We start from the raw sequence: 288,358 nt of genomic DNA on the forward strand, positions 1-288,358 counted from the left end.
ATCATGACGTGACACCACCGTTTTTATATAATTAAATAACTAACTAAACACAAACTTATTTTAAAAACAAACATTTGAATTTACATCAGTGTGATAAAAACTACAGTAAATGACAAAAAACAGGTTCGGAAAAAAGATTGAAGTGTTGAAGTGTAATAAATTTTTTTTTTTTGGTCTCAAGTCCCATTGAATAACATGGGGAGGTGGGGTTTATGACCTATACTGGGACCAGTCACTGGGGGGCTATCGAGACGTTTTGGCTTCACTTTTCAGGGCTTGTGCGGCACGCTTGGTGCAAATGCACGTTTTCTGAATGAATAAATTTTAATGAATTACAGTGAAATGCAGCCACATCCAAAAGCCAGAGGGCGCTCTTGTGCAGAAACTCCATTTGTGCCACAGAAGAAGAACCATTACAAATGCTATTCCAGGAAATGTCTAGAAGCATATTTACATCGCTGTTCCTCAAATAGTTTCAGGTATTTTCATCAAAATATTCCATATTATCAATGATTGTGTTTGACAAGTGTTGCTTTTTTAAATGCATGTTGTAAACGACTCAGACATGTAATGATTTTAGATAGATAAGGACTTCCTACTGATCAAACACCCATAGTACACACACGATTGCGATTCAGAATCGATTTCAGACAGTTATTTTTAATGGGAACGCGATGCATTGTCACAGCCCTAGCCCAAAGTTCTCAAAACATCCACTTTTATTATCACTTGCTCATCCAAATGAGACACCCAGCAATCCAATTTAATTCATGAGGGCCCAAAATTACCCATAATGCCTGGTTATACGTGTCATATAAGAAAGTCTGATGCACTGAAAGCTCTTATTAGATACACAAAAGCTCAGTTTCATGCCCCAGTTGTCATTTTCAGAGAGGGTGATTCTGTATAATTATTAATTAAGAGTCAAAATCAAAAGAGAAACGTTTGAACAAAAAAGCAAAATAAAAACTTGATGAACTGGAAAACTTTTCAATATTGATGCTTGCAACTTTTGCAACCCACTGCCTGACAACAATAAAGTCAAAACTATTTCAGCCATTGTTCATATGGGAGCAATAATGAATCATCGGCAATAAAAGCAGCAAAGTATTTAATTTCTTATTCCTCCTTTGCTTCTTCCCGGTCATTGGGGTTTATTTTAACAAGCCCGCAGAAGTCAGATCACATTATCGTCAGACGGAGAGCAGCACTCAGAAGGTTCAGCAGTACTGGGAAATTTCTCATTAAAAGTGCAGCCCATCAGAAGGGCTCCCACTGCGAACCGTCAGACGGGGGAGGACTGATACGAGACCACTCATCTTTATAATATGTGAAACAGATAAGATACTGTATGCCAGGAATGTGGGTACAAATGAAACTAAAATAGAAGTTTTTCAGCTGTGACCCTCGGAGACGACAAATGAAGTGAAAATGTCCAAAACTTTGTACGGCTTAATCCGGTGCAAATCAAATAATGTGATACTGAATTCTCATTGGTCATAAATTTCTTATGACTATTGACTCCAGCTAAGAATAAGAGCCAATTGCTGTCTGTAGCATTGGACCAAGATGTCGATAAGCTTTATTATATTAAATAGTAGTTTTTGGATGTGAATTCCAGCATTGTACCAGCTATCCGGTTTAAGTGACCGGTTATTTAATCTTAATTTAACTGTAATGATGTCAGTTCTGTTAGTTTATTCTGTCCTCCCTATCTTGTGAATGATAGGATGCATCATATAAATAGAAACTGCATGATGAAATCTGAAGATCACGGAGTAAAGCTGAGTAATGTCTCAATAAAAAATGTCATAGTTCAGTCATACAAAAATCCCTAAAGTCTGGACACTCCTCTGCATTCTTTTCATTTTTAAAAACTAATCATCACGAGGAGTTCACATGCTTGGTCTGCTCCTTATAAACATAATTTAGAAGACTAAATACTGTAAAGCAAATATCAGATTTATAATATTTGAAGTTTGATGACTCCAGTTAACATGCACAAAATGTTGTCCGACTGAATTTAATCCAATTAAAGGTTAAGACATTACAGTTTACTTGCACCATAAACATTGCAATCTGATTAAAATTGTTGTTTACATGTACATAATATAATCCAAACCGAATGTCTGCGCAAGCGGTTGCCAGCTTCGCGTATCAAAACCGTCCCAATGGAGTTTTAAAACTAGCCCAAAAGCATCCCAATGACTACTCACAGCCCAAATACCAATAACCAATGAACGACATCCTTTCATCTTTAACCCACAAAAAAACCTGCGGTTTAAACAGTTTAAACCGTAGCCCAAATATGAACTCGAAAAAAGTAAAGGACTTGGCAACGCACGGCATTTCTCGTCAAGTTCACGCTTAATCTCTGGATAAATGTACAAAGCCGTGTTGGAGAAGGTTGTTCTTCAGAAGTTTCAGATATAGGCAATGAAAAGACAATTTTCAAAAGGCACGACGCCATTTTATTGCTTTATGTAGCCTAATGACATGAAAACTGCAAAATGTATAGTGCAAAAAGTATAGCCATTGCCTTGCTTTTGCATGCTTCTGTGACGAGAATTTTGTGATACGTAAATAAGAGATAAATATAAGACGTGACCTTGAGCACAAATGTACTGCGCATGTGCACAATATATTTTTGAATCCGATTGAGAATATAATACGATTCACTCGTTTACATGCGCACTTTCTCCTGCTGGTCGTATCACAGTTCAGACTACAGCACCTCTTTCAATACGATCGCAATTTGCATACAATCGCCATCAATCGTATCGATTAAGGTGTTTAAATGAAGGCTTTTCAATATGATTTAGCCATCAATACGATTACAAACTGATTATTTGGTTGCATGTAAACGTAGCCATTGTGGGCAAAATAGAAACTTAAACATTTAGCAAATTAATTTTTGTGTTTCGCTGAAAAAGTAAAAATTATATGCGTTTACAATGACACGAAAATAAACTATAAATCCGCTTAATCCCGGCCTTAGGCCTGTCAGGAATACTGGTTTGTTGGCGAAATCAACTAAATGCAGATTTTTCGCTAAACGGCGAGCTTGGAAGATGACTATGATGAATGACGGTGCACAACAACCCTTGTGAGTACCTGGACCTGAAAACAATTTGAATGTGGAAGTGAAATGGACCACAGCGCCATCTAATGTGTGGTTCAGTTTCTTTGTTTTTACATTCTAAATATTATCATTTGCAATGTTTCTAGTTGCATCTTTAGTGATTTAGCAAATGTTTACTATGTGGAGGTTGGTGCCAAAAACGTATAGGGTTTTGCAAAGAATTTTAACATTTGTTAAATACCAATAAATAACTAAAGTGCCATTTGTGAAAATAAGATAATTCAATTACTGACGATTAACCTTTTCATTGCCAAGTTAAATTACTGAACCTAAACATAAGAGCCTGATAAAAAAGTTAATTTACAGTACACTTAGGGTTTTGCATCTGAGCTCCTCATATATATAATATTAAAGCAACACTATGTAGTTTTTTTTACCTTTAAATAATGTCTCAAATTATTTCGGTGATAGAACAACTTTTAACTGGACAAATTGTACTGTTGCTGCAACCTGAGCAGCCTCCTAGCTGCTACAAGCACACTCTGAAAGTGGTGGTGGAGGGTAGAGCACACAGCCCCGCCCCTCCCCCTGCCTGCAGAAGAGTGTCTGATACCAGGCACTGTTGCACTTTTCAACCACATGGGGGAGCTGTAAGTCATTTTCACATGGAAACTACATAGTGTTGCTTTAACTCAGTGGTTCTCAACTCCAGTCCTCGGGCCCCCCCTGCCAGAATGTTTTAGATGTCTCCATATAAAAAAACACCTGATTCAGTTCATCAGCTTGTTAGTGTGTTAATTAAGGAAACATTTCAAACATTCTGGAAGGAGTCTAATGAGTGGAATCAGGTGTTTCATATCAGGAGACATCTAAAACATTCTGGGAGGGGGGGCCCGAGGACTAGGGTTGAGAACCACTGCTTTAAATAATGACTACATCTCTACATTTTGCTCTAAAATACTTTTTTGACATACAGTGGTGTTAAAAAGTGTTTTTAAATGAAGGTTTTTATTATGAACAGAAAACAAAATCCAAACACACATGGCCCTATGTGTAAAAGTGCTTGCCCCTAAACTTAATAACTAGTTGGGCCACCCTTAGCAATTGTTGTAATTCAGGCAAATTACAGGGTTTTCCAGCATGAACCACCTTTTTAAGGTTATGCCACAGCATCTCAATAGGATTAAGGGTCAAGACTTTGACTAGGCCACTACAAAATCTTTATTTTGTTTCTCTTCAGCCATTCAGAAGTGGACTTGCTGGTGTGTTTTCAATCATCTCTTCATAATAAAAACCTTCATTTACTTTTGTTATCTTTGATATGATCTGAAACATTAAAGTGTGACAAACATGGAAAAAAATCAGGAAGTAACTGCAATATAGGCCAACTATCCATTTAAATCACCTCTCTGGCAGTCTGTTGTGGCAGCACTGTACACTTTTCTCTCTTTGTTTTGTCTTTTCCCTGTAGGACATCAATAGCAGAATCCTCATCCCAGTTTGCCTCAGCCACCATCCCAAAGATCATAAGTATCCGTTTCACCCTTACTTAAAGAGAAGAGCCTCGGAGCATCTCGAATATAAACCTTTGTTGTTGTGTAAATAATAATCTTGTTTTTATTGTTTTTAGTCAGCCTCCCCCTTTTTTCCTCCTAGAATCCAGGTTTGAGCAGAAGCTTTCGGTTTGCCCCCCAACTGGCCTTCCCTCCTCCCCATGTGCCTCAAAGCCAGATGCGGATGAAAAATTTATGGCAGAGTGCCTTGAAAAAACCCCGTCCATTCTATTTGAAGTGTAGCTCATCCTCTGAAGTTTGCCCCCCGTGTGATGGCGGCCATATTTGCACTCAGACGCATCTCAACCGTCTGCGTGTCAGTCACCCACTGATAAAAGGTAAATGATCATCCAGCTGGCGTAATTGGGAAATTGATCCGACTCAATATTGATTGGAAGTTTTTTCAATCAAGTCAGCGGTCTTCATTATCAGTGGTATAATTGTTGGCCCCGCCCTCACGACAGACAGACCCATGTAAATTTGCACAGTCTCCCTTCAACCCAACCTCAGATTACGGCCCACTGCATTTCCCCGCAAGGTCACACGAAACGAATTTATTATTCATAAGCGTCTCATTATTTGGGCATCAGATCAAACGGTGGAAAAACATTAGCACAGTGTCTGTTTCTCTCTCCAGGAAAAGCCTCAAGCTACACAAATGGAGATCAACACCAGGATAGATTTACAATTTAACCTTTCTTTTCAAATAGACAGGGTGCGTTTAAATAGCCACACTCAGCCAGTCAGTCAAAAATGGTTAAATGTGCATTCGAATGGCATTTTTGCAAGAAATGGCACATCATTTTGTTTGGCTCTTTATAGCAGCACTTAATTTCCAGAAAAATTTCCAATGTGAACCAATTCTAAAATATTAAAGGAAAACTTTTTTTTGTCAAAACAATTTGCACACAAAACTACCCATACAAGAACAAAGAAAAGATTAGCGGACCTCATAACCAGACCATCAGTTCTGAAAAATACATGAACTGTTCAAAGGATTGTCTGTAGTTCTCCGAAATTCATTCATGTGTCTGTGCACAAAGCACAAGTCAGCAAACACACCTCACTCACACTCCTGAACAAACACTGGAGCTTTCTCTCTTTTAAGAAATCATGTGTTCATCCCGGCATGCGGACATTGCCCATTGTGGCGTGAATCTTGACTCCCACCAGACGCTAAAAGCACCATTACACGTTTTTTTTTCAGGTGGGTGGAGAGGTGAAGGTCAGGTTGTTTGTCACCATCTCACAACATTCATCATGCTGTAATAGTAACAGCAGTTACAGCTAAAAATACAGCTAACAGTATTTTATAAGTTCATTCAGACAAATTTGTTCACACTATACTGTACGTAATCTCTATTACTTTACAGTGTATGCTGGATTGCAAAACAATATACCAAGGGGTGGGGAAAGTGATGGCTTATCTGCCAATCAGGTGTTAAGACGTCAGAAGAAGTGCAGATTATTTTAGAAACCAACTTAAGTTTTTTACGAATAAACTTCTGTGGTAAAGCATTATGTACTGATGGTATTTGTTATTTTGATACAGTACTGAATGATTATTGTACAGAAATAAAATTGGATGTATTGCATTTCTGGAAATAAACATGAATTTTCAGGACATGAATGGATCAAATCAGCAAATTTGCAAAGGTTTAATTTATCTCCATATATATCATAAATAAAAATTAGCATGGTAACTTTGCAGTATACCACATTATATATTTCCTAATATGTATATATGTTTCCATATTTTATACGCAAGTATTAAACGGCAATAAATGTCTCATCTATCTGGAATGGCTCTGACTGAGGCTTTCATCCACTTCTCCCCAACGTGACGTCATCGCCGACTTGCGTAAAAAAAAAACATTAATACCAAAAATGTAAAAAAAGGTCTTTTAGGTCCATTTAAAAATGATATACATATCTTGAGTGATTTATGTACCCATTAATTGACAACGGAGGTTAACTTGCAACACGCCCTTTAATGACATTTGAATGACAGATTATATTTGTAGCACTGTAGCTGAGGTCAAGAAAAATATTCATGATGTTGTTATAAAACTATATGACAGAGTATTAACACTTAATGACATTTTAATGACAAATTATATTTGTAGCACTCTGGTTGAGGTCAAGAAAAATATTCATGATGTTGTTATAAAACTATATGACAGAGTATTAACACTTAATGACATTTTAATGACAAATTATATTTGTAGCACTCTGGTTGAGGTCAAGAAAAATATTCATGATGTTGTTATAAAACTATATGACAGAGTATTAACACTTAATGACATTTTAATGACAAATTATATTTGTACCACTGTAGTTGAGGTCAAGAAAAATATTCATGATGTTGTTATAAAACTATATGACAGAGTATTAACACTTAATGACATTTGAATGACAAATTATATTTGTAGCACTCTAGTTGAGGTCAAGAAAAATATTCATGATGTTGTTATAAAACTATATGACAGAGTATTAACACTTAATGACATTTGAATGACAAATTATATTTGTAGCACTCTAGTTGAGGTCAAGAAAAATATTCATGATGTTGTTATAAAACTATATGACAGAGTATTAACACTTAATGACATTTTAATGACAAATTATATTTGTAGCACTCTGGTTGAGGTCAAGAAAAATATTCATGATGTTGTTATAAAACTATATGACAGAGTATTAACACTTAATGACATTTTAATGACAAATTATATTTGTACCACTGTAGTTGAGGTCAAGAAAAATATTCATGATGTTGTTATAAAACTATATGACAGAGTATTAACACTTAATGACATTTGAATGACAAATTATATTTGTAGCACTCTAGTTGAGGTCAAGAAAAATATTCATGATGTTGTTATAAAACTATATGACAGAGTATTAACACTTAATGACATTTGAATGACAAATTATATTTGTAGCACTCTAGTTGAGGTCAAGAAAAATATTCATGATGTTGTTATAAAACCATATGACAGAGTATTAACACTTAATGACATTTTAATGACAAATTATATTTGTAGCACTCTAGTTGAGGTCAAGAAAAATATTAATGAAACACCTGAAAACTTGCTCATTCTGTGTGGCAGCTGTCAGACAGCATCAAGAGTACAAGAATAAAAGATGCAGCTCATGTTGTCTTTAGTGGTGGGGTAATTGTGTAGCGTTTTTACTTACATGATAACGAATGGAAGCGGGACACCTCCATCTCTCAGGGGGGGCAGGTCGGCAGCACCGTGCAATATGACTTTCAGTGTCTCCGCCCCTGGGCGGGACACGTGGCCCTCTTGAGCAAAGGAATGGACGGGTTGTTCTCTCGTCAATGGAGACTCCGTTACCTGATTCAAAACACACAGTAAAGATGTTGTGATTAGTGATTTTTAATCATCTCAAAAGAACCTCTGGGGATGGGGGTGGTGGTTGTCAGGGTGTTGCAACAGTATACGGTATAAGGTGTACAAAATAGTTTTTAGCATGTTGCTATGAGGTAGCTAGGTGTTAATATGACCTCTCTAGTTAGTTAGCATAAGCTGCATTGTTTTGGGTGGTTGTAAATTCCTAAACATTTTTCAACACAAATCTATAGATGCTTAATAACTTGCATCTAGATTTGACATATGAACTCTTAGAAATGTAATCGGCTTTGGCTAAGCAAGAATCTATGTAGTCAAAGCGGTACCTAAGCAACAGGTAATTAAAAGGAACAGTATGTAGGATTGTGGCCAAAACTGGTATTGCAATCACAAAACTTGTGGCTAAAACTGGTACTGCAATCACACAACTGGTGGCCAATACACAAAATGACAACATAAACATCAGTTGAGGGCTGCAACTCCACTTTTTAAATGACAATGTCCTGGCCAGACCACTGTTGTCAGTGATATAAGTATTTGAAATGAAAATGATTTCTTAATGTCTAGTGACATTTCAGGGCCATTTTATGATTAATTGATATATATTTCTTACATACTGTTCCTTTAACAATAGACGCAGCTGTAGTATAAATGGCTATTCACAGTGGGAGTCATATGCAACTCCTGTGAAAGTCAATCTATGCCTGCGTCACAGTAACCTTGAAGCACTCGGCATTGTGCGAGGCACTGGAGCGACGGCTATTTCTTTTCAACTGGAATCAAAGGCGAGGGAAAAGTCATCAGATGTAACAATGAAACAACATCTCTCTTGTGCAAGGTCCTGTCGCGTTTGCTTAATGCTCAACATTCTCCTGAAAAGAGTCTGGTTTCCAGGCATAAAGCCGAAGTCTGTAAGAATCAGAAATTTTTCACAGCCTGTCTCGATTTTCATCTTCTTAAAAAATAAGCTTCTTAAACGTAGGCAGTGCACAGAACGGCGCTAAGGATATTTTCATTAAGCCGGTTGGTGCGGCGTAATGTCGTTTGCTATTGAACAAGAGATGCATTGAAGGTTGCTAAACCTGAACGCATTCGTCATGAGACGGATAATCAGAGGGATATTTTTGCAGTTGAACTTTCAATTATGGTTGAAAACATTATTATGGTCAGTGGTCATGTGAGCGCATTTGTTTTAGGATATGTTGTAGCTAAATAAACAATCCTTGTTGCACTGACATTTTTTAATTTTCAAACTGAATTTACAATTAAATCACAACTTTTGTGACTAGTTCAGTAGTAATAACTTAAGTTAATTCAACTTTCTATTTATCATTTATAGCAACTTAAACATTTAAAGTCGCCATGAAAATAAAATGAAAAACTGGAATTTGTTTTGGAATATTCAGTTTTTTTTATTTTATTACTTGTCTGTGAACTTCACTATTTTTTTTAAATTCATGTGCCATCAAAACAATCCCTCTTTACTTCCGGTCATATGGTATGGCAGGTGGGGAGGGTCCGGGAGAAGCTCGCTGCGATTAGCAATTACTGTAGCAACACGACCCAAATTTAAACGATTACAACTATTTAGAGACTTCTGACTTGTACCACCTGACCACCGCAATGTCATGCAGAAACAATAAAAATTATGTCAGTAAAATGTAATTTATAAAAGAAGTTAACTTAAAATATAACATTACAGGCTGTTTTCTCGTAATTATGATAATCATGACATGCCATGGACGCAGAAACTGTTTAATTCATATTCAGTTTATGACCAATGAGCAATGTCGAACTTACCATTAAAAAATAAGGTTTTTATCAAATGTTTGTAACTATACTGATATCTTAGGTGTCAATATTTTGAGACCAGTGCGAGGTCTCAGTTTTCATAATTTTTTTCAAATTATTTACTACAGTTAAGTGCAGCTTTCAGAAGAGAAATGTCACTCAATATGTTTCTTTCTTAGAAATGCGCAAACGAAAATTAAAATAAATGTCACATCCATAACAAATTTATATTTCCTTTAACTAAAATAGAAAACATGAATATAGATTGATATTTTTCTGATGTCTGGACTCTATCATGAGGTTTATGTAAAATATGGTTCAATATATTGGTATTAAAATACATTCTCTGATTAATTATATTTTCTTTTTTTGAAAAAAAAAAATCTATCCATAATGCTGTTCTTTGCACTAATAGCTATTTAAAGAAACATCATTGATCTATGAAATAACAGATACCCAGAATAACAAAACCTAAAAAAAAAAATGTGCTTTGAACTGTTGAATTATTAAAAAATAAATGCAGTCTACTTTGCATTATGGCTGCATTACCACCTGAATTCTCAATAATTAAACAGACATAGTCAATTATTCCTTACTTAATATGCATGTTAGGATATTAATCCCCAAAGTTATACAGAGAATATCTAAAAATGCATGGCACATTTATTCACTTTGCAATATTTTATAGGCTACTTTATGTAGATATCTGAATATAAAATCACTCACACATCAATTGAGGTACACTTTTAAATTTGGCAATGATACAAAGAAAACCGACAGACTTTGTACTAGAAAATATTACTGTATCACAAAATTATTAAAGCATTCAAATAATTAATTCATAAACTACAATTTAGTTGTTTGAAACTATGCAAAAGAACAGCGACTTAGAGATTTCCAAAAATTCTTCTTCAAATTTCGTTAGACACAACCATGTGATATCTGAACAGCTTCAGAAACATTACAGGAAAAACATTTTCACTGGTCATTTCTCCTGAACTGATTTATATGGAGCACAGTTCTCCATTCACCTCTCAGTGGGTTCAATATAACCCAGCATTGACTTAAGCTATCCACACTCCTCCATCTCCAGAGACTTTAGACTAGTCAATAATTCAGAAGTCCAAGCAGAAATGATATAAGCATGGATTGACAACCTCAACAGTAACACAAAGATAAATGTTTTGAGAAAATAAAAGAAGAGGTTGGTTATTTCGAAGCAAAATATACTGTAGCCTACACATAGACTGTTACGAAAAAGCAAATAGCTACAAGATAAATGCACGATATAATTAAAATGCTGTTCCATTTAGATTAAATTCACGAGTATAAATGACCAATAAAAGAAATCAACATGATAAATAACAGTCTGTTAGTCATGATGAATAATCATCTGCCAAAATCATGCATCTAAGTAACTATCATATGTAAGAAAAATGCATCTTCTCTGAACAATATCCTGCCGCCATTAATTTTACATGAGACATGCAGTTAGACCAGATGACTAGGCCTACACTAAGCTGAGTTAATGTACATCTGTGCGAGCGATGATTCAGGTCATTAACCAGAGTCTACACTTATCTATGATCTTTATCTGTTATTATTAAATTGAGTGGCTGTAGACATGGCAGACAAACTTCATTTACTGTTTAATTATCTCAAACACTTATTAATCCAAGCTAAAGATAACACATCTAATTTGTTAGCCTTAATTGTTGTCTTGTTGCAATGCGTTTTTGTGTTGTCAGATGAATTAATAATTAAATCTCCATCGCACAGCCAGTGCGAAACACCTAAATGGTTTATTGTAATGAGTGGTGGGTGAATCTTACTAAACTAATTTCTATAATACCAAAATTTAAAGAATTACTATTTATTATTTTGCATATATTTAATATATATATATGCAAAATTAAATATATTATATATCCATAAAAACATGTATATAATATATTTAATATAATTATTTTTTGCATTTTGCCAATTGTTTTTATGGCAATTATTTATATTTTGAGGTAATAAAATATGCACCACCACTTAGGTACAAATGTGTACTTTTTAAAAGGGTAACGCCTCAGTGACAGCTTTTGTACTCCTGTTTAGTAATGCAATGATTTTTAGACACCAATACCATTCTGAACAGTACTTAGGGAGTACCTTATAAACAGCAAATGAAAATTGCATCATGTATGACTACAGTACATTTATCAAAGAAACGATGAACACTTGGTTGTTGATAAAAGCAGATCAAAGCCCAATCACATTGAACACACACGACAGCGCAGTGCTTATGAAAACTTGCACAAACAGCCGAAGGGCCGGAGCTGAACGTGACTGACTCAATGAAGGCGACGTAGACTGAAACAGCCGGAGCTCCACATCAGACGTCTCCAGAGGAAAAATCACCCAGCAGGATTTAAAAGCCTTTCCTTTATCAGGCTCCTCTCGCTGCTCTGACTTTGAAAAATAATGACACTCCTTTGTAAATCTCTCTGTGAACGACTTGAGGAATTTCAAATACCACAAAATGCCATTGAGAAGATATATTGTGATTAGAGTTTTGGATTTGCACAGTGTTAAAGTAAAGCTTTAAACAGAAACTTCTTTTATTGCAGTCTTGTGTTCTTTAAATCTCGAGCAACATACTATGTGAAATAAATATGCCATAAACACCAAATAAAGCAATACAATTAATATTTTCATAAATCTGTTCAGTGATTCATACTCTATTTCTGCACTATGCACAAATTGCGCATGCTTAAAGGAATAGTTCACCCCAAACTGAAAATTAGCCAATATCTCACCTAGGGCTGGGCGATAATTCGATAACGATAATTTTACCGATATAAACTTTTTCGATAAAACGATAAGGACAGTTCGATAAGTGATCGATAATGTTTAAGCACTGTGCGTAATGTTGCGCGAGTACTTCCGGATGCGGCACGCGCTCTTGGTTTACAATCACAGTGACAGTCAGACTTGAAGGAGTGGAAGATGAGGCAAGTTATTTATTTATTAGTAGAGACCTATGATTTTCGCGATGCGGATAACGCGGACGGAATCACGGAATCCAAATGCGCGGAAACATTTTCTTGTGTGTAATGTTGGACGCGCAAACAGGGTTCGTCAAACACAGCAGACACAGGTGCGTGCAGTATACTTTACTTTCATTCAGCGTCCACCTTGCGCACGCACACGTCCGCCCAGCTTTAAAAGTATATTTACAGGACATTCACAAATTCAGGAAACTGAGGAAAAGCAGCAGATCCACCACTGCAGTGAATATAGTGTTTGGGTATGTGCGCTCCCACAGCAAAGTGACACCCTTGACATCCATTTATCAGCGTGTATAACTCGTATATGTATAACACACGCGTGATCACTGAACTAAGTTTTCTTTCTTGTTTAAGTGAACATAAACAGCTGTTACTCAGTATATTGAAACTTAAAGCAGTCTGTCTTGGGTCTTAAAGGGACAGTAGTCTGCTGCTTTTGTGTCAGAAATGTGTTGATTTCATAACAAATAGATTTACATTTAATACAGATGCATTAAAACAAGATTTTAGTTTTTGTATTTGTCATGAATAAAAAGTTGTTTAAAACCATTATTAACTGTCTGGTTTTTACAATTTTCATTCAGGAGCAAAAATCTGCCTTTAAATTTCACAGGAGTAAAGATTTGTTATTTATCATGATAATTATCGATATCGACTGATATGGAAAACATTTTCTCTATAATTTTTTGAGTCATATCGCCCAGCCCTAATCTCACCTAAAAAAACAGCTTAAGATGGTTGGCTGGTTTAAACTGGTCTCCCAGCCTGGTTTTAGCTGGGTAAGCTGGTGTAGCAGGCTGGTTTTAGAGGGGTTTTGGACACTTTTTAAGCAGGTCTTAGCTGGTCAGGCTGGAAGATCACCTGACCCACCAGTTTAAACCAGCTTGATCAGGCTGAAAGCTTGGCTAAGCTGGTTGGCTGGTTCTCCCAGCCTGGCCAGCTAAGACCAGCTAAAAAACTGGTCAAAAGCCCTCTAAAACCTGCTACACCAGCTTAACCAGCTAAAAGTAGGTATTTTACTTACCCTCAATCCATCCTCTAACTCAGGGGTTCTCAAAGTCCGGACTCCGGTCCGGATCCGGACCCGACGGTAACTTGATCCGGACCAGCGTCGACTTCATATTACAAGTGCATTAATTTCTATGTGATTGATTAAATGTGTGCATTTGCTAATATACAAATGCATATTAAACTTGTTAACCATTTGTTTAGTTTTTTTTCTTTTTAGATTTAAAAGTATTTCTGGTCCGAAAATAAAACAAGTTTTTTTAAAAATGTCCTGTGTGACGCTGTAGCCATCACACCCAGATATTATGCACAGCTACAGTACTTCATGTACTACGGCTTTTGAGCAGTAAGTCCTTATCAATCTGAAATCACTGTTGGTTTGAGTCGTTTAAAACATGCATTTAAAAAAGCAACACTCGTCATACATAATCTTTATACATATTCTTTATTATCATGCAATACCTGAAAAAGTTTGAAGAACCGCATTATAAATATATCCTTAAGACATTTCCTGGAGCTGCGTGTGTCTGGTTCTTTGTTTCTGCCCGAGAGCGCCCCCTAGCTTTTTTGCCATGGTTTATGTATCTGATGGAGAACAAACTGTACCCTTTCTCTAATTAGGTTGCTCTGTATTTGCACCTGGTTACTTTTGGCATATTTCTTGTGTTTGTTTAAAAAAAAAACTACTTTAAATGCAAAATACACTTATGTTTTTCCCCAAACTATTTGTGTTGATTTGTTATATAAACAAATGATTTAATATTTTTTTCCGGACCTATGAAAATGATGAGAATTCAGATTTGGACCTTTGAATGTAAACTTTGAGAACCCCTGCTCTAACTGTTAGAGTCTAACAGATGAAAACCAATGTTTGTCTTATGTACTGACGTGGAGCTGGCCTGGCATGCCACCATTTTTTATTTAGATGTGTTTACTAGATCCATGTAAGGCCTAATGTTGTTTGTACTTAAAGGAACACTCCACTTTTTTGAAAACAGGCTCATTTTTTAATTTCCTTATGGTGCATTCACACCAGCCACGGTAGAGGCGGCAAAACGCGTTATTCGCGCGTAGTTGGACGTTAGAACATTTGAGTTTACTCGCTTCATTCGCGCGAAAGTCGCACATTCAATTTTAGTCATTCGAGACATTCAGGCATAAATTCGCCTTATGGGAGGGGCTTTTGAACTCTCTTTTTTCAACTCGCGCGTTTCCCGTGGCAAAGCTCAATGCGCGCAGAACGTGCCATCCGTGCCTTCTGCGCCATTAGGATGCCTAATCGCATCTTTGCGTTGACTTAACATGTAAATCACTTGCGCTTCCCGCCTCTACCGCGTCTGGTGTGAACCCTGCATTAGAGTTAAACATCTGAGTTTTCACGTTTTGGAATCCATTCAGCTGATCTCCGGGTCTGGCAGTACCACTTTTAGCATAGCTTAGCATAATTTATTGAATCTGATCTTATATTGAATATTACGCAGTGCCCGAAAATAGTCCCCAGTTATTGAAAGTCACGTGGCTGGGGACTATTTTCGAGCAATGCGTAATATAATATGGCAGCAAAGTCCTTGATTATTACGTCTGAATGAGAGTTTAGATCCTAGTCATATTGGCTTAGAAAATCGCAACTTTTAATTTTCTGTCGGCCTTAGTACACGATTTAACAACAAAAGAGTCAAGTTTTGAATAGGAAAAATATTTAAACTCTTTGGTAATTTTTGTGCGCAATGCTAATGATCTAATCAGATTCAATGGATTATGCTAAGCTATGCTAAAAGTGGTAGCACCAGACCCAGAGATCAGCTGACTGGATTCCAAAACGGTAAAACTTAAATGTTTAACTCTAGGAAAATGAGCACATTTTTTAAAAAAGTGGAGTGTCCCTTTAAAAAGTCAAGAAATTATGACCAAACATTACATTTTCTGATAGTGTAGGATGGCTTGAGGCTGAGTTAATATGGGCTAATTTTAAATCTGGGTGGAACCATTCCTTTGATGTGCAGTATATAACAAACATAATGCATGGAGCACCCTATCCCACAATACAGTAAAGCGCATACCTTTTGCCAACATTATGTTCCTGAACTTGTCCATATATTTAATTTCTTTTATACAAAAGATCTATATGAAAGATATGTATTAAGCAAAACCATGTATGAAAACGTGACATGATTTACAAGTCGAGCAAATAGATTGATAATGGAACCATTTAAAGGGCCGGAGCCTCTTTGTTCCTGAAATATCACCAGCAGGGATTACAGCTGCAAATCTCGTCTCTGGGGAAATGCCACGTTTGTGACTAACAGGTTTGGTGGTTTAAACACAGCTTCATCCATCTCTACATAATACATCAACTACACATGCATCTTTCATGTTTTTAATCACTGTGTCTTTACTATAACAGTAATCCAATCTATTAGATCAACGTTGCTTAGCAGATATTAACTAACCTTCATAATTAATTCCAAAAAATAAATGATTTGTCCTTCACAAGGAAGCATTAAATATAAAAGTGTGATTGTTATAAACAACAACACAAGTGACCTCATCTCCATTAGATGCTGTCACTCAAAATATTGAAAGGCAATCAACACCAGTCTCCAAGGTTTGAGGACCAGAATTAAAGGGTCATCATCCCCAAACCTTAACCTCAGTCACACGCGCACACATAACCTCCCAGCCTCTCACAGGGACGTGCACATGCAAATGACAATCTGTTATATTACTAATGAAGGGGCTGGATCATGTGACGGTCTTATATCCGGAAGGGGGTCACGTTCGGGTACGGTGAGATGGGGGAAGTGCTGTGGAGTGGATTATCTTTAATCCTCACAATTAGAAGTCACACTCCCATCCAAACTGTGATTTAATTAACAGATACCTAAAATATACCTTAGTTAATAAACAGCCAAGTTAATGTAATAAAGTGTAATCCAGACTTGTCTTCACAAGCTGTACAATTTGATTATGACACAAAACTTGTGCCACTGTGTAGCTCAGTGGTAGAGGATTGCGTTGGCAGCACAGAAAGGTCGGTTTAAACCCAGGAAATGCGCATACTGTACTACTGTATACATTGACTAAACTAAACTAAACAAAAAACACAACATTTATATGAGCATTCACTGTAAAAAAAATTGCACTTACATTTTTAAGTATAATCAACTTGGATTTACAAGTCATTTCAACTTTTATTTGTTATCTTGCCTAGTGTTTAGTTGCTGTTACTTATAAAATAATGTTGAAACAAGTTAAGCTAATACAACTTTTTAAGTTACAGCAAGTAATCCAAGTTAATCATACTTAAAAATTACACCGATTGCAATTTTATTTGCCCGATTCCCATATCCGATTTTTCTGTAGGTGTGACCTTCCAATGCCAATTTGTGCAGATTCCGAATTTCTTTCTCGTGACGTCCAAGTTGGGCTGAGGAAGTTGTATCAGATTTCTGAAGCCTCAACTTGGTGAATGGCTGGTCATCCAGATCAGAGTCCTGCATATCAATGTGTCATTTGTGGTGTGGATGCGGGGCAGGAATCAATATAGGCACGGGCGGACTGCGGGTTTAAAACCCAAGACCATTTTAACTCATGTCCGTACACGCTGATGTTTTTAAAAGTCTTATTTGTGTTCACAGTCTGAAGGTTTCTAATTACGGTGCAATTGGTTGGGGCGGTTTGCCTCGCAGTCTTTATGTCAAACGTATCACGTTTCCCGGTAAGGAATTAAATTATTGCTGCTGTTGGACAACGGGACAGGTGCTGCTTTCACTGCGAGTGTGCATGTGGCTGAGATATTATTGTTTGCGCCACTGTCAACAAAAAGACCGGCTTGGAATCAGAATGTCATAATACTGACCGGTCGGACCGTAAAATCGGTCAATTCCGGTCTCTGGCTGGTCGATCGGTGCATCTCTATTAAAAATGTAAGTGCAAAGCTTTTTTTACATAATGTCATGACAATATCTCTGGAGAGATAAGCATGTCCTGTAACATGTTTTCTGTCATAGATGTCTATGCCCTAATGGTTACAAACAGACATTAAAGTGTCATTAATCGACTATCAATATCATAAATGAGAAGTCAATGGGTTCACACTGTGGATAGCAGCTGTATCTTTGAAAATATAGTCCTCTGCATGCACATCTGTCGCATGTCCAGTGGGGTTTCTAAATCAGCTCATGTTCGGTAAAAGATATGACTCAGACAGTACCAAAACAATGACATCACCAGATTTAAAGGAAAGGTTATAATCATGGTATTGAATTGGCCTTGGATGCGGTATCTCTCTGACTATGAGCAACCCCATCACCATTCAGTTCCTGCACATTTGTAACAAACTTAAAGCATCTAAAGATAATATAAAGCTGATCAAGACAAAGGGGGATCGTAATCAGTTCTTTGTCAGAGCAATTCAGTGTTTTGCATGTCCTCCAGTCATGACACATTGAGACGAAAAAAAAGACGACGAAGAAGACGACAAAGGTGAAGACGACGACAAAAACAAAGAAGAAAACAACGAAGATGAAGAAGAAAAAATGACGATTAAGACGACAACGAAGAAGATGAAGAAGAAAAAGACGACGACGACAAAGAATGATGAAGAAGAAGAAAAGACAACGACAAAGACCAAGAAGATGCCAAAGAAGAAAACGACGTAAAAGAAGACGAAGACAAAGAGGACAAAGACGAGACAATAAAGGCGATAAAGACGAAGATGATGAAGAAAACGATGACAAAGACTACGAAAACAAAGAAAAAGACGACGAAGACGAGGAATAAATAGATTACAAAGACTAAGAAGACAACGACGAAGACTACAACGAAGACGAAGAAAACAAAAAGGAGATGACAACGACAAAGAAGAAAACGACGAAGAAGAATAAAAGACGACAAAGAAGATGACAAAGATGGAGAACAAGTAGATGATGACGAAGATTATGAAGACGATAACGATAAAAATGAAAAAGATGACGAAGAAGATGCCGACAAAGACTACAAAGACAAAGAAAACAAAGAAAAAGACGAAGACGACGAAGATGAAGAAGACGATGCCGAAAAAGATGATGATGAAGAAGAAGACGATGAGACTACGAAGACGAAGAAAACAAAGAAAAAGATGAAGACGACAAAGAAAACTAAGAAGGTGGCAGCAGCGAAGAAAATGACGAAGAAGAAGAAGACGATGACGAAGACTACAAAGACAAAGAAAACAAAGAAAAAGACGAAGAAGACAAAGACGACAACGAAGAAGACGACGACGACAAAGAAGATGATGAAGAAGATGATAAAGACAAAGAAGATGAGGAAGACAACGATAAGACTACGAAGACGAAGAAAACAAAGAAAAAGAGGAAGACGACAAAGAAAACAAAGAAGAAGGCGGCGAAGAAGATGCCGACGAAGACTACGAAGACAAAGAAAACAAAGAAAAAGACGAAGTAGACGAAGATGAAGAAGACGATGCCGAAAAAGATGATGATGATGAAGAAGACGATAAAGACAAAGATGATGAAGAAAAAGACTACGAAGACGAAGAAAACAAAGAAAAAGATGAAAACGACGAAGAAAACAAAGAAGGTGGCGGCGACGAAGAAGAAGACGAAGAAAATGACGAAGACGACGAAGAAGACGATGACGAAGACTACAAAGACAAAGAAAACAAAGAAAAAGACGAAGACGACGACAACGACAACGAATAAGACGACGACGACAACGAAGAAGACGACGACGATGACAAATAAGATGATGAAGAAGATGATAAATACAAAGAAGATGAAGAAGAAGACGATAAGACTACGAAGACGAAGAAAACAAAGAAAAAGATGAAGACGACAAAGAAAACAAAGAAGAAGGCGGCGAAGAAGATGCCGACGAAGACTACGAAGACAAAGAAAACAAAGAAAAAGACGAAGTAGACGAAGATGAAGAAGACGATGCCGAAAAAGATGATGATGATGAAGAAGACGATAAAGACAAAGATGATGAAGAAGACTACGAAGACGAAGAAAACAAAGAAAAAGATGAAGACGACGAAGAAAACAAAGAAGGCGGCGGCGACGAAGAAGAAGACGAAGAAAATGACGAAGAAGACGAAGAAGACGATGACGAAGACTACAAAGACAAAGAAAACAAAGAAAAAGACGAAGACGACGACGACAACGAAGAAGACGATGACGACAAAGAAGATGATGAAGAAGATGATAAATACAAAGAAGATGAAGAAGAAGACGATAAGACTACGAAGACGAAGAAAACAAAGAAGAAGGCGGCGACGAAGATGACGAAGAAGAAGACGATGACGAAGACTACAAAGACAAATAAAACAAAGAAAAAGACGAAGAAGACAAAGACGACAACGAAGAAGACGACAATGACAAAGAAGATGAAAAAGAAGAAGAAGAAGAAGAAGAAAAAGACGACAACAACGACGACAAAGAACACAAGGAAAAAAGCAGATGAAGAAGATGAAAAAAACAAAGAAGACGACGAAGAAGACGACGAAGAAGTTGTTCCAAAGTGAACTTAAGGAAAAATCTGTCAGGCTTTGCATAGGCTTAATTGTTCTTTGGGGAAATATATACACTGGGCTTGGGCTATTTGAATACAAATGCTCCTAGGAAATCATAATATTCCTGGAATAATTTTAATGTATTTTTTTAACTGATCTGTAATATTAAAAAAATAAATAGCTTTAAAAAAAACGTTTGAGCTTATTTGAAGTGGCTCCCAAACAAGCTGATGTACTGCGTTTATATGTCTGTACAGAGCTGCAGGCAGGGTTTGATGCCAGGCATATCTCTGCATGATCGCAGAGAGGGAAAGGGAAGAAATAACACCATGCAGTTTTCCTTAAGCCAAAAAAAACTGTAATTGTTCGATTCACACATCATCACAGTCTATTAGTGATATGTACTGTATATGAGTATATGAATTTGCCTGTGCAAGTCATTTCTATTGATTTACTGTTTTCTACATAAAATCATCCTAAAATGTAAAGAACATTCTGTGATTATATAATCTTGATGTCAATAATAATGATCGAGTAAGGTCATGTCCAAAATTGTAATTGATGTAAAATCGATTATTAACCTCAATTTTTGATGCTCCAAATCTCATCATTAAATTATGAGACTTTAACCTGGATTTCACAGACAGGGTCACGAATAGAACAGACTATCATGATATTATCTAATACCATGTTTTTACCTCAAATGTATCTTTTCTGCAAAGGTAAGGTAAGGTAATTCAACAATCACTTATTGTTTTTCTGTATGTAAAACAAAACGTGACAAATGATGATCTTTTACCCCAGGTTCATTTACAATCTGCAGCAAGTCATATGGAGACATCAGCATGTGTGTATTTGTTTTCACAGGATGAGATGTAATGGAGGGCCGCAGTCATTGATCTCCACAGGGGGAAAAGAGCGGAAGGTTCCTCAGTCTCCACGGGGAGCTCAGATGAAACGTGGAGTCATTTGTATCAGGATGACGTTCACAAACATTAAGCTCACTGTTCTCAAGCTTCAAAGCATTTGTTTCAGGTCTGAATGCAGCTGTCGAGAGCAAACCTGAGGGTGGGTTTTGTTGACAATCACAACTATTCTTTACAGTTGATCAATCTTATCTTTAGTTTCTAATTTCGGTAAATAAGACGCTTCCAATATCGTGATACAGTATATGTAAAGTCCATAAGAATTGTACTGCATTACCATTATCTTCTACTGTTCCTGCAATCTAACTAGGGATGTCCCGATCCGATCACGTGATCGGAAATCGGCCCCGATCACGTGGTTTCAGACTCGATCGGAATCGGACGTTACCTCCCGATCAGGACTCGGATACATATGCAGGGTTTAAAATCCATTAAGTTCTCGCTCTGCTCCGCGCCAGTGTACGCGCTGCGCTGGTGCGTGTGAACTGAAGAGAATAGGCTTGTTCGACTTCATCCGGCTGCTGGTTCTTGTGGTGCTGCATGCATGACGTCAAAGTTCCGCGAGAACGATTTAAAAGCAAACTCCTCCGTATGATTTCGCGGATCACTCTCGCGGTAGTTTGAAGTCACCCGGCTGTCGATTGTTGCGGCGCCGCATGAAGTCGAACAAGCCTATTGATGTGCTTTCATTCATAGGCTTCACACTCGTGCGTGCAAGGAACCCACAACAAAACCGCGTTTTTACCGCTCATTTAAACGACGCGTTGATCGTTATTGTCAACATTTGCTCAGACACAGTTCCGCGTCTCACTCAGAACCTCAAGAATGCGCATTCGCGCAGGATCATTTGACATTACTGTAGAGATGAGCGAGAGAGAGAGAGAGAGAGAGAGAGAGAGAAAGAGAGGTAAGAATGGTGCCCATGTCGAAAAAACCTAATAGAAGTCTAGAAACAAAGTATTAAAGTATGTATAGCCATGTCACTCATCTCATTACAAAATGTTAACTAGATAACTGGATACAACTGATTGTATAGTTTAATAAAATAATGTATTTTGATTATACAAATGAATCACGACCTAACTATAGGTATTTTATAACTAACTGCTGACCAGCTTAGGGAATCTCTATGGCTAATTTATAAGATATATTGCTGAATCAGTATGTTGTTTTTCTTGTTAATTGAGTCTTTTTGGGTAGCCTATCTTATGCCTAGAATGAGTCAAGGAGGTTGAGTCTTATAACTTCATTCAAAGTTTGATCAATTGTGCATAATGACATGTGCACCAAATGCATATAGGGTGTCAGACTCATAGATTTGCATAATTTAAAGTTCAGGTTTTAAAGTTTGGGTCAACATGTGGCACAGCTTTAAAACTGAAACTTATAAAATACTATCAGAGATACAAAATGTCATTGAAGCACACCCAGTGGCTTTGCTGTCATCAGGATTAAACATGTTACCCCTCGAACCCTCCCTCCCAACAGAGCCTCCCCACAAAACAAACCCCAATTTAACCCCTGAACATATATACTATATATTCATTATTTTTTAACACATCTGTAGTTATGCGCTGGCACAGAGTTAGACTCTTTTGACTCCACACAGAAACAGCAATGCGTGCGGCATGACATAAGGAACATCCTGGTTCTGTTTTTTCGCTCTTCTTTATTCTTTTTTTTATGTATTATAGAAGTATCGGATCGGGACTCGGTATCGGCAGATACTCAAAATCAAATGACTCGGACTCAGACTCGAGGGCAAAAAAACCTGATCGGGACATCCCTAAATCTAACCTTGGACTGCAGACGATAAGCCTCCTTCACAAGGAATGACTTTATATCACCAGCTTCTGAACTACAGAAAATATCATATCAGCTTATATATATATATATAGCTGGTGTCGAAATCCAACAGAGATTAGATTTAAAGAAAGCCTTATATCACTTTAAAACTGGGTCTTTCACATACACTGACAATAAACTTCCACCAAAATAATGCCAAGATTTAATTCTGACCATCCCAGATGGACAAAACTGAGTCTGCAATATTGTGCCAAAGCAATCATATAGCGATATACATCCCATCTGTATTGCTTGCACTGTTAAATGAAATTCCCCAAATTGCTTGGGAATATTTCATTGCCCCTTCTTGCAATCAAATAACGCACAGTCTATGTGACAGTGGCTGACTAAATCAAAACTTTACTGTAAATGGTTTTAATGAACGAACTGCACGATAAGTAAAAGCTAATTAGCAGCCATCTGACAATAGCTAAAGAAAGCAATTTTTCTTTCGGCATCCCCCCATCTCCCCCATCATCGGCTGTTTTCTTTCTCTGTGCAGTTTCATTATGGGGTGGGGGGATTGAGCTTGGAGCTCCAGCCGAACCAGGGGTTGGAGCACCGTTTCAAAGACAGCAAGCAAAGTTTGTTTACCACTGACATTTAGACTGAATAAGGCGGCGAAATTGTGAAACGTAATAATTATATGATAGTGATTTGCATTTAGGGTTAACAGGTTGCTAATGTACGGCAGGACTTTCTGTTTGGCTGACCAATGGAAGACAGGGGAGTATTCGGGAAAACTGGTTATGTTTGACGATGCATTCTGGTTGGAAATGCTAATGCTGTTGAACATTTAACATGCATGTTTTACAAGCATCAGGTCTTTAAATTCAAGCAAAAAAATGATTTGGTTTGTGCCATAATTTTTAACAATTTCCCATTCCATGGCAACAAGAATCGTCTATAAAGCCACATGTTTGTATGTTCTGTACAGAAAAACATCTCTCTTTGCAAAGCTCCAGCACGTTAATTAGTTCACATACTCAAACTACTGCAATTAATGATCTGTTTCCCGGGTGAGATGCTGAAACGCTCCCTACGGAAAGCGGTAACTAAGGCACGCTATTTCCATCCCACTGTCTGCTTTATCAAAAGCAACAGATTGAGGTTAACTTAAAAGTCACGTTCTTTCTGATCCCATTTTTAAACCCTAGTTAGTGTGTAATGTTGCTACAATAGCATAAATAATACCTGTAAAATGATAAAGCTCAAAGTTCACTGCCAGGCGTAGGCCTGTCGCGATAACAAATTTTGCTAGACGATAAATTGCCTCAGAATTTATCGCGATAGACGATAACATTGATGCTCCGGGGCCATTATAATAATGCAGATACACCTTTTCAAAGATCTATAAACTTTTATTTCTAAACAATAAGTAATACTGGAACTGGAAGACATTTTAAATATCCACAAGAAATGAACAAAATAACAGGATGATTGCGTTTTAGGTGCATATGCATGTTTGTCGTGTTGCCACTACAAACTGCTACGTTTTTACCACAAATGCGACATAACGGCTCGTTCAGGTTTAGTGGTTCACCTCGGTCATTAGGTTTAAATCCAAAGTACTCCCACACTGCAGCTGTAGCGTTTGGTTTTGAAACTTGGCTGTTTACACTTGGTATTAAGATGTGTTTTTGATCAGATCACAAGTGGACGAGAGAGACATATCACGTTTACACCTGGTATTTAAATCCGTCTCTTTTGTCCACTTTCGACCGCTTCTGTGCTGAATACTGTGAGGGGTGGTCTGTCGAGACGGTGGGCGCAGCCCCGCCGCTCCCATAACGCGCATCACGCGCTGTGCGTAGGGCATCACATGCTGAGGGGGCACCAAAAATAATAGCCTAATGAAAAAAAATTATAATGCTGAAATTATTTCATTAGTCTATAGAAATATTATTAGGGCCTTTATATCCATGTATATGTTACAAAAAATGGGGAACGAGATAATTTAATGGCTCTAGTCTAGAAAGTATGCCCCCAGCCTTTGATGGTCCGTGCCGGTTGATCGCGCGGGCGCCTGAAGTTTGACAGAGGCCGTTTCTCAATCCGAAGGCTGCAGCCTCCAGAGGTCGCATTTAGAGGCTGCATACGTCGCTAAAACTTTCTTATTTCGTAATATTAACGATTATAAGGTGAACTATTATTCTTAGTTAATCGTAAATTGTTGTAATATGCTTATGACTTGCTAATGTAATGTTTAGTTAAATGAAATAAACCAGGCTTGATGACGTATGCAGCCTGCATATGCGACCTCGCGCAGGCTGCAGCTTTCGGATTGAGAAACGGCCAGTCAGAAGGCAACTTTTGGAAATGGTCCCGAAAAGACAGCAGGAGTCAGGATCGGAAAAAAGAAAAAGGAAGAAACTGCGGGATGATGCCCGTGCATCACTTGCAGGTAAATCCATCATGTTTTATCATTCACTCCTATTAAGGGAAATGCGCATGGGCTGCAGCTGCTGCTAATCGTAATGCGCCTCGAACTTGCTGTGCTGATATTAATGTTTAGCAAACTATGTTGTTATAATTTATAACTTCAGTGCAAGCTAAATTGAGATTTTACTGTAAAACATTACCTATGCATATTCACTTTACAAATAACTGACCCAGCTGTTACTTTCTTTTCTACGTTTCTTTAGATATTGAGCAGCAGTTTATTTTGTGGTTTATTTTGACGTGACGGTGGTTAATACTTTCTCAGTAAAAGTTAACGTTAGCAGTCAGTGCACATGTTACAATTCATCACTTTAAATATATAATATAAATATAAAACGTCATGATATGAAGCAAACATTACTGTGACACTTAGTTCTCTGAATCTTTGTTTTATTTAAGAATATTGAGTATTCTTGTTTACTTATTGATGTTTATTTAATGTAATTTATTTAAAGTGACATTGTACTTGGGAAAACCATGTCTGGATTATTTTGATAATTTAAGTTTGGTAATTTTTTTCTGTTTTGCTATTCTATAAAAGTTTGCACTTTCAAATGTGTAGTGTGTGTTGGCTAAAGCTGTGAAGATTTTACTTTCTGCTATTAAGTTATATGTTTGTCAATAAAAAATTAAACTGTCAAAAACAAACATTGTTTTTCTCAGGGTCGGGGCATTATAAAGGAATTATGCTTAGGGCACCAAAATGGCTAGCAGCGGCACTGGGTGGGCGAGTCTCTCCGCTGTCATTTGAACGCCAGCGGGAGTAATTATGAGTTTATATGGACGCAAACTAATATTATGTCCACTGCTTGTTAAGCAAGTAAACATGCTGCACAGTATTTTCTACATGTATATGTTAGAGCTTTCTCTGAATTTTCAGCGCAATTGATGAAATAAGATCGCGCAACTTTCACACGCTTGCAAAATGAAACTGCGGAGATCACCCGCTTTAGTTTTTCAATGAAAGGCTAAAAATAGCACTGTTCACCTTGTGTCAGAAAAGTCAGAAAAGACGTAAAACATTGTGATCCGATCGATAAAAACGCATGTTAATGACAAGTGTAAACAGCCTCTAGTAAATCCATATTTTTCTCCAACTCTCGTCTCAACTAGTGTTTTCTCCTGCTACACTTCTCACGCGGCGCTCATCCTCCTCAGTACTCCTACTGTGATAGGCTACACCAGGAGTCCCCCCTCCCCACACAGATCATGCGACTGACAAATGACTGACGAGGGTTCACTCCTTGTCACTCGTTGCACGGAGCGGTCATCCAGTCTCTTTGGTAGAGAGAGAGAGAGACAAGGAAAACAAACAAGCATGCAAATGTGAATTATTGCGGCCGAAAAAAATGATCGAGCTCATTTTATTTACCGTGCGATTAATCGATTTATCGTTTATCGCGACAGGCCTAGCCAGGCGATTTATTTTCTTTAACAGAATTTGTCTTCAAAGCCTACAGCGAACGTCCGGTTTGTACTACAGCGCTCTACTTCCTGCTTTAATGACGTCAGTAAAACAGTTTTTTGACTAAACTCCGCCCACAGGAATAAGTCAGTCGCCAGCTAAGCTAACGACAAGCTAAGCTGCTATCGAATCACAACACACTAAACAAACTACACAATCAGAACTCGTTACGTATTTCTGAAGGAGGGACTTCATAAAACAAGGAAGACATCAGCCTGTTTTGAGGACAGTGAAAACAGCGCTATACAGATAAGTAAACTTTGTGAAAAATACCAATTTTTTTTTACACGTGAAACATGAACATGTTATAATGTGCACTGTGAACACAATAAAAGCTTCAAAAACACAGAAAGAACTTTTAATAATAATTTAACTGCACTAAAAAAAATATTTCTGCATTTATGGGGACAAATTGGACCTATATTACTGTACATGCATGCAAACCTCAATACTACATAAACAACTAATAGGATAAAAAGAACAAACAATGAACCTCCATGCAGTCCATTTGTGAGGAACAGCCTAAAAGAACTTCAATATTATATATTTTATAACATATTATACCACGGGGCTGTTGAAGGCTGTATTCTGATTGACTGAGAAATGTTCTAGGGTGTTGATTATTTTTTGATAAACGCGCACCTGACTTGTCAAATGTCTTAAAAATAGGCACCAGAGCAGTGTTCGCTTCGCGTCGTGCCGCATACCACCTTGGGTGAGCATTATTTTCTTATAATTTAGTGGCCTCATCGTCAATTATTCCTTACATATTACTGTACATAACATCATATCGTTGCTGTCCGATGAAAACCACGTATGTCCATTTTGCCGATTTTTAGACGGATTGAATGTCCAGGTTCATTTCCGTATACAGTATGCTTCACATATCTAAATGGCCAATGAAAAGTTGTGAAATCATGTCATGTGATTTTCACATATATCCATTTGGTGTCAAAGCTCGCCGCGTATCTCCGTTTCCCCCCTGACGCAAGCCTAAGAGTGATAAAATTACGGTAGGACTGTGCAAACAAAGTATCTGTCTAGCATTACCATGTCAGTGTATTGATTCATTGTCCCTTTATAGTTTGCAAGAGACATTTAATACATTTATAATTAATATTAAATAAACTAAGTGTATTTAATAAACTTAGACGTAGGCTATTTAATAAACGGAGCGTATTCATCTGTCAATATGAAACGTGACTTTGCCATTCGAATTAATTAATCTTGTTAATTGGATCACTAAAAATATACAGCTAAAAACTGTAATGGGTTTAAAAAATATTGTAATTTTACGGTAAAATTAAGTAAAATGTACAGGTTTTAAAAGTAAATGTGTGAATAACAATATATTTTCTCGTAAAAATCTCTATAGTATTCAACTGGATTATACATGTACTTTTACAGTAAAATATTGTTTAAATTACGGTTTCTGTAAGATTTACGGTGAAAAACAGTAAAAGAGCAATCCCAAAATTCCCTGCATGACTCTTTACATTTGATCGGCTGACGTTGTCAAACTCAATTCTAGTCAGAATTTTCACAATGTTGTGGGCGGGGCTAAATTCGGCTGCCACCCAGGCTACACATTTGATGCCATTTCATTTAAATAATTATGTTTGCCCTTATATTTTTTACCCTTTACATAAGTGTGTTTTATGTTACATTTGGTGTTGCCATATATAACACATTGAAAAATCTCACTCCAATCACCAGATGGTTTAAAACTATCGGCAATCATCTGAGACATTGTACGAAAATAATCTTGTGTATTACAAACAAAGTTGAATTTCCCCAGAAGTGGAGGCAAGAAAATCAACATTCATAATTGTCCCCGTGTGTGCATGCATAAATTTCCATATTTGCATATGCAAGTCAGTGGTGTGTTGCTTGTGCATGAGACTAATTTCTCTGATGTTCAACATGTATGCATGATCACAAAGTGTAAATGTGAGCAGAATATAACATTGAAAATTCCCAAATGTCACAATTGATTTAGCATGTTTCAAGCCCTGCGATTAACGCATATTAACATTACATGTGAAAATCAGCACAGGGCCACAATGATAAACCCATAGTTACACCAAAATATGAATATTTTTTAGTTCATAACTAATATTATTTCAATAAATTGGTCAAAATGACCAAAGGTTGACCCCCAAACTCACTCCCACACATCTACCATAAACCCAAATCCATTCATATATCATCAGTTTAAAGACAGCTACGCTAATGGCAAACCCACACACAATCAGTCAACGGCACACAGCTCTTACACAAAATGCTCCCCAAGCCACCATAAATTTTGGCCATTAATTACAGCACTAATTTGCTGGAGTACATCTTTATAGTCTGTGTATACTCAACCACAGCACACTGCAGCTATAGATGTCTAAAGATCTTATTAAAATGGATGCAAGCTGGGTTTGAAGGGCCCTATAGTGTGGACCACAGGCCAAGGTCGAGTCAACTGTAAAAGCTCAGCGAGGGATGAAATACCTTCAGTCAGAGTAGTATAACAAGAATATCAAACTATAATTCACAATAAAATTATATTTTCTTCACCTTAGGGCTAGGCGATATACATAAAAAAGATATCTCATTATCTGTGCATATTTTGGCAAAAATGCTTTATCCTGCTGGAAGTAGCCATCAGAGGATGGGTACATGGTGGTCATAAAGGGATGGACATGGTCAGAAACAATGCTCAGGTAGGCCGTGGCATTTAAACGATGCCCAACTGGCACTAAGGGTCCTAAAGTGTGCTAACAAAACAACCCCCTACACTACCACCAGCCTGCACAGTGGTAACAAGGCATGATGGATCCATGTTCTCATTCTGTTTAGGCCAAATTCTGACTCTACCATCTGAATGTCTCAACAGAAATCGAGACTCATCAGACCAGGCAACATTTTTCCAGTCTTCAACTGTCCAATTTTGGTGAGCTCGTGCAAATTGCAGCCTCTTTTTCCTATTTGTAGTGGAGATGAGTGGTACCCGGTGGGGTCTTCTGTTGTTGCAGCCCATCCACCTCAAGGTTGTGCGTGTTGTGGCTTCACAAATGCTTTGCTGCATACCTCGGTTGTAATGAGTGGTTATTTCAATCAAAGTTGCTCTTCTATCAGCTTGAATCAGTCGGTACATTCTCCTCTGACCTCTAGCATCAACAAGGCATTTTCGCCCCCACAGTACTGCCACATACTGGATGTTTTTCCCTTTTAACACCATTCTTTGTAAACCATAGAAATGGTTGTGCGTGCAAATCCCAGTAATCCAGATACTCAGTACGGCCCGTCTGGCATCAACAACCATGCCACATTCAAAATAGCTTAAATAACCTTTCTTTCCCATTCTGACATTCAGTTTGTAGTTCAGAAGATTGTCTTGACCATGACCACACCCCTAAATGCATTGAAGAAACGCCATGTGATTGGTTGATTAGATAATTGCATAAAAAATTGAACAGGTGTTCCTAATAATCCTTTAGGTAAGCGTATAGTATCCTTTGTATCCATCGTATCTATTGTATCCATCTTTATCAATCCATCCATCTGGTTTAAAGAACGCCCTTATTAGTCATGGTAGTAAGCACCACCATTACATTAAAAGGAATGCAACCAAACATCAGAGTGATTTTTATTACACAAAACGACAGGCTAAATAAGCACTGGCCCTCCTGTGAAGTGACATAGTAGCCGTATAGCTCGCCACTGTTTTTTAATTAAATTCGGCTTGTTCCTGTCACTGTGTCATCATGGTCTGTTTCTTGCCAGCGAGTCTTGGCACCACAGACGGCGTGATGTGTCACAGCTCACCAGTGTATCACAGACTGAAGCTGTGCAGGAGACAGGGAACCTGAACGCACAGCCAAGAACAAAGAGTAATTAAAGAGAATGTCGCTTTCAATGTTCCTCAAGATCTGCTTGTTAAGGTGCTTTGACCGTTCAAGTGCACCAGAAAAGCACTTTCCCAGCAGGTTACCTAAACTCAGCTGGTATTTACAGGCTGCTATACAGACTGTAATCTGTCTGAAAAGTATATTAGAATAATCAGGAATGTCTTGATAAAACCATAGCTGGGCAGTGCTAAAGGCATATTAAACGTTGGTGCTTATGTGGGAGACACCTTACAACAGGGGTTTTCAAACTTTTTGTGTGTGTGGACCACTATTTGTAATCAAGAATTTTCGCGGACCACCTTATATTACTAATAATATTTTATAATAATAAAATGTGTGTCCACACAAAGTCCTGAATAATCTGCACATCTAAATAGTCTTACTAGCACTAAAACTATACATGGATATCAGCTGACGTCACTCACTTGTCTTCCGCCATTTTAAGGACTTGAAGTGGTCGCAAAAGAACTAGAAGCTATGCCTTCAATATGCTGTGAGCATCAAAATCGCTATTTTAACAACACTAAGAAGGCTCAACACAACATGATATTTTGCTCGAAGTATCGCCTATGTCTCTACACGTGAACTCGAGCATTGAGAACATTGTTTGTGAACAGAGAGTTAACTAAAAAGAAGGTTTTGAACAACTGACTTTGGATGATTTGGCGTCCGCTCGCCGCCTTCTTCCCAGTCAAGATGTATCGATCTCCAATTGCGACGTAAGGAGGGAGGATTGTAAAGATTGATATCTCCTAAAGCATAGTTCCATAAAAATGCACAGATAATTCGTTGTTTTGTCGCAAGTGAAAAACAATATTGACCTTCTAGTTGAAAAAGGAGCCTCATATGAGATTCATTCATTCCCCTTCGGATATCGATTATTTACGTCTTTACGAGTTTGTATATTAAAATACACATATTCTTATTTTGCCTTTTCACGGACCACTAGTGGTCCGCGGACCACAGTTTGGGAATGGCCGCCTTACAACACAGTGGTGCAGTTCTCATATAAAACCTTGAATTACTTATATCACCCATGCCAAAAGATTACCTTTTACTGTCAATAAAACAGCAAAAGACCCCAGAAATGAAGGAGTCAACATACCAAACATCACCTAGAAGCCTGATAACATCAGCCCAGGATTTTGTAAATCACTGTCAACATTATCTGTTCTGTCCTAGTAAAAGAAGCTGTCATACTGTAACAGTGTAAATGTGACAGGCGAGAAGCAATCACATGCATGTTTCAATGTAAACGCAGACTGCTGCTGTTTTAATAACCAGTAGAGTGATTTGTACATGTCAACGAGAGTCTAGTCTCTACATCTCCACCTAGCTCGGGCTTTATTACACAGCCATGCGATAAATCCTGCGTAACAATGCTAAATGACAGAACAAATCATTCCCACTGACTAAAATTGATTTTGCCTCTTTTATGTCCAGTGACCATTTTGAAAAACTAATCTACCTTGGATGTCAAGGCAGCCATGCCATGTCTAAAAGGCCACAATAGCTCTATTCACACCAAGCTTAATGTGGCTTCAAGAAAAAAAAACATATAAATAATTACCAATATATGTATCAAAGAAAAGAGATCGACTAGAAGAATGATGTATTTAAAGGATTAGTCTTTTTTTTATCCAGGTAATTTACTCATCACCATGTCATCCAAAATTATTTCTTTGTTCTGCGGGAAGAAACTATGTTTTTTGAGGAAAACATTCCAGGATTTTTCTCATTTAAATGGACTTTAATGGACCCCAACACTTAACAGTTTTAATGCACTTTAAAATTGCCGTTTCAAAGGACTCTAAACGATCCCAAACGAGGCATAAGGGTCTTATTTAGCAAAACGATTGTCATTTTTGGCAAGAAAAAAATGCACGCGACCTCACGTAATTGCGTAATGACATTGAAAGGTCACGTGTACATATATGAAACACACATTTGCGGACCATTTTAAACAATAAACTGACACAAAGACATTAATTAGTATCATTCGACAGACAACAACGTCGGAACGGTTCTCTTTCTCCACACTTGTAAACACTGGGGCGTAGTTTCGCATACGTCATCCGTGACCTCTTGACGTAATGACGTATTACGTGAGGTCACGCTGGCGCGTCACACAGCTGGAGGAGGACGAGAAGTTGTGGTTTAAGAGTGCATATTTTTAATTTTTCTTGCCAAAAATTATAATAGTTTTGTAGATGAGACCCTTATGCCTCGTATGGGATTGTTTAGAGTCCTTTGAAACTGCAATTTTAAACTGCATTAAAACTGTTAAGTGTTGGGGTCCATTAAAGTCCATTAAAATGAAGAAAAATCCTGGAATGTTTTCCTCAAAAAACATAATTTCTTCTCGACTGAACAAAGAAAGACATCAACATTTTGGATGACATGGTGGTGAGTAAATTATCTGGATTTTTTTAAAGAAAATGGACTAATCAAATTGAGGGGGCATCAAGGGGCAACCTTCCGATCCTTCTGATGAAGCCAATACGGAAGTGATTTAAACTGCAATTCATCGACTGGCCCCTAGAGGCTGACTCCAAAGGGAATCAATCCCTATTGAACCCCATGTTAAAACTCCCGACTTTACAGTAGAAAACAATATGTCCATCTTTTTTTACAATCTATTGGGGGGCACGTGGCAGATTTCTGAGCCAAGTGGATTTTGCATGCAACCCCATTCAAGTAAATGAAGCACTGTTTCATCGGTTACTTGGATTTATAGGCTAAATATAATCAGTTTTTTTAATTACGTGCTCACTCTATGCAATGAAAAATTAAGTCCCGGTCCCACCAACTGCATCGCTTATTTGCACCAGTGCCACCCCTCTCAAATGTTAGTTTAGAGCCCAGTGCTATAGTTTGCCTTTTTTATCAAATAAATACGTTTCTTTAGCCTTCTCCATTTTGTAACCTTCTACTTATATACATAGTCAAACACTGGCCATGACTCAATGTGTATAAGGGTGATTATCCTGATATAAGCAGCTGTAGCTGTTTCAAGCTCTGTGCATTTCACTTGTCGACAATAATAATCAGGCCTGTCGCCTCAATTGAACACAGTAGTGACCATTTCAACAGGAACACCCACCAATCCAATTAAGCCCTAAGTGAGAGTTGCAGGCTTCATTGATTACAACCGCCGAGGACTAATAGAATGAGCAAGCGGTGAGACGACCTCACAAATTAGGCATGACCCTGGAGGTTCAAGGGTGTCAGGCAGTAATGTTGGGGCCAATGAGGGTGAATCTCCTTTGGAGACTCCGGTTGATTTCTTCTGTACTGCACCATCACTCAGTGTCACATAAGAGATAAAATGTTCTGGTAAACAGAATAAAAGATTACTTACATGTGGGTGCGAAAGAAAGAGGTCAGGGATGTCTCTGGGTGGGAGGGATTCACTTGGAGAAGAGGAAGGAAGACTGGAAATGCGGGACTTGGCTTCAAGGTCTTGATCTGGATTAGCTGGGTTCACATTGTCCTTAAAAGGCACACAAATACTATGATACTTCAGCTGTATGTTATGGATGTATTTATTTGTAATAAAACACCATGTCTCACCATTGGACGTTGTTGGACCTTTATAGATTTTTCATCTCCGGGTTTTGGATTTTGCAGTATAGATAAATTCTTGGGGCCAATCCTTTCAATCTCTTTTTTTAAAGACTTCACAGCTATAGGGGTCACCGAGTCCCCACATGTGAATAGTTCAAGATCCATTTCTTCCGCTTTTACCATTTTGCTTGCGTTCAACATAGCAGGACTGGTCTGATGTAAAGCCACAGAGTACAACAGTCGTCCGCAGTGCATTGCCAAGTAATCCTTTTGTACCCGAAGCAGTGCCATGATGCCACGATAGCGGTAGAGATCCTCATCTGGCCCGGCAAAGAGGTTAATGCGGGGAGCATTGGTTCGTGGGTATATGGCAAAGAAACCCTCACCTGCTTTTACTTTGGATTCGGATTCTGTCACACGTATCGCTTCCACTTTGAGTCGAACGTCATGGTTTTTGTCATTCTTGCAAAACCCTATAAAACAGGATGAACGTATAAAAGAGTTATGGGTTTGTTGTGATATTTTTTATGGCGTGTTGCAATGGTAAAGGGATATTCTCATTTTGACCAAACATATACATACAATTCTTAATTAACGCATATAAATCTATTTAGTCCAAACCACAACACTTCCTTACATGCACATAAAACCAGCCTACCTTTTGGTAAAGTGAAGACAAACTTGTTGCGTTTTAAACTATAAACCTCATCCAAACTGGCCTGCTCGATTGTCTCAGTACAGATGGAACTTTCCTCCAAAACATCTCCATCTTCAAGACTCAAATAAACCGAACCAAATCCAGACCCGGACTCATCCAAAAGCGGATTCTCCACTGTCAACACCAACTGATACCGACCTAACTGATTAAACTGTACATTCAATACCTCAAAAACAAAATCCAGCTCTTTATCTTCAATCTTGATGCATGCACGCTGCATTATATGAATATTCAAAGTATAAAATATTCAAATTTTAATTAATGCGAGTGGTTTGTGCTCCCTATAGACACATATGCGAGTTTTGCTCTGTTGCTATAGCTAAAGACACAAGGCCATTGATCTGTCTTTAAAAAGTAAACATATGTTGCAAGTTTATTGGTCTCCTTGACAATTAAAGATACCATAAACCATTATCTGGTGATCTGCGGCACATATGGCAATGCAAACAGGTGGCTATAAAATAAAGTAAACATTAAATGTTTATGCACAGCATTGAAGCACAGAACAATCTGCCCAAACTGCCCCCATGTTAATGCATGTGAAGCGAATGCAGAGCAAGGCATGTATCAATTTCTACCGCCAATGTATCGTATCAGTGATCAAAGGCCGCTGCTTTGAACTTCTGCCAAGAGGTGCCCTAATCTCACAACAGCACTTTCCTTGTGTCTTTTTTCTTCCGAAGTTCATTACCAAGATATTGTGGTCGCTGCAAAAGAGGGTCAAAGTCTGCAGAAAATGAATAGAGCGGTCACATCGACCCTTTTGAAAACACTGAACATAGGGTTATTGAAAAGCTGTAAATAGGTAACCCAAGTTTTTAAAAACACCCGTCACATCATTTACACATTTTACTGAAGGACCATACAGACTATTTCACCATTTCTGCGACACAAAGGGACTTTAAGTGGGAGAAACTGAGGAACGCTTGAAATCAAGGTAAGGAGGAATCATTCATAAATAGTGTTTTGGAAATATGGTTATGTTTCAATTGACCTTTTCCTGTTTTATTATGGCAAACAATATACAGAAATAACACTGAAATAAATCAAGGTAATAAGTAATTTATACATAATTTGCACTATTAATGATTACAATTTTTTATTAAAATAACTTTTTGGGAAATTATATGAAAATAACACAAAATTAGCAAAGAATAGCACTGCGAGAGAAAAATGAAATACACAGATTCAGATCATAAAATGATGTTTAAACACTAAATATTTCATAAACGTCAATAAACCATTTGCATTAGATTAGATTATTGATAACCTCGTGAATAACTTTTGTGGTGACGTAATCAAAGATGCGCAATGTGATGGATGTGTGCGGAGGATCGTCCATTACTGTTTGAAAAGGTCAGGTGTAAGACATTTACAATCTGTCAGTACAGGGTAAGCTGCTTTAAAATCATTTGCGTTTAACAAGAACATGTAATATTTAAATGCAGGTTGCATTTATTATTAACTAGGATACTTACCTTTCGTTAATTATTCCGTCGTTGAGCACATTCCCATAAGCTCTCCAACAAAATATCAAACTTTATCTGTTCAGACACGTAGGTAATACACAAACAGTTAATTGAGTAAATTCACGATTGCAGCACCGGCGACCAGCATCTTATTGTTCGTGAATATGTAAGTAGTTACGTCTGTTCAGCTTCGTGTAGCGCAGACCGATCAGCGACAAAGTACCGCGTGAGCGACTGGAAAGCGTAGCTCTTGAATCACTCTCGCGGTACTTTGATGTCATATGTGAATGGGTCTGCGCACCGCTGACTGAATCCGAGCACACCTAACGTACAGTATATTCACTTAGTGGTGCCTGCTAAGGTAAGCAACATTAGGCTAAAATATATCCACACCGTGGATCCGAGTGATCGCGGGAATGAAATCGTGAGTAAAGTTCTAATATTACTTTCTAAGTAATCGAAGTAAGCAGTGAAGTTTACCTGTGGATAGGGCGTCTGTGTTGGTTTGAGCGGAGGTGACGTCATACATCTACTTGAAATAGTTTTGGCGCCAGTGTGCTAAACGTAATTTCTGAGAAAAGATGACACTTTTCGATAATAACTAAGGCCTAAATTTGATTGAAAAAAATAAAATAAAAACAATTGAAGACCTGATATGTAAAACCCTCTAAGTGGGTCTGACATGTTCTCTTGTAAATAAGCATTTTTTTATCAGACTTGATTCTTCGACGATTTGCGGGAGTAGATTATATCATGCAAGTGAATATACTTTTGAAAGACTATTGAAAATATTCAATTTAAGCAAAAAATTTGCATGACACAAAGTTAAATCCAGCGAGCAAGGACCGCTATGCTTCGCGTTTCGTATACAGCACGTTGTGATTTAGTGGATTTGAAGCAAAAGTATTTGCTAAACGTATAATGCGTGGCAAGACTATTTGGTTTATATTACTAACTCATTTTTGACAGAGTTGGTGTTTAGCGGCTTTTGCATCTGAGCTTCTCTGTTTTCTTTTTTTACATATGTGTTAAGGTTTGCCATGGCCAAATCAAATCACAGATACAAGTTTTATCAACTTCAACTGCATTTCTTTCCCATGAACTACATCAAATTGCAGCAATTGGAGACTTGCCACCTACCTATTGTTATCCTCCTTTAAATGGTCCACTGTCAATGTAAGCAAGCACCATAGAGACTCCCCATAGGTTCTCCCCAGGTCCCTTGAGTGATGGTGGTTGATATGAAGTCATTACATGCAGCATCCATCTTGGCTACGCAGTATTGCCTTTTTAATCAGATTTATCCACGTCAGGAGCTTCATTGGACACTGACAAGATCCCATTTCAGCCAGTATAGATCATCTGAGGACACAACACTACTTCAAAGGCCTCCCACAATGGAGGTCCGTGTCCGCAAATATAGTCTTTGTAGTGTGATTCTGTTGGTGTCATTAGTTTTACCAGCAGCAGTCCAGCATGTTATATGGCCTGAATATGCCAAGAGTATTAATACAGTGTATTATAATTTTTTTTTTTTACAAAAATAACACAGGGTTACATAATATAACACAATATATGGCAGTTTTCTGTCTTGTAAAAACCATTATAGGTTTATCAACAACACTAACATACCTTTATAGCTTTGGTAATGCTGGAGAAACCTGTTTGAAAATAATAGTTATTTTCTATTTTGCTGATGCTACAAGAATGCTGCGTTCATTTTAAAACAGTATTGGGTCAAAAAGAGATAAACCAGCCTGATCTCATGAGAATTCGTACATATTTTACAAGTTGGCTAATTCGTATGAATTCATAAGTTAATCGTGCAAAAACGTACGATTTTTATGAAAACAAAACCTAACCCCAACGTCACATGGGTCAAGGCAAATCGTACAAAAACTTACAAATGTGGTTGTATTAATTAATAAGAATTAGCCAACTCGTAAAATATGTACGAATTCTGGTGAGATAGCGTTGGACAAACCCAGCTGTTGGGTTAAATTAACCCAAGAAATGTTTATATTTGACTCAACAACGGAAGAACCCAGCATTTTGAGTTGAAACAACCCAGCACAACAGAAAAATTTCTTTGTTCAAGATATTTTGAGCAATGTTTATAACCAAACCATTTTTGAGCACCATTGACTTCCATAATAGTATTTTATCCTACTTTCCAACATAATGGTTTGTAATATGTGAAAACAGAGTTTTCATTTTTGTGCGAACTATCCCTTTAAATTTTAATATTAATCATGGCACAAATCACTGACCTTTTACAAACCTGATATAAATAAACCTTTGGGAACATTTCCATGATGAAATCAGGGCACTTTAAAGCATTCTTTGTTCAGCGAACTCTATTTGCCAATCTGTTTTTTCTTTGTTTCAAGAGGTGAATGGGATTTGGGAAGTTTTTCCCCAAGTTCTCAGCATTGTTAGGGATGGATTTTTGTAACCGTTTCTAACCGTCTTTGGCTATAATCCCTGCATAATGAGAGTAACATTGCAGCCCTAATGTTGGTAAGGAAGGTTTCAAAACCAACATACTCGCAAAGTTGTGCAGTCACAAATATGGTGGTGGTCAGCATGTAAACATCTTTATTTAAGGCGTGTTTTATTTAGTATATTATAATACCCAAAATATATCTTATCCTTGACCTGATCTTTTATCCCGCCTCATTTCCACTCACAAGATCATAGCTTTTTGTAAATTTGGAAGGTACTGTAGATGTTATCTAATACTCTGGCTCTGGTTTCTCTTTCAGCCCAAGTTAATTTTTTCTCACAGCTTCCTTTAAGCTTTCAACAATTTTAAGAATTTTGAAAACACTTAGATTGTAAACGACTTGGATTATAGTGTTAGAATCTCAACAGTTTATCTTAATTAAATATTTATCTTTTGAAAACCCAATGCTTCAGTCATAAATACTCCTTTGTCTCTAATACAGTGGCTCCATATGTATGTGAGTAGTATGTGTGGTGCAGGGAAATGATTTCCCACTATCTCACACATTGAATCACCATTGGGAATCTCCACCGGCTGATAACCACACTGGAAGCAAACTCATCCGAATTTCCTTGTTATCACTGGAATATGTAATCACCCAGTCCTGATTCCACCTCCCACACAGTTCCAGCCTCCAAGCAGTTTTATAAGTCCAGCTTTTATAAGTCCTACCTCAACCACTGGACAGCGATTGGAGGTCTACATAATCCCTTGAAACTACAGGTGGTGGGGTCGATCGGCCGCCCATATGTGAAAAACTTCTCTTTGGATTTCTTTCACACCCCTTGACTTTCTCAGTCTCTCTCTCCAGTGTGTTTTCTCTCTCCTGGTTACCAGTGTGTTGGTAATCCTTCAGCTGAATAGGAGATCCAAGTTGAAATAAAGACGTTTTAGGTTGGCATGTAGGAGAAAGGGACCTGTCACATTGCTCTTCACGGTTCTTGGGCACAGTTGTAGCGGGGAACCTAAATAGGACGGATTGACAGCAAGAAGGACACTTTTAGGGACAAACGACTGTAGCACGATCTCGGTTTCGGAAAAAAACTTTTATTTTTACTGTATTAGGAATCGACAGGGCATTTTTTGCATCCCACAGGAGTGTGGAAGACGTCTGTGGAGTGTTTTCTGCATCACTGGATTTCACTGATACTTGTGTTCAATCTGTAGGCTGGCACTATGAGTGCTAAAACCGTGAACGACTACTATGACTACTCGGATTGGTCCCAAGAAGCTGTGCCGACCAAGCCTCCCGTTGAGTATGCAGATTTGCTTTATATGAATTGTGGGGGGTAGCTTAATACTTTGTTCATACTTTAAAGCTTTATTTTATACAATACACTAAAAAAATGGGGTTGTTTTAACTAATGCACTGTAAAAAGTGAAAAATTGGATCAACTTGAAAAAATTACTCAATAGGTAACACCTTAAAATAAGTTTTTTCAACTTAAATGTTTAAGTGACCAATACTTTAAGAGAAAAATTTAAGTTGAGAAAACGTAATTTTTTTAGGTGTTACCAATTGAAGTAATACTTTAAGTTGATCCAACTTTTTACACTTGTGGTTGGGTACATTTTGGACAGAACCAACTGTTGGGTTATAAATAAAGCTATGTTGGGTCGTTTCAGTTTAAATGTCCAAAATGTACCCAACCATGAGTAAAACAACCCCAAAAAATTAGTGTAGTATTTTAATATGTATATTTATATTGTAAATATGATGTGCAATTTTATTTATATATTATATATATTTATTTATACCAAAGGGATGTTGAATGCTTTATTCTGTTTGTTTGAGAAATGTTCCATTGGGTATTAATTATTTTTCAATAACCGCACACCTAACCTTTAAAATGTCTTAAAAATAGGCACCAGAGCAATATTTTTGGTAACCGTGGTATAACCGGAATAATTAACTCCTGTCCTTTGAATTATTCGAAAATCTTATAATTTTTATAATTAATTTATTATATTAATTTATTATAATTCATATATATATATATATATATATATCATTTATTTATAATAATATTTTAACTTAAATGTATGTCATAGAATTACAAATTGTACAAATGTAGACCTTTTAACATCTTTATTTTTAAGAATTTTTTCAAGATTAAATATTGCACATTGATTGCACATCAATGTGCATAAATTGTTTTATACATAATTTAACTTAATTTTTAACTAGATAGCATATATAACTATAGATTTTATCTTTCTCGTCTTGTAACCTGTTATCCCATGCAATGCACTTATATGGTTCCAGGTCTACAGGTGTGCAAACATATCAGCTCATATATTTGCTGAAAGTGATATGCACATCCATCATCGTGATTCTCTGAGATTTGACTTTGATCTCATCTCTGATACTTTTCACGTATGCAAGAGACTTTTTCGACCGCATTTTAGGTTACAAGACATCAAACAGTGAAGCTGTGTCACACGTCGCCCTCGTCCAAGACTCCCTCTGTTACTCAAACCAAACAAAACCAGGTCCTAAAAGTGTCTATTACTGTAAACTCCAGTAGCTGTAACTCTATCCCAAGCATTCCAGTTTTCTCAGAGACACGAGGGTGATCGTGAGCTGGTATTTTACGTCAGTCGCATTGTTTACGGCAATCGGTTTAAATGAATAATCCGCGCTTGAAGTGCTCTTGTTAGTAGTGGTCCGTTGCTCAGGAATGAACAGGATGTGTATGCTGAATATAATCGGCCTGGCTTATGATAAAGACTCTGTGTTTGTGCAATTTTCAGAGTTGTCGCACCATGTGACCCTACAGCGGATGAACGCCTCTTCCACATATGCATTGCTGCTATATCTGTGAGTCTTTTTTAGATAAACTAACTGCACTTTTTTGTCAATATTACTGTGATTTATGTATCTGTACATCTTGGCAACATCCTAACAATGACTCAAAACCATTTAGAAAGAAACCAATTGATTGATGTATGGACAGACTTCCCACTGTGTTTCTTTCCATTTGTCTCTTTTCCTTTCTTTGATATTTGTACAGCCTAAATTCTAATTAACTGTGATGGACCCATGTGGTCTTAATATGTCACCTGCCATCACGCTTCCTAAAAGTGTTATAGGTCACTACAGTTCACTGTTCCCAACCTCTAACCTCTGAATGTGACCCATGGGGGCATGTGATCATCCCAGACAGGGTCAGCATCTTTAGAAATGGCCTATGGTGTAGTTCGATATGGGTCTGTGGTTTTAGAGGAAGGCAGGAAGGATGCTGACAGATTGTCTTGATCTTGTGTTTAAAGCTGGTGATCATGTTGGTTCTCGCTTTGTTGGCCAGACGACAGAAGTTGGGTGATAATCAGAGGGGGATCACAGGTTTACTCAGGTGAGGCTGATTTATGTCCATATACATGTGATGCATCATCTTACCTTTAGAAACCATGACCAGCAGTGTAAATTACATCCCAATGGTTTGGATTTATCTCTTTTTGACCCAACACTCTAAAAAATGCTGGGTTATTTTCAACCCAGCATTAGGTTAAAACGGGACAAAACCGACTTGTTGGGTTGAATGCTGGGTTGTTTTAAACCATTGTTGGGTCAAATATTACGCAGCGCCTGAAAGTAGTCCTCTTGGTAACTTTCAATAACAGGGGACTATTTTCGGGCACTGCATAATATCATTGCGCCTCCTGCAGCCATGGTACGGCAGCAAAGTCCTTGATTATTACGCCAGAATGAGAGTATAGTTCCTAGCCATATCGGCCTAGAACATTTTAACTTTTAATTTTCTGTCGGTTTTAGTACACAATGTAACTACAGAAGAGTCAAGTTTTAAAGAGGAAAAATATTTAAACTCTGTGGTTATTTTTTAGCGCGATGCTAATGGTCTAATCAGATACAATTAATAATGCTAAGCTATAAGTGGTAAAAAGTGGTACCGCCAGACCCAGAGATCGACTGAATGGATTCCAAAACGATAAAAAATGTCTATGTTAAACTTTGGGGTTGCTGGAAAATTAGCATATTTTCAAAAAAGTGGAGTGTCCCTTTAAAGGTACAAAAATATTGGGTTGTTTTTAACCCAGGGCTGGGTAACCATTGGACAGAACACAGGGGCTGTCCACACGGAGACGCGTATCACTGTATACGTATAAATTTGTTATCGTATTGGCGTTTCATCCACACGGATCCGGCGTTTTGGGAGACTGAATCCGCAATTTTTTTAAACCTGGTCCTAAAGTGGATAAATCTGAAACCGACACCCTTGCGGTTTCGTCTGTACAGCCAATCCGTATATTTTGTGAAGCGAAAACGTCATCACATCACGTGTCGTAAGCGTCACACGTAACAGCAACAACAATAACGGCGGATTACGTGATTGTGTTCGTGCTACAGAAGCTACTAAAGCCCACTAGCTTTATTACAGCGAAATCTATTGTTTCTATGCAATTGTGGTGACCAACAAGAGATAATGGACAACACCATACGTTGGCTATGCGCATGCTCAAAGTCTTCTTCTCCGTGTATAGTGTATATCTGTGGCAGAATTACAGCGCCCCATACTGGTCCGGCATATATAATACACCGCTTTCAGTCGGTTTCAGTGGTTTCGTGTTTACGGATTATTTTTTTAGAGCAAGGAAAAAAAATTATCGGATAGGGAATGCACCGGCTTTGTGTGGATATAGCCACATTTCTGGGTTAAAATGACCCTAATAATGGGTTGTTTTAACCCAACTGCTGTGTTGTTTCAACATGGTTGATTGACAATAACCCAGCAGTTGGGTTGAAAATAACCCAGCATTTTTAGAATGTAATAATACACTGCAAAAAATGATTTTCAAGAAAAAAATTCTTAGTATTTTTGTCTTGTTTTCAGTAAAAATATCTGAAAATTCTTAAATTAAGATGGTTTTTCTTGATGAGCAAAATGACCCAAGAAAATAAGTCTGGTTTTTAGACCAAAAATATCAAATTTAAGTGATTTTGTGCATAAAACAAGCAAAACATTTTGCAGTGTAATCAAATTTTTCTTAAATTTTCTTGAATTTAGTGTTTAAGAAAAATGTTCAAGATTTTTTGCTTACCCCATTGGCAGATTTTTTGCTTGTTTTATGCACAAAATCACTTAAATTTGATATTTTTGGTCTTAAAAACTAGACTTATTTTCTTGGGTCATTTTGCTCATCAAGAAAAAGCATCTTAATTTATGAATTTCCAGATATTTTTACTGAAAACAAGACAAAAATACTAAGAATTTTTTTTCTTGAAAATCATTTTTTGCAGTGTACATTTAAATTTTTTTGGAAAATTGCCATGTGATACAAAATTATAAAAACATTGTTAGAAAAATAAAAATGCCAAAAAAATGCAGGATATAATTTTTGTTTTCATAAAATGTTGTATTTCTGTTTTTTTTTTCCTTAGCCCTGTAAACTTTTTAGACCACACGCGACACAAGGGTCTTGCTGTAGCTGTGTATGGCGTTCTCTTCTGTAAGCTGGTTGGAATGGTCCTCAGTCACCACCCATTACCATTCACTAAAGACACTGTGAACAAAGGTATGAGATGTCTTACTTGATGAAGTGGTGAAATCCCTTATATGGCTTTATTTTATTGTGTGGTCTAGCAGTTAAGGCTCAGGGCTGATAGCCAAAAGGTTGCTGGTTCAATTCCCGCTAAGAGCGTGATATGACCCATCACTAATATACCCTTGAAAATGGCATTTAACCCCAGCTTTCTCCATGGGAGTTGTTTCTGTAATACGGTTTTAGTGACATTTCATTTAGCAACATTGAGGGCACTGTCCCTGGTTTGTGCAAAGCCAAAATCAAATCTAAGAATACTATCTTAATCACGCTGTAACTCAATGATGAAACCTTTACTAAGATTTCAGGCCACCAAAGCGCTTGGGAAATTTACTAGTTTGAAGAGATATCTCACAAGGTATAGTGTCTGTCTCTGCATCTGTGATATCAAATGAACAGTCTCCCTATTCACAAGATGGCACCTGCCCAATGTGGACTCGGTTCACACAAGAGGATGAAAAATAACACCCTGCCTGCTCTTTTTCCCTCCGAACTGCTAGTCCTTCTTATCTGTGTTTTGTAATGGGATTATCTTCTGCATTATTTTGTTGTTTGGGCAAGCAGGGCCTCAATAGGGTAGACAAAGCTATAATTGCCTTATGCAAGGTTTTGGTGTTTTAATGAATGCATTTTAATATGTAGGTCTGTTAGTGTTAAAGGAGTAGTCCACTCTATAGATGGGGCCCATTGACTTACCATAGTATTTTTTTTCCTACTATAAAAAGTCAATGGACCCCATCTTTAAAGTGGACTACTCCTTTAAAGATAAATGGTTTTCACAATGTTGAATCCGTTTTGAAGTCATTTTGGGAAATAATTTAATGGTAATAAAAATGACAACACTGCAAAAAATGATTTTCAAGAAAAAAAATTATTTGTATTTTTGTCTTGTTTTCAGTAACAATGAGGCTGTTTACACTTGGCATTAACATGCGTTTTCGTCGATCGGATCACAAGTGGACGACGTTAATGCCAGGTGTAAACGGTGTTCAAAACGTTTTGAGCTCGTCCACTTTCGACCACTTTCAACCACATTCAGAGGTAGTCGAAACCACTTTCGATCGGATCGCTTTGGAGTTGCGGAACGCATATGTGGTTGAATGCGTTCGAACCCCCACACGCGACCGCCTTCTCTCCGCCCATTTATCTAATCTGAGGTATTAAACACAAGTTTTACGTCTTTTTTTGACTTCTGGCGTAAACATACGGTGAACAGCGCTATTTTTAGCCTTTCATTGATACAACTAAAGCGGCTGATCTCCGTAGTTTCGTTTTGAAAGCGTGTGAAAGTTGCGCGATCCTATTTCATCAATTGCGCTGAAAATTCAGAGAAAGCTCCAACATATAAACGTACAAAACAATATGTAGCATGTATACTTGCTAAACAAGCAGTGGACTCCAACATAATATTAGTTTGCGTCCATATAAACTCATAATTACTCCCGCTCGGGTTTGAATGACAGCAGAGAGACTCGCCCACCGTCTCACAGACCACCCCCTCACAGTATTCAGGACAGATGCGGTCGAAAGTGGACAAAAGAGACGGATTTAAATACCAGGTGTAAACGTAATGTGTCTCTCTCGTCCACTTGTGATCCGATCGATGTAAACGCATGTTAATGCCAAGTGTAAACAGCCTCAATATCTAGAAAATTCATAAATTAAGATGCTTTTTCTTGATGAGCAAAATGACCCAAGAAAATAAGTTTAGTTTCTTGACCACAAATATAAAATTTAAGTGATTTTGTGTATAAAACAAGCAAAAAAATCTGCCAATGGGGTAAACAATTTTTTCTTGAATTTTTTTTTAATTTAGTGTTTAAGAAAATTGTTCAAGATTTTTTTGCTTACCTCATTGGCAGATTCTTTTGCTTGTTTTATGCACAAAATCACTTAAATTTGATATTTTTGGTATAGAAACTAGACTTATTTTCTTGGGTGGTTTTGCTCATCAAGAAAAAGCGTCTTAATTTAAGGATTTTTTTTATATTTTTACTGAAAACAAGACAAAAATACTAAGAATTTTTTTTCTTGAAAATCATTTTTTGCAGTGAATATTAAAGTCATTTTTGCTGCAGACTAAAAAGATTTTTGTATTATATTATAATAAAAATATTTTATTGTTATTTAAATAGTTTATAGATGCTTTTAAAGAAAAATGCATTATTTTACTAGGAAAGCTAAAGTAACCTGAAATTGAATCAATTCAAAAAATACCCTTATATTTAAATATTTTGTGTAGTAGTCTTGTTTTTTTTGGCATATTAATTACCAGGCCAGGCGCCATGAGGGGCCAAAAGGTTTCATTGTCCCCTCCGATCTGAATTGTGCCCTCTTAATTTATTTTTGGTATTTATTGTAAGGTTTAAAAACTAGGCTTTATACAAAATATATTGTGTGTTTACAAGACTAACTGAAGTGGGTTTTTATAATGATAATGGGTAATGTGTTAAAACATAAAAGTTTGGCTTCAGTCACCTGATACTGCGTTTGTGTGTGGACGAACTACCAAATCGCATAGAAAAAGGTATGGTTTTTAAAATACCGGTGTTTGTGTTGACAGGGTCTAAAGGGGGTCGCCCCCGGACACACAGCTCAGCATCGAGCAGCACCGCGCCGTTCTAAAAAAATCGAACACATTGTTGTCTATGAGTATACTGTCCGCGCCGCCCAGCTATGACTCAGGAAGTTGCAGAGCGCCACTCACATAGTTTAACATTAAAAAACATCATATTTGTCCCAAATCAATAACGATTAACATTGGCTTCTAACGTATATTTTGCATTTTGAAGTAGACGCTATCTGACGAAGCTTGCGCTATTTAATGTGCACTTCCTGTTTACGATACCTCCGAGTTGTCCTAGACGCGACTCGACGTGGCGCGATGCAGCGCGTCCGGTGGGCGACCCCCTTAAAACCCATGGTTCATCAATTCCGTAAGGGTAAATATTCTGTCAAATAAAATTATTTTAAAGTAAAATAATAAACAAAAACAAATGTCTTATTCAAAACATATATAGTATGTATTTTAGGATGTTTGAGACATTTTGCTTACCAAACTTAATACTATGATCATAATAGTGAACAGTGTAGATAACATAATGTGTTTTATTTGAATGTATTATTTTGTTATTTATTATTATAGAGCTTTGGCTGATACTGGCCCTGCTGTACTACCCGGCTTTGTATTACCCTCTGCTGGCGTGCGGTACACTACAAAACAAGGTTGGTTACGTCCTGGGCAGCATGCTATCATGGACCCATTTTGTAGTTCTGGTATGGCAGAAAGCGGACTGTCCCAAAACGCCACAGGTACGAGTTCAGAGTGATGCACTTTTCATAAACATTATGTATTTTTAGAAATAATGTGTATGGTATTTTCAGTATGGGTTACTTTGCAACCATGCCTATTTATATTTGGATATGCTGAATAAGACCCCTGCTTCTGTTTCAGCTTAACTTCATTAACATCATCTCATGAGTCCCAGTTTTGTTTTCACAATCTTCTCATCTGCTAGATAAATTTGTTCTGCTTCTTCAAAAACTCGCTATGGAGATCACTTCAGTTAATCACTTTAGTATTTCTCAAAACAGCCTAGTATTACAAAATTACTAAAAACATTTGGTGAACATAAAATTTTAGTTTTTATCCTCTGAAATATAAGTTTTATTTAATTGTGCTAAATGCTACTGCATTGATTTTGTACACTCATATTGGAACCAAAGGATTGAATTTGAGAAACTTTCTGAGTGAAACGGTTCTTGATTATAGACATTGAATTTTTTTACATTATTTTAGGCTGAAGTCTTGTTTGGTTTTTGACATTAACTCTTGGTGAACAATCATGATTGATTTTCACGTACAATAAGTGTAAGGAATTGTGGGTAATATTGGAATAGGCAGACGGATGATTACACAGGTTTGATGTTATTTGACATTGATTTGGCTGCTCTTTCTCTATGTCTGCAGATCTATAAGTACTACGCGCTGTTCAGCAGTCTGCCTCAGATTGTCTGCCTGGCTTTCCTCAGTTTTCAGTATCCACTGCTTCTTTTCAAAGGCTTAAAGAATAAGGAGAAATCAAATGCCTCTGAGGTGAGAGGGGAGCATATTTCCAAAAGAAAATGTTTATGGGTTATAGTTTTTATTGATCTTTCTGTAATCAAGGGTACGGTACTGAAAGGGCAGACTTAAACTGTATTTGGCCTGATATTTCTCAAGAACATAAAGAATAAGCCTGGTTTCTCCCAAGGTTTATCTCCACAAGTAAAAATTTGGTTTGTTGCGACCGTCACCCTGTTAGGGTTAAGGTTTGGCGTGCTTGCTGGGAGACTGCCGACATTATAGGGAGACTCCAGTTTTTTTGAAAAGGCTCATTTTCCAGCTCCTCTGGAGATAAACATTTGATTTTTACCTTTTTGGAATCCATTCAGCTGATCTCCGGGTCTGGCGGTACCACTTTTAGCATAGCTTAGCATAACCCATTGAATCTGATTAGACCATTAGCATCACACTCAAAAATAACATTGTACATTGTAACTACAGAAGAGTCAAGTTTTAAATAGGAAAAATATCGAAACTCTTTGGTAATATTTTAGTGTGATGCTAATGGTCTAATCAGATTCAATGGATTATGCTAAGCTATGCTAAAAGTGGTACCGCCAGACCTGGAGATCAGTTGAATGGATTCAGAATTAAATGTAAAAATCAAATTTTTAACTCTAGAGGAGCTGAAGTGTCCCTTAAATAATGACGGCTGTTATTTATAATATTAATTGACTATGGGCGGTTTCCCGGGCAGGGCTTATTCTAGTCCCAGACTAAAATGCATATCTAAGCTGTCTTTGAGTTGTCTTAATTTAAAAACATCTTGCACTGACATATCTTAACATAAACCAGTGCCATTGTTTTGTCTCAAAATGAACACCACTATTGTTTCTTTGTAAGGTATTTTTGCAAAAACTACTTTAACGTCCTTATAACTAAGGCCTAGTCCTGGACTAATCTTAATTATTTTCTGGAAACTGCCCTGTATACACAGTTTTATTAGATTATAATGAAATAGTATTATTATTATACTTTTTTTTTATAATTTTCCCATTTTCTGTGGTTTCTTTTCTTTATCTTTCAAGTAAACCTACCTTAAAACAATGCAACATTGTAAAAAAGCACTACATTTGACTAATAAGAAACATATTAGAGGTCCCTTTTCTGCTTGTGAATAGGTAGGAAGGTGTGTTAAATAAGTTGATAATTTTTTTATTTACCTTTACTCTCCTTTTTAATAAAAAAATTAAATGTTTAGATTAATTGTTTCTTTAAATCTTAAAGGAGTAGTCCACTTTATAGATGGGGCCCATTGACTTACCATAGTATTTTTTTCCTACTATAAAAAGTCAATGGACCCCATCTTTAAAGTGGACTACTCCTTTAAGAAAATTATGATTTCAAATTTTAGCAACTTTGAAAGAAGGTTAGACAGGATTTTGTAAACTTGGCACCTGCATTCCAGTGGTCTAATCGCTGTAAGCAGATCAGTGGGGTTGTGTTTGAGTCACCAAGCAGATTACACAACAACAAAAAACACAATGTGAGGTTTTTTCAGCTATAATCGCCATGACAAATTTGTTTGGGTGAAATAATAGGAAAGATCTCAATCGCAATGTGTCTAAACTATGAGAGACATGACCCAAATACGGTGTCCTTATTAATGTGACCTTGGACCACAAAACCGGTTTGTTAGGATAGGAAAATATTGTCTTTAAAGTTGTCCAAATTAAGTCCTTAGCAACACATATTACTAATTATAAATACATTTTTTATATATTGACAAAGTATCTTCATGGAACGTAATCTTCACTTAATATCCTAATAACTTTCGGCATAAAAATATAAATAATTTTGACCCATACAATGTATTGCTGGCTATAGCTACAAATACTAATATCTATCTATCTGTCTATCTATCTATCTATGAGCAATAAATGTATTGATAATTTACAGTTGTTGACAGGTTTGAGAGTACTGATTAAAAGATTTCATTTCATTGAGAGATTTGAAATGTACATAATAAAATTTACATACAGTGGGATGACCTAAAAGTCTATTATTTCTAAATCACTAAGAATAAAACAATATAAGTTTGTCAAAAAGGGACGAACCCAACCTGTTTGGTTGTAATTTAACCTATGCTGGGTTGTTTTAACCCAAATTTTTGTGTTATTTTAACCCAACGGCTGGGTTTGTCCCTTTTTGACCCACAGCTAGGTTGAAAATAAGTGGTCCTATTTCTAAAAGAAATGACCATGCACAATATTTTACTTGCTTTCATGTGAATTAATTATTTTAGGATGCATGGAGGTTAGGGCACAAGGCAACAAAACCAATTGACTTTGTCAGTGACGCATGTATCATTTGTATTTTGCACCGGCGCACAGCGGGTTTTTCCCTCCACAGACGCACGTCGGCAAACTAGGGAATGAACTTGCGCTCCCTGGGTGGTTCAGCGTAGAGATGCGCGGTTGGCGGTTACAGCCGCGGACTCCGCGGATAAACCGCGGATCGGGCGGATGACGTGACGAAAAATAATATTTTAATTAGATTCGGGCGGGTGGCGGATCGACTGCTTGTTAGCTGTGTCCTTCTAAGCATGCAACCTTAAAAGGTGAGCACTCTGTCTTTCAGGGTGGCAGCCTCAGAAGTTCTCAAAGAGAACTGAAATGAGACGGTCTAGCCTTCTGAGGACCCATAATTTGCGTCACCTGTTGCACGCGCCCCCAGTAGCCCCCACCGCGCCTGTCAGCAGAAAACAGCGGAGACATTTCTGACTTATTAAAATAAATATGTAATCAAAAATATTAATTTATTTTAGAAAATATGACACATTGATGTAGATTAAACTATTCAACAGTATATCAAATAATCAACCTTATGTTGCAAATATACGCAACATAAACATAATAATATTAACACAAAACATAACTTATAATACTAAAACAGTGACAAGAAAAAGTTTTCTAATACACTTTTATTTAATAAAGGTTTTAATTGTTTGGGATAGCCTCGGCATGTTAAGAATCCATTCGTTCTATCATTAACAGCGCAGAGAAATGAGGACGCATTTTGACATAGCTCTTATCAACGCCTCAAAAAATGAGAATTAAAAACAAAGGAAATAGAAGGTCAGAAAAGGTTTGCCTGGAATAAATTTTACAAAGTGGTAAATCAGGATGACACCATGCAGACTATGTAATTTGTGCGTTTAATTTAGGCATTACTTATTTATTTATTTATTTTTGTCCCGTGTGCGCCGATCGGAGACTGAGTTCACTGCTGATATTCTAGAGCTTTCTAGTCTCGCGGCTGTCATCAGCAGCGTCTTGCATCGCCCAGTCAGCGGATGGCGGGCGGGTGCGGTTTTGAAAACTGGTCAGAAACGTTGGTGCGGATGGATGGCGGACGGATGATGAGTTTTGTGATGCGGTTGCGGATGAAATAATAGCCCATCCGCGCATCTCTAGTTCAGCGCAAAAAAGGAGGCGTGTTCCGGCGCAAACCATCCCTGATGCTATTTTGCAGTTTCCAAAAACAATTCCGCCACTGACCAAAAAAAAACTAGTCTAAAGTCAGTGGCGCGTTGCGCGTGGTTCATTATGCTATTTTAAGGGCGCATGCTTGACCATAATGTATAGCGTGCACAACGCGCACACACTTTGCTTATCTAATCTACACAGATGCAACAGTTATTTTTGCAAATCATAAATTGTTACAATAAAAAATATTAACACATGAGATAAGGGGAATCATAGTGGTGAGCATTGTGGTGATATTTTTTATTTATTGTGTGGCTGCGTTAAAAAATTCTCATGCAAATAACGATTAAAATATTTTCATAAGTTTGTTGTGTGGCTGTATTACGTTTATTTTATGTAAATAATAATTAAAATGTTTTCATAAGAAACCTTAATGTATGTGAACTTGATTTGTTAGTGTTCTTTGGGGTTGGACCTTGCTTGCGTTTCTTGGGTCCGATTTCAAAGCCCCCAAACCCTTTCAGTGGTGAGGGTGGACGCAGATCTGTGTAGAGGCAGATCCACCTCCCGTTACACGGCGTGCCCGATTTATGCTGGCAAGCTTGGGATTCCCCCGTCTCCTGACATCATTGTAGCGCTTGGCGCAACGATGGGGATGCCAGCTGATGAGACAATTGTGGCTATTTCCTCCCACACCTGTTTAACCTACGCTGAATTGGGCGGGTTTCTCCTATCCCCACACAAAACAACTTCTCTGTCTTTGACTGCTCTTACAAGAACGTGGGTCTCCTCGGCTGTGTACCGCTCCTGGCGTGCGCCTGGTAAATCCGTCATAATAATAGCAACCCGCCATGGAACTTGCGCCCTTGCGTTTAAATGGAATTTTGGATAGCGTTCTGATTGGTTTATTTGACGTTACGCCCAAACCACACCTATGAATAATGAACCTACTTCAGACCAACCCCTTATTGATTTGCGCCTGGCGCAAGAGTTATTTCTCCCGCCAGGAAAATAGCAACAGCGCCCAAGATCCGCCCACAAAGTTACTTGCGCATTGCGCTTCGCACTTGCGTTTCAGATCATTAAAATAGGGCCCCATAACTAAAATGAAAGTACATTTTAGTTAATATTTTCAGTCAAATAGTTTATTTAATGTGAAATAAAGCTGTATTCAATGTCTATATTTTTTGCAGGATCTCAGCAGCAGTTATTATAGAGATTATGTCAAGAAAATTCTCAAGAAGAAAAAGCCCAACAAAGTCAGGTGAGGGTGCCCTCATGTGCATGATGTTATTTATTAACCCAAAGCTTTAAGAAACCTAAGACAGACAAAGAAAGTGATCCATCACCCAAGATTTGCTGTCTGTTCTTCTAAAAACTGTGTGATGGATGTGTAGTTCCCACATGAATGATAAGAGGCATTTCCCATTACAGTATATGAAGCTGCCTACAGTACTGTACAAAGTAAATGGACTATTGTGTATAGTTAGACAACTTCCTTCCTCAGATTTATTGATAGGTGGTTACTAACACCTACTCTATATGCACACATATATGCAAAGAGCTGTAGATAGCGATTGATAACTATCCGGGCCGTGAGGTCATCAGCTGACTCGCTCTCAAAACTGATATGCAAAAAGGTCTAACATGGAAACATCTATGTGTATGAATGAAATGCTATTTGTTGTATATCACTATTATCTCTTGATTTGCAGTTCAAGCACATCTAAGCCCAGACTGTTTGAAAGAATCTCGCAAGCTGCAAAATCTTACGTCTACACCCCAGAAGATGGTATTTATAACAATTAAAATATGAAACCCAGCTAAAGTCTTTTTTGTGATTTACTTTCTACATAGAATTATCCTACGTAATGCAAAGAACACTCAGTGATAACATAACCTTGATATCTTTAATATTGACGGAAATCAATGAGTGAATTCAAACTTCGAATCTCATAATTAGATTGAGACTTAATTTCACAGACAGGGTCACAAAATAAATTTATTCGCATTATAGGAATGAATGAATTAATAGTGGTGGTTTCCCTTCTTTAGTCTTTAGGTTCCCTTTGAAACTGGCTATATCTGTGGTTGTGGCATCTATTGCTCTTTATCAGGTAGGAAACTAGACTGCTTGCTTTAAAATGATGAATTAAAGTGTCTTTCGTTTTTGTAATGGAAAGCATAGCGCCTTAATACGTGACTCTGGACCCCATAACCAGTCATAAGGGTTGAAATTGAGATTACATAATCTGAAAGCTGAACAAATGATATATTATATAATATATATTAAAATATAAATATTTGGCTGAGAAGCATGTGACAAATTAGATCATTGAAATTTGGCTCCCCTTGTGATGTCAAAAGAGGATCTTATTATGATAATCTGCACTATCCAACCACAGCACTGCCATTTAGTGCAAGCTCATTTGCATTTAAAAGGACACACCCACACTCACATTTACAAAGTGGCAATTTTAACATGTTATAATAAACTATCTATGATATTTTGAGCTAGAACTTCACATATGTACTCTGGGGACACCACAGATTTATTTGACATTTTAAAAAAAAGTCTTGTGAAATGTCCCCTTTAAGAAATCTTTGATTTTGACCCATACAACGTATTGTTGGCTATTGCTACAAATACACCTGTGCGACTTATGAGGGTTTTGTGGTCCAGGTTCCCATATGTCCAGGCAGTTTTTATTCTCTCCAGTATTCATTATCTCGTAGATGGCGCTCCTTCTGATCTCAGGAGTGTTGCCAACTCTGCACATCATCCGTAGAGGTGTGGATGAACAAATCGCCTTCCTATTGGCTGGTTTCAATATCATTTTATCAGACGACCGTCAAGAGGTGGTTAAGATTGTAATATACTACTTGTGGTGTGTGGAAGGTAAGTCAGGTCCTAGTCTATAGCTTATAGTTCAAATATGTTGCCTAGTCGGGTTTAAACTAGGGATGCACCGATACCCAATACCTGGAATCGATACCACGGTCTGAGAAATATCTATGTTTGAGTGGCGTGTAAGGGGTTAATGCCTCGTGTTGTTCAAAGAGGCAGAGTTTACAACAAACTGGAAAACTAGTCCTTTGTTTTTTTGTTAAATTATATGACTAAAGCTGTTACCTGTAAATTTAAATCATGTTTTTTTATAAAGTACTCGGTATCGGCAAGTACTGAAATGCAAGTACTCGTACTCGTACTCGTATTCCAAAAAAGTGGTATCGGTGCATCCCTAGTTTGAACAATCCTGCATTATTTAAAGTGTATGGATAGGGCCCAGTGATGCGCGGTTTGATCCAAAATTAGTGGGTACCCTTGGTTACCCGCGGTTACGAGTCATCCAAAAATATTTTTAATGATATTTGGGTCGCAGTCGGTCGGGTCGTTGGAAATAAAGATCGCAATTAACTATTTTAAACAATTACTACTTTTAAAAAATGTGGGCCAGCATATAATATATATAAAAAATTATATATATATATATATATATATATATATATATATATATATATATATATATATATATATATATATATATATATATATATATATATATATATATATATATATATATATATATATATATATATATATAATATATATATATATAATTTTTTTTGCGGTCCGAGTTGGGGGTGGGTTAGATTGGGTGTAGGTTGTTTATAAATTGACCCGTGCATCACTGATAGGCCCACACAGAAAACCGCAATCATTTTACATGGGTCCTTAAAGGAATAGTTGAAAAAATGAAAATGAAAAATCTGTCATCATGTTGTTACAAAACTGCTCAAATTTCTTTGTTCTGCTGAACACAAAAGAAGATATTTTGAGCAATGTTTGTATCTAAAATGTTTTTGAGCACCATTGACTTAGTATTTAGTTCTACTATGTAAGTCAATGGTGCTTTTGTTTCCTCCTTCATTACAAATATCTTAATTTGTGTTCATCAGAACAAAGACACTTATACAGGTTTGTAACAACATGAGGGTGAGTAAATAATAACAGAATTTTCATTTTTGGGAAATAAGATTACAATTAAAGGTGATTTCGGTTTTAAATGTATGCATTTGGCAGACAAATTTATCCAAAGCTACTTACTGTGCCTTTAAAGTATACCTTTTATCTATACATGTTTCTTGGAAACCATCAATTGAACTGAAATATTACAATTTGATGTTTTAATCATGATGAGATCTTTTTATTGATCCCAAAAATGCGTCTGACTGTATACTGCATGCCTTACAATCACATTAAGCAGCTTCTGTATGCATGCACTTTTACTCAGCTATAAATGCTCATGTAAATCACAATACAAAATAACACAGGGCTAAATAATTAAAAAAGTCAGCAAGCAAAGCAAGTCGCTCAACTGTAGCAGGACTTCGTTTTGAATCGGTCAGTGGATAAAAGTGCTGAGATTGTGTGGCAAATGTTATGCGTGTGACATTGACCTCTCCAGCTCATGTGACTGTGGTGTGTATTGCAGTGTGTTACGTGTCAGCTGTGACTCTGTCCTGCCTGGTCAACATCGTTATGCTCATGAGATCTATGGTCCTGCACAGGTGATGCTCAATACTACATAATCTTCCCAATTACAAGATTGTCACATGTATACTAATGCACAGATGTTTCATTTAGTCTGATACCATTTTCAAAAGTACATTTACATTTGTTTTTTTTGAAGATTGTTTTCTATTTTATACTAATTTGCTATTATGAATCCTATTTCATATTGAATGGACAGGACAGAATATTATACACTATAATAGTCTTTAACAATGCTTGTTAATTTACTACTTTTACTTTGAATTAAATAATTATTTGTTTAATCATTAGTTTAAAGGATTAGTCCATTATCTTTACTCACCACAATGTCATCCAAAATGTTAATGTCTTTCTTTGTTCAGTCAAGACGTTTTTTGAGGAAAACGTTCCAGGATTTTTCTAATTTTAATGGACTTTAATGGACCCCAACACTTAACATTTTTAATGCAGTTTAAAATTGCAGTTTCAAAGGACTCTAAACAATTCCAAATGGGGCATAAGGGTCTTATCTAGCGAAACGATTGTCATTTTTGGCAAGAAAAATAAAAAATATGCACTTTTAAACCACAACTTCTCTTGTTCCTCCGGCTATGTGACGACGCACCAGCACGACCTCACATAATTGTGTAATGACGTCGAAAGGTCACGTGTTACATATATGAAACGCACATTTGCGGACCATTTTAAATAATAAACTGACACAAAGACATTAATTAGAATCATTCCACATACAACAACATCTGAACGCTCCTCTTTCTCCACACTTATAAACACTGGGGCGTAGTTTCGCATACGTCATCCGTGACCTCTTGACGTGATGACGTATTACATGAGGTCGTGCGGGCGCGTCACACGACGGGATGTTGTGGTTTAAAAGTGCATATTTTTCTTGCAAAAAATGACACTTGTTTCGCTTAGATAAGACCCTTATGCCTCATTTGGAGTCCTTTGAAACAGCAATTTTAAACTGCATTAAAACTGTTAAGTGTTGGGGTCCATTAAAGTCCATTAAAATGAGAAAAATCCTGGAATGTTTTCCTTAAAAACAAAATTTCTTCTCGACTTAACAAACAAAGACATCAACTTTTTGGATGACATAGTGGTGAGTAAATTATCTGGATTTTTTTTAAGAAAAATGGACTACTCCTTTAATAATAATTAATTGTCAATGTACAGACCCCATTGAATATTATTTTACCTTTTCAGGTTTTAATATTTTAGTTTTTACTTGTCATTTGTCTAATATTTGTTTCTGATAAATAATAAGATTTTTTGTAAAAGATGGAAAATAAGATCAAGAAATGTTGCAAGTCAGACTCAAATCCACATAGTCCACATGAGCACTACAGTTGAATATACTCTGTCAATATACAGTTGAGTCACTGCTGTGATGTAGATTGCTTTCCCAAATGTAACACTGGTCCACAAAACCAGTCATTATGGGTCAAATTTTTATAATTGTAGATTTATACAGTCATCTAAAAGCTGTATAAATAAGCTTTTCATTGATGTATGGTTTGTTTTGCATAGGACAATATTTGCCCAATATAAAATAAAAAAAATAGCGGGTGCAAAATATTGCCTTCAAAGTGGTCCGAATAAAGTCTTATATTAATAATGATAAATTCATTTTTTATATAATTATGGTAGGAAATTTACATAATATCTTTATGGAACATGATCTTAACTTAATATCCTAATGATTTGACCCATACAATGTATTGGTGGCTATTGATACAAATATACCCGTGCTACTTTTGACTGGCTTTGTCAGGGTCACAAATATACTCGCTGACAAATTTTCAGCATTTTATTGTCCGTCACTTGTCTTACATACATGTAAATGCATTATAAAAAATTTCCCTCAATCGTAAATGACGGCCGCTATTAAAAATAAGAGGTAGCCGGAGGTGAAGCAACAATAAAATGTCTTCGGCTAATGAGGGATGAGGTAATTACGTTCAGGAACACCAGATTCAAAATAATGACTTTTCAAATTGAGTCTTTTAATGTCATTATAAGCAGTTGACATTGTGACATGCAATTTCAGCTCAATTCGCTCTTAATAATAAAGAGACACCTCCATTACATGCATTTCTGCAGATAATATGTCTCTATTAACTTAATGGCTGGTGCATGTTTGTTCTCTTACTGTAGGTCTAATCTAAAGGGGCTGTACAGAGGAGACATCTTTAATGTTTATAACTGCCAGAGGAGTATAAGGCCGTCTCGGCCCGCCCTGGTCTGCTGGATGAGCTTTACCAGCTTTCAAGCTGCTTTTCTCTGTCTAGGTAAGACCCCAATAGTTCAAAAAGCCCACAGGTACCTTTTAAAAAAATACACACTTGTAACTAAAGAGTGCATGCTAGTACCGGAAAGTAAATATTGGTACCAAATGTATACATATCTGTACCTGAAATGGTATTTGGACTTTTTTAAAGGGTACAATTCTAGTGACAACTTTTGAATTTTTATTTCTGAGAGAGTATATTGTACGTATTTTACTTTAGTTAGGAGTTAAGCATCTTAAAAAGTGACATCAAATGCAATTGTAACATAAAAATGTAGAAATGTATTACTGTAGTTAATATTATATACATATATGAAGTGTTCAGATGCAAACCCCTCTAATGCTGCGTTTACAACAGCCACGGTAGAGGCGTGAAGCTTGAGTGATTTCAATGTTAAGTCAATGTGAAGACGCGTTGAGGCGCGTCTGTCTCGTGGTGCGAATGAGGCATTAAGCGCGCTGTGATTGCCGCAAATTGAGCGTTGCTGCGGCAAACGCGCGAGTAGAAAACTTTAAACTTTCGCGGAAAAACACGCCACGTTAACCAATCAGGAGCTTGCTCTAGTCGTGACGTGATTACAGGAAGCAAGCGGAGTCGCAGTAGCCCCTCCCATGACACGAATTTCCGCATGAATGTCTCAATGACTAGAATTTCACGTGCAGCTTTCACACGCGAATGAAGCGAGTAAAGTCAAAATGTTCAAGCGCCAAACTAGACGCGGTACACGCGAATTTGAAGCATCAAACGTGGCTGGTGTGAACCCAAGGTAAGTGCGTCTGACATGTTTTCTTGTAAATTAGCATTTTTTTATCAGGCTTATGTTCAGGTTCAATCATTTAACTTTAATAGCAAAGAAAGAAAGTTATTAGTCAGTAATCGAAATGCCTTATTTTCACAAATGTCACTTTATGCATTTCAGTGGTATTTAACAAATTTGACTGTCTTTCACGGCAAAACCCTCTAAGTGCATACACCCTTTTTGGCAAAAACCTCTTCTTAAAAAAATCCACTTGTTTGGGTGAAACGTAGTAGAGATGCATAAAGATGCAACTAAAAACATTGCAAGTGTGAAAGTCAGAATGTAAAAATGAAGAAACTGAAAAACACATTAGGGGGCGCTGTGATCCATGTGACATTTGGGTTGTGTTGAGGTCAAGGGACCATTTTATCTGCACTTAAAGGACTTTGCTAAAAAAGCAACATAGCGTTTAATGGATTATGCAAAAAAAAACTGTTTCTGAATGACCTGATTAAGCGAATTTGGAACAAAAGTATTTGATGAACATCGGTTAATATCATTATCTTATTTTTGACAGAGGTGGCGTTTAGCGGCTTTTGCATCTGAGCTTATAAAGTTATTACATTTTGATTTCATGTTGTTATAAATGAGTTTTGAACCAATTTCCTTTATTTGCAAGCATGTGCCATTTCATCTGCATATTGTTCCCGCATGTCTCATTGCATCTGCGGTCTGTCTGTCTGTCTGTCTGGCTCATCCAGGCATGGCCATCCAGACTCTGGTGTTCTTCATCTGCCTTCTGTTCGCTGTTTTTTTGGTCATCATTCCCATCCTGTACGGAACAAACCTCATGCTGTTTCGCATTATTGGCAACATGTGGTGAGTTTCCAATACTCTTCTCACTTTATATGATGATGATGGTGACCTCACCACATGTGACTTCAGGGTCACGACCCCATAAGCCACAGATCTCAATTAATATTTTTTATCGGTCATCGCTCATAAAAATCCATGACGCAAAACAATTAGATAAGTGCCTCTTCAAATGGGTTCTCATTTACATTTTCTCCTCGCTGAAGGCCCTTTTGGTTGACGCTCATCCTGGCTGCTTTGATCCAGCATGTGACCTCCAGGTTTCTGTTCATCAGGAAGGACGCAGGAACGCGAGATCTAAACAACAGGTGTGGGGAATTATACACACTGTAGCCAAGTAGTTATAAAAAATTTTGGCATTTTGGGGTGGTGTGGCATAGTGGTCAAATTCATACTCTTTCATGTAGCCTTTTGAAATCATAATAGGCAGTGTTACTAACCCATTACATGCAGCGATTAGATTTCTTACTTAAACACAGCCAGTAAAAAATAAATTAAACCTCTAAATGCATTATTTCATCAACAATGGTATGTTTCTTATAAATAAGATTATCAATGAATGCGTGTGTTTTGGTTTGTCTCCACAGAGGAAGTCTGTTTCTGCTCAGCTATATGTTTTTCCTGGTTAATGTCATGGTTGGCGTGGTCATGGGTATCTGGAGAATGGTCATCACTGCCCTTTTCAACATAGTCCACTTAGGGCGCTTGGATATCAGCCTGCTAAACCGCAATGTTGAGGTGTTTGATCCAGGTATGAGTGACAAATAAATGCTATATGGTCAAAACACAATACTGGTCCAAAATCACATTCCCACTGTTTTGTGAAGTTCAGTATATATTAAAATGTAAATGCAAAATTTAATCTGGGCCCTTGGAAGAGGAACCAAGGAGATACTGTAATGGCGCTTTTCTATTGCATAGTGCCCCACGTTTTAGTTACGTTTTCTCATTTTGAAAGTGATGTTAGAAAATATGTAAATTTGAAAAATTTATATGACAATTGATTCATACCGATTCATTATCCATGTTATTACAAGACCGACAGTACACCAGAATTGTATTCAGATGTTTTAATGCATAAACGGGAAAGTTTGTATGCAGTTTGGCTGTTCGTTTACATTCCAATGGCGTTTTGAGGTCCTAAAAAAGCAAAATTTTGATGACGCGTTTAAAAAAAATTTTTAAATGACGCTTTGTTCTCTTAGTATAAACTACATAAAAACTACATGTCATGCGCATATTAATTCAGTCTATAGTCATGCGTGACTTTAACCAAAGATTAACAAGATGCGTCACTGGTATTGATATGAATTTGGGAGATCACAATGGTCAGAATGGCCGTTCTAGTCCCGCCTCCCAGTAAAATGAGCCAATCGTCAATCGGAATTCTCCGGGTGAGGTACTTTGTACAGAATCAACAGGGGTGCTTCTCAATATGCTTTCTTGGCCCTGGCCCAAATGGCACACTGCGGACTTGTGGTCCTCCTCAGAGTCCACACTTTGATCATGTAGTGCAGACCTTAGGGACCCTTGACGCGAGTCCAAGAGGGCATACCGGAGTCGTATTTTGGGACAGACTTGAGCATCACGCCAGGAATAGGAAGAGAAGTTGCCTATCAGTCTGAACTCCTCTCTTCCGTCGTCTGATTGGTCTAACTGCTCTTTCGCAAGGACTTTTAGGTTGGTAAAGTGTGCAAAGCCGAAGACCGCATCAAGGGTGCAAAGGGGGCGCTGATGAGCACACTTCGGAGCGTAAAATGACAGATGGGACACCCTACGGACTCGTAGACTAAGCGAACACACCCAATTTAAGGCCACACTGCAAAAAAAATATTTTCAAGAAAAAATGTCCTTAGTATTTTTGTCTTGTTTTCAGTAAAAATATCAAAAAATTCTTAAATTAAGATGCTTCTTAAACATTTTTCTTAAACTTAAAAAAGATTTCACTTAAAATCACTTAAATTTGATATTTTTGTTCTAAAAACTAGACTTATTTTCTTGGGTGGAATTTTTAAGTAAGAATTTTTAGATATTTTTACTGAAAACAAGACAAAATACTAAGAATTGTTTGTTTTTTTTTAATCGTTTTTTGCAAGAAAAAATTTTTTTGCGCTTCTCCAACAAATTTTTTTGTCCAGGGACACGTCAAGTAATAAACCTTTCGCTGTCTCGATTGTTTATCGCTCTGTAAAAGTATGCATGTGTGTAGGATAGGGATGTGCATCGATGCATCGCGTTCCCATTTGAAAAAAAGACCTGTCTAAAATTGATTCTGAATCGTAAGGCTCCGATTCAGTGTTTCATGCACAGCTTGTGCATGTACTACGGCTCCGTGATCAGTAGGAAGTCCTTATCAATCTAAAATCATTACAAGTTTGACTCGTTTATAATGTGCATTTAAAAAAGCAACACTCGTAAAACACAATCATTTAAAATATTCTCTATTATCATGAAAATACCTGAAACAATCTGAGGAACAGCGATATAAATATGACTCTAGATATTTCCTGGAATAGTGTTAGTAATGCTACTTCTTCTGTGGCACAAATGGTGTTTCTAAGCGAGAGCGCCCCCTGGCTTTTGGCTGTGGCTGCATTTCACTGTAATTCATTCAAATTCATTCATTGAGAAAACGCGCATTTGCCCGATTAATTGTCACAACACTAGTGTAGGAATGTTTTCCTTTTTTACAAAGTAACATCGCCCACTACTGGCCTGGCACGTGTATTACAGCGGATATATCATGTTCGTAAATCCATGTGAGACTGGATCTTTGTCTTGTATACGTGACATTTTTCAAAGATGCATTTTTTACTACATTGCTGTCATGCAAACATATCCTTTTTTTTTTGTCTCGGTTTACATTATTAGAGCATTTACGGTACATTCACACGGGGCGTAAGCATTAACGCTTAATGGAAGGCTTGTCTGAAGCGTGGCCAACAGCCAATCACAGTGGCCGCTACACATGCTCCGTTCTTCCATAAACGTAATTGGCTGGCTCTGCCTAGGTTATTTGCATAAGGCGATCTGATTGGCTGACGCATGCGTTGCCGCTTGAAAAGTTGAGAAATGTTAAACTTCTGCCGCGAGCAACGGCACTGACGGGGCGCCGATGGATCCACAATTCAGTTCGGCAACGCATGACATCACCCATTAAAAGTGAATGGGAAGCATTAACGCTGATGCCCCGTGTGAATGCGGCGTAAGCCGTGGGACGCTGGTAAAAACATTGTTATACAAACAAATAGTAGAATAAAGCTGTATTTTTATGAGTGTGTGCTGTGTAATTATTATGTATATATAAATACACATACATTAATTTATGCATTTAAGAAACATTTACGTGTGTGTGTGTGTGTGTGTGTGTGTGTGTATATATTTATATATATATATATATATATATATATATATATATATATATATATATATATATATATATATATATATATATATATATATATATAAAAATATAAATGCATATATATTTATGGGTTTAAATATACATAATAATTACACACAGTACATACATACATTATTTAAAAATGCCGCTAAATCTGAGCTAGATAGATAGATAGATAGATAGATAGATAGATAGATAGATAGATAGATAGATAGATAGTAAATATAGTAAATAAACATCAAAAAAATCTAGTTTCAAATGTGAAATAAGCATCTATATTTTTGAAGGAACATACATTTCTACGACACATAAAATGAATAATGTGGTAACGGTCAGACAGTCTGTGATTCTTATTTGGATGTAGATTGTCTCTTTGTTCATCTCACACCCCTGTGGTGCGCTCCTCAGGGTATCGCTGCTACGCTCATTACCTGAAGATTGAGGTCAGTCAGTCTCATCCGGTGATGAAGGCCTTCTGCGGTCTCCTTCTGCAAACCACAGGCCAGGACAACCTCTCCTTACAAAGGATCCGAGATGCTGAAGAAGGTCTGTGCTTTTATTACTTCAGTTTAATTTGTGACAACAACCTGATTCAATGTAGGTTTTTTGTCAGCAACATCTTCCAAGCTCAGATTTTGAAGATGGTTTAAAAGGAGGACCAATACTTTAAAAGTAAAATGAAATGTAATCACATACTGAAGCTTTAAATGGATAGTTCGACCAAAAATGAAAATTGTCCTATAATTTAATGTCCATCCTTTTTTATATGAACACACATTCAGATGGTTGCACATTCTTTGGACATAAAGGAGCTGGACCCTATATTCATATGTTATAAAGATTCAAAGTTTTTTAAAAATATATGAATGTGTTCATATAAAAACAAAAGGATGGACTTGGGTGAGTAAATCATTTTTGGCCGAACTGTTGCTTTAAGATTTATATTTATCTGTGTTTGATTGCTCTTGGGTGGCTCATGCGCAGACATCTAGTTGGCCTTGTTTTTAGGATGATTGACTCATCATGTTGCTTGGCACGCAGCGGGTGAGTGTACCCGCAATGATTAAATTTGTCAAGATAAATTGGACCCTGATGTGCAATAACTCCTGTTGTCGCACCGTACACGCCTGGGTTCATAGTGTGAACACCTTTATACATTCACAGTCCGTGCCGGGCAAACTGATCAATCCGTAATGCATATCTCATCTGCCTTTCATAAAGCTGAAAGACGATCAAATTAAAGCTTCATATTTGTCTGTCCTTTCAAGTCAAAGCTGTAAGGTGGATACTAGGGCAGCTCTTTGATAGACTGTGAGATGATGCAAGCAGCAGATGGTGTATATTAGTTGCAAATGGGCCAGCAAACACCTACAGATACTTTTTGCATTTAAAAACAAGATTTTTGGTGCTAACAATGCCAAGGTCATAGATTTGTATCTTATTAAATACATTGCTTTGGATGAAAGCATCCACCAAATGCATAGGAAGTGTTGTGATTTACGCAATACTGCATGCACAATTGTATGTTTACTTTTTATAATCAAATGATTTTTAGGAATCCAACTGGTCCAGCAAGAGAAGAAACAAAATAAAGTGTCCAACACCAAGCGGGCAAGAGCGCACTGGCAGCTCATCTACACGCTGGTCAACAACCCATCTTTGGTGGGCTCCAGGAAACACTTCCAGCGCCAGAGCTCTGAGAGCTTCATCAACGGAGCCCTTAACCGAACCTCCAAGGAGGGCAGCAAAAAAGATGGCAGCATCAAGAAGCCTACTGAAGATGCAGAAAACGCTGCCACTAACTGAGGACCGATCCCCATGCCAGCCTCACTGCTGGCACGATATTAATTATAGTATTATTGGCATTGGTATAGCAGAGAAGCACAAGGTTTAGCTAAGTGCACTTATAGCTCGGTGGCTCAGGAAGAACTTTGTGCATTTGTAGTAAACAGATCTCTTGCACGTACATGTATGTGTTCGGATGGATGTGTGTGTTGTGTCTTTTGTGGCATGTTTGAGCGAGATTGTCTTTTCCAGGTTTAGCACATCAGGAAATTTAGTTAGGCACTGAAGTCCCATCTAGCCACTCAATGTGAGGTTAGTATGCGTGACTATTTATAAATGTACAGATATGCAAATTATTCGTATTCAATTGCATCTTCAATTTTGCACTTCTTGGTGTGATTATCAGATGTTCTTATAGAAAACTTAACAGGTCAATCCAATAATGTCCATTATGGGTTGATCTCTGTGTGTTGTCATAAAGATAATAACTACTGTAATAGTTGTTCATCTCTAAAAAAAAAAAAATGCATACGATCTGTCTCATTGTTACACTTAATTTTGATATATTTTGTTTGCGATGTCTTGTTCTTCTATCTATGGCATATAAATGTGATTTAAATAAATATGAAATACATATTAAACGCAAGTTTAACACACTGTGTTGAGATGATGCTTCTGCGTCACCTTATGAAAGTTTAAATATACATGTTTTATTGTTTATTACGAAAAACACGAATATTTTACATGCATTTGATAAAATGTGTATTTTGTGTTTGTACTTATATTATAAACATGTGAGCCTGTCTGTAAAATCCTGACAAAAATGAAGTAAATTATTAAAATTAACTTCAGCTGGGTTTTCACAAGCAGGGTTACATATGTTTGATATTATAAATCAAGCGCAAAGTCAAAAATAGTGCTGATATCTAAATGCGTAAAAGTGGACAACTGCCGCAGTGGCTTTCATGTCGTTCCTTTGTTCTCCTTAACAATTATCCAAAACAAATAAATGTATTCATTGCTTAAAAATAGTCTTAACGGAAATGAAAACGAGCATTTATTTTAAAATGCGCAAAATAAACCCTTAGCTGGTTTAAACAATTTAAAGAATTAAGCATTTAATTGCATTTATATGCAGTTTAAGAGTTAAACCACCCGTTTGATAAACACATAAATGAGATTTCGTTTCACAAACACAAATATTAATCGAATTAATTATGCAAGTTAGATATTTTGTTAACTAATGTCAAATAAAATGCATTTACATACTGTATAAAGGGGTAAAAGTGCTTACCTGTACTCCTTTTGAAGGGGTTTTCTTGCCAACGCCCAGTGCGCATTCATATCAAATTCATTTCATTTTAATTTTTCTTATTTTATTAATCTTTTTTTACAATAAACGTACAAATGCTGTCTTAAAATGTTTAAATTAAAACACTTTACTGTGTTTGCAAACAATATCCAAATACATTCGTTTGTTCAATATTTTATTAAGGTCACGTACATAAAATCATATCAAAATCTTGTCAATTTTTTACAACATCGGACGGTTAGACACAAAACAAGAATCACTATGCGTCAATTTACTGGACACATTGACTTGTATGGTAGCTAAAAACGGACCATTTATATTATAATATAAAAAAGGCGAACATCGTTTTCAGATTACTTGGCTTACATCACAAATCGACACTGAATATCTACAGTCTATAATAGAAGTACCCTAATAAAACACACTTGAAAATACTTTTGTGTGACATGCCACAAACAAGTAGCCTACATTGTCTCAAATGAGGGACACGAATGTTCAGTCATTTTTAGGTAAAGGCGTGATATTAAAAGCACCTGTTTAAAAAAAATCACACATTTTGGGATCTCACATTACACATACTTGTTTTCGAAGGGGACCCGGTTTATTTTCCAGAGTCCGGACACGCGCATGCTGTGAGAAGTGTCGCATTTCCCTCAGTAAGTGGTTACTGACACATTGAATTCCCAAATATCCACTATACACTTTAAATTTTAAAAATGTTGTCATAATCATCCTCATATGTTGAAAAAATCTGTATGAATTTATTTTTTTGTTTTTCTTACTATGTAAGTCAATGGTTACAATCAGCTGTGTGCTTATCATCATTTAGGCTATCAAAATATCTCCTTTGTGTTTATCAGAAAAAAATTAATTCATACAGGTTTAAAACAACATGAGGTTGAGAAAATGATAACAGATTTTTCATTTTTGGATGAATTATCCTTTGAATGCTTGTAAAGCACCAAATGAAGATAATCTCGATGATTTAAACAGCTGCTACTATGTACGTGTATGCGATTATGAGAAGACTTACAGTAAATGAACTGTAGTGAGGTTTGTATGTCTAACGTATCGACCTCAAAACCGCAATATTTGTAAGCATGAACACTCATTATACACTTACCGCTAACTTTGTGAGGTAAAAGTGCGGCACGCGCCCTCTCAGCGCGCGTCTATTTTACGTGACATGATAATCGATATTCAGTAATGTGTTACTCAACGGGGTTGTTTGTAATTGCCATTAATTTCTGCAGATATGTTCACTGCTTCAGCTCCAAGAGGTAACTTGTCGCTGTACTCGGATCCCATTTCAAAATCTTCCTGTGTTTTGGATTGGGATTCAGGAATGGACTCGGTCACCACACTTCCCTCGACGTCCTCACCTTCTACGTCTCCTTCCTCAAGATCACCCTCTCCCTCACCCAGCTCACTCGGGTTAAAGTTTTTCTCAGAGCCCACAAAAGACGCCCTCGGATCAAAATCCGTCGTTATTTGCTTTTCCATCTGATCCGGATTCTGCGTCTTCATTATCAGCTTGTAGGTCTTGCCTTGATACTTGTACAGCAAGTGACAGCAGGTGGCACCCAGTAGGGGTACGGTTGCCAAAGCCAGCAAAAAAATGCTAACAACCACTATGATCAGCAAAGATGGGATTTTCTTCCTGGTCGTGAAGACCACTTGGACTTGGCAGTCCTGGCCTCCGTATGTGAGGCATAGAGTGTAATTCGTGCCTGGTTTTAGGCCCTGGAAGCGATAGGCATTGACGCCCTCCTCTATCTTGGACCATTCTACCATTGAGTGTCCATTACCTGTACTGACGCAAAGGTACAAGAAGTCCAGTGGGTATTTTTTGGAGGACGTTTGGAAGAGACTAAAAGGCTCCTTATTCACAGTTTGCAGGTCTTGTTGTTGACTGAGGTGAATGCTTGATTTAGCATTGGCCATCTGGAAAGGGTTCAGTTGAACTTTGGCTTCAGTCTCTGAAACCTCAAGCGCAATGACCCCAAAGTCGAACGTGTACTGTTTAAGCTCGTCTAAGCTGAGGTTAAAAGCGTGGTTGGAGATGTACTGCGTGTCGACGTTCGTTCCGCATTTGCCTTGGAACATGTCTGTCCCTTCTTTCGCTTGATCTTTATCTACAGTTATGGTGGAAGTTCCTGTCGGAAAGCTCTTTGTCCGCTCCTCGGATTTTGACCCCATGCTGATCACGTTGTTTCTGGAGCTCTTGGAATCGAGTTTGTCCCCAGGCACATTACCGGACACTTTCGTGTCCAGCATAGAATTGATGGCATGTTTTTTTGTGCCGGCCACGGCCAGCCTAACGGAGCTCGTGGCTTTGCCCATGTCATTGGCGGCCGAGCAGGTGTAATTTCCATCTTCCTTTTTGCTCATGCGGGGAATGATCAGGGTGCCGTTTTGAAACACGAGGAGTCGTGTGTTTGTGGGCGGCCCGTTGATAGGAACCTCCATTTTTTCAACTATGTGAGGCAGAGGGAATGTAATCAGTTGGTTTCCGGAGTATATCTCCCAGGCGACATCAGGTTTAGGGTTTCCTTTAGTTTCGCAGTTCAAGATGACCATATAACCTTCGTACAGTTCTGTGTTGTCGATGTTTGGTTGATATGCGATGGACACCGAGGGGGCTTTGCAATCCAACGTGGGCATGCCAGTAACACTGGTGCCTTTGAGGTGGGCAGGAGCCTCACAAACAATGTTGTCTTTATCAGGGATGGAGATTGAGGATTTGACGATCCAATCTCTTAGCCACTCAAGTTTGCAGGAGCAGGTGAAGGGGTTGTGGAAGATTTGGAGGTGAGACAAGGATGTCAGAGCGTCAAACGTTCCTTGCACAATGGTGGTAAACTTGTTATTGTTAATGCGGATCGAACGCAGATCTTTTAGGTTGGAGAAAGCATTCTTGGGTATACTGGTCATTTCATTGTTGTTCATCTTGAACAACTGCAGAGCAGTGAGATTGCTCAAGTCGTCCCATGGAAAATGGACGATTTTGTTGTAGCTCATATCCAAATTCTTCAGCTGAATCATTGAGGCCAGCGTGCCCCTCTCCACGGTGACTATTTCATTGTGTGCCATCCAAAAAGAGGTCACCTGGGTCATATTTATGAAGTCTTTTGATTTCAGCACTTTAATCTTGTTAGCCGTAAGACTCAGGGTGCTAACGTTGGATGGCAAACCCACAGGTATTTCCAGAAGGTCTTTGTAGGCACAGTCTACAAAATGATGGCTAATTTTATCAGTGCAGGTACACTGCTGAGGGCAACAGTGCACACTGCTGATCACAGCGGTCCCCAAGGCAATAAGCATCAGGTATTTGGTTGCCATTTTCAGCACCTGTCAATGAATTAAGGTGCAGATTAGTACAAATATTGTTTTGGATATAGCTCTCATTCAGAGAGCAAATGCGCACAGAAGAGAAGCAGTTACGCAAATAACGCAAAGTCAGACAGCTCATTATGATCGTAATGCCTAAAATGTTATTTGAGTTGCTTTTATCATGACACATTTAGAAATTACACTTGGACGTGATTCGTGTTAAAACTTAAAAAAATTCAACTAGTTAAGATATGTAAGTTTTGCGTTTTTATGTTAATTTTATACCTACAGATTTTATAATGTCAAATGTATTTTATGTCTTATGTTCTTTAAAACAATAACTTGAGATTTCAACTTAATGAAATTGATCAGAAAAACACATCGGCATCTTGACTTCGAGCGCCCAACTGTGTTATCAGCCTTGCGCGCAAAGCTTTGTGAACGCGCATCGACTCCCGGACATGTCCCTGTCCAGAGTGCTGAAAATGCTCGCCACTTTATTATGAAACATCCTTATTGTAACAATTCTCTTAAACCAATCGCAATTAAAATCTTATTATATGACAAATAAATACTAACCACCCAAGCGAACCCATTGGCTAAAAGTTTCAAGTAAGAGCATAATTTTACAATTCCTTTATTTTGAAATACAGGCTACCGATTATTTTGCAAATTCTCTCACACACCAAAAAAAAAAACTTAACAGGACTTTAAACTGCATGATATTGTCTTACCTGTAAGTGATTATATTCCTGACACTTGCACGGATTTTACTCAACACGACACTTGATGAATTCAGTAAAAATATTTAATGCTCGGATGTCAAAGTATCCAAAAACATGATGTAACCTTTAATATCCCGTTGAAAGCCGCAGCTGTTTTTGTTAAAAGAAGGCAAATGATACATTTTAGTGTCCGTGTGATGCTGAGCAGTCCAGAAGCTGTTTTCTCCTCGCGTTTGAGTTGGAGCGGAATGCAATGCGCGCTCCCGCTTCCATAGTACAAGGGGCGGGATTGTGAACGCGCAGCCTCTCCCTTCATTTCCGCATTAAAGCCACAGAGATGCTGCGTCCAGATGAAGGTTATTCATAATTTAGATACAGTGGATAATTTATATCACATGACCCCTTGTTTGTATTTTCGTGATGATGTTAATAAAGATAAACACTGTACAATGTTTTTTGTACGAACTACTAAAAAGTTTAGAAAATATTATTAAAATGATAAAAAACAGAAAAATTATAAAACATTTGTTAATTTTGCTTTTAAATGAGAATTATAGAATTAAACACTAGGTGAAAATGAAAGAGAATAGCTGAATTGTTTTTGCATCAAAACATTTCTAATTTCTGTCAAAGCTAAATACAAATTAATTTACCTGACTCGGACTCTTGTTTATACGTGTCTGTAACATTGCAATATTTATATAAATAAATAATAATATATAATGGTAATTTATTTGTGGTGACTCCTATTGTTTTTAATATGCTGCCATCTAGTGACCATTTACATACATGACGCAGAAATAAAAGTGTCATAACAAGACAAGTTTTCTGTATTCTGAATTCACACGGGTGTTAATTGGCAGATTTAAATCTGTCTGATGCATTTGACCATGTTAAAAATTGTTGAAGAAGACACAAGATCTGATGAAGTTGAGCTATGGAGCAGAGATAGCAGGGACCAAAGAGTGACACAGACAGAACTGTTCATTCAAAAGTCAAAGTGTTTATTCGTAAGAAGATATTTATACACAGAAAAGAAGTTAAAGTAAATACGTCAGCCTAACAACCACATAACGACACAGAACATCTGCAATCGCTAACCTCATAAAAAAAAAGAAGACCTAGTAACATTCCCAATTCGCAACAAGAAGTTACGGTTCGGCTCTTTAAAATTAGGGATTTACATGCAATCACGACGAAAAAGGTCTGCAAACTGGACTGAAGTAGAGATCAGGGAGTTGTCATCCACGCTGAGATCATTCAGCAGCATAACGTTCGCTATTTGCTTTTCCATCTGATCCAGATTCTGAGTCTTCATTATCAGCTTGTAGGTCTTGCCTTGATACTTGTACAGCAAGTGACAGCAGGTGGCACCTAGCAGGGGTACGGTTGCCAAAGCCAACAAAAAAATTTGATCAGCAAAGATGGGATTTTCTTCCTGGTCGTGAAGACCACTTGGACTTGACAGTCCTGGCCTCCGTAGGTGAGGCATAGAGTGTAATTCGTGCCCGGTTTTAGGCCCTGGAAGCGATAGGCATTGACGCCCTCCTCTATCTTGGACCATTCTACCATTGAATGTCCATTACTGTACTGACGCAAAGGTACAAGAAGTCCAATGGGTATTTTTTGGAGAGACTAAAAGGCTCCTTATTCACAGTTTGCAGGTCTTGTTGTTGACTGAGGTGAATGCTTGATTTAGCATTGGCCATCTGGAAAGGGTTCAATTGAACTTTGGCTTCAGTCTCTGAAACCTCAAGCGCAATGACCCCAAAGTCGAACGTGTACTGTTTAAGCTCGTCTAAGCTGAGGTTAAAAGCGTGGTTGGAGATGTACTGCGTTTCGACGTTCGTTCCGCATTTGCCTTGGAAAATGTCTGTCCCTTCTTTCGCTTGATCTTTATCTACAGTTATGGTGGAAGTTCCTGTCGGAAAGCTCTTTGTCCGCTCCTCGGATTTTGACCCCATGCTGATCACGTTGTTTCTGGATCTCTTGGAATCGAGTTTGTCCCCAGGCACATTACCGGACGCTTTCGTGTCCAGCATAGAATTGATGGCATGTTTTTTTGTGCCGGCCACGGCCAGCCTAACGGAGCGCGTGGCTTTGCCCATGTCATTGGCGGCCGAGCAGGTGTAATTTCCATCTTCCTTTTTGCTCATGCGGGGAATGATTAGGGTGCCGTTTTGAAACACAAGGAGTCGTGTGTTTGTGGGCGGCCCGTTGATAGGAACCTCCATTTTTTCAACTATGTGAGGCAGAGGGAATGTAATCAGTTGGTTTCCAGAGTATATCTCCCAGGCGACATCAGGTTTAGGGTTTCCTTTTGTTTCGCAGTTCAAGATGACCATATATCCTTCGTACAGTTCTGTGTTGTCGATGTTTGGTTGATATGCGATGGACACCGAGGGGGCTTTGCAATCCAATGTGGGCATGCTAGTAACACTGGTGCCTTTGAGGTGGGCAGGAGCCTCACAAACAATGTTGTCTTTATGACGGATGGAGATTGAGGATTTGACGATCCAATCTCTTAGCCACTCAAGTTTGCAGGAGCAGGTGAAGGGGTTGTGGAAGATTTGGAGGTGAGACAAGGATGTCAGAGCGTCAAACGTTCCTTGCACAATGGTGGTGAACTTGTTATTGTTAATGTGGATCGAACGCAGATCTTTTAGGTTGGAGAAAGCGTTCTTGGGTATACTGGTCATTTCATTGTTGTTCATCTTGATCAACTGTAGAGTAGTGAGATTGCTCAAGTCGTCCCATGGAAAATGGACGATTTTGTTGTAGCTCATATCCAAATTCTTCAGCTGAATCATTGAGGCCAGCGTGCCCCTCTCCACGGTGACTATTTCATTGTGTGCAATCCACATAGAGGTTACCTGGGTCAAATTTATGAAGTCTTTCGATTTTAGCACTTTAATCTTGTTAGCCGTAAAACTCATGGTGCCAACTTTTGATGGGAAACCCAAAGGTATTTCCAGAAGATCTTTGTAGGCACAGTCTACAAAAATATAGTTATACTTGTCAGCGCAGTTACACTGCTGAGGGCAACAGTGCACACTGCTGATCACAGCGGTCCCCAAGGCAATAAGCATCAGGTATTTGGTTGCCATTTTCAGCACCTGTCAATGAATGAAGTTGCAGGTTAATACAAATTAATTTGGTTATCTCATTCAGAGAGCAAATGCGCACAGAAGAGAAGCAGTTACGCAAATAACGCAAAGCCAGACTTGCTTATTATGAACGTAATGCCCTTTGAAATACAAAAAAATAAGTTATTTAAGTTGGTTTTTATCGTGCCACATTTAAAAAAATATTTACTTGGATGTAATTCGTGTAAAAACGAAGTCATTCAGCCAGTTAGGAGAATCAGGAATTTTATACCTAGAGATTTTATAATGTCAAATGTATTTTGTGTCTAATGTTTTTTAAAACAATAACGTGAGATTTCAACTTATTGAAATTAAATTAGAAAAACATCCGACTGTGTTTTCAGTCGGGTGCGCAAAGCTTTGTGAACGCGCATCGACTCTCGGACATGTCCCTGTCCAGAGTGTTGAAAATGCTCGCCACTTTATTATGAAACATACTTGTTTTAGCAATTCTCTTAAAGTAATTACAATTTACATTTTATTATATACCAAATATTTGCTAACCAGACAAGCGAACCCATTGCTAAAAGTTTCAAGAAAAAGCATAATTTTACAATTCTCAATATACTCAATATTGCAATAAAAAACCGTCTGACGGTGTTGACAAAAACCTCCCCTTCTCATGAAATACATGAGTTGTTCCCATTAGCCATCTTGTTTCCCCCCTGTTGCTAGCTACTTCAGACCTCTTCTTAAAAAATTATACATTTATTTCCAGCCCAGTCTCCTAAAAATGCGTATAAATAGCACGAAGTGTGTAAAACTCGTGCAATACATACGCCAAATTCCACTTTGGCGTGCATATGATACGCAAGTCCTTCCCATTCACTTAAACGGGGCATCTTTTTTTGTCGTTTTATTTATTGGTTTCTCAATTTTTTTGCTATTTTTTACCATTTTCGCTTGGGTTTAGGGTTAGAACAACTTTTTGTTATATAAAAATGACACCCTAACCCAAACCCCAACTCTAACCCCAACTCCAAGCGACCATGGCTTAAATATGGACAAAAACATTGAGAAACCTGTATATTAAATAACCTTATTACACGGCTCTCTGGAATGCTTGATTCTGATTGGTCAGTTGAGACATTTGCAGGTTCGTTCTTTTCGAATAATAACCGCTCCAAAATAATAACGCATAGCCGGTACTACTTTTACGAGTAAGATCGCTCCGCGCCAATAAAGATCAATAAAGATTACTGTTTGTTTGGCGCCATCTTGTGACAAACACTGGACAACCACGACAAGACACAGAGAGCTTACTGAGACTGAACTTGACAAAATAGAGCATGACAGCTACGAAGCCAACACACACAAAAATACAGAATGGGCATTAAAACTTCTCAAAGACTGGCTAAAAGAGAAAAAAATGGAGACAGACAAGTATGAAGCAGAGGATCTTAATAAGGTATTACGATCATTTTATGCATCTGTGCAAAGTTTCGCGGAAGGATAAAAATGTTAATTTAAAACAAATATGCCAATAAAATGTTTCAAATTCACATTCATGTCCAGTTTTTTTTCTTATGTGACAAGTAGCCGTGTAATAAGCGGGATAATGTAGAGTCAGCCGGTAGTTATCGGGAAATAAGCCCCTTCAGTGTGATACAAGACCCTCCGCTTCGCGTCGGGTCCTGATCACACTGTCGGGGCTTATTTCCCAATAACTACCGGCTGCCTCTACATTATCCCTTACTCATTAAGCAAATCTAAAATCTAACCCTAAACCCAAGCGAAAATGGTTTAAAAAACAGAAAAAAATTGAGAAACCAATAAATAAAACGACAAAAAAAGATGCCCCGTTTAAGTGAATGGGAAGGACTTGCGTATCATATGCACGCCAAAGTGGAATTTGGCGTATGTATTGCACGAGTTTTACACTTCGTGCTATTTATACGCAACCTCAGGAGAAATAATCTTATATTTTTTATACAAAAGAGACGGTGTTGACTTGATATGGTTGTGACACTAGCAGTGTCCAAAAATATGAACAAGTTTAAGAAAAATCCCAAACTTACAGGAGCTTGAGTGATCTTGAAGCATGCAGTTAGTGATGGTCGCTTTCGAAGCACTGCTTCACAAGCTTGAAACTTTTATTAATCTTGTTTCGAATCAATTGATTCGGAGCGTGTTTAACACTGGCCAAGTCACGTGATTTCAGCAAACGAGGCTTCTTTACGTCATAACTGTTTCGAAACGTTTCGAAAAAAAAAAAAAAAATCCGATGGTTCAAGTAATTGTTAACTTTAACACTTTCAAAAGATTTGATATTTATTGTTACAATTACCACAATTAAAACAATTCAATATTGTGATATTTTTAATTGTTATTCGTATTATCTGTTATTTAACAATTATTTCTTTCCCTGAATGTATGTGTATTTTTTATATTCTCTAATACAAAAAAAAAATCCGATGGTTCACCACTAGGGGGAGTTGATCACAAATGACCAGTGTCTAAGGGCGCACTCACATTATCCAAACCAAACCGCGCTCGGGCGCGTTTGACCCCCAAAGCCTGGTTTGTTTGACTAGTGTGATCGCTTCGTTCCGCGCCCGGGCGCGGATTGTTTAATCGCGCCGCGGCCGGGTTGCAGAGGTGGGCCGGAGCGCGGTTCACTTGGGCTCAGGCGCGGAAGGCTGTGGTGTGAGCGCAATCGCGCCTGAGCGCGATTCAAAAGGTCCCAGCACAATTGTCACCCCTCCCTACTCCCCCAGGTGGACGCACTCACACTGTACTTTTTATCGATCCGAGTCCGGGCGCGCTTTCGTCATTAAGATGCGATTGTTTTGAAAAAGCAGGAAGTAAAGCGCTCTCTTAACACTGGAACCCACCGTAATGATAAGTCTGTGTTTTTTTATTCGGAGTCGTTTGGTGCGCGATTACAGACAGCCCTCTTACATGTCATCATATTGCTTAGTTGATCTGTCACGTGCGCAGCTCGGACATTCACGTAACCCCGCTGCGCGCATCAAAAGGTTTTTACGGAGGCAGATGAAGGTGAGTGGTCGCGCAACTGACGTCTTCACCTTTTGAATCGCGCTCAGGCGCGATTGCGCTCACACCACAGCCTTCCGCGCCTGAGCCCAAGTGAACCGCGCTCCGGCCCACCTCTGCAACCCGGCCGCGGCGCGATTAAACAATCCGCGCCCGGGCGCGGAACGAAGCGATCACACTAGTCAAACAAACCAGGCTTTGGGGGTCAAACGCGCCCGAGCGCGGTTTGGTTTGGATAATGTGAGTGCGCCCTTAGATGGGTCTCCAAACTCTACGCTAGCACCAGAGTCAATAGGAGTACGGAGTAACCAATCAAATCTATTTGAACTTCCAAGTGCACGCGCACTTGAAATGGCAGATGACACGGCGGAGAAGCTCATTGCTGAGGTCCATAACATCAAATTACCTCAGGTATCCAGCGCTGAGGCAGTTGTGAAATTGATGCTCTTTCCCTACCACATTGACTACGCCAAGAGGTAAGATATTAGATTACACAAACTATAGTTTCACTGTTTAGAGTTACGCGAAACGCAGCGTGTTGAGGACATCTGCTGGTCACCAGCTGTGTAAATGCCATAAGAACAGCATATTTTTATATTCAGTGACAAGTAAACAATTGCAAAAGTTTTTATTACAAGAAATATGCAATTAAAATGAACAATCAAAGTTGTTTTTTAATAAAATATAAAATTCATGAATGTATACATTTATCAATATGCCATAGCCTACCATATGTATATGCCTTCATTAAAGAGCATAATAAAAAGTATTTTAGCATGAAAGCAGTATTTTTCAATGTGTGACAGCGTCCTGTATCATAACTAAATCTCTGCCGTTTGTAACAAATCAAACCGTGTAAAAATTCGGGGAGTTATGATTATTCCTCATTAGAAATGAATGCAAGAGGGCGCATTGGAGACCTATCCAAGATGGCGGCCGCGCGATACGAGGCGTCTACGTTTATGTCTATGGTGGTGACGAATATGTGGGGCAATTTTTAATTAGCACTTTTCTTAGTGGCGTTGTACAAATATCTAAAAATCTTATATCCTCACCAATATAAGGTACAATTTAATGCAGAAATACGTTCCCATAATAATTTCATATAAACATCATTTTTAAGATCATTTTTAATAGGCTACACTAAAATCAAATACTGGTATTTAGTATACTTTTATTTTCAAATGCACTAAAGTACTACTGAAGTTAACTATACTTTTAATTAGTATATTTCTAGTGTATAACTTTATTTAACTGGTCTATCTGGTATTTAAGTATATTTATTTTTACAAAACTTTCACTGAAAACAAGTTTCTTCTATACTTTTATACTTATGAAAAGACTTTTCAGTCTCCCAAAACAAGTTAATAGAAATAATGACACTTCACATTTCAGTATTGCTAACATGAATTTACTGTTTTTCATGATAATTTTTTTCCATATTGTGTATAAAAGTAAAAAAACTTTTTATTTAAAAAACTTTTAACTCGAAACAGTGTTATTAAAATTGCAGTCGCATAGTTCATTTGGGCATATCGTACTACATTCACTCTTTGGTCTGTTATATTTATAAAATCCAAATTACATTCTCTCGTGGTCTCGGAGGTTTGCAACATCCATTCATGAGTTGAAAATTTTGTTACATTTTACCAAATAAAATTTAACACATTAATATTTAACAACCTAATACAGGGTTTTCACGTTAAAACAGACAGGTGCTATAGACGGTAACTTTGTGACTGATCTCCTGAAGTAGATCCCTCACAGCTTTCTCTAGATCCACCAGCTCATTGGCTTTATCCTCCAGCAACTTCTGATTCTCATCATAGCTCTTTTCAAGATCTGAAATAAAAAAATAGATATGCAGCTCATTACGAGACGCAGCAAATAAAGTCCTCATGATTATGGAAGGCAAACAGGAAAAAATACTGAAAAAAATTACAAAAACTCAATGTATAACTTTTTTATTTAATACACGTACCTTTAAGTAGCTTAAGTTTGTTGTTGGCCTGCAGCAGTAAATCTTTGGCCTCCTTTTGAAGTTTCTCTGCGTTTTTCTTTGCCTCTGCCACCACTTCTGCTTTCTCTGTGATGAGCCCCTCTACAGTACTGTACTTGTCTTTCAGCTCTGTATCCAATTCCTAAACATACCGCAAACACAGAGTTACAGGAGGGTATCATCACAAATGCAATATAAAGATGTAAAAACAGACATTTCTAGTGACAAACGCACCTTTTTGAGCTGCTCGGCCAGCTGGTTGATGCTCTCTGCGTCGTTCTCTGTGCTGTTGACACTGATGGAGGTGTTGAGAGCTTTTTCTTTCAGCAGAGCGACATCGCTTTCCAACTTCAGGAGCCTTCGAGTGGCGTTACTTAACTTGAGCTCTGAATCGGACGTCTCTGATTCCACCTGTTCTCCGTAAGAGCCGAAAAAAGAAAAGTAAGAACCTTTTGTTAAGACTCATATGGTCTGGCATTTTACACCGAATAAAGTTTAGCATCCTCTCCTCTGTACATACAGCCAATCATATAAAACAGTGCAGACAAGAGGTCTTCTCGGGTACAAAGAAATGTACCCGACCCGAATCACTTTTTACCCGAACCCGAAAGAAACCCCAGTGGCCTCGCAACCAATTTGGCCCGCTGCTCCATTTATTTATCTTTGTTATCTAATGACGACACTACGGAGCCCCTAAGGGGACATGGAGCAAAAATTAAATAAAGTTTTGTTTGGCGTGCTCACGTGAAAATTTCACGTAAGCACGCAAAACTAAACGCGTGTGTACACGATAGAGCACATTAAACTAAACTTTTGATTTTTTTACTCCAATGTCACCTTAGGGGCTTGGTATGACACCAAGGTAACCTTAAAAATGTAAAGTTGATTGACAGGTGTGTCTCAACGAAAATTAACCTACTGACAGCCACATCATGTCGCAAGCGCTCTTGGCAAACAGAAGAGGCGTTGGTAATCATTTTAAATTACCCGAGACCCGTTGGCGCTTTTATTATACCTGACCCGTATCCAAGGCACACGTGAAACTTTTAGACCCGAACACGCCTGGGTCCCGGGTCGGACTTTGAGTTTTCAGATCTAAGTGGACCCGTGAGGATCTCTAGTGCAGACTTACCGAGACCAGTAAGGCTTGTGTTCCTCTGATGTCAGCGGTGGCCTGTTTTAAGGCCTCGGTTACAGACGTCTGGGCTTGTTCGGCTTGCTCCAAAGCCTCCTTCACCATGAAAGCTGTTGCTTTTACATCTGAAGCCTCTTTCCTACGAGACACACAAAGCAAACGGATGTTGTTCAGCAAACTGACCACTAGGTGGCACTGCTATATAGTTTATAATCTTGGTTATAGGGACCACAGCGCTGCACATTTCATAAGGGCTTCTTTATTAAAAAACACATTACTTAGATCATCACCTCATTAGCAGGGAGTTATATGATCTTAACTGGTGTCAGATGTGCAGTGATGTGAATCCCAGTATCAAGATAATGCTATAAACTACTGTTTAGTGTATCATATTGTTCATTGGGATTGAAGTTACAATCGGACCTGGCCTTGCGGGCTTGTTCCAACAGGGCTTCTGCTTTCAGTATGTCAGCAGCGCTTTGGTTAAGGATGTCCTCCACGTCTGACAAACTTTCCACTCGCTCCCTGATCTCCGCCGTCAGATTCTGCAGCTGAGCTGGAGTTGTGGGCACCTGCATCTGCAGAACTTCATTGGCCACGGCCTCAATGCTTTCCAGGTCGGCTCCATCTTCTGCATGAACATTATTAAAAGTTTATGTTTAAGGGAATGAAAGATATTGTTCATACAATTGATACTGAAAGCGAGAGGGACTTACGAGTAAGGAAGTCTCGGATCTGTTTGATGAGCTGACGGAGCTCCTCGTTGCTGTCATCCACTCGCCGCTTGGTTTCGTTTGTCTTTGTCAGAACTTCTTGAGCGTTTAGCTTCGCCTCATCTGCTTTGACTTTAGCTTCTGACACCTGAACACACAAATAAAGGACTCAGGATAAAAAAAATGTGTTTGCTAAAATGCAAGCAAGTGCCTATCCTACCTAGAGGAATCTCAGCAACATATTTATCCTACGACAGCAGATACAGTATCGCAGAGAAACCTCACCATTTTGGAGAGCTTGTCGACTTCCTCCATGGCGCTGATAATCTCCAGGTCAAAGTCTTTGGCTTTCTGCCAGGCATTGTGGGCCAGTGTGGTGATGCCGTCACAGCCCTCTCCTCCACATTTCCTGTTTCCATCCGCATCCACACAGCTCAAGCCTCCGCAGGGGGAGTCAGCACAGTTCTCCGAGCCAGCTGGACTTCCACATGTCTGTATCCGGAGAAAGAGCAGTTAGTTACAGCTAGATTTTCACTTTTTGAAGTAGTAGCTAACTGCAATGTTTGCTAGGACATTGCTAGGTAGGTGCATACTGGACCAAAACATAACAGCCTTTACGAAATGTGACCCTGGACCACAAAACCAGTCATAAGTAGCACGGGTAATAGCCAACAATACATTATATAGGTCAAAATTATATTTTTTATGCCAAAAATCATTAGGATATTAAAGGGATAGTTCACCCAAAATGAAAATAATGTCATTAATGTCGTTCCAAACTCGCAAGACCTCCGTTCATCTTCGGAACACAGTTTAAGATGTTTTATATTTAGTGCGAGAGCTTTCTGACCCTCCATTGAAAATCTACATACGGTATAGTGTCCATATCCAGAAAGGTAATAAAAACATCATCAAAGTAGTCCATGTGGCATCAGTGGGTCAGTTAGAATGTGTTGAAGCATTGAAAATACATTTTGATCCAAAAATAACAGCATTGTCTTCTCTTCCGCATATGTTGTAAAGCGCATGCGCGAGACTAAATTCACGTGACTGCAGTGTGACGTGCAGGTGACGTACGACGCGGCTGACGTGTTATCTGGTGCGCCCCAGCTGTTTTTTTGTGTGCGCCTGGGCTTCGTTTACAGTCTGAGGGAGACATACAGTGTAAGTTTGAAAAAAAAAACTTCGCAAACATGTCTGAGGTAACACGTCATCCACGTCACTGCAGCCACGTAAATTTAGTCTCGCGCATGCGCTTCACAACAGACGCGGAAGTGTATTTGTATTTTCGATGCAAGCGTGCCGCACAAGCCCTGAAAAGTGAAGCCAAAACGTCTTGATCACCCCCCCCCCCCCTTGGGCTGGTCCCAGTATAGGTCATACATTTTTTTATTACACTTCAATTATCTTTTTTCCGAAGCTGGTTTCTGTCATTTACTGTTGTTTTTATCACGCTGATGTAAATTCAAATGTTTGTTTTTAAAATAAGTTTGTGTTTAGTTATTTAATGATATAAAATTGGTGGTGTCACGTCATGATTGACAGTTGTGATATCGTGTGATATGCGCATTCTGTGAGAGCGAGGACTTCGCGGATTTACTTCCTGCTCACTACTGCGCAGGACTGGTCCCGAAATTGCTACTGCGCAGACTCAAGACCCAAGATGTCAGCGCCATATTGGGACACTGGCGGATTCACTTTTCACCAATGGAAGAGAGCGAACAGGCGTCGTCCATCTTTTTTTACAGTCTACGTTTCGATGCTTCAACGCATTATAACTGAATGGAGGTCTTACGAGTTTGGAATGACATGAGGGTGAGTCATTAATGACATTATTTTCAGTTTTGGGTGAACTATCCCTTTAAGATCCTTGTGGTCAAGTTTGTCAGATTACTAGATATGCATTGACCTAGATAAGTCCATTAAGCTGGTGATTGCCGTACCTTCTCGCTAAGCTCAGACAAGTCCAGAGTCTCCAGCTCTCCAGCCAAGTTGTCCAGTTGCTTGGAAAACTCGTCCTGCCTTTGAATAAACTCTTCTTTGGTCTGGTTCATCAAGTCTTCGGTCTCGCTCCTTATGGTGGCAGACTGATTGACCAGGTTGTATGGGTCAATAGTGGAGGCGTTGGCACGGACCTCCGCCTCCTGGGACTGTTGGTAATAGCGGGCCACACTGGCTCTGGCTCCTGGACATAAAGTGGATGGATTAATGGTTTAATTAAATTGATGTATATACTCAAGAAGTATAGCTGATATGATATTGCTCACCGCGAACATCCGAGTTCTTCACAAACTCCACCTGTTCTTGCAGGTCTTTCACAGTCTCTTTCAATTTCTCGGCTTCTTCTTTAAGAGAGTTTAGCTTAATGACCGTGCTGTTGTTGTCTGTGGAGATCTCGGACAGAGTATCTTCCGTCAGGTTAAGGTTTTTGTTCATTTCAGCCATTAAGGCACTAAAAAAAGGAAGGAATATGAATAAATACATTCACAGAAACAAAAAATAAAAACTACGTCAACTACGTGTAACTTACGTGGCTTGCTCGAGAAGCCCCTGGATTTCGGCGAGAGGCTCAGTGGCTGGGTTGTCTGCCAGGATGTCACGAATCGAGTCAGCGCTGCTCTCAATGCTATTGATGGTGGCTTGGTAGGGTCCCGTAACGCCGCTGGCCTTGATGGTATTGACCTTTTGTACCAGTCGATGTGTTTGGTTAGTGAGGTCGCCTACAATTATGTCCCATTCGGCGAAGCACTGGTGGCACCGCTCGCAGTTTGGGAACTCGCCCGAGTAACCGCGCGCACATGTGTCACATCTGGGCCCGGACACTCCCTCCACGCAGACGCAGTGACCCGTGACCTTGTTGCACTGCTGCTCCTCGATGCCTCTTGGGTCGCAGTCACAAGCTAAAAATGTAGGATGATCAGGTTAATGAAGAGTAATAACAATATAGGTGATCATTATGTGAGTTCTTTTGAGATCAAACCCATGACCTTGGCATTGGTAACACAACGTTCTTGTAATTAAGCCACATTCTTTGATAAGCATTTGACTAAACCGAGAGATGTTATGGTGTGTGCACACCAGAAGCCTGATTTTAATTATTTATGTGAGTAGATTACAAATACAAAGATACAAAGTCAATGCAAAGACGTGAATAGATGCGAATTTGTGCAGGGCGATTCAAATTGATGGGTGTGGCACAGTTATTCTACTCAGAGGTATCTGCCGCACAAGTAAAAAAATGTCAAGCGCCTTCCTCGCTCTAGATTACTCTCGTAAATTTTCAGCTTGAGCTGAATACTAGTGCGGAAGAGGCGAATATCGCGTTGTGTGGCAATCGCACCGCCCAATTCGCATCGCCCCGCGTGAATTTACGTCTATTTGCGTCTTTGCATTGACTTTGAATGTAATTTACTCACGAAAATTTTTGATTTTGCATTTGATGTGTACGTCCTATTATGCTGGGTACATACCAACGCAAAGCATCGCGTTCCTCGCTATAGATTACTCGTGGGATTCAACTTTGTCTCATGCGAATTTTTTCCTTGAGTTGAATATTTTCAACTTGTGCGGAAGAGGCGAATAGTGTGTGCTGCGCAGCAATCGTGCCACCCAGTTCGCATTGCCCCGCGTGAATTTGTGTCTATTTGCGTCGTTGCATTCACTTTGTATGTAATCTACTCACGAAAATTGTTGAATTTGCGCTTGGTGTGTACGTCCTATTATGCTGCATACACACCAACGCGAAGCATCGCGTATAGATTACTCGTGGGATTTAACTTTGTCTCATGCTAATTTTTTCCTTGGGTTTAATATTTTCAACTTGTGCGGAAGAGGCGAATAGCATGTGTTGTGCGGCAGTCTTGTCGCTCAATTCGCATTGCATCGCATGAATTTACGTCTATTTGCGTATTTGCTTTGACTTTGTATGTAATCTATTCGCGAAAATTGTTGAATTTGCGAAGCATCGCGTTCCTTGCTATAGATTTTTTGTGGGATTTAACTTCATGTCATGCAAATTTTTCCCTTAGAGTTGAATATTTGTAACATGTGCGGAAGAGGCGAACATCGCGTGTTGCGCGCCAATTCGCATCGGCCGTGTAAATTTACGTCTATACGCGTCTTTGCATTGACTTTGTATGTAATCTACTTTGCTAAAATTGTTGAATTTGAGTCCTATTATGCTGCGTACACACCAACGCAAAGCCTTGCGTTCCTCGCTATAGATTACTCGTGGGATTTAACTTGGTGTCATACGAGTTTTTACATCAAGTTGAATATTTTTAACTTGTGCAGAAGAGTTGAATAGCATGTGTTGCACGGCAATCTCGTCGCCCCATTCGCATCGCCCCACGTGAATTTACGTCTTTTCGCGTATTTGCATAGACTTTGTATGTAATCTACTTGCGAAAATTGTTGAATTCACGCTTGGTGTGTACATCCTATTATGCTGCGTACACACCAAACGCGAAGCATCACATTCCTCGCTATAGATTACTAGTTGGATTTAACTTTGTGTCATTCAAATTTTTACCTTGAGTTGAATATTTTCAACTTGCGCAAAGATGCGTTTGAGGCGAATAGCGCGTTTTTCGTGACAATTGCGCAATCTTATTTGCGTCATTCGCATCGCCCAGCGTTAATTTGCATTGACTTTTATGTTATCTACTCTCACAAATCGTTGAATTTGCGTTTGTTGTGTACACATCATTAGACATTTAAAAGCCAAAAAAAAAAAAAACAAGGAATAACTTGGCTGCAAAAATGGTCAAGTGAACAAGAACAAAAACTACGAACTACATGACTTGTATGACCTCTTTAAACACACAACAGATAAGTGACAGTGGCGTAATCTGACAATAGCTGCATTTCCCAAGTTGTGACCTTATTTGGTAAGCATTGAAAGGGTGAGTGTCTGTGAATGAGGAGGGGGGAAGAAGCATGGGGGACCAAATTGTTTGCCCACTTCAGGATTGCATCGCTGGTGTCGTTTCAACGTGTTTGGTGAACAAAAGGCAGCGACTGCCCCTAAATGACTGACGAGACACTTGGCAAACAACACATCAGGAAATAACCTTTAGTGAGCCATGACGCCTTGAATTGCTCAATAGGTTCTGAAGCAGAATGTGTGTATTTATAAAGAGACAAGCGAGCAGACAGACACATCTGTAACAGGAAAACTCCAATAATGCTTGGGAAAACATAACAATACACATTGAATACAGATATTGGGCTCTTTTCCGGGACTTAATCACATTCCAATCTGTCATGTTTACTCACTCAAGCATTCCTCTGGAAAAACTTCTTCACCTAAGGGCTTTAATTCACACAGGATAGTAGAGATAGGGAATTATCTCGGAAGTTAATCCCTGCTATTATCTGGAAGGCCTTAGGCAACACGGGGGTGTTTCTTGTTGGCACAGTGCAGTGAATGTGACCCCTGCGACTGGCTTTTTTGAACATTTTACAACAGCCACAACAACTCTTTGTTGTCTGAAGGGAACATTTGCATTTTAATAGTTGACCTGAGAATTGAAATTAAGTAAACGTACACACACAGGCACTGAAGATTGCATGCAATGCATTTGTGTACTCAGTCTTGTTTACACAGACTTGAACAATAGCCAAGGGTCGGGGATGTAAATCTTTAACACCCTCACACACACACACACACGCACGCACCACCCGAGAGGACGGACTGAAGTATCCCACAGCTCACAAGTTGCTGCTGTAATTACAAAGTCCATTTTATTTGCGTTTAGCATTCATGACCATGTCAACAAGATGTGCCTTTCAAAGCATTTCTACTTCCTAGTGATTTATTTTCCAGATATGTTTGTAGCAGCAAACGCTGTAAAAGTGTTGTTGGAAAGTGTGGTTCAAAACACTTAATATGTACACAAGTATGTGCGAATGTCTGGTCAATGCATTGCAAGCACGTGGTCACATTATTGCAAACTTTATACGCATTCTTGTTACGGTAAGAAGTCTTTTCACCTTTGTGCCATTACAGTGGACGTGTTATTATTTAGCTAGCTCACATTTACATTTATGCATCTGGCAGAAGCTTTATCCAAAGTGACTTTGCAAGGTACACTGTCAGTATGTGTGTTCTCTGGGTTTGAACTCATGACCAACATGTTAATAATTTAACTAACTTGCTAGTATTCACTAGGAGAGTACATACGTGCATTATTATGAATTAAAGTGATTTGAAAATTCTGGCATCATTAACTCACCCTCAAGTTGTTCCAAACCTGTATGAATTTATTTGTTAAATATTTTGACTGTTTGTTTTGGGGCACCATTGACTTCCATGGTATTTTTTGCCTACTATGGAAGTCAATGGTGCTCCTGCTTCCTGCTTAAAGGAAAACTTTACTATATTTTACTATGTTCTTACCTCAACTTAGATGAATTAATACATACCTATCTTTTTTCAATGTGTGCATTTTTTATCTTTGTACTGTGCTTTGTGAATGTGTTAGCATTTAGCCTAGCCCCATTCATTCCTATGGCTCCAAACAAAAGTTTTATTTTATGCCACCATACTTACTTGTGTAACTACTCATATAAGAGTCTTTAAACAGGGAAAACATGTTGTTTGGTGGCTTCTTAATTCATCCCTGTTTGGAGCTTTAGGAATGAATGGGGCTAGGCTAAATGCTAACACATTTATGGTGCTGTACAAAGATTAAAAGTGCATGCATTGAAAAAAGATAGGTATGTATTAATTAGTCTAAGTTGAGGTAAGAACATTGTAAAATATTGAAAAACAAGAAATATTAATTTATCAAGGAACCAACTATTAAAGAGAAAACCACAAAGCAGACATTTACACAGTTTTAGCTGAACAAACGCTCATTCCTGTGTTAGAAGAAGGAGAAGGACATTGAGGACGAGTCAACAGAAGGGTTACAGAGGGGTAACTGAATCTTTAAAGGAACACAGGGGGCTTCCTGCTACATCAGGGCTCTACAAACATGCGGAGGGGTGGGGGTAAGAGATTTCTGTAAGCACACAGCTTTTTCAGCTTAAAGAGAAGCTAGAACCTGCGCTGATAAAGGTAAAATGTGTCTGAAGTTAGATATTAAAGAAATAAATACTAAGTTTTCTTTTTTAAAGGGATAGTTCACCTAAAAATTAAAATTGGGTCATAATTTACTCACTCTCGTGTTGTTACAAACCTGTATAAATTTCTTTGTTCTGCTGAACACAAAGGAAGATATTTTGAGCAATGTTTGTAACCAAACTGTCTTTGAGCCCCACTGATTTCCAAAGTAGTATTTTTCCTACTACGGAAGTCAATGGTGCTTTTGTTTCCTTAAAAAAATTTTTGCTTCATTAAAAATATCTTCCTTTATGTTCAGCAAAACAAAGTATAAAAGTTTGTAACAACATGAGAGTGAGTAAATGATGACAGAATTTTCATTTTTGGGTGAACTATCCCTTTAACTCTTTCCCTGCCAGCAGTTTAAAAAAAAGTTGCCAGCCAGCGAAAGCATTTTTTACGGTTTTAACAAAAGTTTAATGCTTTCCAGAAAATGTTGTTTTTTAAATATATAAACATACAATATATCAAATAAAAAAAACAGACCCTCTGCTTTCAAAAAAATTTATAAACATTTTATCCTATCTTTATTTTATCTCTTTTTAGCACCTCTTAAATATGGGTAGGTCTCTTAAAGGATAAGTCAATTTCCAGATAATTTACTCACCACCATTTCATCCAAAATGTTGTTGTCTTTCTTTGTTCAGTGAAGAAGAAATTATGTTTTTTGAGGAAATTAATTTTAATGGACCCCAACGGTTAACAGTTTTAATGCAGTTTAAAATTGCAGTTTCATTGCATTGTCATTTTTGGCAATAAAAATACAAATATGCACTTTTAAACTTCTCTTTTTCCTCTGGCTGTGTGACGCGCCAGCGCGACCTCACGTAATACTTCATCACGTCAAGGGGTCACGGATTACGTATGCGAAACTACGCCCCAGTGTTTACAAGTGTGGAGAAAGAGGACCGTTCCGACGTTGTTTTATGTCAAATGATACTAATTAATGTTTTTGTGTCAGTTAATCGTTTAAAATGGTCCGCAGGTGTGCGTTTCATATATGTAACATGTGACCTTTCGACGTCATTACGCAATTACGTGGCGCATCACACAGCCGAAGGAAGAAAAGTTGTGGTTTAAAAGTGCATATTTTTTATTTTTCTTGCAAAAAATTACAATAGTTTCACTAGATAAGATCCTTATGCCTTGTTTGGGATCATTAAAAGTCCTTTGAAGCTGTAATTTTAAACTGCATTAAAACTGTTAAGTGTTGGGATCCATTAAAGTCCATTAAAATGAGAAAAATCCTGGAATTTGTCTTGTTTTCAGTAAAAATATCAAAAAAAATCTTAAATTAAGATGCTTTTTCCTAATGAGCAAAAATACCCAAGAAAATAAATCTAGTTTTTAGACCAAAAATATCAAATTTAAGTGATTTTGTGCATAAAACGAGAAAAAAATATGCCAATGGGGTAAGGAAATTTTTCTAGAATTTTTCTTGAATTTAGTGTTTAAGAAAATTTTTCAAGATTTTTTGCTTACCCCATTGGCAGATTTCCTTGCTTGTTTTATGCACAAATCACTTAAATTTGATATTTTTGGTCTAAAAACTAGACTTATTTTCTTGGGTCGTTTCACTCATCAAGAAAAAGCATCTTAAGTTAAGAATTTTTTGATATTTTTACTGAAAACAAGACAAAAATACTAAGATTTTTTTTTTCTTGAAAATCATTTTTTGCAGTTTAGAGCTCAAGTAGACTTAAATATATGCTTTGGGTACCAGCGTATACAATCAGAGGGGTGACAAAGACTTTTCTGTAGAGGGATCCTGAGTCAGACACTAATGGGAGGGAAAAGTCCTACGAATACAAAGGTGCATTGTGGGAGCAAAGAGGATATTGCCAGGCTTTGACAGATCCCTCCACGATCTCGTCATGGTCATGCGCATCTGGGAAAAATCAACGAGTGGGCCGAGGGCTTTTCCATTCTGCTGGAGCTACAACCCCCTACACATTCCTCTGAAATTGGGTTGCCTACAGTTCATGCGTTTGGCAATGCTTGCAACTGTGTATTTGGGATGTCAGCAAAATAGGTGTTTGGTTTTTTAAATATGGCAACAAAACATGATTTCAATACCTTATAATTTATCCCATTTACTTTTTGTATTAACAGCACAAATGGAGTTTGAACCCCAGGGAACACGTACTGATAAAATGTTTACCTTGAGGTCACTTTGGATAAAAGCATAAATATAATTTTCAACTAAAACTTAGAAATGTGTCACATTACATAAATTAGATCGTGTTGTGTATGTTTTTTTTACTAACTCACCATGGCATTTGACCTCAGGGTTGCCCCAGAAGAGTTCCCTACACTCTCTGCAAGTTCTGCCACCAAACCCGGGTTTACATACGCACTGGCCAGTGATCTAAAGTACAAAAGATAAAAACAATGTATTCAAACTGAACACAACACACGACTGACATAAAGAAAGGTGTAACTTAGGTCTGACCTCATTGCAGGAAGTGCTTGAGGAATGATCGAGTTCACAGTCGCAGATCTCACAGCCTTTACCGCTGGCCATATTCCAGGTGTCCGGCGCACACTGATCACAGTGCTGACCCACCACATTGGGCAAACACTGACACTGACCACTGCTTAAATCACAGTTGCAGTTACCCTGAGAAGGGCACATCTCTTCAGCAGTGCCCATATGGTTACACACACACTCTGAGAAAGTAAAAAAACATGTGTAAGAGGCAAATTCAAGCTTACACGGAACATTAATGCTTTTTATACACAAAACATGTTATATGCAATGTAGGGGTGCACGGGGCAAAAACTAAAGCGGGGTTAGTTGTAACACGGACTGTTGACATTGTTGCACAAGGTTGAGCCTTTTGATTTTCTGGTATTTTTTTCACGCTGCCAAAAGACGATCTCCCGCAAATTATTGGAAATGTATAATTTTTTACAGACAGTTATTGATGAACGAGTGTTTTGGTGGCATGTAAGTAAATTTTTTCATCATATGTTTTTTTAGTTTCTAAGTTGGGTGTGTAAGATACCAAATCCAATGCTATGTCATATTGATCAGTGTCTTGTTGACTAAAACATAGCATCGTTTTTAAATATGTCTGCAGCTCTTAGCAATGTTTTTGGTGGGCTTGAAAATATTTTGACCCAGCATGGTTAATTGTAACGCTGTGTTACAACTAACCCCTCAGCACTTACGATATAAAAAACGCTAATGTTAGCGTAATTCTTGCCGTTGTTTCAAATAGGCTACACACGAATGATTGCCGCCTGCCAACAAAATAAATGTGCCTGTTTTATCAAAAATCTTGTGTCAGATTGATTTTTGTTCATATCTTTAATATTAATTGAATAAGGTCACGTCAAAGATTGAAATCATAATGAAATGAATGGCTTAAATCAGACTTTGATGCTCATTATCTCAGAATTTGATTTTGAAACTGTAGTATGGTTATTACAGACTGGGTCACATATAAAAAAAGTTTTTCTCACATATTTAGACATTTGTATCCATTTATAATTGAACTATTGTTAGAAAAGGGCTTGATGAATGAATACAGTGTGGATACCTGTCTGTTATAGACAGATATATAAACAATATCCACTTCAAGTATATAGACAAAATAGTATTGAAATATTTGCCTGCCAACTTAATTTTTAGCAAGTGTTACAACTAGCCCCCTGTCTGTTACCATTAACCCCACCTATGGGGTAAGTTGTAACGTTTGCACTTCTGTCACATTTTGTGTAATTGTCCAAGAATGGTAAGTACTAAAAACAAACTTCAAATGTTCATTTGTAGCAGAGATGTGTGTGTTGCTTGCGTAAAAATATAATTAATCAAACTCAAATATTTTTTGTATGATTAAGCCAAAACAAAAAAGCTTTAGGTTGTGCCCCGCTCTCCCCTACATAAGATAGATTATTTAGATTTATAGAAACCAGTACAGATTTATTGTACCATATTGCTTATCTGTTAAAACATGCATAATCAGCAATCGATATCAAAAAATATCAAGGCATACCTAGTTGATGATAATATTTTTTTGAGACAAAATGATCCCTAGCTGTCTCTGGGGCAATGCCCTTTTAAAAAGTACACCTTGGCACCTAAAGAGTTCATCTTAGTACCTCAGAGATTCATATTGGTACCAAATGTATACATATCCTTACCTAAATGGTACATATAAGGACATTTTTAAAGGGTACTGCCCCAGGGGACCATTTTTTGACAGTATACATACAAATGCACATTCATTAACCTTCAAACACTTACTTCTACAACTCTGATTTAGCGCGTTGCCATAGTAACCGAGCTTGCAGCGGTCACAACCCTCGCCCTCTGTATGATACAGGCATTTTACACAGGCACCAGTGCGGGCATCACAGGACGCAGGGTCCATCATGTCAATGTTGTTATTGCACTGACAGGGTCGGCACTCTCCGCCCACCTCGTGTGGGTTTCCGTAATAACCAGGGGCGCACTCTTCACATCTGGCACCTGCCGGCAACACGCATTGAACGTCAACCTCCGATACGTCTCACAAAATTACAGATCTTGCTACATACAAATTACATGATATGGCTACATATTACATTCCGTGTTACTGAAACAAGTTCTTGCTGGTTGTGAATGTATTTTACAGCCTTTCCTGTTGACAGGATCTCTTACCTTTATATCCCTGGTTACAGACGCAGAACACCTGGTCCGAGTCGAAATTCTTATAGCAGGCCCCAGAGTACTGTCGACCGCTGTTGGGTCCATCAGGGCACATGCAGGGGCGGCAGTGGTCTCCAGAACCCAAGACAGGGTCACCGTAGTAACCGTTGAGACACCTGTTAAAGTGATAATCTATTAATAACTTTCAAAACTTTGAGAGGAATGTTTTGTTCATTTTTCATGCGGAATAGTAATACCGTGTACCATGGTACTGGATACCCTCACTTTATGAATAAAGCGTATATGTGTAACCTAAAATCATGATGCTAACCTCTCGCAGTTGTGGCCAGTGGTGTGGTCCCTGCAGGTGAGGCACTGTCCAGTGTAGGCGTCGCACTCCTCAGCGTGGCCATTGCAGGTACAGGGGCGACAATTAGGGAAGCCCCAGTGTCCAGGCAAACAACGGTCACACTGTCGCCCATATGCCGCATGAATACAGACACATTGACCAGTGCCTTCATGGCAGAAACTATGAACAGACCCTTCTGGACTGCAATCACAAGCTAATATACAAGAAAACAGACATATTGTAGAATTTGGCCTTAAATTTTTTGCTTTATGTACTGGAAAGAGCACATAACTATATAAATGAATGTCAGAAATACGGCATAGTATTGACATATTCAAACTTACGCCTGCATCCCTGTGGTCCAAACAGGAAGGTGGCTGGGGCACATTTGTCGCAGTTACGACCGACCACATTCGAACGACATTGGCACTTCCCACCGTTCGGGTCACAGACGGTGCTCAGAGACCCTTGAGGATCACACTCACATGCTGAAACAGACAGGAGAAAGAAATGGAAAGCAATGACTAAACACGTACAATATGCACATACAATTGAAGAGCTCAGATGTGAAACTCTTTAAGTGCGTCTGATGTTTTCTTCAAAGTTCCCACACCTTAGTTAACTTCAAGGACCTTTCAAACACTTTCCAGGTCCAATAACCTCAAATTCAAGGAGTAAATGTGGGGACACATTTCAAGTGAGAACAAATTTACATTGTGTTACCTTTAAAGATACATTGTTACAGTTCCCTTTCGAGGGAACTCGCGCTGCGTCACTGCGGTGACACCTTGGGGACGCCTCCAGAGGTAAGTGCGTCTGAATGTGTATATCAAATTCATACAATGGTGAGGCTTAACGACAAAGACAGGGTGACGCGGGAGCCAGGAAGTGTATCACTATCTGAAATATTGCCAAACGCGGTGTTACAGGGACGCAGGAAGTATGGCAAGGGAGATGCAGCGTCTCGTTCCCTTCTCAGGGAACAACAGTTACATACGTAACCCGAGACGTTTTCATGTGTCAAACACAACTATGCAAAAAAGCATTTTGGTATGAATCAACATTCGCATACAGAAGATATAAGCATTTAAACATAAGCGTTTAGCATGTGTGCTCAAAAAGTTTCGAATTTTTATGATATTATTCTAAACTACACAGGGAATAATTCAGATTTTTTTCCCAGAAAACCTCTTGCATAAAATAGATTCAAGCACTTTCAAAGACCTGTATCTATGTATGTATATTTTCAAAAACTTCACAGGGCCTTGAGTTTTTTCCCCCAGATTCACAAACTTTCAAGGATTTTAAGGACCCGTGGGAACCCTGTTTCTTATAAAGTAGCTTTTTTATTAGGCCGTCACAATTTCAAGGTCAAGCTATAGATTTCTATTCAATTATAAAATCTGGCTTTAATTTTGTGTCTTAACTCTTTTTATTGTAGAGAAGGCTTTTCAGTTTTAAACATTTCATTGACAAACTCTTGTTGAAAGAGTTGTAAGTAAAAAACAGATGTGAATAAAAGCTAATAAAAGGTAATCTACTTGTTTATTACTTTGCTTGTTATCAGAAATAATATACTCTTAAAGGACCCTGTTGTTATTGATTATTTGCAGATGTTTACCAGAAGTAATATACATTTGCATATAGTCTGAAACCGTTTATATGCGCCGCGCTGTTTCTAAGTGAGAGGAGCATGCAAGCGGCGCATACGCTGCTTATTGAGCTCATTAGCATTTTTTGCTGATTTATTGGCCTTTAATGCACATAATCCGTCAAAATGCCAGTTTTTGCAAGTATCCTCATAAACACGACCGTTTAGTTCTTAAAAGAAAGGAAACACTGAAAAAGAAAACGCATGGGTAACAGTATAATGAATGTGGACTTTTGTCTTAAAGGGGAAGTTACCTAATATTGCTCCTGTCTGTCAATCATGACAATCAAACAGCACTTACTGCTCTTAACTAAATCACTTTAATAATTCCTTTAATAATAACATAAATTGATAAAATATATGATATCAAAAATTATAATAGAATAAAAACCTTAATGAAAGAAACATGATATAAAAGTACTCATGATATAAGATTTTGGTCATATTGCCCACCCCGAGTCTTATCTATGTAACTTCCTGTTCAGCAGTTTAAAGCTTGGATAAACTTTAACTCAGATTTGAACCCAGAACACCCCGGGCCTCTCTCATAAATGACATTAAGTTAACTTACTGAACTTAAACTCGAAACCACTCAAGTGTTAAAGCCACAACTGCCTGTCTCGCCTAATGGCATAGCAAACATCTTAACCCCGAAAGACCTTAAAAACCTATGGGAATGTCTGAAAAGTGACTGCAAAGAATCATTTCTTTTTTTTTATCCAAACTTCATGGAGTTTGCAATTTATAACACTAAGAAAGTTATTAGGGGTTCAAGCCCGAAGGGCTGAAACCCTATTGTATTTGTATGGATTTTTATTCTTTTTATTATTTTTCTTCTGCCGTAAAACGGATCGTGCAGACCAAACCGTAAGGCCTAGAGACTTGAGACTTGGCCAAATGGTAGGACCCAATTTGGGGAGAGGTTGATAGAGTTTCAACCCGATTGGCCTATAGGTGGCGCTATAGCGATAACAAACGCGTTGATGCTCATAACTCCCAGAATTCTTGTCCAAATGTCAAGTGTCTTATATCCCTGGATTCCTTGCGTCAAGACGAACAAAACGTATATCTCCGATTTCATTTCCGTCATGAAAATTTTTTCGCTATTTTCGATTTTGTCGAAAAAAATAAAAACGAACTAGTCCTAGGTTTTTTGTCCGATCGGAACCGTTCCAGTGCTGTAATATTCCTTGGAGTGTGAATATGAAAAGTTATCAAAAAAAAGTTGAACTTTATACTCGTCGTCGTCAAGCCACGCCCAAACGCCCCAATGGGCGGAGCCTCTTGGACTTCAATGGCTGTAACTTGGGATTGGAAAGAGGTATCGAAACCAAATTTGGTACACATATACAGCGGACTATTCTGGGGTCACGTGCAAAAAATTGCATCGCTTGACCCCTAGTTGGCGCTATAACACTACTTCAACTTTGAAGAGCTGTAACTAGAGAAATATGGGACCGATCAACTTGAGATTTGGCACGGGTGCTCTTGGTCTAGGGTACTATCTGTGTGGGAAAGGAATTTCGCGTAGCTCAAAAAACATGGCCGCCATCGGCCAATCAAGAAAAAGCAGCTATTGGGCAGGGTTAACGGAGGCCGATCGAAACGAAACGTGGTGGACCTGTTTGTCTCTTGGCCATGAAGGTCTGTGCAGAGTAAGAAAAAATTCGGCCTCCGGGAGGCGCTATCACGTTTTTTCAATGTTTAAGTGATTGTGTATTATGCAGTGTTTCAGATATCAACAAGATCTTTATATCATTTAATAGAGCTACATTTAATGAACAACTTTTCCTCAAGAAGCACTTGTCTCAGTCGAATCGTTTGTTAGATATTCATAATTTTCTCTTAAACCTACTTTTGCGAACTAGTCCTAGGTTTTTTGACCGATCTGAACCAATCCAGTGCTGGAATATTCCTTAGACACTGAATATCAATAATTATCAAAAAAAAGTTGAACTTTGCACTCGTCGTCGCAACACTACGGTCAAAAGTACGAAGAGGCGGGGCCACAAATACTTAAATTGCTATCATTTATGATAGGAATGAGATATCAACATGAAACTTGGTACACATATGTATAGACCCATGCTGAGGTCACATGCAAAAAATTGCAGAGATTGTCCATTAGGTGGCGCTATAACTTAAGAACAAATAACCATAACTATAGCATATGTATATGACACATAAATATTTGTCTGACCTACTTGTTATTTTGCACATTACATCTACTTTCAGGTTCTTATAATGGTCTATGAGGATAATTATTTATCTTTGAAAACATGCCACTCAACAGCCAACCAGTATTAACCATGTACGAGTCAAGCCTAATGGTGTGTGATTACAACTAAACTCATGGGACTGTTGGTCTTATGTTTCCAAGTGTCTGTAAGGATTTTTAGTTCATCTTTCTGAAAATCTTTGCATCTAACACAATGTGTGCAAAGTAAACAGTTCTCTAGATCAGTGGTTCTCAACACACCTGCTTCACATAATCAGCACAATAGTAGAGATCTCTATTAACTAAACTGATTGTGTCAGATGAGAGAAACATACAAAATGTGCAGAGCAGTGGTTCTCCAGAAACGTAGTAGAGAACCACTGCTCTATATGTTTATGTTTATATGAAAAAACTATTTTGTGAACTAATACTTGGTTTTTCACTCAACACCACTAAAGCCAATGCAATACAATTTCCTGTAGTCTGTGAGCAAATATGAATGCCAAATTGTTATCACCAATTGTCCGTCTTATTCCTTTAGTTGTTTAGCTTTGAATTACAAAAACAACTTTTCAAAACTACTAGAATTTTTTCAGTCAACAACAATAAAATCAGTGCAGTACATTTTTCTGTCCTCTGTGTGTAAAGGTATATTAAATACAAAATGTAATGAATTTGAATACCTGCTTTTGTAAGCATAGATTTCATGTGATGTCACACATTGGTGTAGGTGCCATTTGTACGACTGAATTGCAGCATGTGTGTTTAAAGGAACTCATAAAGATATGGATTAAAGTTTTTCATTATCTCCATTTATTTACATCAGTAGCATTAGGATTCTATTCTACCTTCCATGACATAAACGTGTCCTGACATGATGTATAATACAAAGTTGTTACATTTTTATATGTTATTTTTCAAATATTGCACCAAAAACTTCATGTGATAATGCAATTGGTTATTATTCACATAAATGACCTGCTAGAACCCAACTAAAAAGCAGCACTTTATGAAAGTAACACAGACAAATGCTCACCAGCAAATCTGCTGCAAATCTACTAAATAACATGACATTTGTTATTGACATAATTTGATATTGAAAACATATCTGGATCAGTTATTTATTGGCCCAGCCTAAAATCACATGAAAATAATTGCAGAGCTATACCACTATTTGACAATTTAACATGACAGAGCCTAAAAATGTTACTATTAAAATATGTAACTTTGCTTTATTGTTTCCAAATCCATAAATTAGTATTCTCTTACAATAACACAATAAAAGGATTATATGAAAAATATATACTCTCTGTGTGAAACACAGACCCTCATTAATATACTTAAGAGCATGCTTATCAGGATTTGATTTAAAAATGTGTCTACCTTTATTTACTTTTAAATATTCAATACTAATTTTATGTTAAATTAATTGTAAAAGGAAAACAATCATTTTAGCCAACAGATGGCAAAAGGTCATCTTCTGCCATCTGCTGGCTAAAATTATTATTTATTATTTAAAATGTATACTCAATGAAATTGTGTTCACAGGTTTCATCAATGGATGCATGATTTAACTTTATGAAGTCAGTATTATTATGTTAAAATAACATTTCGTCAATCATTCTGACGGTATCCGTTTTAACAGTCATGTGACATTCGAACATAGGATAAACATTTAAATAGGTTGATGAACTCTTAAAGGACACCAAGCATATGGAGATTGGTCATTTATTTCAAAGTCTTATTTCCTAACCCTGCCATTTCTGCTTCTGTGTGTAAATGCATGTATGTGTTTTAGCTTATTCTTCATCATTGCTGTGTTATAGATTAGCCATATGAGACCTATATCTCTATATCAGAACATCGTAGAGAAATTGTGGTGGGCTGTTTTGTCTCATGTTAACAATTTTTGAAACATTTTGTGTGACAAATCTTGCAACAGCATGCACCACATAATTTTCTCTTCAGAAAATTTACCTAATTGGTAACATGTTAGTATTTCATATTCTAAGTATATTTGATAACAATGCAGCAAATCTAAACAGGCATGCCCTTAAAGGTCTTAAAGGGTCATATAATGAGATTTTTTAAAGATGTAAAATAAATTGTTTGTGTACCCAGAGTGTGTATGTGAAGTGTTATCTCAAAATACTCCACAGATCATTTATTATAGCATGTTAAAATTGACACTTTGTAGGCCTGAGCAAAATTGTGCAGTTTTTGGGTGTTTCCTTTAAAATGCAAATGAGTGGATGAAATGCAAACACTGATCACAATGATGGTGGTTTGTTGTAATTGAAATTCAATTGTGCTCTCGATTATTTTATTTTTTATCTTTTTCATGTTTTCTAGGTTGATATAAGCACTGGGGACCCAATTATAGCACTTACACTTGGAAAAAGTCAGATTTTCACGCTATGACCCCTTTAAGGTCCCAGATCGCTTGAACCCCGCTAATCGCTGCTTGCAGCTATATTTTTTGCAGTGTTATGGTCTTCTGTTTGTATTTACTATGTTGAACTCAATGTTATTACAGTGATGTTTACAGTGAGCAAAGCTTGTGTCATTTATGCCTCCGGTCACATCTTTTGCTTTCCTTTTGTGTGGTGTTAGGAGACTCTGAGACAGGAAGTATGTATGGCAGTAAAATTATACCTGAAGCCATGTTACAAGCTCTGACATGAAGCAGCACGGCCCCTACTGACAGATAGCGATGATAGAATGAAAATGACACGTCTTTCATAAAGGTGAACAGGGATGCTTATGTGTTTAGACAACGGAGCCGATGTCACACGGCGATGACAGGGTTAATATGTGTGTGTGTGCCTCAACTGAACAGCTTTAAATATGCCAGTTGTAGGATAACTGGCACCAAAATTCACAAGATTAATTGAATTTTTAAAACTAGGGCTACCATATAAAGTTGTGCTATGATGCAAAAAGTGGTTGTGAATATAGCTGATCTTATGTATCTAAGTTTAAAGTCCCCCCATAAATCAAAATTAAAGTTTTTTGTTTTTTGTAGTATATTAACCTTATGGAAATCATCTATAAACTAGTGCGCTCCAAACATTGGCAAAAATGTACAAAATTTAAAACGTACAGTCTCTCATTTTCGACAGTACCGATTAGCAATTTTTATGACATCATTCTGCACTTAAGCTTCTCATCTGTGATGTAAACTAAACGCTACTAGATATTTTAAGAGGAGGGTGCCACTCCATATGCCTTGCCCTAACTTCCTGTTTTAGTGGAAGTAATTCAATGCATCAAACACTTCAGTGGGTCTTTAATACTTAAGGGTATGTCAGTTTTTTTATGCATAAGCGAGTGTACGCGCACAGCCTTGCAAAACATAGTTATTTGACGCATACACGTGCGCTAACATTCGCTGCACGCGCATTGCGACAAATTGCAATACCTCTTGTGGCACACATAGTACTACATACTCCTGTATGCGCATGCGTGACCTATGCATACAATGTACTGAGTTTTCAAAAATCTGGCGGTACACGCACAGTATGCGCACACTCTTCTAATGATGACTATTGCATCACGTGCTGACCCTCGAGTATGCGCCAAAACTTGACTATACTTTGGCCAGTAGGGTTGTAATTTTTCCAGTCTTTAACTTTGAGAAATATCCATAGTGCTTCCATTAGCAGACACCACTAATAATTTAACAGTTATTTTGTGCATGCAGACGTACCCCTAACTCCTTGGTGCAGAAGAGCAGAGACACTGAAGATGTAATTTCTGCAGATATCGGTCATGGGAGTTTTTATTACAGCTTGGCTGTTCTCCAGACAGCGGTATCGCTGGAAGGTTTCCCAGGCGTTGTTGGTCATCAAATCCCCTCCCTCTGATCCATGGCCAGAGAACATGTCCAGGTTTTTGCAGCGTGGCATCAGCACAATCTAAAACCGACCAATCAGGGCTTGAGGATTCAAACGCAATTTTGGATGTTAATTTGATATATCAGAGTCGATGCAACTCACCGAATCGATAAGCGTGTACGGGGACTGGATGTCGCTGAGAGCCGAGTAGAGCGAGAGACTCAGGCGGATGGTGTAATTCAAACCCTCCTCAAAACACACGGGTCTGGGCAGCACCACATACCTGATGGGCAAAATTTTAATATTATTATTGAATATTATGTGATGCTTTTTGTCAAAATAAGATAAGATCTTAAAATGGCTGCCTACACCTTAACCAAACCCTGCTATACAGCCTTCACAATAGAAGTATCCATGATGCCTTAAAATGCTGTTAGGTGATGGGAAAAGATGAAGTCGACTTTCATACCTGGATCCAGGATGCAAAGACACCATCTGGTTGTCATCATCAGGCATCGTGTTGGCACATCGACTGTCGGCGGTGATGACGCGAGGCCTGATGACAGTCATCAACACTTCTTCCCACTGTTCTGGCAACTACAAACACCATAAGAGGACAGGAATGTGATGTTATGTGATGATGTAATTGTGTCTGCTTAGTACAAACCTTACAAAACATGTCTGTCCAGTCGACTTTAGTTTAAAAGTTACATTACTAAGGCCTTTTTACATGCCATAAAATATAATTAATAATGAATAGTGAATATAAATTTTGCTCCTGTAGAGTTCAGTGGTAAGTGTATTGCATTAGTAGTGCAATAGGTCATAGGTTTGAACCCAGGGAACAATGTTGAATTCAAAAGTTTCAACTTTCTAAATTTTCCTTTTGTGTAAAGAAAGTCAGTGGTTTGAATCAGCAGGTTAGGTAAATGAATAGAGGAATTCACCTGAGGTTCGTATCGAATGATGATGTCATACTCCATTGAATAGGGGATGTTGTCAATGCTGAATTCGAGATATGCGCCTTCAGGAACGTTCACAAAACCGATACCAGTCCAAGTGGGGGATCTGTCATGAGGGTAATTTCTTGGGACAACCGTCACACCCTACGAAGAAAAAAACCCAAAAACGTATAGTTTATACATTCGAATACTCAAGGATCGCATATTTAAGCATTATATAGGCAATAATAGGACTTACAGGTCCAAACTTGGCATCTTCTGCTTCGTAAGTGTAGTGGTCCAAAGCAATGAAGTAAAAACCGGACTCCACCTGGTCGCAGCGTCTGCCGAACATGTGCTCACGACACTGGCACTGCCCGGTTTCAGGGGAACAACTAAAAAAAACATAAAAAGATTTAGTTGGTTTATCCAAACAGATCTGGAGAATAACAGCTTGCGAGGCTGTTATTAAACTTCAAAACCGGACTGAAATGGCATCCAAAGGTTGTTGGACGGTGCAGTGAAAGCTTGCTTTTGTAAACCATGTAAATAAATGTTTTTACTGGACCACGTCAGGGCCAAGGTTTAATTTGAGACTAAGAAACATCCCTTTCTTTGTTATTTCAAAACTCCTGCCAGCAGTTTCTCAATACTCCACTTACTGGGAAAACACATAAATATTACCAAAGGAAAGTTTTTGAAAAAAATGTCAAAAAGGCCCGGGTCCTTTTAATGTAAGACTATAAGATTAAAGTAATATCAAACATCTCCTCAACAACAGTATTCTTTGAAGTATCGTTTATGTCTGTAGCACAGATGGTACAGGACAGGACATGCATCAAAGTCATGGTTTGAGGTTTGTGTGAACATCAGTAATGAAACATGCATGTGAATGAGGGAGGCAGGCATCTGGACTTCATACTGAGTGAATGATTGAACTCACTGGTTGTTGATGGCACCTCCGTGATCACAGTCACATGCTCGGCAGCCATCCATGTCATTACTGAGACCCCAATGCTCAGGCTTTGTTTGTGAGAGAGAGAGAGAGAGAGAGAGAAAGAGAGAGAGAGAGAGAGAGAGAGAGAGAGAAAGAGAGAGAGATCAACTTGTTAAAACGCTCTTTGAACACCAATGTGTATGTGATAGACCTCCCAAGATGCAAAAACTTCAGTTTTTAAAAGTAATAATATCACATTTTGAGATGAAAACACAAACGGTTTTGGCAGATGACATTTGTGGACCACAAAACCAAAAGGGTCACATTTTTTAAATTGTGATTTACACATCATATGAAATCTGAATAGATAAGTTTTCGATTGATGTATGGTTTGTTAGGATAGGACAATATTTGAAAATCTGGAATCTGAGAGGAAAATCAAAATATTGATTTAAAGGGATAGTTCGGCCAAAAATGATATTAAACCCATGATTTACTCACCCCCAAGCTGTCCGAGTTGCATATGTCCATCGTTTTTCAGACAAACACATTTTCGGATATTTTAGAAAATGTTTTAGATCTTTCAGTTGATTAAATGTAATGTTACGGGGTCCACGACCTTCAAGTCCAAAGAAAGTGCGTCCATCCTTCACAAAATAAATCCAAACGGCTCCAGGATGATAAAAAAGGTCTTCTAAGGGGAAATCTGCGCGGTGTTGTTGTAGAAATATCCATATTTAAAACTTTATTAACGAAAATAAATACCTTCCGGTAGCGTCGCCATCTTAGACTCCTCTGTATTCAGGAGAGAGTATTAGCGTAGTGTACGCACTTTTCTTAGTGACGTATGACAAATTCGGAGGGCGGGGGCACAGAGCAGCAGCAGAGTAACCTCCATAGGCTTAGTAAGCTCTCATCCTGAATGCGGACGCGAGTAAGATGGCGGCGCTACGGGAAGGTAGTTATTTACGTTAAAAAAGTTTTAAATATGGATATTTCTACAACAACACCGCGCGGATTACCCTCAGAAGACCTTTCTTTATCATCATGGAGCCGTTTGGATTTATTTTGTGAAGGATGGACGCACTTTTTTTGGACTTGAAGGTCATGGACCCCGTAACATTACATTTAATCAACTGAAAGATCTAAAACATTTTCTAAAATATCCGAAAATGTGTTTGTCTGAAAAACGATGGACATATGCAACTCGGACAGCTTGGGGGTGAGTAAATCATGGGTTTAATATCATTTTTGGCCGAACTATCCCTTTAAAGTTGTCCAAATAAAGTCCTTATCAACACATATTACTAATGATAAATACATTTTTGATATATTTACGGTAGGACATATACAAAGTATATTCATTGAACATGATCTTTACTTAATATCCCGATGATTTTTGGCATAAAAAATCGATCATTTTGACCCAGACAATGTATTTTTGTCTATTGCTACAAATATACCTATGCAACTTATGACTGTTTTTGTGGTCCAGGGTCACATTTAACAATTGAATAAAACATATTTTATAATTATTTAACATTTTATTATCATATAATATATCGTACTATAATTGTGAATGAAAAAGGGTAATTTTATGAATTTCTAGCAGTCTTTTGGGTAACACTTTACTTGAAGGGGTATTCATAAGACTGACATGACACCTTCATAACCATGACATGAGACGTGCCATGAACATGAAGGAGGAACTGTCATTAAGTGTCATTTGTTGAATTATGTCATTAATATTGCAAAGATGACATTGTTTAAAATTTGTTTGCATGGCTTAACCCATTGTTGTACTGTTTTCATTTAATTTTAGGTGATTTGGTCTTCAAATGCAACAAAATATAATTTCATCCATTTTGATTATTATTATTGATAATTTGTTAACACATGGAAGAAACTTAAAAAATAAAACATAAACTGAACAATATTTATGACGTTGTTATAAAACTATTTGACAGAGTATTAACACTTAATGACATTTTGGTGACAAATTATATTTGTACCACTGTAGTTGAGGTCAAGAAAAATATTTATAATGCTGTTATAAAACTATATGACAGAGTATTAACACTTAATGACATTTTAATGACAAATTCAATTTGTATCACTGGTAAAAAGCGGTCAGTTATGTTGTCTTGGTTATGTAAAGTTGTCATGACAAGTTATGATGTATTGGTTTATTTCAAGTTGTCATAACAAAGTCATTTCAAACAATGTCATCTTTGCATTAAAAATGACACAATTGAACAAATGACACTTAATGACAGTGTATAAAATCTCCTTCATGATCATGACACTTGTCATGTCATGATTATAAAGGTGTCATGTCAGTCTTATGAACACCCCTTCAAGTAAAGTGTTACCGTCTTTTGTAATGAAATATGAGTTAATTGAAGTTAATCACACACCAGGCACTGATCGCAATTCCGTCCGGTAACCAAACGTTTGCAGTAGCAGTTTCCTGATTCGGTATCGCATGGACTGCCGCCGGGTAACGTCCCCAAAGAGTTGCAAGTGCATGCTGGGAAAACAAGAATACAAATTTACTCAAACTATTTTACACTTAAAACTAATTTGATGTTCATTTTTGGTGCTTAAAACAATCTACGCTTACGCTGGCATCCCAAAGGATCTTCGCTGAGTCCGTAATGGCCCTGTTTGCACTGGTCACAGCGTTCTCCCTCCACATTGGGCTTACAGCGACACTGACCCGAGATCAGCCCGAGAGACACGTCTGTTAGCCCGTCGCAGATTCCTCCATTGAGAGAGCCAATGGGATCACAGTTACAGGCTTTAAAGACAAATACAAGCAGCGTGTTTAAAGACAATGAAAGAAAGTTAGGAATTCATAGGAATGAATGGGGCAGGGCTAAATGCTAACACATTAAGCGCTGTACAAAGATTAAAAGTGCACGCATTGAAAAATGATATGTATGTATTCATTCATCTAAGTTGAGGTAAGAACATAGTAAAATATTGAAAAACTGTGATGTTTCACAAACCGCATTTCTACTTTGCAGTCAAAGAGCTTAAGAGTCAAAAACCACAGCCACCACCACAAAAGGCGAGTGCGAAATCTTATACGCGTGTGCTTGCTGAAAGGGCGGAGCTTAGCCGTGTGGTAACAACCACTTCAAAGCCCAGGTGTTTTACCACCCACCCCCAACCACAAACACACACGAATCTCCACAGGATGAACAAAGAAACAGCTGTAGGAGCTTTGCATCACAAACTAGACCAGACAGGTAGAGGAGAAGCGGACGTCTAAAGGAATCCCAGAGGAAATGAAAGGCAGGAAAATGAGAGGGGACACGTACGCTCGCAGATGTTGGGATCGCGGATGCCCCTCTCCGGATGCTGGTAGAAAAAAGGCCTGCACTGCTCGCACTTGTTGCCCGTGGTGTTGTGCTGGCAGTCATCACACACACCGCCGCTAATGTTGCCCGATGCCTGATACGCGGCCATGTCGAAATGACAGGAGTCCGAGTGGAGATTACAGTTGCACCCTGTAAATGAAGGATTGAGAACAAAGCGATACATATTTGTGATAATTTTTACAAAAAACAATGCAGGAACAATTGTGTTATAATAACAATGAAAAATGGAGCAAAAAGTAACATTAAAAAATTTTCTTTATAGGCTACAGTCCTTCATGGAGAAGAATTAAAGTGTCATTTATTATTTAAAATTTTTTATTTATTTTTTACAAATTGTTGGTCTCTGCGGTACAACAATTATAATCAACATTGCTGAAAAACTAGGGTTTTGTGGTATATCGATAAACCAAAAATGGTAATTAATGTCAGATATTTAATCACTTTTTTCACATTGCATTTACATTTTCTGTACCTGACGATGTGTAACTAGCATATCTGGCAGCTAGCCTGCATTTTTGTCTATGTTTATAAATAGATGGAAATTTCCCCCTGACAACATGGTTTTACAAAGTTCAGTGGGATACTCAACTGTTTTTTTTCTATTTTCAAACCAGTGTCGCTTCGATTTAAGGTAAGATTTGGTGTTTGCGTTAGTATGTCACTTTAAGTATAGGTTTATACTATTTTTTCTGATTTATTCTTTTATATTTTCTAAACTTTAAACAATTATCGCCTGGCATTGGGGTTAGAATTGGGTTTGGGTAAGAATGTCATTTTATGTAAATCTAACCATAAACCAAAGCGACAATGGTAAGAAAATAGGACAAAACAGTTGAGTAACCAATCCGTGAGAATGCCTCGGAAATAAAGTCAGTGGTGGGGCCATGTAAAAATGTTGTCCTTGAACTAAAAAAAAAAAAATGGTCAGCAGAACTTAAAACTTTATGAAGCAAACAGGTTCCAGATTTAGTTTTGTATAAAAAGAAAAGGCTTTGAATATGATTCAAACTATACTGCAATAAAAATTTGTCAACAGATCATTCATAATGTCAGATATTTTCGTACTTTGACAGGCGTTGGTGTTGCGTCCCTCTGCTGGCCTCCAGGGCAGATCATGATAAAAGTCCTGACAGCGCTCACAGTTTAGACCCATTGTGTTATGATTACACATACAATGGCCATGGACCTACAGAAAGAGACATAACAATGATAATAACTAAGAGACGTTTCAAAAAATAATCAACCCATGTTTATTGTTCATGTGGGTCAGATGGTAAAGCGTGGCACTAGCAATACCAAGGTCGTGTGTTTGATTCCCAATGCGAAAAATAAAAATGAACCCAGCAAACACAGCCAAGGCGTCTAGGCTGAAACAAGGCAAAATTTGGTCTGTCTGAAAAGTTAATAGATATCTAACCATAGCCCAAAAATTAAGAAATAAATGAAACCAAACACCTTGGGGCCGCGAGATGATGCCAGGGGGGCCCCAGTTTTATGACATTTTAAGCCAACTATCCAACAGCTTTAATAGCTATAATTTATTATGTTTTGTTTAATTAAAACGTTACATTTTATAACTGTTTTGTCCTAAATTTTCTTTCAGGGGGCCGCGAAGGAATGCACCGTACACAAGGGGGCCCGCACGCAGAAAAAGTTTGAGAACCACTGGCTTACATGATGAAATATCATACATCTCTTAAGTTATTTTGGCAAAAACAACATGTAACCCATTTCAAGTTTATTTTGGCTAAAGGTGGGTTCCTCATAGCCGGACTATATTGGGTCTATAGTCAACCCAGACGGTGATATGATTCTGGGAAGTATTTGGAATAGGGTGTTTATACCAACACGTATAAACAGGAGATGCTTACGGTCATCAAAACTAAAAAAAAATAAACGAAAATTTGATTAATAGAACTGACCACGGGAAGATTTACGAAAAGTTGCCTTTTAGCCTCCTCACAACCATCGACCCATCCGGCCTCCAAACCAGATGGCAAGAGGAAGTGTTTATACTGTGAATGCATCTGGTCTACATTAAACAATCTCCAGTCTTTGTACACACACAGATGCTGGATAAGTTAGCACAAAACTCCACACTTCCTAAAGCTGATCTAGGATTGCCATCTAGATGTCTTGTGTAAAGACCCAGACACATCTCTTTCAGAGGAAGAACAGTCTAAACAGGAATCCCATTCCTTTGGTGTCCAGTTTTATGTTATAAAACGCACACTTTATTTACATAAAAAGCAAACGCATACCTGTTAAGAACAAAAAACCCAACAAAAGCATTTATGATAATGGTTATGCTTGAACGAAACACACAATAATCAAGTCTTTGTGTGCATTTCCTTTACCGCATGCAAATTTACACTGTAAACTATTCAAAAGGAAACCATGAAGTGGTCCACATTCTTTCATGCTAATGTGAAACAGATCCAGACTCAGTTAGCAGTACACTGTGATGCGACTTCAAACAATTTTTCAAGACAAATGTGTGTGAGATGTTTTCTTGCAATTGAGAGGGTCAAGAAGGCACAAAAAACTAAATAAAAAGGCATTTAACTGTGGCATATAACCTTATATAAATGAAAATAGCATAAAACTAAGTGTTTTGTTAATTTTAGAAACATGTTACACCAAAGGATATGCAAAATAAAATGTCAGACGTAACAGATTTTTCTTTTCCATGTTTTCAGCGGAATGTAAATAAGTCAGGGGGCCCACACCTTAGTTAACTTAAAACCTTTCAATGACTTTCCAGGTCCAATAACCTCAAATTCAAGGACTAAATGTGAGGACACATTTCGAGTGAGAGCAAAGTTACATTGTGTTACCTTTTAAGATACATTGTTACAGTTCCCTTTTGAGGGAACTCGTGCTGCGTCACTGTGGTGACACTTTGGGGACGCCTCCAGGGGTAAGTGCATCTGAATGTGTATAACAAATTCAACCAATGGTGAGGCTTAACGACAAAGACAGGGTGACGCGGGAGCCAGGAAGTATATCGGTATCTGAAATATTGCCAAAGACGGCATTACAGGGACGCAGGAAGTATGGCAAGGGAGACGCAGCGTCTCGTTCCCTTCTCAGGGAACAACAGTTACATTCGTAACCTGAGACGTTTTCATGTGTCAAACACAACTATGCAAAAAATAATTTTTGGTATGAATCAACATTCGCATACAGAAGATATAAGCATTTAAAGCGAACAGTTTAGCACGTGTGCTTAAAAGGCTAGGAATTTTATAATATTATCCTACACTATATGGATATAATATATGGATTTTTTTTCCAGATAACTTCTTGCATAAAATAGATTCAAGCACTTTCAATGAGCTGCATCTGTGTATGTATATTTTCAAAAACTTCCCAGGGCCTTGAATTATTTCTCCCAGATTCACAAACTTTCAAGGATCTGTGGGAACCCTGATAAGTGGGCGTGGCTAACTCAACACTCCTGCATATACATCTTAGATTGTACACATAATGATTGTACACAATTCTTTTTAGAACTTTAAGCAAGCTAAGACAAAACTTGTGTTTATATCAGTGACGCGTACACATCTGGAGCGAAGTAGTTAGTTACGCTATTTGCTTATAATACAAAATTTTTTATCAAAAAGACGAGAATGAGACTCACCATGCCTTCCACGATCTCTCCGGCTCCATCAACGGGGGCGCACTCAGACGCGTGACCGTAGCAAAAACAGTTTCCCCTCACCACCATGTCGTAAATTGCGTAGTAGTACTTCTCTTTGATCTCTATGCGCGAGTCCAGAAGGTTGTCGCCCAGTGTGTGCAGCCTGGTGAACTTCACTCTCAGATTGGTAATCTTTAACATGTCTATAATAGGGAAACATTAATTATGGAAATTGGATTATTAGGAAACCACTTAATATCATAATCAAGGACAAGTTTTCTTTATGCGTACTTTGGATTCTGGGGCTGTATGGATCATCAATCCTGAAAACTGGATCCAACACCCTGAAGATGACCTTTAAAACCAAAGGAACACTGGTCAATGGAAGTTCAAGTGGTTTAGAAATGTATCATACGGTACGTTATAAACTGAAAGATACACTTGGTAAATTTTTCTGGTGCTTACCTCGCCCTCAGTTGAAGGTTCAATGTCAGAGTAGCGCGTATCGCAAATAACGTCGTCCACTTTCTTCATGGGTCCTTGTGAGATGGAGGGGAAGCTGGACTCACAGTCATAGGCAAAGTAACGGTACACCTGCCACGTATTCCCAAAATCGGACGAACGCTCAATCACCATGGCAGCCGGCCGGAAAGTCTAGTGAATAAAAATTTATGTTAGCAACAAATTTATTTCAAAGCCTAAATGGCTTTTACCCTACCCATAACATTGGGTTAACATAATTTAACCCTATGTTTAGATCAAATTTAACCCAGTTGCAATCCATAGCTTTTGCCTCACCTTTTGCCAAAATTGAGGTTACTTTTGGCGCTTTTCCATTGCATAGTACCCCACGGTTTAGTTTAGTTTGGGTCGGGTCAGCTCACCTCACTTTGGCGTGGTTAGCTTTTCCATCAAGTTTAGTATCACTTCGGAGTGGGGGATTATAGGCGTGTCGTTATATTTACGCTGCCTACTGCTGTGACATCATACACGTGAGAGCGTTGTTGTACATTCCCATACATTTATTTATTTAGTCTGCCACAAAATTTAAATTGGCCACCACAAATAGATGTTTGCACAAGGCGTTTATAACTACCTCTGTCTTACATGACAGTTTCTGTTCAAACACCCGACCCGTGGCGTCAGTCGATGGCGCTCCGCTGAGCCTCATTCAAGTTGCATTTAAGCATAATAATGCGGACGTGCTCATCGCGAATGTGCCGCCACAAACTGCAAGTCTGGAAAAAACTGTTATGGTGTCCCGGATTCTCAACCTGCGGATGTTTTTCATCCCTAAAAGGATGATTGGAAACTTATAGCAGAACACAGATGAAAACATTTTTGCTTGAGACAGCGCAAGCTAGCAGTAGCTAAAGCTAATTTTTACATTATAGCGATGACGTGACGATTCTCTCAGACCAATCAGTGATCTGCAGTGTTTTCGCGTCACGTTTGGTATCAGCTCGGGTCGCTTGGAACCCCAACCGAGGTGGTACGAAAAAAGTATCGGGTACTACGTACTGCACCCAATGGAAAAGCTCCCAAAAGTAAGCTGACCCGACCCAAACTAAACTAAACCGTGGGGTACTATGCAATGGAAATGCGCCATTTACGTACTCATATTTCGTTTCTGCTAAATCGTACCTTACAACTCAAATTATAAATCATTACACTACAAAACAAAATGACTTTCTTACTTAGTCTTGTTTTCAGTAGAAATATCTTAAAAATTAAAATTCTTAAATCAAGATGTATTTTTTTAAAAAGCAAAATGACCTAAAAAAAATTATTCACGTTTTTAGACAAAAAATATACAATTTATGTGAATTTGTGCTTAAAACAAGCAAAAAAATCTGCCCATGGGGTGAGAACTTTTTGCTTGAATTAAGTGTTTAAGAAAAAAATTAATCTTATTTCAAGATATTTTGGCTTGTTTTAAGCACAAATTCACTTTTTTTGTCTAAAAACTAGACTTATTTTCTTATGTCATTTTGCTCATCAAGAAAATACATCTTGATTTAAGAAGTTTTAGATATTTCTACTGAAAACAAGACAAAAATACTAAGTTAGAAAGTTATTTTTTGCGGTGTATTACAAAGTACAAATTTCTAAAAATTCTTAGATTAAGAAGCTTTTTCTTGATGAGCAAAACGACACAAGAAAAAAAGTCTAGTTTTTAGACAAAATGTATTAAATTTAAGTGATTTTGTGCATAAAACAAGCAAAAAAATCTGGCAATGGGGTAAGCAAAAAATCTTGAAAATTTTTGTTTAAAATAATTACCCCATTGGCAGATTTTTTTGCTGGTTTTATGCACAGGTATCAATCACTTAAATTTGATATTTTTGGTCTAAAAACTAGACTTTTTTCTTGGGTCATTTTGCTCATCAAGAAAAAGCATCTTAATTTAAGATTTTTTGGATATTTTTTACTGATAACAAGACAAAAATACTAAGTTCTTGGAAATCATTTTATGCAGTGTATAAGCTTTTTTTGTGAATCACACTGCATAAAATTATTTTCAAGAAAAAAATGTCTTAGTATTTTGTCTTGTTTTCAGTAAAAATAAAAAAAAATCTTAATTTAAGATACTTTTTGTCTTTATGAGCTAAACTACCCAAGAAAATAAGTCTAGTTTTTAGACCAAAAATATCAAAAAAAAAATTTTCTTGAATCTAGTGTATAAAAAAAAGTTCAAGAATTTTTTGTTTCTTGAAAATAATTGTTTGCAGTGTGGTAAGATTAAAATACAACTTTAGTCCTGTTTTTTACGAGAGGGTCTGCATACATTCTCCTGTAAGCACATGCAGTATGCGCTTACTTTGGACACGTAGGTCACGCATGCGTGTACAGGAGAATGTATGCGTCAAACGTATGTGTACATGTGCGTTCGACTGTGCGCCAACCTACAAAAGACTTTACGGCTTAAGGAGACAGTTTTGAACACTAAAATTTTTGTTTATTTTAAACCATAAAATGTTACACATTGCAGCTTTAGGAAGAGCTTAAGTTATGAGAAACATAAAAAAGTTTGAAAAGTCTTGTTCTTGTACTACATTTAAACAAATGTTCAATTTCATCCATCTACTCACGCTGTGCATTCGTGCTTTCTGATTTATTGTACAGTAACTGTACTGCTGCAGTGAGTGAGATCTTGAAATTTAATCTTTATCCGCAGCATTCCGGGTGTTTCAGTCGACTGCACAGCTGGGTTTATCCCAGACCTCCCACACATTAAACAGCAATTCACCTCCCCACCCCCAGTAAATCCCCTCCCTGCACACATTCTCTCTTAACCACCTCAAATCTCACCTCAGGCCGAGGCGACACCTTCCCTATAACCACAACAGCACTTAGGACTGTGTCCCATCAACACTTACCTTAAAGGTCATGATGAGGTGAGTGAAGTGGAACTCGGCCTCAAGGTTCAACTGGATTGTGACGTTCTCCAAACCTGAGAGAGAGAGATTTGGTTTATTACATTGATTCCATTGAATGTAATGAATGCTTTCATTTTTCTTATCAGAACACCCAGAACTCTCCGTCAACACTAACTACCAAAATGTTCTTCTAGATATGCCTTTTGGCATCGACCTAGGGATGTTTTATTTTGCATGTGTTACATTTCTGAAGGACTATTTTGTGTTTATGTGTGTTAAATAACTATTCTGTCTTGAACCTGTATAAACCCAAATCTTATTGCTCAGAGGTTGTGCTATTCTTATCTTAGAATATCTGAATTCCCAGTTAGTTTAATTTAAAGAGATTGTTCACCCAAAACTGAAAATACTGTCCCTGAATGTTTATACGCTGTAGTTGATCCAAACCTGTATACATTTCTTTGTTCTGCTGAATACAAAGAAAGATATTTTGAAGAATGTTTGTAACCAAGCAGATCTAGGGCATCATTCTTTTTATAGAAAGAAAAAAATAATACTATGGAAGTCAATGGTGCCCCAGATCTGTATGGTTATTAAAATTACTTTCTTTGTTCTGATGAATACAAAGAAAGATATTTTATAGAGTGTTTGTAACCAAGCAATTTTAGGGCACCATTCTTTTTTATAGAAAGAAAAAAATAATACTATGGAAGTCAATGGTGCCCCAGATCTGTTTGGTATAAACATTAATTTCTTTGTTCTGCTGAATACAAAGAAAGATATTTTGAAGAATGTTTGTAACCAAGCAGATCTAGGGCATCATTCTATTTATAGAAAGAAAAAAAATAATACTATGGAAGTCAATGGTGCCCCAGATCTGTTTGGTTATTAACATTAATTTCTTTGTTCTGCTGAATACAAAGAAAGATATTTTATAGAGGGTTTGTAACCAAGCAATTTTAGGGCACCATTCTTTTTTTATAGAAAGAAAAAAATAATACTATGGAAGTCACCGGTGCCCCAGATCTGTTTGGTTATTAACATTAATTTTTTTTGTTCTGCTGAATACAAAGAAAGATATTTTGAAGAATGTTTGTAACCAAGCAGATCTAGGGTACCATTCTTTTATATAGAAAGAAAAAAATAATACTATTGAAGTCAATGGTGCCCCAGATTTGTTTGGTATTAACATTAATTTCTTTGTTCTGCTGAATACAAAGACAGATATTTTATAGAGTGTTTGTAACCAAGCAATTTTAGGGCACCATTCTTTTTTATAGAAAGAAAAACTAATACTATGGAAGTCAATGGTGCTCCAGATCTGTTATGTATTAACATTAATTTATTTGTTCTGCTGAATACAAAGAAAGATATTTTATAGAGTGTTTGTAACCAAGCAATTTTAGGGGCACCATTCTTTATATAGAAAGAAAAAAAATACTATGGAAGTCAATGGTGCCCCAGATCTGTTTAGTATTAAAATTAATTTCTTTGTTCTGCTGAATACAAAGAAAGATATTTTGAAGAATGTTTGTAACCAAGCAGATTTAGGGCACCATTCTATTTTATAGAAAAAAAATAATAATACTATGGAAGTCAATGGTGCCATAGATTTGTTTGGTTATAAACATTAATTTATTTGTTCAGCTGAATACAAAGAAAGATATTTTGAAGAATGTTTGTAACCAAGCAGATCTAGGGCATCATTCTTTTTTATAGAAAGAAAAAATAATACTATGGTTATAATATAATACTAAGTCAATGGGGCCCCAGATCTGTTTGGTTATAAACATTAATTTATTTCTTATGCTGAATACAAAAAAAGATATGAAGAGTTTCGTTGCAAAACGAGATAACTCCGTTTTCAACATTTTTGTCAAAACATGTTTATTTTTATGTTATTATGTTATTATTTTGTTTTATGGTGCTACTTAGCTGTATTTTTTTAAGTTATGGAGGTTTAAATCAAAACAAACCAACTTATCTCGTTTTGCAACGAAACTCTTCATATTTTGAAGAATGTTTGTAACCAAGCAGATCTAGGGCACCATTCACTTTCATAGAAGGAAAAAAGAATACTATGAAAGTCACAGATCTGTTTGGTTTTTAACATTTTTCAACATTCATCTTCATTCGTGTTCAGCAGAACAAAGAAATTTATACAGGTTTGGAACAACTTGAGGGTGAAAAAATTATGACAAAATGTTTAGTTTTCGGTGAACTATCCCTTTAAGCACCGATGCTGTCTAAGAAGTTTTTAACTTAAAACTCTATGGATATGAACAGACACAAATTAAGACAATTGTTTATGTATAGTAGGGCTGCATAATATATTGAAATTATTAAAATATCATAGGTGTGCAAATATGCATATAGTGCAATAGTTTGCAATAACAAAAAAAAATGTAATTCTTCAAAAGGTTTTATATAGTCACAATTTTAGCAAATTGACTGGCACGAGAATGTTCAAAGAAATTTTTTAATTGATTTTACAAACCTAAAGCATTATTGTATAGCATACCCTATATACGTTAACGCAAATCGCATTTGCTTCAATACCGATCAGCCATAATGTCCAGTAAGATACAAAATTTGCAGATAGCATAGCTCAGAAATTTCCGCCTGATTTATAAGTTTATAAGAAAAATTTTAACTTTTAATTGTAGACTTACTGACACTGAAGATCTCTTTTGAAACTAAAGCAAACATATGTGACTGAAAAGAAACATCTGAAAGTTGGGGACTTTGGCAAGAGTCAGCACTTAGTACCCATTAAATCAAATTGTCCAGGACAATAATTCAGATAAACATAATTTACAATTATTTGCAAATCTGTCCTATGAGAATTCTAGTATGTGAAAATCTACAGACTTTTGGCACAAACGAAACCATTTTCACAGGAACATCTGTAACTTGTACATTACACGCTATAGTTGTACTGCGGACTATATATGCTATACAGTTACACTGAACATCTGCTTTCAGGGTCCATATACAGTACTTCAAAAGTGAGAATAAACAGAGCATCTCTTTCATAGGGCCCTATAATTTCCGCGATCACGGAATCGCGGACGGAATCGCGGAATTGGCTAATTAACACGGAATCTAGTATTAACGCGGAATTTCGCGGAATTTTACATATTTTGAATAAAATTATGTTTTTGTGTGGGAGACGAACGTATGTCTGTGGGAAATGCAGACCAGGGGAAGTAAATCTGGGCGACACGCCCCCTCCCGTGTTTTCAGACCCCCTCCAAAACACTGAAACCATGGCGAAGCGGCTCTCCACGACTCTGCTTTCGTCAGCGAAAAAATAAAGAAATTCGACGCTAAGCACTTAGTTCCGAGCAGGTCTCACATGACTTTTATGTGACCGGAGAACTGTTATTTTGTAAGTTTTGTCAACACTCTGTTCACGGTGAGCACAAAGATACATGCATTCTCTCATCCACGTCTGTCTCACTGCACCTCGTGCACGCGCTCTCACATCTGTCCGAAGTGCGAACACAAATCCTCATGTATTTGTTCAGTTTTATGCATTTCAAGCGAGCTGAGGCAAACTAACTATCCCTCGCATTTAAAATTTAATCATCTGCATCATGGCGCCGCTCTCTGTCTCTCTTTCGCTCGCACGTGCAAAGAGCTGCGTGTTCATGCTGTCATAAGTCAGATCACTATCCTGTGTATCTTTGTAAAGTTATATGCATTTCAAGCGATTGTGTATAAAATATGGATCGCGTTCCACTGGATTGATGTATTTAAGGCACTTCTGAAGGCACCACTGCTTTGACACCTTGTTGTTGCAGACACTAAACAATGCATTGAATTGAGTTGTGTGTGTGCGCCCGCGCGTGTGTATGTGCGTGTCTAAATGCATCTTTTATAGTCATTAAGTAATCCTGTTATCCAGCTTTTCCCCCAAATCATTTACATTTTAATCATTAACATTAAAGGCACACTCTTTTTATGACTAAAATAACAGTAAAGGGTAAAAAAATATAATTGCCAAAAATTAAAACGGATAAAACGGAATATGCAAAAATTAAAACAGAGAAAACGGAATTTGGGAAAAAATAAAACGGAATTTGGGAAAAAATAAAACGGATTTTATAGGGCCCTACTTTCAGTTAGCAGACGTTCACCGTCACCCCCTGTATTCCCAGATTTGTTGGTCCAGTTGTCTGCTGTATTTCTGAGTAATTGCTTTTCTGCATCTCCCACACCACATATCTCTCTCTAAACTACAGATTCACAGGCTTCTCCGGTTGCGTTCATGGCCCTCGTTTCCTGTCTCTGTACATTCACGCTCCCCTGTTGCCATAATCAGTAAATCTTTGGATTTCCCCATTCCTCTGTTTTTTGAGGAACATATGTCATATACGATACAGTTTTTACATTCTTGAAGATTACTCACAGACAGATATACAGTATATTAGTAAACCAGCCATTTCAGCTTATAACCTCACATAATTGGCCAATTAATCGAAATGGCCTTGTCAATTAATATTAAACAGACTTTATTTTGTTCATTTGAGTAAACATGCAACACAACTTTTTGTACATGTATATGTTAGGGCTTTAGCAGATATTTCAGAGCAATTGATGAAATAAGCTCGTACAATTTTCACACGCTCGCAAAGTGAAACAAAAATTAATAATGCTGCCTTTTTAGGTTTATCAATGATAGCCTAAAGATCACGCCAAACACTGTGGGTTTGCGCTAGAAGTCAGGACCGATGTAAAAACATTGTGATCGGTACTAGCGTGTCTACACCACAAAAGCAATCCGGTCGAATACATTTTCGACTACCTCTGAATGTGGACGATTTCAAAATGTTTCACAACCCAATTACACCTTTATTTGGCGTCGCCCACTTGTGATTCGATCGACCAAACACATCTTAATACGAGGTGTGAACCGGGCCTTAAGGATGAACGTTGTATACTTTATTTTTTTACGTGTACGCAAGGGTCCGCTAACAGTGTGCGTGACGCAGTTTCATCATTAGAAGAGTGCGCGTGTACTGTGCACACACGGCCAGATTTTTTAAACCACACATACATTGTACATGTTGGTCGCGCATGTACCTACAGGAGATAGTAGTATGTAGTGCAGGAGATGCATTTTATTTTGTCAAATAAACTATACTTATAAATATACTTTAAACTATGCAAGGCTGTGCGTTCGACCGCGTGCGTACGTTCTGATATACTTAAAAACAGACTACTGTATTTTACGGACTATAAGTTGCACTTTTTTCATAGTTTGGCTGGTCCTGCAACTTCTAGGTGCAACTTATATGCCAAAATTAATTCATATGAACCAAGAGAAACCATTAGCGTCTACAGCCGCGAGAGTCCGCACTATGCTGCTCCTCTATTTATGTTATTCTATGGATTCAGTGTAATGCGGAATGACTTCGGGACCTTTTTGAACTTGATTTGGCTTGTTGTGTTAAAGGGATAGTTCGGCCAAAAATGATATTAACCCATGATTTACTCACCCCCAAGCTGTCCGAGTTGCATATGTCCATCGTTTTTCAGACAAACACATTTTCGGATATTTTATAAAATGTTTTAGATCTTTCAGTTGATTATATGTAATGTTACGGGGTCCACCCATAGTCCACGACCTTCAAGTCCAAAAAAAAGTGCGTCCATCCTTCACAAATTAAATCCAAATGGCTCCAGGATGATAAACAAAGGTCTTCTGAGGGTAATCCATGCGGTGTTGTTGTAGAAGTATCCATATTTAAAACTTTATTAACAAAAATAACTACCTTCCGGTAACGCCGCCATCTTAGTCGCGTCCGCATTAAGGATGAAAGCTTACGCAGCCTACGGAGGCTACTCTGCTGCTGCTCTGTGCCCCCGCCCTCCGAATTTGTCATACGTCACTAAGAAAAGTGCGTACACTACGCTAATACTCTCTCCTGAATGCGTACGCGACTAAGATGGCGGCGCTACCGGAAGGTATTTATTTTCGTTAATAAAGTTTTAAATATGGATATTTCTACAACAACACCACGCGGATTACCCTCAGAAGACCTTTGTTTATCATTCTGGAGCCGTTTGGATTTAATTTGTGAATGATGGACGCACTTTTTTTGGACTTGAAGGTCGTGGACTATAGGTGGACCCCGTAACATTACATTTAATCAACTGAAAGATCTAAAACATTTTCTAAAATATCCGAAAATGTGTTTGTCTGAAAAACGATGGACATATGCAACTCGGACAGCTTGGGGGTGAGTAAATCATGGGTTTAATATCATTTTTGGCCAAACTATCCCTTTAATTTAATTTTAGCCTCCCATGTATGTTCGATATGTTATTGTGTCCGGTGAATAAATGGTAATGTTACGTTAACATGTAGGAACACCTATTCAGCCTAGTGTTCTGTGTGCCATTGTACAGTTTAATAACTTGCCTTTCCAAATTAAATGTCTGTTCTTGGGCTTGGATTTTTTAAAATCATTTTCTAAATAAACACAACATATAGTCCAGTGCGACTTATATAAGTTTTTACTCTTCAAAATGCATTTTTGACTGATGCGACTTATACTCCGGAACGACTTATAGTCTGGAAAATACGGTATATGCCGGGCTTCAGACATGTCTTAGCCATAAAGGAAGGTAGAAAACCCTTTCCCAAGGGAAAAAGTTGTCATTCCACACTTAAAGACAGGCCATTATCTTAACTGGTTAGCAATTAGCCAACTGCTTTGACGATGTAAGACCAACCATTAGTGATTATAGAGAAACTACGGCGTGAGAGTCCCCTCTAATAAAACCTTGTTTTACAGCCTTACTATTTTCCCATGAACACTACAAAAGGTGGTTTTGGTTTTCTGCGTTTGTGACTGCACTAGGGGTTGACCGATATTGATTTTTCAGTGCCGATGCCGATACCGATTTTTTTGTTTCATCAGCCTTAGCCGATGACTGATACAGGCTGCCGATTTTCTTGAGCCGATATTTGAAGCCGATACTGCTTTTGCTCACTCAATTTACATCATAAAAATGACACAATGATTATGCCAAATGTTACAAGTCTCAATTTTAAAAAAGTAACATTTATTGAACTTAAAAACACTATATTTAACAAATAGTAAAAACAGGTGAGGGTGCTATGGAACCATCTTTCGATGTTGTCATGGAAAGGTTGGTTGTTTTTAGTCACATATCGGTCTATCACTAGACTGCACTATGGACAAACATTTACATTTGAGGAAGATGAGAAAAGCTTAATCTCGTTTAAAGCCAAAAATAAACTTACCATTTTCCGACTGCCACCAAGTCTTCAAGCGGTTCAGGGCAAACGTGGTCACAACATTTTCAATTCTGTGTCCGGTAAACAGATTTGTGCTCTCATCGTAGGAATCCCTGGAATCGCACACAAAGCACTTCTTCTGCTCCTGAGGTAGAGGAGGGTGGGAAAAGTCGAAAATGTCAACTGCATTCTTGCGATTACACATTTTGCTATATGAATGACACATGCTTATGCCATAAGATGCCGGTCTGATTAACATGAAGCAGCTGTTAGCAGATGTGTTGACCAGATGTACATTTTTGGCATTTTTCTGTAACATTTTTCTTTTAATCTAAAACCTAATATAACCTAGCAATTAGATATTAGCGATATAACGTGTGCAGCCCCATACATTAAAACAAACGTTTGACATAACAATTGCATTGACTGTATGCATATTGTAAGGTTTCTCAAACGTTTATCTTTGAAGTTTCAAATGATTATTTGTTGAAGTGATGAGGGCACACGGATAGTCTTGATCAAAGAAACTGATAAAAAAGATGTGATGTCTTTTGCCAGTCAATACTGTGAATCAGTTATCTCTCTGTTTTAATCTGGCATGAGTGATCACTTAGCCATAGCATCAATTTGCCCATACAAACATGCACGCCAATCTTTTAAAGATTCAAAGGGCCCTCATGGCATATTTCCAGCCATACTACATACAAGATTTAAGAGCGTTTTGTCTACAAGGATGTAGTCTAGACATCTAAAGGTCGCAGGGCCGGAACCAAATCTCTAAAGACAAGATGCCTAAAGGCAAACATAGTTTTCATGTTACAAAAACACCCACATGAAATAAAGTGGTTACATTAAAGCTCATTCCTAAGAAGTTCAAGATAAAAGCCCAGGAGAAATCCCACAAATGGGAAAAACGTTTTGAGATGTCATGTGCTATTATAATATTATTACTAGGTCAAATAAAATATTGTAGAAAACATCCATAAGCTATTACGGTTTATCTCTTTAACCTTTAAAAACCATCAGGTGGTCTAATTTCTTGCAAAATTCCCCCATTATTATCCAACCCCAAACTATTTAGTTCAAAAGTTAACTAACAAATCAATGTTTCGACCTTAATATCTACATGTATTTGACATTGAAGGCTGTAAAGTACCTGCAAATGACTGACAATACAGAACGGTTCAGGTTTCTGAATTCCACATGTTGAGGTTGCAGAAAGTTGGTGAGCTCTTCCGATGAGAAGATCTCCTGTTGCGGGATAACAGCTTCCCTCTGTACAAACATCTCCCAGCTCAGGTACATCTGCAAGAGCCCATGACCCTAAACCTTTGTGGAAGAAAAATATCCAAATTTATTTGTACTGATAAAATTATATTATTAAACATTTGTTTCTCTTTAAAGAAACATTGTATGACTTGACTTGGGTGGGTCACATGAACATTTAAATTAAATGCAACTGGCTGACGTTATGTGGGTTTGTGGGTGAACTGTAGAGGTTTTAACATTGTGACAAACACATTAAAATGTATCAGGAAAAGTAAATAACAACATAATTATTTCGCCAAAGAACACGAACAGATAAAATTCTATTAATTGTATGTAAAAAAAGTTAACAAACCAACTCCAAAGTAAATGATATATTAGATTATAGGGTTTAGCTCACAAAAAGTTAGCAAACTTGTACTCTACCGCAAACTGGATAGGATCAATTTCTCATTTAAATAAACTTTTTTAAGTAAAATTTTACATTGTAAAATGCGAATGCGCGTCGTTTAAAGAAGATGGTCATTCAAAATGAAAGAAACTGCTACATCTCAAGCAAACTGCCTTAACAAAACTTACATAAAAAACTTACATAAAAGGGATAGAAGATGTAAGAGCATGTTTTCCAGATCCATTGCAGGAATCCTGCAAACTGCAGCGCTGAATCTGTTCCCAACAGTCCCAATTTAATCCCAGTAGCGTGAATCCTCTTTACCAAGCACAATCTGCAGTAATGAATCTCTGCTGGAGCTGCGCAAAACTTTTCTCCTCAGCGGTTCACTCTGAGCGCATGCGCACAACGGCCCAGTTCCAATTTCATCAAGGTGCTTTCTTGAGGTAAGTTGTTCGCGACAAATAAAAATAATATACTGTAGGCTTACAACCTAAATAGACTCGGCTATTTTACACATGAAAAATAAACAGCAACTTAGAGCAATACAATTTTATTTAATTAATATTGAATAGAGAAAGATACTTTTGACCACCCCCTTCAAATGATGGCGTGGCGGGACTAAAACATAATTGTGACAAAACCTTCATTTTAAAATAACTGATTTTAATTAAGTAATGAATTAGTCTTTTTAGTTGTATGCTTTAGATAATACTACGATTTGCAGTGTTTGTCCACATAAAAATACTGTAGTATACTTTTAGGGGCGGTTTCCCAGACAGGGATAAGACTAGTCCTAGACTAAAATAAAAGCTGTCCAAATTGAAAACAACTTGCACTTGGACATTTCTTTAAATACCACTGCCCGTTTTGCCTCAAAATGCACAGAAGAAATGTTCTTATTAAGGCATGTTTGTTAAAACTAGTTATATTTCCTAATTAAAATAAAGTCTAGTCCTGGCTTAAACTAATCCCTGTCCGGGAAACCACCCTGTAGTATTTATTATATTAGGCTGTGGTAGCCCGACTACGAAAAAACCCCTTACTAAATACAAAAGTATACCACAGTATTTTATGTGAGTGAAACCAGTGTATGGAAGTGACATGTATAATATTGCAACATAAAAATGCAGAAGTTAAGATTTGCTCTTCTTTATACTAAACTGTTTATGTTAACAGTATTATATTACTGTTTATATTATATTATATTAAACTGTAGTTTCCCACGAAAAACAATTACAACACGCTAACAGCAGTTTTGTTAACCGTTAGTCTTACTTCTTATAATTAGAAGCTGGAGTGAACTGACCTGTGATCAGTTAAACAGCCTTAAATTACTGAGGAATTCCTCACTAATTAGACTGTTTGGCAGTGAGTCAAAGGCCATGAGGTTCATGTTGTGGTTGTTCTGGCTGAGTTAAATTACTGTAATCCAAATGGATGAGCATAGAAAACACAGCATCCTCTTAGTTTATACATAAGTATACGTGACTTACAGTAGGTTTGTGTATTCAGAATGAAAAAGTACAGCAAATATTTGAACAATAAGGGAGTAATGAGGATTTTCTATTAAATTTGATGTTAATCTGATAAAATGAATATGTTTTTTATTTTACATCTTAATTTTTAACGCACTCACATTCACTGATCTCCAGTTTTCTCAGAAAGAGACTGAAGTGACACATCCAATCTAAACTATTGGTCGCCCAGATACTTAAATTTAACCAGTTTGCTGAATATAAGACTGACTGGTCCAATAAATGATTTCCTCCAGAATGAACTATAAGATTTACAGTAGCTTTCAGTTTGGTTGTTGTAAAACATGTTATATAGTTTAATTTGCTTCATGACTTTTCCATTGTCTCTTTTTTGGCACATTTTTTTATCACCTCAGACGAAAAGCGTCTCAAATAGCAGTGGAAAGCAGCTGAATGGGGGTGGGAGATCCACTCAGACATCAATGAAATAACGATCAGCTTTGTAAAATACCTTTGGCTTTGCAAGTCAATAGTAAACGTAAAGGCTGTTAACACCACATCACAAAAGAGAGCCCATCCTGCGAGAGACAAACGGACACATTCCTAAAGCAGCAGGCATCCTATGTAAACTTGACCGTTTTATCTTATTGCAGCTGTAAAGAATGTGAACTGGAAAGAAAGGCTTTAAGTAAATACAGTTTTCCATTACGGATAAAAGTTTGAAAACGAGTGAAATGTTATTCTGGCTGGCATTTAATTGAAAAAAAACTACAAAACAACTTAAAAAGTTCATTTACAGACTAATTTAGATTTACTTGCATTACTAACAAAGGAGCTGACCACTTCTTAAACATAGTCAAAACAAAGTGGAAGGGGCTTTTCTGTTTACTTTTGAGCCCCCTTGTGGACAGTCATGATTATACATTTCAATGTAAAACCCATAATTTTATAGCTAAGAAACATAATATGTAAAAGGAAAAATGCAACATAAAAATATTATTTAAAAAAGTTTTAATATGAAATATATCAATAAACTTTTTGGACAGAACCAGTTATTTTGGTTGAGGAGGGTTGATTTGTAGCACAAGATTGTTGTTAGCAGCACGCAAACGTGTAAAGGATTTTTTCATAAAATGACTGAACTGATCCCATAATCCTTTGCACTGCAATGCTTTCAGCGTTCTTCCATGGTAAAGTTTTTTATCTGATTTTGAATAAGCGAAGCCCGTGTAGGTCTTAAGTGGAGCATAGTCCGTATTTTTCCACTTTGTCAACAATGAATTTCTTTAAATCAGTCGCCTCATTCTGAAGCTCCTCCAAATCTTTCATCTTCTCTTCTTTTCTTTTTGCTGCATCTAGAATCCTCTTCTCCAATTCTGAAATCATGCCGATAAATTTCTGTTTAATTAAAATGTATCTTGCGCTTTTCACATTGGTGACCCTTGACCACAAAACCACAGTCATAGTCAGTTGCAGTGGTATAAAAATACATTGTATGGGTCAAAATGATCATTTTTAATATCAAAAATCATTAGGATATAAAGTAAAGATCATGTTCCATGAAGATATTTTTTAATAGATTTCCTACCGTAAAGATATAATTTTTTTAAATTATTATTAGTAATATGTGTTCTTCACAGGTCCACTTAAGAGGTGAAAACCCAAGGTCCGACCCGAGACCCGAGCGGGTTTGGGTCTAAAAGTTTCACTTGTGCCTTGGACACAGGTCAGGTATGATATTAGTTGCTTTGAATAATTTAAAATGACTGTGTTTTTGCCAAACAGAGGCAAGAAGACCCGAACTATCTTGCATGTGTGCATCAAGTCCTTTTCCAACCCCCTCTATGAGCTTGTGGCTGGCGGTATAGGTTAATTTTCGTTGCGCCAGACCTGTCAATTAGGGATGCACGATAGGATTTTTTTGGGCCGATACCGATTTAAACAGACAACTTCTGGCCGATACCGATGCCGATATTAAACACTTGTATACAATACTATACAGTTGGTCTATTTGCTAGTTTATTTCTGCATCAAATTATTTTTACTGAACATAGATTGGATCTAATTAACATTCAACTGAACAACATAATAAGAGAGACACAAATTAAGCTAAAACAAATATAATAAGACAGCATGACAACCTTCAAAGGTGGTTTTTGCTATTCAGCATTTATTTTATTAACAACATTAACTCGTTTTTTTTTTAGATATAATGGATTTCTTTATGCAGTTAATTAATAGGCCGATACCGATTGTTTTTCTCGTGCTATTGCTGATATGCCGATGGTTTCAAATTCATCAAAAATCGGCCGATAAATATCGGCGGCCGATACATCGGTGCATCACTACTGTCAATCAATATTAAATACACACCGTAAGCAGATACCTTTGTGTCGTCGTCAGATAACAAATTAAAATAAATGGAGCAGGGGGACATATATATATATATATTTTATTATGCACATCAGGTACGGGGTACACTTGGACTATACTTCAAAGGCGATTTTCTCAATATTAGATTTTTTTTACCTCTGCCAAATATTGTTATATCATCATAACAAACCATACATTAATGGAAAGCTTATTTTTTCAAATGATGTATAGATCTCAATTTCATAAAATTGACCCTTATGATTGGTTTTGTGGTCCAGGGTCACATATGCACTCTTTAGGTACAAAGGTGTACTTTTTGAAAGGATATCGTCCCAGTTATAGCTTTTGTACCTGTTTTTCTGAGACAGAGTGTAGAAAACAGGAAATAGTTTACCTTCAATTTCCTTCATTTTATCTTGAATATCTTTAGCCATTTTTTCTGTTTCCATTGTGATGTTCTTCAGGCGTTCATTAGCTTCTTCATTGACGCTATTGTTCTTGTCGTTTGATTTTAATTTTTCAAACTGCTCTTTCAAATCCTCAAGATCCTGCCAAACCAAAAAATAAATGAAAACTCAATAATCATATTTACATAAAATGTATGTTGTTTTTGTGAGACTACCACTAACCTTACTGGCATCATTGGCACGATTGAGGGCAGCATCTGCTGCTGCTTTGGCCTCCTTCCCCTGAGCTCTATTCATTTCTGTTTTGTCCTTCAAGGCCTTAGTTTCATTCAGTAAGTCTTTAATTCGGGTTGAATTCAAATTATCCTCAATGTTTTCCAGTTTAGGCTTAGTCTGGTAAAATCGATGAGAAAACAGCTTCTTAACGCATGTCACAGATAAACTTACATACAAAAACCCATTGTATACTGAAATCACAACAAGTGAGAAAGTGATTGCCATTGTTTTGATATGCATACTGTTTTGAACTATTACCTCATTAAGTTTGTCACTGATAACATTATTGTTGTCTTCTGCTTCGTTCAGATAATTCCTGATCTTGTCATGGAGATCTTCTGTATCCTTCAACGCTTTCTCAATCTCGCTCACATCAATGGCCTCTGTTCTTTTCCTGGTTATACATCAACAAACAGGTTAGTGAAGATGGTGACCACTGGTTAAGATGTTGCCTATGAAATAATACTTATAATACAGATAAATTACTGCAGCCTCACAAAATCTCTGTGGCCCTCTTTTTCATGTCTTCAGCTATTTTGGCCTCTTTCTCCAAGCGCTCGAGATCTTCACTGAAGCCTGTGACGTTTGCCAGGATCTTCTTGATGTCCTCAATCATCTTCTTGATGTCATCAGGAGATTTGGGCAACTGAATTGACAACACAGCATTGGCCAGTTTCTCAATGTCCTCCGGCTTCACCAGCTCATCTGTTAAGGTACAGTTCCTCAATTAATGATGTCTTTGGAAAAGAAATTCACACAAAAACTACTGTGTACTTTTTCTAAAAGTACAAAGTAATAGTTCAGCCCAAATTCTGTTATCACCCATTCACCCAAATCCAAACCGGAAGTATTTTTATAGCACTATTTTAGATAGGAGCAGCTTGGATGTTATGCTTTTTCTTTATTACATTTGTCAAGGGAAGCTAGCTATGGTGCTTTTCCATTGCATAGTACAACCTGGTACGGCTCGGTACTGCTTACTTTTAGGGGGTTTTCCACTGTGTACAGTACCTAGAACCTAATACATTTTTTAGTACGAACTCAGTTGAGGTTCCAAGCAAGCCGTATGATACTAAAACGTGACATGTTTTACTGCAGATCACTGATTGGTCAGAGAGAATCGTCACTATCAGCTGTGTCTTACCGATCTCAAATACCATAGGGAAATAGCAAAAACATCAAGTTAATATACACTCATATCATAATGCAAAACTGCCTAAAACAACCAATTATCATTTTTATCTCCATAACAAAATCTGAGATGACCAGACATGCACTCATAGACATGGATTATTTATGAATTATTAATATATTGCTGTCTGTGATACCGTGAGCCTGGAGACTGCTGTGTACACTGGAAGTTTATACATTTTTATAAGTTTAAGTGTCGTACCACACAATGGAAAAGGGACTTTAGGGATCTGTTACATGCATTACCTCTCAGGTAGTCCTTGACCTTCTTTAAAAAGTCCCTGATTTTAACCTTTTCTTTCTCAGATTTACTCTTAGACTGATTTATTTTATCCATCATCTCTTTCGCTTGATTTTTGATGTAATCAGTCATTTTTGTTGTGTCGGTAAGCTGAAAAAGATTTAAAAAGAAAGCAATTATAAACTCCTCAAGGTCATCTGTTTAAAAACACTTTAGGTGTCATCAAATGATAAGCAACACTTTGCAAATCTGCACTCAGAGTTCGCCACATAAGCAAAGATGAACCGATATATCGGCCAATAATCGGTATCAGTCAGTAAAAGGAATTTTCACAATATTGGCTGGCGGTTAACACCCCAAAGTCATGGCCAATACATCCTGTCAATCAAAAAAGAACAGGAATATGCAATGAATTTGAGCTCTGTGTATAAGAACATCCCTAATGTTCAATATTAATGGTCATTACAGGAAGTTACATTCAGAAAATGTAATTTAGTTAATGCAAGTTAATATAGCCACCAAACTATCGGCATCGGTATCTGCAGATATCATTCTGAATAATAAGCTATCGGTGGAAAATTTTATATCAGTGCATCTCCACTTTTATGCATATTTTTTGCTTCTTGTTGTCCTGCATTTGTATTAAAATATTACAAAATGTCCAGTGTGACCACAGCTCAACACTAATACACTTTAAAGCATATACATGCAAATAATTTATGCAGGGTACACAAAAGTAGGAAAATGTTGTTGTTCATGACATGCCTTTGCGTCCGCATCCTTGAGTTCATTGCGGACGTCTGTGATGTTTATCCTGGTCATCACTGCCAGTTTAGAGGCATCGAAGCTGATGGGTAAACTCCCCTCACAACCCGGACCTCCACACTTCCCGCACAAAGCTCCACCGCATTTTGCCTGCTCACATTTCACGTCGCCTGGAGCTCCACAGATCTACAGTAGAAAGATTCAATGCTATTGCTCAGCAATTCGATTATTATTTATTTTATTATTAAGGTTTACTGTTAAATCACCTCCTCGTTCAGTTTGGCTACACTCAGATCCTTCACTTTCTTCTCCAGTAAATCAATTTGTCCTTTGCGACACTTGGTGAGCTCCAGTGCGACCTTCTCTCTTGTCTTCTCGGAGTCTTCTTGCATTTTCTTAGCTGCTTCCACTTTCTTTTCATCTTCGGTAAATTTTTTATAGAGCTCCCTGATCTTATTTACATTGTCTGTTGAAATGGCACACAAAATAGTTGGATATATCGCATCTTTTATAACTGACACAATACTGCTACAATTTTATTATCCAAAAATGAAATATAGTATTATTCTGGGTTGGTAAATAATGTGAAGTTTTACACACAAACCATTTAAAGCTTTTATGTCTATCACTGGAACGTCTTTTTTCTTCTCCCTGAGATTCTTCAGCAGCCTGTTGAACTCAAAGCGGATGTTGTCGATGTCAGTGTTGAGCAATGTGCTTGGGTCGATAATAATTAGATTTGGGTCTATGGTTTCTGTTTCATTCCTGAACAGGGAGAAAAATACCAATTTATAAATTAATGATTTGCATATACAGTATATGAAGAGCTTAGATGCAAAAGCTGATAAACGGCACAATCGTCAAAAATGAGATATTGATATTAACCGAATGCTCTCGGCACATATTATACCGTTCATCAAATACTTTAATCTGCTTAAAGGGCACATGTAATTGCCTTTTTACAAGATGTATTATAAGTCTCAGGTGTGCCCAGAATATGTCTGTGAAGTTTCAGCTCAAAATACCTAACAGATCATTTATTATAGCATGTCCAAGCAAATACTTGGGAGCAAATGCAAATGAGGTACTGCTCCTCACTTCACTACAAACAGATAGTGAGCACTTTCATTTAAATAGATCTTATTAATACAGTCTGAGACAGTAGTATCTAGTGGACAGAGTACAACTCACTGATGGTGGAAATTATGGTAATGCAGGACTGTTAGTGGGAGGGGCTTTATCAGTGTGACCTCACATTGATAAGAGAATCAAAACAGCATGTCTAATAGCACTGCTTTGGTTTAATGGGGGTTAAAAAACAAGGAGCGGTTGGATTTTTTTCATCGTAGGGTGGTTGTGTTCACATACTGAAAACACACATTATGTCCAAACACCTTGTAAAAGTAGATTTTGCATAATTGGTGCTCTTTAATATCAGCCTCAGGCCATTCAGAAATACCACTTTGTGTGCAGAATCCACTAAATGCCATGTCAATTTTTCAGCACAGTCCTCTAAGTGCTCAGAAGAAGAATTGTATGAACGCCAGGATACATTCGTCAGATTTCAATAGTTGAATTTTTAACCAGGTTTAAAGAGGTTTACTAAATATATTAGGATATTAACTGGATGTTTGAGCCTTTTACCCTTATTCAGATAGGACAGTGAAGAGGGACTTTTTTAGAAGTGGAAATTTTAACACTTAGAGGGTTTTGCATCTGAACTCCTCATATATAGTAAAGCTTGATCAGTTCTGCACATAGCCAGTTATAAATCATGTGATATATTGGCACTAGAAGCAACACAGCAGTCCCATACATAGTCCCCCATTGCACAATAATACAAAAACAACATATAAACAAATATTATAATACTAATACCTAATCTGTTCCAAGAGCTTTTCTAATTTATCCAGTTCATCCTGATTCGTCTTGTTGAGCAGACTTTGTAGCATATCCAACAATCTATTTAACCGTTCGAGATCAGGAATAGGCCGGGTGTTTTCAGGGCAGGGCATTATAGTTTCCATCCTTTCGGTATCTAGTTTGATATCCGAGACAATCTTTTCCCAGAGCTGGGAGCAGGTATGGCAGGGCTTGCAGGTGGGAAAGATGGTGTCGTGACCCGGGCCGCATTCATCACAAAATATTCCTATTACTCCTGGTTTACATAAGCACTCGCCCGTGTAAGGGTCACAGGCTGGGTAAATAGTGCCCTCCATATTACAGTCACAAGCTGATGAAAGAATAACATGATTTTGTTTTAGATCTACAAATAAATGTGTATTTAAAAGAAAGGATAAGCATCTAATACTTACACATGCACTGTATATCTGGGTTTCCAAAAAAGTTGGGCCCACATTCATCACATTGTCTGCCTCCGTATTCTGTCTCGCAGAGGCATTGGCCTGTGATCTGCGACAACATAAAATAAAGCAGATGGGACATCAGACCTGCTGAAATGTATCATCATGATGTTGTGGTTAAAACCTGGCTCGGAAGCAAATTATCCACCTGCACTCTCATTATCAGTGACATTATTATACATTTACATTTATGCACTTATCCAAAGCATTCAATCTATACATTTTTATCAGTACTCATGTCCTCAGGGCTCGAACCCATGAAGTTTTTGTTGCTAGCACAATTCTCTACCACTTTATTGTAGAAAAATGAAGAGTATTTACCTTATCGCAGATATTGCTGAGGACATGTTCTGGGTTACAGTTGCATGGCTGGCACCCAGACTCCCCATCTAAGTTCCAGTATCCATCCTTACACTCATTACAGAGGAATCCTTTGACACCTGTGCGGCACGGGCACCGACCGGTCTCCGGGTCGCAGATACAGGGGCTTCCAGCGGGACACTTTGAAACGTCTGTGCCCCTCGGGTCACAAGAACACTCTAAGTATAACATAAGAATAGTAAACCTTTCAGGAAAGGTAACAAAGTTATCAAGCAGTATCAAGTGTTTAAAGGAACAAGCCGACTTTTTGGTACTTCAGCTTATTCACCATATCCCCCAGAGTTAAATAAGTCCATACATACCCTTTTCATCTCCATGCATGCCGTAACTCTGTCTGACGCACCCACAGCTAGTCTAGCTTAGCACAAAGACTGGAAGTAAATGGCTCCAGCTAGCATACTGCTCCCAATAAGTGACAAAATAACGCCAACATTTTCCTATTTATATGTTGTGATTTGTATAGTCACAGCGTGTGCAAATAACAAGGTCATATGAGACACAGCCATCTTTTAACCGTATACATATTGGGAACCATATTCTCAGAAGGCGAAGCACTGCTACTTGGGCGGACTGATTAGCGCCACACTTGCGAACTCTCTGCTTCTCACCACGGGCTTCTCAGGTTCTACAAGCAAATCACTTGTTGTTATTTTGTCACTTATTTGGAGCAGTATGCTAGCTGGAGCCATTTACTTCCAGTCTTTGTGCTAAGCTATACCAGCGGTGGGTGCTCAGACAGAGTTACGAGACGCACAGAGATGTATCAGCTTATCTTATGCTGTGTTCACACCAACCACGGTAGAGGCGTCAAACGCGAGTGATTTCAATGTTAAATCAATGTGAAGACGCGTTGACGCGCGTCTGACGGACTCGCGACGCGAATAAGGTGTTTAGGGCGGTAGACGCGATTCCGTTTCATTCGCGTGAAGTTGAAAAGTTTGAACTTTTGTGGAAAAACTCGCCGCGTTAACCAATCAGGAGCTTGCTCTAGTAGTGACGTGATCACAGGAAGCGAGCGGAGTCGCAGAAGCCCTTTCCATGACGTGAATTTCTGCGTGAATGTCTCAATGACTAGAATATCACGCAAATGAAACGAGTAAACTCAAAATGTTCAAGCGGCAAACTAGATGCGGTAGATGTGAATTTGACGCATCAAACGTGGCTGGTGTCGTGGTGTGAACCCACAGTAACTCTGGGGAATACGGTAAAAATCTTATGTCCCAAAAAGTCGGCATGTTCCTTTAATTTAAGCTATTTATGACACGCATACAACTTTTCTGTACTTGAAACTATATAGTGCTTACTATAAAACCAAAATGTACTGTACATTCAAATTGTGGGGTCCCTTTAATTTACACAAAATTACACACATAAAAAAAATCAAACACTCTTCCTAAAAATGCTTGATCACAGTTATTTGATTCCTTAATGTACCTTTGCAGTCCTGATCGAGTGCATTTCCATAGTATCCACGCTTGCAGCTCTGACACCGTGGTCCCTCCGTATTGTGCAAACAGCGCAGACACTTGCCGGTTAAAGCGTTGCATGCGTCATCGTCACGGGGATCAATATTATTGTTGCAGTCACACTCCTCGCATCGGGCATCTGGCAACCTCAAGTCACCATAGTAACCAGGTGCACAGGCATCACAGCGTGGGCCTGTGAAAGAAAATGGTCCAGGTCTAATGAATGTGATTGTATAAACACTGTTGTATTTATATTTATCACATTTTTGGCTAATTTGATGGTCTTGGAAAACCTATGTATCGGGACAAAATAAACAAGAACCTGTATGGCCAGGCAGACATTCACAGAATGGGTTTACAGAGTTTGGATCTTTGTTGCAGGAGATGGCGAAGAAACGTCCATTTCCTTTTAAATCTGGACAAAGGCATGGCTCACATGGTTGCTCAGAGACAGGGTCACCAATATAACCATCTTCACACCTTAAAAGGAAAATAACAATAGCCCGATGGGTAATTGTCCAAGTCAAAAGAGCCCATGTTAGTCCTAGATACTACAGCATAAAACAACATGACCAAAACAATTGCACATAATCCTAAAATCTTGTCGTACCTTTCACAGTGAGGTCCTGTGGAGTGCTCTCTGCAGTCTAGACAGACTCCAGTAACGGGGTCACAGATGTCCGACAGCCCGTTGCATTGACAGCGTCTGCACAGGGGAAATCCAAAGAAACCGGTGTAACATTGGTCACATTGACGGCCTGTTACTCCATCCCGACATGAACATTGTCCACTTCTCTGGTCACACAACTCAGCAGTAGAGCCAGACGGATCGCAGTCACATGCTAAAGACAACAAAGAGCTCATAAATGTGTGCACAGGTAGTGGATGTTCAAAACACAGGTATACAAAAGGATAACTTAACAGAATATGATCGTACTTGAGCAGCCATCATATCCAAACCCATACGTCAGAGGAGCACATGAATCGCAGCAGCGACCAATAACGTTTGGTTTGCATTCGCACTGCCCGCCGAATTTACTGCATGATGAACCGTAGGCTCCAACTGGATTACAATTACAAGCTGGTTGCCAACACAAACGGATACGTGATTAGTCAACAATGCATTGTGGTATGCTAAACTAATTTTTAAAACATTCAAAAGAGGATACTCACAAACTGCACCGTTGTGAATAAAAGCAGATATACTTCCAATAATCCTCTCGCATATTTCGGGAAGCGTTTGCTCTCCTACCTGCCCTCCCAACACAACACAGCGATACTGCTGAAACTCAGCCAGTTGTGAGCTCGAGCAGAAGTTTGGGAGGGAGTCCACTTTGGGAATGAGACCCAGCTATATTAATGATGGAAATGTGAATAGAGGTAAATAAACTAGACAAATTGACTTTTCTATTAGGCTTCATTGATCTGGTATAGACACGATTAGATGTTCCCAAGCCTAACTGGAGGAAATCTTACCGAGTCGATTAGGATGTATGAGCTGGACAGAAAGTTGGCATTAGGTTGCTTCCTAAAAGTGATCTCCACTTCATAATGATCGCCAGAGCGAAGACACACTGGGGAATCCAGGGTCGCTGTCCTACAAGACAAACGTAGATTCATGAAACAGGCCAATAGGTGACCCATGCACCCTACACTGCAGAACAATGGTCAAAATATGTACCCCAGCTGTGCTTGGGGTGGTACACTTTCAAAAAGTACAGCTTTGCACCTTAAGAGTTCATATTAGTATGTCAAAGGTACATATTGCAGGGTTCCCACACCTAAGTTAACTTCAAATTCAAGGACCTTTCAAGGACTTTCCAGGTCCAATACCCTCAAATTCAAGGACCAAATGTGGGGACACATTTCAAGTGAGAGCAAGGTTACATTGTGTTACCTTTTAAGATACATTGTTACAGTTCCCTTTCGAGGGAACTCGTGCTGCGTCACTGTGGTGACACTTTGGGGACACCTCCAAAGGTAAGTGCGTCTGTATGTTTATATTAAATTTAACCAATGGTGAGGCTTAATGCCAAAGACAGGGTGACGCGGGAGCCAGGAAGTATATCGCTATCTGAAATATTGCCAAAGACAGCATTACAAGGACACAGGAAGTATGGCAAGGGAGACGCAGCGTCTCGTTCCAATCTCAGGGAACAACAGTTACATACGAATCTGGGGAATTTTTTTCCCCAGATTCACAAACTTTCAAGGATTTCAAGGACCCGTGGGAACCCTGATTTTGGTACCAGATGTAAACATATATGTACCTAATGGTACACATTTTGACCGTTTTTTAAAACTGTATACAAAAATGTACCCTCACCTTCCAGACCCTGGAAGAGTAAAGACTTTCTCTGATGGGTCATTTGGACAACTTCCATCCCGTGATCCGAAAGACACAACATTCACAGTAGCTGTCCAGTCATCGCTAGACTGCAACAATATGATAAAATTCATAAATGTGGAGTGGGCGCAAAAATCTCAGATAGTCAAATATCGAACGAAAGATCTGGCCAACCTCTGGTTCATAGCGGACAACTACATAGTAGTCAAGGGTTGCTGGTATATTGGTGATGGAAAATCGGAGTCCAGCCCCATCCTGAACTCGCACAAAACCCAATCCAGTCCAAGTGACAGACTTGTTTGGTGCACGTTGTCTTGGGATGATTTGAAGAGATGATCCTGGTTGAAAGTGGATCATTGTCTGCAAAGGATCAAGTGGGACGATCATAAACATTATGTGTGTAGTGACCAAAAGACCCATTCTGATAGTATCTCAGACCAATGATAAATCCTTTTTAACGTTTACCTGGTCTTGTCTTCGTCGTCTGGCTTGCCGTTTCTCACGCTTGACCACCACAATCCTCCCATTGCTTATCTTAAAGTCGTAACCCCTTTGTCTGAAGTAGTGCTCACATATGGGTAGGGTGATATGGGAGTTAAATGGGGTAGGCGTCACCATAGGGTAATCAGGGATCTCTGGTTTAGTTGTCGGGGAGGGTTTTGGGTCAAATGGGCAAAGAGGGAGCTTGGTTGGTCGTTCAGGTTTCACTAATGGTAGGGACACCTATGACAGGAGAAGGTTTCTGTAATGGCTACATTTGTGACTCTGGACCACAAAACCAGTCATAATGGTACATTTTTTGAAATGCTGGATACATAATATTTCCCTTAGGATAGGACAACATTTGGAGACCACTTCTTTAGTCTATTTTAGAGTAAGACATTTTAGGTTGACTTCCGAAATAGTTAAAAACTTCACTTTTAAAAAGTTTACTTTATATCAAAGCTCATGAGTCACACTTTGTATATAACTTGAACATAGCCTTCTTTCAAATGAGTAACAGCCAGTTGATCACAATCTCTCACCACAGGCTTTGCGTTCTCAGCTTCATAGATATAAAAATCAAGGGGAGCCAAGAAATATCCAGCAGTGGGGTCACTACATTTGAGACCAACCATGTTAGGCCTGCATTCACACTGGCCTTCCTCCGATGAACATCTGTGTAGACACAAACACAGTATTATTTTCTGCACAGTAAAATGAGGTTTTCTATGGTTAGGCGGTGACTTACTCAGTTCTCCGGGCGCCACCAATGTCACAGTCACAAGGTATACAGCCATAGACTGTATTTCCTAGACCCCAGTACCCTGGCTGGAAAAAATGTATTCGTAGTGTTACTTTAATATAGCCAAATTAAAATGATAATAAGTATGTGGGGAGGATTCGGCTTACCAGACACTCATCACACTCTGGGCCGTGAGCAAAATGTTGACAGATACATCGTCCTGTGGTCTGATCACAAGGGTTGCCTATGCTTACGGTGCCCATGAAATTACACCTACACACTGGACATATAAAAAAAATGAGGAAAGGATATATGTGATTCGTAAAGTGAAGCGATATGTTTTGCATTTTCAGCATTGCCACAAGGGGTGCTTTAGTGGCTATAAGGAGTCTTCATCTACATTTTTGGCTGCATTGTGCCAAAACACTGCATACAAATTTTGCAGATTAGGGCATCTTTTGTTGGTTCTGGAAAAGTCATCTTATTAAAGAAATTAAATTTTAACCAAATCCCTACCCATACCCCCAACCATAGGTCTGATTTCTTTTTCATGTAAATGGGAGCTCTTCGGTGTGCGGATCTATTATTTGTACTATATAATCGATCCTGCACCCGCACTTGACTTGGATGTGCATGAGAATACTGTTTCTCTAGCCAATTTCTTTTTCCATCTGTGGGTGCACTGCACAACTTCATGCAACGCTTAGGTTGCTTAGCAACGACAGACGCTATGGGAGCGCCCAAGCACCTTGGAAAGAATGAGGACGGTTTTAGACCCAAAAAATGAAGCGCTCCTTATTCAGCTTATTTATCAAAGCATTGTAGATATTACAGCTCGTAAGATCCATCAATCAGAGGATATCTGGTGTTTTTCCGTGGGCCATTTCGAGCCCCGGAGCGCCCACAGGATCAACGCCTAACTATGCCCCAACCATAAACTAGAGAAAAATAAACATGATGTAAAGAAATAAATATTGTTTCAACTCATGGTTGGGTAAAATATGGACATTTTCTAAGTCAATTTAAACCCGTTTCTGATCTTAACTTATGCCGAGTTGAGACTGCACGATTTTAGCCCTGATTTTGACTTGCCGACATGTTTTGAGAAAACGCCGAAAAATGTCAGAAATCACAGGCAAATCGATGCTCGTGCACGCAAGTGACAATCACACAGTGTGAAATTATCAAAGACACGTTTTGAGAGAGTCGCCGAAGAATCCCCAACACCTGTGAGATATCTGGCATGCTAGATATCTGAACCTGTCTGCAATTCAAAATGACGTGTGAAATGTGTTTTGACAAATAAAATTGGCAATGACTTACAGCCAGTGAGAGAGCAACATACAGGGCAGCTGGAAGTTCGGGGGAGAGTCTCCCCAACCATTTCCTCCTTTATAAACTTTATTTATTTTTCTTCTTTCTGCTGCAAATGAGCGCACATGCAATTTGTATGGCAAGCTTCTTGCAGGCTACCATTTTTAATAATAATAATCCCAGTCTCACGTGAGAACTCCGGTCTTGCACGTGTGACCTCGCGTTGTTTTTTCTTGTCAATTCTCGCGTGTGTTTGGTTGTGAGACGGGAACAAAGTTGTTGGCGATTCTTCCAATGGTAAAGTTATGCAATGTGAAAAGATCTTTGACCCTACTACTTTGAAAATCATGAAGTTTGAACTCGGCATTTGTTAACCAATGTAAGTAATATAGAGACAATTATCACTTTTTAACAGATACTATATATATGCTTTGGAACAAATGCACCATAAAATACACCAGGAACTGTGCTTAAAGGGATACTTCACCGATTTAGCATTCAGCTTTGTATCTGTAGAAACCCGGCAGTATTACTGAATGACCATGTTTCCCTCCCTCATTTCCCCCTGAGAGGAGAGATATCTGCATTTTGGTTCTGCAAAAAAGTCCTCCAATGATGTAATATGACGATTTTTGCATCATCGGAGGACTTTTTTGCAGAACCAAAATGCAGATATCTCTCCTCTCAGGGGGAAATGATGGAGGGAAACATGGTCATTCAGTAATACTGCCGGGTTTCTACAGATACAAAGCTGAATGCTAAATCGGTGAAGTATCCCTTTAATTTGTCTTTTTAAGTTTTTGTAAACTGCTGTAAACATTTTATAACGGTAGTCCTATCTAGTAGGATGAATACTTACACTGACAGCCACTGGGGTCATCTCGGCTAAAGCCGTAGAAGCCAAATTTGCACCGGTCACAGCGTTCCCCTTCTACATTCTGTTTACAAACACACTGACCAGTAACTGGATCACAAAGTCCACCGTCCACTGAACCATCTGGATTACATTCACAGGCTGCATATAGAAAACAATACAATATTTATAGCATTTCTACCTAAATAGCCTCACTTGGTACTGTATGTATATATATATATATAATTTTATTAAGATACAAACAGAAAATACTGAAAATATGTACAAAACAAATAAAAAAAATGTAATTTTCAGGACTAAATGTTTTCTGTAGGCATCGTCAGTGTTTAGTGTGATCTCTATTGGCTTTAAACACATCTTGAGCGTTTTTAAACAGAATAAAGTAAAAAGAATTTCTTTAAAATTAGAAATTAGGATTTAATTTGGTTTAGGTTTAAGAGATCCTGCAGTTTCCTGCTATTGCTTTAGTGGAAGGGGAGTTTACCCTAAAAATTTGACACATCAGTTAACATTTTTATACAGTTTTAATAATACATAAAAATTTCCTGTATTTTCGGGATGTATTTTATTAAAGAGACTGAGAAATAATTATATATGATCGCTATAACATTGCAAAAACAAAAAATCTAATTCTGGCCTGGTGAGCAAAGACTTTTGCACAGTACTTTATATATTTATTTTTTTAACATAGCCTACTAATTTTGGGATTAAACGATTATTGGCAGACCCCTGCAGTACCACTATCAAACCCCTTGAGGTCACAAACGCCCTGTTAAAGACCCCTGGCCTGCCCTAAAAACAAAAACTACACTTACGTAAACAAGCATCGGGGTCTTCCACAAAGCGCTGGGGGTCCTGGTAGTAATAAGGGCCACACAGTTCACACTGAGGTCCAACACGGTTATTCCTGCAGTTATCACATACACCACCACTAACTAGTCCTGTAGCCAGATAGCGTTCCTGATCAAAGTGACACTTCTCTGAGTGACCATTACAACTGCACCCTGAAACAATAAAGAAACAGGTACTCATATATAGTTTGTCGATACACTGTGACATTAAGGCAGTGTTATTTTGAACCACTTACTTCTGCAACCTTCCGTGTTTGTTTCTCCACCTGGCCTCCAGGGGGCGTCCTGGTAAAAGTCTTGACATTGCTCACAGTTGTACCCCACTGTGTTGTGTTGGCAAACACATCTACCGTGCACCTTAGAGCCAAGACACAGAGGGAGGTAGAAAGAAAGAAAGATGAAAAACATCAATTTCAGCAGACAGTTATTGCAAAGCATGCATAATTGCTTTAAGTGAAAAACTAGTCATTTAGAAATAACAACCAGGACTTTTACAAAGCGCCTTCTATTCGGCTAGACAGGTAGTAATTATAGTTAATTGCCCATAGTTTTTTTAATTCAAAAAGTTCAAAAAGAAATTATTTAAATGGCAAAGAATGTAGCTGCTTGTTGTGAATTTTAGATACTTTAATAATAAAAGAGCAATTATATGTTAAAGAATAAAAGAAGTTAAAAAACAAAGTCTTAGTATTCAAAGAAGTTGCACTTTATTAAATCTTAAATACATTTTGTTGTTTGTTTTCTCTTATCTTATGAGACTTATTGACTCTCAGTTTGTTCATTTGCAGCTTGTTATTTCTAAAATGGCAAAAACACAAAATTGAGACAATGGGCGAAATACTTGTTTGTTTTCATTTCTGTATCTCATATAAAGCTTAAAAACTAACATTTATGAAAAACATTTTGTGTTCATGTTGGAATCTCAAATTCTTAGTAGTAAGATTTTAGTATTTGGGCTACTCTGACCAATTCACAACATCTCTGCGCTCTCTTCTCAAGCTTTAAATGAGAATAGTCAAGAAATCTAAGAAAAAAAATCTCCATTCAATCAATTTAATGTCATTGCTGGAAAATGACTGGAAACACTGAGACGTTAAGGATATTAAAGGCCGTGACTAGTCCAATATTAACTCTTATTCTTTCTCTCTCTTTTTTTAGTTGTCAGCTAGGCATGGCCAGCTTTTTGATTTTCACAAAAGTTAAATGCCTTCCAAAAATGTTCTTCTTTAAATATTTAAACAAAGAATATATCAAATGAAGGACAAAAAATAAAACTTTTCATCCTATCTTCATTTGTTCTCTTTTTATCACCTCTCAAATATGGGTAGGTTTCTTCAAAAATACCAAATTTTGAACAAAAAGCTGAGATAATTGCATTTTTGTAAAGGATTTTTATTAGTGATCAGATTTAGCATGATGATCAAAACATGCACAGAGGTTTTACTATTTTTGAATCCATGGATGCTTTAGTGTTTTATAAGTTGTGTGCGAGCGCCACCTAGTGGATAGTAGCGGATATATGGATTGCCGTTAAAACTCGTTGTGTTGGGGAAAGTTACTTTTAAAAGTAATGCATTACAATATTAAGTTACTCCCAAAAAAAGTAACTAATTGCATTACTTAGTTACTTTTGATGGAAAGTAATGCTTACGTTACTTTTAGTTACTTTTGCTTTACTTTTTCTTGGCTGAAGCTTGAACTCTTTAATCTCTTTAAGGCATTGCAGGTGTTTTTTATGACTGAAAAGTTCTTCATTTTGCATATTTAATCACAAAAATGTCAAGGTCTGGCCTGCCATCTCAGTTTCTGACTCAAACTGTCCCCACACAGGCGTGTATGCATAGTGCGCATAATGTGACTACCGTATTTTCCGCACTATAAGGCACACCGGATTATAAGGCGCACCTTCAATGAATGGCCTATTTTAGAATTTTATATATAGGGCGCACCGGGTTATAAGGCGCATAGAATAAAAGATACTGCAGTCAAACGTTTGACTGGGTTTGCGTTATTCATCCACAAGATGGAGCTGTGCTAAAGGGAATGTCAGATAAAGTCAAACTTTATTAAGCCTTCTGAAAACTCAGTTCACCATGGTGACGTTGTTCAAACTTTGATGTGCATATCAACAATATCTCCCAGCCTTGTTCACTCTTCTCCCAAACGTGGAAGGGAACTTTTTCCCTAAAGCTATGTTTATACTCGCCGCGTCCGCACTGGCGCGTTGGTGCGCGCGGCAAAAATGACGTCAACGCAGAGTGGGCGTTCGTGCGCGTTGGGTGCGCGAGACCCCATTTCGCGTGGCGGTGTGCACAGCATTTTTTGTAACTTTCCGCGCGGCTCCGCATACGAAAATGATTCTGTCTGAGCAGGCAAGCCTGTGATGTATCTCTTTGATCAATCCAAGCAAAACAATGTATATATTTATCTGACACTCTGTAAGTAAAGTATGGAAACTTTGCAATTTAAAACACGAATTTTTTTACATGATTCAGAATGTTTGGCTTATATTTGTATTGAATGAACCACTAGACGAGGAATAAAATGCAAACCTTAAGATATCTGTACTGTTTGTTTAGTAAAAAACGTTAATGAAATGATAATGTTTAATAGAGACATATTTAAAAGATTGTTATTTTATTCATGTTCTCATATTTATATATCAAACTCTGATGTTAAAAGCACCAGGGTTGTTCCAGCGGACGACTTCTTCTATCCTCTTCATTATGTTTGTTTTTGACTTTATTGCTCGCGTCGCCCCCTGGTGGTTCAAAAAAATAGTGCAACAGCGAGCGCGTCAACTATAAACGCCTTGTCCGTTTGGTGAGACGCGCGCGCGATCCGCGGAGGCTTGCGTTGCGGACCAAAGCGCGAGTATAAACAAAGCTTAACTTTTCCGGCCGCGGAAGCGTCCTCGCGCGAGCCGGCCGCGGAAGCGTCCTCGCGCGAGCCGGCCGCGGAACATTTTGACATTGACCCGGAGTTTGCCTTGATCCATTTATAAGGCGCTCTGGATTATAAGGCGCACTGTCATTTTTTGAGAAAATTAAAGGCTTTTAAGTGCGCCTTATAGTGCGGAAAATACGGTACGTTTAGTTTAATTCAGTACATAATTTTTTTAAATCTACTTAATTAAAAAAGTAACTTGTATTACTATTTTGAAAAAGTAACTCAACTATTAATGTGTACATTTATAAAGTAATGCGTAACTTTACTCATTACTTCAGAAAAGTAATATTATTACGTAATGCAAGTTATTTGTAATGCGTTACCCCCAACACTGGCAAGGAAGCGTTTTCTTTTAATTGACAAAATAACTTGCCAATGGCAGGGAAAGAGTTAAATGCGTTCCAGTTTGTGACTTCCCAGCAAAATGTGATATTTACCACCCAACCAAATTAATGTTTTAAAAAGGCTAAATAAAAGAAATAAGTTATAAAACTTTTGAAAAAAACAGGCAAGATTCTTTGCCCTCAAATGCTGGGGGCGTGTCTGCTGTTTGTGCTGAAACCACGCCCACTTGCGGAAAAGCTGCTGTCTCTCTCAATGAACTACCACTATACCACTACAACCTGAATGGATGCTCGAGATAGTGTTAGGGGTGGGCCCAAATAATCCCGAACACAAAAAATTTGGAAAACAGTGTAACTCCACAATTCAGTTCTACATTGTTCAGTCTTTACAACGTGTTTCAGAAATACATTTCTAACATTTATAATGTGTTTAGAAACAATTCTCTGAAATGACTTCACACAGACTTTAAAAAGATTGATCTCAATATCAAAGAATTATCTCACCATGCCAGGCTCAATGAAGTTGTCACCACGTACACTGTCCAGAGGAACACACTGGCTGGCGTGTCCGTTGCAGAAGCAGGTTCCTCGAACCACCATCTCGTAGAGGGCATAATAATACTTTTCCTCCGGGTCCCTCCAACGGGGTGAGAGCAATGTGTCACCCAGGGTGAAGAGACGTGTAAAGTTCACACGTAGATTTGTTATGGTGATCAGCTCTGAAAACAGTGAGAAGTAACTGATTTCAGCTGTGTTGTTTAAAATGTGTCTTGATGGTACACCAAAAATATTTTATATAAAAGACCGGTGGTTCTCAATCTCAACTGATGTGTCGTAACTTACAATAAGTCATGGACCAAAGGAAAAACAACGCTAAAGCCAAAGAATAAAAATCAACAAACTACACAGCCATCCAAAATTAGGAGGACAAATGTTTAATAGTATTTAAAAGGAAGGAAGAAACATTTCATGTCTTTTGTAAACATCAAAGGCTATGCATCAGTTAATGCGCAAATTCATCTGTCAAGAGATGCAGACAAATTAAGCAAATGCCAACATCTGCGTTGTTTCATCCTTAAAAACCACAAACAAATCTCATAAGATGAAAGAAGATAACAGACTAAATTAAACATTGATTCAAAGAATGATAAAGCTACAAGGTGTGAAAAACTTTGAATTTCAAGAACCAAATGAAATGTTAATATAAATTCTGCTTATTGTCAAGATATACACTCTAAAAATGCTGGGTTATTTTCAACTCAGTGTTGGGTCAATACGGGACAAACCAAAACCATTGTAATTCAACCTATACTGGGTTGTTTTAAACCATTGTTGGGTCAAATATAAACCTTTTCTGGGTTTATTTAACCCAAGGGCTGGGTTTGTCCCATTTTGAACCAACAATGGGTTGAAATGAACTCAGCATTTTTTAGAGTCAACATTTACATTCTTTTCACTGACATGTTGTTGTTGGCTAAATAAATGTGGTACTGCGTTGGGTCGTCACTTCATGTCCTGTAACGTAACAAATTGAGAACCACTGCAATATTTTATATGGCATGTTGAGTTGAACAGTGTATATTTTCTTTAAATTGTCAAGCAAATGTTAAAGGTATAGACTTTACGGCCTTCATTTACTGAAGATGCCTTTAGGCAGCATTCATAATTTAAAGCTGCTTTGACATCTTCATTCCTCTGGGGTTTGAAACACACAAAAAAGTTTAAACAAACCACAAACCTTGTATAGTGGGATTGTATGGATCATGGATGTCAAAGCTTGGATCCAGGGCTTTTAACACCACCTGGATTAAATGCATAGTTAGGAAGTTAAAAACTTGAAATGTAATGATTATTTCAGAAGAACACATTATATAAAGACACAATGAAACGGAAGCAGCGATTGACTTATTTTTCTCATGGTGGCGTGAGTGAAACGGCTTCTGAAATGAGAATAATGGTAGGGTGGGACTTGAATTCGTCCATCGAGAATTGACTACATCGTTAGATGTTATGTTGCTTTTAGGCTAATCGCTGTGATCTTTTCCCAGGCCCACCCTTGTGCCATTACTTATTACTCGGAAGTAAAGAGAGATCGTTTCGAGGAGGTGAGGAAATTTGCGTTTTTGATTAAAGATTATGAGGGCACATGAGTTAAAGAAAAGTAATGAAGCTCATTTCAATTTCATTGTGACTTTAAGGATGGCTTTGTGACTTCACTTACCTCCCCGTCGGTGGAAGGTTCTGGCCCAGAATAGCGGCTATCACAGACGACATCATCAATGCTATCTGCTGGCCATTCGGGGATGCCCGGAAAAGAGTTGGCACAGTCCTCCGCAAAGTACCGGAAAACCTTCCAGGTTTGGCCGAAATCTTTTGACCTCTCAACCAACATGGCAGCAGGCCGGAAACTCTGGCAAGAACATATGTTTTAAAAATTTGTAAAAGATGTGAAAAGATTTATTTCTTAGATACACTCTAAAAAATAAAGGTGCTTCACAATGCCATAGAAGAACCTTTTTTTTTTAGATTATAAAAAGTTACAGTAAGAAAGTAATGTTTTTTTCAGAACCTTTGACCAAATGGTTCTTTGAGGAACCAAAAAAAATTTATTTTATGGCATCGCTGTAAAACCTTTCAAGCACCTTTATTTTTAAGAGTGAATGGACTCACAAATAAGAAATGAAGGTGCTGAATTTACCTTAAACGTCAATATCAGATGACTAAACTGAAACATTGCTTCCAAGTCCAGCTGAATGTTGACTTCATGCACGCCTGAGATTTAAAGATTGAGTCACATGTTATATTCAATATGAAAGAAATCACTGAAGATCTAAAAAAACAAGGAAGTTTTTTTGAGGAACGCACCGTTTTCAGACTGCCACCATCTCTTATTGCGCTCAGGTTGAAAGGTGGTGATGACATGCTCAATGCGATGGCTGTTGGGATTCTGGTAGGGATTGTAGGGACTTCTAGAGTCGCATGTGAAGCACTTCCTCTCATTCTGAATTTTGAGAAAAAGACCATTAATGTTTTTTATAAAACGGCTCGTTCTGGTTCTTCATTCTTATTGGTTGAAACGCGCTCTAAGCCGTGATAAAGTACCCCGGTAAACCCACGGTTAAGACCGTATTACATAAGTATCACTGCGCCACTGTTGCTGAAAATAAACACCACAGTATTTAATCATATTTTTATTTTTATACATTTGCACAATTATGGCGATATCCAGATAAATGTCATAGATATTGTTCAGTCATTTCGTCAATAAAGAGAAAACGTTCTCTGAGTTGTTTTTGTCTTCAATTGATATTTCCGCTATTATCCTCTAGATGGCAATCTTACCCAACTTAAACACTGACGCATTCACTCGACACAACAGCGTTGTGGTGGATTTAGCGTGACGTGTAAGTTTTGATGGCTCTGAATCTGATCTCTTACAAAAGTTCTTCACAAAAATTTAATTATCTCCGCTTTTAGCTGAAAAGTTGAGAGGTGATAACTGATAAGAGAACAAATGAAGGTAAGATGACATTTTTTTGTTGTTGTTGTTGTTGTTTGAAAGCTGATGGTCTGTTCTTTTATTTGATATTTTATGTTTATTTAAAGAAGATAATTTTTCTGTAAGGCATTAAACTAAAACTGAGTGGCAACTAAAAAAAACCGCTGACGGGGAAAGAGTTCAGCATGCTTCCAAGCATATTTGATCATCACTTCAACAGTTGCACGATATAAATGTTAATGTATAAATTAAATTAGATGAATGTTGATTTATAAAATAAACACCACAGTCTTAAATCATATTTTCATTGTGTCTTTGCTGCATCTGTGTTGGTTGTGAACTGCGCTCTGTTGCAGCCACTCTTGATTCTGAGGAACTACTTTGTTTGGCGGAAGACTAATATTTGTACTAATATAATTACAACTTATTTGTGTTTTATTTTATAAAATCCCTCTAACGTTATGCATATGAAGTAACCGTTTTCGTGCCTAACAACGCCCCTTAGCTGTTATAAAATGCACTGGTAACCCACTGCTTCTTGGGACTTATTGCTTTAATATCTTATAATTGTCAGGAAACGGACTCAGAGTCAAGTGCAAGTTAAATAGTTTATTTAGAAAAATGTAGAAATCAGGAGAGCAAGTCACTGGTAGATCCACACACGGCGTACACCCGTTGACTCACTCTGATGGAATCACTACTGTGGGAATGAATCACTCCCACAGTAGGGGAGAGTGAGTCGGCGCTACACAATAATTCAGTACAGATCCAAAGGAAGAGAGAGCCACCCACGCGCTCCGTCGAGAACGCCAGCACTGCCACCACACGCAACAGAGGGATGAAACACGCCGCCCTGAAGGTGGATGACAGGCGGAGATGGAAGTCCAAGTTCTCAGACGGATAATCCACTGTGTAATCCAGATGATGAAGGACCACCCGGAACCCACTGGTCACCGCCTAAAAACGAAGCGAACCAGTGGTTCCGAGAAACAACAGTAATTAGAGTCAATATAATCCACAAGGTAAAATGGGTGAACTCCACTCACGGGTGATGATGCAAACCGGAGAGAGGGAGACAGCTGGTATACCGCCTAGAAACGAAGCGAACCAGCTGTGTCGAGAGACAAACAAAGTCAGTATAATCCAATGCTCCAACAAGCGAGCGGTCCGGGTGAAGACGTGTCCCCGAATGCCGAAACCAAACCTGGGGTAACAAAGGGAAAGACAGAGAGCGTCTGACAAGACAAGGCAGGGCAACAGGACTGTGATAAAACAATGAGCGCGCAACAAAGGACAGGACTACGTGCAATATAAAGGGAAAGGTAAACGAGACACCACCGGTGAACAATCAACTGAAACAAGGGGGCGGAGTTAGTGAACACACGAGGAACCGGCACCACAGGTAAACAACACACACACACAGATCACACAGCCATCGATCACCCAGCAGTCATGACAGTAGCCCCCCCTCCACGACCGGCACCAGACGGACCGGGGAACTCACCCTGTCGCCGACGGAGGTCCTCGATCAGCCCAGGATCCAGCAAATCCCGACCCGGAACCCAGCTCCTCTCATCAGGACCGTATCCTTCCCAATCCACTAAATACTGAAATCCTCTGCCCCTGCGGCGGGAGTCTAGTAACCTCTTAACAGTGTAGACAGGGGCACCATCCACTAGACGAGGGGCGGGGGGATTAGGGGCAGAGACAGGGGGGTTATAGCGAGCAAACATCACAGGTTTAACCTTGGATACATGAAAAACAGGGTGAACCCGACCAAGAGAAAGGGGTAACTTAAGCTTAATCGTCACCGGATTAATGACCTTAGAAATACTGTATGGCCCAATGAATCTCGGAGCCAGCTTACGAGAAGGCTCACGGAGAGACAGATCCTTGGTAGAAAGCCATACCTTTTGACCACAAACGTAACGGGGTGGAGGTCGCCGATGACGATCAGCTGCAGCTTTGGTTCGTCTGGAATTAGATAATAACAGTGTCTTAGCTCTCCTCCAGGTGCGTCTGCACCTGCGTACGAAAGCTAACGCAGACGGAACCGCTGCCTCGGGCTCCTGTGATGGAAACAGGGGAGGTTGATAACCGATGGAAAGTTCAAACGGGGACAAATTGGTAGACGTAACGGGAAGAGAATTATGAGAATATTCAACCCACGGGAGCTGATCGCACCAGGAATTCGGATATTGTGACGACAGACAGCGGAGCGTTCTACCGAGATCCTGATTAGCCCGTTCGCATTGCCCATTGGTCTGCGGGTGATAACCAGACGACAAGCTGGCCGTGGCGCCAATTTGTCTACAAAACTCCTGCCAAAAACGAGAGATGAACTGAGGACCCCTATCTGACACTACGTCAGTCGGAATACCATGTAACCGAAAAACGTGATTAATCAAAACCTGAGCCATCTCTTTTGCAGAAGGTAGCTTGGGCAGGGGAATGAAATGAACCGCCTTCGAAAAACGATCCACCACAGTTAGAACAACAGTGTTACCATTAGATGCCGGTAAGCCGGTGACAAAATCAAGAGCTATATGAGACCAGGGGCGGGAGGGCACGGGCAAAGATTTAAGCAGACCAGCGGGTGGTAAATTAGATACTTTATTACGAGCACAAACCGAACAGGCTAATACAAACTGTCTGACGTCAGTGGACATAGAAGGCCACCAAAAACGCTGACGGACGGCAGCCAGCGTTCTCCGAATACCTGGATGGCCGACAAATTTGGACTCGTGACCCCACCGGATGACATCGGAACGTAACCGCTCAGGAACCCATAGGCGACCCGCTGGACACCCCTCCGGAACTTCCCCCTCCCGGCCGGCCTCTCTCACCCGCTGTTCGATTCCCCATACGAGGGCGCCGACCACCCTCCCCTCCGGGAGAATGGTCTCCGTCCTCTCCGAATCGGACTTTTCGAACAGACGGGAGAGAGCATCAGGCTTGGTATTTTTCGAGCCAGGCCGGTACGAGAGGGTGAAGTTGAAACGATCAAAGAAGAGTGCCCAACGAGCCTGCCTAGATGTTAGTCTTCTGGCCGAACGGATATATTCAAGATTCTTATGATCCGTCCAGACCAGAAAGGGCTCCGAGGTTCCCTCCAACCAGTGACGCCACTCACCCAAAGCGAGTCTAACCGCCAACAGCTCCCGATTCCCTATGTCGTAATTACGTTCTGCTGGGTTTAACCGGTGAGAGAAAAAAGCACACGGATGTACTTTCCCATCAATAGACGATCGCTGTGATAAGACGGCGCCTACCCCGACATCAGATGCATCCACTTCCACTATAAATTGTTTAGCCGGATCGGGAATAGAGAGGACAGGTGCAGAGATGAACCGGGATTTTAACACATCAAAGGCCTCCTGAGCCTCTCTACTCCAACGGAAACATACATTAGGTGAAGTGAGAGCGGTAAGAGGCTTAGCGATCTGACCAAAATTTCTGATGAAACGCCGATAAAAATTGGCGAACCCCAGAAATCGCTGAAGCTCCTTCCGAGTGTCGGGTACTGGCCAATCGGCAACCGTCTTAACCTTAGCGGGATCGGGACGAATTTCTCCCTCGGCAATGACAAAACCCAGAAACGAAACCGACTTCTTGTGGAACTCGCACTTCTCCGCCTTAACAAATAGCTGATTCTCTAATAGCCGTTGTAAAACCATGCGAACGTGCTGAGTGTGTATCTGCATGGAGGGAGAAAAGATGAGAATGTCATCGAGATACACAAAGACAAATCTGTTAATCATGTCACCCAGCACTTCATTGACCATGGTCTGGAAGACAGCTGGAGCGTTACAAAGACCGAACGGCAGAACGGAATATTCCCAGTGTCCAGAAGGTGTATTAAAGGCTGTCTTCCACTCATCGCCCTCTCTAATACGTACCAAATGATAAGCGTTGCGCAGATCCAATTTGGTAAATACGCGCGCTCCCTGTAATAACTCGAATGCTGATGACATTAAAGGCAAGGGGTACTTATTCTTAACAGTAATGTCATTCAGCCCTCGATAATCAATGCACGGACGAAGAGACCCGTCTTTCTTTTTTACAAAGAAAAATCCAGCACCGGCTGGAGACGAGGAGCGGCGAATGAGACCGGCTTTAAGAGCGTCATTAATGTACTTATCCATAGCCTCTCTTTCTGGTTTAGCTAGGGAAAATATGCGACCCTTAGGCGGAGAAGTGTTGGGAAGTAGTTTAATCTCGCAATCATACGACCGATGAGGAGGCAGAGAAGTGGCCCGGGACTTACTGAAAACCTGATACAGATCCGAGTACTCCGCCGGGACCCCTGAGAGATCGATAGCCGGGACCTGCGAGACAGAACAAGAGACAAGAGAGGGAGCAGGACCAAGACAAGAAACATAACACGAAGACTTCCATGATAACACAACATTGTTCTGCCAATCAACGTGAGGATTATGTTTGGATAGCCAGTCATGACCTAAAATGACTGGCGATTGTGAATCTTCTAAGATGTAGAATTCAATCTCCTCACGATGATTGCCAGAAACAAACAAACTCACAGGGGGTGTGCGGTGCGTGATCACGGCCATATGCTGGCCCTTCAATGTCCAGGCAGACAAAGGGGAGGAGAGAGGGATGAATGGAATACCCCAGGACTTGGCCAACCCAGCATCCAAAAGACACGCCTCCGCACCGGAATCCAGCAACGCCTGTGACGAAAAAGAGTTAATCATGACAGGTAGTGTGGTGCTGCTCACGGGAGATTTAAATGACGATGCGCCCACCGAGACTCCCAGGTTCATCGGCGGGCGTGAGCTTTTACCGGACAGGTGGCCGCCAGATGCCCCGGCTTGCCACAATACAAACAGAGGCCATTAGACAGCCGACGACTTCTCTCTCCAGCAGAAATTCGGAACTTGCCCAGCTGCATAGGCTCCTCGGAGGGCGTCTCTGAAGCGATCTCCCCTGGTTCTGACATCAGGTGGCGAAATGAGCGACGCAGATCTCTCTGCCGATGGCGAGACTCGACCCTCAGAGCCAGATCGATGACAGCTTCCAGGGACGTGGGTGGCTCCCTCAGTGCAATCTCGTCTTGAATACCTGGCGTGAGACCCTCGAGGAACTGTGCTCTTAATGCCGCGTCATTCCAGTTGCAGCAAATAGCGAGCGTTTTGAATCGTATGGCGAAATCAGTAACAGAGTCATTACGTTGCCGTAATCTCACCAACTCAGCCGCTGCCATGTCTCCCTTGAGTGAGCGGTCAAATAGTTTTAACATCTCCTCCTCGAGAGCCTCAAATGAAAAAGTAAAAGGAGCTTTAGCCCCCCAGGCGGCCATACCCCAGTCTCTCGCCCTTCCAGTGAGTAATGTCAGGACATAGGCCACCTTGGAAGTGGATGAAGAAAATCGACGGGGCTGGAGTGCGAAGACGAGAGAGCACTGCTGTAAAAAGGATCTGCAGGTGTTGGGATCGCCATTGTAGGTGGGGGGTGTAGCCGTGTGTGGCTCCCGTTCAAATGAAGCGGCTCCTCCGGATGAGGTTGGGGCTTCATGGTGAGGAGTCACTTGGTCCAAGCGATTGCTGAGCTCTTTCAGTTGCTCAGACAGGATGCTGAAATCTCTGGCAGCAGCAGACAATAACGACGAATGTTGGTCGATGGCCGCCCCCTGCTGGTGAAGGGCGGTCTGTACCTCCCGACTCTCTAAACTTGCTGACTCCATATGTGGCGCGCTCATCTGTCAGGAAACGGACTCAGAGTCAAGTGCAAGTTAAATAGTTTATTTAGAAAAATGTAGAAATCAGGAGAGCAAGTCACTGGTAGATCCACACACGGCGTACACCCGTTGACTCACTCTGATGGAATCACTACTGTGGGAATGAATCACTCCCACAGTAGGGGAGAGTGAGTCGGCGCTACACAATAATTCAGTACAGATCCAAAGGAAGAGAGAGCCACCCACGCGCTCCGTCGAGAACGCCAGCACTGCCACCACACGCAACAGAGGGATGAAACACGCCGCCCTGAAGGTGGATGACAGGCGGAGATGGAAGTCCAAGTTCTCAGACGGATAATCCACTGTGTAATCCAGATGATGAAGGACCACCCGGAACCCACTGGTCACCGCCTAAAAACGAAGCGAACCAGTGGTTCCGAGAAACAACAGTAATTAGAGTCAATATAATCCACAAGGTAAAATGGGTGAACTCCACTCACGGGTGATGATGCAAACCGGAGAGAGGGAGACAGCTGGTATACCGCCTAGAAACGAAGCGAACCAGCTGTGTCGAGAGACAAACAAAGTCAGTATAATCCAATGCTCCAACAAGCGAGCGGTCCGGGTGAAGACGTGTCCCCGAATGCCGAAACCAAACCTGGGGTAACAAAGGGAAAGACAGAGAGCGTCTGACAAGACAAGGCAGGGCAACAGGACTGTGATAAAACAATGAGCGCGCAACAAAGGACAGGACTACGTGCAATATAAAGGGAAAGGTAAACGAGACACCACCGGTGAACAATCAACTGAAACAAGGGGGCGGAGTTAGTGAACACACGAGGAACCGGCACCACAGGTAAACAACACACACACACAGATCACACAGCCATCGATCACCCAGCAGTCATGACAATAATTAAGTATGAAGAAAAGATATCTAACCAGTCAATAGAAAAAACAACATTATGGATTAAGAAAAGTACACACGAAAAATGCTGGGTTGTTTTCAACTCAAGGTTGGGTAAAATATGGAAAAATCCAACTATTTGGTTATTTAATTATTTCTTAATATCATTCCATTACTTAATGCAACTCATAAACAGTCAAGAAAACTTGAAACAAAATTCAAAAAATAACCACATAAGGAAAAAAATTAATTTAGATTAACTTAGTTTTCCCAAAAAAATGACAATAGGTGGTTCTGCATTATCCCAAAATGCTTTTCCTATACACACTGGGAATAAACATTGAATTCACATAGAAAAAAAACAAAGAAAACAATAAACATGCCCAAGCAGTTGGTTGATCAAAGAGGTATAAAAAACCTAAAGACAAAATCAAAATACATAGACGCATTAACTTTTGATAAGACGTTTTGAAAAACATTTTTTGTGAAAAAAGTTTTATCTCACTGACCCAAATAAAGCAGATAGGTTTTAGAAGAACTGTTTGAAAACATCCATGGACTTTTTCCTCCCACGCTTTTCTACTTTAGGCGCTGATTGTAGATATGTAAAACTTGCTACATGCAGCAACAACTCCAATGGTTTGCAACTCTACAAAAACAGCACGCATGGATGCTTCAGGCTGACATGAAAACATCACAGCACTAGGAACTCGTTGACTAGACATACTCACTCCAAGGGCCCTATTTTAACGATCTGAAACGCAAGCGCGAAGCGCAAGTGACTTTGTGGGCGGATCTTGGGCGCTGTTGCTATTTTCCCGGCGGGAGAAATAACTCTTGCACCAGGCGCAAATCAATAAGGGGTTGGTCTGAAGTAGGTTCATTATTCATAGGTGTGGTTTGGGCGTAACGTCAAATAAACCAATCAGAACGTCATCCAACATGCCCTTTAAACGCAAGTGCGCAAGTTCCATGGCGGGTTGCTATTATTATGACGGATTTACCAGGCGCACGCCAGGAGCGGCTCACAGCCGAGGAGACCGACGTTCTTGTAAGAGCAGTCACAGACAGAGAAGTTGTTTTGTATGGGGATAGGAGAAACCCGCCCAAATTAGCGTCGGTTAAACAGGCGTGAGAGGAAATAGGCACAATTGTCTCATCAGGATGTCAGGAGACGGGGGAATCCCAAGCTTGCCAGCATAAATCGGGCACACAGTGTAACGGGAGGTGGATCTGCCTCTACACAGACGCCAGCAGAGGACATCGCTGCGTCCACCCACCGCTGAAAGCCAAGAAACGCAAGCAGTCCAACACCAAAGTACACTTAAGGTTTCTAATGAAAACATTTTAATTATTATTTACATAAAATAAACGTAATACAGCCATACAACAAACTTATGAAAATATTTTAATCGTTATTTGCAAGATAATTTTTTAACGCAGCCACACAAAATAAATAAAAAGTATCACCACAATGCTTACCACAATGATTTCCCTTATCTCATGTGTTAATATTTTTTATTGTAACAATTTATGATTTGCAAAAATAACTGTTGCATCTGTGTAGATTAGATAAGCAAAGGGTGTGCGCGTTGTGTCCGCTATACATTATGGTCAAGCATGCGCCCTTAAAATTGCATAATGAACAACGCGCAACGGGCCACTGACTTTAGACTAGTTTTTTCTGGTCAGTGGCGCAATTGTTTTTTGAAACTGCAAAATAGCATCAGGGATGGTTTGCGCCGGAACAAGCCTCCTTTTTTGCGCTGAACCGCCCAGGGAGCGCAAGTTCATTCCCTAGTTTGCCGACGTGCGTCTGTGGAGGGAAAAACCCGCTGTGCGCCAGTGCAAAATACGAATGATACATGCGTCACTGACAAAGTCAATTACGCTGGCTGCAAGAAAGGGCCCCTAGACTGCAAAATATGTGTTCGAAGTGTCATGTGTGTTGCTTGTGTTTTCAAAATGTGTGTTTGTTGCGTCATGTAAACCATGTGCATCACATGTTGATAAGACACGTGATACACACAGGTTCACTCGATGCATCGAACACATATTTTGAAATTACAAACCACACACATGACGGGCTACATACATGTTGTGACGAACTTAACATTGTGCACCCTCGAAAAAATAATTCACCGGCAATACCAACCACACAGGGCTTTTCCGTTTCGCCACAATATATATTATACATATTATATTAACAGTTCTGTATAACAACCCAGTCTCACTGCAACTCGTGTTATAGTAACAAAAATTTTGATCAATTTATTTGTGTTTGATGACATGAATTTCCACTGTTTTTCGTGTCTCTGGAGACTAATGTCTTTTTCGTCCTTCCCAGCACGAATTTCTATCAATGGCTGTTCGTGTCTGTGGCAAGACTTTCTTTATCGTGTCATTTTATATTTTGTTTTCTATTTTTTGACCATTGTCGTTTGGGGTTTGGGTTAGAATCACTTTCTGCGACTTCCTAATGCAAACCCCAACTCTGACCCCAACTCCAGATGAGAATAGTTTTAAAAGTGGACGAAAAACATGTAGAAACCAATGCATAAAATTACATCGTAACGCAAACCCCGAATCTAACCCTGCGTTAGGAAGTCGCAGAAAGTAATTCTAACTCTAAGGGACAATGATTTAAAAATAGCAAAGAACGATGAGAAAAAAAATAAAATGACACGATAAAGAAAGTCGTGCCACAGACACGAACAGCCACTGATAGAAATTCGTGCTGAGAAGGGCGAAAAAGACATTGGTCTCCAGAGACACGAAAAACAGCGGAAATTTGTGTCATCAAACATGAATAAATTAATCAAAATTTTCGTCACTATAACACGACTTGCCGTGAGACTGGGTTGCGTATAAAGACCTTACATAATGAACTGTATTGTTTTTATTACCTTGGAATGAGTTATTTTTATCTACATACACTGCAGGTCCCCTTAAAGGGATCGCACACCGGCTGCGCAGCTCAGCGTCGCGTCGAGTCGCGTCTAGGACAACTCGGAGGTATTGTAAACCGGAAGTGCACATTAAATAGCGCGAGCTTCGTCAGATAGCATCTACTTCAAAATACAAAATATACGTTAGCAGCCAATGTTAATCGTTAATGATTTGGGACAAATATGATGTTATTTAATGTTAAACTATGTGAGTGGCGCTGTGTGGCGCGACAGGGATTTGAGCAACTTCCTGAGTCACAGCTGGGCGGCACGGACAGGCGCCACCTGGCGGCCAGTGTGCGATCCCCTTTACATGGAAGTCGCCGCCATATTTCTACAGTAGCCCTATACGGACAAACCGTTCCACAGAGCGCATTTCGACCCTACGTTGTCTCAGACGACGACATGTTTGTCCTGTGGCAGCTACTGTAGCTTCTCATTGTGTTTCAAAATTAAGGTTGGTTGCAATTTGCAATCTTCCAACCAATAAGTTGGGACAATTTGGCATCTACAATTGAACAAACTTGCATGTCCTTCGACTGTGGGAGGAAACCAGAGTAAACCCATGCTGATACAGGGATAACATGCAAACTCGGTGCTCGAACCGAGAACCTTCTTGCTGTGAAGCAATAGTGCTACCCACTAAGCCACTGTGCCACTCAACCATTTGGTTAAATTAACATAGAAAAGTACCAAACCATTGGTTGAAACAACCCAGAATAGGTTCATTTAACCCTCTGGTTGCGTTTGTCTATATTTTACCCAACCACCATGTATAATACTGATGTAGCATTCCTTTTAAGGAATGATAAGGACATTTATTTATGTTCTTATACAGAGAAAGCTTTATAGTAATCCTAAAGGATTTTGTAATAATGAAAAGTATTGGCTGTATATTATATACCTTACATAATTTCCTTTCCAATGCCTCCTGGCAAGGCCTTACAAGCATTTACTATTGAAATGTGAAAGTCGTATAGCATGAATACAGTGACTTTCAGGTGTAGACATGTAAGAACAAGACTTGTCCTTTACATAAATAATCTCATTTAAATACCCGATAAACCTACCAAGATACACAAGCATCAACACATAGGTATTAAATCACCTTTGCAGTGGGGAAAAGTAGTGTAAATTTAGAAAATGACTGACACACCCACATACCAAGGTTATCAACCGTATAGACGAGGCCGGGGGGAAGGTGTTTGGGAGGAGCCATAAATTAGTCTTGTGACAGTGAAAAGGTAATGACCGATGTGACAGCTATAAATGCACATCTGAACTTGTCTGTAGTATGTATTACCCAAAGGGTTTGTCAGACCGTAAAATAAGATTAAAAGCATGCGGTGCTGAAAGCGGCTACTTGAATGGCTTAACTGATTTGTTGTGGACTGGTGCAAAAAATAATGCATGTATTTTTCTGATAATAGATCATGTACACTGTCAGAATAAAAGGTATAAAACTGTACCTTTTCTTTCGCTGGGATGGTAACCCTAAGGTTACGTTTTGTACCTTTACAGGTATACTAAACATAATACAAAGTTGTACCTTTTAGGGTATGAGTAGTTACACGAGTAAGTATTGTGGCACAAGCGGCACAAGCGGCTAAAAATGAGAACTATATTGTATGGCAGAAGAGCACTTAGTGTGCAGCACTTCGAGCTTGGGCGCAGTAATATTGATGGAAGTCAACCCAGTCTCACCCCATTTCGTCAATATTTGACGACACTTGACCATTCGTCATATGTTGACGTGAAGGGTATACCTTTCGCGTCATTTTTTGACGAACTGGGGACTTCAATACTATTACGTCCGTTGCATTCTCTTTCCTATTTTATTACCATTTGCGCGTCGGTTTAGGGTTAGATTTACATAATGACATCCCTACCCAAACCTAACTCTAACCCCAACGCCAGGTGACAACTGTTTCTAACCCCAACGCCAGGTGACAACTGTTTAATTTCGCGTACACTGTTTAATTTCGCGTACACTGTTTAATTTTGCGTAATCTAACCCTAAACCGACGCGCAAATGGTAATAAAATAGGAAAGAGAATGCAACGGACGTAATAGTATTGAAGTCCCCAGTTCGTCAAAAAATGACGCGAAAGGTATACCCTTCACGTCAACATATGACGAATGGTCAAGTGTCGTCAAATATTGACGAAATGGGGTGAGACTGTGTGATGGAAGTTTGAGCCAGGGGGGAGTATTTAGGAGTGACGATGTTACTGCGCGCCGAGATTGAAGTTTTATTTTATTTTGTGCCACCATACTTACTCGTGTAACTACTCATGTAACAGTCTTTAAATAGGGAAAACATGGAAGTGTTTGTTGGCTTCTAAATTCATCCCTGTTTGGATCCTAAGGAATGAATGGGGCTAGGCTAAATACTAACACATTCACAACGCGCTGTACAAAGATTAAATGCATGCATTGAAAAAAGATAGGTATGTATTCATTTGTCTGAGCTGAGGTAAGAACATAGTAAAATGTTGAAAAACTGTGGTGTTTTCCTTTAAATTAGAAGTTTTATGTGTGTTCAGCTATTTCACCGCTTTGAGTTTCACAAACTTTCCTTTTGGTGGTTATTATAAAATTTATGGCATTCAATCTGCCAGGTAAGCTCAGAAAGAAAAAATGTATTCAGTTTAACATTAACATAGCTTGCTTTGCATGAGCCGTCATTACGAGAGCATTTTTTAAATTAAGTGATATTGTATGTGGTTTTCAGTAAAGACTTAGTAGTGTTAAACATTCATTTATGTTGGAGATTTAGAAGAGTTTGCTATTTTTTGTTTTGTGGTTACCATTGTTCAGAAGTGTAGTGCCTGTGCTTAGGTGTAGGTTGAATATGTGTTGCCTTATTATATAAACAAATACTAAAGTCAATGCCAGCACTGAGCTCAGTTTCTTCACACTTTCATACACATGCAGGCCCAAACGGAATCCGTGCCCGCAGGTTTCCTCGAAAAACTCTGTGGAATTCAATGCCCATCATTGATAAGCACACACACACATTGATAAGCACTTTAGCATGTTTGTGAGCAGTAGCTGTCATTGACAAGCGCACAAACCCCGCGCATGTTTGTGAGTCGTCATTGATAAGCAGTAAATAAACCCTGTGCCTGCTGTTTGCTGTGACTGTTTTTAATGATAGAGAACATGAACCATTTGATATTTGAGATTAAATAAAACTTGCAGAGTTAAGGAGATCTCACTTGACTCTGTGGTCTATGTGAACATGTAAAGTATGAGCATGTACAGCACTCGATACTTAGTTGGAGCTCCTTTTGCCTGAATTACTGCAGCAATGCAGCATGGCATGGAGTCGATAAGTTCTATGGCACTGCTCAGGTGTTATGAGAGCCCAGTCGCTCTGATAGTGGCTTCAGCGCTTCTGCATTGTTGGGTTTGGCATATCGCATCTTCCTCTTCACAATACCCCATGGGGTTAAGGTCAGGCGAGTTTGCTGGCCAATTAAGAACAGAAATACCATGGTCCTTAAACCAGGTACTGGTAACTTTGGCACTGGGTGCAGATGCCAAGTCCTGTTGGAAGTTGGTCAGCAGCAGGAGGCATGAAGTGCTCTAAAACATCCTGGCATACGGCCACGTTGACCTTGGACCTCAGAAAACACAGTGGACCAACACCAGCAGATGACATGACATCCCAAACCATCATTGACTGTGGAAACGTTGTGTTGCATACGTCTGTGAGTAGTGGTTCTTGAAGCACTTACTCCAGCTGCAGTCCATTCTTTGTAAATCTCCACCACATTTTTGAATGGATTTTGTTTCACAATGCTCTCCAGGGTGCGGTTATCCCTATTGCTTGTAGACTTTTTTCTACCACATCTTTTCCTTCCCTTCGCCTCTCTATTAATGTGCTTGGACACAGAGCTCTGTGAACAGCCAGCCTCTTTTTCAATGACCTTTTGTGTCTTGCCCTCTTTGTGCAAGGTGTCAATTGTCATTTTTTGGACAACTGTCAAGTCAGCAGTCTTCATCATGATTGTGTAGCCTACAAAACTAGACTGAGAGACCATTTAAAGGCTTTTGCAGGTTAATTTTTGAAAAAAAAAGTTTTGAGTTAATTAACTGATTAGAGTGTTGCACAAGGTGCCGTAAATATTGGAACTTATCACAATATTCTAATTTTCTAATATACTGATAATCATCAAAGATAAAAGAAGTAACCATTTGAAATATATCAGTCTGTGAATATAATATACAAGTTTCACTTTTTGAATGAAACTAGTGAAATAAATAACTTTTTTATGATATTCTAATTATATGACCAGCACCTGTATAGCACTATAAACAATAATATATGTAATTTTATATATAAAATATAATTCTATCTTGACATGCACATTATCTGGTTCATGTTTATTTCAGAGGACTCATTGGTTTGGTGTTTTCATTTTCATTGTAAGCCTTTAAAAGGTAATTTGTAATATTTGCATCTTTAAATCTCTTAAAACATTTGTATTCGAAACTATTTTACTAAATAATTCATTTTACTACAATCTAGTTGACGAAACCAAAATAAAAGATTTTTGTATGATTAAAATACTAATTCATACTAAATTTTTTCTTGAGATCAAGTTGGTTGTGACCCAGAAATCTGTAGTTGTGATAGGCTGGCCATTTTGGGATAACTGCAACATTAAATCCAAACACCCAGAAATACTCTTTAAATAATGCTTTTACAACACATGCTCAATGACATTGATTGTTGTTTTGACAACTGACCTCTAGGTATCCCAAGATGCAATAGTTTTGCGGTCTGTTAAGGCCACAGGTAGAGGATGCCGTGAGCTGGGCGGCACGACCCACCATGAGGTCACCGAGGTGAGGATAACACGAATTCCCCACACATTCATCCTGGAGGTAAACTGGAGCTGCAATCACTACAAATCACAAACGTTGGGTTACTTCAGCTTTGAAGTAGACAGCGTGACCTAAAGTCATGTTTTAATAAAGTAATTTTAGCAGCAGTATAAAAAATTTTGGTTTTCATAAATTTGCAAACACTAAAATTGGACTTTTCTTTTAAAAGCTCATGAAAGTTTTAAGGGGCAATACATTATTTTAAGAACATAGTAAGTAACTGCTTAAAGAAAAGGATCAGATCATAAAACCTGGAAAAATGTGGGGAAAAACAAGACTAGACAATAAAAACATTAGACATCTGCTGAATGCCTTTGTGATCAGCTGGCACTGTACTGTACGTGCCAAAAGCCCAGACTAAGATTGCAATATGCAAAGCAACAGATAAATTTGAGTGGCAGTGCTTCGTTCAAACCGGCTTTAGGAAAACCACAGAAGTATGCAGAAAAACATACATCAGAAATGCATCTAACAAAAAGTTAAAAGATTCAAGTGTCAACAAGCGGGAAACATTTAATCCAAGCATGCAAGTGATCACATGTCCCTGTTGAATTGACTCAAAGGGTAATTTCACTGTCAGCTTACAGTAACGTCAAAGTAGAAACGAGCAGACTCACAGAGAAACAGGAATGCCGATGCCTCCAATCGAATCTGCATAGCGGGACCTACGGGATTGATTGGTAAACGGGTAGAGAAGATGAATGAGTGAATGTAGTGAAACATGTGAGAACATCAATGTGTCAAAAACATATGTAGGCTCGCCCTAGGGGTTTGCTTTCTGATTAATGAAAACAATGGATCATAACATTTTGGTCAGGGAGTATTGCACAGTCAAAATAACATCAGTCAGATACGTATGACTTACAGGCTAACAGTGACTGAAGATCTTTATGTTTATCAAAGTTTGCATCAATGATTTTATTCAAAAGATATTTCGGGTGAAATCATTAGGATGTTAAGTTCATGTTTCATGAAGATATTTAGTAAAGTTATATCAAAAACATATTTATTATTAGTAATATGTGTTGCGACTTCATTTGGAAATCTTTAAAGGCGACTTTTGCAATATTTTTAGTTTTTTGCACTCTCAGATTCCAGTTTTTTTTTTAATAGTTGTATATCGTCCAGATTTTATCATGGATAGCTTATCTACAGTGTTGGGGGTAACGCATTACAAGTAACGTGCATTACGTAATAATATTACTTTTCTGACGTAACGAGTAAAGTAACGCATTACTTTTTACATGTACACATTAATATTTGAGTTACTTTCTCAAAAAAGTAATGCAAGTTACTTTTTTAGTTTAATTAATTCAATATAAAACAAATTATGTACTGAATTAAAGGTGCAAAAGAGGATGTTTGTTTTATACATTTTTGCAATATTACTTGAAACTGTCTTTATTAAATGATAAAAGACTATTTATTAGCTGCACTGAAAGTAATAATATTAATATACGTCATCTGTGCACAAGATAGGGCCTTAAAAACATCAGCCAATTGCTTATGCGGTCATCGCATAAGCGATTGGCCCTCTGGCTTGTCAATCACTGCCATTACTATCCTTGTGAGAGACGTGCGCGCTCCAGTAACTAAACACAAGCGAGTAGCGTCGACTGATCTAACGTTTTAACGTCTTATTTGTTTATTATCAAATCATTTCACATAATGAATCCACTGATGCGACACAGCATATGCCAGTGGTAAACAAACACTCGTGTTCAAATATTCGTGCACGAGTTTTGGAAGGCGTTCCCTAGAAATGAGCCGTGAAGGAGGGAGGCTGTTCTTACGCATGCGCTCATTTAAAAAACTCAGTAACCGTTTTTGGATTCTCAGTCGGCAAAAAACATCCTCTTTTGCGCCTTTAAACTAAACGTAATCACATTATGCACTCTATGCGTACACACCTGGGAACAGTTTGAGTCAGAAACTGAGATGATAGGCCAGAGCTGGACATTTTTGTGATGAAATATGCAATTTCTGAATGCAGAACTTTTCAGTCTTAAAAAAACCTGCAACGCCTGAAAGGGATCAAGCCTCAGCCAAGAGAAAGTGATGAAAAAGTAACTAAAAAGTAACGTAAGAATTACTTTCCATGAAAAGTAACTAAGGAAAGCAATTAGTTACTTTTTTTGGGAGTAACTTAAAGGTGTAGCGGAGGATTTTCTCGAATTTTAGAAAAGAACCGCCTTCTCCACTTTTTAAAAAAAATGCAATTGCGCAACACTCCTGATTGACAACTAGGAGGACCAATAGTCTTGATGATCTAGCCGGAAAAAAGAAAATCAGAGGATACCTTTAATATTGTAATGCATTACTTTTAAAAGTAACTTTTCCCAACACTGCTTATCTATTCATCTTTTAGATGATGCATAAATCTCAGTTTTTAAATTGACCCTTATGACTGGTTTTATGGTCCAGGGTCACATACAAAGCATAAATAACATTAGGAATTTCCATAATGACTTTACAATAGTTTTAAATAAAGTATAGTATAAGGTAGTATAGCACAATGCTTGACATCAACTACGCACACACACGTGCTTTACCATTACTATGAGACAAGCCTGTAACTTTATATTTTTCTGCAGAGCCCATCAGTATTGCATGTCAACGGCACACAAAAAGACGTAAAGCCCCCTGAGTGTAAAGTCTGTCATTTAAATACACCACAGATCATATACCACAATGCACCAGCCCAACTTTAAGATTCAAGCAAAGCCGCAATGGATTTACACTACACGACCTTTTAACTTAAAAAAGTGTTAAAAAACTATTTTGTGCGAATGGAAAGCATGCACGAACAAGACCGTCATTACTGTAGCATATTGGATGCAACCGCAATGCAATGCTGCACTTGGTTATATAGTCACCACAATACAAGGTTTGGCTAAAATGCATTATTATCACTACCAAAAAATCTTCACATCGGCTATGACAGAAATTTCTCATACATACCTTTGCAGAGGACAAATAGCTAACTAGTGTGCGTTTGGAGACCCGATGCCTACGACCTGTACAGCTTTATGATTCCAATGACATCCTACAAAGATCAATGCATAGCACTGAGTTACTCATACTGTAACAGAGCAGTTATAATGCAAAAAGAAAATGACTTACAGTATCGCAATTCACAGTTTCATTGAAGAAGCACCAGGGTGGAAAGTTTCATAGCGATAAGTTGGGGTCTCAACTTTAGTATCTCAATGTTGCATGTACCTGTAGCTCCCAGCGATGAATTGTGCAGTAATAACTTTGAAAGTCAAAGCTTGTAAAGACACACCTGAGCTTGTGTGTGTATGTAGGTGAGAGAGAGAGAAGAAAAAAAGCCCCAGGGCTGTGTGGCAAAAATGGATTACGTTACATTGAAAGTTGATTTCCACTTGTCATGAACAGAATACAGCACTCTGGAATATGAAATGAGGGGTGGATTCATTACAGCCTATCAGATTTTTATACACAACTTTTATAAATACACCAGATTATAGATAAGTGTTTTTGACTAGAAGCGATAAGGAAAAAGTATTTGCTACGGCTGGTTTAAGGAGGTGTGTCTAACAATGCATTTTTTTTAAGAATTACGAGAAATGTTGGAAACATGTTTCTAAACAATCTGGGCAAGTTATAAATGAATCATTGTTAGAAGTCAATTGACAATTGAGAACGCAACTTATACAAAACAAATACTGTAGTCCAACATAAACTTTAATATTAACAAAATAATAAAATATCCATATATATTAACATATTTTCATGTTACTTTAACATAATTCAAGTTATGTCAACTCATCACTAGTCAATTCTTGCAATATTAGGTTGAATTGACAAATTTGATTAAACTTAAGACAACAATATTTTTACCGTGCACTGTAAAAAGTGAAAGTTAAATCTACAGTATTTTAAACATTACTTTAATTGCAACCAAAAAAGTGGCTGGATTATGTTTGACCCATAATAGGTAAATATTGGACAGAACACACTGCTGGGTTGTTTTAACCCAAATGCTAGGTTATTATAAACCATGGTTGAACAACAACAAGCCAACATTGGGTAATTTTTAACCCAGCATGTGTTTTGTCCAATTTTTACCTAGATTGGTTAAAAATAACCCAGCCATGTTTAGAGTTTTGTAACCCAAAAAAAAAATTTTTTTTTCAACTTTCATTTTCACACATTAAGTGAAAAGTTTAAGGTGTAGAAAAATGTACACTAAACAACAGCTAAAAATTAAGTTTTTCAACTTGAATTTTTCACTTAAAGTGAGAAAATATTAATTTAAAAAAATTGAAATAACAAGTTGAAGTAATTTTTAAGTTAATCTAACTTTCACTTTGTGTATTTACTAAATGTAGATATCAACATGATTTCTTTATACATTTAAAAAATATTTTTTATATCAGTTTATAGTCAAATCCTTATTATTTTGTTGTTATTATTAAAGTTTTTATTAGACTTGTTTGTTTGATGTGGATATAAAAGAGATTTCTTTATGTATTTAATATAAAAATACGTCTCAAATGTTTTTATATCAGTTTATAATCGAATAATGTTTGTATGTGATTTTTAAGTTGACTGTAAAGGAAACAAAATGTTTTATTTCTTCTGGGTTTTCATGAGGGTCAAAGGTGTAATGATCAACCTGAGGGCAAGTAAAAGTTTCAGCATGAAGAGTTTTCTGCCAAGCTTTCTCTACATCCTCAGAGGATACGGTCACAATATTTTAAGACTAATCTGAAATCTAATTACTTTTAGAAATAATAATTAAAGAATAATAATCATTTAACAATAATAAATAATTTATAAACTGTAAAAATACATGGAGGTGTTTGTTTGGTTTTGGTAAATGGTCACATGGGGCCTTAGCAATAATTGATTGTTCAACAAGGGCAAAATGATTTTTCGAATTCACAGATGACAATGTACAAATGATATAAACCAGAAGTTTTATTCTGCCACCAAAAAAGTTTAATACTAGGATAAAAAGTTAAGGAGTATTTGATTGATCTCAATAAGATGCAAATTTTGATACAATCATTTTAAAACATTTTTATAAGTGGAAGTTTAAGAGAGAAGCTTTTAAAACACCTTGTTCATTGTTAAAAATACTGTGGACTATTTCTTAAACAATATACAAAATGAATGTATTAATTAAAAATTAATTGTAGTTTACACTGATAAACATTTAGCAGCTGGGCTACAAATCACAGAAATGCACTTTGAAACTTTTCAAAGGCAGATTTTATGATCTCAGACTTAACAGCTGTGGTTACTAACCGCATACCAACCCAACACATCTCTCATCCCCTTGAGGATGTTTTTGGCATCTGTTGACATTTATAGACCAAGATAAAATGCAAATGCATGAATCAAAACTTGCATTAAATTTTCAAGCTGGTAACTTTGCTGTGCATAACACAGCTCATCATATTCTGCCAACAAATATATTTGGCTATTTTTGTACAACACAAAGTAAATGTATATCATTTTAGAGCAATACTGTAGATTTTAAAAGCAGTAAGTGTTGGCATGAATACAAATTAATTTACATTCCAAAATGTTTTCCAAGATATTATTTGTACACCGGACATTTTAGCATCTACATGTCCATTTATAAGATTACATATCATAGATGTCTTTATAAGCCTACAGGCTGCATTAAGTTTTTTGGTTGCTACAGACTGTATTTAGTAATTATATTTATTCATTATTTGATACTGTTGTCTGAAATAAGTTTTGAAAAGTGTCTAAAAAATGGATTTAGAGATGTTGAACCTCATTTATTTATTTTTTGTTTTGGATGAAAAAGCACTTCTATATCAGATCATAAAAGGTAAAACTAGGAAAACGATTTTGCTTTAAAAAAGACTGCTGATATTATTTTGATTATAAAAATTGACATTAAACATTATTTATTAAACATCATTTATTATACATTAAGTAAATTACATTTATTTGTTTTTGTTGAAATTAAAACCTTATAATAAGATGTGATACTCCAGATATATCATTCCATACATTGTCACATTTTATTGGTACTGTTTGGATTCGACAGCCACACATAATGAAAATGACTAAAGCTGCGGATATAAATTTGTTAATTTCAGATATCTCAGGGCTTTGGCTTCACTGCCTGCTGTTGGCAGCAACATCACACGCTGGGTTTTTGATCCTCATCACGGCGGCTGTTTGTGACATTTTTTTATATCAAAAGAAGTAGACAGAACTTATCAAATGAAGTCAGACAAAAATGAAATAAATAACAAATAAACATTTTGATCAAGAAGCCTATCAAGACAGTATAATGTGTCACAGTATCTGACTGGTAAAGAAACCTCTTGTATTTATGCCTAAAAAAGAATCAGAGGCCATTGGACTTTTGTTGCCAGAGCGGACATATCTTGTTTTATCCAATATTTTTGACCAATCAGAATCAAGGAGTGGAACTGTTTTATAATAATTGATAAATAATTTATATTAACAGACCCAAGGATTAACTGCAAACTGCATTAACTGTTTTATATTTTTTATTATTACTATATTTCTTTACCTTTCACTGATCCTGACACTGAAGTTTAAATCGCTTTGGCAGTTTTACTGAACAACAACACAAAAACATCTGTCAATCTGAATAAGTCACTATTACAGCTTTACACTTGATTTATAAATAATCACATATAATTTTTTTACCTAAAGGACATACTGTATTTGTAATAGATAGGGGTCGATAACCCCAAAACATTACTTTTCATTGCACATCACAGCTAGCATTGGGTGATCTCTCTGAGGTTGTCATATAGATGTTCTTCAAGAAAAGCCAACGTCTTCTGCCAGGACTTCTCCTGAGCCTGACTGTGAGACACAGTCTCTCCTCCCCACACCATCATCACTAAAATACAAACCAATACCATCTCAGTCTAAAAATGAGATTAGGAGTATCAATTGCTTTCACATTGATTTTAATCTGACATGACCTTACTCAGTCAATATTAAAGATATCAAGAGATTCAAACAATCTGACTAATTTAGGTTACGCCAATGAAGATAAGGCAGGAATACGTTCTTTAGGTAACCTATATAACTTCCCATATTACATCATATTGTTATACAACAAATATCAGCTGTCAACCATGCACTGATCGTAATTACATCATACAGACAAACAACAAACTTCAGGAGTGTTGTAAATGTTCATGGACTTTCACCTTTGGTTTTCGCCTCCAGCAACTTGAAGTGGCTGAATCGGACGTGAGGACTGTAGGGCGGCTCGATCAGGTGACCCGCGCCAGGATACGAGAGAAGAGTCAGCAGACGACTGTTTCCAGCTTTCTCCATCATCTTTCTTATCTGAAGAAACATTATGGAAAGGTGAGCCTTAAAACATCAACTTTATTTGATGATGCATTTTATAATTTTTTTAAACTCACATCTGCTGCTGACTCCGAAGACGGCCAGTTTTGATCATCTTCACCAACAATTAATAAAACAGGACAGTTGATCTTGCTCATCTTGTGAAAACAAACCCAGCTGAATTAACTGAATGACAAACTCGATGAGAACAAAATTCACCCCCTCCATACCTCAATTTTCTTGGTAGGGTCTTCGGGAATCGGCAGCAACAGATCTCGCCAAATCAATCTCATTTTTTCATCATATCGGATTTTGCCAACGTTCCTTAGCGTCAACATAATGAAAGGTTTATTAGTTAATCAATAACAAAGGCTGTGCTCCATAAATCTAAATAAAAATAATCTTAATAATGATATCAGCAGCACGAGTTTCTTACTGTTGGAGCCCTGCATAGACATCTGCCAAAGATCCATTGAGCGGCATGATGTGATCTCCATTAACACAAACCACACACCTGGGCTGTAATTGAAATTGGTGTTTAAATATTAGTACTGCATGAACGTCACCGTATTGGTAATGATAAATGATGTCTGCGTACCTGTATTATCTCTGAGTATGCAGTCATGGCCAATGTTACAGAGACACCAAATGACATCCCCATCATGGCCACTTTGTCAGGACAAACTTTGGGATGTTTTTTTAGCCATGCAAACGCCGTCTGGGAAATAAATTTAACATGGTTTAAAAAAGAAGTTTAGCCACATATAAAATATTTGCCTCATTTACATAACATCAAGACGTTAAATCAATTACCATAAAAAATTCTTCATATATATTCATGTATAAAATTCTTCATACATTAAAAAGACACATTTAAAGGTGCAATGTGTAAATTTTAGGAGGATCTATTCACAGAAATGTAAAATATAATATACATAACTATGTTTTCAGTAGTGTAAAAATGACTTTACATAATGGAATGTTATGTTAACTACATACACCGGGGCACCCCTTACATGAAAGTCGCCATTTTGCGCCACCATTTTTCTACAGTAGCCGTGAAGGGACAAACAATGTTGTGTCAGACTACATGTTTGTCCTGTGGCGCCTACCGTAGCTTCACTATTTGTTTTAAAAGGGAGGGGTGAGCGGAGGGCTGAGCCATTAATTGCAATTCACAACCTCACCACTAGATACCGCTAAAATCTACACAGTGCACCTTTAAAAATAAAGGTGCTGCAAAATGTTTTTCATGGTGTTGCCATAGATAAAAAAAATTTTGTTCCCCAAAGAACCATTCAGTCAAAGCTTCTTAAAAGAACCATTTCTTTACAATCTAAAAGTAAAAATATGCAGAATATATAAAAAGTAAATGTGCTTTATAGGTTTTATAAATATTTTAAAGCTGAATCTTTGTTTCTTTGGCATTTTGTAAAAACAGACATTCCAAAATGCATCAAAAACTACAAAAAATTCTACTATTTGAAAGAATTTTTATTTTTAATGTCCTATCTAATGTTTATATAAACAGAAATTCACAAAATGTGTCACTAAAGTAGTGATTTGAGCAGTTGGCCACATCCAGTAAAATGAATGGGTCTCTATGGGCATCTGCTGGTCGAAATGATTTATTTAATTCTTTTATGTTTTTTTCTAAACATCAAATGGCCGAATTCAACACATAACATTTAGATCAATATCTAAAAACAATTTAAATAAAATTTAGATCATAATTTATGTGAATTTTTCATAATAATTGGATATTTTACAGGCAAGCTAATGGTGTAGTTGAGAAATTGAGTGGTAAATGGGTACAAAATTACTCCCAAAACACGGCATTAATAAAATTATACATTATTTGTATCATAAAAAATATATATATTTTTGTAACCCTCTTTTAATTTCTGGTGTCATTTTTACCCCCGCGGAACTATAACGTATACAGGAAAATCAAGGCTTATGAGGTTTAAAAAATGACTTTCCAGGAAAGAAAGAAAGAAAGAAAGAAAGTACATTTATATGGTCACCTCAAAGTAGGTGTTATCCACATGCTCGAGTTTTCCCGAAGCGTTAAGAAACCCAATGTACTCCAGGGCCAATGAGACATAGCCATGGGATGCCAAGAGAGCCGAATGGTGCTCTGCTCGACCCCCCTGTCCTCCAGACAGGTCTAGCACAGCAGGAAAAGGTCCAGAACCTACATTAAACAAAGCACGTCCATTTAAAATCAGTCCCTGGAGTGTCTCTAAATGTAGACTGAATGTGATTTACCTTCGTCTAAGTGTACAAGGTTACATGCTAGGTTGCTTTTAAAATAAGTGCTTCCCTTGTGTTTAAGTTGTCATTAGCAAAAAATCTGTTTCTGGATGACTGTTTCGAATGTCTTTCATAGCTATAAAGTGCATTCAAACTTCACTTATAACTTTTGTGTCAATGACAAGTCTATTTGTAAAATATAAATCATCAATACATGATACAAAGTAAGTAGGAATTAATGTTTACTAGCAATAGACCAATCATTTATATTCATTCAAACAATGTATTATGTAATTTTTAAAAGATATTTAGCCATTTGTGTTTGACATTTATTTATGTACACTCACCTAAAGGATTATTAGGAACACCTGTTCAATTTCTCATTAATGCAATTATCTAATCAACCAATCACATGGCAGTTGCTTCAATGCATTTAGGGGCGTGGTCCTAGTCAAGGCAATCTCCTGAACTCCAAACTGAATGTCAGAATGAAAAAGAAAGGTGATTTAAGCAATTTTGAGCATGGCATAGTTGTTGGTGCCAGACGGGCCGGTCTGAGTATTTCACAATCTGCTCAGTTACTGGGATTTTCACGCACAACCATTTCTAGGGTTTACAAAGAATGGTGTGAAAAGGAAAAACATCCAGTATGCGGCAATCCTGTGGGCGAAAATGCCTTGTTGATGCTAGAGGTCAGAGGAGAATGGGCCGACTGATTCAAGCTGATAGAAGAGCAACTTTGACTGAAATAACCACTCGTTACAACCGTGGTATGCAGCAAAGCATTTGTGAAGCCACAACACGCACAACCTTGAGGCAGATGGCCTACAACAGCAGAAGACCCCACCGGGTACCACTCATCTCCACTACAAATAGGAAAAAGAGGCTACAATTTGCACGAGCTCACCAAAATTAGACAGTTGAAGACTTGAAAATGTTGCCTGGTCTGATGGGTCTCGATTTCTGTTAAAACATTCAGATGGTAGAGTCAGAATTTGTCGTAAACAGAATGAGAACATGGATCCATCATGCTGTGCAGGTGGTGGTGATGTAAAGGTGTGGGGGATTTTTTCTTGGCACACTTTAGGCCCCTTAGTGCCAATTGGGCATCGTTTAAATGCCACGGCCTACCTGAGCATTGTTTCTGACCATGTGCATCCCTTTATGACCACCATGTACACATCCTCTGATGGCTACTTCCAGCAGAATAATGCACCATGTCACAAAGCTTGAATAATTTCAAATTGGTTTCTTGAACATGACAATGAGTTCACTGTTCTAAAATGGCCCCAACAGTCACCAGAGCTCAACCCAATAGAGCATCTTTGGGATGTGGTGGAACGGGAGCTTCGTGGCCTGGATGTGCGTCCCACAAATCTCCATCAACTGCAAGATGCTATCCTATCAATATGGGCCAACGTTTCTAAAGAATGCTTTCAGCACCTTATTGTATCAATGACACGTAGAATTAAGGCAGTTCTGAAGGCGAAATGGGGTCAAACATAGTATTAGTATGGTGTTCCTAATAATCCTTTAGGTGAGTGTATATTTGTATATGCTGCATTTCTGTCACCTGCTGTCAAGACATTGGCCATTCATAAGCTCTGTTTCTTTACGGAGTACTAAAATGGTACCATACAGTGATTATGTCAAAAGGCAAAATCATACCATGCTACATTAAAGCATACCATATGCTATTAGCAATGTGCATGTCAAACAATAAAATATTAGCATGCTACCAAGCCCACCCTAAAAATACAATAACCCACTTACAGCTGTTTAGCATAAGACATTGAAAAATCTTTTTGGTCATAATAATGCAAACCTGAAGGAATGAATAGGGTTCCTTTTATTCCCTTCTCTGTGACTTCAACCCTCTGGACGCCTGAAGCCAAATACCAGCGCTCGACAGGAGCTGATGTGAGGGGAGTTTGATACTTATAGACTTTAGCAATGTGTCCCTCATATACAGAAATGAGCACCTTAACTGGTGTTTGGACATTGCTTTTCTGAAATCTGTTTGAAACCAAAACAAAAAGCAGATTTAAGAGATACTGCACCTTTAAAATATTAGTGAGTTCACTGCTCTTGTTTTATTGCTTACCTGCAACCTGGTTTACTTTCAGCAACCGGTCTCATACTCCACAGAAGTCCCATAGGTTCAATTCCCTCAAAAGTCCCACCTTCACTTTTATCTCTGGAAACTATAGCAAACACATTAGCAATTTAGTCATTACAATGACAATATGAGACAAAGACAAACTTTTTGCATTTATAATTGTGATTGAATCAAAAATGCTGAAAATGATGTACTGTACCTTTAACAGTTCCTGAAGAATCACTGACGTAATGGCCAAACGCTTCCCATTCAACCCCATCATCGGAGTTGAGACGTCCATGAAGAGTAACTTTAGAGTTAGCAGGCAAGTGTTTAACATCTATTTCAATTTTTTCATCAACCAAACAGCTTGAAGGGTGAACAGAAAGTGAAATACTCTGTTTTGTTTCTGCCATTATTAATATTATTTCCTGTGAAGAACAAACTAGAAGTCAGGATGAAAACTGGCTGTGTCAAAGGCTTTATAAGACATTCACCTGGATTTTGCCCTTTAAGATTCAGACTGATAGCTCCTTATTTGGATGTAACGTTCAACGACAAACACTGAGCCCATAAACACGTAACATGTTATTGAAGCTGGTGATAACTGATGACTTTTATGGTAAGGTACTTATATGGACAGTTTAACCCAGAGCCGCTTAGAAAAAGAGTTTCGCCAACGAAAGTTCAAAAAGCTCAGTCGTCATGTGATTCATGGAGACTTCAGTAAGTTCCTGGATGCATTGATTTACAATATTTATATATCACTAATATATGTGTAGGTAGTATTTTTATGTAGTTTTTCAGCTATTTTTTTTTTGACAAATAAAATTCACTAATATCGGAAGATTAGTGTGGTCAGCTGCTGGTATGTGTGTGCCTAGTTAACAAGTTTTTACGCTGCCTACAACAACTTTAAAGCTTTAAAATGCATCACACTGTGTAGTATGCAAGCTTATAATGTAGCCTACAATTGACTGTTCTGTGTAAATACCTCGTGCCTGTTTGATTTATAAATATACAAGAACAAGATAAAAAAAATAAACTCATAAGGCACTTCATCATTTAATTTATTGTAAATTATAATAATACCCCTGACTCAGTGATATTTTCTGTTGTTAATATGAACATCTGATGGGAGATGCCATCTTCATCATCTATTCACCTTCATCCCTGAACGTATTATTATATGCATTTTATTAATTGGTCAGTGACAAAAACAATTTGGCAAGATGAGAAATTCAGAAATCTTTTAAAAAACTTGATTTAAAGGCACGCATCAGGTTTATTTCAATGCACATAGTGTATTTATGTTAATTTTAGGCAATAAAAAATACATTTGCACCATTTTTATGAAAGTTAAGAATGAAAGGACATAAAAATGTCAAATGGTGTACCCTCCAATTGCGCCAAATAATGAGAAATATTCAATATTTTATCCACCTTGATGGCATTTAAGCATAATCATCAAAAATAAAAAAATCTTTTTAAAATATCATTTTATTAGTTATTTCTGAACGTAAATTGTAAAAATGTGTTGTAATTTTTGTCCGGACGTATGCTGAAAACAGCTGTTTTTTTATAATCTTTGACAAATGATGTAAACATTTATGTAACATCATATTACACTAAACTAGATGATTATATTTTATTCCACATTTTTTATGAATATATTTTTTTTCTTTAAAAAAATACAAGTTACACCAATTGACACAGACTGGTTACACCACATTGACATTTTTGCAATTATCCCCCAAATATTCTTTCAAAATAAAATAAAACCAGTAATTTAAGACTTGGTCCTCAAAAAAGAGAATGTATGCAAGTAATCTGCAAATGTATTTGAAATTTTAACCCTTTTACATTTAATTGAACCATAGGGACACAAAATAATTTACATCACGTCATTGACCCTAATACAAGTTATTAATAAATTAATTTATTGCATTTAATTTAATAAACCAGCAGTATCAAAGTGCCAAAAACACTCCACCCATAGTTTTATGCATAATTCTAAAACGGGCAGGGCTGGTTCTTCATTCTGATTTGTTGAAACGCGTTCTAAGCCGTGATAAAATACCCTGGTAAACCCACGGTTCAGACCACATTACATAAGTATCACTGCGCCACTGTTGCTGCGTACTGATTTATGAAAATAAACACCACAGTCTTTATCATATTTTTAATTTGTCTACAATTGCACAATTAATGGCGATATCCACATAAATGTCAATAAATATTGTTGAGTCATCTCGTCAAAAAAAGAGAAAACGTTCCCTGAGGAGTTTCTACCTCAAATTCATATTTTCGCTATCCACTGGGTGGCGATCTTACCCAAGTTAAACACTGACGCATTTACTCAACACTAACAACACCGTGTTTTGATCAGGCTCTGAATCTGATCTCTTACAAAAGTTCTTCACAAAAATGGAATTATCTCCGCTTTTAGCTAAAAAATTGGAGAGGTGATAGGAGAACAAATAAAGATAGGATGAAAAGTTTTTTTGTTGTTTGAAAGCGGATGGTCTGTTTTTTCATTTGATATTTTATGTTTATTTAAAGAAGATCATTTTTCTGTAAGGCATTAAACTAAAACTGGTACTAATATAATAACAACTTATTTGTGTTTTATTTTATGAAATCCTGCTATGCATATGAAGTAACCATTTTATAAAAGCAATAAGCCCCGCAAAGCAGTGGGGTTACAGTGCATTTTATAGCAGCTGAGGGGATTTTAGGCACTCCGCTTCGTGTCGTGCCTAACAACGCCCCTTAGTTATAAAATACACTGGTAACCCACTGCTTCTTGGGGCTTATTGCTTTAATATGCAGTATGTACCGCCATCACGTTTAATAGCCTGTATCTCTTATAATAGAGATATGTTATTAACTCTCTATTAACATGTTATAATAAATAATCTATATGGTATTTTAAACTTCACATACATACTCTAGGGACACCAAAGATTTATTTTACATCTTAAAAAGGTCTTTGGTTTAACCAAAGCAGCGCTGTATCGGGTCACAAATTTGTGCCACAAATGTATAAACTCCTGTATCATTTATATCAAAATAGCTTTCACAGACTTGGTCACAATTTTTTTCATATTTTATTAATATTTAACTTGTACAGCATACTCTATTGGAGTTTACAACATTTTAAATTTCACATTAAGTTACTTTTGTTACAATGTCACACCAGATGGCGCTGCAACGTTGTTGTTGTTTTTTTAAATAGAGTAATACGACATTTATACAACAAAAACAAAGCATAAACGATTGTCTGATTGTCAGGCAAACTTGAGCTTTAGGCTATTATAAATATACCTCCAAAAATTAGACAATACAGTGTACCAACACAGCCAGCGTGTAACATTGTGGGATTTTTTTAGCCGATAGTGTGTTATACACTCAAATTGAATTATGTACTTAAAAGACAAATGTTAGTTAAAACATTTTGACATAAATAGGGCTTATTTTGGGGGGTAACATCACAATCCTGTTTTATTTCAGAGGACAGACTCATAGTGCCCCTCCAGCGAATATGAGGTCCAAAGCAGCTTGAATGTCTCCACCCGTGGCCTGCAGGGCTCTTAGGATGAGCTCCTCATCACGAATACCCATGTCCCGTAACTGCTGGAGCTGTGACTGCCACTGGTTCTAAAAACACACACGTTTATATAGTCATTTATCATGTTTATGCATTACATTACAGTTAAATATACATACAAAGCTATAAAACTGAGCTATAAAAAAGACCAGTCCGATTAAAAGCTATGCTAAAAAAACAAAATGCATGCAAAAAATGTGTGCAAGAAAGCGTTTGGTCTAGAAACGTCTGATCTGCATTTCTGCAATTTCCTTATATGGAGTAGAAATTCATAGCTAAACATTAAGCTCATAAATTCATAACCGGTCATTAAACAGCTAAGAACAAATGCCTTTTATGGATAGAGAGATATGCATAGGAAGTATGACAAAGAACTACACAAATCTACAGGAACAATGTGACAATGTGGTTTAGTAAATGATGCTACCATAAAATATTTTAAACCTAGATTACGTCTGCATCCATTGCTGCCCACTTGAAATCGGACCACGCGAGAATAATCAATACCAGGCTTGAAAAATGTGTACAATGACTTGATCATGGCATTTATGTCAAGCGATTACTGACCTGTAAGCTGGACATGCTTGACACCTGCAGCGCCTGTTGTAGTGCCTGGTTAAAGAGATCATTTGTTATGGGTGTCCCGGCAGGGATAGGAGACACACCTGAAGATGGACCCTATAAAACATACACATAAAGAAATATTTGTTAGCTGCTGCCCATCACATACAACATAAAGGTAAATAGATTACATTGACTTTTCATTCAGTAGACCCTTTTAGGTATACATTTTATCATTATGTGTGTTCCTAAGATCAAATCTACTGCCTTTGCGTGGCTCATTGCTCAATCCACTGAGCTACAGGAACACATATTTACCTGGTTTCCTGTAGTTGGCGTGGCAGCACTGCTCTCAGGGGTGCTGGCAAGGGCCAGAGCTGTGGCCAGCTCACTTTGAGTGATGGGTCTGGGACCCACGGCTCCATTGTAACCAAGTGAAGCTGGTCTCATGCCTGCCAAACCACTGGCAAGATTGGATGGTCCACCACGATTTCCCTACAGATGATAATGGAATCGTTCACCCCAAAATGAAAATTAGCTCACATTTTACACACCCTAAAGCCATCCTAGATGTATATGATTTTCTTCTTTCAGCGAAACACATTTAAGGTTATATTAAATAATATCATGGATCTATTCTGCTTTATAATGACATTGGATAGTGCCCCATTTATAAAGCGCATCCACCAATAACTAATCCATACAGATATTAAATGCCTTCTAAAGTTATATGATTTTGTATCGAAACTATATTTATAATTTCTCATTATGGGCTAATTTTTATGTTTTTTGTAACTTAAATGAAATTTAGACTACAAATCTCATAACAAACCGGTTGGAATTCATCCTCATCATCAGACGTTCCTTCAAAGAGGAAACCTCCTGTGGATAAAAAAAACTATGTTGTTATTTTAACACTGTGTATTTGTGTATATTGATCAAGTTCAGAATACAAGACTTATTAAATCTGATCGACCAGCTGCACTGGGACCACCAAAATTACTTTAAATTTTACTTCAATAGAGACCAGGGCTAAAAAATATATTAAAATTATCGAAATATTGCATAGAGTATGTGCATATTACATCATCCATTCTTTCAAAAACAACAATATTTAAAGGCTCCCCCATTTCATCCAAATAAAATATACTAGAGCTTCGCATAACTAGACAAATGCATATTTGATATAAAAATAAACTATAAAAAATAAAAGTATGTTGATTTTTTTGTTGTTTTAGCTTTTATTAAAGGTGGGGTGCATGATCTCTGAAAGCCAGTGTTGACATTTGAAATCACCTAAACAAACACCAACTGAATCTGGACCTTCTTTTGATAGACCCGCCCCACACATACGCAACCCAGGCAACGATGTCAGTTAGTAGACACGCCCCTTACTGCTAATTGGCTACCAGTGTGTTTTGGCCTGAATCCCTTTTCCAAAGTGTTTTTCAAAAATCATGCACCCCGCCTTTAATGCTTGTTTCGTCTTATTTTAAATCATTTTAAGGCCTTTTGTCGAGTTTGTCGAGCCCCCTAGTGGTCCCAAATGGCCTAAGCACTAAGTTGTCTCATTTGAGGCATTTAAAAAAAATGGATAGTTCATCTAAAAATTTACATTCTGTCATCATTTGCTCTTGGTTTGTCCAGTTTCAAGTGGGCAGTGCTGATGCAGTTGTAAATATTGGGTTAGAAAACTTTTGTAGTAGGATCACGTAAAGTGATAGTTCACCCAAAAATGAAAACTCTGTCATTATTTACTTACCCTTAATTTGTTCCAAACCTGCATACATTTCTTTATTATGCTGAACACGAAGATATTTTGAAGAATGTTTGTAACCAAGCCGACCTGGGGCACCATTGATTTTCATAGTAGAAAAAACTAAACTATGGAAGTGAATGGTGCCCCAAATCTATTTGGTTATTAACATTTTGAAATCTTTATTTGTGTTCGGCAAAACATTTATACAGGTTTATACAGCGTGAAGGTAAGTAAATAACGACAGAGTTTTCATTTTTGGGTGAACAATCCTTTTAAGTGAACCTACTACACAATGTTTTGAACACAATTTACACCTGCATCAACGCTGCCCACTTGAATCTGGACAAACCAAGAAGAATCTTAATATGGCAATATACAGATCACAATGATTTGCAATAAATGAATAATTTTATTACTTGAAAAAGTTATGTAGAATCTATGTTCTGGATCAATGCAGATATCAAAAATAATGCTTTTCTCAGAATTTTTTTTAAAGCTTTTAAATATATTTTAATATAATTTAAACTGATTTTACAAACGTAAAGCATTATCATATTGTCCATGGCATTATTTAGCAAGTTGCATATTAAATTTTTCATAAATATCCCTAATGGAGACCAACCTGGCATGTCACTATAGGAGCTAGATGACACATTTCTGGATGAGTTGGCGCTCTGCTGGGGTGGCACGCTACCGGCCACAGAGTGAAGTACCAAGATGATAGCATTCACCAATGCGGGATGAGAATTAACCAACCTGGTAAGACAATTCTTCTCAGTTTATACCAGTGGTTCTCAAACTGGGGGGCGTGAAATGGTGCCAATGTTTTATGACATTTTATAAAATACATTTAATTAAACCACAGAAAAATATGTTTAATTCAAATTCTAAGATTGAGTATTATGTCATGCATTTTTTTTGGGAAGCGTGCAAAGGGATGCACCCTACACAAGGGGGGAGAGGGGTGCAGATCAAAAAGTTTTAAAACCAGTAGTTTATACCATTTACATTGCAATGTGCACCATATAATTTATTTATGTTGCATGTAGACAGTTAAAACATGACACTGATGATGAAAGCTCACGTGTCAAGCATGTTCGGGTCTGTGAATTGTATGAAGAGGTCTTTGTCTTGAAGCACCCCTAAAATTGTGGACAATAAACTTAGGTTAGTCTTCAACCTGGTCCAAATACCAAAATTTGCATACTTGGTACTCACCTAGAGCTACAGGATCGCTACTCAGCCCGGGTGTCGCAACTATAATCTGATCCAGAGATTCTTTGTTGTTTAACATCTTGAACACCTGAAATGGGAGAAAGGTTGTAATGCTAAATCTGCTGACTTTTCATTGGATGGTTCAGATGCTGGTCAACTTACGGAGTCTCTGTATGCAGTGCTGGTCTGAAGAGCTGCTTGTAAGACACGAAATTCCCTTGCGGCGGCAACCTTGTCCACTGGCTCTATAGCAGGAACACGGTGGAATACAGATATAAGTGTTATAACAGTTAATCCTAAAAAAACTCTGGGTCTGCCGTTTCAATCTGTCATCTTTTACTCACCCTCTTGTTATTTAAAATTATATGAATTTCTTATTTCTGTGGAAAGTGAATGGAGGGGCTGTTAAGCAAAGTAGTCTATACAACTTAACCTTGACAACATCCTTCCTATTCAGTTTAGCCTAACAACTCCTTTTGTGTTTATTCAAAAGGAAGGAAGTTATAAGGAATGACATGAGGGTGAATAAATATAAGAAAATGTACATTTCTATGATGGTACATCTTTGAATGTACAACACACACTTACCAGGCTGAATCTCGGGTTCTGGCCATGACTTTCTCAAGATGTGAACAGTAGATCCAGACTGAATCCCATAGGAGTCTAGAGTCAAGTCATCCTTTAACTTCCTGCCACAGTACACCAACTCTGAGATGCATAAAGCACAGTTGGAAAACTTGGGGTCATGGCCTTTGGGAATTCAGAGACTTCTTGGCTTTAGATGGGACATTTCACAAAACTTTTTAATTATGTCAAATAAATGTTTGGTGTCCCCAAAGTACGTATAATAATTTATTATAGCATGTTAAAACTGCAAATTTGTAGGTGTGAACAAAATGTGCTGTTTTTTTGGGTGTGTCCTTTTAAATGCAAATGAGCTGATCTCTGCACTAAATGTCAGTGCCGTGGTTGGATAGTGCAGATTAAGGGGTGGTATTCTGACAGCCGAATTTTAATTATTAATTCACATGCTTGCAGAGAATTGTTTAAAGGTGCCATTTGTAATAATTGAGGTAAAAGATTTAAGAAAATGAGCTACACGCATCAAAAGAATGAGAAGAAATAAGGGCAAAGGTGTCATTAAAAAAAATGACAAGGTATAGTGCTGCAGAAATATCAATCTGAATTAGCATGCTAAATTACTAGCTACAGCCCGACTGGTGTTGTAATACCAGTTTCGACCATGGGAGGCGGTATGCGGGCCACGCACATAACCGCCAGCCAAACTGCAATACACGAATAAGTCGCATGTGTGGGAGTACAGCCCTCTACTACTACCGCTGCGTACGAAAACTAAGGCAGCTGACTTGTTGGATTAAGATTCATGAAAGCAGCTCAGAGAAATGCAATTCGGACAGCCATGGATTCGGACATGCCTTGATGCCTTCCTGCCTTGCAATAGGGGTTTCGGACGTATTTCAGTTCAGGGAAGAGAGCGGAAGAATGGCTAAAGCAAGAGACATTTACCACTACCACAAACATTTGCTGCAGGGAACAACGCGCTCGGAATCACAAATAAAATATGATAAATAAAGTAACCGAACCAGAGTAAATACTGGTACTGCTTTCATCGCTGGAGACAACTAATGGACATGAAAGAAATGAGGTTCGACTCCGAAATGACAACATTTCTTTTCGATTGGTAAGTAAGATGCTGTTAGTATTTCGCTAGAAGTTCACTTATAATAGGCATTGCGATAACCTATGCTCAGCTTGTACATGAACTACGGCTTTGTGCAGTAAATGTGGCTCCATCTGAAAGCAGCTGATGGCGTTTTACTTTTAATCAAGAAACCGGCTTCACTGACGAGAAGCGCAATGACTATCGCATGCAAATTATTGCGCATCCTTAGCTGTTAGCGTTTAATAGTTAGCTCTACCCACGGATCCGATCCGGTTTTCAGCCGTTATCTACCAAGCTGATGCTAAAATGTAACATTAGCTAAGAAGCTTGAAATGTCTTCGATTATAATGAACACCAAATGGACGCACGAAACGTAGCGGAAAACATTGCAATTTTAATGAGACCGAATGTTTTTTTTGTGACTAATGATAACTTAGTTGCTAATGTAAATCAAACTTGATATATGCTGCTAAATTTGCAGCTGCTAAATTAAAATAGACCAACTCACTTTTCTGGAGGTATACTGCCCCCGTCTGTTTGGAGTGTGGAGTATGAATTGATTTTTTTTTGGGCGGACATGTTAAATGGTCCCTTTAACAAAACTAAATTACTGGGTTGTTCTTGTTCACATTTTCTAGGTTTATAGAGGCACTGGGGACCCAATTACAACACTTAAACTTATGAAAAGTCAGATTTTCATAATACGTTAAACTATCTGAATAATGAATCATACTTAATGTTTCATTTTTAAAGGAAATTTTAAAGTTTTGCTTGAAAAGATTAATCTATAGCAGAATAAAAGTTTTTGTTTACATTATATATGTGTATAATAATTATGTATATATAAATATGCACACATGCATGTCTAATTTTAAGAAAAAAAAAAATTTATTTATTAGGTATTTATATTTATATTATACAAATGTATATTCACATGTAAAATTTCTTAAATATATACATGCATGTGTGTGCATTTATCTATACAAAGTTATTATACACAGTTCACACACATATATGATGTAAACAAAAACTTTTATTCTGCTATAGATTAATCGTGATTAAACGTTATGCATCCCTAGTCCTAAAACAAGAACGGGTATGTTGACTAGTGTGTGTGTCAATTGAATTGAATTGTATAGACCGTTTCAGCAGTAACAACATAAACAAGCGCAGTGGCGGCTCGTGACTCCTCATCCGAGGGGCGCGAATTCAAAATAAGTGTTCGGAGTATCATGTGTGTGGTTCCCTTTTCCAAAATATGTGTCCTGCGTGTTGAGAGATCATGTGTGCATCACGTCAAAATAAGTGCCTGCTGCACACGCATCAAAACCGTTTATGATAAAAGAGACGCTCATGTTCCAAAAGACACTCCCTTAACATTAAACTCTGATTACGCATGAGATTATGCGAGTATCTGGCAAACGCGAGCGTCTCTTTTATCATAAACTCTTTGATGCGTCTGTAGGAGACACTTATTTTGGCAGGACACGTGATGCACATACGATCTCTCAAAGTGCAGAACACATATTTTGAAATTACGTACCACACACATGACGGGCTACATACATGTTGTGACGAACTTCGCATCGTGCGCCCTCAGAAAAAGAAGTCACCAGCCGCCACTGAACAAGCGGCTGTCGCGGTCCGCACGTAACTTCCGGGTAAACTCCGCTAAGAATAAATAGCAACAAAGTTCTTTAAACATAGTTTATTTATATAACAAGCAAAAAAACAACACATAGATTACATAGGAAACCAAAACATTTGTTATTTTCGACGAGGCATTTGTTCAAGAGATCAGTTTAGCAACTAGTCAGACCATTAAAAAAAACGAAACCGGAAGTAAAGTTCGGATCCAGACGTATATATATCATCCATTCCTAAAGGCTTCTAATATAAATTTATATATATATGTGACCCCGGACCACGAAACAAGTTATTATAATATAATATAATATAACTAGTACGAGTAGCCAAAAATTGTATGGGTCAAAATTATCAATTTTTTATGCCAAAAATCATTAGGATATTGCTCGATGAAGATAATTTGTACATTTCCTACCGTAAATATATCAGAAATATATTTATCATTAGTAATATGTGTTGTTAAGGACTTTATTTGGTGATTTTCGTTAATATTTAAATGTGATTTTCTTAATATTTAGATTTTTTGAACCCATTAGATTCCAAATTTTCAAACAGTTGTATGTCTGCCAAATATTGTCCTATCCTAACAAACCATACATCAATAGAATGCTTATTTATTCAATGATGAATAAATCTTTGGGGTGATACAATTATCCCTAAGACCCTAAGGTTTTGTGGTCCAGGGTCACACATTGCTTAATCTTTATCCTATTTTATCATTGATTACTTATTAAAATATGCATTTTAGCATGTGTCCCTTATAAAAAATTAGCTATGTTTTGTATAGTAAAAGTGTGGTAACCATGGTATTTGCTGAATTGGTTACCATTTCTACTACCACAGTTTAACAAAAAAATATCATGGTTAAACTATGGTTCCTAAGGCAATGGTAAATTTGTGGTTACTATGTTTTACTAAAAATAAACCAAAAATATTTACTATATGGTTACTACAGTTAAAACGTTGTAAATTTTCGTAATGGATACATAAAACATAATAAATGTGTTTAAATAAAAAGCTTTGATAATGTAGACTTTTTATTATTGACAATTTTTTTTCTTACTTTTTGATGCAATTAAACTATCGTTTTAATGCCTACGTATAACCAGGTAGCCTTGTTATAGTGGGACATAAGGGTGATTATATAATTGCAGCAGGTACATTTGGTGTCCAATGGCATTATTTTTTATTATTTATCTTAATAATTTGGTACTTATTGTCATGGATCACAGGACGTTACAGGCTATAACAATGTATATTTTCTGTAAAAAGTGTCTTATATAGCTGGAAATTATTACTGTCAACAATGTATGTACACATATCTTGTGGTCCATGACAGTTTCCAAATTCTTAAAAAATAAAAATGATAACCATTTGAAAAAAGCAGAAAAAAATTACTCGACACTAAATGTACCTGCAATTATATAATCACCCATATGTACAGTATACAGGTATACTTACAACTCTGTACAGTCTGAATGGCACCTATGCAAGTTTAGCGATGCATACAGTACCTATGAGGTCAGGATCAGGTATGGCATCAGGGATCTGTGCAGAAACGAGTTGTTTAAGAGTAGAGACGCGATATTCTCCAGGAGGAACATCTCCAGGTTCAGTCTCTGGAAACTGCAGCACCGACTTCGGCACTAACGGTTGATCTATCAGCTTTAACGACACGCGCCACTCTGATCCCGCCATTGATCTGCAGCACGAGTGACACTTTCACGCAAATTATTTTCTGCGGTTACGCACGAAAATAAATATCAGTCAGATTTTAAACCCGAACTGCCTTTCTTTAGAGATGATGTTAGTGTCAAGTGACTGTTTACGGTCCAAGCGTCGTGACGTCATGCCGCTGGTGTATGTGGGTAGTGTAGTACGCTCACTGTGCGATAAAACGCTGCGCTACTTTCTTCTAAACATAGAGGGCAATGTTGTTATGGATCAATGAAGTAAAATTACAGTGTTTCAAGCACATTTTGGGGCGGTTTCCTGGACAGGGATTAAATTAGTCCTAGACTAAAATAAATTTAAAAGCTGTCCAAACTGAAAACAGCTTGCACTGACATTTCTCTAAATACATCAGTGCCCTTTGTTTTGCCTCAAAATGCACACAAGTAATGTTTTTAGTAAAACTAGTTATATTTCCGAAGTACAGGTTTAAGCTAATCTCTGTCCGGGAAACAAAGTTATTTTAAGCTATTTTAGTCAAAATATTTTTACAGATATTCAAAATCTTTAAAAGGTAAATACTGTCAGATGTTTTATTAAGTGTTTTGATTACTCTGCAGGAAAACATGTTATACCAAGTTAAAGGGACAGTTAGCAGAATAACACAATTTTGCTATTTGAAGACCCCCTTATAAATGTGTGTCTTATAAATCGCAGCTTTGTATGATGCATTTTGGGGCTGGAAATATTTTGTGGCTCCTCGATTTTGATCCAAAATGTAGCCTAAGTGATGCAATGAATTATAACAGTTGGAATTGGACCATCTAGAAACCACACAAAACCACCTGCCATCTTAACTCGGTTTCAGCTGAATTTTCCAGCATGTCATTATCATCCTAATGCTAACATGGACTTCTCTAATAGGAACATCCTTAAAGGGTATTAAACCTGTATGCATTTCTTTTTCCTGATTAACACAAACGAAGATATTTTGAGAAATGATGGTAAACACACAGCATATAGTGACCATATACTTCCATAGTAGGAATAAAAATATGATGGAATTTAATGGGTACTGTCAACTGTGTGCTTGCCATCATTAATCAAAATATTTTCTTCATCATTTATCACAATACTTCCAAAATATTTTTTTCCTACTATGGAAGTCAATGGTCAGTGTCTGCTATGTGTTTACCATCATTTCTCAAAATATCTTCTTTTGTGCTCATCAGAAAAAATAAATTTATACAGGTTGAGAACAGAATTTGACAGAATTTTGATTTTAAAGTGAACTATCCCATTAAGTAAGGGATAATGTAGAGGCAGCCGGTAGTTATCGGGAAATAAGCCCCGACAGTGTGATCAGGACCCGACGCGAAGCGAAGGGTCTTGTATCACACTGAAGGGGCTTATTTCCCGATAACTACCGGCTGACTCTACATTATCCCGCTTATTACACGGCTACTTGTCACATAAGAAAAAAAACTGGACATGAATATGAATTGGAAACATTTTATTGGCATATTTGTTTTAAATTAACATTTTTATCCTTCCGCGAAACTTTGCACAGATGCATAAAATGATCGTAATACCTTATTAAGTTCCTCTGCTTCATACTTGTCTGTCTCCATTTTTTTCTCTTTTAGCCAGTCTTTGAGAAGTTTTAATGCCCATTCTGTATTTTTTTGTGTGTTGGTGGCTTCGTAGCTGTCATGCTCTATTTTGTCAAGTTCAGTCTCAGTAAGCTCTCTGTGTCTTGTCGTGGTTGTCCAGTGTTTGTCACAAGATGGCGCCAAACAAACAGTAATCTTTATTGGCGCGGAGCGATCTTACTAGTAAAAGTAGTACCGGCTATGCGTTATTATTTTGGAGCGGTTATTATTCGAAAAGAACGAACCTGCAAATGTCTCAACTGACCAATCAGAATCAAGCATTCCAGAGAGCCGTGTAATAAATACAAACAAACAGTATGTTCCCCAAGTCCTTGCCACTATAATAACGTATGTTAAAAACAGCTATGTCAGTTCCAAATCTTTATATCTATCAGTTCTTATTGCAGGTTAGGATTTTGGTGAGGTAGATCTGTATTTGTGCTGTCACGCAGTTATTCGCTGTGACAGATGGTCTCTTGGCTGGATGCGCCTCTCGGCGAGCGCCAGTCTCCGCTGAGCTCTTCCACTCTGTATAACACGACTGATGCCGCCTGAGGGAACCGGGACACACCAGTTATGACAGGGATTGAAAAAGAGTCCAGGCATTTCACACTCTTGCGAAGAGACGTCCTGTACGGCCAGACCTGCAGGAACGTGGCTCATGTACAAAGGCACATAAATTCAGACTTGTTTGAAGATCAAGGCAAATCTAGCAGTCTGTGTTGTGTAGATTAGAATAACATCGTCTGCTTCCTACTATAACTCAACAGGGGGAAACTGGTGGTGAAAATTCTAAATTTTTCCTTCCTGACTTAAAGTGTGCAATGTCCTCGATTTTAAAGTGTGCAATTTCATTTTTTATTTATTGTTTCCCTAATGACTCGCAGACTTGAAACCAAATCAAACAACATTTTAAAAAATAGGGTTAAATAAGATAATAGGCAGCATGCAGTAAGTAAGTACCCTATATAAAGCCCTGGGATGTTCCTAAAAAAAAAATATACATACATAGATACAGATAATTGAAAGTGCTTGAATCTATTTTATACAAGAAGTTTTCTAGAAAAAAAATCCATATTATTCCCTGTGTAGTGTAGGATAATATGATAAAAATTCTAGACTTTTTAAGCACACGTGCTAAACTTTGCTTTAAATGCTTAAACCTTCTGTATGCAAATGTTGATTCATACCAAAATGCTTTTTTGCATAGTTGTGTTTGACACATGAAAACATCTCGGGTTACGTATGTAACTGTTGTTCCCTGAGAAGGGAACGAGACGCTGCGTCTCCCTTGTCATACTTCCTGCATCCCTGTAACGCAGTCTCCAGCGATATTTCACAGGGTTCCCACAGGTCCTTGAAAGTTTGTGAATCTGGGGGAAATATTTCAAGGCCCTGGGAATTTTTTGAAAATATACATAAATAGATATAGGTAATTGAAAGTGCTTTAATCTATTTTATGCAAGAAGTTTTCTGGAAAAAATCCTTATTATTCCCTGTGTATTTTAGGATAATATCATAAAAATTTGAGACTTTTAAGCACAAGTGCTAAACTGTTCGCTTTAAAGGCTTATATCTTCTGTATGCGAATGTTGATTCATACCAAAATGCTTTTTTGCATAGTTGTGTTTGACACATGAAAACGTCTCGGGTTACGTATGTAACTGTTGTTCACTGAGAAGGGAACGAGACGCTGCGTCTCCCTTGCCATACTTCCTGCGTCCCTGTAACGCCGTCTTTGGCAATATTTCAGAGGGTTCCCACAGATCCTTGAAATCCTTGAAAGTTTGTGAATCCGGGGGAAATAATTCAAGGCACTGGGAATTTTTTGAAAATATACATACATAGATACAGGTCATTATATATTATTATATTATATATATTACATCACATATTATTATTCCCTGTTTATTGTAGGATAATATCATAAAAATTTGAGACTTTTAAGCACAAGTGCTAAACTGTTCACTTTAAATGCTTATATCTTCTGTCTCCAAATGTTGATTCATACCAAAATGCTTTTTTGCATAGTTGTGTTTGACACATGAAAACGTCTCGGGTTACGTACGTATGTAACTGTTGTTTCCTGAGAAGGGAACGAGACGCTGTGTCTACTTTGCCATACTTCCTGCATCCCTGTACCACCGTCTTCTGCAATATTTCAGATAGCGATATACTTCCTGGCTCCCGTGTCACCCTGTCTTTGCCGTTAAGCCTCACCATTGGTTCAATTTGATATACACATTCAGATGCACTTACCACTGGAGGCGTCCCCACAGTGTCACCGCAGTGACGCAGCGCGAGTTCCCTCGAAACGGAACTGTAACAATGTATCTTTAAACATAACACGATGTAACCTTGCTCTCACTTGAAATGTGTCCCCACATTTAGTCCTTGAATTTGAGGGTATTGGACCTGGAAAGTCATTGAAAGGTCCTTGAATTTGAAGTTAACTAAGGTGTGGGAACCCTGTATATAGCCAGGAGATAGGATTGAGTTCTCAGCTACATTTAAGTATTTCATCTCAGATGTCATAGGGTAAGGTCCAAAACCAGGGTCACATTTGAGCTACAGTAACATACAAGTACATCCTTAGTCCTAAATGTTCAAATCATTATGTATTTTTTCACTTACAGTTTAGCATCCTGTAAAGAGCGCGTGATTTTTTAGTATTTGCCTGTGCGCACACATTGATGGTTGATGCAGCATCTTTCAGTAAGGCCACTTTACATTCAGATCACCCAGGCTGATTAATGGAGAGGCTGAGGAATGGATCCTTTAATTTGATTAATTAGGCTCAAGACCTTGTCTGCAGAGGTCTGATGAGAATTGGCACATTGAAGGACCTAGAAACCACCATTAGAGGATCCTTATATATGCAATAAATTAACATTATGTGTCAGTCAGGAAACTCAATGAATGAAGAAGAGACTAATGGGTTTGATTACAGGCGACCCTATTAAAACTTTTGTCAGTATTGCGAGTATTGACTGGAATCACAACGGTATAAAGCTCTGCGGTACAGTACCGCCGCAATTACTATCATTAACACAAGGTGTGTAGAAGAGAGGAGGTAGTGTTTATGTTCGGTCAAGTGCTTAAGTAGCTCTTCTGGCAGAGCCATGACCACCATAGCATCAGGGGACCAATAATAAAGAGCCAATAATAACCCTTATCCGCTACTATATTTATCTCTATTACAATATATTTTATATGTGTATACTTATTTGAATAGATGTTATATACAGCATCACTTTTGATTTAAATGTGAATTATCAATGAAAATGTGACATTTCTACTTCAAAACACCCTCTGTGTCAACCCAGTTACTTTAAAACGTATGTTATGGTTTGGAAAATCAGTACAAAATGATCTTATAACAGCTTGCGCTACCAAATGTTATTGCATAACGCTGCATTATTTACAGTTGGTATATTTGAGCTTCCTGCCAGGGACAATAAATTATTGCCTTTTATTATCATAACAAAGCTGAACTATTGAGCCTAACAGGACTAATATACAGCAGGTGTAAAAGTTAAAAATCCAGGATATAATCCACAATGACTCCTGCTGAATAAATCTCACCAACACGCACACCACAGTTTCAGGCACAGAGCCACAATGCAGGCAGGTTGTTGTTGGAAGTCCTTGACATGGTACCAACATCCACAGTGTACTGCCATTATAATAGTAAACTGCACTAAGGGCACCCTAAATATAAAATTAGCTTGATAAGAGCACTTATTGTATGGTATGTGGAGTAAAAGGAAATATGCTGTATTAAAGGGAACACACTGTACTGTAAAATTATACTGTAGGATGAAATAATTTAGTTAAGGGCCAATTGCTATTATCACTTAGCCTGATGTAATACTCAATTCTAGTCTGAATTTGAGTCTGATACTGCTCCATTGGGGTGTTACTATGAGCGTGTTTCAACCGAACCAGGTCAAAAAATGCCTCTGCACTCAATTGGATAGACCCACAACCAATCAGAGCAACCGAGTGTGACGTATGTTAAAATGGCGTCGGTCCTTTTGCAGCCTGACCTGAACGGCTAGTTATTCGCTACGATGAGACTAACATTATGATTGTACTAAGTCTTGAGTTAGTAAACATACATCGACACCTGTGTTTACAATATTTCATTCATATCACGACATTGTGAGCAGTGTTGGGGAAAGTTACTTTTAAAAGTAATGCATTACAATATTAACGTGTACGCATAGAGTGCATAATGTGACTACGTTCAGTTTAATTCAGTAATTTTTTTTATCAAATTAATTAAACTAAAAAAGTAACTTACATTACTTTTTTGAAAAAGTAACTAAAATATTAATGTGTACATTTAAAAAGTAATGCGTTCCTTTACTCGTTACTTCAGAAAAGTAATATTATTACGTAATGCACGTTAATTGTAATGCGTTACCCCCAACACTGATTGTGAGTTATTTAAGTCATAGAGTCAGACTATCTCTTACCATTTGTAAGTTAGATGAACTTCATCCACGGCCTTCCGTAAAGGAGCTGGCAACACCCGCTAGTTATATTCACGTTGTAGTGGGAACAGACTCGATGGCAGAATCTTCACATCTCAATTATCCAGCGGCAGCCGTCTTTGTTGTTAACCGATTCAACACATAGACTGTAAAAAAAGGTGGATGACGCGACATTGCCTCCTTCCATTATAATGAATTGAATCCAAAAATGTCCGACCATGTGCATCCAAGGCATGCGCAGAAAGAATCGTCCGTGGAGCCAGAGGCGGAGCTGCGGTATCAAACTTCCGCCCAAAAGCTTGCGTGCCCAATTCAACCCCGCCAATCATAATGACACGCCCTGTTTCTATAGCATCAAATTACTAGCTAAAATAAAACTTATTACAAAAATGAACAAGTGAACATATATCAGCTTTATAACAAATACGTTAAGGACCAAAACCATCTTTTGGAAAATTTTATTGGAAGTGTAAATAACTTTTGTATTTAGAGCAGAGTCCCATTCGATTGCATGGAGAGGGCGGGGTTTATGACTCGTACTGCAGGCAGCCACCAGGCGTCAATCACAGAGCCAGCGGCTTCACTTTTCAAGATGTATGAGGCACACCCGATTCAAAACAAGCGCTCTTTAGTGACGTGGTTGATTACGTTACTGCTGATCATCTGTCCATCATCGTATAAAGCCCTCCCTGACAATTTCATTGGTTCGATCAGCTTTGGGTCGCGCATAGTAGCGCGCCACAATGGAGCGACTCCAGACCGAACTTCCCAACCTGAAATGTTGTGGGCAGGGCTAAGTTTGGCTGGCACCCAGGCTAATTATAACTACTAGGTGGTATAAATAATCTTTTTATTTTATTACATATAAAAATAACCTTTAAACATTTCAGTTTTTTAAACATTTAAACATTTTAAACAAATTTCAGAGCACCTGGGCTTTAATGAGGCGCTCGGATTAATGGCATCAGGTTTAAGAAGGTTACGTTCATGACAGTGTTGCCCTTAGGGGTTGTGCACACCAAAACTTTTAAACGCGTCTGCAAACGCCTGGAGGACACTGATTACCAGCTTTCTTCAGTTGAGCGCTTTGGTAGCTGTGATACTTGAGCTGTGAGCCGGTTGGTTATTGTTATACTTGTCCCGCCCCTCCTCAGCTGTGATTGGACGTCCGTGTGAGAACTGACATTGACGAGCGAAGCTTTTCACCCAAAGTTGAATCTCTTTCATCTCTCGACGCCTAGCTCCGAGCGCGTAAAAACGCTTTTCAGTGCGGAAAAAACTGCTAGCTGCTGGCTTATTTGAAAAACGCAGAGCTTCCATTGGAAACAATTGAAAACATGCGCCAGCCGCGGGCATAAAAGCTTTGGTGTGCAGGCCCCCTTAGCTTCTTTTTTGTCCACCAATCAAGTAACTTGTCATAAATGAGTAAAAAATAAATAAATAAATGAGTAAACTATTGCACCGCCCCCCAATACTATCATGTATCGGCGATCTCATAGGCCAGGGCACTCCAGGACCGACGTCTCCCTTCATCTTCGAGCACAAGCTTACTAGCATGTACCCTGACAACAATATAGTATAATAAAATAAAGTGCTGTAAAATACGGTAAATTACTGTTTTTAAGGTAACAAAATTGTTTTATGTGCTGTAAGTTGTATTACAAATACTGTAAAGTGGAATACAGCGATTTGCTAGCAATCTTGATGCCAGTAACTTACTGTAAAATACAGGGAAATCGTTTACAGTGTATGCTGTGTGGAAACAACCCAGCATAGGTTCATTTATAAACCTACAATTGGTCCTGTCCAGTATTTACCCAACCATGAATTAAAACAATCTAACATTTCTACACTATACAATGTCTAGTTAAATGTCCCGTAAGGATTTCTACATCATCTAGCTCTTACAAGCTATTTTGTTGGTGTTAATAATGGCATCTTTTTATAGAACTATAACCATCAATCTTATTGAAACCTGTGCCTTTTTTATCCATACATTCCTAAAGGTGCTAAACAAAGCCACAAAAGAACCATTTTTGGCTATATGGTTCAAAAGAAGACAGAATTGATTCACAAAATAGATTCACAAAAGGTTTTTTTTGTATTGTATAAAGGTAAAAGGTAAGAAAGAATGGTTCCTCTATGGGATAGCTGAGAAGACTCTTTTGTATCACCTTTATTTTTAAGAGTGCAATTGGCCCCTGCTTGTATAAAGAATTAAAAGGTGATCCATAAACAAAACCCCACACCGTGTTCCTTGATGGCAGTTTTAATGATTGGCTTTTTATTAGATTACTGCATAACAGCTGTCTTCAGTTGAAATGGGCCCGAGGTAACGCTTTATGATTGAGCCTCTAATTAAATAACCTTACAACCACTGACAGTATTAAAGATCATGGCCTTGTGAGGTCTATTAAAGGAATAAACTCACAACGTCAATGTTCTGACACAAGCACATCTAATGTCAATATGTCTTCACACTTTGTTCTTCATTAGTATTCTCTGACCGACTACACCGTCTATAACCATGATTACAGATATTGACAGACGTTGTATCCTTAAAAAAGGCTTCATACATTTCCTGATTATATTATTATATTACATTATATTATATTTAGACACAAGTTACCTCCTCAATGCAAATCACCCTGCTGAAAAAACAGCCAGTTTGTTTTTAGATGGGTTTTGGCCACTTTTTAGCTGGTCAAGCTGGTGGGACCAGGCTGAAAGACCAGGTTAAACCAGCTACTTCCATCTTGAAGCAGCTAAGACCAGCCAACCATCTTAGCCAAGCTTCCAGCCTGGTTAAACTAGTTTTAAGCTGATGGGTTAGCTTGTCTTACCTGGTGGGTCACCTGGTCTTCCAGTCTGACAGCAAAAAAAAAATGTCAAGAACCCCTCTACAACCTGCTTGCTAAAACCAGACTGAGAGACCAGCTTAAACCGGCCAACCAGCTTAGCCAAGCCAGCCTGACAAGCAAAAAAAGTGTCCAGAACCCCTCTAAAACTGGCCTGCTAAACCAGCTAAAACCAGCCAACCATCTAAGGGCGCACTCCCACCATCCAAACCAAACCGCGCTCGGGCGCGTTTGACCCCCAAAGCCTGGTTTGTTTGACTAGTGTGATCGCTCCGTTCCGCGCCCGGGTGCGGATTGTTTAATCGCGCCGCGGCCAGGTTGCAGAGGTGGGCCGGAGCGCGGTTCACTTGGGCTCAGGCGCGGAAGGCTGTGGTGTGAGCGCAATCGCGCCTGAGCGCGATTCAAAAGGTGAAGACGTCAGTTGCGCGACCACTCACCTTCATCTGCCTCCGTAAAAACCTTTTGATGCGCGCAGCGGGGTCACGTGAATATCCGAGCTGCGCACGTGACAGATCAACTAAGCAATATGATGACATGTGAGAGGGCTGTCTGTAATCGCGCACCAAACGACTCCGAATAAAAAACACAGAGTTATCATTACGGTGGGTTCCAATGTTAAGAGAGAGCTTTACTTCCTGCTTTTTTCAAAACAATCGCATCTTAATGACGAAAGCGCGCCCGGACTCGGATCGATAAAAAGTACAGTGTGAGTGCGTGCACCTGGGGGAGTAGGGAGGGGTGACAATTGTGCTGGGGCATGGTTTGGTTTGGATAATGTGAGTGCGCCCTTAGCCAAGCTGGCTGAGCTTTTAGCATAGTCAAGCTGGCTTAAGCTGGTGTGTCAGCTGGTCTTTGCCGGTGGGTCAACTTGTCTCCCAGCCTGACCAGCTAAAAAAGTGGCCAACACCCCTCTAAAACCTGCCTGCTTAACCAGCTAAAACCGACTGAGAGACCGGCTAAAACCCGCCAACCATCTTAGCCAAGTTGGCTGAGCTTTTAGCCTGGTCAAGCTGTCTTCTAGCTGGTGTGTCAGCTGGTCTTTGCTGGTGGGTCAACTTGTCTCCCAGCCAGACCAGCTAAAAAAGTGGCCAGAACCCCTCTAAAACCTGCCTGCTTAACCAGCTAAAACCAGACTGAGAGACCGGCTAAAACCTGCCAACCATCTTAGCCAAGCTAGCTGAGCTTTTAGCCTGGTCAAGCTGTCTTCTAGCTGGTGTGTCAGCTGGTCTTTGCTGGTGGGTCAACTTGTCTCCCAGCTAGACCAGCTAAAAAAGTGGCCAGAACCCCTCTAAAACCTGCTTGCTAAACCAGCTAAAACCAGACTGAGAGACCAGATAAAACCAGCCAACCACCTTTGGCTGGTTTTAGCTGCTTTTTTAATAGGGCTACTGGATCTTTGATCACCTGCCTGCCAAACCAGACTACACTAGCCAACCATCTTAAGCTTGATTTAGTTGTTTTTTCAGTAGGGTTACTGGATGTTTTATCACCTGAGTGCTAAACCAGCAGGTGATAAAAACCAGTCCTAAAAGCAGTCCACCAGTTTAGTCAAGCCGGTTTAAAGCTGGTGGGTTAGTGGATCTTATCTGGTAGGTCAGCTGGTCTTCCAGCGTGACCAGCTAAAAAAGTGGCCAGAACCCCTGTAAAACCTGCCTGCTACTCCAGCTAAAACCCAACTAGGAGACCAGCTAAAACAAGACAAACATCTTAGCCAAGCTTCTAGTCTGGTCAAGCTGGTTTCAAGCTGGTGGGTCAGTTGGTCTTCCAGTCTGACCAGCTAAAAAGTGGATCAAACCCCTTTACAACCTGCCTGCTAAACCAGCTAAAAGCAGCCAACCAGCTTAGCCAATCTGGCCGAGCTTCCAGCTTGGTCAAGCTGGTTTTAAGCTGGTGGGTCAGCTGGTCTTTCAGTCTGACCAGCTATAAAAGTAGGGTGGCCATTTGTGCCAGTTCCGCCGGACACGTCCCGAACATGTTATCGGGTTCGTTCTCTGGAAGTCGCGTTGCTCGACCGCATACGTCATCGAGGTTCTCACATTTCAGTTAAAATACATTAGAAAATGAAGATTTATTTCTTTTAAGACATACAATCATTGTAGTTACATTCTTACCTTGAAATGTAATGGTTGCTTTTATGAAATATTAAACCTTGATGATGTATGCGGTCAACCAACGCGACTTCCAGAGAACGAACCCGAAAACATGTTCGGTACGTGTATCCAGCTAATCCAGCTTAAACCAGACTGGGAGACCAGCTAAAACCAGCCAACCAGCTTAAGCTCATTTTAGCTGTTTTTCCAGTATGACTACTGGATATTTTATCATCTGCCATGTGAACATTGTACGTCAGATCTGTGTCTGTGGAAAAAATGATGCTGGATAAGTTTAATGCTTAGAAATTTGTTTGATCAAATCCTTAATCCTAAGTATGCAAACTATCAAAAGTCACATTTTTATCAATTTGTTAAAATCATTTTCGTTTTTTTTTTTGCTATAACCACAATTACAATGTACTGTAGGTTACTGTTGTAAATTTATGTACTGTTTAAAGCAAAACACAGGAACAGATTCCCTAATTAATGTCCTGAAGAGAAGAAAATGATTCATGAAATGGCTGCCAAAAGTTTGCTCCATCATTTTATTAATAATGCAGCAGGGTTTTCAGAAATAACAGCTTAATATAAAGCCTATTATTTATATTCCATGAAAGCGTACCACCCGCTCGATTTAACCGCGTCTGTTTACTGCGCACTGTGGGTGTGACCAAAACCAATTCTCACTCTTTAGGGGGCTTTGATAAAGTGTTAATGATCTGTGGAAATGCATGATTATTCAGTCATTCATATAATGAATCAAAATGCTGTTAAGTTGTTCTTGCAAACCCCATGAGAATAAAGAAAACAATAAATCAATATCATTATTAGTCAGGAATAAAGATGCACAAAATCATTTTCAACAAATAGCAGAATCAGAGATTTAGTTCCTATAGTCAAGGTCTTTGCTTGGCATGTATGGAAAGTGAGTTTGTGTGCTTTTATCAGAAACGGTTTGCGTACTGCAACTACGATGAGCCTTACGAACGGATGTGGGCGTCAGAAGCCGTGGTGAAGATGAAAACACTGAATCGGTGGAAGAGAGTCTGGAGGATCTCATGCCACCTCTATCTTCATCATCATCATCATCATCGCAGCACAGAGCATGATAAAGCGTTTTGTCATAGTAGCGGATCCTACCTCCAGATCCATAGAGCCAGGAGGCTTTTAGGTTATCTTGAGGCTTTAATGGTCCATTCAGGCCTGGTAAATCTCCACAACTCTTATGATACACGTTTTGTTTTCTAGCTGCGGCCGGGTCTAGCGGAGGAATATGCTTCGAGAGGTCACGGATGCTGGAAAACATCCCAGCTTGAAAGAGGTCATCGGGTAATCTCATGTGATCCTCACTGCAGCATGTAAACGTCAGGTCGTCTTCAGGGTCAAGGTGAATATCTGATGTTAATTTGTCAATCTGAGCCACAACCTAAGGAGAAACAGAGAAAATGGTATCATGTTTTCAATCATGATTTAACTGGAAGCATACAGCCAAAAAATGGCATCATTTATCACCTTACTTTCTGTATTCAGTCGAGAAGAAATTAAGTTTTTGTGGAAAACATTCCAGGATGTTTAGGTACAGATATGTACACATTTGGTACCAATTTGAAATACTAATATGTATCTTTGAGTAACTTTGATAAGCTCTCTGTGGTACCAAAATGTACCTATGAGGTACTAATATGAAGTATTTAGGTGCAAAACTTTACTTGTTGAAAGGGTCAGTGCCCCATGACAGCTGGGGTACATATTTTGACCATTTTTTCTGACAGACAAAAGAAAAACAACAGAAACCATCCAAGGAATTCTAATGGTTTCCATTAAAATACCATTAGGAACCATTAGCTTTTACCATTTATACCTCTACAAAAACCATAGTTTTGGGACATATTCCAGTAGGATTTAATGGTCACACCAACACAATCCAACACATGCCAGTAGAGACCCACAGAGACCATTATAGTTGCCATTACATCCAATAAAATTCCTATTAAAATCTAGCCTGGCTAACACCAGACAAGTCTCATAAAGAATTAGACGTGGTCTGGGAACCGCATGCACATTTTCTCGTATTTGAGGCGTGGTTTACGAATGCCCAGGGGCGCTACGAATGTCTATCAACTGCGTCTGTACGTAGCTCATAGCCAATCGTTTCAATTATACCAGATGACGTATGTAGAGTGACATCAATTCAAACTTTTATCAGTACGTGTGCACACAGCTGAAAGCTATGCAACTAAACCGGTAGCTGTATATTGATATTGAAAAGCAAAACAACTTAGTGGTACTGTGACAAACACAGTACAGGCATAATGACAATATGATATTAATAAATACCAGTTACCATTTAAAAGTTAATTGTACTTCGTCAACGACGATGCCTAGCAGGTTGGTCCTATAAAACTCTGTGGCTATCATGCCTTGCCATATCCAAACATTCTTCTTGGATATGAAATTGTTTAACGGCAAAAGTTTATTTTTTTTTTAAATAAACTTGCGTTCAAAATTACTTGGAACACTATTTAGGTCTATTAGGCTGTATTGAAAAGTAACTTCCTGTCTGCTGCCGTGTTGGATAAACAAAACTGCTTCGGTGTGTCGCATAGACGTCGTCATCGTCTTACTGCCCCCTCCCCGTTCTGTGATTGGTTTCCTATTTCAGGGGCAAAATTTGTCTATAGTTTCCATGCTAGACATGCAGCGTGAATAAATTTGAGCGCAAGACAGCATGGGGAAACCCAAGCTAATTGAAATCATTAAATCCGATAAAATTTTCTGTGATGGTTTTTTTCTTTTTTTTGCAGGGATCATATCAAATAAAGAGATCTAAAGGTCCCGTTCTTTCAGTGTTTTTGAAGCTTTGATTGTGTTTACAGTGCACAATATGCACATGTGTTCATGTTTTAGTGTAAAAAAACTGCGGCATTTTTCACACATTTCAACAATTAAAAAAAACGGGCTGATGTCTTCCTTGTTCATAAAGTCCCTCCTTCAGAAATACATAATGAGTTCTGATTGTGTAGCTTGTTAAGTGTGTTGTGATTCCACAGCAGCTTAGTTTAGCAGAGCCGTTTGAGCTTAGCTGGCGACTGACGTATTCCTGTGGGCGGAGTTTAGTCAAAAACTCTTATGCTGCGTTAAAGGGATAGTTCGGCCAAAAACGATATTAAACCCATGATTTACTCACCCCCAAGCTGTCCGAGTTGCATATGTCCATCGTTTTTCAGACAAACACATTTTCGGATATTTTAGAAAATATTTTAGATCTTTCAGTTGATTAAATGTAATGTTACGGGGTCCACCCATAGTCCACGACCTTCAAGTCCAAAAAAAGTGCGTCCATCCTTCACAAATTAAATCCAAACGGCTCCAGGATGATACACAAAGGTCTTCTGAGGGTAATCCGTGCGGTGTTGTTGTAGAAATATCCATATTTAAAACTTTATTAACGTAAATAAATACCTTCCGGTAGCGCCGCCATCTTAGTCGCGTCCGCATTCAGGATGAGTGCTTACGCAGCCTACGGGGGCTACTCTGCTGCTGCTCTGTGCCCCCGCCCTCAGAATTTGTCATACGTCACTAAGAAAAGTGCGTACACTACGCTAATACTCTCTCCTGAATACAGAGGAGGCTAAGATGGCGGCGCTACCGGAAGGTAGTTAATTACGTTAATAAAACTTTAAATATGGATATTTCTACAACAACACCGCACGGATTATCCTCAGAAGACATTTGTTTATCATGCTGGAGCCGTTTGGATTTAATTTGTGAAGGATGGAGGCACTTTTTTTGGACTTGAAGGTCGTGGACTATGGGTGGACCCCGTAACATTACATTTAATCAACTGAAAGATCTAAAATATTTTCTAAAATATACGAAAATGTGTTTGTCTGAAAAACGATGGACATATGCAACTCGGACAGCTTGTGGGTGAGTAAATCATGGGTTTAATATCGTTTTTGGCCGAACTATCCCTTTATCACCAGCCGCGGTAGAGGCATCAAGCGTGAGTGATTTCAATGTTAAGTCAATGTGAAGACGAGTTGACGCCCGTCTGGAGGTCTCGCGGCGCGAATGAGGTGTTTAGCGTGGTAGACGCGATTCCGCCTCATTAGTGCGTCTAGTTCACGCGAATGCCGCGAATTGAGCGTTGCTGCAGGAAACGCGCAAGTTGAAAAATTTGACCGTTGGCGGAAAAACGCGCCATGTTAACCAATCAGGAGCTTGCTCTAGTAGTGACATGATTACAGGAAGCGAGCGGAGTTGCATAAGCCCCTCCCCTGACGCGAATTTCCGCGTGAATCTCTCCATGACTAGAATTTCACACGTGGCTTTCACGCGCGAATGAAGCGAGTAAACTCAAAATGTTCAAGTGACAAATTAGACGCGGTAGATGCAAATTTTACTGGTGTGAACCCACAGTTATATTGACGTAATTCAATCGGGAAGAAGAGGGCTGTAGTCCAAACCAGTCATTAGCTGTAGGCTTTGAAAGGGGAATTCTTTTAAAGAAAATATATCGCCTGGCAGTGAACTTTGAGCAATTTAAAAAATGAGATCAGGAAGAATGTGACCTTTAAGTCCAAATTATAGTTCATTATTTACGCATACACGAGGGTCCGTGTACAGTCAGATTTTTTAAACCCTGCGTACATTGTATGCGTAGGTCACGCATGCGCCTACTGGAGAATGTAGTATGTAGCACAGGAGATGCATTGCATTTTGTCTCAATGCACATGCGTTAACGTCTGCGTACATGTGTCAAACTATACTTTGCTAGGCTGTGCGTTCAACTGTGCGCTACTACACTCCAACTCTTTTGGCTTGGAGCCCTTAACAACCTCCTACTAGCAACCACCCGAAACACCCTAGCAACCACAAAGCTAGAAAAAGTCTATAGTTTTACAGGTATTGTTGGAAGAAACCATATACATTCCTTAGTGTTTGCTAAGGCATGTCTATATTTTCGCTGTGCAAAAGCCATAAATGAATAATAAGCATATATATCTCTCTTTCCATCTACCCCTCCATCGCACCCACCGGCATCAGAATATTTAATATCTGTTTGTGCTGAAGGGAATTTGTCCTCCCGCTGTGCCAGTAACTGTATCTTACATAACTCAACCATTCGCCTATCAATATTCTTTCCCTTGCTTTACGAGGCTCCTTTGCCGCACAGGGTCTCAAGGCCGATCCACAATAGACAAAAACAAAGCGCAGCGCTAGCATTCACACGGGCCTGTACTTTGATCAAAAAATCTGTCTGTAAATTTTAATCAGAGCTGAACACGACCGCGCGCGCGAGTATCACACATATATGACTATGTATGACAGAATGCCAAGATGATTAAAGCTTATACGGTCTCTGCAAACTCATTAAGTAGCTCTTGTCAATATTAAGCAGCAGGATGTGTTATTTGATTCCTTTGGTTTATAAAGATAAAAGTCACGGCTTTGAGTTAAAACAGTTAAAGTTATTAATGATGACGTCTCGCTCTGTTACTCAAAAGCTTCAATTGGGACGAGCTCAATGCTTTTGTTGGTGCCAAACGCTTAGTTTTTCATAAGCATTCGTTGAGTAGCATTCAGTAACAGGCTGTATTATTACTAAACGTTTAGGAAAAAGCAGATCAGCTTTTCATGGGCCGCCGGGTAATGAGCAGTCAAATGTAAACAGGAAGAGTCCAAATGACATGCATTCAACAGACCGAATATCCATTCAAACTGCACCTGCTGCTCCAAATCACACGCACACACAAAATATTTAAACAATGGGAGGCTTTTTGCAATGCAGACGAGAAAGGGCCGCGTGAACGTTAGTGTATTTGCGAATGTATATCGAACCTGCCAGGAATCATAAGCGATGCACTCAGATATAAAGTTATCATGGATTTTTGGGGTTGAAAGCGTCCTGTGGAGGTATTACTGTAGATCATCTCTCATGCCCTGTTCAGCGCTGGCAGACGGTTCATGTTTAATGCATTTCTGCCAACCGTATACTGACTGGTCTGAGATCAGAGTGATCCTTGATAGGACAGTGTGAGTGAGTCGAGGTGAATTGACACGGTCAGGGAAGGATAACATGCATTGCAAAATACTGACCGTTAGAACGTAATACTAGGAGGTGTAGTAATCAAGTGCCACGTCCCAAAGGATAAAAAGTTGCTTTTTCACCGTTTAGGAGACATAATGGCATTCTTAGTTATTTGAAACATCAACTTTGTTTCAGATGGTTTCTTGAGATCCCATAGGAGACATGAAACTTAAACAATTGTTAACAGTAAGAGAGCAGAGTTATAAAATGAATATAAGTAGTATAGCTCACATAATTTGTTGTTGAGAAAAATCTGAAAAAGGGCTTATTGCTGGCTGGAGAAACAACAAGAGATCTCATTTATAATTTACAGTATTTTTCCTTGGGGTATGTAGACTTGTACTCACTACTGGTAACATATTAGTCATATCGTACAATCTGTGGAAGACCAACCTGAAACTTACAAGAATTCGTACATATTTTACGAGTTTGAAGTGAATCGTAAAAAAAAATAATGATATCACATACTTAACCCCACCCATAAACCCAATGTCACTGGTGTGAAAGCAAATCATTCAAAAGCATACAAATTTGGTCATGCAAATTCATTCGAATTAGTCATCTCGTAAAATACTTGCAAATTGTCAAGAGACTGTGTTGGGATGACACAGACTAGACAACAGAATAAAACGAGTTTACAAAAAGGTAACAATTAACAGTATCCTGCATTCAGACTAGCAGTGACTAGCAGTAGCAGAGCAACGCGATCTCGGCGACACAAGCAACAGTGACCATTGGTGACCGGATGGAGCGTGTCCAGTTGCGCAAAAAAGTTAAGAATAAACTTTTCTCAACTTTTTTGCGCAACTGGACAACGGTCGCCAACGGTCACTGTCGCTCGTGCCGCAAAGATCGTGTTGCTTTGCTACTGCTAGTTGCTGCTATACTTGCAAATGATTAGCGACTTTTGGGAGCAACTACCAATGAGAGCGAAGCAGTGGAGTTCACGTAATCTGTCTCTTGTCAGTTACTGGAGTCCTAACGACCAAGAGATGAGCGAAACACAGTGACAATGTCGCTGGTAATGTGTACGTAACTTTAAGCTGCGTGCACAACGACAGTGACTAGCAGTGATGCGCGGGTCAATGTATATAAAACCCGCACCCGACCGACATTTTGGAGATGGTCCTCACTGCGGAACACAACATCCAGGTGATATAGATCTAGATCCAACTCCTCCCACTTTATATACTTTTGCTGCGTTCCAGGCAACCTGTAACCCGTAACTCATGACTTCAAAACCACGACTCACGACTCTGAACTGGTAGTACATCGATCTAGTACGAGTTCACGGGTGGGAAGTCACGGGTTTGACTGCTGTTCCAGTGCACTTTCACCGGTAGAAGGTTGTAAAAACACGAGTTACAGGCTGCCTGGAACGCATAGGGTCGTGAGTCGTGGTTTTGAAGTCGTAACTCACGGGTTTAAAAACCTGCCTGGAACGCAGCATTTGTTCCGCCAAATGAACCAGTATATTTGCGTTGTTGCAGCCCGCAATTAGTTGCAACCTGTGGTCGGCAACGTTTGCTCTTATCAATTTAAGTGTACGTTTGATTCATAATATAGTTGAGAAAGATTCATAATTTAGAAAGTATCACAGTTAGGTGTAAGGGGAGGTAAGGACACGTTCCCGACAGTTTGATATCACTGAGGGATTTATTTGAACATTATCCCACTTATTACACAGCTATTCCTATATGAGTAAATATAAAAACAAATTTATTTGATATCTTTTATTAGCAAATAAAAAAAAGTAAACCATCTACGAGGGAAACCTGTTTCCTAATGGCTGTAAGCAAAGACGCGTTAAAACAAGTTCAAAGTCCATACAAGATAAACATTCAATTTATTAATTTCTAAATAACATGCCATAGCCTATATATTTTTATAATTATGCATATTTATACTGTATCCATTAATAGGTCTTAAACTGCATGTGGTAAGATTACTCGTAGTAGGCTTACCCGAAATTTTTTACTCCAAAACATTATAGCAAAAAACTTACATTTCACCCTTAAGGCACTACTTTTATTGTAGTCATAAGTAAACTTAGTTTTATGTCAAAATAATAACTTAATTTAATTACAACTTAATGCGGAAATGGTAACGCAGCAACACGTGTATGACGTGTCTTGTGGTAAAACTGCCAACCAATGGGATCTCTGGATCGGAATCCAGCTCCGCCCCTGGATCTACATCCAACCCCGCCCCCTGGATGTCGTGTTCTGCAGTTACTGCGCTACTGACATTTTCAACTAACCCGCCCGCAACTTGGACCGCAAATTTTTTTTTTTTTTTTAAGTAGTAGTTGTTTAAAATAGTTAATTGGCATATTTATTTTAAACGACCCGACCGACCGCGACTCGAATTTCATTAAAAATATTTTTTGTTTACTAGTAACTGCAGAGCGATGCAATCTCATTAATTTCAATGGAAGCTCGGCGATTCCAGCGTGATGAGCGCCAGCGACAATTGGCAACTGGAAGTGGGCGTGTCCCACTACTCGACAAAGTTAAGAACAGTTACCCCTTGTTCAAACTGCCAGCTACTTTCTCGCTGTGTGTCCACCGTCTTTTTCAATTAAGGCGTTTTTTAATCTGGTTGTCATAAACAAATGAGTACCGTCCACTAACTGACGAGAGTCGGATGACGTGAACTCCACTGCTTCGCTCCCATTGGTAGTCACTCATAAAAATCGCTCGTCATTTGCATAAAGTTAAACTTTTCTCAACGTTCTCGCGTCGCTGGACACGCCCCTTCAGTCGCCAATGATCACTTTCGTTCGTGTCACTGGAAGTTACTACGCTTACATTGAAAAGAATGAGATTGAGACGCTCTGCTGCTACTGCTAGTCGCTGGCAGTCTGAATGGGGCGTAACTTTATGCAAGTGACGAGCGACTTTCGGGAGCAACAACCAATGAGAGTAAAGCACTGGAGTTCACCTCATCCGTCTTTCGTCATTTGCTGACAAATGGTTCACTCATTTCTTAAGTTGTTACTGGGACAACCAGAATTAGGTATGCCTCCTAACGACCTCATTGAAAAGAGTAGCAAAACAAGTCGTTGGCGGTGTGCACACACAGTAAGTTTGTTAACTACAATAAGTAACATAAACAAACATTAACGAACAATACTTCTAAAGCAGTTATTAATCTCTTTCAACCCTTTCATAATAAATATTTTAAATGTTGTATCTGTTAACATTAGGTACCTACATGAGCAAACATTAATTTGTTACATTAAACAAGATTAATGGTTACAAAGTTATACGCTAGGGTTAGGAGTTTGTTTAATAAAATATACAATTCAGGTTATGTACAGACACGTGTTTTCCCAATTAGCTATTTTACGGGGTCTTCAAACATCACTCATTTGATTGTAGCCAAAACAATCTGTTTTTAACCATGGAGTACTTACAGTGCTGTAGAAGTTACCGAACTTGTATAATGAAGTAATAAAGTACCATGTCTGGTGTGGTAACACAAAAACGAAAGACAAAGTCCATTTAAGCCCACCATCTTAATCTAATTTATGTAGCTGGTGCGGCAAATCCCACGCCATTTTAAAAGTTACAACCAGCTTATTATCCAATTTGTCTCAGAAGTCATCATACCTGCAGAAGCCTGCCTGAGTCCTGGAGTCAGATAATTGCCAACCCCCCCCCCCCCTCCTAGGCTTTAAAACAAGAGAGCGTGAGGAACAACTTGTAACTACCTGGCCAATTTAAACTGTTTGTGTGACGAAGCTTCATCTAAAACCTGTCACCTTTTGTTATTTCTGCTATTGAATTCTTATCTGCATTATGGTTAGAGATCACAAATCATCGGTCTTGCTGACTTTTTCGTTTTGTTTGCTTGAAGTATTAAATTCTGTATATTAAAGGTGCAGTGTGTAACTTTTAGAAGGATCTTGCAGTTTAGAAGTTGCCGTCATGTTTCTTAAGCTGTAAACATTAAAACTGGTCTACAGAGCGCATTTTGCCCTACGTTGTCTGTCCTGTGGCAGCTACCGTAGCTTTGCATAGCATTGCGTTTTGAAATTGAGACTGGTTGCAATTCCTTAAATTAAATGTTCCTAATGAAAAGAACAATTAGATGTAAAGCCAGTGTTTTGACAGACAACAGAAATTTTTGTTAATATTTTTACAAAGACAGACAAGCAATTAACACGTTTATTGATCAAATAATATTAAAAATAAATAAATTTGACTGCAACTGAATGCAGTTCTAAACGTAGGGTTGGGAGGAGCCTAAACATTCAGGCCTGTCAATCATTATTTTGTGCATATATAAGGCAGCCTCAAAGCCTCTGCATCAATAATCATTAAGATGATGAACTAATGAATTAGCCCTATTGTCATATCATTTAAACTATTATAATTATAACATATTTAAATATTTTACAGTCCTAAAATATTATAATATATAATATAGTACCTAACTACTTTTTTCAAAGGATAATTTGACTACTTTTAATAAATAACTCAAAATGTACTCAAAATCTGTCAGTCTAAATTGCTTGATAAAATTCGAGAGGAACCAAACAGCAATGACTGAGCAGTGTACAAGTTACACATGACAGGAAAGAAGTCGAAATTATGACAGATGTCTGTGGAAAAATAGAAAGCTGAAGGACGGATGGTCATGTGGCAAACCTAATAACCATAACAAGATGTCAGTATTAACAATAAGGCCCTGCCATGAGGCATGAGTGACAGATGGAGGTGTTAACTCGACAACAGCACAGCTACCGGTAATGCCTGAATATGGCCACGGAGACAAATGAAACAAATCCAGAGGACCTGTGACTGAAATAAAGAGACAAATGCCAGTCGGGACGCTCCTAAACCTGGTGACAGTAATGAGGCGGATGGATATCCACCCGAGGAGAGAGATTAATTAAGGAGATGTCCTCTCGTATATAACTGAAGCAGTCGACCGGCACAAAGGGAGTTAAGTGTATGAGCTGTTGACAGGTGGGACGACATTGAAATCGTATTTTGTGATGCTTGTTGCGCGTGTCGTCTGATGCGCCGGGTGATAATTAGCCATCACAGATCACATCTTGCTTGTGTGGGGTGTCACGGTGGGTTTCGACAAGCAAGTCTTTCCCTTCTTAATGTAGCTGTTGGTTATAGTTTGGGTGATAAGCTGTCACGCCAACAGCTACTACTGTATGTAGATGTACAGTATCCCAGGGGCATGGATGTGTTTGTGACCTTGTGAGCGTTTTTGTGTTTATTAAATGTGACAACAGATTCTAATGGCAATTCGTAACCTTTTTAGGTGTTGCCTTATTCGTAAAATCTTTCTCATTCTTACATTTTAGTACAATCTGCTTTTGCCTCAGGGATGCTGGGTTTAGGGTTGGATCTTCATTAATGTTTTTTTGACATAGTACATCATACAAAACAATATGATTATGTACAAATAAGAAAATTATAAATTCCCATTAGATCAGGCTGAATGTGACTTTTGTACTTTTCAAGTTATGTATTTTATAGTTAAAAAGTTTACAACCATAATTCCATCAAAGCATGTACAATCATGAAACATATCAAGTGTACAATACCAAAAAATGCATCTGTATAATCCTGAAACATTGCTAGTGTACGATCCTGAAAAGTTGCAAGTGTACGATCCCGAAACATCGTTGGTGTATGATTCTGAAAAACTTCTAGTGTACAATCCTGAAATAGCTAGAGTGTGATCTTGAAACATCTCTAGTGTATGATCTTGAAACATCGTTAGTGTACGATCCTGAAACATTGTTAGTGTACGATTCAGAAACAACGCTAGTGTATGAGCCTGAAACATCTCTAGTGTATGATCTTGAAACATATCTAGTCTACGATCCCGAAACATAATTTGCGTAAAATCCCAAAACATAACTAGTGTACGATCCCAAAACATCTTTTGAAACGATCTAGTGTACGATCTCATCTCCTGTGTACAATCTTGAAACATAGCTAGTGTATGATCCAGAAACATCGCTAGTGTACGATCCCGAAACATGGTTAGTGTACGATCCTGAAACATCATTAGTTTACGATCCCAAAACATTGCTAGTGTATGAGCCTGAAACATTGCTAGTGTACGATCCTGAAACATCGTTAGTGTACGATCCCAAAACATCGCTAGTGTATGAGCCTGAAACATTGATAGTGTACGATCCCGAAACATCGCTAGTGTATGAGTCGGAAACATCTCTAGTGTATGATCTTGAAACATATCTAGTCTACGATACCGAAACATAACTAGCGTACAATCCCAAAACATAACTAGTGTACAATCCCAAAACATCTTTTGAAACAATCTAGTGTACGATCTCATCTCCTGTGTACAATCTTGAAACATAGCTAGTGTATGATCCAGAAACATTGCTAGTGTACGATCCCGAAACATTGTTAGTGTACGATCCTGAAACATCGTTAGTGTACGATCCCAAAACATCGCTAGTGTATGAGCCTGAAACATTGCTAGTGTAAGATCCTGAAACATCGTTAGTGTACAATCCCAAAACATCGCTAGTGTATGATCCTGAAACATCGCCAGTGTATGATCACAAAGCATAACTACCGTACGATCCTGAAAAATTGATAGTGTACTATCCTAAAGCATTACTAGTGTACGATCTTGAAACATCGCTAGTGTACAATCCTAAAACATCGTTAGTGTAGGATCCCAAAACATTGTTAGTGTAGGATCCCGAAACATGACAATTGTACGATCCTGAAACATGAAAATTGTACGATCCTGATACATGATAACTGTACGATGATCCCGATAAATATCTAGTGTACGATATCGAAACATCACTTGTGTAATAAGAATGTGCATTATTATTGCTATTGCTCAGTAGTAGAGGGCGACAGGGTTGCCTTTAAATATGTGTGACCTAATTATATGTCATTAAATGAATGTGTGATTATTGAAATATTCAACCAATTTACTTCTGAAGGTTCTCATCCAACTGTTGCACCACTATGACACTAGTAAACCTAAAGCAAGAAACTAGCTATAGAAGCAAACCCCTTAGACTAATAGCACTCACATAACATTCAAACCAGCATGCAGTGCATCTTTTACCTCTCGGAGCTCTTTCGCCACGTCCTTGAGCTCTGCGAGAACTTCCTCCAGCTGCTCCATGACCATCTTAACGTGCCTGCGGATCTCTGCTCTGCGGTCAGGGCTCTCGATCAGGTCAAGCTTTGGTCCTGTCACTGCGCTGTGAAACATCCTTCATGAGGGGATGACAGCAGCCGTGACAAGGGGAGAGGACTCTGGGCGTCATGTCTGAAGACCCTTACGGTGAGGTTTGGTCCCATCTGAATGAAAGACCAATTCTTGGGTCTAAACATGGTTGTTATGTAGGAAACTTCTGAGTTGACATCACAAGTTTAGAGACTTTGATGTCAGCCAGTAACACGTCAAAAAGCAAAAAAGTTAGAAATAAAATGATTGTTCACCAAAAAGCAGAAGTTTTTTGGCATTTCAGTCACACCAACATGTCTTAAATTACTTAATTTAAGAAATATTTGCATTCAAAAATATTGTTTATACATTGCAGAGAGCTTTATCAGCGCAATGCCACTAACCGATCCAGGAGAGAGCTGTCAGGAAAATAATCCATCCCTTGTGACACCTGGGAAGACTGCAAAAATCTTTTTTTGAGATGTCAAGGATCCATGCAGCAAAGACAGACCACTCTGACAGAGAGTCAGAGTGACATCCAGGTTAGCTAACCCATCACTGAAATGATCAGCTTTCCATGCCGCTCCGTATGTCTATAAAAAGCTTCCGCAGAGTTCCCGGGCTTTGTTGTGCTCCCACTGTGTTCCCGCACCGGAGACACGCGCAACACCTTTGTTTCAATCCTGCTCTCTGTAACTCAGTAATGCTTGGTCTTTGAAACCTCCCCTTGCTCGTTTCTCTCTCACTCACTCACCAAAAACGCACATACACTTATCTTCCTCTCTAACGCATTTTCTACTCTTAATGGTTGCTTAATGTATACGTCATCATCCCACAACACACGCATCAATTCACTTCCGAGCTTGATTTTATTTTCATTCACTTGCTACCTCAGTTAATTCAATTCGGTGTGTTGCAGTGCAGGCTCGTGAATTGTGAATGCGTCTGCTCTGCAGCAATAGACGCGGACCAGATTATCCCATTAAGAAAAGTAATGAATAGCAAAGACGCGAGTAGGTACATCAGGAAATCGCTCGTCCTACCGTAATTACGCGCGAGAGGGAGGGAGGCGCGCATATAACTGCCTGTATTCATTTTCTTGCTCCACATCACAAATCGACCGGGAACTGTGTCAGCAAGTTTCAAATCCCAATTTACCTGCTTTATAATGATTCTTCAAAACATCCTGCGAGGCATGTCCCGAACAAAGACCCTCATTATTTTTACTGAGCCTCTGGTGAGAACTCTGATAGGAGAAAAGCAAACATTGTTTGTTCGAAACAAGGTTGGGTCCACATTTCTTATCTTTTAATAGTCTGTACAACATTTTTGTAAAGTACAACCTTTTGTGCGACAGAAAGTTAGATTTTCTTTATGTCAACGTGTCAAAGAATCTTTCATACCACAGCCAATTATGATATTTCTGAGCTATTAATTAAATAAAAATAATTATATAATAATTTATATTTTATCGGTCTAATCTTAATATTTTAGGCTATAGGTAGACTACAGCAATGGCTAAAATTGATTTATTTCATTTGAACCATATTAAAAAAACATAAATACGCACTCTCTCGCTAATTTTAATGTATTGCAGTACCCTTGTTTGCCAGTAGGTGCCCCCAAGCACAAAGGTGAAACTCCGGTCCGACTCCTAAAGCCGTTTGTGGCTAGAAGGGATACAGCTACGGACCAACTCTCGCCGGATAAGAGCTGTTTTTATCGTAATCCTACCGCAAACCTAACCGCTTATCCAAATATTTCAGGTCGTAGCTGTATTTTATTTAGCCAGAATCGCTTTATTATTTTAATCTTACCCCTAAACCCAACATCTCGCGAGATTTGGCTGTAGCTGTATCCCCTCTAGCCAGAACCCAGATATGTCACTTTTAAAGGGGAAATATCATGAAAATCAGACATTTAAGTGCTATAATTGGGTCCCCAGTGCTTCTATTAACCTAAAAAAAAAATATGAAAAAGATCAACCCAGTAACTTAGTTTTGGTAAACCATTTTCTGCAAGCATGTGAAAAATAGGTAGGCCTAATTGAAATTTGGCTCCCCCTGTGATGTCATAAGGCGATAATACCGCCCCTTTATCTGCCCTTTCCAACCTCGGCACTGCCATTTAGTGCAGAGATCAACTTATTTGCATGTAAAAGGACACACCCAAAACGACACATTTTTGCTCACACCTACAAAGTGGCAATTTTAACATCCTATAATACATTATCTATATGGTATTTTGAGCTAGAACTTCACATACTTACTCTGTAGGCACCGAAGATTTATTTGACATCTTAAAAAAAGTCTTGTTAAATGTCCCCTTTAAAATACAGTATTTGATGACCGTGATCCCGGTGGATGGAGTTAGACTGAACTTGTGCAGTAATGAATTATATTAAAAATGGTCTCTTCGCACAATTGTTCATCTGATGGCCGTTTTTTGTTGTCATTGTGGTAGGTAGCCTATTTGACTAATGCTTTAATTTAGTAGTAATGGGTCTCCAACATGAAGTATTAAGATTACTTGAAAAGCCTGCAGCTATAATTGCATGCATTTAGGGCTACTATTTGAAGCATTAAAAGATCATTGAAGCAGATTTCATTTTATGAAAATGATTTGCTTTTCAGTTCAATATTGTTTGAACTCTTTGAAACACAGTTGTAAATCAGAAGATCATTTGTATTCTGTTCACATTTGTCACAGTGTCAAACTTCAATATGTCAGAGCAAGGTCCCTCTTTAAATAAAACCACCCTATTGAGGTTTTAATTAAAAACCAGCATACTGCACAGTAAATACTATTTAAAGTATGCAAAACAGGATATGCAATGACAAATGTTTCAGATGGTAGGCTGCTCTTAATTATGGTGGTTGATTTAAATTTCAATCCAGATTTGTGCAAAAATGTTGGTGTCAAGACAGACAACATTTTCTTAATTTTAAATTAAAAATTAAGATTGGTATTACTTTTACGATTACTTCTAACATTGCAGGTTAACTGGCCTTTAATGACTATGTTAGCAAATGCACAGGGTTATCATGTGTTTAAAAAAAAATGCAATATGTGTGCTATTTACATTACACATTATCCTCCCAAATAGTATGGAAGTGTATACACCAAAAATAATGCAGATGGGGGCTTCTAGTGCCATCTACTGGTGAATATTATATATAGCAAATTAATTTCATAAAGCAGCATAAATAAACTTAGAGCCAGAATGCAACATTTTATGTTTACTATCCATCAAGGAGAGACCAAATAATATAAAAAATAATTAAAATGAAACAAAACAATTCATCTCGGGAAAAACAACCACCTTCAGAGATCACAACAATTGTAATAACCTTATGTTTGCATGATTTCTTGATTTGTAAATTTAGTTTTTATCAGGAAACTCAAAATATGTTTAATACAGCTGGGGGGAAATATGTCTAAATGTGAATAAATTAATTGAACACATGGAAATTCAATATAAAACAAACAGAAACAATTCCTTAAAAATGAAATCCTGTAAAATAAAGTGTTATTCTTGTTTCAAGGTCAACAGTACATTCACTTTAAACAAATTAATTCACATCAACACACACATACACACACACAAGAGTGCCTTTGTACGCATAGCACAAGGTTTGGTTCAATTCACAAATGCACCGATCACCACACACAACTCACTATACAAAGACAACTATCTGTTTTTGTTGTTACTGGCATCTTCGCTCACTTAACTTTACAGTATTAACAAGGCTATTTTAAACTGTTGGGATATATACGCATTATTATCAGGGCACAAAGGAAGATATTGGATCTTGGCAAAGGACAGTGACTTTAGCTTTTGCTGGTGCGGCTGAAATATATCATTTTCTCTTTGAATTATACACGGCAGATATCGATATTGGTTCTGTATGTCTGTGGTTGGTCAGAAAACAGAGGTAAAGTTTAATTTATATGATCCTCTGAGCAGCACCATAAACCTATGGATGTCAATTAGGGAAAAAATCTCAGCCAAAGCTTCACTGTACAAAAAATTGTTGGTTCAACTTAAGAAAAGTAAGTTACCTGGCACCTATTTTGAGTTAATTTCACTTAAAAATATTAGTTATCTAAAAAAATGGTTTTCAACTAATATTTTATTTTAAGTTGAATTAACTAAAAATTTTTAAGACAACCGGGTATTTAACTTTTTAAGTTGGACCAACTTTTATCCAGTGTTTAATCTGCATGTCCTGTCTCACCAAGTCCTTCTAATGAGTGTACTACGCATGACACTGCTCAAAACACTCAAATACGTACACGTAATAGAAAATATAATTTAAACAAAACAAAAAAAAATACATAGAAAACTCCCCAAACATAACATATATGAAATATATCGCACATTGGCTTATTGAACATTTCACAATTCTTAAAATGCTTGAAGGTATTTTACAAGCCTTGATTTAAACATCTAGATGAACATATGACATATACTGTACATTACTTCATTATTGATTATTTTTTGATATATTATCACCCAGTTCTAAAGCCAACCAACTATTTATTACCAACCAGTATCTATCAATGCATACACTCTTTAAAATACATGTGCTATAAAGGTTTTTCACAGCGATGCCATAGAAGAACCATTTAGACAAAAATGGTTCTTCTGTGTCATCATGAAACACTTTCTTTTATTCTTATAGAGCAAATATTTTTAGGAAATGTCGAGAGAAATTGCATGGCTTTTGGAGATGCAAACTGCATAATATATACCAGTAAATAATTATAAATATGATACCATATATACTGTATACTGTTTGTGACAACATTACCTAAAAGTGTGCTTTACTTGCAGGTTTTAACTCATTGCTCAGTGAAAAATAAACCACCCAGACATCATATTTTGATATTTACAGCATTACTGAAATTCATGGGTCTTGAGTAATTCGCAACCAACCATTACAATTTCAGTTATAACAGCCTCTTAAATATCAAACAATCCAATACATAAGGATTAAAATATACTATCGTTCAAAAGTTTAAGGTCACATAAGTGAAATGTTTTTCCTGACCTTACAAACCTTTTAATATGTGTGATTAAAGGGATAGTTCACCGAAAAATGAAAAATCTGTCATCATTTACTCGCCCTTACAGAGCCCTTAAGGGGAAATGGAGCAAAAATTAAATAAAGTTGAGTTTTGCGTGCGCACGTGAAACTATCGCGTGCGCACATGACACTACCGCGTTTAGTTTCTCGACGTGCGCAAAAGTGTAGTCCTAGCCATATCTGCCTAGAAAATCGCAACTTTAAATAAAGTTTAGTAAATAAACTAGAAACTAAATAAAGTTTAGTTTCGCGTGCACATGTGAAACTATCGCATGACACTTTGATTATTACGCAAAAATGAAAGTATAGTCTCAGCCATATCTGCCTAGAAAATCGCAACTTTAAATAAAGTTTAGTAAATAAACTAGAAACTAAATAAAGTTTAGTTTCGCGTGCACACGTGAAACTATCGCATGACACTTTGAATATTACGCAAAAATGAAAGTATAGTCTCAGCCATATCTGCCTAGAAAATCGCAACTTTAAATAAAGTTTAGTAAATAAACTAGAAACTAAATAAAGTTTAGTTTCGCGTGCACACGTGAAACTATCGCATGACACTTTGAATATTACGCAAAAATGAAAGTATAGTCTCAGCCATATCTGCCTAGAAAATCGCAACTTTTAATAAAGTTTAGTAAACAAAATAGAAACTAAATAAAGTTTAGTTTCGCATGTGCACTGGCTAGGCAGAGATGGCTAGGACTTTTGCTTTTGCGTGCGCACGTGATAGTTTCACGTGCACACGCACGAAAGTTTCGTGTGAGCATGCGAAACTAAACTTAAACAAAAAAATATTATGCACATGAAAGTTTCACGTGAGCACATGAAACTAAACTTTAGATTTTTTTTACTTCAATGTCACCTTAGGGGCTCGGTACACCCTTATGTAGTTACAAACCTGTATATATTTTTGTTCGGATGAACACGATGAGCCACATTGACTTCCATCGTAGGCAAAAAGAATATTATGGAAGTGAATGGGGCTCATAAACGGTTATTAGGATACAAATACTATGAAAGTCAGTGGGTACTGTCAACTGGGTGCTTACCATCATTTATCAAAATATCTTTTTGTGTTCAACAGAACAAAACAAAAAAAACATTTTTGGGGTAAACTATACCTTTAATGTTAGTAAGACATTATTATTTTGTTAGGCTTATTATTATAATTTTGTTGTAAGACAAAACACAATTGTGCAAACATTAGTTACTTTTCCTACAAAAGTAAAAACAAATTTACAGTAATGTTTTTGAAATGGATGACTCGGACTAAATAATAAAAAAGCAGCCAATAACAGCCCAGAATATATGTGAACTCATTCAATACTGTTAAAAAAGTATCTCAGGATGATCCTAAAGCTGCTTCTTTAATCAATTTTAAGAGTTCATTTCTACAATTTATAGTGATGATTAATTATTTTGGAATTTTTTTTGTCACAACAAAATTCCCATATTTCTATTTGATGAACTTCCTACTTTTTTTAAAATGTATGAAAATATATAAATAAACAATACCTAGTTTAGTGACCCTAAACTTTTGAACGGTAGCGTATAATGTTTCTGTGTCTTACAGTAGATATTTACTCTTTGTTCAAGAGTGTCTATTGAACTACAGATGTACAATATGTACATGTACAAATATTTCTTCCTAACGGTCCTGTTAGCCAAACAGCTGTAAAATGAGACGATTAAATCCTGAGGTAACAAAAACAATGTTAACACAACCACACGTTCTAAAATACCAACAAACGACACAACTAAAAAAAAATGTAAACATATGGTTTCCCTGTACCTTTACGGCAAATAAAGAAACAGTCAAAAAAGACCTTTGTAGTTGCACTTCACGCCTCTCTGTGCTTAAAGCAAACGTTCCTTCGTAAGATGTGAGAGTAAAAAATGCATTTGCGAAATTGTTGAAAGTGTTAAATACTATAAGCCAACCGAAATATAAACTGCCTTGCAAATACCACACAGACGAATCTCAAAGGAATCTAGTTACTAAGCTCTGGAATGTCTCCGTTTTAGTTCAGCCATTTTTAAAATACAATAAGTGAAGAAACACTACATAACCATTAACGAAATCTGCCGTAATACCGCTGATACCTTCCTATTGATGGGGTCCAAACGCAACTCTAGCTCACACTGTTAAAACCGTTTTAGCAAAATCGTATGCATTGCTGTAACCTATTCGAATTCAAATTGGTCAATAGTTCCTCCCAAATACCCTGTTACTGTCCCTCCCCCCTGATGTAGCTATAATCCAACTACATTGGCTCGTTATAGTTATAGGTTGGGGCGGCCGAGTACTGCTGTTGCACGGCCCCCTGCGCGGCCCCCATCGCTGCCTGCTGTGCTGCCTGTTGGACTTGAGGGTTCTTCCAGGCACCGGTGGTCCATTCCTCTTGAGCTTTGCTCATGCTACCTCCGCTACCACGGTACATGTTGTGAACCTAAGTGAGAGGAAAATGTTATATGGTTAATGCTTGATCTTTCGTAGATGGGTGATTCTCACGAAATTAGACTTATGAGGTGTCATGAAACATTTTGATAAAAAAAGTAAATGCAAAGTAAGAGTATCAAAATAAGAAGCATACAGTTACAAACATCTCTTCATGTACTTTTTTGCACATGATTTCAAATCATACAAACCAATTTTTTTTGTTTTTTCCACATTTAAGGGGAACATTTTCATTACCGCAACGTGTCCATGACTGGATTTGGGGGTTTTTGACATGGAAATATTTATAATTAAAAAATCTAAAAAAATAAAAAGCTTCAGTGCATGTTATACTATAAACATTTACAGTAAAGAAACATGTGGTATTTGGTGATCATTGGTAAATGTAGAGACAATAATAAGGAATATAAATGTGTCCAAGACCAATTTTCTCATCCTCCGCAACAATTTTCAATCCTTGTTTAAGCCCTCAAGGAACTAACATTTAAAAAAAATGTTGGAAGGGACATAATTGACTGTGACACTCAAGATGGCTACCAGGTAAGCAGTTCTTATTTTTTCTCTCCATATAAAAGACATTTTACTTTTTAGTTCTCATTACCGGAACATGAGTTTGTAAATGCATATAATCATGTTGCGGTAATGATAATTTTTAATAATGATAATCTTAAAAATGTAAATAATTCTATAGGAAATATTTTTTAAATCCTCTAAAAATAATGGTTATAGTAAATTCAGACCTTAATCTTATATGTGCAAAAAAAAATGGCTTCAAGGGCTTTTTAAAAATTCTGATGCTGGACACCTTCTAAATCTGGATTTTGTGAGAAATGTGATTGATTGCAATAAAAAAGATAAAACGATGAAAGTTACCCTGGTGAGGGCAATGAAGGAAAGCACAGCCACGGCAGTGAACATTATGGTTGGGATAAGCATAACAACGGCAGAGCCGATATTAGTGCTGAAGAAAGTGATGGTGGCCAGCCAGCCGCTGTAATAAAACAAACAAATGTTTTTTTTTTATTAGCAAAGCATTTGAATAAAGATTTACATTTTTGATCTACCCTAAACATACAAGTTCTTTGTAGTCAATAATTGTATCGCTTAAAAGCGGCATATTTAAATGTTGTTTCCTGTAAAAATTATTTCTTCATGCCTTAAAACAGCTTGAATGCAACACTTGCTATACCATGAATATGCAAATTAGTCCCCGCCTCCACTCATTCACACCAGCTTCTACTAGCTTCTAGCAGATTAACACGATGACGTTTGGTAATAAAATTAGCATTTTTCACACTATCCTTGGAAAACTGCAAAACTAGCAAATGTGTTGAGGGATAATTTTAATTTGCATATTAAAAACACCACATATGCATATGAATAACATTAAACACTTGATTTTCACCACAGGGGGACTTTAAGTACAATGAGCGGTTCTTACCAAACTCCCCATCCTGGGATTCCAACAGTCTGAATGATGCTTATAACCACCTGTGCCATGAATACGAAAAAAAATGCCATGAAGTTGAAAGAGCTGTCTGTCCTGTAAGAGAAGGAGAGTATGGGGTTAAGATAAGTGCACGATTAGGATTAACAGATTTGCAAACATAAGTGAACTCACTTGAAGGCTTTATAGATGGGCCTAAACCAGCACACGTATGAGCATGGGGTGAACAGTATCAGCCAAAGAATGGCCATCCCAAAATTCGTAGCCCCGCCTCCACCGCACATCCAAGCCAGACAACCAATCAGGTTCGTCGCTAGGGTGGCGCTATTTACTACGAGGAAGAAAAACAGTTTTTTAAATAACAAATGTTTAATTTGCGTCCCAATTCACATACTATTAATGCTAAATAATAAATAGTATCTAAAATTATTATTAGTGTGTCCCAAAAATCTTTATGTGCCTGAATGGTTTACCATTTATGTGAAATTTTTAAGTGCAGATACATGCATACTTTTCCATTGCATATTACCCCACGGTTTAGGTCGAGCCAGCTCACCTCACTTTGGCTTGGTTAGCTTTTCCATCAAGTTTAGTAACACTTCGGAGTGGGAGGGATTACAGGCGTGTCGTTATATTTGCGCTGCCTACTGCAGTGACATCATACAAGTGAGAGTGTCGTTGTCCACCACAAAATTAAAATTGAACACAATAAATAGATGTTTGCACATCGCGTTTATTACTATCTTTATCTCACATAACAGTTTCTGTACAAACACGCGTGTCGCCGGTCGACGAGCTCTGCTAAGCCTCATTTAAGTTGCATTTAAGCATATATGTGGACGTGCGCATCGCAAATGTGCCGCCACAAACTGCAAGTCTGGAAAAAAACTGGTATGGTGTTCCTGATTCTCAACCTGTGGATGTTTCTCATCGCTAATAGGGAGTTTGGGAACTAACAGCAAAGTACAGATGACCACTGGTTTACTCGAGACAGCGCAAGCTAGCATGAAGGTAAAGCTTATCTTTTACATTATGGGCTCTATTTTAACGATCTGAAACGCAAGTGCGAAGCGCAACGCGCAAGTGAGTTTGTGGGCGGATCTTGGGCGCTGTTGCTATTTTCCCGGCGTGAGAAATAACTCTTGCGCCGGGCGCAAATCAATAAGGGGTTGGTCTGAAGTAGGTTCATTATTCATAGGTGTGGTTTGGACGTAACGTTAAATAAACCAATCAGAACGCTAGCCAACATTCCCTTTAAACGCAAGGGCGCAAGTTCCATGGCGGGTTGCTATTATTATGACGGATTTACCAGGCGCACGCCAGGAGCGGTTCACAGCCGAGGAGACCGACGTTCTTGTACGGGGGAATCCCACGCTTGCCAGCATTAATCGGGCACGCCGTGTAACGGGAGGTGGATCTGCCTCAGGACTTGACGCCAGCAGAGGACATCGCTGCGTCCACCCTCACCGCTGAAAGGGTTTGGGGGCTTTGAAATCGGACCCAAGAAACGCAAGCAAGGTCCAACCCCAAAGTACTCTTACAAATCAAGTTCATATACATTAAGGTTTCTTATGAAAACATTTTAACTATTATTTACATAAATTAAACGTAATACAGCCACACAACAAAGTTATGAAAATATTTTAATCGTTATTTGCATGAGAATAAATAAAAACTATCACCACAATGCTCACCACTATGATTCCCCTTATCTCGTGTATTAATATTTTTAAGTGTAACAATTTATGATTTGCAAAAATAACTGTTGCATCTGTGTAGATTAGATAAGCAAAGTGTATGCGCGTTGTGCACGCTATACATTATGGTCAAGCATGCGCCCTTAAAATAGCATAATGAACCACGCGCAACGCGCCACTGACTTTAGACTAGTTTTTTTTGGTTAGTAGCGCAATTGTTTTTTGAAACTGCAAAATAGCATAAGAGATGGTTTGCGCCGCAACACGCCTCCTTTTTGCGCTGAACCGCCCAGGGAGCGCAAGTTCATTCCCTAGTTTGCTGACGTGCATCTGTGGAGGGAAAAACCCCGCTGTGCGCCGGCGCAAAATACGAATGATACATGCGTCACTGACAAAGTCAATTGCGCTGGGTGCAAGATAGGGCCCTATAGCTGTGACGCTAGTAGTGACGATTCTCTCAGACCAATCAGTGATCTACAGTGTTTTCGCGTCACGTTTTGGTATCAACTAGGGTCCCTTGGAACCCCAACCGATGTGGTACTGTACTAAAAAAAGTATCGGGTACCATATACTGCACCCAGTGGAAAAGCCCCCAAAAGTAAGCTGACCCGACCCAAACCAAACCGTGGGGTACTATGCAAATTGTTAAATAAATCAGGCTACAAAGGTTAGGTGGTAGTATGTCCCAGTACTTGCATACTCTTGCTACGCACTAAAATGTACATACAGTACTTTTCCCATAACAAAAACAGCATATATTTTTATGGCATAGTGTAGGTGAATTGGGACACAGCATCTATAATTTAAGCTTGCGTTGGTAAATAGTATATTTTAAATCTAAAAATAATTTTACACCTTTATATCACATCTGTTGCAACATGAGAGATGCTGGAAAACAGCACATTTTCAGCAAAACAAGCATATTTTTAACACACAATGAAGTGTGAAACTGTTCTGATATAGTGTGCTATTAAAAAAGGGAACCTTTATCATACCTTTCAAAAGCAACGCTAACATTATGACAACCCATAACTGTATTCATGAACTCACAGATCAAAATCAAAAACCTGTTTCTCTGTCACTGTTTACATTGGAAACAATCGCAAATAATGCCACGTGACTGTAATCCACTCCACAGCACACACAACACAATGAACAGCTGCCTGTCTGCACAGGATAAACTTCAAATATAATGGTAAAATCCAATAAAGGTTGGCATATTTAAGAACGTACGTATCCATAAGTAATACAGCCGTTTGCACATGGTCCGGTGTTGATCTGGAATCTCGTTGAAGTCCTGGTAGAAACATGGCTTCAATGGGATGAACCGTGGAAGGGGAGGAAAATTGTTTTCTGTAAACCAAACATTTAAGTTGAACTAAATAACAGTTTAACAGTAAATGTGTAAGATTGTATAAACAGTGGTCATTGGTTCAAGAAAGTCAAATGTCGAGGTCTCACCTGCCATGGAGTTTCTTTGTGTGTATCACCTACGTCAAACTTTAATATCCAAATCCCTGTTTGAAAAACAAATACGCAATTATAATACAACCTCATAACCACAGATTATATTTAAACTTAGTCTTTAAACATTCCGAAAAGTAAAAAAACTGGTTAAAAAAAACAATAAAAAGCTTGTGCTATATAAAAACAACAGGAATTTTCTTCATATGGTTTTTCCTATTCATGCCAGGTAACTAATTAATGTAAATGATGGCATTCCTCATTCAAGATTGAAGACATTTGCATTAGGTAAGTTAACCATTGTTTTATTATAGTAACATTATAGTATATGTCCATAGTAAATGTTTATTATAGTAAGTGTAGTAACCATATTTTTAGTGGATTGATTATGATTAGTATCACCTACAAAAATCATGCTTAAACTATTGTTACCCACTGGGATATACTTTACTATTTACTATAGTAGACTGCAATAAAATTACTAGATACTAAAAGGGGCCTTTGCACCTTATCATAGTAAACATTAAGGTATAGTACAGTATTTATTTACTCCAGTTTTGTCAGAATTCTTCGATTAACTATAGTTAATACTAGGGATGCACCGAATCCAGGATTCGGATTCGGCCGAATAATGGGCTTTTTGACGGGGTTTGGGTTCGGCCGAATCTTACATTTTTTTTCCACCGAACCGAACCCTAAGCTTGCGTTACGCTGGTCGACGTCACGCGGCCGTTGATTACACACATCAGATGCTGACGTGGAGATAAGTGTTTTTTTCCGGTGAGCCTTAGGGGTGTTTTACATTTCGTGGATGCACCTGGAAAAACTAGCGCATCGCACCCCATCGCTTTCATTGTGCTTTGCAGTCGGGCTATCAAAATGCATCCCCGCCCTGCCCGTCGGGCTATCTTGACTTATAGGGAGGAAAAAATGCTTAGGTATTCTCTCAAAGATTTGGATGGGTAACTGTGGTGCATGAAATTCAGGCATTGGGTATTTAAATTGCGTTTGAGCGCACGCAGAATCGCTCTTAAAGCGGCAGTAGCCCCTGTTTTTCTGATCGAAAAAATGATCCAATCTGGATGATCCAAACTGTGAGTTTAGTGACCCACTGAACCACTTTTAAATGGTGGGTATATCTGGTGTGGGGGTGAGCAGGAACAGTTGGTTTACATGGAAATCCAGTTTTTTTGTTTGTTAAAAAAAAACAGCATCAAAACATCAACAAGAATATAGATTAAACATTGTGGTTAGAGGCCCTATTGGCTTTGTATTGGCAAAATTTCTGGCTACCAAAAACTGGAGAGTGGCCGCCTGAAGGGCTACCAGGGATTTTGAAATTTTGCGAGCCCTGTAATGGAATAAGGATGCGAGTAGGATTCGGTATTCGGTTTCGGCCGAATCTTAAACAGTGGATTCGGTATTCGGCCGAACCCATAAAATCTGGATTCGGTGCATCCCTAGTTAATACTACATAATACAACTATAGTGTATCTTAAAAATGCATAGTAATTATTGCAATATGATAATTACATAAATCAACCATGGTTTTACTGTTACAACCAAAATACTATGGTTACTATAGTTAAACCATGGTCAGGGGCGCTGCTAAGGATTTTGGGCCCCATGAAAAGAATCTTGACAGGGCCCCCAACACAGCTGAGACTTTTTTCATATTAATTTACATAAAACCATGCGCTTTTATGGTATTTTGACTACCAATGGGGTGAGAAAATTTTACTTGAATTAAGTATTTAAGAAAAAAGAAATCTTATTTCACAAATTTTTTCTCACCCCATTGGCAGATCATTTTGCTTGTTTTAAGGACAATTTAACTTAAATTGTATATTAATTTGTCTTAAAACTAGACTCATTTACTCATCAAGAAAAAGCATCTTAATTTAAGAATTTTTTGATATTTCTACTGAAAACAAGACAAAAATACTAAGTAAGAAAGTCATTTTTTGCAACGTTTAACTAAAACTGTGTATTGTTATTTTTTCCAGCGTTTTCTTGACCTAACATGGGGAGAAAATTGAGTTCCCTTATCATGCACTTTTAACACTAGAACAGCCACCAGTAGTCATTTTAACTGCAACATTTAAACTTATGCATTGCAAAAAAAAATTATTTTCAAGAAACAAATTCTTAGTAATTTTTTTCTTTTTTCAGTAAAAATATCTAAAAATTCTTAAATTAAGATGCTTTTTCTTGATGTTGATGAGCAAAACGACCCAAGAAAATAAGTCTAGTTTTTAGACCAAAAATATTAAATTTAAGGGATTTTGTGCATAAAACAAGCAAAAACAATCTGCCAATGGGGTAAGCAAATTTTTCTTGAATTTAGTGTTTAAGAAAAATGTTCAAGATTTTTTTGCAGGCAAATTGGGTAACATTATGTCGACCCTTTGCCTCTTTCACTTCTTATTTTTTTCTCTTTCCGTTTTTGACTTCCAGATCTTTGAGGCATTTTCACTTCCTTGTCAGTCAAGTTGATATTCTGCCGACGCTATAAGTGAACTCAAGCTGTGTTCCCTGGATTATACAATTTGGGCGGACTGAACCATTTTATGATAATTGAGACCAAAATGGGCCCACGGACGTTTGTGTTTCCTAAACAAATAATTTTTTTTATACCAGGAAACAGCAAATAGAATCATTTAAAGTTAATAATTTTTACTATTAAATATTTTTTAGCACCAAAATTTTGGGGGCTTCTCTGGGCCCCCTCTTACCCGTGGGCCCCGAGAATTGTCATTGTTTACCCCCCCTTTACAGCACCCCTGACCATGGTTACCACAAAATAACCATAGTTGTGCAACAAAAACCACGGTTACTGAAGTAAAACCATGGTTTTTCCAATGGTATTCTATATGCCAAACATCATGCTCAACAAAAAATTAATTGTTAACTTTGGTAATTCATAAGGAAAAATTTGTGGTTACTATTGGTTTACTTCAAAATAATTAATTAATAATTAATTTTTCTAATGGTTCATCTATAAACAATACACAATCCACAGCATTATGACACTGATTTTGAAACACGGTTTTATTATTTAATCCATCCCACATGAAATATACTACAGTATACAGAATATGGTATTTACTATAGTATTCTGTAAAATACTACACAAATATTATCCACTATACTGTTATATACTATACTATAATATAATATACTTATACAAAAACACTATTATGAAGAACTTTTACTACAGTTTACCATAATACATATAGTATAGTATATAATAAAGCATTTTTCTCAGGTTTGATGTTGATTTTAAAGGAAAACTATGTGAGGCCTGGTTACCGAATCATCCCCTGATTTATCCACCGTACAGCTGTCGAAATAGACACAGGATAATGAAATACGATTACAACGTTAAGATAATCGACCGATTATTCATAACATTTATTAACATAACGTTATTAACTTATATTATTATCAGTCATATTTTTCTGGTTTGGATCTAGCAGCTAAACGCGGTAGCGATGTGAAGGACATAGAAAGGTGGATATAGACATGTAGTAAAACGACTATCTAGTTATCCTAACGTTAGATTGCATTTATCCAGCCTGACAGATTTGAGATTAAAACGCATCGTAAGATTTGAAGGAGAACACAAGGGCAAAAATATTTTTTTGTATCAAGATCGAAAAGAGCGCCCTTTAAATGAAAAGATGGATTGTTTATTTGGCCTTAACTGGATCGCGTGCCAGTTTCATCCACCACAAATGTGTAAATAATACCAATAAAATAAAATAAAACATTGGTGTTGCTCACCGCCTCGCGCGATCACGACGATGCCCGGCTGTGCTAGCGTCCACTCACATGTAACGAATCACTGTCCATTCAATGATCGATGCACTTGCAAAGGGAAATGATTAAATTTCGTTATGTTATAAGATGTGATATGGGAGTAAAAACAATCACGTCACGATCTTCCTACACACGCACGCAAGCACGAATGAGTTGGGCGAGGGATGATCGTGTGTGATGATGCTGAATAATAGGCGTGTTCGTTCTTTATGCGGCTCGGCGCAGAAGATGACATCACAGTGCCGCGAGAGCACACACGTCGAAGCGTTCTCGCGGTGCTTAGATGTCATTCGCCGCTCCGTCTGCGCAGTGCCGCATGTGCCCTAAAATCAGCTGCACTCGCGATGCTTCATTCCGCCACTGTGTTGCTGCTCTCCACGGTACTGAAGCAAATTACACAACTGGTAAAAATATTGTTTAAGAGTTTAGGGTCACGTCAATAAACTTTTTCTCGTTTTTAATGCTATATGCTTATAATCTACCTGATATCAAAATTGATGATTTTTTTGGCTTGTAGACTGTATTTAAACATGATAGCTTCAATGATATCTATAAGTGTTTTCCAAAACACTGACAAAATTCACGTTTAGAATATTTAAGCATTAAAAGCAAACTTACTTAAGTTTTTCTCTTTAATACATGTCGATATTTTTTATGACGTCATTCTGCACTTCAGCTACTCATTTGATTGGTTAGACCAAACCAAGCATCTGGTGTGTTTACAGCATAGCTTTAACAAACACATAAACCTTACATCAACTGTATAAAAACCTTTACAGGTTTCTCTTAATACTGTGCATGCACAAATGTTACCAAGTTCTTGTACAGAGCCCCAGTGAATCATTAGTTTTTAATGATTGCTGATTGGCTCATTTCACTGGAAGGAGACAGCTTTGTTGAGGGCTGCACCTTTCCCCATTTATACTAATAGAACTGCACCATCTTGGTAATATCTATAGTCTTTAATTAAACATAGTCCCCTGAAAACCAAGCCCTTATGTATTTGTTTGTGGTGTGTGCCACTAACTAATATGAAATATAGCTGGAAGTCCTGCCCTTTGAAAAACCTTTAGGACAAGTGTTTAGGAAAACTTTTCCTTTTTTACTCTATAATTAAAAGCATTATTTCCAGTGCAGATTGTAGGTTGGACATCTGTGGTCCTCTATCCCTCAACACAATGCTGACCTCATTTGTTTATACATAATTGAATTATAAAGTCAATAAATGCTTAATAGTGTTAATTAATTAATTAATAGTGTTTCTTCAGATATTTCTCACTAATGTTCCTTTTGTTAGGCTTACATGTAGGTCACATAAAAATTTGGCAACGTTTTATATGACTTCATCATTTCTGCTACTTTGCTACACTCTTAATGTATTGATTTTATTGTTTAACATTGTTTAATACAATTTGAGATGTTGTGTGTGTAGACATTTTACCCAATTATGCAAAAGTGTTAGAAATATTATTTCATTATATAATAAGGACACGCAAAACGCTAGCTATGAGTTTAACCGCATGAAGACAAAAGTTGGTCATAATTTCATAACAAAAGTGTTTTCCATTTAATTATTGTTTTAAAAACAATACATAATTTAAGATTATATTACACTTGCATTAAAATGACACATGCTTCTATGATGTTTGTATGTCCACTGTTTGTCATTGTTAGTAGACAAATTCATTAAACTAAGAGTGATCTGTTGTATAGGACTTGATGTTGATATCCCTTACTTGAAATGCATTAAGGAATATCAACATCAAGTCCTAGATCAAGTGAGAAAAAAAATACAATTTTAACTGAGTTTAAGGTCTAAAATTTCACTAAGCCAGAGTTGCAAAAAACAAACAAACATTGAACTTAAACTTTACTGAAATTAAAATAATAGTACTTATTTGATTAGCCCTTTCCACAGACAAGCAGACAGACAGATCAGATGTCTGTGAGAGTTGTCCGCCAAAGCCATTAAAGGAGGGGTCCATGATTTTTGAAAAACACTTTCGGGTCGAAAACCAAAACACACTTGTAGCCAATCAGCAGTAACGGTACATTCACACATGGCGAAACCGTTAACGCTTGACGGAAGGCTTGTCTAAAGCGTGGCCTACAGCCAATCACAGTGGCCGCAGCACATGCTCCGCTTTTTTATAAACGTAATTGGCTTGCTCTGGCTAGGTTATTTGCATCTGATTGGCTGACGCCTGCGTTGCCGCTTGAAAAGTTGAGAAATGTTCAGACAAAAGTTCAACTTCTGCCGCGAGCAATGGCACTGACGTGGCGCCGATAGATCCACAATTCAGTTCGGCAACGCATGATGTCACCCATTAAAAGTGGATGGGAAGCGTTAACGCTTACGCCCCGTGTGAATGTACCGTTAGGGGCGTGTCTACTAACTGACATCGTTGCCTGGGTTGCGTATGTGTGGGCCAGGTCTATCAAATGAAGGTCCAGATTCAATGAGAGGGGTAAAAACGGAGGTCGGAGCCAGCTGCAAATGGGTGGGTTAGCAGCAAGTGGGTGGAGCTTTAGCAGCAAGTGGGCTGTACAAACTTCCAGAGGATTCACCACCGTCCCATTTAAAGTGTAACTCCTCCTACTTGCACATTTCTGAAATCCCTCCTACTTGCGGCATAATCTCCTCCCACTTGCGGCATAAGATCCTCCCACCTGCAGTCTCCGGGCTGCAGCGATATATACTTGGATTCAATGGGGGTAGGGGTGTGTTTGTTTAGGTGATTTCAAATGTCAACATTGGCTTTCAGAGATCATGGACCCAGCCTTTAATAGCACATTCCATTAATTAATTTATTACATATTTTTCTATTGGCTTGTTTTATGTATGCTAACATTTTAAACAACAATAAAACATATCAATCAGCAAAATAAAATTAACAAGTAAAACAAAAAAAGTTTTGAGTAGACTATATAAAAAAGTAGCCCTCCAAATTGTTTTATCCATTGTGGTGGCCTTGTTTACAAAAACTAGAGACCCCTGTCTTATATGTTATGTGGCGCCCCCTGCTGGTAGGATCAGTCAGGTGAGCTGAGCACCAGCAGTTTTGGCCACGTTTAGCTTCCGGTAGCTGTCAGATGCCTGGAATTCAGGCCGATAAGGTAAGAGAAATACCTGAACAGTTTTCTCATATTTTGAATCGTTGTATTTATAGGAAGAATCCTGAGTTTTCTAACTGCAAAAACGATACAGGATGTGTGTGGTGAAACTTATGAGAATTCCTCTAAAGAACTCGGCTAAGTTAGCAGGCTAAACATGTAAACAAACATACGACAGAGCTAAGTTAAATAAAATCACAACCGAGCAAATAACTAAAGCATTAACAACATTGCTAGTCGATATTTAAAAGTTCATTTTAAATAAGTTAAGCAAGTTGTACGTTTAGCTAGCTGCCTTAAATGTGCTAACAGCTAATCTGCAAGCTAAGTTCTCCTCATTCACAAAAAAGTTATTTACATCTGTACGTCAAAGTTTCAGATAGAAATATTTTAGTAAAATGTCTCTAGACTTTTAATCGACAGTATACAGAGTCAGGAAATTGCTGTGTAGTGTGTACTAGTCAGTGAACAGTGATTTGCATTAAATGAAAATGATGTATTTTAGTGTTGGGAATGGAGCCGCCTCTCCCGACAGCCGCAGTAAGAGAGCTCGTGTGCTCGTGCCTCCATCGGGACCCTGTAGCGTCAGACCTGCGCTGTAGTCTTTTCGTGGCGGCTGTACAGAGCTACAAACATGATTCAGTGCTCAGACCCTTTCCTCCTCGCTATCTGAGAGGAGAGATTAAAGACTTTGAGGAGCTGGTAAGACATTGGCCATTTGGCTAATATACTTTCACAACAGGTGCATTTTACAAGTCTTGTGTCTTTTACAGCAAAAAGATGTTGACACTTTACCAAACGTGAGGGATTTGGTACGTCTGGGACACGGAGATGGAGACCATCACCTGGCTCTTGTACACTGGGTTCTGTCCTCTAAGAGCTTTGCTGTGAAGACCCTCCAGAAAGAAGAAGTATAATTAAAGTTCTCTGTCTGTCTGTCCATCCGTCTTGTCTGTCTGTTTGTCTGTCTATCCATCTGCCCATCTGCCCATCTATCTATCTATCTATCTATCTATCTATCTATCTATCTATCTATCTATCTATCTATCTATCTATCTGTCTTTCTGAACGTCCATTCATCCATCTATCTATAATCTGTCTGTCTTTTTATGTGTTTGTCTGTTTATCAATCTATCTGCCTGGATGTTCGTTTTTCTATTTGTCTGTCTGTCTGTCTGTCTGTCTGTCTGTCTATCTAGGCATCTGTCTGTCTGTCTGTCTCTCTGTCTACGCGTCTGTCTGACTGACTGACTCTCCGTCTGACTATCTGTCTGTCTGTCTGTCTGTCTTTATATCTATCTATCCATTTATCCTTTCATCTGTCTGTCTTTCTGAATGTCCATCCATCCATCTATCTATAATCTGTCTATGTGTTTATCAATCTGTCTGCCTGGATGTTCGTCTGTGTCTATTTGTCTGTCTGTCTATACATCTGTCTGTCTATGCGTCTGTCTGTCCGTCTGACTATCAGTCTATATATCTATCTTATATCTATCTGTCTGTCTGTCTTTCTATCTATCTGTCCGTCCCTCCGTCTATTTGTCTATCCATTCATCCATTCTGTCTGTCTGTCCGTATGTCCATCTGTGTCTATTTGTCTGTCTATACATCTGTCTGTCTATGCGTCTGTCTGTCTGTCCGTCTGACTATCAGTCTATATATCTATCTTATATCTGTCTGTTTGTCTGTCTTTCTATCTATCTATCTGTCCGTCCCTCCGTCTATTTGTCTATCCATTCATCTATTCTGTCTGTCTGTCCGTATGTCCATCAATCTTTCTATCTGCCCGTCTGTCTATCTGACTGACTGACTGTCCGTCTGACTATCGGTCTGTCTATCTATCTTTTGTCTGTCTGTGTGTCTGTCTTTCTATCTATCTATCTATCATCTATCTGTTTTTCTATCTGTCCGTCTGCCTGTCTGTCTGTCTATCCATCCATCCATCCATCCATCCATCCATCCATCCATCCATCCATCCATCCATCCATCCATCCATCTATCTGTTTTTAATCTACCCATCTGCCCATCTATCTATCTATCTGTCTTTCTGGACATCCATCCATCTATCCATCTGCCCTTCTATCTATCTTTCTGCCTTTTTGAATGTCCGTCTGACATCCATCCATCCATCCATCCATCCATCTATCTATAATCTGTCTGTCTTTCTATGTGTTTGTCTGTTTATCAATCTGTCTGCCTAGATGTTCGTCTGTCTGCCTATCTATACATCTATCTGTCATCTTTCTGTCTGTCTTTCTATCTGTCCGTCTGCCTGTCTGTTTGTCTGTCTGTCTGTCTGTCTATCCATCCATCCATCCATCCATCCATCTGTTTTTTAATCTACCCATCTGCCTATCTATCTGCCTATCTATCTGCCTACCTATCTGCCTACCTATCTGCCTACCTATCTGCCTGCCTATCTATCTATCTATCTATCTATCTATCTATCTATCTATCTATCTATCTATCTATCTATCTATCTGGATGTCTGTTCGTCCATTCATTCATTCATTCATTCATTCATTCATTCATTCATTCATTCATTCATTCATTCATTCATTCATTCATTCATTCATTCATTCATTCATTCATCCATCCATCCATCCATCCATAATCTGTCTGTATTTCTATATGTTTGTCTGTTTATCAATCTGTCTGCCTGGATTGTCTGTCTGTCTATCTATACATCTATCTCTGTCTGACTGACTGTCCCGTCTGACTTTCCGACTTATCTATCTGTCTACTAACTATCTGTGTATCTATCTGTCTGTCTGTCTGTCTGTCCATTCATCTATCTATAATCTGTTTATCTGTTCTATGTGTTTGTCTGTTTAACAATCTGTCTGCCTGGATGTTCGTCTGTGTCTATTTGTTTGTCTGTCTGTCTATCTATACAACTGTTTGTCTGTCTGTCTGTCTTAGACCCCGAAGCCATTTGTTTTGAGAATAATGGCTGGCTGATGAAGTTATTGGCTGGCTAGCCGGCTCAGCCGAAACCTAAATGGCTGCTGCAGCCGCCAAACTTTTCATAGCTGCAAATGGCTGAAGCTGCCACATGTCTACAGATGTCTACGTTATACTGATTAACAGTGTTGGGAAAATTACTTACAACGTGTAATACATTATATATTACAAATTACTGTAATTTGAAAGTAATTAGTCACACTACAATATTACTGTCTCTGAACTGTAATGAGATACATTACTTTTGAGTTACTTTCATAAAAATAACAGAAGTATGACTAGGCATTATAAAATGTTAAAATGTAGTTTATTGCTGCATAAATCTAGAAGTTTTGTGTTTGCCCTCGAGCTTTGAATAGGCACAGTGAAGACTTATGGCAAAATACAATAACAATCACTGTCAGAATCATAAACATAGACAAATGATCTGGTAAAAGTCTGGTAAATTATGGTACACATAACCAAACACAATAGAGCTAGAGCCCACTATAATGCTACCTATAGACTAATAACATGGCAAAACACGCAACCTCTTTTCATTACAATTCTTTAATTCACTTTTAATTCAGATTCACAGCACAAACCTGGCATGCACTGGGTTGAATGAATGAATGAATATAGGTTCCCATACAAAGGTTGGTAAAAACTTTTAACATTGATGTTTAAAAGTCTACACTAATTTTACGTTGTAGTTTTGGTTGCTGTTTGTAATAAAACTGTAGATAGCATAGCAATAGCCTAGCAATCTATTATGTATCTGGACTGTAACCATAGCAACGTTAGCTTACCTTGTCATTGCTGGTGTGATATGGATTTTACTGGCAAGCTTTTTAAAAGTCTCTTTACTTCTGGGGTTCAAGCAGCATGGGAGACCGATAGAAAGAACTTTCTGTTGCTTTTACTTAGTGCTCTCATTCGCAGAATTATGCGTGTGCGACGCTACCGGACCTGATTGCGACCACTTTAGTCAATGTTATACAGCCACGGACTTCCCAGAAGAAACGCTCTTATAAGAAACGCGTCTATATTTGACCAGGGTTTCCGCGGAGTCATAAAAAGTCATAAAACGTCTTAAATTTAATAATGAAAATTTAAGGCCATAAAAAGTCATAAAAACATCCAGATTTTCCATACAAGGTCATAAATTACATTTAGCCACGTCTTAAATTTATATACTCGTTCATTCATTGTTGCCTTTCCCCACAAAAAATGCGCTGGCGGCAGCCTTCACTCGTTTTGCCTTATGTAGTTCTGTCTGAGGAATCTGGGTGGGATAATCACAGCGTTCCAGGACTACAAGGTCCATTCGTCAGTGCAGCAAACAGACTTGTCGGAAGTACTTCAGAAACCCGCGGTCCCGCGCGAGCCGCAAACTCTCGAGGGTCAGCTTAGTTTAACTGAAATCTCCGGGTCTATCACAATGGGAAAGTGTACATTAAACCAGCTATGTCTCGAAGACGGTGCGTTTAGTAGTTGGCTCAAGCTCGTAGCAAACAATCGGTATCAAGCCTATTGCACACTGTGTAAGAAGGCGCTGGAGCTGTCTAGTTTAGGCATAAAATAAGTTTTTTTGGTGTTCTGTCCCTGGATATGTCCCCGTTTCAGCACGTCCAAAACAACAAGCAAATACACTGAAAACCCGATCAACATGTAGTGTTTGTAGCACCAGACCGAAGCAATCATGTAATGATTATCTTCACCAGCAGAGGGGGCCGCGAGCTACTGATTACTTGCGCACGCCACTGATTTCGCGATGAAGAATTTACTACGAGACACATGAGAAAGCGTCATTATCATCAATCAAGTCATCATAAGATATGAAAACAGTTAAAGTTATCGGGGGTTAAGGTACTAACTACGCATATTAAATTAAAGTAATAAACCAATGAAGTGAACTGAATTAGTACCTTAGAAGTCATTTTTGATGAGGTATGTCTCTTGTATAAAAAAAGGAAAACAATTAGATTTAGGCTACAGAAATTACAATTAATTGAATTAGAAACACTGCAAAAAATGACCTTCTTATTAGTATTTTTCCTCTTGTTTTCAATACAAATATCAAAAAATTCTTAAGTCAAGATGCATTTTCTTGATGGGCAAAATAAGTTACATTTTTAGACAAAAATATTAAATTTGTGCTTAAAGCAGGGAAAAAAATCTTCCATTACTTAATGCAAGAAAAAAAATCAAGAAAAAGATTTTTGCATGTTTTAAGCAAAAAAAATGTTTTTTGTCTTAAAGCTAGATTTTTCTTAGGGGATTTTGCTTATAAAGAAAATGCATCTTTATTTAAGAATTTTTAGATATTTGTACTGAAAACAAGACAAAAATACTATTAAGTAAGAAGTAAGTCATTTTTTGCAGTGAACCCACAACAATAAAAAGAAGAAAACTTTCAAAAACGTTTTGTCCCCATTTTTTTATTTATAGATAACAACAAATGAGATTTTAATGATATTTTGACCATTTAACTAGGAAATATCCCGGGTTTTCATTTAAAAAATCTGGTCACCTTAGCATAAAAGCCTTACGTTCGCATGCAAAGTCAGAAAAGCATAAAGTTGCTGTAAAAGGTCTGCAGCGGGTGCAGGAGATCAGTCAGTTTTGTTCGGCTCCGTCACTACCCGGTCCAAGTACAGCACGGGATTCCGATTGTCTCGTATCCAGTGCCACACACAATTGTTAAGTGTTGTTCCTGTGTTCTTGATGCTTAAGAAAAGGGAGCCTTCAATTTGTTATTCTTAAGAAAGTGGAACCTTTACTAATAAAACTTATTACTAGTTTCAATGAAAGTAAAAAAAAACACTTTTGAAAGGAATTTTTATGTTATTTTTCATGATTCGTCTAGGTCATAAATTTAAATCATAGTGGTCATAAAAAGGTCTTAAAAAGTCTTAAATTTGACTGACTAAACCCTGCAGAAACCCTGTTGACTTCACCGATTCCAAATCGCAGTTTCAATACAAAATTAAGTAAACATGAACATGCTGCATACAGCACCCGGAAACAGACATACAATTTACCCGCAGCTTTTTCCTGTGTGGATGCTGGTCGCGCGCATTGGTCAAAAATAAAAATAACACGGTCTATTTTTGAAATGCATTGTCGTGACGCGCACGTTACTAATGCATCACTTCTTCTGTACGGAAAACGAGCAATTTTAATTTCCCAATCCGAAGACTGCAGCCTCCGGAGGTCGCATTTTTACGCTGCCTACGTCATCAACACTGTCTTATTTCAAAATATCAACAATTATAAAGTTTATTCTTATTATAAGTTAATCGTAAATTGTTGTAATATGCGTATGGCTTGCGAATGTAATGCTCAGTTAACTTAAATAAACCAGGCTTGATGACGTTTGCAGCCTGCATATGCAACCTCCACAGGTTGCAACCCCTCTCTGTATTGTAGCAACGAGCGAGCACAAGACTGTGCTATGAAACCAATCGGAAAATGGATCTCGTGTATTGTTTATATATTTTGTGTGTGTATGTCTTTATGTGATAGAAATATTATTTGATTGCAAATAATTCTAGCCGTCTCAGCCAAACTTTATCAGCTGGCGGCTCAATTTGGCTTAGGAAATTATTGGCTGATGGCGGCTGAACTTCTAAATGGCGCAAATGGCGGCGCCTGGCGGCGGCTTCGGGGTCTAGTCTGTCTGTCTGTCTGTCTGTCTAACTATCTGTCTGTCTGTCTGTCTATCTATTTTCTGTCTGTCCGTCTATCTATGTATGTATCCATCTATCTATCTATGCATCTATCCATCTATCACACATATATGTGACATCATAAACTTTCATTCTCTCCATTAGTTTTCCAGACTGAGTCAGCTGACCCAGACCGAAGCGCTATCTGCCCCAGCCCCAGATTTCATTTTTGAACTTCAGTACTGTGATCTGCTCAACTCCAAGTTCGAGAGGACGCGGGCCGGACGAGACCTCATCTATGCATTCCACGGCAGCCGACTGGAAAACTTCCACTCCATCATACACAATGGATTACACTGCCATCTGAATAAGGTCAGGACCTGGTATGTCAGTGGATGATGTACTTGTTTACCTGTTGTTGGATGCTGGCCAGGCAAGCAGAAGGTCTAGAAGAGTTCTGTCTGGGAAATCTGTCAGTTATCAGTCGGTGTTTAGATAATATGTGTTAAGATGATGATTACAGCCTTGGTGTTATCTAACAGTTGGCTCTTAACAAAGCACATATGACCGCCTCAACCTTAATATCAGTGTATTTCGGTATTCTATTGTTTGACAGCCTTGCACATTTGGCAGACTTGCTGTGTATTTATATGGCTGAGGATCGAACCCATAACCTTGTGCTGCATCACACTCAACCAGTCGAGCTTCTGAAATGATTGTATATTTCATTTGTCTCTCAGACATCACTGTTTGGGGAAGGCACGTACCTTACAAGTGACCTCAGCATGGCCATTCTTTATAGCCCCCATGGTAATGGATGGAGGGAAAGCGTCCTCGGCCCGTTGCTCAGCTGCATTGCCTTGTGTGAAATCATCGATCATCCAGATGTGAAGTGTCAGGTGAAAAATAAAGGTGATGTGTGCTATTTAGTAAACATACTTGCTTACAAATGGTCTTTAGACATTATTATTGTTTCCTTGTAACCAGAATTGGCATCTAAACTTTCCGAAATTAATAGATTTTGAAGTCACTACTTTCTTGAATGACATTCAGTCCGCCACTTTAAGTATAGGGTACTGTGTAGTATATACTATAGACTGTGTACCATTTTGCAGAAAAATTTGTAGAATGGTTTATATAGAGATGCACCAATATAAAAAAATTGCCATCAATACCGATAGCCGATTGTTCAGAGAGATATCGGCCGATACCGATGCGGATAGTTTGATGATTATATTAACTTGTATTAACTTAAATGTTAATCATTCATATAATGACCATTAATAGTGAACATTAAACTATGTTTCTTTACATTTTCTTTACACAGAGCTCAAATTCATTACATTTTCCTGTTCTCTTTTGATTGACAGGATATATCTGTCATGACTATTGGCTGATATTGACCGATATATCGGTGCATCTCTAGTTTATATAGTATGCAACAATAAAAAAATTCAAATATTATACTATGACTTGTTCATTACTACTGCGGCTTTTTTTAGTTTGCTTTGCAAATGTTTTAAACTGTAGTCTGCTGATTGGTTGTCACATTACCTCTAACAACTAATTTGCTGATATGAATATATTTAAATATTTAATATATTAATAAATGTCCTCATTTGTTTTAGACTCCGAGAGCTTTGACCGCAAGCGTCTTAGGGCCAGGAACAGTGAAGGAGGCGAGGTACCCGAGAAGTACTTCGTGGTGACCAACAATGAGCTTTTGAGAGTTAAATATCTGCTGGTGTACTCTCAGCGACGCAGTAGATCACGGTGAGACCTTTATTATGACACTGTGCTTATTTGTACTTCAATTGAAATGTTTTCTCGTTCGAGCTTAAAGAGACATTCCACTTTTTTGAAAATATGCTAATTTTCCAGCTCCCAGAGTTGAACATTTGATTCTTATCGTTTTGACATCCATTCAGCTGATCTCCGGGTCTGGCGCCAGCACTTTTAGCATAGCTTAGCATAATCCATTGAATCTGATTAGACCATTAGCATCGGCTAATTATTTAAAACATGGCTGTAGCAGGCGTAGTGATATTACGCACTGCCCGAAAATAGTCCCCTGCCATTGAAAGTAATCAAGGGGAGTATTTTCGGGCAGTGCGTAATATCACTATGCCTGCTGCAGCCATGGTACATCAGCAAAGTCACTGAATCATACGATAGAATGAGAGTATAGTTCTTAGTCATATCTGCCTAGAAAATCACAACTTTTAATTTTCCGTCGGTCTTAGTACACGATGTAACTACAGAAGAGTCAAGTTTTAAATAGGAAAAATATCGAAACTCTTTGGTTATTTTTTAGTGCGATGCTAATGGTCTAATCAGATTCAATGGATTGTGCTAAACTATGCTAAAAGTGGTACCGCTAGACCCGGAAATCAGCTGAATGGATTTCAAAACGGTAAGAATCAAATATTTAACTGTAGGGGAGCTGGAAAATGAGCATATTTTCAAAAAAAGTGGAATGTTCTTTTAACTTGGTGTGATACTCTGATATGATTATTATAGGCATTCGCGAGGGACATCATGGCTCGTGAGACATCATTTTGCTATAATGATGGGTCTGTATCTCCTGCTTCTTATATTCATCGGTGCCTTCAACTCCACTGCGTTCCAGTCTTTCTGGCACAAAATGTTCCGATGACCCGGAACGTTTACATCACACAAACGCTTTTCCCCAAAGTGCCTTGTATACACCATGAAAGAGACAAAGACTCAGGAACTGTTTTATGTGGATAAGCAATGCGTTCCTCCCTTTATCATTTAATTTCTATACGGTTATCAGTTCACCTATCTCTTTTTTTCCTGTAGACAGTGTGCATCTTCCATAGGTATAACCGCACCGATGTTAGCTTTCTATCAATGTGGAGATGCAACCAAGCACCAACGTTACATAATAGTATGTAGTCTATAAAATAAAAAATATGGTGCAATGTGTTGGAATGATGGATTCAGTGCATTGGTTAAAACAAAATTATGCTGTCTTTAGAAAACTTTTTTTGTAGTTTTGGGTACAAAACTGTAAAAATGTACTACTTTAATTAATTCATTTCAGAAAAATGTTAAAGGGAGATTTGTGCCTGTAAAATGTTTTTATATATTTGGTTGAGTGAAATATGGTCCCAAGCTGTCACTGGTGCAGTATCCTTTAAAAATGCCCTACCATATATGTAAAAATATTTGGTACCAATACGTACCTTTGAGGTACTAATACCATATTTAGGCGCAAAGGTGTACTTTTTGAAAGGGTACAGCTAGGGACCATTTTTTTTCTGACAGTGTATCTACTGTAGATCAAGTTAACTATGCAAAAGCACCATGTCAGTGTGGTTAGTCATCAGTAAAATATACAAATGTATCTCATGTAGGAGTTGTATAATCCAGATCTGAATGGTAAAATTATTCATGTAACTAAATAAAAACATTACACTCAGACATTAAAAGAGTGCAAAAAAATGAATATATTAGTGAACAGACTGTTCTCTTGGTTTATGGCTTCTGGCACACTCAACGTTTTGTCTGTCCATTGTTTTTATCAATGACAACAGCAGTAATATACGACTGATAAGAAAAGCGGCATGTTTTTATCTTAAGAAACGCCGCCTTGTTTGTGTGCGTGTGGATAACTCAAGTTTTACAAGTAGAAAAATGGGTAACGCTTTACGATAAGCTTCTATTTGCTAAAATAGTTAACATACACGACTAGAACAGTTATTTATTCTAATGTTTAATACTACAATTCATAAATATTTTGTATCTGTTAACATTAGTTGATGCACAATGAATGAACAATATGCAATTGTGTGTATAACTAAGATTAACAAGGATTTTAAATGCTCATTGTTAGTTAAGAGCTTTTTTAAAGTGGGTCCTTTGTTGGCTCTTAGATGAATATCTGACTATAGACTCATAAACGCATTATTAAGTAACAAATTGAGGAACAAAAGACTCTTGGTGTCTTTGTTTTGTCCATTTCTGCATTTCGATTAGTTCCTTTGAGTAGTCAATGATCCTATATCAAAAATTCTCAACAAAATATTGTTATAAAATAATACATATATGTCAAAGATATATGACAATTGTATTTTTATTTAGGCAAACGATTAATTATGGCATCTTTATGGTTATATAAAATATAAACGTTATAGACACGGGAATGGAGTTTTATTATGATAATGTTATAATAATCATAATATTTGTACGAAGTATTTGTAAAAAGTTCAGCTGTGGACATAAAGTTATGTGCGGAGTGACAATTTGTACAATATTTGCTTTGAATGCCCCCTCAGATTTGATTAAACCATCAAAGCATGAGATGTAAAGTACCAAATATTCAAAACACTGCACTTTTACACTGCAAAAAATTACTTTCAAGAAAAATAATTCTTGTTTTTTTTATTACTTGTTTTCAGTAAAAATATCTAAAAATTCTTAAATTAAGATGCTTTTTCTTAATGAGCAAAACGACCCAAGAAAATAATTCTAGTTTTTAGACCAAAAATATCAATTTAAGTGATTTTGTGCATAAAACGAGCAAATAAATTTGCCAATTAGTTTTCTTCTTATTCCATTGGCAGATTTTTATGCACACAATCACTTAAATTTTATATTTTAGGTCTAAAAACTAGACTTATTTTCTTGGGTCGTTTTGCTCATCAAGAAAAAGCATCTTAATTTAAGAATTTTTAGATATGTTTACTGAAAACTAAGACAAAAATACTAAGAAATATTTTTCTTGAAAATCATTTTTTTGCAGTGTACACTTTTACACTGCAAAAATGACTTTCTTATTTAGTATTTTTGTCTTGTTTTCGGTAAAAATATAAAAAAATTCTTAAATTAAGATGTATTTTCTTGTTGAGCTACATGACCTAGAAAAATAGGTCTAGTTTTTAGACACAATTAAAATTAAATTGATTAAAACAAGCAAAAAAATCTGCCAATGGAATAAGAAAAAAAATATTGAAATAAGTTTACTTTTTCATAAACACTTAATTCAAGAAAAAATTTCTTAATTTGTTTAAAGCAAAAATTTGCTTACATTTTATATTTTTGTCTAAAAACTAAACTTATGCTCCTAGGTCAATTTGCTCATCAAGTAAAAAACATTTCAATTTAAGAATTTTTAGATATTTTTACTGAAAACTAAGACAAAAATACTAAGAAATATTTTTCTTGAAAATCATTTTTTTGCAGTGTACACTTTTACACTGCAAAAATGACTTTCTTATTTAGTATTTTTGTCTTGTTTTCGGTAAAAATATAAAAAAATTCTTAAATTAAGATGTATTTTCTTGTTGAGCTACATGACCTAGAAAAATAGGTCTAGTTTTTAGACACAATTAAAATTAAATTGATTAAAACAAGCAAAAAAATCTGCCAATGGAATAAGAAAAAAAATATTGAAACACTTAATTCAAGAAAAAATTTCTTAATTTGTTTAAAGCAAAAATTTGCTTACATTTTATATTTTTGTCTAAAAACTAAACTTATGCTCCTAGGTCAATTTGCTCATCAAGTAAAAAACATTTCAATTTAAGAATTTTTAGATATTTTTACTGAAAACAAGACAAAAATATTAAGTAAGAAAGTCATTTTTTTCATTGTAACTCTTTCCCCACCATTATCGAGTTACCTTGTCAATTAAGAGAATTTTTTAAAGAAAAATACCATATTTAAGATATTATAAGCAGAGAAATTTTTTTAGATAGGATGAAACGTTTTTTTCTGTTTTATTTTATTGTTTGTTTGAAAGCAGAGGGTCTGTTCTTTCATTTGATAATTTCGTATGTTTATATATTTTTAGAAGAAAATTTCCTGAATTTTTCCATTTTTTGAAACTTTTGTGAAAATCTCAAAAAATGCTGGTGGGCAACTTTTCGAAAAATTTTTGGGGGGGAATGAGTTAAGATATTTATTGCAGTGGTTCTCAAACTGGGGTCCGGGGCCCCCAGGGGGGCTGCGAGATGGTGTAAGGGGGGCCCCAGTTTGATGACATTTTATAAAATACATTAATTTATCATGAATTCTGTGTAATTAAACCTAAAAAACAAATAAGCCAACTAGCCAACAGCACTACTAGGTATAATTTATTATGTTTTGTTTTATTAAAATGTTACATTTTAGAACTTTTTTGTCCAAAATTTTTATTTCGGGGGGCCGCGAAGGAATGCACCTTACACAAGGGGGTGCGCACGCTGAAAAAGTTTGAGAACCACTGATTTATTGGACATAAATGCAAACCACTGTGTTTCAGGGAATCTTGGTTTTATTCAAATATACACAAAAAATGCACAGAAAAACAAAAACTCACAAGTAATCTAGCATGACTAAAATTTGATCTGTTATTATATATATGAGGAGCTTAGATGCAAAAGCCACTAAATGCCACTTCCATAAACAATTAGATAATGATATTAATCTAATACTCTCAGCAGGTATTATACATTCATTAAATACTTTCGCTTCAAATCTGCTTAATCCTAGCCTCGCATCTAGAAATACCTGTTTGTTGGCAAAATCCATTTAAAGCTTGACAAAAAAATTGTTGAACCTCTTTTTAATTCTTCTCAAAACTGAGCATCAGTTTATAATTTGAACATACAGATAACAACTAATGCATCTTTAATAAAATATTTGAAGAAAGAGCAAAGATGTCAGTTGTTCAAAGATAGACATCACTTTGTATTTTATAAACAAAATTTACAAAAGCTTTACAAATGTATAATTGTATAACATGTATAACAAACATTTATTTAAAAAACGTTTAACAATTTTTTAGTAATGATGATTAAAATTTATTAAAACAAACAGCTGCCTTTAATGCTACATTTTACGAAATGATCACATTATCTTGAGTTTTTCAACACGTACAAAGTCAGTCGGCTGTTTTTGGACATGCAGGTGCCAGACACACAAAGAATCCCTCAGATTCACTCTATTGAAAGCAAAGTAACACAATCACAACTATGGTAAAAAAAATGCACAACACAGAATATGATTTATATTATAAAAAGAAATGTCACCTGTAGATTCTGGTGGCAAATTGAAGGGTGTTTCTCCTCAGCCAGGTGACCGCGTACACATCTTCCGAAGCGATGGAGACAGACGTGATCTGTTGGGGAACAGGACTGATGACATGATGGTGGTCTGAGAACCAGACAGCTGGAGCACGTCGTGTGCTGGCAGTAACCTCCGCATTCACGCTTCTCCATTGACACAGACCTGCAGTGTTTAAATACGTTAGGTTACTTGAAAATGACATTGGAATAGAAGTGAGCAGAGGCGCCATGCCCATTCAAACTGAGGGGGCACGTGCCCCTTGGTTTTTTTGAGCCAAATGGATTTTGCATGCAACCTCAAAATCAAAGTTAATCTGTTATTTCACTTTTAATGTGTTTAATATGCACAATATTATCAATTCTGAGCTGCATCCTTGTCACTTTTCGGAGATTTTCGCCGTTTTGATCGTGTTACATTACTTTATTCTGGCATCGCTTCAGACAGCGCAGTCGCAGACGTCATCAACGTCTGAGCGCGCTCACGGGCTCTTGCTGCTGCATTTTGCTATCTGAGGAATTTAAACGCTCACAACATTTCCAAACCCCAATAAGGTAATGTGCAGTTAACCTTCTCTGTGTAGAAAATTTATGGTTTAAAATGTGACCGTCTCGACGTTATATTCAAGATTAATCTTGGTACAACGCCAAAGTTCGTCAGAGTTCACGGGGGTGCGGAATCACACATGCTCACATATGAGGTAAAATTTGATGCAATAATGCGTTCCTCTAATAATTTTATCCACAAATATTTTTAAATCATTATTGAACATTAAAATCAATTACGTGGCCATAGCTTATGTCATTTTCGTTGTTTATAAGCTTTATGGATTTAAAATTACATTATTTTAATGCAAATGCATTAATGACACAATTAAACAACAAGTCATTTATTAAAACTTAAATAAATAAAACATGCTGTTTCAGATGTAAATATGATACCAATATGTCATTATTCCTATTAAAGTGTATTTGATATGAAAGTAAGTCAACACTTTTATTTTGGAGGTTTTTGCATGAAAGCAGGGGTGTTCAGATTGTTAAGTGCCATTGAAAAGACTGAAAGCTCGTTTGATATCTGTGTATGCACAAATTTCTGTGAGCTGTGCACACTGTGCCCCCTTAAAACATGGTGCATGACGCCCCTGGAACTGAGGATGAAGTTTCCAAACAAACATAGCTTTTAATTCAAGGCAAAGAGCAGATATGGAGAAATCCTTGCAGCAGTTACCTTGCAGAGCAGATCTCATTGGGGTTCGCCTGGCAGAATTCCCACGTGCAGTCGGGTCGACAAGAATTCTTATTGAGAACCTCAAGCACTGTTTGGACAAAAAGACAGATGTTCATTAATTGTGGACAAACCTAACCGTTGAGAGGAATTAACCAAAATGTCCAGATTTGGCCCAACAACTCAGCATAGATTAACTTTACTTGTGTTCCTGTATGCACCCTGTCACTGGGGCTATACCTTTTAAAAAGCTCCTAGTATGTGCCATTATGTACAGATATGTATAGACTGCAAAAAATGTTTTTCAAGAAAATCTGCCAATGGGGTAAGACATTTTTTCTTGAATTTAGTGTTTAAGAAAAATGTTCAAGATTTTTTTGCTTACCCCATTGGCAGATCTTTTGCTTGTTTTATGCATAAAATCACTTAAGTTTGATATTTTTGGCCTTAAAATTAGAAATATTCTTGTGGGTAGTTTTGCTCATCAAAAAAAAGGATTTTAATTTATATTTTTTTCTTAAAAATCTTTTTTTTGCAGTGTATAAGGGTACTAATATGTACAAAGGTGTACTTATTGAAAGAATACAGACCCAGTGACAGCTTGGGTACACATTTTGACAATTTTTTCCCTGACACAAACTGATAAAATGTAAGTTACTTTAGATAAAAGAGTCTGCCAAATGCAAATGTACTTTAACGTCCATATTTTATCAAACCAATTTTAAGCAACCCAGCATTTTGTGTAATATCAGAGAAACCTAATCACATTTTCAGGAAAAAATATAGCTTTGTAGGTCAAACCAGACTATAAATTCAATTGAAACCCATAAAATATGGATGTAGTTTCTATAGAAAAGGTTGTGGATTTCATCATCATCTTGATAAGGACAATCAGAGCTTCAGTTTTATGAGAAACATCAAAGGGATCCTTGAGAGCCGTATCTCTTTTCACAGTTCATAAATGAGATCAACCTTGATACGAGCCAACAATACAAACATGTACTAATGCAGTAAATCCATAGGAAAGTGCAAGTTATTTATCATGCACAATTCACACCTTCAGGTTTTGTTTTTTGTAATAGATTAGACTTGTACCTGATTTGCAGGTTCCCTTGCGTTCCACTTCTGGTTTGCTCTCTTCACCCTCTTGGTAAACGCACACCAGACCTTCATTGCATTTTCCCAGATAGTCCCATGTCCCTCCGCAGGTTTCTCCTTCAAGTTTTGCACAGGCTGGGCAACAACCACAAATCCCCGTGGTGATGCCACCTCCACACTGGAGCTTCAGCGCTTTACGAGGAGAGCAATGAATGCGTTCACAAGGGGGACAGTGCAAGGCCTGGAGCACTTGCGGTCCAAGACGAGCGCTCTCCAAGGTGGCCATCTTCACAGCCAGTACTGGCCACAAAATTACCAAAATCGAGAAGATGCATGGACTCATTATTGCGCTCAACAGTACGACTTTACCTCGAGGCCAATCGTTTATATAACGGTCCTCGGGTATAAGACCACACACATCAAACGTATAACCTCATACGGATGTACCTCCTCCCTTTCTGACAACCAATGAATGATGGGGTATGACAGTATGCGTTGGTCAAGTCTGAATTAGCTGTTAATTATCCCTCAAGTCTTATCTTTACAATCTCTTTTGTTTTCTTTTTGTCTTAAAACAGATTTTTTTTCTTTTGAGCACTTTTAGATAAGTCGGGAAATGACTGGACCCTTTGTGGATGGATCACGTGACCAAAAGAGTGGGGGGGAATTCAGGGTGTGATCAAGATAATCGTTCACAAGTAACAAGGACAAGATTATGACATTGGCAGGTTATCTGAGAAGACTTTTTTGTGCGAGTTTTGTTAAAAGGTGGTGTGGTTGCAATAAACCAACCCTTTCATCTGGATAACTGTCAGTACAGTTGCAAGGTGTCTCAAAGGTCCTGGATGCATTTCTACCCTAGACTGCACAATATTAGTGTAATTGCCTCATAAAATCTTAGTTCTGGGTTATTATATTTAAAGGGGACATATCATAAAAATCTGACTTTTTCCATGTTTAAGTGCTATAATTGGGTCCCCAGTGCTTCTATCAACATAGAAAATGTGAAAAACAACAACCCAGTGACTTAGTTTTGGTAAAACGTTCTCTGCAAGCATGTGAAAAATAGGTAATTGAAATTTGGCTCCCTTTGTGATGTCAGAAGGGGGTAATACCAGCCCTTAATCTGCACTATCCAACCACATCACTGCCATTTAGTGCAGAGATCAGCTCATTTGCATTTTAAAGGACACACCCAAAAACGGCACATTTTTGCTCCCACCTACAAAGTGGCTATTTTAACATTCCATAATAAATTATATATATGATATTTTAAGCTAAAACTTCACATTTGTACTCTGGGGACACCAAAGATTTGTTTTACATCTTAAAAAAAGTCTTGTGAAATTTCCCCTTTAAAAAAAAATGCTGGGTTATTTTCAACCCAGCATTGGGTCCAAAAGGGACAAACCCATCACGTTGGGTTTTAATTTAACCTATGCTGGGTTGTTTTAACCCATTGTTGGGTCAGATATAAACATTTGCTGGGCTAATTTAAACCCAGCGGCTGGGTTTGTCCTTTTTTGAACTAACGCTGGGTTGAAAATAACATTTTTAAATGTAAATGAACTAAGATTTATTAGTATTTATTTGTACTTATTAAGTATTAGTACAAAAAATCAAGTTATGTTAACTTGATTGCTGAAGTAAAGACAACATTAGGTTTACAGTGTCGAAAGACTAAAAGTACAGTAAATTAACACTGAATTTACAAAATTCATGTACACAGTGAAAAAACAATAAAGAAATTAACCAATATTTTTTTAAATATTTGACCCAACAATGAGTTAAATCAACCCAGCATAGGCTAAATTTAGTGCTGGGCAGATTAATTGCATACAAAATAAAAGTGATTTTTGGCATAATATATGAATGAGTGTAATTATTATGTATATATAAATACACACACATTGCATGTATTTAAGAAACATTTACATGTGTATATATATATATTTATTTATATTTTATATATATCAAAAAAACTCTAAAACGAATATATGCATGTGTGTGTGGTTAAATATACATAATAATTACACACAGTACACACACATATTATGCAAAAAAATTACTTTTATTTTGCATGCAATCAATTGCCATTAATCTTTGCCCAGCACTAGTTAAATTACAACCCACCTGGCTGGGTTCGTCCCTTTTTTACCCAACATTGGGTTAAAAATAACCCAGTTTTTTGTGTAGTCAGCCAATCACATTAGTACTTACATGCATCATGGCTGGCACGGTGAGGTGCATGTTCGCAGATATGTTAAACAGTGCAAAAAGAAAAAAAAAAGAACAAACTATTCACAGATTTTAAGCAACTTTTATTAAATTAGACCTTTATAAAACAGCACAGAGTCCTATGGTCAGCTTTCAGTCTCTTTGAAGCATGTCTATCACACAGAAAATTGAGAGCCAAACAATGCCTGACCCCATATCAGTCCCTTATATATCAGCAGACAATCTCAACCCTTGAGATCGCACCAATTTCCTTGCTGGCTTGGTTGAGGTCAAACGAGTAACTGCATAATGTGTTGCATTGAAAACTTGAGTCGTGTTTGTAAATATTTGTATAATTTGCTCTGGAAAAATTCTGAGGTAATCCTAAATAATGCTGCAATGCATCTTTGAAACCTCTGCACAATACTTTTGGTCGTATACTTTATGAAATGCATCATGAGCTACAAATGTCAAAGTGTTATTTTCTGTTTAAGACTTTATTAGGCTTAGATAAAGTACCCTACGCTCTAGGTTCAGATACCGAAATCATCTAAGAACAGAAAATAAACATCTGATTGTAGACATGATTTTTAAACCTTCTTGTCAACTAGTTTGCAAAAGTATCATCTTGTTCAAATTTTTAAAGAAACGCTGGCTGTAATTTTTTTTTATTAATCCAATGACATCGACAGGTTCTGAAATTTGCATAGAATGGCATTTATTTAACAAATAGCAGTTTTTGAACAATAACACTCCGTTCATATTTGTCTGAACTGTCCAATGATTAAACTACACCGCTGTTTGACACTCGCTAGTGTTCACATTTGAGGATTTAATGTTGCACGATCTGCTACTATTCCGACAAATGTTGCCTTAAAGTCATGACCGATCAGAAAAATAACGTAGTTATTTAATTCTCTGTATAAATCTCTTCAAAGGGATATTGTGCATTTCGTGGGATGGAGTTCAGAGTTTTCTAGCATGGTTCTGGTAACGGGCCTGACAGTGGGGTAAGGTCATGCTGTTAAGGTGTATGGTTCAGCAATCGGCAAAAGTTATAAGTCGGTTAAGCCATGGTCACATAAAATCTTCATAGTCTTGTGCATAACCGCCATCAAACTCTCCGTAATCTGCAAGGTCATCTTTCAACTTTGCTTTTAATCCTCCTCCTGGTAAAACTCCCTTCTTTTTCTTTTTACCTTTGTTTGCCTGCTAACACACAAAAACAAATAATTGCAAAAACAATAACTATTGAAACGAATGCAAGAAAATAACATTGAAGTTTGCATTAAAGTGCACCCCTTTCATTGCACAAAAAACAACGTTATTTTGTGTATTTGGTATAATACAATGTGTTTGCGTGGTTTATGGTTAAAAAAACAATATTTTCCACACACCATACATTTTTGTAGCTCCAGATTTCCCTCTCTTCCTGAAACGCACTGATTTTGTACAAAATTCATTGATTTGTACAAGTGCTGTGTATTTGATTGGCCAGCTAATCTGTACGTTGTTATTGGCCTGAATACCTCTGACGTCAACCGGAAATGTGACGCTCCTTACCATATTTGAAAGATTTGCTCACAATGCAATGCTTACAGGAGTTAATTTACAGTCTGAGTCCCAAGCGGGAGAAATTATGATAATGTCTGTCTTCTCTACATCACCAATCACAGGAAGTAAACTGTTGCCTATAATCCATGTGTTTGTTGTAGTCCAAGAAAAGAGATTTACGTTGGAGACGATAACTCGCGTTATCATTTACTTTGTACCTTTTGCATATCTTTAACGTACTAATACACACTTACACACCAAAGGAAATGTAAAATCATGAATCGGACCATAGGGGCTTTTTAAATTTTGCGCTAATTGTATATACGTACATATAATATCAAACATGCCTAAAAATACCAACGCACAAAAAACATGACTGAATCAGATCACCTTAAAGGAATATTCCATTTTCTTAAAAGAAAAATCCAGATAATTTACTCACCACCATGTCATCCAAAATGTTGACGTCTTTCTTTGTTCAGTCGAGAAGAAATTATGTTTTTTGAGGAAAACATTGCAGGATTTTTCTCATTTTAATGGACTTTAATAGAGCCCAACATTTAATACTTAACTCAACACTTAACAGTTTTTTTTCAACGGAGTTTCAAAGGACTCTAAATGATCCCAAACGAGGCATAAGGGTCTTATCTAGCAAAACGATTGTCATTTTTGACAATAAAAATAACAAATATACACTTTTAAAGCACAACTTCTCATCTAAATCCGGTCCAGCGCGACCTAACGTAAATGCGTAGTGACGTAGGGAGGTCACGTGTTACATATATAAAACGCACATTTGCGGACTATTTTAAACAATAAACTGACACAAAGACATTAATTAGTATCAGTTGACATACAACAACGTAGGAACGGACCTCGTTCTCAACACTTGTAAAAACTGGGGCGGAGTTTCGCGTTCGTCCTCTGTGACCTCTTGACGTCAGGATGTATTGCGTGGGGTCACGTTGGCGCATCACGACCGGATTTAAACGAGAAGTTGTGCTTTAAAAGTGTATATTTGTTATTTTTATTGTAAAAAATGACAATCGTTTTGCTAGATAAGACCCTTATGCCTCGTTTGGGATCATTTAGAGTCCTTTGAAACTCCGTTGAAAAAAACTGTTAAGTGTTGAGTTAAGTATTAAATGTTGGGCTCTACTAAAGTCCGTTAAAATGAGAAAAATCCTGCAATGTTTTCCTCAAAAAATATAATTTCTTCACGACAAAGAAAGACATCAACATTTTGGATGACATGGTGGTGAGTAAATTATCTGGATTTTTCTTTTAAGAAAATGGAATATTCCTTTAAGGCCTGAGTATACTTTGTTGTACATGCACAGCCATATAAGTAACTTCAATTGAATCGTATGTGTAAACCGTTCAAGAGATGCGAACTGCGTAAAATTGCAATACCTCTGCTGGCCGGTTATTGCGATTACAAAAATATGAGAGCGTGTGTACAGTAGGCTTCTATTTGTGTCCCACATACACATAACAAGTGAAATATATTTAAAACTTTTACAAAACTGGACATGCTCAATAATTGTCATCAACTAAAGAAATAAAAAGATTTGTACAGCCTAATAGTGCGTAACAGCAAACTTGGCAATAAAACAACAATCGACTGGCAAAAAAATTCGATTTCATACCTTTTCTTGCTTCTGCTTTTCACTTAGTAACACAGTGAGCGAGTTGTTAATTTTCTTCAAGTCATCAATTTCCACTGAAAGACAAATTTCATATGTTAAGGACAATGCTTCTTGGCATAGGGATGTGATTCATAAAGTATCAATATTACTAAAAGCTTAAAGCATACTTACATGAAAGACAAAGGTCCCTAAACAGTGATTCTAAAAAGCTGGAATAGTGTATAGACTTTTCATATGGAGAAATTTTTTCTTTTAGCAACCGCTCAAACTCTGTGAAGTCGTCTTTTGAAGAGGGGCTTATAGCATCAATTCCTGTAACATTATTTGATACTACACCTGATAAAAGAATGCATAATGTTATTATCTAATTTACACATCACAACTTAAGATGTACTGACAGATCACTTACCAAAAGCCTCTTTTGCTAGCTCCAAGTCTGAATCCTCCTGTAGTTTTTTTATTTTGAGTTTCTCTGCCAGCTCCTCTTCTGGTGTCAGTTTATCGTCTTTTGACTCATCTAACTGTTTAAAGTCAGAAGTCATTATTAGTCACTTACCTTGACTATATTCTTTGCAAATTTACGCTGTGATGGGTTAAATTATTATACAGTTCAGAAAGGTCATATAAAAGGGAAAAAACGTGTCAGCATCATGTACACTTACTCGTTTTTTGAGCTCCTCTGCTTTTTTCCTCTGTAAACTTTCCTTCTCTTTTATTTTGTCACTAAGTTTCTTCTTTTCTGTAGGTTTTGTCTCTGTAAATGATAAACACATAATTAAACCACTTCCACAACCTTGATGAAGTAAAGTCAAAGGTGACAACAACTAGGGATGGGCAATCTGACGATTTTATATCATGATCGATCAATCGATCTTATAGACATCCACGGTCTACTTTTTAAGAGAATCGTATAGATTGTGATCTCTGTTATTATAAAAGTTGTAACATTAACATTAAAGTGTTTCTTTACTGCACCTGTCTTTTCCTCCACCGTATCCTTCACCTTTTCCTCCTCCTTTTCTTCCTCTTCATCATCATCCCAATTATCCTAGTTGAAAAAGAGCAAACAAAATCATGAATTCTAGACCTGTCAATATGTTTATGATGACATTTATTTGAGTTATGTCTCTAAAATACACTATTACTTACCAGGCCCTGTTATACACCTATTAACAAGTATTTAAAACAGATCCTTCGGCCCTACATTAACTTTATATTTATATAACAATAAGGATTATGAACTTATGACTGTCTTTAAGAGGGTGCACGCACTTCTATGTTATTAACTGGTTATAAATGTATATCCCACCATGCTGTCAGTCAAGAGTTAGCAAGAGTAGTTAGCCTCAGTTAGCCAAGAGTAACATATGGGCAATAAAAACGTGTTTCATTATTTAATAAACACATTCATTGTTGTGTAAATAATAAACAAGCCGTCGGTTACTAACTTTCACTTCGTCATCTTCATCTTCGCCCTCCCATTTGTCATGAACTGCCGCCTTTTTAGCTGGCTCTTCGAGCTCGAAACTATCAGCATCTGGACAGAAAACAGAGAATTTACTAGCCTTAATCTATGTGAGCCGTTTTAATAAATATACTTTATTATGTTGTTCATGTTTATGTGTATCAATATCGTAATACGTTAGAAATAACGGTGAAGTTTAGAATAATTCTCACCCCAAGAATCGGCGTCCTCCATTATGTGATAGCGCTGAGGGAACGAAAGCGTGAAGCTGAACACACGACTGGAGGAAGAGTTGCGTTCATATCAAAATAAAAGTCCTCAATTACACTGATTTATGTCACTGTTCGTTTCCTGCCAAGTTACAAGTTAGTTAGTAACAGAAAACTGTGCATGATTCTACAGATTAAATCGTAATCTGAATTTATTCCACTTGTATGTGAAAATGTTATTTATTTTACAAATAGATGTTTAAATAGTAACTCATAGAATTCCTCTATTTTTCGATTTTACATGTATATTAAATAATTAAGTTAAAATTATATAATAACTATATAAAAATAATACTTATTTTCGAATATAAGTTAAATGAACAAGCATAAGACAGAAGATGTAAAGATTTGTTGCATATTGAAGGATACAGTGATTTCATAAGAGAGCATTGTTTTGGTCATGTGATCATTCGTCATACACTACAGTAAAAAAACAGTAATTATTGTTTATTATTGTATATTGTGTACTTTATCATTTACGATTCATAAAGGAATCTGTTATTTGATGTAAAAAAAAATATTTTACAAAAATGTAAATACATTTTAAAAAGTTTGATTACATTTTCTTGTGTTTTAAATGCTTTGTTTTGTTTACTTCTAGTACTGTAGTGCTTTACACAGAAAGTAAAATATATATTAGTTTTTTTTTCTTGCGGAGATGTTTTGTTCTGTCTCTTTAAAAACTCACAATGCAGGTGACTGATTGTGTGTCCCTGTCCTGGGATGCTGCTGAGGGTGTGTGTGAGTAAGCTCATGCATGCTCCTCAGAGTCAGCATCTGTGCTTTTGAATATTATGGCTTGACATTTTGTTTATAAATGTCGTAACAATACCACGACTAATACAAATTTGGCTGAGCGACCCCAAACTGGCTCCGGTAAGTACTAACGTTACGTTTTCAGTTATCTTTTTTAAGATTTTAGTTGTGCCACCCTTGATTAAAGCAAGTCCGTTTTATATTAACCGCACTTGTAGAAACGATATATTATACATAAACACTCATCATGCTTAATCTCATTTTCGTGCAGGTTGTGGGCACGCGCATGCACGGGATGTTTCATTGACGATGAAACGGAGGAGATCTCACGCGTCGTATTGTTTGTTTTTAGCGGTGTAAGATAGACAAAACATTTTTTATAATAACGTTTGAAAAAAAATAAGAGTGTTCGGTCAACGCTTTTATTTGACCAGCCCTGTATTTGTAAAACATTTGGGGTCGATGGATGCAGTATTTCAGTCTCGAAATAATGGTGACGTCAGAACCGCTGGATATGACGCTTATTTGGCGCTAAAGGATCGGTTCATAAAGAAACTTTTATTAACCTTTACATTCAGAATAGAAATAGTGTGTTTGTGAAGCTTTTTGTACCATAGTTGGCTGTTAACATGTATTTGCAAAAACGTTTCTAAAGTGTGTTTTCAGGCATTGCTTGTGACCAAAAGCAAGTGTTCAGAAAAATGCATTTGCATTTAGATGAGGCAGCAACACTGCTGAACAAAACAGCTAACACCAGGGTTAGCTGGTCTTGGCTGGAAGTAAATGGTTTAAGATGGTCTTCCAGCCTGGCCAGCTAAAAGTGGTCAAAATTGAGCCAATCAGTTTGGGTGGGTTAAGTAGTTTTTTGGTGGGTATTCTTGAAATATCAGAAAATGTAAAAAATCTGGAAAGCTGTGGCCTTGGGAATTCTCCATTATGAATCACATGGAGAAAGCTCTTGGTAAATTTATTTGCAAGCAATAGCTGAAATTAAAAGAGCGCCAGTGCAGCTTCGACCAAAAGCACATTTCAGCTTAGGTTTGCTGTTTTTCTCTAACTGTGCGTTCACACCAGATGCAGAAGAGGCGAAAAACACCCTACTCGTGTGTATTTGGACGTTTACTCGCTTCATTCGCGTGTGAAATAAATTCTAGTCATTCGAGACATCCACTCATAAATTCGCATCATGCGAGGGGCTTACATAGCTAAAATTGAGTAAACTTACCTATACCTGTAAACTTACTTATTGTTCGACCTCCTCACTCACTTTCTTTTAAACAAGATCCTTTTAATTCCTGTAAAAGTACGAAGATGTCTCGTGTAGCAATGATGATTGTCCTCCATTGTTCGCTCGCTTCCTGTAATCACGTCACTGCTAGAGCAAGCTTCTGATTGGTTAATGTGGCGCGAAAATCCACCAAAGTTTAGATTTTTCAGCTCGCACGGATCACGCGGCAATGCTCAATTTGCACAGAAATGCGCCATTCGTACCGCACCATCCGCACTTAGCATGCCACAGGATGCCAGTTCGCGTCTTTGCATTGACTTAACATGTAAATCACTCGCGCTTGCTGCCTCTTCCGCGTCTAGTGTGAATGCACATTAAGGTCTGGGCCAGTTATTATACCTGAATACTTTGAGGCAACCTCAGATCGATAAATATCGTCATGATGACCCCCATTTTCAGTATCGTGTAAAACCTGGATGATTTCAAACTAAAACCAGGTCATTTCTGGTTAAAAAAGTCTAATAAGTCGCATAATCAAAATCGGGAAGCTATAAGCTTTCTTCCCACCACAAGGGAATTTGATGCCTCTCTTTCAGATCCCTGTAGTGAAATATCAGCATGTTTCCTGCTGATGCTCATTGCTGAACTGCACAGATCTGTCCTCCTGATGCTATGTTTTGTTTGGATGTGGTTGTGTTTTCGTCAGGTGTTTTAATGCATCTCAGTGTGCATTCTCCCTAATGTGAAAAATACACAATGTTGTGCCAGTTTGGTGTGAATCCATATTAAAAACTTAAGGCATTTTAGATAAACTTCTTATTCATAAATCAAACAGGTGTTTTCTTTAGTAGGAACATCAGCGAGTTTCAGACTTACTTGTTCTTACAGACTTGAGTCTGAATATAAAGTTACCTATCACTCAATTTTCTCACATTTGGTGTTTGGAAAGTAATATTATAAACTAATTTGTTCAAACTTTGTTTCAGGGCTGACTGAATCCCACTTGTGTGGGTCTGACGAAGCCTGTTATGGCTGTCAGAAGAAAGCAAGGCCCCAAAGCTTTTCTTTCAGAGCTGTACCCTTCGGCATCCGACATTGTGTCTGAGGGACCTGGAAAACTTTCCGGACATGGAGAAGATCCAAATCCTAAGGAGCCAGGGGAAATTCAGCCAACTTCACCCAGGTTTTGTCCAAGTGAGGGATCTGGGGATGAATCTGTCCGAGGAGAAAGCCCTCCTGATTTTGACAGCATGGAGGAGGACTCGATGTCTGAATATGATAATGTGGGATCTGGAAAGGAGGAAGAGGGGGAGCAGGATTATGAGGAAGATCTCCAAACCGAAGCAGACAGAATGACATACTACGTCCACCGCTGCCCTGAAGACGAAAGTTACATGGAAGGAATGGACTGTCATGAAGAGCCAGATGGTGCTGAGGGTCCCAGCACATCCAGGCGCTTCAGAGATCACTCCAAACCAGAGATTCGGGGGCACTCAAAGGGTTTGTGTGAGGTAGAGCAAAAAAACACATCAACGTTGGTCTACAAGCATCCTGAGGCCACTTTTGTGCAAGCCCCCATGGCTGAGGATGAGGAGGACGAGACTGAGGAAGAGGACAGTGAGGAAGAAGACGATGGGTATTTTTTCTATGAAGGTAAAGATGCTGAGCAGAACAACAATGAGATCCGCCATAAAGGTGATAATGGCTTACCGCAAGAAAGCAAACGACATTCCCAAGATTCCAGTTGTGGTCAAGTTGGACAAGAAAACGATGCAGTTAGGGACCATAGAAGGAATCAGGAAAACACTAAACAATCCAAGGACATCACTCCAGAGTCAAGTTGTCTTCATAGAGAAGGAATGGGAAGGGTTAGGGAAGAGTCCACTACTAAAAATCGGAAAGATTGTGATGTCCTAAAAGCCAGAGGAGGCAAAGTGGACCCCGCATATAAGCCAGAAAGAGAACACAATAAAGACAGGGTTTACCAGGATGACAGTGGGGTCACTGTGAAAGCTAAATATGTGGATTCTGGGGACAGGGTTTGGAAAAAAAGACATTTAATAAAAGACTACAGAGATGATAATAGGGACAGAGATGAGAAACATTCACATCAAGACAATAATAGCAAAAATAGAGGACGACAGCAGCCTGCTTATAGTCACAAACCAGAGGGTGGGAAAGAGAAGCGAAACGTTGATGTTGACAAAGAAAAGGTGGAAAACCAAGCTAAGGCCAAACCGAAGGTTGCGCCACAAAACTCAGGGAGGGACAAAGATGCAGCTCAACACACAAATGATGACTCCAGAACTTCAGCAGCTTTATCCTGCAGGAGAAACAGCCAACAAAAAGCCCATGATAACACATCTGTGCAGTCTCCAGACAAACAGTTGCCTCAACCCAATGAGGAGAAGTCAAGGCCTATTCAGGAACAGGTAACAGTGAATTCAAGCAGTCTTGCTTTTAAGACGGGGTGCAGAATTTCTTAAAAACGCTTTGTCAGGTAGTCGGGCCGTGTACCAAAACACACTTGTAGCCAATCATCAGTAAGGGGCGTGTCTACAAACTGACATCGTTGACTGGGTTGCGTATGTGTGGGGCGGGTCTATCAAAAGAAGGTCCTGATTCTATTGGGGTAGGGGCGTGTTTGTTTAGGTGATTTCAAATGTCAACATTGGCTTTCAGAGATCATGCACCCCGCCTTTAAAGGGATAGTTCACCCAAAACCCGAAAACTTCATGCCGTTTTATTCCCCCTTTTTTTCTTTGTTCTTTAGAACAAATGCAGATTTTTTTTGTTTTGGGTTTTCTGGATACTATGAGAGTGGATGGTGACCACCTCTTTAAGCTTCAAAATGACTCAAAAGTGTTAAACAAATAACTCCACTTGACCCGTGCTGTATATTGTGAGAAGGCATACATAAGGGTTTGGTGAAAACAAACTAAAATATACTGTTGTTAAGGCTGTTTTAGGATGTTTTGTTTTAATGTGAAGGAACTGAAACAACGGGGATATCCACAACAAGAGGAGTAAATGTCTTCAGGACACTTAAAGGGGACATATCATGAGAATCTGACTTTTTCCATGTTTAAGTGCTATGATTGGGTCCCCAGTGCTTCTATCAACCTAGAAAATGTGAAAAATTAACAACCCAGTAACCTAGTTGTGGTAAACCATTCTCTGCAAGCATGTGAAAAAAATAGGTCATTGAAATTTTGCTCCCCTTGTGATGTCAGAAGGGGATAATGCCGCCCCTTAATCTGCACTATCCAACCACGGCACTGCCATTTAGTGCAGAGATCAGCTCATTTGCATTTAAAAAGACACACCCAAAAACGGCACATTTTTGCTCACATCTACAAAATGGCAATTTTAACATGTTATAATAAATTATCTATATGGTACTTTGAGCTAAAACTTTACATACATACTCTGGGGACACCAAAGATTTATTTGACATCTTAGAAAAGTCTTGTAAAATGTCCTCTTTAAAATATATGACACAAGTCGAGAGGAGTTATTTTTATTTTACAGCCTTTGGGTCCATTTGAAGCTTAAAGGGTTTTCTGGGACAGAAAGGTTAAGTGGATGGGGACCGTCACTGTCACTTTCATATTAACCAGAAAATGCAAAACAACACTTTTAACTAAATCTGCTTTTAGATTCTGAACAACAAAGAAAGAGATTGGGGGTTCAAACGATATGAGGATGAGTAAACAATGAAAAAGTTTTAGTTTTTGTGTGAACTATTCATTTTATAAAGGGTTTTACAACTTTTGGAAACATTTGAGTTTGGAGTCATCAAAATGCATGCTTATTAAAAAACACATTTAGAGGATAAATGAATTGGATACTAAAATGGCAAAAGTTATCAAATTTGAAACAGCAGAAATTTTTGGGGGGGCTCTTGAAATGTAACTTTTTAGTGTTGGCAAGTAGTAATCCATTCAGTTATCAATTTGGTTGCAGTATATAAGCATTAATGATAAGACCCAATAGCCCATACAAAACAATACAAAACAAAACAAAACATATTTACTTAAAAACTAGGGCTGTCAAAAGATTAATACAAAAAAAATGTTTTTTGCATAATTTATGTGTGTGACTGTATAATTATTATATATATATATATATATATATATATATATATATATATATATATATATATATATATATATATATATATATATATATATATATATAAATACACACACATTAGTTTGTATTTAAGAAACATTTACATGTAAATTTATATATTTTGATATATTTAATATTATAAATATAAATAAAAAATATACCTAAATAAAAATTTTCTTAAATTCATACATGTATGTGTGTGTATATATATATACATAATATATACAAACACAGTACATACACACATATATATTATGCAAACACAAACTTTTATTTTGTATGTGATAAATCGCGATTAATCTTTTGACAGCCCTATTAAAAACTCTTTGATCCACTTATATTTTGTACATTTTATATGTTATCAACATTATTCATGTCAGTTTTGGCCTTTATAAATTGTACACATAAGGGTATGTTATATCTCTTTTAAAATATTTCTTGCAGGGTTCCCTGAGCAGTCCTGTTGACAAAAGAACAGGGACACCATCTGCACAAAATAAAGAGGCAAGTAGCCAAACAGTTAGGTACTTAACAGTAACAGTATTTTCAATGTCTAAATTAATTTATTTCTGTCTCAGAATGCATCACATACTGCAAGATGTCACTTTGAAAGCAACCTTTAATCATGTATCCTTTGCTTTTTAGCCAATCCAGAAAAGTCCATCTTTCCCAAGCTTTGTGGATAGTAAGTTAGTAAACAACATTGTGTATCTGAATTTAAAATAATTCCTTTTAAGCTTAGCTGTGTTGCAATGCTACTTTAAGTTTGCCAACCTAAAAACATTAGTTCAAACTTCCGTTCAAGTCTTTGCATTTCTCGTTTTAGTCCCTGGTCCGTGTGAGCCAGAAGATCTCCTCAATGGGATCATCTTTGCTGCAAACTACCTCGGCTCTACCCAGCTGCTCTCCGACAGGAACCCGTCCAAAAGTGTTCGCATGAAACAAGCACAGGAAGCACTGGACTGTGTTAAGGTATTTTTAAAGATAATTTGGAGAATCTCATTAAAGGGATTTATGGTGGAAAATTGTGACGCAGTCTGACTCTGTAAATACCCAGCTAAAGTCATTTTTGTAATTTATTGTTTTCAATATTTTACATTTTGTGAAAATATAACCTTGATATCTTTAATACTGACTAAGTAAGATCAAAGATTGAAGTCAATGATTGAAATCGAATAACTCTCATTATTAGATTATGAGACTTTAAGCTGGATTTCACAGACAGGGTCACATTTATTTTAGATGAACCCTTAGCTGAATGGTTGATGTTTTTATGTCAGTCCACTAGATGATGCTGTAAGCTTTGTGTTATGGCTTTTAGTCTGTAGAGAGTGAAGCTCACAGCTTGACTGAGATCGACCTTTTCATCTCAACCAAGGCAATCAAAGTGCTTAATGCTGATACACAGGTAGGTAATGTTTTACAAAATCAACAACATTTTATGTAGAGGTGTATAATATATATATATATATATATATATATATATATATATATATATATATATATATATATATATATATATATATATATATTTGTATACACATATACATATATACATATACACATATACATATACAGCCGCAGAAAAAATAAGAGATCATTTCAATGGTCCTTTTCAGTTTTTCTAGATTTACTATTTATAGGTATGTTTTTAAGTAAAATTATAATTTTTCATTCTGTCAACTACTGACAACATTTTTGCCAAATTCTTAATAACATTTTTTATTTTTATTTGCATTTATTTACTAAAAATTTAAATTGGGAAAACAGTGTCAAAATAACAAAAAATCAGTACTTCAGTACTGCAGAGAAAACAAGTTCAAATTTATTTCTCAACAACAAAATACTAATGTTTTTACATGTATTTTAGGGAAAAAAATTTAATCTCTGATTTTTAGTCATATCTTTCATGGGTCTTGTCATGCTCCCAGTCTTTTACATTTGCTATTGGGTCACTTGGGTCACTCCCGAGGTTTGCTTTTGTTGAAATTCAACAGACACGGACTGAAATATTCACAAAAGATCTAGAAATGATGATTAAAGTCAATACTTTGGTGGTCTCTCTTTTTTCATATTGAAATATAATATTACTACACAGTGATCACTGCACTGGTTAGTGCTAATGTTAAGACATGATGCTGTAATGGTACACAGGTTTGAATCAGGTTTCCATTTTCTATACATTTCCTGTTGTGCTATCTTTTGAAAACACAAAATGCACGTGAATATATATGTTATAAAAGCAAAAATGATGAACATGATCTGATCCATACAGACTTCATTTCATTTTCCTGATCTCATAATAGGAAACGATGATGGATAACGCCCTCCGCACCATTTCGTACATCGCGGACATCGGTGATGTGGTGGTTTTAATGGCTCGCAGGCGTCTGTCTAACTCCTCTTCCCTCGACTGCACCGATTCAGGCCTCAGCGCAGAGAACAGGAAGCAGTACCGCATGATGTGCTATGTCTTTGAGTCAGAAGATGTGAGCTAAGACTCTGATCTTATTCAAAAATACTCAATAAAGTACATATGTTTTTACATATAGGGGCGGTTTCCCGGACAGGGCTTATTCTAGTACCACACTAAAATGCATGTTTGAGCTGCCTAAATTTAAAAACACCTTGCATTAAAATATATTAACATACACTCACCTAAAGGATTATTAGGAACACCATACTAATACTGTGTTTGACCCCTTTCGCCTTCAGAACTGCTTTAATTCTACATGGCATTGATTCAACAAGGTGCTGAAAGCATTCTTTAGAAATGTTGGCCCATATTGATAGGATAGCATCTTGGAGTTGATTTGTGGGATGCACATCCACGGCACGAAGCTCCCATTCCACCACATCCCAAAGATGCTCTATTGGGTTGAGATCTTGTGACTGTGGGGGCCATTTTAGTACAGTGAACTCATTGTCATGTTCAAGAAACCAATTTGATATGATTCGAGCTTTGTGACATGGTGCATTATCCTGCTGGAAGTAGCCATCAGAGGATGGGTACATGGTGGTCATAAAGCGATGGACATGGTCAGAAACAATGCTCAGGTAGGCTGTGGCATTTAAACGATGCCCAATTGACACTAAGGGGCCTAAAGTGTGCCAAGAAAACATCCCCACACCATTACCCCGTTGCATTAATGAGAAATTGAACAGGTGTTCCTAATAATACTTTAGGTGAGTGTATATCAGTGCAATTGTTTTGTCTGAAGATGCACAACAGTATTGTTTTTTGTAATGGTATGTTTGTAAAACTACTTAAATGTCCTAATATAACTAAGGCCTAGTCCTGGATTAATCTAAACCCTGTCTGAGAAACTGCCTCATAGTGTTTAACTTCAAAAGTTGCATAACAAAGCTGTACTAGTCTGTAAAGTATTCCTTTTTTGTGTTTTACTGTTTTCTACATAAAATCATCCTACGTAATATAAAGAACATTTTGGGAAAACAGAACCTTGATATCTTTAAATGGATAGTTCACCCAAAAACATGCATGCTTTCACTTTTAAGCTCTCTCGATTCGAGTCAAGCACACTCTCGCTCTGCGATGTCGTCACATTGTCAAGTATCTCCTCCACAGGCCCAGCTCATCGCACAGTCCATCGGTCAGGCGTTCAGCATGGCCTACCAAGAGTTCCTCCGAGCCAATGGGATCAACCCCAAAGACCTCAGTCAGAAAGATTACAGTGACATCCTGAACAAACAGGAAATGTATAACGACGACCTCATCCATTTCTCTAATTCTGAAAACTGTAAAGAGGTACAGAAACAAAGAGCCAATCTGTTTGCTGTAACTGTTTGCTTACTTGTTAGATATGTGTGATGCTCATGCATGATTTCTGAATTATGTCTATTAATGGTTTTTGTTTAATAATATCAGCTTCATCTTGAGAAGCAGAAGGGAGAGATTTTGGGTCTGGTGATCGTGGAGTCGGGCTGGGGCTCCATTCTGCCCACCGTCATCCTGGCCTGCATGCTGAACAACGGCCCAGCTGCCCGCTCGGGTAAACTCAATGTGGGCGATCAGATTATGGCCGTCAATGACACCAGTCTCGTAGGCCTGCCCCTCGCCACCTGTCAGAACATCATTAAGGTTTGATGTGCTTATGATTGTATGCGTTACTAGTACACCAGACTTTAACAATACGCATTATTTTACATATACATCTGTGATTGTATCTGTGCTTTAGGGTCTGAAAAATCACACGCAGGTCAAACTGAGTGCAGTAAGTTGCCCACCTGTAACCACTGTGCTAATAAAGAGACCGGATCTACAGTACCAGCTCGGCTTCAGCGTTCAGAACGGCATAGTATGTATCTAAAACCGGCTGCAATATGACGAACTGGGAAAAGGACATACATCCACTATTAAAGTAATCCAAAGTACTCCCATGGGTTAAAGGGATAGTTCACCCAAAAATGAAAATAATGTCATTAATGACTCACCCTCATGTCGTTCCAGCTCGTAAGACCTACATTCATCTTCAGAACACAGTTTAAGATGTTTTATATTTTTTCAGAGAGTTTGTTGACTCTTCATTGAAAAACTACGTACGGTATACTGTCCTTGTCCAGAAAGGTAATAAAAACATCATCAAAGTAGTCCTTGTGACATCAGTGGGTCAGTTAAAATGTGTTGAAGCATTGAAAAAACATTTTGGTCCCAAAAAAAATTATGACTTTATTGAGCATTGTAATCTCTTTCGCGTCTGTTGTGAAGCGCATGCGCGAGACTAAAGTCACGTGACTGCAGTGACGCGGATGACGTGTTATCCTCAGACATGTTTGCAAAGTTTTTTTTTTAAACTTACAGCGTGCGTCTCCCTCAAACTGTAAACGAAGCCCGGGCGCACAAAAAAAACAGCTGGGGTGCACCAGATAACACGTCAGCCACGTCACTGCAGTCATGTGACTTTAGTCTTGCGCATGCGCTTCACATCAGACGCGGAAGAGAAGACAATGCTGAATAAAGACGTAATTTTTGTTATTTTTGGACCAAAATGCTTCAACACATTCTAACTGACCCACTGATGTCACAAGGACTACTTTGATGATGTTTTTATTACACATGGACAGTATACCGTACGTAGATTTTCAATGAAGGGTCAATATGCTCTCAGACTAAATCTAAAACATCTTAAACTGTGTTAAGAAGATGAACGGAGGTCTTATGAGATTGGAACGACACGAGGGTGAGTCATTAATTACATTATTTTCATTTTTGGGTGGACTATCCCTTTAATATATGTCTCCTAAAGAAAAATAATACATTTGTGATAGACAACAATTCATATTTTTCTATATCTGGGTGAATTACATCCATTTACATCTATTTTGTATTAGCACAGTTGGGGTATTTTGCCATATCATGCCGTATTCGCAAGATTTAATAATCATCCTGTTGTTGATCTGACAGATCTGCAGTCTGATGCGTGGAGGTATTGCAGAAAGAGGAGGTGTGCGAGTTGGCCACAGAATAATTGAGATAAACGGACAGAGTGTTGTCGCTATGCCGCATGAGAAAATCGTACACACCCTGTCGGTATCTGTAGGAGAGGTACGTTATAACTTTTAAAGGGCACCGTTTATACAAAATTCACTTTTATGAGGTGTTTGGACATAAGTGTGTGTTGGCAGCATTGTTGGGGGTAACGCATTACAAGTAACGTGCATTACGTAATAATATTACTTTTCTGAAGTACTGAGTAAAGTAACGCAAGCTTAAATGTACACATTAATATTTGAGTTGTGCAAGTTACTTTTTTTGTTTCATTAATTTGATTTAAAAAAATGATTTACCGAATTAAACTAAACGTAGTCACATTATGCATAGGGCTGGGCAAAAAAATCGATTTTTCGATTAATCGTTTTTTAAAACGTGGTCGATTAAAAATCGATTCTCAAAGAGCAGAATCGATTTTTTTCATATTTATTTCCGCAAACATTGAAAGGAGGAATGGAAGCATTTTTGGATTTTGCAAGCAAGACGTGTTGTGGCTTTTAATTTCTTTTTATTAATTACCCACTTGTAAACTGCTGTTCACTGTTCTTTTTTATTAATATAGTATGTGTATTAAATCTATATTCATTAAGTTGAATCGAGAATCGAGTATAAAAACCTACCTGAGAACCGGAATCGAAAATTTTATCGAGAATCGGAATCGAATCGATTTGATAGCTTGTGAATCGAAATCGAATCGATCTGGAACATCTGAATCGATACCCAGCCCTAATTATGCACTCTATGCGTACACGCCTGTGTGGGAACAGTTTGAGTCAAAAACTGAGATGGCAGGCCAGAGCTCGACATTTTTGTGATGAAATATGCAATTTCTGAATGCAGAACTTTTCAGTCATAAAAAACACCTGCAAGGGCTGAAAGCTCAAGCCTCAGCCAAGAAAAAGTAATGCAAAAGTAACTAAAAAGTTTCCATGAAAAGTAAATAAGTAACACAATTAGTTAATTTTTTGGGAGTAACTTAATATTGTTATGCATTACTTTTAAAAGTAACTTTCCCCAACACTGGTTGGCAGTATGTGAACACAACCAACTTACAAAGAAAAAAATCCACCCAATCCTTCTGTTTTAATCTCTATTAAACCAAAGTGGTCTCTTTTGATTCTCTTGTGATGTCACACAGATAAAGCCCCGCCCATGGCTACTGACTGACATTCCTGCATTACCATAGTTTCCGCCCTCAGCGAGTTTACGCTGTCCGCCCCATATCTTAATAGTGAGATACTATCGTCTCAGACTGTATTTACAGGAATCAGATCTATTTTTATTAACCAAAAGCGCTCACTGTCTGTTGATAAGGGAGTGAGGAGCTGTAGCTCATTTGCATTTGAAGGATTAGTCCATTTTCTTAAAAAAAATCCAGATAATTTACTCACCACCCTGTCATCCAAAATGTTGATGTCTTTCTATGTTCAGTCGAGAAGAAATTATGTTTTTTGAGGAAAACATTCCAGGATTTTTCTAATTTTAATGAACTTTAATGGACCCCAACACTTAACAGTTTTAATGCAGTATCAGTTCTCAAACGAGGCATAAGGGTCTTATCTAGCGAAACGATTGACATTTTTGGCAAGAAAAATAAAAAATATGCACTTTTAAACCACAACTTCTCGTCCTCTTTCGGCTGTGTGACGAGCCAGCGCGACCTTACGTAATTGCGTTGAAAGGTCACGTGTTACATATATAAAACGCACATTTGCGGACCATTTTAAACAATATACTGACACAAAGACATTAATTAGTATCATTCCACATACAACAACGTCGGAACGGTCCTCTTTCTCCACACTTGTAAACACTGGGGCGTAGTTTCGCGTACGTCATCCGTGACCTCTTGATGTGATGACGTTACTTGAGGTTGCACTGGCTCGGCAAACGACAGGAGGAAAACGGGAAGTTGTGGTTTAAAAGTGCATATTTTTTATTTTTCTTGTCAAAAATGACAATTGTTTCACTATATAAGACCCTTATGCCTCGTTTGGGATTGTTTAGAGTCCTTTGAAACTGCAATTTTAAACTGCATTCAAACTGTTTGGTGTTGGGGTCCATTAAAGTCCATTAAAATGAGAAAAATCCTGGAATGTTTTCCTCAAAAAACATAATTTCTTTTTTGACTGAACAAAGAAAGATATCAACATTTTGGATGACATGGTTGTGAGAAAATTATCTGGATTTTTTTTAAAGAAAATTTACTAATCTTGTAAAGGTACACACACGAAAACAGCTCTATTTTTCTCCCACCCAAATAGGGGCATTTTGAATACCCCATAATAAATTACCTGTCACAGACACATTTTGGGCAAACCTGAGACTTGTATTACATCTTAAGTTAAAATGGGCATAATAGGTGTCCTTTAATAAAACATTGGTACATTAGTCTAGCCTTTGTGCTAAATAGGCTGTAAGAAGTTAAGAGGAATTGCACTTAAGTATGAGTACTGTGTTAAAAAATAGCTTTAACATGTAATGATACAATGTAAAGGTGTATTTTTGTGGTTGTGTGTGAGGGTGATGGCATTAATGGCATTGGAGGAGTCTGTCAAATAAATTGTAATTTAATAAAAAGTTAGGATTCTTTTAATCTTTTTAATTTAAAATCGAGAAATTCTGACTATTTTAACTTTGTACGCACACACACACACACACACACACACACACACACACACACAAAAAAAAAAAAAGAATTTAAATTCCTCAAGTACAGTAAAGAGGAACAATTAGTACAGGACACTCCTTGGCATGAATCAAACAAAACTTAAGCACATTATGATGTCCAGAAAATGATCGTCATGTAATCGTACATTAATTGTTTTTTGTTTTCATTGACAGATTAACATGAAAACTATGCCAGCTGTCATGTTCAGACTGTTAACTGGTCAGGAGACTCCGGTGTACATCTGAGGAACCATTAAGTTTACAGCCCCTGTCCAAAAAATATTGAAACATTGAAGAGCTAGTATGTCTTGCTTAATATACAGTACTGTATACATAAATGCATGCACACACACACTAACAAAAAGCTTAATCATATAAGTGGTTATATTTAAGGCGCGCTGTTCATTATTACTGACTTATTTTGGGAATGCAATTACAGCAATAATCTTTCTATTTCTTTGTATATCATATGGCTTTAGTTCAAGCTCTTGCATAACAAACTACTCTGTAAATATTTTAAGGGACCGCGCTTGAGTTAAATAACTAAGCTGCTCATGATCAAATCAGTATTAGCAATAAAATTAAAACTCATTTCCCATTCTTAAAGATTAGCAAACATACAAAAGCATGCTAAAATCCAAAGAGAACTATTCAGTTTGTTAAATAGGAAATCTCTGTGATAAATTAACCTACACTGTGAATGAAACTTTTCTTTAGATATAAGCATGCTTGACTTATGAGTAAACATACAGTGACACATTTATGATTATGCATGAAGTAATAGTATGAATGAATACGTCTTAATAGACGTTGTCTCATGGTACGTGTTTTTTTTACTTTAAACTTGCACAATCTTAGAATAAGAGAACAATTACATATCATGTTTAGCCCTTGCTGATACTGAAACACTGCAATAAAAAGTCATTAGATTCATAATTGCATTCATTTTGAGATTCCACATTCCACACATGGCTTAAATAATAATAATAATAATAATAATACAGATATTGGAAATGCAATAAACCATGCTTATATGGTCGTGAACTCAGTATCTTCACATGTAAATAAAAGAAAATTGTTGACCAAAAAGAGAGAATAATGGGGATTGTGTTTTTTTTATTTCAGCATCATTATTTACATATTTACATATGAAAAGCAGGTACAAGAGAGACAGTAACACAAATACTATACATTACAAAGTCTATAAATTATATGGAGCTGCTCTGAGCTTTTCAATCTCAGATGTTCAAGTAGTGTGAGTGGATGAAAACTGACTCAGAGTTGCTGTAAAGAAGAGAATAAACGAATGAAACTTTTAAAGCAATAAATATCATCATGGTGTTAAAGAAATAGTTAAAGACTTCACAACGTAGACATTTAGTTTTTTATGTTTATGAGAATGTACGCGCCTGTCTGCGTATGCGCAACCTACGCATAAAAAGTAAACGCAGTTACAAAAATCCTATTTTAGCTGACTGTAGCCCAAAATACATTAAAGTGCACCTATGGTCCGATTCATGTTTTTTAATTTCCTTTGTCAGTGTGTATTTGCACATGTTAATGATATGCAAAAGGTACAAACTGCTGTAACGATAAATCGTGTGTTCAATTAAAAAGACCTGTCTCGATTCTGCATCGCAAGGATGCTTGTACTTGTGCGTGTACTATGGTGTTTTGGTCAGTAAGAAGACCTTATCAATCTAAAATAATTTTGAGTTGAAGTCTTTTATAACGTGCATTTAAAAAAGCAACCCTCGTTAAACAAAATCATTCAAAATATTCTTTATTATCATGAAAATACCTGAAACAATATGAAGAAAGGCGATATAAATATTCTTATAGACATTTCCTGGAATAGGGTTGGTAATGCTGCTTCTTCTGTTACCCAATTTCTTGCACGAGAGCGCCCTCTGGCTTTTGGATGTGACGGCATTTTACCGTAATTCATTCAGATTCATTCATTGAGTAAATGCGCATTTGCACGATAAATCTTTACAGCCCTAGTACAAACCCCAAAGTAAACGATGGCGCGAGTTATTGTCTCCAACGTAAATCTCTTTTCTTGGACTACAATAAACACACGGATTGTAGGCAACAGTTTACTTCCTGGGATTGGTGATGTAGTAAAGACCGACATTATCATAACTCCTCCCGCTGCGGACTCACAGCCTGTAAGTTAACTCCTGTTAACAACCGAATCTTTCAAACATGTTAAGGAGCGTCACGTTTCCGCTGATGTCAGAGGTATTCAGGCAAATCACAATGTACAGATTAGCTGGCCAATCAGGGACACAGGGCTTTTCAAATCCGTGCATTTCAGGAAGAGAGTGAAATCTGGAGCTACAAAAATGTACGGTATGTGGAAAATAATGTGTTTTTTCACCATCAACCACGCAAACACATTTTATTATAACAAATACACAAAATAACGTTGTTTTTAGCAATGAAATGGGTGCTCTTTAAATAAAATAAATACATAAATGAAACCAAACAACTCGTAATCACTGTTGACTTTGTTTACATGTTGAAATATACATCTTGCAAGTTATTTTGGTTATTATGTAACCAATTTCAAGTTTATTTTAGCTTAAAGTAAGTTACTCATAGCCAGACTTTATCGGGTCTATAGTTAACCTAGACGGTGAAATGACAGCTGCTTGCTAGGTATCCAAAGCAACATTGGGAAAATAAATGCTGAATTTTTTCAATTCATTCCTTGGAAATCGAACCCATGGCCTTGGCGTTGCTACTGTAGCACCGTGCTTTACCAGATGTTAGATTTTTTCAAACTTTAAACAATGCATAAACTTCTACATTTTCACAATCCCTTTCATGGCCCTTAATGTCTAGCAAATGTTGATGTTTGTTTTTTCGTCGTTTGAAACTTACCGTTAATGTATCGATCTGCTGAGGTTCCTTGCTATTTCTCATCTGATTGATGTCATCGCATATCACTCCATCTAGAAAGCCTTTGTTGAGGTAGCCTTCCTCAGTGTGACCTTCCTCATCCTCACTATCCAAGGCCACACTGAACGCCTCCCTCATCTTGACAGGAAATAGATAACCCAGCAACACCACCATCAAACCAATAAGAGCGCTCAGTAAACCTATAATACATTTTAAAACACAACGTTGTTTCTCAAATTGCTTTAGAACCCAAAACATTTTACATCAATTTGGGTTATTTTCAACCCAGCATTGGGTCAAAAAGACAAACCCTGTCGTAGTGTTAAATTAACCCAGGAATTTTTTTATTTTACACAAAAATGGGTTAAACCAACCCAGCATTTTGGGTTAAAACAACCCAGCATTTTGGGTTAAACCAACCCAGCATTTTGGGTTAAAACAACCCAGCACTTTAGGTTAAACCAACCCAGCATTTTGGGTTGAATCAACCCAGCATTTTTTGTTAAACCAACCCAGCATTTTGGGTTAAAACAACCCAGCATTTTGGGTTAAACCAACCCAGCATTTTGGGTTAAACCAACCCAGCATTTTGGGTTGAATCAACCCAGCATTTTTGGTTAAACCAACCAAGCATTTTGGTTTGAAACAACCCAGCATAGGTTAAATGACAACCCAACGGGGTGTTCTGTTTGTCGGCACTTTTCGACCCAACGCTAGGTTCAAAACAACCCAGCATTTTTAAAGTGTGTACAGTACAAAAGTAATACAAATATGTGAAATTACTAGCTTGAAAAAAGACTGAATATAGAAACTAGCAACATTTCGATGTCTAATATGAACCAAGACCTATTCGAGAAGAGACCATGGGTCACCTATTGAGTTCGACTGTTGGTTAAAGCAAATTTATTTATAGTATTACAAGTTCATTTCAATGTAAAATCCTTGATCATTTACCCGTTGCCAAAGCTAGCCAGAAGGAATGGCTGTAGTTTGTCCTAAATGAATCTGCGCCAATATTGAAGTCACATGGGTATGTGTTGTATATCGTTGAGAAGGAAGCCATGGAGAAGAAGATGAAAGTGGCCGTGACTATCATCATGTACCCAGCATAGAGGATGACGGGCATTGAAAAGAGGATATTGGCCACCAGCCAGCAGAAAAAAGACGTCCTATGGGAGAAAGGCATTCTTTACTTAAGCTTCTTTGTTAAATAGGACTGAGTTTCTTTACTCTAAAGAAGGATTTATCTGTGCACAGGTGTGGCTCACCACAGACTGGCTGATGCAAACCGTCCAGAGTATCTGTATTGATAGATGAGTCCACAAGCGCTGTTGCTGGTGAATTTCTCAGCGATGTAAAGGATAGGGTTGGGCAGACCCCTCTCCAGCGCATCGGCATACTGGTCATCCATATTTTCGGACCAACTGAAGATTTCATTGTAGTCTATAGTCTCGTTTATCTGCGATACAGGGTTTCCTGTAAGATATTAAAATGTTGACATATGTGGATACACTATCAGAAATAAATGGTCAAAATGGTCACTGGGGCAGTACCCTTTTAAAAAGTACAGCTTTGCACCTAAAGAGATCATAGAGGTACATTAATATCTATAATGTACTGTACATATTGGTACTGAATCTAAACATATCTGTACCTAATGGTATACATTAATACCTAAGGGTACTGCCCCATTGACAGATTGGGTAAATATTTTGACAATTTTTTCTAACAGTGTATTAAGCATAAAATTTTTAAATAATCAACCATTAGATACATAAAAGATTTAGTTTACAAACACTTGTTATCCCTAAATCTGAGATATATGCAACACAATCTCACGGCAATTTATGTATTTTACGAGGTGGCTAATTTTGTATTAATTCGTACGACCGCATTTTTGTCCTTTTGAACGTTTTGCTTTCGCCCATGTAATCTTGGGGTTTCATTATTATTTTTTTCCAGTAATCGTGTTTTTTTTTTGTACGATTCGCTTCCTAGGAATTCATACAAATTAGTCCACTTGTAAGCTGCGTATAAATTCCCATCAGATCAGACTGGACCTATGGTTGATTTATTATATTCAAGTTAAAGGGACACTCCACTTTTTTTGAAAATATGGTCATTTTCCAGCTCCCCAAAAGTTAACCATTAGATTTTTACTGTTTTGGAATCCATTCAGCTGATCTCCGGGTCTGGCGCTACTACTTTTAGCATAGCTTAGCATAATCCATTGAATCTGATTAGACCATTAGCATTGCGCTAAACAACCAAAGAGTTTCGATATTTTTTCTATTTAAAACTTAACTCTTCTGTAGTTACATCATTTACTAAGACCGACAGAAAATTTAAAGTTGTGATTTTCTAGGCAGATGTGGCTAGGAACTATACTCTCATTCTGGTGTAATAATCAAGGACTTTGCTGCTGTAACATGGCTACAGGAGGCGCAATGATATTACGCAGCAGCCGAATATAGTCCCCTTGGTATCTTTTAATGGCAGGGGACTATTTTCAGGCAGTGCGTAATATCACTACGCAAGCTGCAGCCATGTTACAGCAGCAAAGTCGTTGATTATTACACCAGAATGAGAGTATAGTTCCTAGCCATATCGGCTTAGAAAATCGCAACTTTAAATTTTCTGTCAGTCTTAATACACGATGTAACTACAGAAGAGTCAAGTTTTAAATAGGAAAAATATCCAAACTCTTTGGTTATTTTTGAGCGCGATGCTAATGGTCTAATCAGATTCAATAGATTATGCTAAGCTATGCTAAAAGTGGTACCGCTACACACAGAGATCAGCTGAATGGATTCCAAAACGGTAAAAGTCAAATGTTTAACTCTAGGGGAGCTGGAAAATGAGCATATTTTCAAAAAAATTAGAGTGTCCCTTTAAAGTAAAAAAATTTGGTACCAATATGTACATTTGAGATATTAAGAAGCACCCTTTGGTACCATTATGTACCTCTGAGGTACTAATAAGAACTCTTTAGGTACAAATGTACTTTTTGAAAATGTACTGCTTCAGTGACAGCTCATATTTTTGGATCATGTTTTGATAAGATGTCACAACAGAAAAACTATAATGGTGCACAGTGTTAATGAAAATCTATTACCTCTGAGTGTGATGTTGATACCATACAGTCCAACATGCAGACCCACGTCAGCTGATACCACTGCATTACTGAAGGACTTGTAAGAGGCATTGGCCTTCACGCTGGCTTCGGCCCAATCTCCAGTAAAATTTAGCGCTTGAGTTAACAGGAAGAGTTTACAAACAGTTACACAACCTCATAGTAGATAACTGGAGGCATATTTCAATTTTTCAAGCTTTGAGCTACACCAAGTCTGCTTCTTAGTTCAGTGTTATATTCGGATACAACCACAGAATTTGGATGTAAAATGTAATTGAGTAAAAATTATGGAACCATTTATTTTTACAAAAATACATTTATTTAATTAAGATGACGGTATATGGATATTTTTGGTTGAAAATATGAACAACTGACTTTATACAGTACTTCTGCTTAATGTAATTACAAAACAAAATGGTTCCTAAACATGAGTTATTTTAAAGTAATTTGTTTGCATTTATATGCATTTAGCCTATAATGCAGTGTAATATATCAATTTTTGTGCTGCTTAAAGGGATAGTAACCAAAAAAATAAAATTTTGTCATAATGTTCACCTCTAAGGTTGTTACACTGTATACATTTCTTTGTTCTGCTGAACACAAAGTAAGATATTTGTATGTTTGTAACCAAACAGTTATGGGGCACCATTCACTTCCATAGTATTTTTTCCTATTATGGAAGTCAAAGAACCCTCTGCTTCCTGCTCGGTTACATTTACGGATTTGGCAGACAGTTTTATCCAAAGTGACAGTGCATTACAAAGTATACATTTTTTATCAGCATGTGTTACTTGGGTTTGAACCCATTACCTTTTGCGCTGCTAATACAGGGCTTTATCACAGAGCTATAAAACACTGAGCTATAAAAGATTGCGAATCATAATTTTTGTTCAGGAGAACAAAGAATATTATACAGGTTTGTAACAACTTGAGGGAGAGTAAATGATGACCGAATTTTCCTTTTTTGATGAACTATCCCTTTAAGTGTCCAAATGCATTTTAGGGTCACTATGGTTTACTGTACAAAGAAAGTAAAATGTGTAAAAAACCAAACTCACCAACTAAAACAGCTCCAATGAATAAACTAATTATTATCCTGAACATCCAGAACAGTCTCTGCAAAAAAAGAGATCTTTTTGCAATTGCTTTTTTACGTTTAATACACTGAACCAAACCATTTAAACTTAAAAATGAAGGTAAATTAAGAAATTATAAATAAATAAAAAGCCATTTCTGGCATTTTAAAGAACCCAGAAACCAATCCACTGTCTAATCTAAAGAGGTTGTATCAATAAAGCCATTTTTGGTGAAAAAAGGTGCTGCAAAAGTTAAAAGAAGTAATACTGACCGATTTGCCGCGTATTCCCGGCAGGATGAGGAGGAAACTGACAGCCAAAACCGAGAAAACCAGAATAGCAACCAGTAAGCTTGTGTCGATGATGAACGGTCTCCTTTGTAGTGGATAAAACGGGTAAATGCCATCGTAAAAAGTCATCTTCTCTAAAGCTGAAAGCAGTGTTGGGTTACCTGGAGATGAAAGATAACAGGTCCATATCTCCCCCTTACTTTTTCATATTGCTTCAGATTCGTCTCTTAAAGACTTAAAAATACATCCACAGGCTATAGGCACAGAAATGTGTAGTCTGCTCTTTAAAACCGCCCGTTATAATGCAAATGATACGCGCTGAGGTAAAGCGATCCGAGCGCGCCTGGCTGCGATTGTGCGCGTGAAAGATGATACGGAGATTGACACTGTAAATCAAAGGACATCGGATCTTCTTAAAGTTGGACTGAAGTGGCTGTTACTTAATACAATTTAACAAAGCTGTAACTAACAAAAGGATGCAATTCGACTTACCTGTATGCGTAAAGAGCACTTTGAGGAAAAAGTGCGCGTTGGGAATAAGGTGACCGGGTCGTCGCGCATCTTTTATACGGTCGTGCTTACTAATTATAGCTTTGATTTGCATTGATTGGTTTTTCCCGAAAACAGAGGTGTCAACACGTCAGTATAAAGTCAGTGTGAGGAGACTAGGTGTGGATGTGGGTCGGATCTTCAGACGCCTCAGTGAGTTTCCTTTTAATTCGTGTTCCCATTTCACCTCCTGTACCTGACAACAGGTGAGTTCAAAGCATTTTGTTGTTGTGATATTCGTTTTAAACTTTCTGTCTGCTGTACATTACAGTAAAATACTGTAGTAAAACTCTTCAGTTTACTTGTAGTAAGATAATTGTAGTAGACAGTATATTGTAATGTTAGGCTATACTATAGTATTCTGTAGTTTCAACAAGAGTAAATGATAAACTTTAGTAAATACTGTAGTTTACTTTTAATATGTATAATAAGGTTCAAAACCACTATACTGTATAGGAATTTACTACAGTTTACTATATTAAATATTACAGTATACTAAAGTATTTGACATATGTGAACATAGAGCTCACACTGTAAAAATGATGTTACTTAAACTTAATTTGTTAAGTTAAACAATTCTAACTTGTTTTAATAAGTTATGCCAACTTATCACAAGTCAAATGTTAAAATAGTAGGTTAAATTGACATGCAAAACCAAGTTGTTTTAACCTCATGCTGCATTTTGTTGTCTAAAGTAAAGTGCTCATGTACAGGTGAAGAGGTGCTTCATTGGTTTGCAATGATGGGTTTGTTTGAGTTACTCTGGAGAAGTTTACCTACCCTGGTTGTTCTCTCAAGCGCTGTTTGTGAGTACAATGTTATTCATTTATTTTATTTACAGTCATTAAATACACATTAAACGTGTAAATTAAACATTGAAATGGTAGATGGTTTTTGATATGATGAAAGGAATTAGATTTATTGGATACAAAAGTATCTTTAAAGCGTACTCAGGTCATGTTTGGATAACACAAATCATTTTTTTGCTTGTGGATTGCTGAAATAATATACTTTAGTATTTACTATAATAAACTGTGGTACGTTTCCTACATACTATAGTGTTTCTGAACTTTACCATAGTAAATACTACAATTTACAACAGCTTACTACAGTAAATACTAAAGTTTACCACAGTATTTTATCATGTGGGCATGCAAGCTTGAGTGCATGCTGTTACTAATAAAACAGGAGGATATATAATATGTTATATGTTATATATTATATTTGTTGATTTGTAATGTATATTTCACTCGAATAATTTACAGTTTTATATTTTATTGAAGAATAAATGTGATTAATGTGAATTACATTCCTTTATATCTTACAGTATCTTTATGACATATCATACATATTAGTTTAATATATACATACATGCATACATATATACACATATACTGTACATTGTACAAAAAATAAAAAACATAGTTATCTCGTTTTGGAACCAAACTCTTCATATATATTTACTATATATATGTATATGTATGTATATATATGTATATGTATATGTATGTATGTATGTATGTAAATGTTGTGAAACTAATTCATGCATACTCATGTAAGTTATTATAATTTGCTTCCAAACTCTCTTTGATCCACCTTGAACCAAACAGGTGCCGACTCCGGTGCCATTACTTGGGAAGTTCAGAGGTACGACGGGTGGTATAATAATTTGGCAGATCATGACCGAGGGTCTGCGAGTGAGTGGGTTAAAAATAATTCACCTTAAAATAAATTATTAAAAAGCTTAACATATTAAAAGTAGTTTTTAAACATGACTATTTTGCTATTACAGATTCAGCTCTAGTGCGTCTCCTGCCGGCGCAGTATGCTGATGGAGTTTATATGGCCCGACAGGAGCCTCACCTGCCCAACCCCCGGCACATAAGTAACACTGCCATGAGTGGTCAATCCGGTCTCCTATCCCACAAAAACAGAACGGTTCTCTCTGTGGCCTTTGGTGAGTGATCCCCCTTTTATGCAAGACGCAACCTGTTGAGTGACACACAACCAAGTCTTTAATTATAAGTTCACATTTTAAGTAAGATTTAATTTTAGTAAAGGCTGCATCTTGTGTGTAAATTACCTTAAATAACATGGAAAAACCTTTTGAGCACCAGAAATAACTTTTACTAATAAATGTACTGTTACATAAAAAATTAAAAAGAAACCAGTACTCTTTTTGATGCAAGGACAAATTAGAGACTGGGGCTGTGTCCGAAAACCAAGGCAACTGACTTGTTGCCTTGCTGCCTAATAACTTCGGCGGCATGAAGGCAGCTTCGGGAAACGCATTCGGACAGCCTTCATAGGATATGCAGAAATGCATTGCAAACACTCACATTTCAACCAAATACAGAAAAGCGCTGCAAATACTTGCAACACAACCAGACAACCAGAAACACACTGCAAATACTCACAATGTACGCAAATACAGAAACGTGCTGCATTTATCTGAAACACAACCAAATGCAGAAACGCATTACAAACACTTACAAAGCAACCAAATACAGAAATGCGCTGCAAATACTTGCAATGCAACCAGATACAGAGACACACTGCAAATACTCACTATGCAACCAAATTCAGAAATGTGGTGCAAATACTTGCAACACAACCAAATACAGAAACGCATTGCAAACACTCACAACGCAATCAAAAACAGAAATGCAATGCAAAAACTTGTAATGTAATCAGATATATAAACAAACTGCAAATACTCACAATGCAAGCAAATACAGAAAAACACTGCAAATACTTGCAACACAAGCAAATACCGAAACAAGAAACTATTTTGTATCTGCATGTCAGTTGCAATGACAAAATTATCTTTTTTCTGTATTTTAAACAGATCCCTGTACAGCAGGGATATAAGTGGCTACACTTTAATTTGGTTAAAACTACAGCAAATGAAAAGCCAAAATCCATTAATCAAAAAAACAAACAAAAAACAACTCAATTAACAAATCATTATCAAAAACCTGTAAAATAAATATGACTTCCTTGCCAGTTTACCACTGCATTTTCCTTTACTAACCCTGAGCTCTATGTTTTTCTTACAAGGATTATTAATTCTCTAAATATGTAATTCCGAACTATTACAATTATTAACTTTTTTTAAACATATGCAAATCTGTTGAGAGCACTGTAAAGTTATTTTTGCACATGCTCTTTGTTAACCCAACAGGTTATCACGTATGGTCTGAGATCTCAGAATCGCGTAGGCCCAGTTGCCCCCCTGAGTTCATGCATATTGAAGTCCAAAAAGATGACCCGGTCTTCGGCTCCAACTCTTCAAAACCAGTGGCTGCTCTTCCATTTCAAAGAGCAGCGTGGGACCAAAGCACCGGCAAAAGTCCCAACAATCCCCGAACGCAGGTAACGTACAGGACAGGACACGTGCATGTGGCCAAACTTCAGTTTACCTACCCATAATTCTTTTAAGGTCAATCATGTGACTGCATGGATAGATGGCAGTTCTATCTATGGATCCTCCGGTTCATGGTGTGATGCTCTGAGAAATTTTTCCAGAGGTCTTTTGTCTTCGGGCTCTTCTCAGGATATGCCCAAACAGAGTAGCAGTAGTTATCTAATGTGGAGCGCACCAGATCCCACCACCGGCCCTAGTTCGCAAAGACTCTATGGTAAGACAAACCTTGGTTTATCATCATACGGTGCAGATAGATATCAGTGATATGTGAAGAATAGTTTAAAATAAAAGTGATGAAGGCACATGGGGAGCAAATGGGGGACTGGTGCCTCGCTCAAGGGCACTTCAGTCGCAAACTATGAGCCATTGACCAAACCAGAAACTCATGGGTTAGAAGCCCAACTCTCTAACCATTAGGCTACGACCGTGGTTGAAATCTTTTCCTGGTTTTTTGAGAAATTTGGAAAAAACTGTTAAGGGAATGTCCTCCTCTTACTTCCCATTATAAAACTTTGCCAATGAACACTGCTTTCTTCCTGTTATTCATTTGGGTTTATAGATCTCCACACAAGTTTCTATTTGTAAGGAAACCATTAGTTGCGTTCTAATTAATTGGAAAAGTGATTGTTTACAGCACCTTTAAACATAATGGGGTGGTTTCCCCGGACAGGACTTCTACTTCTAGTTTTAGACAGCAGACCACTCCAGGCCGGATCCACACTGGATCTGGGCCGAAGTCGGCAGGTCCGTAATGGATCCAGGGCATATCTGGTCCAGAGTCATCAGCTGTTTGCATGTTTGAGCTGCCTTAATTCAAAAACACCTTAAACTGACATATCTTAACATATATCAGTGCCATATTTTATTTTAAGATGCACACTAGCATTATTTTTTTAAGGTTTGTTTGTAAAAACTACCTAAATTTCCTCATATAACTAAGGGCTAGTCTTAAATCCTGTCCCGGAAACTCCCATATGCATTTGTTACAAACTTTGTTTTGACTTACGTTCCTATATGGGGAATTTTCTGTAAAATCCCGTTAGAGATTTATTTCCTCCTGCAGCCCATAACAATGTGCAGTTGTCATATTGCTATGAAAATGACATAATTCCAGTAAGGTACTAAGGTGTGGTTTGTGAATTAATGGTAATGGCCATAGTCATTTCTTAACTTATTAACCCAATGACTAATAAACCTGATATGTAATATTAATATTTTATCCTGATACCACAATTTTTCGGACATCTGACTAATAAGTCATATATAAGTTACAGCCCTGTGTACGTGCGTAGTGTTGAAAAATTCATCAACTCACCTTTAAACGTAAAAAAGTAAAATTATATACATTATTATTAGGGCTGTCAAAATTAACACATTAATGTAAATTCATTTTAAAGACACACATTTTATTAATGTGCAATTAATGCGCAATTTCTGACCCTAGGCCTAGCATGTTGTTGGATAGAAATTACAACTAGCTGCCAGTAACTTACTGTAGATTTTACATTTATGTTATTTACTGGCAACAGTTTGTTCAAAGTTAAATGAACATGAAATATTTTCAGGTAATTTTGTTTTTGAACCTTAAAATTGCATTAAGCATCTATATTTGAAGAGTTTCGTTGCAAAAAAACCTCTGTTTTAAAATTTTTTGTCAAAACATGTTTATTATTATGTTATCATGTTATTATTTTGTTTTATGTTGCTACTTAGCTGTATTTTTTAAGTTATGAAGGTTTAAATCAAAACAAACCAACTGCAGTTGAATTGATATTAATTGGAATGCACAAAAAAAAAAACGAGATTTCTGAAAAAATAAAAAAACTGAGTTATCTCGTTTTGCAACGAAACTCTTCATTTGTCCATGCCCATGTTGATTAGAGTTTTAAAAACTTGAAAAGTGTTATATTAAGGTAAATATCGAACAGTTGTGATTCATTTGCGATTAATCGCAAGTTAACTCATGAAAATCATTCGATTAATCAAGATTAACTAATTTAATCGATTGACAGCCCTAATTATTATACATATATATTTATATAGTAAAATTGTATACATTTTATATTATTATTCTTTTTATTGTTAAGAATAATAATAACAATAATAATTATATAAAATTCATAAAATTTTACTATATAAATATATATGTATAATAATATAGAACAGATATAAATGTGCAATTAATTTGCGCTTAATCGCGAGTTAACTCATGGCAATCATGCGATTAATCGAGATTAAATATTTTAATCGATTGACAGCCCTAATTATTATACATATATATTTATATAGTAAAATTGTGTACATTTTATATAATTATTATTATTGTTATTGTTATTATTAATAATAACAATAATAATAATACTAATAAATTACTTTTATTTTAATACTTATATTTTTGTATTTCATGCTTGTGATACATATTTTGCAGCAATAATCAAAATATAAATGTTACATATCCAGCTAGCAGTGTGGTTTTGTCCTCAGAGTTTGGAAATGCCTGGGCCAATGAGAACATCTTTTCCGTCATCGAGGGAATCATTTGGTTTCGTTACCACAATCACCTGGCCTCCAAACTGCACGAGGAACACCCCTCATGGTCAGACGAGGAGCTTTTCCAAAATGCTCGAAAGAGGGTTATTGCAACATTTCAGGTAAGGCAGATAGTCCAGTGTTACTGAGTCACTGCACATAATAGGTGCCAATTTGGAAGGCCATAACGTACGACAGTATCTTTGTTTCCTTTGAAGTCTTTGTTCGAAGCACTTTCTTATGAATATAGTTATTAATCTACATGGATTTATGCCATCTATGGTTTTCTTTTCAGAATATAGCTTTCTACGAGTGGCTGCCGGCCTATTTGGGAATTCAAGTGCCTTCTTATTCAGGTGAGAATTTTGTATGCGTGAATGTGGAAATGTAGGCCTAAACTGTGGTTAGTTACAGCTTCAGACGGCACACCTGCGCTCGACCCCCTGACCGTCTGAAGGTGCGGTCGCATTCGATTTTATTTTTGGTCATTTACACACCTTTAGAAAAAAAGAAATGCCCAAACTGGACGTTTCCACCAATTATTTCAGTAATCTTACTGCTTTATTGTTGTGGGATCTATTCAGAGGTAACCATGCAATTGAAGAGCACATAAAAAGCAGGCCAGATAAAGCAACAAAGTGGCCCAGACTTCATGCCGCAAGTCAGAAGTCTGGCTACACAAGACTAATCTGTGGTTTGTTAAAAGATCTCTTATGGCTTTTACGTAACATTGTTGCCTTTGCAGTTAGCAACATGGTCTTGGCCCCTACGTCATTACAGGTTAACACATGCCAAGTGTGTAATTTCTGCTGAGTCCCTTAAAAATGTACCATGGTAACCACAACTTCTGTCAAAATGCAATAGCAAAGTAAAATACAGTAACTTTGTAAATAGTTGAGTAAAAAAACAATACTGTTATTGGCCTCTTATTGGCTGCTTTTTTTATTATTTAAAGACTATGTAAAGTCCGATATTAAATGTGTTCTCAGTTTGTCACGCCACAGAAAAATGTGTTATTAACCACCCACACAAATTTGAATGGTTTAAAAAACGGCAAGTAAATAAAATAAGTTATCAAAATCTGGGAAAAACAGGAAGGCTTCCCTGCACTCAAACGTTGGGGGCGTGTCCACTGTCGCTGCTAAGACCACACCCACTCATAGGAAAGCTGGCTGTCTTTTTTAAAGTCGCCATGAAACGGAGGTACCGATGTCTAATTTCCCCCGTGCTAATGTATCTCTGAATGAAACGGCTTCTGAAATGAAAAAAGGTAGGGATGGACTTGAATTCGTCCATCGAGAACTGATCGGATCGTTTAAAGTTGGGTGGTGTTGCTAACGCTGCAATCTTTTCCCGGACCCTGCTCACCTGCCATACCATAGACCGGAAAAAAGGAGAAATCGTTTTGAGGAGGTGAAGAGATTTGCATTTTTGATTAAAGATTATGAGGCCACATGAATTTTTTTTAAATAATGAAGCTCACAGATAAGTCATTTGTAAGAAATACCATAATATAAATTTAGACTTTAAAATACCGCCGCTGCAACCTGATTGGATGTTTGCGATTGTTTTAGGGGTGGGGCCATGCTCGGTGACTCCAGTGTGTCATTAAGCCACTGTTTTAGTCCCGCCCACATGATTCTGAACACATAAATGTAGAAAACGGTGTAACTCCACAATAGTTAACACTAGGGCTGTGACGATGCATTGCGTTCCCCATTAAAAATAACTTTCTGAAATCGATTCTGAATCGCAAGGCTCCGATTCTGTGTTTCATGCACAGCTTGTGCGTGTACTACGGCTCTGTGGTTAGTAGGAAGTCCTTATCAATCTAAAATCACTATGAGTTGGAGTCGTTTATAACGTGCATTTAAAAAAACAACTCTCTGCAAACACAATCATTCAAAATATTCTTTATTATCATGAAAATACCTGAAACAATCTGAAGAACAGCGATATTAATATGCCTCTCTAGGCGTTGGCTGTTTCTCAATATACGTTCTTCAGCGATCTTGCGTCCTTGTGTCCTCGCTCTACGTCAGGGGTGTCAAACTCAATTTCATCCTGTTTTCATCCAATTTCATAATATTCTGAAACAAGACAGTCTTGATGACGTATGCAGCCTGGAAATGCGACCTCCGGAGGCTGCAGCGTTCGCATTCAGACACGCAACCTAGTAGTGCGCGCGTGCGGGGCGTGGCTCGTTCTTTCTCATGCAATCATCAACATTATCACTATAATTACATTACAAAAAGACTTTGGCGGGACAAAAATTTGTTTTGGTGGCTGCTAAAAAATCAATGTAGGAAATAACCTGCAAAAAATAAAACTTATAATAACAATAAAATAATCTGTAAACTCTCGCGGGCCACATAATTAACATAATTAGTAAACTCTCGGGGGGTGGGCCGGATTTGGCCCGCGGGCCTTGAGTTTGACACCCCTGCTCTACGTCATCATTAACAGTCAAAGTTCAATTCCAATTCTCAAGAACGCAAGTACAGTGGACGCGTGTAAAATACCCGGATGAGTTCTTGATATCGAGGATGCATCGAGTGCAGACTTGCGCGTTGAAATCTGGGGAGGTCACGTGACCAGCAGGAAGATCGCACACATCTCAATTCTCACAAGTGCGTTCTGTGTTCTTGCGACCTTCTGAGTTCGTTCTTCCAAGGTCGCTTGGCAAGACCAGTCTCCACGAGAACCCAAGTCCGTTCTTTGCGTTCTTAGAATTGAGAAACAGCCATTTCCTGGAGTAGCGTTTGTAATGGTTCTTCTTCTGTGGCACAAATTGCGTTTCTGCACGAGAGCCCCCTTTAGCTTTTGGATGTGGCGTCATTTCACCGTAATTCATTATAATTCATTAGAGAAAACGCGCAAATGCACGATTATTTTTCTTAAAGCTCTAGTTAACACTGACTTTGTAATAGGGATGCTAAACAATTAATCGCGATTAATTGTTAGCAGAATAAAAGTTTTTGTTTACATCACATATGTGTGTAAACTGTGTATAATAAATATGTATGTATATATATATATATATATATATATATATATATATATATATATATATATATATATATATATATATATATATATATATAAATATGAGCACATTATTGTATAATTTTAAGAATTTTTTATATATTAGGTATTTATATTTATATATAATATAAATTATACATAAATATACAAATGTATATACACATGTAAACATTTCTAAAACATATACATGCATGTGTGTACATTTATTTATACAAAGTTATTATACACAGTCACACACATATATGATGTAAACATAAACTTTGATTCTGCTAACGATTAATCACGATTAATCGTTAAGCATCCCTACTTTGTAACGTGTTTCAGCAATACATTTCTCTAAAATGACTTTACACTGACTTTAACACAATCCATTTAATACAAAAACATTTGTATTAAATACAATTTTGGTTCTATTTCCAAGTACATATCTCCCTCAGAAACAGAAAAAAAGGTTTTTAAACATTTCAGTAGAGTAACCCTAAACTTTTGCAGTAAAAAGTAGTGTATGTAGCCAGTAGGTGCCCAGAATACCTCTGGAGCCCTTTAAGACGTCCCCATTAGGTGTATACTGCACTGTCTTTCTGCAGGCTATCAGAAATATGTTGATCCAGGCATCTCTGCTGAGTTCGAAGCAGCTGCAGTGAGGTTCGGACTGACTCTTGCTCCACCTGGTGTTTATAAAAGGTACATTTCTTGAATCACTTTAAATCAAATATTAAACATTACTTTTATTTTAATGCACAGGTATTAGCTGTACTTCCTCAGTTTTTGGTCTATAATTGAATTTGTAGCTCAGAGCAAAGTTAAGGTCATCAGTTTGATCTCTCAGTCAACACACGTACTGATCAAATCTGTATCTTGAATGCACTGAATCTGCCAAATGAGTAAATGTAATGTACATCGTTTCAATTATTATCTCTGGGATTCAGGAACAGGACGTGCCATTACCAAAGTGCATTGAATGCGGATGGGAGTAAATCTCCTGGCCTGCGTTTGTGCAACACCTTCTGGAACCGAAATGTGAGTCATAAAAAATGGTTTGGTTTGGATTTTTACTATGGGTAATGAAAACAGCAAAGTCATTTTTTGTGATTTAATGTTTTCTATACAAAATCATCCAGAACATTCTATGAAAATATAACCGTGATATCTTAAATATTAACTGATTTTTATTCACATTTCTAAGCTCTTTTTCGTTGTACTGTAGAATCCAAATGTGCAGTCCGGTCAGGATGTAGATGAGCTGGTGATGGGCATGGCCTCTCAGATCACGGAGAGGGAGGACAACATCATCGTGGAGGATTTGAGAGGTTTGTTTAAACAGGCACTAATGTTGTAAAGAGTTTTTTTGAAGGGGTGAATTCATCTTTTCTGTGCCATCCCTTGGGCAGATTACATGTACGGGCCCCTGCGGTTCTCCCGCTCGGATGCAGTGGCATTGACCATCCAGAGGGGGCGTGATTTTGGGCTGCCTAGTTATAATCAGGTCAGAGAGACCTTCGACATGAAGCAGGTCAATACCTGGGAGGAGATCAACCCCAAACTGAACAATACACAGGTATGATGATATTTGTAGGATTTCGGTAGCTAATTTGGTAGTGTAAAGTTCATGCATGCATGCTAAATTCAGATTCAGTGCCTTGAATCCCGCGTCAAATGCACCAATTATCCAATTCACGATTTTACATTTACATTTGGTGTGTAGGTGTGTATTAGTACATGTTACCGATATGCAAAAGGTACATACCCCAAAAGTAAACGATGACGCGAGTTGTCGTCTCCAACGTAAATCTCTTTTCTTGGACTACAACAAACACACGGATTGTAGGCAACAGTCCTGAGATTGGTTATGTAGAAAAGACCGACATTATCATAATTCCTCCCGCTTTGACTCATAGCCTGTAAGTTAACTCCTGTTGGCATTGCATTGTGACCGAATCTTTCAAACATGGTAAAGAGCGTCACAGTTCCGGCTGACGTCAGAGGTATTCAGGCCAATCACAATATACAAAGTATCAAAGACTCCAAATAGCGACCATAACATTAATTCATCTATTAAATGTTAACATATTTATGTTTTTCTCCAGTTGCTAAAGAAGCTTGCAGACTTGTACAATAATGATACTTCCAGACTGGAGCTGTTTGTAGGCGGGATGTTGGAGGCTCAGGAAGGACCTGGTCCTGTATTCTCAGCCATAATATTGGACCAGTTTGAGCGCATAAGGAACGCTGACCGCTTCTGGTTTGAGAATAAACAAAATGGGTGGGACATTATTGGTCAAATGATTATACACATAGCATCTTGTTACTTTTTGTATTAAATAGTCTCTGATAAAAATCTCCTTTAGGTTGTTCAGTGAAGAAGAGATCCAAGACATACGTAGCACCACATTTCATGATGTTCTCCTACATGTCACCAGCGCAAAGGAGGGCGACATTCAGAAAAATGTCTTTTTCTGGTTGAACGGTACCAAGCAGCTCACATTCAGCAAAAATTGTTTAAATTATAATGGCAGGAATTGTTCACTTTGGACTTTTTTTAAATAGGTGATCCCTGCCCCCAATCTAAACCAATCAGAGACACCGATCTTCACCCCTGTACAAAGGCTACGTCTATGAGTTACTTTGATGATGGCAGTAAAGTTGGTTTTGGCATAACAGTGGTGGTGCTCTTCTTGTTTCCTGTTGGTAAGAACCGGTGATTTTGTATTGATTATTGAATTTACATTTAAGCCCTAATGTATTGGCGGGATTAATCTACACTCACCTAAAGGATTATTAGGAACACCTGTTCAATTTCTCATTAATGCAATGGTGTGGGGGATGTTTTTTTGGCACACTTTATGCCCCTTGGTGCCAATTACGCATCGTTTAAATGCCACGGCCTACCTGAGCATTGTTTCTGACCATGTCCATCCCTTTATGACCACCATGTTCCCATCCTCTGATGGCTACTTCCAGCAGGATAATGCACCGTGTCACAAAGCTCGAATCATTTCAAATTGGTTTCTTGAACATGACAATGAGTTCACTGTACTAAAATGCCCCCCACAGTCACCAGATCTCAACCCAATAGAGCATCTTTGGGATGTGGTGGAACGGGAGCTTCGTGGCCTGGATGTGCATCCCACAAATCAACTGCAAGATGCTATCCTATTAATATGGGCCAACATTTCTAAAGAATGCTTTCAGGACCTTGTTGAATCAATGCTGCGTAGAATTAAGGCAATTCTGAAGGCGAAAGGGGGTCAAACACAGTATTAGTATGGTGTTCCTAATAATCCTTTAGGTGAGTGTATGTGATAGTTGGCCATTCCTGTAGCTCAGTTGAAAATGGATTTGATACCAGGGAGCACAGATACTGCTAAAAAAATTTATATGGAATGCACTGTAAGTTGCTTATCCAAATCGTTGGCCAAATGCATAAATATGAAAGCATATTTCATAATTTTGTGCTCCTGTATAGGGGTAGAGCATTGCATTAGCATCACAAAAAGGTCATGGGTTCGAACACACCTGCACACACTGTAAATCACTTTGGACAAAAATGTCCACCAAATGCATTAATTTCAGGATTCATTGTGTAACTTTTAGGAAGATCTATATTATCATAATGAACTGTATTGTTTTTATTACCTTAGAATAAGCCGTTTTTATCTACATACCGCAGGTCCACTTACATCAAAATTACTGCAATGTTTTTTAAACGGCCAAATAATACCTATAGGCTAGGAATGCATTTTTAAATCGACACATAGACAATGTCATTCTGATCTTTTTACAGTGAGCTATATAGTGGCTTGCGTAGTGGCTCATATCCGGACAGCCAGATACAAACGTTTTCAGAAGAAGCTCAGCGCTTCCACCAGCGATGAAGAACCTGCACGTGGAATGACTGGTTAGTCACGTGACCTGATACGGTGCATCACATTGACCTGATCTGCTAATCAAGTTGACTTTTGCGTTTTACTTTTACCTCCAGCCAAAGAGTGGCTGGGTCACCATACCGCGCCACGGCAGGTCACGCTTGCCTTCAACGAGAAGAAAGTCTTACAGATCTTTGATGAGAGTGGATCTCTGACCTCTCATTGCCTTGCCAACCGGGATCGTCACCTGGATGTACTGATTTCCAATGATCACCTGCATCGTGCTCTACTTTTGAAGGTCCCAAAAGAATTTGATCTGGTAGGGAAACTTGTATTTAAGCATCAAGCATACCTTATTCATTCTCCAAGACAGGGTAACTCAAAAATATACTTATTTAATCTTCAGTGGTGCTTATAGCTCATACCTGTACTTTGTTACCTTGAACTAACTCGTTCTGTATTTTGACCTTCGACAGCAAACGCTGTATCCCTTCTAGGGTTAGGTTTGGGGGGTAGGATTAGGATGAAAACCCTAGTTCTGGCTAGATGGGATACAGCTACTGCCTAAATCCAGTGAAATGTTGGGTTTAGGGTTAGGTTCGGGGGTAGGATTAGGATAAAAACAGTGATTCTCGCAAGATGGGATATAGCTACTGCATAAATTCCATGAAATGTTGGGTTTAGGGTTAGGTTTGGGAGTAGGATTAGGATAAAAACAGCGGTTCTGGCTAGATGGGATACGGCTACTGCCTAAATGTTGGGTTTAGGGTTAGGTTTGGGGGTAGGATTAGGATGAAATCAGTGGTTCTGGTTAGATGGGATACAGCTACTGCCTAAAGCTCGTGAAATGTTGGGTTTAGGGTTAGGTTTGGGGGTAGGATTAGGATGAAAACAGTGGTTCTGGCTAGATGGGATACAGCTACTGCCTAAATCCAGTGAAATTATGGGTTTAGGGTTAGGTTTGGGGGTAGGATTAGGATGAAAACAGCGGTTCTGGCTAGATGGGATACAGCTACTGCCTAAATCTCGTGAAATGTTGGGTTTTGGGGGTAGATTTGGAGTAGGATTAGGTTGAAAACAGTGGTTCTAGCTAGATAGGATACAGCTACTGCCTAAATCCAGTGAAATTATGGGTTTAGGGTTAGGTTTGGGGGTAGGATTAGGATGAAAACAGCGGTTCTGGCTAGATGGGATACAGCTACTGCCTAAAGCTCGTGAAATGTTGGGTTTAGGGTTAGGTTTGGGTGTAGGATTAGGATGAAAACAGTGGTTCTGGCTAGATGGGATACAGCTACTGCCTAAATCTCGTGAAATGTTGGGTTTAGGGTTAGGTTTGGGTGTAGGATTAGGATGAAAACAGTGGTTCTGGCTAGATGGGATACAGCTACTGCCTAAATCTCGTGAAATGTTGGGTTTTGGGGGTAGATTTGGAGTAGGATTAGGATGAAAACAGTGGTTCTGGCTAGATGGGATACAGCTACTGCCTAAATCCAGTGAAATTATGGGTTTAGGGTTAGGTTTGGGGGTAGGATTAGGATGAAAACAGCGGTTCTGGCTAGATGGGATACAGATACTGCCTAAATCACTAATGTGTTGGGTTTAGGGTTAGGTTTGG

General features: G+C 37.8%; 14 protein-coding genes and 1 pseudogene across 15 annotated transcripts in view; 4 read left to right on the forward strand and 11 right to left on the reverse strand.

The window, feature by feature from the left end:
• Positions 1-36,556: 36,556 nt before the first annotated feature.
• stra6 (signaling receptor and transporter of retinol STRA6) lies at positions 36,557-66,589 on the forward strand. Its single transcript, XM_065292162.2, has 18 exons — positions 36,557-36,629; positions 40,380-40,468; positions 41,967-42,033; positions 42,486-42,568; positions 44,614-44,747; positions 47,920-48,086; positions 48,745-48,870; positions 53,501-53,571; positions 54,023-54,099; positions 54,363-54,424; positions 55,044-55,206; positions 56,804-56,879; positions 59,020-59,153; positions 60,654-60,771; positions 60,972-61,073; positions 61,353-61,516; positions 64,577-64,714; positions 65,724-66,589. The coding sequence occupies exons 1-18, from the start codon at positions 36,558-36,560 to the stop codon at positions 65,972-65,974; spliced, it is 2,094 nt and encodes a 697-aa protein (XP_065148234.1). The 5' UTR covers position 36,557; the 3' UTR covers positions 65,975-66,589.
• Positions 66,590-67,427: 838 nt separating this feature from the next.
• On the reverse strand, positions 67,428-71,596 carry islr2 (immunoglobulin superfamily containing leucine-rich repeat 2). The gene is made up of 2 exons (XM_065292161.2): positions 71,333-71,596; positions 67,428-70,616 (listed from the first exon to the last, which is right to left on the reverse strand). The coding sequence occupies exon 2, from the start codon at positions 70,605-70,607 to the stop codon at positions 68,481-68,483; it is 2,127 nt and encodes a 708-aa protein (XP_065148233.1). The 5' UTR covers positions 70,608-70,616; positions 71,333-71,596; the 3' UTR covers positions 67,428-68,480.
• Positions 71,597-72,306: 710 nt separating this feature from the next.
• LOC135781584 (immunoglobulin superfamily containing leucine-rich repeat protein 2-like) lies at positions 72,307-76,621 on the reverse strand (annotated as a pseudogene).
• Positions 76,622-78,861: 2,240 nt separating this feature from the next.
• Positions 78,862-122,659, reverse strand: lamb1a (laminin, beta 1a). Its single transcript, XM_065292159.1, has 33 exons — positions 122,530-122,659; positions 121,828-122,000; positions 120,678-120,816; positions 113,399-113,472; positions 110,484-110,672; positions 110,310-110,373; positions 110,019-110,221; positions 107,441-107,561; positions 106,316-106,504; positions 105,613-105,789; positions 105,407-105,519; positions 102,996-103,075; positions 102,312-102,447; positions 102,059-102,217; positions 101,581-101,708; positions 101,274-101,394; positions 100,985-101,192; positions 93,751-93,894; positions 93,389-93,620; positions 93,070-93,233; positions 92,674-92,898; positions 90,874-91,091; positions 90,693-90,789; positions 83,844-84,213; positions 83,581-83,765; positions 83,257-83,498; positions 81,599-81,805; positions 81,317-81,461; positions 81,024-81,231; positions 80,598-80,739; positions 79,700-79,876; positions 79,448-79,607; positions 78,862-79,308 (listed from the first exon to the last, which is right to left on the reverse strand). The coding sequence occupies exons 1-33, from the start codon at positions 122,570-122,572 to the stop codon at positions 79,169-79,171; spliced, it is 5,373 nt and encodes a 1,790-aa protein (XP_065148231.1). The 5' UTR covers positions 122,573-122,659; the 3' UTR covers positions 78,862-79,168.
• A 2,143-nt stretch (positions 122,660-124,802) lies between these two features.
• lamb4 (laminin, beta 4) lies at positions 124,803-164,281 on the reverse strand. The gene is made up of 36 exons (XM_065292160.1): positions 164,245-164,281; positions 164,083-164,167; positions 161,739-161,786; positions 160,984-161,141; positions 146,039-146,174; positions 145,872-145,945; positions 145,395-145,583; positions 144,912-144,975; positions 143,678-143,892; positions 140,117-140,237; positions 139,845-140,033; positions 139,015-139,170; positions 137,009-137,121; positions 136,848-136,927; positions 136,642-136,774; positions 136,082-136,339; positions 135,791-135,976; positions 135,596-135,705; positions 134,746-134,866; positions 134,443-134,620; positions 134,207-134,350; positions 133,880-134,111; positions 133,592-133,749; positions 133,238-133,462; positions 131,744-131,961; positions 131,375-131,471; positions 130,938-131,292; positions 129,664-129,824; positions 129,326-129,525; positions 129,060-129,245; positions 128,300-128,444; positions 127,360-127,567; positions 127,121-127,256; positions 126,809-126,979; positions 126,574-126,727; positions 124,803-125,182 (listed from the first exon to the last, which is right to left on the reverse strand). The coding sequence occupies exons 3-36, from the start codon at positions 161,776-161,778 to the stop codon at positions 125,043-125,045; spliced, it is 5,451 nt and encodes a 1,816-aa protein (XP_065148232.1). The 5' UTR covers positions 161,779-161,786; positions 164,083-164,167; positions 164,245-164,281; the 3' UTR covers positions 124,803-125,042.
• A 3,529-nt stretch (positions 164,282-167,810) lies between these two features.
• acot19 (acyl-CoA thioesterase 19) lies at positions 167,811-173,241 on the reverse strand. The gene is made up of 10 exons (XM_065292431.2): positions 173,046-173,241; positions 172,832-172,931; positions 172,553-172,743; positions 170,499-170,668; positions 169,070-169,189; positions 168,908-168,990; positions 168,702-168,795; positions 168,549-168,629; positions 168,327-168,468; positions 167,811-168,010 (listed from the first exon to the last, which is right to left on the reverse strand). The coding sequence occupies exons 1-10, from the start codon at positions 173,239-173,241 to the stop codon at positions 167,886-167,888; spliced, it is 1,302 nt and encodes a 433-aa protein (XP_065148503.1). The 3' UTR covers positions 167,811-167,885.
• A 2,679-nt stretch (positions 173,242-175,920) lies between these two features.
• On the reverse strand, positions 175,921-185,052 carry ubl7a (ubiquitin-like 7a (bone marrow stromal cell-derived)). Its single transcript, XM_065292158.1, has 10 exons — positions 184,816-185,052; positions 180,559-180,678; positions 180,133-180,215; positions 179,974-180,058; positions 179,840-179,897; positions 179,378-179,511; positions 177,829-177,878; positions 177,315-177,491; positions 177,003-177,113; positions 175,921-176,485 (listed from the first exon to the last, which is right to left on the reverse strand). Exons 1-10 carry the CDS (start codon positions 184,997-184,999, stop codon positions 176,348-176,350), a joined length of 1,140 nt encoding a protein of 379 aa, XP_065148230.1. The 5' UTR covers positions 185,000-185,052; the 3' UTR covers positions 175,921-176,347.
• Positions 185,053-196,211: 11,159 nt separating this feature from the next.
• On the reverse strand, positions 196,212-209,761 carry LOC135781578 (inhibitory synaptic factor 1). Its single transcript, XM_065292157.2, has 2 exons — positions 209,258-209,761; positions 196,212-197,500 (listed from the first exon to the last, which is right to left on the reverse strand). Exons 1-2 carry the CDS (start codon positions 209,405-209,407, stop codon positions 196,958-196,960), a joined length of 693 nt encoding a protein of 230 aa, XP_065148229.1. The 5' UTR covers positions 209,408-209,761; the 3' UTR covers positions 196,212-196,957.
• A 4,605-nt stretch (positions 209,762-214,366) lies between these two features.
• Positions 214,367-225,520, reverse strand: scamp5a (secretory carrier membrane protein 5a). Its single transcript, XM_065292156.2, has 7 exons — positions 225,308-225,520; positions 221,519-221,574; positions 221,291-221,410; positions 218,535-218,691; positions 218,355-218,456; positions 217,787-217,904; positions 214,367-216,905 (listed from the first exon to the last, which is right to left on the reverse strand). Exons 2-7 carry the CDS (start codon positions 221,523-221,525, stop codon positions 216,720-216,722), a joined length of 690 nt encoding a protein of 229 aa, XP_065148228.1. The 5' UTR covers positions 221,526-221,574; positions 225,308-225,520; the 3' UTR covers positions 214,367-216,719.
• Positions 225,521-228,363: 2,843 nt separating this feature from the next.
• On the forward strand, positions 228,364-238,543 carry parp16 (poly (ADP-ribose) polymerase family, member 16). The gene is made up of 7 exons (XM_065292155.1): positions 228,364-228,460; positions 228,963-229,159; positions 229,231-229,368; positions 235,237-235,443; positions 235,812-235,983; positions 236,700-236,844; positions 237,592-238,543. Exons 2-7 carry the CDS (start codon positions 228,971-228,973, stop codon positions 237,725-237,727), a joined length of 987 nt encoding a protein of 328 aa, XP_065148227.1. The 5' UTR covers positions 228,364-228,460; positions 228,963-228,970; the 3' UTR covers positions 237,728-238,543.
• A 2,811-nt stretch (positions 238,544-241,354) lies between these two features.
• Positions 241,355-244,949, reverse strand: LOC135781862 (uncharacterized). The gene is made up of 4 exons (XM_065292430.1): positions 244,465-244,949; positions 243,373-243,460; positions 242,109-242,307; positions 241,355-242,020 (listed from the first exon to the last, which is right to left on the reverse strand). Exons 1-4 carry the CDS (start codon positions 244,808-244,810, stop codon positions 241,961-241,963), a joined length of 693 nt encoding a protein of 230 aa, XP_065148502.1. The 5' UTR covers positions 244,811-244,949; the 3' UTR covers positions 241,355-241,960.
• Positions 244,950-246,767: 1,818 nt separating this feature from the next.
• Positions 246,768-251,643, reverse strand: eif3ja (eukaryotic translation initiation factor 3, subunit Ja). 2 transcript variants are annotated; one of them, XM_065292154.1, is made up of 8 exons: positions 251,565-251,643; positions 251,336-251,424; positions 250,863-250,935; positions 250,550-250,641; positions 250,297-250,408; positions 250,059-250,223; positions 249,888-249,961; positions 246,768-247,893 (listed from the first exon to the last, which is right to left on the reverse strand). In XM_065292154.1, the coding sequence occupies exons 1-8, from the start codon at positions 251,584-251,586 to the stop codon at positions 247,762-247,764; spliced, it is 759 nt and encodes a 252-aa protein (XP_065148226.1). In that variant the 5' UTR covers positions 251,587-251,643; the 3' UTR covers positions 246,768-247,761. The 2 variants fall into 2 exon arrangements, with proteins under 2 accessions (XP_065148226.1, XP_065148224.1); XM_065292152.1 differs by having other exon boundaries at positions 246,768-247,896.
• Positions 251,644-252,329: 686 nt separating this feature from the next.
• On the forward strand, positions 252,330-266,991 carry apba2a (amyloid beta (A4) precursor protein-binding, family A, member 2a). The gene is made up of 12 exons (XM_065292150.2): positions 252,330-252,497; positions 254,592-256,037; positions 258,184-258,243; positions 258,385-258,424; positions 258,566-258,711; positions 259,061-259,147; positions 260,046-260,228; positions 261,329-261,508; positions 261,629-261,841; positions 261,939-262,058; positions 263,165-263,305; positions 266,096-266,991. The coding sequence occupies exons 2-12, from the start codon at positions 254,634-254,636 to the stop codon at positions 266,165-266,167; spliced, it is 2,646 nt and encodes an 881-aa protein (XP_065148222.1). The 5' UTR covers positions 252,330-252,497; positions 254,592-254,633; the 3' UTR covers positions 266,168-266,991.
• Positions 266,992-267,075: 84 nt separating this feature from the next.
• Positions 267,076-273,856, reverse strand: duox2 (dual oxidase 2). The gene is made up of 8 exons (XM_065292151.1): positions 273,820-273,856; positions 273,310-273,488; positions 273,020-273,077; positions 271,944-272,078; positions 270,097-270,304; positions 269,783-269,997; positions 268,811-269,028; positions 267,076-267,205 (listed from the first exon to the last, which is right to left on the reverse strand). The coding sequence occupies exons 2-8, from the start codon at positions 273,454-273,456 to the stop codon at positions 267,197-267,199; spliced, it is 990 nt and encodes a 329-aa protein (XP_065148223.1). The 5' UTR covers positions 273,457-273,488; positions 273,820-273,856; the 3' UTR covers positions 267,076-267,196.
• A 1,635-nt stretch (positions 273,857-275,491) lies between these two features.
• duox (dual oxidase) overlaps positions 275,492-288,358 on the forward strand; it is a 26,105-nt gene continuing 13,238 nt past the window's right edge. The window contains exons 1-15 of the mRNA XM_065292149.2: positions 275,492-275,573; positions 275,669-275,833; positions 277,061-277,251; positions 277,319-277,517; positions 279,788-279,954; positions 280,128-280,188; positions 283,465-283,561; positions 283,807-283,897; positions 284,085-284,187; positions 284,269-284,435; positions 284,965-285,140; positions 285,226-285,344; positions 285,425-285,565; positions 286,662-286,775; positions 286,860-287,062. Coding sequence (XP_065148221.2) covers positions 275,719-275,833; positions 277,061-277,251; positions 277,319-277,517; positions 279,788-279,954; positions 280,128-280,188; positions 283,465-283,561; positions 283,807-283,897; positions 284,085-284,187; positions 284,269-284,435; positions 284,965-285,140; positions 285,226-285,344; positions 285,425-285,565; positions 286,662-286,775; positions 286,860-287,062 — 1,944 coding nt within the window. The 5' untranslated portion in view covers positions 275,492-275,573; positions 275,669-275,718. The remainder of the gene's footprint in view (positions 275,574-275,668; positions 275,834-277,060; positions 277,252-277,318; positions 277,518-279,787; positions 279,955-280,127; positions 280,189-283,464; positions 283,562-283,806; positions 283,898-284,084; positions 284,188-284,268; positions 284,436-284,964; positions 285,141-285,225; positions 285,345-285,424; positions 285,566-286,661; positions 286,776-286,859; positions 287,063-288,358) is intronic.

The sequence above is a fragment of the Paramisgurnus dabryanus genome, chromosome 23, assembly GCF_030506205.2.
Source record: "Paramisgurnus dabryanus chromosome 23, PD_genome_1.1, whole genome shotgun sequence".
NCBI classification, from domain to species: domain Eukaryota; kingdom Metazoa; phylum Chordata; class Actinopteri; order Cypriniformes; family Cobitidae; genus Paramisgurnus; species Paramisgurnus dabryanus.

Excerpts from the sequence above, each read along its gene's own strand:
- stra6 (XM_065292162.2), top strand. The coding sequence starts at position 36,558 with ATGTGTGCGGAGGATCGTCCATTACTGTTTGAAAAGGTCAGGTGTAAG. Across the intron at positions 48,087-48,744 it reads ACTGTCCCAAAACGCCACAG|ATCTATAAGTACTACGCGCT; the intron begins GTACGAGTTCAG and ends CTATGTCTGCAG. Across the intron at positions 60,772-60,971 it reads CGCATTATTGGCAACATGTG|GCCCTTTTGGTTGACGCTCA; the intron begins GTGAGTTTCCAA and ends TCCTCGCTGAAG.
- islr2 (XM_065292161.2), bottom strand. The coding sequence starts at position 70,607 with ATGGCAACCAAATACCTGATGCTTATTGCCTTGGGGACCGCTGTGATC.
- lamb1a (XM_065292159.1), bottom strand. The coding sequence starts at position 122,572 with ATGGATCTGGAAAACATGCTCTTACATCTTCTATCCCTTTTAT. Across the intron at positions 93,895-100,984 it reads TCTGCACCAAGGAGTTAGGG|CATGTGAGTGTGATCCTCAA; the intron begins GTACGTCTGCAT and ends TGTCTGTTTCAG. Across the intron at positions 81,462-81,598 it reads TCGACAAGCTCTCCAAAATG|GTGTCAGAAGCTAAAGTCAA; the intron begins GTGAGGTTTCTC and ends TTGTGTGTTCAG.
- lamb4 (XM_065292160.1), bottom strand. The coding sequence starts at position 161,778 with ATGCAGATTCGATTGGAGGCATCGGCATTCCTGTTTCTCT. Across the intron at positions 145,946-146,038 it reads ATGGTGGCAGTCTGAAAACG|GCGTGCATGAAGTCAACATT; the intron begins GTGCGTTCCTCA and ends TTTAAATCTCAG. Across the intron at positions 131,962-133,237 it reads ACTCGATCAGGACTGCAAAG|AGTGTTCTTGTGACCCGAGG; the intron begins GTACATTAAGGA and ends TGTTATACTTAG.
- acot19 (XM_065292431.2), bottom strand. The coding sequence starts at position 173,241 with ATGGCAGAAACAAAACAGAGTATTTCACTTTCTGTTCACCCTTCAAGC. Across the intron at positions 172,744-172,831 it reads GAAAGTAAACCAGGTTGCAG|ATTTCAGAAAAGCAATGTCC; the intron begins GTAAGCAATAAA and ends GGTTTCAAACAG. Across the intron at positions 170,669-172,552 it reads AACCCTATTCATTCCTTCAG|GTTCTGGACCTTTTCCTGCT; the intron begins GTTTGCATTATT and ends TGTTTAATGTAG.
- ubl7a (XM_065292158.1), bottom strand. The coding sequence starts at position 184,999 with ATGGCGGGATCAGAGTGGCGCGTGTCGTTAAAGCTGATAGATCAACCG. Across the intron at positions 180,216-180,558 it reads AGAACCCGAGATTCAGCCTG|AGCCAGTGGACAAGGTTGCC; the intron begins GTAAGTGTGTGT and ends TTCCTGCTATAG. Across the intron at positions 176,486-177,002 it reads CAAGCATGTCCAGCTTACAG|AACCAGTGGCAGTCACAGCT; the intron begins GTCAGTAATCGC and ends GTGTGTTTTTAG.
- LOC135781578 (XM_065292157.2), bottom strand. The coding sequence starts at position 209,407 with ATGTTTCACAGCGCAGTGACAGGACCAAAGCTTGACCTGATCGAGAGC. Across the intron at positions 197,501-209,257 it reads TGGCGAAAGAGCTCCGAGAG|GTTGTGGCTCAGATTGACAA; the intron begins GTAAAAGATGCA and ends GTTTCTCCTTAG.
- scamp5a (XM_065292156.2), bottom strand. Across the intron at positions 218,457-218,534 it reads CCCATCTATAAAGCCTTCAA|GACAGACAGCTCTTTCAACT; the intron begins GTGAGTTCACTT and ends CTTCTCTTACAG. Across the intron at positions 216,906-217,786 it reads CCTTCATTGCCCTCACCAGG|GTTCACAACATGTACCGTGG; the intron begins GTAACTTTCATC and ends CCTCTCACTTAG.
- parp16 (XM_065292155.1), top strand. The coding sequence starts at position 228,971 with ATGGAGCCGCCTCTCCCGACAGCCGCAGTAAGAGAGCTCGTGTGCTCG. Across the intron at positions 235,984-236,699 it reads GTGTCAGGTGAAAAATAAAG|ACTCCGAGAGCTTTGACCGC; the intron begins GTGATGTGTGCT and ends CATTTGTTTTAG. Across the intron at positions 236,845-237,591 it reads CAGCGACGCAGTAGATCACG|GCATTCGCGAGGGACATCAT; the intron begins GTGAGACCTTTA and ends TGATTATTATAG.
- LOC135781862 (XM_065292430.1), bottom strand. The coding sequence starts at position 244,810 with ATGAGTCCATGCATCTTCTCGATTTTGGTAATTTTGTGGCCAGTACTG. Across the intron at positions 243,461-244,464 it reads CAAGGGAACCTGCAAATCAG|TGCTTGAGGTTCTCAATAAG; the intron begins GTACAAGTCTAA and ends TTGTCCAAACAG. Across the intron at positions 242,021-242,108 it reads TTTGCCACCAGAATCTACAG|AGTGAATCTGAGGGATTCTT; the intron begins GTGACATTTCTT and ends TGCTTTCAATAG.
- eif3ja (XM_065292152.1), bottom strand. The coding sequence starts at position 251,586 with ATGGAGGACGCCGATTCTTGGG. Across the intron at positions 251,425-251,564 it reads GGAGGACGCCGATTCTTGGG|ATGCTGATAGTTTCGAGCTC; the intron begins GTGAGAATTATT and ends TTTTCTGTCCAG. Across the intron at positions 247,897-249,887 it reads AAAAGCAGAAGCAAGAAAAG|CAGGCAAACAAAGGTAAAAA; the intron begins GTATGAAATCGA and ends TTTGTGTGTTAG.
- apba2a (XM_065292150.2), top strand. The coding sequence starts at position 254,634 with ATGGCTGTCAGAAGAAAGCAAGGCCCCAAAGCTTTTCTTTCAGAGCTG. Across the intron at positions 258,244-258,384 it reads CATCTGCACAAAATAAAGAG|CCAATCCAGAAAAGTCCATC; the intron begins GCAAGTAGCCAA and ends TTTGCTTTTTAG. Across the intron at positions 263,306-266,095 it reads TGTCGGTATCTGTAGGAGAG|ATTAACATGAAAACTATGCC; the intron begins GTACGTTATAAC and ends TTTCATTGACAG.
- duox2 (XM_065292151.1), bottom strand. The coding sequence starts at position 273,456 with ATGACTTTTTACGATGGCATTTACCCGTTTTATCCACTACAAAGGAGA. Across the intron at positions 270,305-271,943 it reads TATCAACATCACACTCAGAG|GAAACCCTGTATCGCAGATA; the intron begins GTAATAGATTTT and ends AATATCTTACAG. Across the intron at positions 269,029-269,782 it reads CTGGCTAGCTTTGGCAACGG|GTTTACTGAGCGCTCTTATT; the intron begins GTAAATGATCAA and ends AATGTATTATAG.